The 274,960-nt window shown below is 42.2% G+C and overlaps 3 protein-coding genes across 4 annotated transcripts; 2 read left to right on the plus strand and 1 right to left on the minus strand.

The window, feature by feature from the left end:
• Positions 1–5,682: 5,682 nt before the first annotated feature.
• Positions 5,683–80,174, plus strand: RASSF3 (Ras association domain family member 3). Of its 2 annotated transcripts, none has more exons than XM_082849689.1 (5): positions 5,683–5,972; positions 69,611–69,718; positions 71,951–72,179; positions 74,316–74,425; positions 77,482–80,174. In XM_082849689.1, the coding sequence occupies exons 1-5, from the start codon at positions 5,862–5,864 to the stop codon at positions 77,629–77,631; spliced, it is 708 nt and encodes a 235-aa protein (XP_082705815.1). In that variant the 5' UTR covers positions 5,683–5,861; the 3' UTR covers positions 77,632–80,174. The 2 variants fall into 2 exon arrangements, with proteins under 2 accessions (XP_082705815.1, XP_082705814.1); XM_082849688.1 differs by having other exon boundaries at positions 5,896–5,988.
• Positions 80,175–95,875: 15,701 nt separating this feature from the next.
• Positions 95,876–148,186, minus strand: GNS (glucosamine (N-acetyl)-6-sulfatase). Its single transcript, XM_082849685.1, has 14 exons — positions 147,855–148,186; positions 137,487–137,546; positions 134,651–134,857; positions 132,463–132,528; positions 131,926–132,024; positions 130,262–130,429; positions 128,533–128,615; positions 126,599–126,717; positions 124,789–124,892; positions 116,718–116,819; positions 110,564–110,671; positions 109,233–109,343; positions 107,665–107,825; positions 95,876–98,614 (listed from the first exon to the last, which is right to left on the minus strand). Exons 1-14 carry the CDS (start codon positions 148,050–148,052, stop codon positions 98,539–98,541), a joined length of 1,662 nt encoding a protein of 553 aa, XP_082705811.1. The 5' UTR covers positions 148,053–148,186; the 3' UTR covers positions 95,876–98,538.
• Positions 148,187–159,621: 11,435 nt separating this feature from the next.
• TBC1D30 (TBC1 domain family member 30) lies at positions 159,622–243,958 on the plus strand (the record flags this gene model as incomplete). The annotated part of the gene is made up of 13 exons (XM_082850974.1): positions 159,622–160,060; positions 164,828–164,992; positions 202,776–202,837; positions 203,363–203,428; positions 205,882–206,007; positions 207,859–208,044; positions 219,256–219,424; positions 221,357–221,525; positions 225,882–225,987; positions 234,892–235,004; positions 237,132–237,271; positions 239,670–239,876; positions 243,120–243,958. The coding sequence occupies 13 exons, from the start codon at positions 159,622–159,624 to the stop codon at positions 243,905–243,907; spliced, it is 2,736 nt and encodes a 911-aa protein (XP_082707100.1). The 3' UTR covers positions 243,908–243,958.
• Between the last annotated feature and the right edge of the window lie 31,002 nt (positions 243,959–274,960).

Below are 274,960 nucleotides of genomic sequence, written 5' to 3' on the forward strand. Positions count from 1 at the left end.
GTTGTCATGAACAAAATGGATGTAACAAGAGTGATAGTTGATGCCACAGTCCCTGTTTGTGTTGAGACAGAAGAGTTACTGATTGTACTAGTGTAGCTACCCTGGTGCATGTCCTCTAAGTATCAGCCCTGAAGCAATGAACTGCCTCATCTTTAAGTTTGAGCATCATGGAATTTTTGAGAGAAATTTTAGCATGTCTCATTTCCTTTTTTAAAGCCATTTTATTAAAAAAAATTTTTTTATTATTATTATTTTAGGCCACACCATGCAGCATGCAGGATCTTAGTTCCCCAACCAGGGATTGAAACCGTGTCCCTGCACTGGGAGCACGGAGTCTTAACCACTGGACCACCAGGGAAGTCCATAAAGCCATTTTAAAGACCAATCCCTTTGGATGGGGCCTGTTTGTTTCAATGTGAGAGAATGACCTTTCTAAATTATTTTCAGGGGAACAGTGTATCATTTTGAAAATCTTACTTCTGATTCTCTCTGTGTCTCTACTGATTCTCTCCAATGTCAAGGAGAACAGAACTTGGCAGGAACATGATGAGAGGGACTTTCCAGCAGGAAAAAAAAAAAAAAAATGATATGATGGGACTATCTCAAGATAATATGGGTTGACTCAACTGGCTTAAACAGTTTAAAAAAATATATTATCTCACGTAACAAGGAGTCCTAATTAGGGCATCTTCAAAGTTGGTTAATTCAAGGACCCGTGCCAGTTCTTTGCATCATTCTGCTTTGCCATCTTTAGCCTCTCCGTTTTGTCTACAAAATGGCTACAGCATTCCCGGGAACCACACTTAGGCATGACAAGATCCAGTGGAAGAGAGCCTTATTTGGTGAGTCTCTTTTCAAGGTGAGGAAAAATTTCCCAAAGGCCACCCAGCTGACGTTCCCTCAGGTCTCAAAGTCTCAATGGCCAAGTCTGTAGGAGACCTGCCCACACCTTAAAGGGATCCCTGGCAAGGGCCATGGGACACCACAACTGACTGAAAAATCAGGCTTTTCTCCCAAGCTGGGATTGGATCACCTTCCCTGGGAGGGGAGGATTCCTGAACTAAAGTCCTTGTTTGGTTAACAAGGAAGTGAGTAGTGGATATTGAGTATGTAACAGGGTCTAATATTTAGGTCAAGAAAGACTAATATTTGCTTGGCCTTATTTTATGCTTAGGGCTTTACATGGGTTCTCTTGTTTAATCCTTAAAGTAAACTAAAGGAGCTAAAACAGGGACATTGTTATTTCCATTTTACTCATGATGAACCTGAGGCAGAGAAGCTAATTAAATTATTAAAGATCACACAAGAGTAAGTGACAGTGTTATTTAAATTCAGGCCTGCCTAACCTCTGAGGCCACGCTTCTTCCACAGGACAAAGGTATCAAAGCAACAGTTGTCTGTCAATGTGACCTTTACTATAAATCTCCCAGATAAATTACCTCACTTTTTAGTATAACTTAAGAATATTACCTACAATTATGGTTACACAAATGTAGTCATAGCATACATGCTGTTTCATGACCTGTTTTAAAAAATACTTGCTAATCTCATGAATGAAAAATGTACCTTGTTGTTTTCATTTGCTTGAGTTTTCATAAGCCTTAACAGTTTATTTTCTGCCCAGCAACCAAAGGATTCCTTGAAAAAGGTAAGTCAAATCATGTCATTCCTCTGCTCAAAACCTCCAGTGGTTTCTCATCTCAGAGTAAAAAGCAAAATCAAAGTCCCTGTAATTGTTTTCAAGGTACTATAGGAACAGTAACCTTTCTGTCCCTGTAACCTTTTGTATCGCAATTCCTATAACTCTTCCACTCACCCATGTCAGACACACTGACGTCTCTGCTCTTATTCAAACATGCCAATGCACTCCTGCCTCAGGGCCTTTGCACTTGCTGTTCTCTGCCTGAAATATTTTCCCCAAGGATATCTGCATGGCTAGCTCCTTGCCTCCTACATCTTTGCTGAAAAGTGACCTTTTTGGTGAGAGTGTCAACAACCAGTCTATTTAAAACATTCTTCATCTTTCTTCCATAATTTTTTTTTCTTCTTCCATAATTTTTATGTGAGAGTACTTACTACCTTCTGGCATATTATATAATTTCCTTATTCATTTTGCCTATCTCCCTCTAACATTCACTAAAATACATGCTCTCCTAAAACAAAGATTTTTGTCTCTTTTGTCCAGTGATATATCCTGTGCTGAAATTAGTGTTTGGCAGATAGCATGTGCTCAATAAATATTTGTTGACTGAATGAATGTTTTAATTTATAAGTGACTGATAAGGTATTTCTATTTCTCCTTTTTTTAATAGTTTTTATATACTTTAAAAAATATTTATTTATTTGGCTGCACTGGGTCTTAGTTGTAGCAGGCAGCCTCCTTAGTTGTGGCATGCAAACTCTTAGTCGCGGCATGCATGTAGGATCTAGTTCCCTGACCAGGGATCAAAGCTGGTCCTCCTGTATTGGGAGCACAGTCTCAACCTCTGCACCATCAGGGAAGTCCCTATTTCTCCTTTTATAAACTGATTGTCATGTCCCTTGCTTGTTTTTTCATTAGGTGTTGAAATTCTAATTGATTTATATGAGCTCTTTGTATTTTAAGGATACAGTTATGCACAAAATATTTCCCCCAGTTTTTCCCGGTCTTTTGCCATTATGTGTGTTAAAATATTAAAAATTTTACATAGTCAAACCTAGAAGTCTTTTCCTCTGTGATCTTGTGTTTTATTAGGACAAGTTGACAAAAGAAAAATTTTACCTCTAAATATATTTAGTCAAAGGGTGAGCTGTGTCTAAATTTTTTTCTACATTTATTATATTGATATTTGAGTTTCTACTATTTGTGGATATATAGTACTTAAAGAATCTGATTTAAACTTCGTGATTTATAATCACATTTATAGGATTATTTTTCTCCTGGGTGGTTTATTTGGTGAGCAAAAAGGGTTATAACTGTTACTAAAGCCTCTTCTTACAAATTCTTACAAATTCTCCTGTGTATTTGACAGTAAGTCCATTCAGCTGAACTTGGTTGCACACATTTTAGTTATTCCATCCCCTTCCCTGAATTTTAAATGTTAAAAATGCTTAATCTGACATTTTGAATTTTTACAGACAAATATTAATTTTTTTTTTTTTTTTTTGTGCTACACGGGTCTCTTACTGTTGTGGCCTCTCCCGTTGCGGAGCACAGGCTCCGGACGCGCAGGCCTAGCGGCCATGGCTCACCGGCCTAGCCGTTCCACGGCATGTGGGATCTTCCCAGACCCAGGCACGAACCCGTGTGCCCTGCATCCGCAGGCGGACTCTCAACCACTGCGCCACCAGGGAAGCCCCAAATACTAATTTTATGAACCAAATTTTAAATTCATAATATTTTTTTATCAAGAATACTACCAGGGGAACTGCCTGGCTGTCCAGTGGTTAGGACTCCACGCTCTCACTGCCTAGGGACAAGATTCAATACCTGGTCAGGGAACTAAGACCCCACAAGACACGTGGTGTGGCCAAAAAAAAAAAAGGTACTAAAGTTTGCCCAAGTGTTTAAAAAAAAATACTATCAGAAAAATATAGATATATGATTACTATGCTGATTTAGGAAACAGAATGCCAATTCTTCCTTCCTTTATTATTTATTGCTTTTTGTTGTTTAAAAGCAGTGCTTCTACTTCATTATTCAATTATGCCTTTTTGTTACACCTGATTCTAATGGTGTGCTGACAGGTATAAAAATTAATTCTGTCCTTTGGAACTTAAAAACAATACCAGGAAAAAATCCTATTTATGGTATGGTGGATCACAAAGCACTTTAATGTATTTTTTCTTTTAATATGTTTCTTCAAAGTATTCAGAAACTGCGTAAAATAATTTGTTCTGTGTGGGGTTATTTCCTTCTTTCCATTCACAGTAAAACACGTTGTTTAAATTCTTTAACATACACATGACTCTTAAATTGGAGTATTTAATGAGGATTATGTTAATGAAATAATGGAAACCAAATGACAAAAATCTATCATAAAGTAAGTATATCATCTCATTCCCTTACATTAGGTTATGTACATGGCATACATAGGGATCAGCTTAGACTGGGTGAAACAGTATAGAATTAGAATTCCTGGTTTCTAATTATTCAGTAGCTGTGTGGCTGGGAAGGCTTTAATGTTGCAGCATCTTTAAAATGGGTTGTAACTCCAAGGCCTGCCTCCTGGGGTTGCTGTGAATCCCTTGGGTTAATAGACAACTCTGCAAACTGGATGTAAGACAGAAGGAAGATAGAGCAGGTATGCAAGCCTTCTTTCTGCCTGACATAGGATGACTCAAGAGCCAATTCTCTCCTTCTTCTCATCTCTGGACCAGCTGTCCCTCCCAGCTAGTCCACAAGCGACCATGGCTGACACGGACCAAGCAGAGGACCTAGAAGTGCATCTGAAGATCTTTAGATCATAATGATCCCAGCCCTGCCACCTTACAGCTCCCTTCCTTTCTTTAAGCCTCAGCTGCTCTAGGTGTAAAATGAGCATAAAATAGTCCTAACTACCTTATAGAGTTGTTTTGAGGACTAAAGGAGATAATGCAAGAAAGTTTAGCTATAATGGCTGAAAAATTTGTTTTCTAACCCGTCTCTTCCCCTCCTAAGAAACCTCTCCTAAAGTCGGCTTACTGAAACCGGCAGGGCTGAAACTTCAAAACAACCTTTCGGTGAGGATCTCTGCAAGGAAATTAGTGTGATTTAAATCAATTCAATAACACCAAGGTGTAAATGGCTAACATCCACAGGTGGCTTGGAGGAAAAATTTGCATTTTAAAAGAGGATTAGCTGACAGAAAGGATTCAGAAAATAGGGATTTTTTTTTTTTTTTTTGAGGAGGGTGAATAGAGTTCCCTGAACCCTTCACCCTAACGCTGAAATCATGCCTTGTAGGTTTAAAGAGGATTGTGGAAGGGGACATTTAAAAAGCACGTTTAATTAATACGTACTCGAACTGCAGAACTAGTTCACCCCCCTTCGCACCACGTGGCCTCAAAGATCATAATGACCTTGGCGGTCCTTATCTGGGAATGAACCCTCACTAGAAAGAAGGGCGAGAGGGAAAGACCGAAGCTCAACTGAATTTCCGGAAAGGATGTTTTCATTTGAATAAACTCAAGCCAGTCGTTACCTCCCCATTCGTCTCAGCTAACTTTTAACCCTCCTGGAGGGCCGAGTTGCCGGAATTCAGGACGGGGCGAAACGGCTGCGGGACGCCTGAGGGTCTTGTTGGGGGCGGTCTCTCGGCCGGGCAATCTCCACTGCCACCAGCTGGACCCCGAAAAGGGGCGAGCAGTGCGGGGACAGCGGAGAAATTTCCCTGCTCTGCTTGGGCCCTCCCCCAAACCCGAGTTAGCCGGGCGTGGGGCGGGTGGACTGATCTCAGAGGAATTGGCAGGATCCGGGAGGCTGGGGAAGCGACCGGGAGCACAGACGCAGCCATCGTGGCGGGGCTCCCGGGGTTCCCCAAATACAGCTAGGGAAAAGCAGCACGCCTGGAACAAGCCGGCTGTACCGCCCCCACCTGCGGCCGCGCTGGGAGTGCCCAAGCCGCGTGCGGAGCGTCCCGGGCCTTTCGGGGCGGGGCCCCAGGGGCGGGGTCGCAGGGAGCTTCAGGGCCCCAGCCGCGCCCAGAATCGGGCCGGGAAGCCGGGAGGCGGCAGGAGGGGCGCGGACGGCCGAATTGAGCGGCGGCCGCAGCTGCAGCAGGACGGCCCGCCGGCGGCTCGGGGCCGCGCGCCGGGAACCTCGCGGGGCGGGCGGGCGCGACACCCCCTGCCTGGCCGCCAGCTCCCCGGGGAGGCGGCCCGCGCGCGACGGGACCAGCAGCATGAGCAGCGGCTACAGCAGCCTGGAGGAGGACGCCGAGGACTTCTTCTTCACCGCCAGGACCTCCTTCTTCAGGAGAGCGCCCCAGGGCAAGCCCCGCGCCGGCCAGCAAGTGAGTGGCGTGCCCGGTAGGCGCAGTAGCCGGCGCTCGGTCGCTCCCGGGGAGTCCCGGCGCGGCGGGACCCCGAAGTCCACGGGTCTCCGCGGGGCGCGTGGGGGGATGCTCGCGAGGGAGGAGGAGGAGGAGGAGACCTCCGAGAAGGGGTTTCTGTCTTTCCGGATGCCGGAGTACTGCCTTGAGCTTGCGCGTGCGGGCGTGCGCGGGGCTCCCTGGGGAGGGAAGCCGGAGGGAGGGCGGGGAGGCGGAGGGTCCGCTCCCGCCTGCTGCGGCAGATGGCCTCTGTTGCTCTGCCTCCGGCGGTCGGCGGCTGGGGGGGGGCAGTTCTGAGAGCCAGGAGGCGTCCGCCGGCCACTCCCCGCTTTTCCCCTGCGCCTGGGGACGCCCTTCGCCCCCTCGCGGGCCTCACGCCGGCCCCCACTATTAGTCCGTTCCCTGGCCTGTGGCCCCTGGAGTGGCCTGGGGGCCGTGTGACACCCGGGAGAGGACGTGGGGACCTGGCCTCCCCTACCTTCCCGGTCCAGGCGCCTCTCGTGGCGGTATCGGTGGGGGAGCGCTGAGAGGAACGCCTGGCCAGACCACAGCAGGCGTTCATTAAATCTTGGTAGCGGGAGTCAAGGTTGTGCGGTTCCAGTAAAGTCAATTGTATAGGTGCCTCGAATGTTTTGCAAACAAGTTCCGGTGCTAGGTAGGATCGGCCGGCGAGAGCTGAGCCTTCGGCTGGTTTCTTCCTTTTTTGGAGGAAGCGTGCAGTGTGGGAAGCATGACTTGGGAGAAGATGGGAAGACTTGGGCCGGTTTCGCCGACTGTGACAGTGTCAGGGAGGTTACCCCGAAACAGGACACTTGGGCAGACTTCGAAGCCGGGCGCTTGAACCCCGCGGCCTCCTGGCCCTGGGAGCCACACCGAGGAAGCCCTGCCAACCCTGACGTGCTCGTATCAGATGAGAGAAGGCTGGACCGGAACAAATTGGTTGCTCTTAAAAAACAGTAGGCGCGCTCCAGACATCGCCATCAGACTTACTTCTAGAGACTAGAAGCAAGGAAAATCGTTCAGGGCCGGGTGATGCCTTCTGGGAGGGGTGAGGACGGAGTAATGTGTCAGGGTTTCCTTGCCAGACTTTTAAAGTTTATTTAACCACTTTATGAGGTCAAATTTCTTGTTACGATTCGGAAGTTTTTTGAACTTCTTAACTTCCAAACCAGAAGAAGGGGGGAGAGGGAAGGGCAAGAGTGAAGTCGGGTACCCTTATTCAGTAGCAGTTAACCCCAAGTGAAGTTCTGGTTCAGTAGGTCTCTGTTCTTTATTGTTTCTAAGGCTTAAAGCCATACTATTTACTAGTCACTTTAACCTGAGGCTGCTGTAACGAATGCCGCAAGCTAGGTGACTTCAACGAGTATGTGTTTCTGACAGTTCCTAGAGGCTACAAGTCTGAAATGTGGGTGCCAGCATGTCGGGTTCTGATGAGGGCCCTTTCCTGGCTTGCAGACAGCCGACTTCTGGCAGTGTCCTCACCCGGAGAAAGGGCTGCCTCTTTCCCGCTTAAGAGGACACTCATCCCATTGTGTGGGGGGCACCCTCAAGACTTGGTTACCTCCCAAAGGCCCTGCATCCCAAATCCTGTCACATTAGGGCTTCATCATGTGAACTGGGCAGGGGTGGGGCAGAAACATTCGGTCCATAGCAAGTGAAATCTTATTTTTAGTGGAGTGTATTTTAAGGACAGGAGTTTGCTGTGAGGTTTCGAAGTCAGAAATAACCGCCCTCCAATCACTCGTAGAAGGATTGCATTTCCTTGTGCTTTTTTCACTTTGCTTTTCTCTTTCTTTCTTGACCTCCCCTTTCTTTCCTTTCTCTACTTTCTTGCTGTCATCATTTGACACTTGGAATAGAGATTGTCAGAGATGGTTGTGGTAGTTTGAAGTCTATTCCGGAGGTGACTAGTATCTCCAAAAAACTAGCTGGTCTTGAGTTCTCCAGGTGTGAGATGCTCCTTGACAAGGGCCGAAGTATCCAGGTTGAACTTGTATGAAAACGCTTTAAAGGTAAAAATAGGACTTCTCTGGTGGCGCAGTGGTTAAGAATCCACCTGCCAATGCAGGGGGGACATGGGTTCGAGCCCTGGTCCGGGAAGATCCCACGTGCCGCGGAGCAACTAAGCCCGTGCGCCACAACTACTGAGCCTGTGCTCTAGAGCCCGTGAGCCACAACTACTGAGCCCACGTGCCACAACTACTGAAGCCCGCACGCCTAGAGCCCGTGCTCCGCAACAAGAAACCCACACACCACAACGAAGAGTAGCCCCCGCTCGCCACAACCAGAGAAAGCCCGTGTGCAGCAACGAAGAACCAACACAGCCAAAAATAAATAAAATAAATAAATAAATTTATTTTAAAAAAAAGTAAAAATATTTTTTTCTGGGTTTATACACGGTGTTTCATTAACTTATGTAATATTCATCTAGTATATATATATTATACTCATTTAATGTTACTTATTTAGTATTTAGAATTGGTTTGACATCAATATGTATTTTGAAGATTGTGCTGAAAATCAGGACAGTAAGACCTAGACCTTTGCTTAAAGAGCTTCACAGTATATTCTGAAACTTTATTGCCTGTGTCTTTCCCCTTCTAACATAACACATACAGGGTGCTGAGTTAGAGGACTTATTTGCCAGTTGGAGAAGGTGTTCTAATTGAATTTTTGTGGGCATTTGGGTTTATTTAGAGTGAGTCTGTTAAATTCCTGATAAGATTTGTGAGTTAAATTTAAAGCAAGGCGCTCTTAATACAGAACATTTCTTTTACCTGAGGTTAGATAAGCCTTTTTTCATTTTTTACGCTGGTGATTGTAAGAATTAGGTGGGCACTCCTGCCATATGGTGTAGAAGTGAAATTTATCGTTTCTTCAGAGAGTTGGAAAGAGAAGTGTTGTCAGAAGGATCTATTATTGATAATAGTGAGTTTTTTTGGTGCTATACCACCTGGTGGAAAAGCCAGGAAAATGTGGTTTCTAGAACTCTTGAAAATATCCAGGGAAAGCAAGATGTTTGTGGTAAAAGCAGGATGGGGAGAAAGGGGGTTGAGAAATTTCTTTCTTCTCTTGCCAGGCAAAGGAACATAGCCCAACTTCTTTCTTTCTCCAAGAATAACAAAAATGTTATTTTCTTTCTTATTTTATATTGGTGCCCTCTTTAAGAAAGAAAAAAAAAAAGGAAAAGGCTTAAAATCCGGTCTGAAAGATATAGAGGGAATGAACATGTGTGGCTTTTTGGTGGTAGTTTGAATGTCATGCTTACTGCTGTATCCCCAGGGCCTCCATCAGTAAATATTAGTTGAAATGAATGAATTCTTTCCTGGTTTGATAATTGTTGGCTCTTTATGGGTTTTCAATGTACCCTGTCTCATGATTCTTCCAAGAATCCTCTGAACATTAACCTAATGAAAGGTTAGGCCTTGTTAAGTGGTTCACCAAAGACCTCCATTTAGGTGGGGGAAAGGCAGAACTCGTTTTCCTGACTCAAATTCCGGTCTCCTTTTTGCTGCTTCTGGGCTATAAAAATAATTTTTGTTTGTTTTTTTTATTTTTGGCCGAACCATGCGGCATGCGAGATCTTGGTTCCCTGACCAGTGATCGAACCTGCACCCCATGAAGTGGAAGTGCTGAGTCTTAACCACTGGACCGCCAGGGAAGTCCCCCAAAAATATATATATATTTTTTTGCGATACGCGGGCCTCTCACTGTCGTGGCCTCTCCCGTTGCGGAGCACAGGCTCCGGATGCGCAGGCTCAGCAGCCATGGCTCACGGGCCCAGCCTCTCTGCGGCATGTGGGATCTTCCCAGACCGGGGCAAGAACCTGTGTCCCCTGCATCGGCAGGTGGACTCTCAACTACTGCACCACCAGTGAAGTCCCCCCAAAATAATTTTAATATTCCATTTTCCTTTTGCAAAATGGACATCTATAATTTAGGAGTTTCTTAAAACTTTGACACCCGGTAGGTGTCATTCATATATCTTCATTACAGTGTTCATAATTCATACTTTTGAATTCACCATTTTGTTTCATGCAGAACCAAGAATGTCAGCAGTCTGTTACCATAATTTTCCTTTTCTACACATTCAGGCTTCCAGGAGTAGAAATGGACTAAAATTGTTGGACTTCCCTGGTGGCACAGTGGTTAAGAATCTGCCTGCCAGTGCAGGGGACATAGGTTCGAGCCCTGGTCTGGGAAGATCCCACGTGCCGTGGAGCAGCTAAGCCCGCGCGCCACAACTACTGAGCCTGCGCTCTAGGGCCTGCGAACCACAACTACTGAGCCTGCGTGCCACAACTACTGAAGCCCGCGCGCCTAGAGCCCGTGCTCTGCAGCTAAAGAAGCCACCGCAATGAGACGCCTGCGCACAGCAATGAGAAGCCCGCGCACAGCAATGAGAGAGTAGACCCCGTTCACTGCAACTAGAGAAAGTCCGCCCACAGCAACAAAGACCCAACACAGCCATAAATAAATAAAATAAATAAATAAGAAATGGACTAAAATTATTAATATAATCTGTCAGCATGTCTTATTCTGCTTTTTTTGTAAGCTAAGGCTTGAGCCTTGTGTAGATAATAGGAATAAGACATGACACTGTGATCGCTTTAGAATTAGAATAGTCAGGAAGTCTTGAAGAACTTGAAATTGTCTTCTGAACCATCCACGCTTTTAAAAAAGTTAAACTGAAGAATGGTTTAATAAGGCAAGCCTGTGAGACTCCGCATAACAGGCCTCAAATTTGCCCCTGGGTTTTTTCCTTATCATAATTTAAATATTTCTGTGGTTCTCTGGTTCTGTGTCTTATTGCTAGAATCAACAGTAATGAGTTGCACTGTTTTATTCAGTGTTTCCCATTCATTAGAAGTTTTGGTGATAGACCGCGGGGGGTAGGGATGCAAAGAACAATGGTTTATAACATTAAAGGTATTTCGGTTAAACTTTTATACTAACATTGAATCCCTATATTACTGAATATAAACATTCCCAGCAGTCAGTTTTGCCGGGTGCACAGTCATGTGCACATTTTGTTGCCATGTCCAATATATTCTGTCCTTGCACAGTATTAATCCATTGGAATTTTGTGTTTGTGTGAGCAGGACTCAAAGAGACACATTCCTTTAACTGAATTTCAAAAGGAAATTAGTCACCAATCTTATATACCTGCATACATGAGCAATACACTTTCTACCTCATCTTCTTCTGGCTAACTTGCAAGATTTGGAATTATTTGGAAAGCAGTGACACAAAACATTTACGAAAAGAAAAGCTAAAAATATCCAATAATGTGGTTATTCTTTTTAGACTTCCTTTGGCAGTCAGTGCATGTCATACTGTAAACATTCATTTTTCTGGGACAAAAATATTAGGCTGACTGAATGCTTTCTAGTGTGGCCTGATCACCAGCTTCTAGCCCGGAGCATCAGTTCTTGCTTACTGCCAGCTTCCCACATAAATATCTGCCTTTTGATAAAGGCCCCAGTTCGAGGCTTGTGTTTCACTTCTGATTTGTCCCAGGGTCATTAGCTAGCCAGACCCCTCTTTGGAAGGCATGGTGAAAGACAACATTGGATATTATAAGCTATATGCTTGCAAAGGTACGTCTTGGCTAACTTGGCCCGTTTGCGTCCTTGTCTCATTGAAGAGCTGATATATATGTTGCCTTGTGGGAGGTTTTATTCTGGCTCAGCAAGTATTGCCTATATCATATGTTATATAACAAGGCTCAGCTTATTGTTCGCTCTCTGATGCAGCAACTTTTAAATAACAGCCTGTAACTAGGACCCTAGTCTTATTAAGCCTTCTTCAGTTGCCTTCAGTATCCAAGTTATTCCCCATCACAGAACCTGGGCCTGGAATTGCTTCCCTTAGTTCCTCTTCCCTTGTCAGCTTCCATGTCACCTTCCCAGAGAAGTCTTCCTGAACCACCAATCCGAAGTAGGCACCCTTCCCTCTTAAAGTCCTCTGCTCTTTCCCTTCATAGCAAAAATTATAATTTGTTATTATATTTTGTTTAGGACAGAGACTAGCACGTTTACCCAGGGTCTAAAATAAATACCTGGCAGTTAGTAGGCGATTGAATGAATGGAAGCCTACTCATCATTCTGGATGGAAGTCCCAGTACTTGGTACTGTGAGTTTTCCTTTATACACAAATGTACACAGTTTCCCCCCTCTCCCAACTAAACATAAGCCTCCACAGTATCTTAGCCATTTAAAAAAGGATGATATTGTTATCAACAGATATCAGATATCTGTTGATCTGATATCAACAGATTGATATCTGTTACTTCTAGTTTAGATATAACTCTTTTTTCCCTTATTTTAAGAAAGCCACTCATTCATTCATGCAACAGATGAGTTTATTTTTGCAAACAGTTTATTTTTGCTGTGAATGGAAAGAGTAGAAGGCTGAGGGGAGGGGTGTGTACTTCGGATTGGTGATTCAGGAAGACTTCTCTGAGAAGGTGACATGTAAAAAGGATCTGTATCTCCCCCCCCCCCCACCCCGCCCAAATCTGGCTCTGGGGACAGAGCAGTGAAAAAATAATGTCCCTATCCTCATTTAGTAAATTTTAAAAAGCTTATCAAATACACAAATTAAAGCATCTCTCATTTTTCTTTAAAGAGCTAGCTCCTTTAGTAAAAGGGACCTTTTAACTGTTTACAGTTTTTCAGGAATCACCCCTATTGTGCAAAGTCTGGTAAAGCTATTACATCTATTTAGATGGAGACGTTGGCTGAGATGTGTACCCCTGTAAAACAAGCCACATTTCTCTGTTGACATCTGTCGTCAACTTGTAGATTATTGTGTTCCAGCAGAAACATAATCATCCTATAGTTAGTTCTGGTTTGCCTCTCAGTGGCTAGGCGAAATGGTTTTTGTTTACTTGCTATATACGTATTTTTCATGGAGAGGGCCCAGATACACACTAGGAAAGAGATGTCAGACTCCATAAAAAAGATTAAAATGTGAAATAAATGTAAAAATGTCACAAACTAGAAGTGGCCATCATTCTAAAACTGTGCTGCCACATAAGGTAGTTATTCGCCACATATGGCTGTCAGCACTTGAAATGTGCCTCACCTGATTTGAGAGAGGCTGTGAGTCTGAAATACATACTGGATTTCCAAGACAAAGGAAAGAATATAAAATATACCACAATAATTTTTTTAATATTGATTACGTGTTGAAATAATACTTAGGATATATTGAGTCAAATAAAACTAATTTTTACCTGTTTATTTTTTAACATGGCTCTTGGAAAATTTTAAGTTAGTGGCTTGCGTTCTATCACTGTTGGACAATGCTGTTTGCGCTAACTCTTGCCGGGGGTGTGAATCTCCATCCTTGAGATGGCTGCAGGTGAATGGATGTGGTACCAGCCAGACCCACTGGGAAGATTTTTCTTTGTGAAGAGGAACTTGCCGTTTGCTGTTTGGTATAGTTTCTCTTCAGCCTAGCTTAGGTCACACATACAAGCATTCTGAGATTGTGAAACTTTTGTGTGTGGGGACTTCCCTTTTTTTCACTCGTGAGCTGATAGGATAAGACCATCCTGATGGCATTCTAGCTGCAACTGTGCCTTCAGTGTACAGAGGAGAGGGCTCATTCTTTCATAGAGTATTAACACAGCCAGAGTAATCTGCATTTTATAGGCTGTAGTTGCTCGCTGCTGCTACATGATTCCATCAGCTAAGATAATTTACCAATTATATATTGCAACACTCAGTTCTTTTGCCAGATACTAAACAAAGTGAGATAATAAGAGAAGGAAAAAGGATGAGTTGGGCAATTGGAGACCAGAAGAATAGATTTAGAAGATCTTGGATTTAAAAGATTTAGAATGTAAGCAGCAAAGTGTTTTCATGAAATTAATGCAGGTTGGGCAGAGTGTGTGTGTGTGTGTGTGTGTGTGTGTGTGTGTGTATTGTGAAAGGAGTTTCCTAAATTCATTTCCCAAGTGTTTATTGAATATTCACAATGGCCTAGGCTGTGCTAGGGATTCAATGAACAAACCAGATTGAAACCTGCTCTCATGCCGTTTAGTTAGATCAACTCTTATCCATGGTAAAGAGCAAGATCTGAGTCCAAAATTTGGCTCCATGTTTGTTTTGTATATGCTGAAAAAATGAGTAGTTTCTCATATGCATGTCATTTGTACTGGAAAGGTTTTAAGATTTTATAAATAGAGCAATAAGTTCTTAAATTTTTTTTTTTTTTTTTTTGCGGTACGCGGGCCTCTCACTGTTGTGGCCTCTCCCGTTGCGGAGCACAGGCTCCGGACGCACAGGCTCAGCGGCCATGGCTCACGGGCCCAGCCGCTCCGCGACATGTGGGATCTTCCCGGACCGGGGCACGAACCCGTGTCCCCTGCATCGGCAGGCGGACTCTCAACCACTGCGCCACCAGGGAAGCCCCTTAAATTTCATTTTATTTTTTGTTAATTAATTAATTAATTTTTGGCTGCTTTGGTTCTTCCTTGCTGTGCGCGACTTTCTTTAGTTGCAGCGAGCAGGGGCTACTCTTTGTTGTGGTGGGCGAGCTTCTCATTGCGGTGGCTTCTCTTGTTGCAGAGCACGGGCTCTAGGCGCGGGCTTTAATAGTTGTGGCTCGAGGGCTCCAGAGTGCAGGCTCAGTAGTTGTGGCGCACGGGCTTAGTTGCTCCGCAGCATGTGGGATCTTCCCGGACCAGGGCTCGAACCCGTGTCTCCTGCATTGGCATGCGGATTCTTAACCATTGCGCCACCAGGGGAGCCCCTTAAATTTCGTTAATAGTGCTATAAAAAGCACATCACAGATATTATTTATATATAAATATTATTTTGTAGAATTGTTTTCTAGGTTTTTTCATTTTTCTGTTTTGCACATATATAATCATACTCTGCTATCATTTTTTCAAATTGTGCTTTGGGAATTCCCTGGCCGTCCAGTGGTCAGGACTCTGCGCTTTTACTGCGGAGGGCCCAGGTTCGATCCCTGGTCAGGGAACTAAGGTCCCACAAGCTGCGGTGGCATGGCCAAGAAAATAAAAATGAAAATCATGGTTTAATACAGGTAACAAAATTTGCCATCTAAACCATTTTTAAGTGTTCAGTAGTGTTAAGCACATTTACGTTGCTGTGTATCCAGTTGCCAGAACTTTTTCATCTTGGAAACTGGAACTCTGTCCTCATTAAACTAAATTCCCCTTTTCTCCTCCTGGCCAGCTCCTGGCAACCAGCATTCTACTTTTTGTTTCTGTGTATCTCTCCTAAGTGGTATCATACAGTATATGTCTTTCTGTGTGTGACTGCCTTATTTCACTTAGCATAAGGTCCTTAAGGTTCATCCATGTGTCAGAAGTTCCTTCAAGTCTGAATCATATTTCATCTTATATATATATATATATATATATATATACCTCATTTTGTTTATCCATTAATCAGTCGATGGACATTTGGTTTGCTTCCACCTTCTGACTATTGTGAATATTGCTGTTGTGAACATGAGTGTACAGATATCTCTTAGAGACCCTGGTTTCAATTATTTCAGATATATACCCAGAAGTGACATTGCTGAATCATATGATAATTCTATTTTTAATTTTTTGAGGAAAATTATACTAATAGATTTGAATCCTGCTATGTAAAGTTAGGATTATGAGATATTGCTGCGTGATTTCAGCTATCATTTTGATGTCTCCATTGTATTTTACTGAGTAGGTGGTTATTCCTGAAATAAGGGAAAACATGGATGTTTCTAATTTTGCTAATAACACTATAGTGAACAAGAGCAAGAAACCTTTACCATTTATGGATTTTTTTCTATTTTAAACATATATTTTAATTTATTTTTGGCTGTGTTGGGTCTTCCTTGCTGCGCGCGTGCTTTCTCTAGTTGCAGCGAGTGGGGGCTACTCTTCGTAGTGTTGTGCGGGCTTCTCATTGCAGTGGCTTCTCTTGTGGAGCACGGGCTCTAGGCATGTGGGCTCAGTAGTTGTGGTGCATGGACTTAGTTGTTCCACGGCATGTGGGATCTTCCCAGACCAGGGATTGAACCCGTGTCCCCTGCATTGGCAGGCGGATTCTTAACCACTGCGCCACCAGGGAAGTCCTGGATTGTTTTCTTTTAGGATAGATGTACAAAATAGAATTTACTGAGCATGAGGGTGTAACCATTTTATGGCTCTAGTTATTTATTGTCAATTTAAGACTATATTTTTCTCTGGTTTCACTGCACCCTCAGCTCCACTGGGTATAGTCATTAAGATAGAGGAAAAACTTCGTAAAGACATCTCATTGTTATTGCATTCCTTTAATTAACAGTGAATTTAGGGACTTCCTTGACAGCCCAGTGGTTAAGATTCCATGCTTCCACTGCAGCACTGCAGGGTGTTCAGTCACTGGTTGGGGAACTAAAGATCCCACATGCTGCGCAGTGCGGCCAAAAAACCCCCCAAAACAAAAAACAATGGTGAATTTAATTTTTTGTACTTCTCAGTGGGTCTTCCTCTTGGTGTGAGCAATGTTCATGGCTATTTTTTTTTTAATTTGTTTTATTTATTTATTTTTGGCTGTGTTGGGTCCTCGTTGCTGCGCGCGGGCTTTCTCTAGTTATGTGAGCAGGGGCTACTCTTCGTTGCACTGCACTGTCTTCTCATTGCGGTGGCTTCTCTTGTTGTGGAGCACAGGCTTCAGTAGTTGTGGCATGCGGGCTCTAGAGCACAAGCTCAGTAGTTGTGGCGCACTGGCTTAGTTGCTCTGCGGCATGTGGGATCTTCCCGGACCAGGGCTCGAACCCGTGTCTCCTGCGTTGGCAGGTGGATTCTTAACCACTGCGCCACCAGGGAAGTCCCTGTTCTTGGCTTTTGACCATGTGTTAGGTCGGTGGAAATCTTGAGAACACTGCTCTTTGAGTCTCATGCCTATTTAGCTGGGTAGATGCTTCCCCTTTTTTGTGGTCAGCTGAACTTCAGGTTATTTTTGACTTTGTTTGTACCAAAGGGTGGTTTCATGTTCTGGCCTTTGGAAATACTTTAGAATGTGTTTCAGGCTGACATCACTGAAACTCGGAGCAAAATCCTTTTTTAACTCCTATAATTACAGCACAGGAAGGGCATTGCTAAGACAGCAGCAGCATCCTGTGAATACACTGTGGAATATTGAGGGTGGGGAGCTGGATGATGTGTCTTTTGCTAACCATGTGAAAAAGGGTGACTGGCGGTGCCTGCTTATCTTTGAATTTCAATAAATTTAGCATCAGTTTTCCAGCCGCTATGGTAGAATTTTGAGGATTCTAAGCTCTCTTATAAATAAACTGGAAACTGAAAAAAAGTTTAGGACAAACTAGTAAAAATCCCACCTACAAAAGAGGATTTTTATACTGTTTACCTGTGAGCTTATTGTTTGTGGTTGAAAAATTGCAATTAGATGGAATCTGTCCCCACAGTCTGCTTTAAGGCTCACCTGTGTCCAAAATTGTTGCTTAATGTGTTATAATCTGATTAACCGCTAATTTGATCTCATTTCATTTTTTTCTTCTTTCAGAGTATTTTAATTAAGTGAATCTTTCAAAAGGATGTGAAGAGTTATTTCTGACTTTAGATAGATTATGAACTCTCCTTAATCCTCATATTCTTAGACAACTCAAATTTACCCTGAAAATGTCCTACAGTTGCTTGTTTTGAGGAATATCTTTTTTGGTAGTTTGCCATTTAGGTCATTCTTAGAAATTTGTGTGTCTGATACAGTTCTTAAAGAGCAAAACAAAAACCAAAAAATTTTTATGAAAATAGAAAACATAGCTAGGTGCATTACATAGGAGAAAAAAATACCAATACTAAAATGAAGTTTAACATTCCATGATGTTTTACAGTTAAAGGAGCTTTCCAGGGGAATTAAGGTTCAGTTGGTGTATTTGGACTCTAATTTCAGTGGAGCTTTGAGATGAGGAACAAAACAGAAGTTTTATTGGTTTAAGCAGATCCAGGTTTAATGGCAAAGGTGAATTCAGGGGTTGCTTGACTGTAGTCAGTGATTTCCCAGCTATGGGAAAATATAAATATTATGTAGGTGGCTTAAAGAAACAGTATTACTTTTGTATGTTTAAGGCCTGTTTCTGTTTGTTTAAACACGCTTGTGGATTGCTTTTTCTTGCCTGTTTTCCTTTGGGGGGAAGTACTGCCGTTTCAGATCTGTCTGAGGTTTGGGAATTCCTTTCTTGCTTTTCCTAATGGTCTGGGGTGGGCACGTAGTGCAGTTGGCTGGCATGAGTGTGGTCGTTCTGCTGTACTGAGGTGTGGGGTTGGATCCTCGGCCGTACCGTGGGTCTCGTCTAGAGGAAATTTGCCCTGTGAACTGTACCCAAAGCTTAATTATTCCTGCCATTCAGTGGAGAGGATTTGGAGGTGGGTCCTGTAGAAGAAGGAGTACCTTTCAAAAAGGCAAACCTAGCACCAATATCAACAAATCAACTTGAGATCCATTCTCACTGCACTAGTTCCTGTGCAGTTTTCATTAAAATGGATCTTAGCGGGGAGGGGCAAAATAGGGGTACGGAGTAAAGAGGTACCAACTGTTATGAATAAAATAAGCTACAAGGGTATATTGTACAAAATAGGGAATATAGCTACTGTTTTATAATAACTATAAATGGACTATAACCTTTAAAAATTGTGAATCACTGTATTGTACACCTGTAACTTATATATTGTACGTCAACTGTACTTCAATTTAAAAATATCAATCTTTATAAGAAGAAAAACTAAAATGGATTTTGTTCTTTTTAGGTGAGGCTATTACTATAAAAAAAGGGGGGAACTGGATTTTGTTACAGGCTAAAAGGGCAGTGTGTTCTTTTATTAAAAAAACTTATTTTTGGCTGCATTGGGTCTTCGTTGCTGCACGCGGGCTTTCTTTGGTTGCGGCGAGCAGGGACTACTCATCATTGCGGTGCGCGGGCTTCTCACTGTGGTGGCTTCTCTTGTAGCAGAGCACGGGCCCTAGAGCGCGCAGGCTTCAGTAGTTGTGGCACACGGGCTCAGTAGTTGTGGCTCGCAGGGTCTAGAACACAGGCTCAGTAGTTGTGGCGCATGAGCTTAGTTGCTCCGCGGCATGTGGGATCTTCCGGGACCAGGGCTTGAACCCGTGTCCCCTGCATTGGCAGGCAGATTCTTAACCACTGTGCAACCAGGAAGGTCCCGGGTGGTGTGTTCTTGATTGACTGATTGCAAGCAGTTGTGTGAGGCAGCCTGAGTTAAATCATTGCTAGCTGTGTTGTCTTGGGCAAGTCATTACACCTCTTTAAGCCTCAGTTTCTTCATCTGTGAAGTAGTAGCATGCCTGGCACATAATAAGCAGTAATTAATATTGGCCATTATTATTTGTAAAAGGTTCTACTATATATAATCATGTACTTTGAGCGTACTAGGTTGAATGCAGAACTGACAGTCGTTGAGAGATTTGAAGTGAACCTAATAACCTAGCCAAAGAATGAAAGACAGCAGGAAATTAGGTTGTGTCTCTGACTTTACGGACCAAAATGAATTGGGAATCTCAGTGTAATTGATCAGGAAGGCGTCATTCCTGGAGGCTTAATTTTCTTTTTCTTTTCTTTTTCTCCCCCCTTCTGTATCAGTGTGGTGCCTTTGTTTTCTGGTAAAGGGCTGATTCCTCCTGACCAAGCGTGAGGCCACCTATCCAAGTCTTCACCCTCTTCTTTTCTCCTTTAAAGCAAGCCACCTCAGTGGAAAGAGAATGAGCAGGCATATGGAAGTGTGGGGTTCTTTTGCCCAAGCCTTTATGAAAAAGTTAACACATTGTACGAAAGCTTTTTTCTTTTCAACTTCCTCTGTTCTCCCTGTCTGATCTGCCCCTGAGTGCAGGATTTTAGTTGCAGTTTTGCTCGAGGCTGCTGGCTTGACCGGGTGACAAATTATGCTTCTTCCTGGGGGCTTTCCTTTTTCCTTCCGAAGGTCTAAATCGCCTTGTGCTCATTGTTTAGGGACTTAGTCACTGTCTTGTTTCTGGTTTTCATAGGGTGGAATCAAATGAGGTAATTGATGTGAGCTTTGTAACGTGCTGCAGGGGAGATGCTGCGGCAGCTGTGGAGGCCCGTTCCACACGCGTGGCTGGCTTCCCACCCACAGAGTGTCTGTGTCCTCTCTTAGGTGTTTCAATGTTGCTGGACGTATCTGCAGTTTGGAAACAAGCTCGCTTATGCAAAATTTGAATGCAGGCATGAAAGAAGCTCAGTGAGTCATGTGATCTGTTTGGCTAACTCTTCAGAGGTCACTTATGCTCTGTGAAAGTGGTCCGAGTGTTGGAATCTGGTGGGAAACCTCTTCCTTTGGGCCATGTGAGCGTCCTGGGGTTTGCTATTCCCTTTCTGCCCCCAACCTCCCCTCCCTTTGGTTGTGTGTTTCTTACAATAAATTGGTTGTCTGAAACTGGCTTTAGATTAATTCTGGTTGTGAAGAATTTTAATCACTTTAAAAACCTCTGATTTGACTGAGCTGTAGTATTACTGATGGACTCCTATAAATAATATCATCAATTCGTATGAAAGACTTGGAACAGTATCTGGCATGTGAGTACATGTTTAATAAACTAATGTTAACTAGTATTATTTCTACCGGTATTGGCATTATCAGTTTAAAACAATTTGGTAGGAGCTTATACTGAGACAGTGAGGTTCAGTAGAAAAGTCTAGGGATCTAGAATTGGGAGACTCTTGCCTTTGGATCTGTCATTTATCAGTTCTGAGAGCTGCAGCAGGTCCCTTAACTTCCTTGAGTATCAGTTTGGTAATCTTTAAAAGAAACTATCGTAGAGGGATTAAATGAGAAAATGCATACGGAAGGTATTGCTAGACTATAAATTGTTTCATAATTGTAAGTATGACAGCATCACAGGTGTGTTTAGAGACTGCTATAAAATTTTCTCCTATTTTTAATGTATATCTTGTCTTTTATAAATTGACTATAAATTCTCAGCCTGTCATAGCAGTGGAGGTGACACTTGACAAATAGCGTTGAAAAATGAATTTATTCCCCCATCTCATTCAGGTGTGTCTGTTTGTATCTGCAAAGCGGTGATTTGTGTTTGGGGACGTGAACAGTTACATCGACGCAAGTTTGAATTACTTTATGAATGGATTGTGCTGTTTATGAAGCACTCGGCTGCTTTGGAAAAAGACGGCATTCTAGTTCATTGTTGGCTGCATCAGGGAACCCGAGTACATTTCATTAGTTTTAAGCCTTCCAGATTATCCTGTCTGTAAGCTTCATGAGGGCAGACCACGTCTGTCCCGATCACCACTGTATCTTCACTGTTAGTGTGGGTGCCTGGCACAGGGCACGGAGAGGGGCCATTGATATTTGTTGATTGACCAACTGATCAGACTTGATCAGACTTGCATCAGAATTATAATCAAGAAAAAGAAGTTGGGTGACATAGTGAAACAGATGTCTTTTGGTTTCAAGAGTAGTAATGATAAACAATGGTAATAGATTCTCTATCATGTGAAAGTGAGACATTTAGGTGAAATGGAAAGTATGCTGGGCTGGGGATGTGGAAACCTCCTAGGCCTGCTCTTTGTTAAATAGTGGAGGTAACTATGGGAGTTACCTAGCTGCTTTGGGCTTTAGTTTCTTCCTCAAAGGACCTGTCCAGTTCTGTGACAAATAGTTAATTTATTCTAGAGCTGCATTCCTAATTGGAGGGAAAGTAACAGATAAGACTTGAAAGGGATTCCATGAAATATGTATTGAGATGCCAGATGAATTAGTTTGGAAACAGCTATCTTAAGTCGTATCTGGTTGGGTAGGGTCGAATTTAAGTGAATTGATTAGTCATCATTTGAGAAATGTAGAATATGTAGAATTATTTCTTTTCCTGAAGAGGGAACATCTTGGGAAAGAAATCAAAGGGGCTGGGACTTACCAGGTGGTGCAGTGGTTAAGAATCCGCCTGCCAATGCAGGGGAAATGGATTTGAGCCCTGGTCCAGGAAGATCCCACATGCCACGGAGCAACTAAGCCCGTGCTCCACAACTACTGAGCCTGTGTGCCATAACTACTGAAGCCCGCCCGCCTAGAGCCCGTGCTCCGCAACAAGAGAAGCCACCGCGATGAGAAGCCTGCGCACTGCATTGCACCACAACAAAGAGTAGCCCAGAGTAGCCCCCGCTTGAGGCAACTAGAGAAAGCCCGTGCACAGCAACAAAGGCCCAACGCAGCCCGCCCCCCCCAAAAAATTAGAGGGGCTCTTGTGTGGTGTATTTAATTCATCCATGTGTAGTGCCAACAAGAATGGGTTTCATGCAAGTTGAAGGGAACTGTTAATTGTTCTGAACTTCTATATTGCAGGATTTATAAATATAGTGTCAAGAACTATTTAGGAAAGAGCCCACCAGGAGTGCCACATTCCTCAAAGACAGGGCAGGATGAGTGTATGAGAGTCATCTGCTTGCTGAGAATGTTGGGACAGGAGCCACTGTGCTCATTAAGCATGTGTGCTTGTGGGCTGGTGCAACATTTGGAAGTGAGGAGCTGTATTCATTTCCTCTGGAAAATCTAATTTTTTCTTCTGTTTCTAGTGTCTCCTTTATTCCAACTGCACATACCATTGCCGGGTAAATGTTCCTTGAAAACTTCTTTTAGCGGGACTTCCCTGGTGGTGCAGTGGTTAAGAATCCACCTGCCGATGCAGGGGACACGGCTTCGAGCCCTGGGCAGGGAAGATCCCACATGCCACAGAGCAACTAAGCCCGTGCGCCACAACTACTGAGCCTGTGCTCCGGAGCCCACGAGCCACAACTATTGAGCCCACGTGCCACAACTACTGAAGCCCGCATGCCTAGAACCCGTGCTCCGCCACAAGAGAAGACACTGCGATGAGAAGCCCGTGCATCTCAACGAAGAGTAGCCCCCGCTCACCACAACTAGAGAAAGCCTGCGTGCAGCAATGAAGACCCAATGCGGCCAAAAATAAATAAATAAAATAAAATAAATTTATATATAAAGAAAAACCAAAACTTCTTTTAGCAAGTTAAATCCTATTATGAAACGTCAGAGTCTTTTGTCTAACACAACATAGCCAAATGCCAGACTTCTAGAGGCTTCTCTTGCCCACACTCTGTGTTGAGTGCCTTAAGCAGCCTCTCCATTCACTGATCTGAAAATACCCAGTTGAAGACTCATTTCTTACAGTCTCTTGTCCTGTGATTGCTACACATGTATTTAAGTATTGCTGTCGTGACAGTGAAAATTCTTGAGGGCTAGGGACTTTTGCTTCATAGAGGCCACGTCGAATGATTCATGAATGTGATGATTAACTTGGTTCCTTACTGAGGCATTGTCTTTCCAGAGAAGTGGGTTATTTTTGTTTGTTTGTTTGTTTTGGTTGTACCAGGGGTCTTGTGGGATCTTAGTTCCCCAACCAGGGGTTGAACTCGGGCCCTCAGCAGTGAAATCATGGAGTCCTAACCACTGGACAACCAGGGAATTCCCGAGAAGGATTATTTTTAATCTGGGCAGTTTATTTAGAACTTTCCTCTCATATGATTCTTTTTTTAAAAAAATTTATTTATTATTTATTTATTTTTGGCTGTGTTGGGTCTTCGTTGCTGCACGCGGGCTTTCTCTAGGTGCGGCGAGCAGGGTCCACTCTTCGTTGCGGTGCAAGGGCTTCTCATTGCGGTGGCCTCCCTCGTGGACCCCGGGCTCTAGGCGCGTGGACTTTAGCAGCTGTGGCACACGGGCTCGGTATTTGTGGCACACGGGCTTAGTTGCTCCGTGGCACGTGGGATCTTCCCGGACCCACTGCGCCACAGGGAGGCCCCCTCTCATATGTTTCTAATTTCATATGTACTTCAGGGGATATTTCAGCAAGAAGCTATGGGGGAAGCTTTTTCCTTAAAATTGGACTTTTAAACATTTGAGGGATTATTAATAATTTAGAATGATATAAATCTAGGTGGAGTGGTTCCTTTTCACCTGAGGAGTCTGAGGTTTTCAGCTGTTCTTTTAGCTAGAAGGAATATGCTTAAATGTATAATTACATCAAGTTTTGCTTTCAGCCATGGAAATCATAAAAAAATTATTTTTCTAGCAGCAACTGTTTTTTTCATTAAACGTATCCTGGTATTCCTGAAGTTCTGTGGTGCATTTTCGGTTTGGAAGACGTGTGATGTGATAATACAGAAGAGACGGTTGATTTAGTTAACTGCTTACATGTTGTGTTTGTTTTAATTCGAAACGTTGGCCTTATAAAAGTCAGTATCATGTCAGAATGGTTTATGTGAACTAAAATGTTAGCGTTTTGTGGCAGTAAAGCCCTGAGTTTCCAGGTCCTAAATGTTCAGTCATTAAACATTATTTGCAGGATCTCTGAATTTACACAATGGCATTCCATTCATTTAGACACTTACTGATTTTAACAATTTTAGTGATCAAAAGGGAAAATATGGGCTGAACTATAAAGTAATAGATTTCTCCCAGAAGTATAATTTATGTCTCCCAAAAGGATAGAAATATAAAGTTAAAAAGCTGCTTGGAGGGCTTCCCTGGCAGTCCAAGGTAAGATGCTGTGCTTCCAATGCAAGGGGCACAGGTTCAGTCCCTGGTCGGGGAGCTAAGATCCCACATGCCGCGTGGCACGGCCAAAGAAATAAGATAAAATAAATAAAAAAAAAAAAAGCTGCTTGGAAACACTAAAAGTTCTTTGTGGCTATCAGAACATGTTATATCCAGTCATGTCTACAGCAGGAGTCAGTTCTAGCCAGTCCCCAGTGGTTGTTTAGTGATTGAGGAGGAATAAGGACAGTGAGAGGGGGATAGAGTGGAGGCGGGGCCAGGTTGGAGATACTGCTGACTTGGGAGGATTTGGTAGCATTGAATATGTCGGGGCAGTGATGGGACGTCAGGGATGAATTGTGGGTTTCTGGCTTGGGTGACTGGGAAGATGATGCTGTCACTCACCAAGAAAGGGAATATAGAAGAAAGACCAGATTTGGGAGGGAGGGTAAGTTCAGATAATGTATTGACTCCATGCAGTCGATAAATGTGGGATGAATGAATCTGGGAATGTGTATTTTGAGATGTCTGTGGGGTATCAACGTTTACTGGGTTTGTCATCCTGGAGGTAGAGAAGGTAGACATGCTCTGGAGACAGAGCTTTGGGATTTGGTGAAGCCATGAGGTCTTCAACCAGAAGCATGGAGAATACCAGCGTTTAAGGGGTGGGCAAAGCAGAGTGTGCTCACGGAGATGAGTCAAGAAGGAGTGGCTGGGGCTTCCCTGGTGGCGCAGTGGTTGAGAGTCCGCCTGCCGATGCAGGGGACGTGGGTTCGTGCCCCGGTCCGGGAAGATCCCACATGCCGCGGAGCGGCTGGGCCCGTGAGCCATGGCCGCTGAGCCTGCGCGTCCGGAGCCTGTGCTCCGCAACGGGAGGGGCCACAACAGTGAGAGGCCCGCGTACCGCAAAAAAAAAAAAAAAAAACCCACAAGAGCTTGGTCAGTAGGACAAGTGCTGCAGAAAAGCCAAGAAGGACTGAAGTGGAGCCAGTAGGAGGTCTCTGGAGACCAGGAGGAGAGGCTCTTCAGTCAACTGGAGGGGCAGTCAGACCGCAGTGGGAGGAGGAGTGAGTACCTGTAGACGGACTGGGGAAAGTGGGTGTAGGCTGTGCCCCCAGGAAGCTTGGCTGGGAAGGAGAGGACAGTGTAAGAAAATGAGGAGGCCATAGGTCGAGGAAGCTAGTTGGGGTGTTGTCATTTTTAGTTGAGAGGCTTGAGTAGAAAGAAAGAGTATGGGCAGTGAGGATGCAGGTGAGGGGAAGGGGATTGTTGAAGGGAATAAGCTGCCTTCCCCAGTGGAAGGGATGGTATTTGGACCGTAAGTGGAAGAGCCCTGCTTAGAAAGATGGCTTCTTGGAGAACAGATGGGGAGTGAAATCTGGAAGCATGTACATGGTACAACAGGAGGTGACTGGGAGTTTGAGTCGGTGGCAGGTGGACTTGGATGGAGGAGGGTGTTTGCATGGAGGTGGGGCGGGGTGTGGGCAGAAACCCGCAGAGGCAGAAGAGGGAATGCTGGTGTGCCTGGACAGCCAGCTGGTGTTGTAGATGGGGCAGCTGGTGTCACCCTGTGGGCGTGGTGAGAGCCGCGGCTGGAGAAGGAAGTTTGGCTGGCTCTAAAGGGCCTTACTTGCCAGCCTGACGACTGTGGATTTTGTTTTCTGGGTAAGGAGTTGCAATTTAGGGAGGAATAATGTAATCTATGGTTTTGAAACCAATAGCAGTTTATGGCAGAGTTGAGAGAGAGACAGGGCTGTTGTCTGGGAGGCTATTGCAGTAACCTGTGTGAAGGTCGTTAGGGCTAGAAATAGGGCAGTTGCCTTGGGAGAGATGAGGATTCCAGAAGTTGAGTGGGCAGATTGGCACCTGCCTGACTAGGTGAGGGAGGGAGAGGAAGGAGAGGAGGAAAAAGGAGAAGGAGGTGTGGAAAGCGGCTGGGAGGATGGCAGCACCGTTGTGGAAATAGCACAGGCGGAAGAGAAGCGGGTCTAGTGAGGAGATGTGGGACAGTTCAGTTTCAGGCACATTTACAGAACATTTATGTAGTATCCAGCTGACAACCAGGACCAGGGGTCTGGAGCTCAGGCGAGAGGTCAAGGCAAGAGGCAAAGATTTGGAAGCATGAGATCATCATCCTTGAATTAGAAGTGGTTAAGATTTATTTCAAGGAACAAGAGAAAAATAAATCTTGATGTGGACTGTAAACGTAAACTTCTCAGACCATTGCAGTATATTTTTAACTTTCTTAGAATAAAGCCTTTGATGACTAGACTGTGGACATGCCCCCAAATAGCTCAAAATTAACATGACAAGAAGATGTTAGGAAATATATTTAAGGAGTTTCGGTAGAAATGCTGGTATCTTGATAGTTTTTTCTTCTCCCATTAAAATCTGTTTCTTTAATCCTTTTATTCTTTTTGATGAGACGTCAGACGACTGATGGGGACTACTTGGTTGTATTTTTGAAAAGCCTTTGAAGGTGAAATATACTGTCCTGAGTGTGGTATCATTGCATTTTGTTTCCTGGGTTTGGCAACGGTGGATACTTAATAATTAGGTAGTCTAATGCAGTGTCCAGGGGTGGATTTAAAAAGAAAACAACTGAAGTGGTTTATAGATATTTTTTAAAATTTATTTTATTTATTTATTTATTTTTGACTGTTGGCTCTCCGTTGCTGCACGCGGGCTTTCTCTAATTGCAGCGAGCGGGGGCTACTCCTCATTGCGGTGCACAGGCTTCTCATTGCGGTGGCTTCTCTTGTTGCAGAGCAGGGGCTCTAGGCGCATGGGCTTCAGTAGTTGTGGCACGCAGGCTCAATAGTTGTGGCGCACGGGCTTAGTTGCTCCGTGGCATGTGGGATCTTCCCCGACCAGGGCTCGAACCCGTGTCCCCTGCCTTGGCAGGTGGATTCTCAACCACTGCTCCACCAGGGAAGCCCTGTTTATATTTCTTTTCAGGAAGTAGGCTGATTACAGTTTGTATTTAGCGAAATACTAAATGAGCCTTGCCTTGGGATCTCCCATAAAATCTACATTTTCCTGCTTTCCTTGCTAAAATGTATAAGCAGGTAATATTGCTGTTCTGTGGAAATGTTAATTACACAGAAGTAAATGCTTTAAATCTCTGGATTGTCCAGCAGTGTGATGGGCATTCTAGAATTTGTGGAGGGATGTGAGTGATTATCCTCCCCTACCGCCAGCTACTCTCTGTCGAACTCTCTCTACTACTTCCATTTTGATTTAATGCCTAAGAGAGATGACTGTGCCTGCTTTTCTGGTATCAGTAAACATTTATTGAGTGCTTGCTTTATACACCAGTTGCTGTGCTTGGCTGTGGGGATTCAGAGAGGAATAAGCCAGTGTCCCTTCCCTCCAGAGGACACTGTGCAGTGGAAAGTCATAAAGAGCTGTTGTGATTCTGTGACATAAAAAGAAGTATGTATTTGTGCCTGGTACAAGACTTCTAAAAACTCTTGGGATTTCCTAACTGTTAAGAGTGAGAAAAGTGAAAGGAGTGTCTTTTTTTTTTTTTTTTTTTTTTTTGCGTTACGCGGGCCTCTCACTGTTGGGGCCTCTCCCGGACGCGCAGGCTCAGCGGCCATGGCTCGTGGGCCCAGCCGTTCTGCGGCATGTGGGATCTTCCCGGACCGGGGCACAAGCCCGTGTCTCCTGCATTGGCAGGCAGACTCTCAACCACTGAGCCACCAGGGAAGCCCAGGAGTGTGTTTTATTATTCATAATAAGTTCCTTTCAACCACCCTGAGTTTATGTTAACGAGGTGACTTCTGAGAAGCCCCTAAGGTTTGAGGGGCTGGTTTCCAGGGGAACCAAGCACCTGATTCGAGGGGCTAGAGATTGGGTTCAATCACCAGTGGCCAATGAGTTAATCAGTCATGCTTACGTAATTAAAGCCTCCATAAAAATCTTAACTGAAAGTGTTTGGAGAGCCTCCTGGTTGGTAAACAAGGACAGGTGCTGGGGGGGTGACGCGCATAGCTGCTCTTAGCCCTTCCCACACACCCTATCCTGTGCTCTCTTCCATCTGGCTGTTCCTGAATTGTATCCTTTGTAATAAACAGAATAGTAAGTAAAGTGCTTTCCTGAGTTGTGTGAGCCACTCTTGCAAATGATCAAACCCCAGTTGGGTGGTTATGGGAACAACCTGATGTACAGCCAGTCGGTCAGAAGCACAGGTGACAACTTGGACGTGCCATTGGCATCCAGAGTGGGAAGGAAGCCGTGTGGGCCTGAGCACTTAGCCTGTGGGGTCTGCTAACCCCAAGGTAGATAGTGTCAGAATTGAATTAAATTGTAGGACACCCAGGTGGCGTCTGCAGAGAATTGCTTGGTGCAGTGGGGAACTCCCACAGAGCTGGTGTCAGAAGTGCAGTGTTGTAAGAAGTGGAGCAGAAAGTACAGAAGGAGTTTTCCTTTCAGAGACCATTGTGGACGCACAGGGAAGGGGCGTCCTGATGGCTGATAACAACAGTGGCTCATGTTTATGGCCTGATGACAGTGCATTTTACCTTGATTGCTTCATTTCATCCTCACACTGACCCAGTGAAGTAGGCATGGCTCTTTTCTTTGTACAGAAGAGGCACAGAGAGGCTCAATAGTAGATGGTAAATAGAGGAACCAGGAATAGAAACTGGGCAGTCTGGTGTGAGAACCCACACTTTAAAAAAGTGAGGAAGAGAGTAGGGGAAGCGGCATTCTAGTTAGGGTACCTCCGCCATGTGTGCAAAATCAGGGGAGGAGTGTGTGTGGAGCTTGGGCTGGGGGTGGGGGATGGTGGGAGGAGAAATCATAAGCTTAAGGTTAAATTAAGCCTGATGAGCTAGTCTGAAGTCAGGTAGTGGCAGGTGATGTTAGAGAGGGGGATGGAGACCAGATTGTGAAAATAGGCTGTGTCTTGGGACTTCCCTGGCGGTCCAATGGTTAAGACTCCGTGCTTCCACTGCAGGGGGCCCGGGTTCCATGCCTGGTTGGGGAACTCTAAGATCCCACACGCCACGCGGTATGGCAAAAAAAGAAAAGGAAAGGCAGGGCTTCCCTGGTGGCGCAGTGGTTGAGAGTCTGCCTGCCGATGCAGGGGACACGGGTTCGTGCCCCGGTCCGGGAAGATCCCACATGCCGCGGAGCGGCTGGGCCCGTGAGCCATGGCCGCTGAGCCTGCGCGTCCGGAGCCTGTGCTCCGCAACGGGAGAGGCCACAACAGTGACAGGCCCTCGTACCGCAAAAAAAAAAAAAAAAAAAAAAAAAAAAAAGCAGTGTCTCCTTTTATATCAAGGTCTATCATGAAATTCCTAAAAGTATCCTTACAGTTTTGTGTCTATCGCACATTTACTGTGGACATTCAGAAGAAGCCTTTTGAATTTATAGCATTCTTATTTTCATCCCAGTTGTACTCACTGTCATCTAAAAAATACGAGTGTACCATGTGGGTGGAAATTATAATGATCTTGATTGTCGCTCACAACTCCAAAGAAGTTGGGGGTTTCCGTGTGGTTTATTGTAATTTAAAGAGCAGTCTGTAATTAGCAGGCTTTGGAAATTTGTTTCAAGAAGTGGTAGATGAAGGAGCTCTAGAGGCTGGTTGTACATTGTACATCACTGAGTGTTTTCCTCGCAGATGAGAAAGAAAATTTAAAGGATATGGATGAGTTTCAAGAATTAAAGTCAGGGCTTCCTTGGTGGTGCGGTGGTTGAGAGTCCGCCTGCTGATGCAGGGGACACGGGTTCGTGCCCCGGTCCGGGAAGATCCCACATGCCGCGGGAGCGGCTGGGCCCGTGAGCCATGGCCGCTGAGCCTGTGCATCCGGAGCTCCGCAACGGGAGGGGCCCCAACAGTGAGGGGCCCGCCCACCGCAAAAAAAAAAAAAAAAAAAAGAATTAAAGTTAGACACTCACCCTTATTGGCACACTGAGATGGCTCAGATGTTTGCAGTAAGGATTATTGAGCACAGATCATGTGCAGAGTTCAGTACTACATGTAACTGGGTTATTATGAAAGCGTCCTGCTCCCTCCCTATAAAGAACGCTGGGATTATATGGGGAGACCTACATAATAGGATGCAATTTGTGAATAGTAACATAGCTGTATAAATGAGCATAGAAGAGATTAAAATAAATACATTTAGGAGACATTTAAAGTAAACACGTTGTAATACTACCCCTGATCTATTCATCTGTGCAACTCTTGTGAAGCATGGGGGCGCCAGGAAGCAGGATAGAAAAGGGCAGACCTAATTAGGAATGCCTCCTGAAGGTTGTAGAAACTTGCTTGGATTTGGGTGTTGGAAGGATAAAAGCTCAAAAAATGTTGGAGTGGGCGTGTCTTTTATTTTTCTGTAGAAAAAGCACTGGTGTCTTTTTTTTGGTGTGTGTTTTTAAAAGGTTTAGATTGCTTCCAAAACATATAATAAGTTTTATAGACTTATTTTCAGAAATGCCATGTGTGTCTCTAATTGAGGTTATCTCCAGGGGTAGGTGGTTAGTGAGTACTTTCTAGAATCATTACAGAGTGTTATCCATGAGATTGGGATTGATCTTAAATTAGAATGTTCCTTCCCACTCTTTCTCCGTAGTTATCAAATCAGATATTTCTGCTAGGGAATCCAAGGTTGTAATAGAAAAGGAAATTATTATTATTATTTGAGGTACGCGGGCCTCTCACTGTTGTGGCCTCTCCCGTTGCGGAGCACAGGCTCCGGACGCGCAGGCTCAGCGGCCATGGCTCACGGGCCCAGCCGCTCTGCGGCATGTGGGATCTTCCCGGACCGGGGCACGAACCCGTGTCCCCTGCATCGGCAGGCAGACTCTCAACCACTGCGCCACCAGGGAAGCCCCGAAAAGTATTTTTTAACTGTTATATTGTTGAAGTAAATAGTAATTTCTTGAAGCAGGTCAAAATGCTAGGAAAGAATGTTTTTCTTTTTAGTATTGTAAAGTAATTCTGAATACAGTAATTATATAAAAGGAGTATGAATACCTTTGTAGCTGCCATCCAACTTAAAAGATAAGACACTGCAGATAAGAGTTGAACTCTGGGTTTCACTTCTGGCCCCATTTTCTCTCTCCCTCCCTTTCTCTCCATTTCTTTTTTTACCACTGCCACCCATGTATTTTATAGTTTTTACTACGGGTGTCTATGTAAATATTCATCATCAATAGTTAGTGTTAATTTTACATGTTTTTAAAACTTGTAGCTGTGGTGTCATAGTGCATGTTTTCATCTGTCACTCACTTCTATTGTTCAACCTTGTTTTTGAGGTTTTTGCTGCTCTAGTTCATTCTTTTTAACTGCTCAACACACTATAGTGTATCCATTTTCCTGTTCATGGACATTTAATTATGATTTCCTCCCATTTTTCTCTAATACAAATGATATTGCAGTATACATTTTTACGTGTGTGTGACTTTCTGTAGGTTATAATCCCAGGAGCGGACCTACTTAGTCATAGGGAAGGGAATGCATCTTCATGTTCTTTGGGTGCGTTCCTCAGTCCTATCTTTGAAATGGAAGCTTGAGGATTAGGACATTATTTCTTTTTAACTTGTATACTGATTTTCTTGTGTTAGTGGTTTGTAACTTTTGGTGATTTATGTAAAGTTCCATTTAACTGAATAATGTATGGTTGCATATCTTCACCTAGGAACTATAAAAAAGAAATTCCTCAGCTCTGTTTGTTTGATTACCAGTACCCACTTGAAGTTACAGTGAGTGTGGCTTGGTGGGGCAGGGGAGACTTTTAAAAAAAATTTTTATTTTGTGTTGGGGTATAGTCGATTAACAATGTTGTGTTAGTTTCAGGTGTACAGCAAAGTGATGCAGTTATACATAACATGTGTCTATTCTTTTTCAAATTCTTTTCCCATTTAGGTTATTAAAGAATATTGAGCTGAGTTCCCTGTGCTATACAGTAGGTCATTGTTGGTTGTCTATTTTAAATATAACAGTGTGTACATGCCAAACCCAAACTCCCAATCTATCCCTCCCCCCCACCATTCCCCCGGGGGAGACTATTGAATAGATTATAACATTTTTTGGTGGTGTTTAAGTTTTATACAGTTTACTTGAAAATCTCTTTAAATTAAAAACATTCTGTTGAGATATAATTAATGTACAAACATTATATTAGTTTCAGGTGTGCAAACATAGTGATTCAATATTTGTATATATTGCAAAATGACCACCACATTAAGTCTAGTTAACATTCATCACCGTATACAGTTACGTAATTTTTTTTTCCCTTGTGATGAGAACTTAAGATCTACTCTGTTAGCAGATATGCACTACAGTATTCACTACAGTCACCATGCTGTCCTGAATATCTCTTTTTAAATCGTCATTATGTCTCAGGGTGATCAAGTGGTAGGGAACAGGTGCCTGAATTATTAAGCATGGCGTAAATCACGGTAGGATCTTATTGAAATAACCTGGTGTGCTCTCTCTGGGTGAAAGAGTGTTCTGTTTTCTTATCATAGCCTTCCTGATCAAGCTGCCTACGTGTAATTTGTGGCTTCCAAGATACCCAGTGGACTGGGTTTAGGCTGATAATATCAGTTCCTTCATGTTTCTTCCGCAACTTAGTTTTTAGAACTTTTTTGTAACTCTCTTTTTAATAAGATCCTAAAACCATTTGCCATTATGGTTTAGTTGTTTCTCCAAACATTTATTTCCTTCTGACAGGAATCAATAAGAAAGCTACTTCTCATGGCTGTTGGCCACAAGTTCTGTGATATGTCATTATTGACAGAGACCTTTTTTTTCTAACTTTATTTTTATTGATTGATTGGTTGATGTACAATATTGTGTTACAGGTGTACAATATAGTGATAAACATTTTTTTGTCAGTCCCAAACTCCGTAACTATCCCTCCCCCACCCATCCCCCCGCTAACCATAAGTTTGTTCTCTGAGTCTGTTTTGTAAATAAGTTCATTTGTACCATTTTTTTTTAGATTCTGCATGTAAGTAATATCATACAATGTTTCTCTTTCTCTGTCTAGCTTACTTCACTCAGTATGACAATCTCTAGGTCCATCCATGTTGCTGCAAATGGCATTATTTCATTCTTTTTAATGGCTGAGTAGTATTCCATTGTATATATGTACCACATCTTCTTTATTCACTCCTCTGTCGATAGACATTTAGGTTGCTTCCATGTCTTGGCTATTGTAAACAGCGCCGCAGTGAACATTGTGGCGCATGTATCCTTTCAGACCATGTTTTTCTCCAGATATATGCCCAGGAGTGGGATTGTAGGATCATATGGTAGCTCTACTTTTAGTTTTTTAAGGAACCTCCAAACTGTTCTCCATAGTGGCTGTACCAATTTACATTCCCACCAACAGTGTAGGAGGGTTCCCTTCTGACAGAGACTTTTTGAGCAGCATAGACAATCTCCTGTTATTTCTATGATGAAGAAATGAGGAATAAACTTTGCATTTATGGATTTAATGTAGATCACTAGTTCATCGGAGGCTTCTGAGGGCCTTTTATATTCTTCTCCGCTGTCCCGCTGGTTTGGACTTGGAACTTTAAAGTAGGTGATGGTCAAAACGGACACAAGTGGGAAATCCTGTGGATGTGGTATCCTATGAGTCTGTACCGTTGTTGACACTGGGTTTGAGAAGTAACTGACTCCAAGGAATATTTAAGCAAGTAATCTGTTCTTGAATACCCGAATTTCTTTGGTCACGTAAAAGTACATAGTGATTCTTATTCCTATACCTGGAGCCATCTAATTACAATTATTTGTTGCAAATTATCTTTTCTGCATTAGGCTTCCCTGTAAGCTGATGAGAATGAGCTCTGGTTGACATCTCACCTGGTTAAATTGTTTGCTTTATCCTCTGACCTAGCACTTATTCTAAAAATTTATCCTTAAAAAAACAAAACTATGTAGGGACTTCCCTGGCCGTCCAGTGGTTAGGGCTCTGCGCTTCCACTGCAGGGGGCGCAGGTTCCATCCCCGGTTGGGGAACTAGTATCCCACATGCCTTGCGGTGCTGCCAAAAAACCCCCAAAAACCCAGCTATGTAAAGATCTCTTACAAGAAGCCTCATCAAAGTCTTGTTTTTAATAGTGGAAAATTTGGAAACAGTTTAAAGGCCCAGCATCACATTTGTCAGGTATATAGAGGTTCTACTGTTTTAAATTACTTGCAGATCACAGTGGTTAAAAGTGTGTGTGTGTGTGTGTGTGTGTGTGTGTGTGTGTGTGTGTGTATAACAAAATTTACCATTTTAATCCTCTTTAAGTGTATAATTAAATGGTATTAAGTGCTTTCACACTGCCGTGTGGGCAAGTTTCTTAATGTAGTTGATAATTGTAACTTTGGGTTATTTTGGATATCAAAGAAGTTAATACATGTGAAAAGCTTAGACTGTGCCTGGTCCATTGTAAATATTCAATAAATACTAGCTATTTTATTTTTATATAAAAATAAAATGTGTGCATACATATTCATTCTTTATTTTAACATAACATTGTATATAAGGTATACGACATGATGATTTGATATACATAGTGAAATGATTACTACAGTCAAGCTAATTAACATGTGATTTCCTCACATAGGTACCATTTTTTTGATGTGTAATGAGAACACCTGAAATCTACTCTCAGCACATCTCCTGTATTCAGTACAGTATTCTTAACTGTAGCCATCATCCTGTACATTAGCTCTCTAGACTTATCCTGTATAACTGCAACATTGTATCCTTTGACCAACAAACATTAGCTGTTGTTAAAGTATTCAATATGCAGATATTCACGGAATTTTTTTAAATGGAAAAGATTTTTTTTTTTTTTCTTTGCGGTACGCGGGCCTCTCACTGCTGTGGCCTCTCCCGTTGTGGAGCACAGGCTCCAGACGCGCAGGCTCAGCGGCCATGGCTCACGGGCCCAGCCGCTTCGCGGCATGTGGGATCTTCCTGGACCAGGGCAGGAACCCGTGTCCCCGGCATCGGCAGGCGGACTCTCAATCACTGTGCCACCAGGGAAGCCCTGGAAAAGATTTTTAAAACAACATGTGTAGGACTTCCCTGGTGGTGCAGTGGTTAAGGATCCGCCTGCCAATGCAGGGGACATGGGTTTGACCCCTGGTCGGGGAAGATCCCACATGCCACGGAGCAACTAAGCCCATGCGCCACAACTGCTGAGCCCACGTGCCACAACTACTGAAGCCCACGCACCTAGAGCCCATGTTCCACAACAAGAGAAGCCACTGCTGTGCGAAGCCCGCGCACCGCAACGAAGAGTAGCCCCTGCTGTCGCAACCTGAGAAAGCCCACATGCAGCAACGAAGATGGCAGGATCTCTCTGGGTGTAATAGGTTAATCTCCTTTTGCTTCTGTGCTATTTTTCCTCCTATAATTGTCCTGTTTTTCTTTTGTAATATATAGAAAAAAAAATTTTGCATACAAATATTTTTCTGGAGTCTTTGGATAAAAACACCCAGAGGTTACTGGCAGGTTAATCCTAAAAAGGACAATTTGATTTTCCACTTTATCTCAGAGTTTCATTTGTTGTTGACTAATTATGTAAATAAAGTTAAGGTTTATTGTGGCTTGCATACAGTTGTGTCGAAAATATGCTTTCATACAAAGGCCACTTCCTTAAGGGTACCCTTAAAATTGTATATCGTTTGTTAATCTTACTGTGGTATTTTGTTTTTCTTAACTATAGTTTCCTGTTCTTCCGATTTTGCATGTCAACATTGCTGAAAATAAATATTTTGCTCTGCAGGGTTAGTAAGCCAGATGGAGTGGTGTTTCTAATTCAAGGAAATAGCCTAAACCATCATCAGTTAAAATGGCATAAAAAGCCAGGTGTACTTTGATTAGAGTAAGGTAGAGAGCCAGGAAGAGTCTAGATTCCCTGTGCCCATGCTGTTAAAACTGTTCCCGAAGTAAAGGTGGAGAGAATATAGGAAGGGGTGGGGAACCAAAGACCGAAACATTTCTCAGCAGGGCCATGTGTTAGCTTAGCAAATGTTGTAGTCTTCTTAATACCTGTTTATTTTATTGTATTTATTTTTTAAAACACGTATTTATTTGTTTATTAATTTGGCCACGCCGGCAGCTTACGGGATCCTAGTTCTCTGACTAGGGATCGAACCCAGGCCTCGGCAGTGAAATCATGGAGTCTTAACCACTGGACCACCAGGGAATTCCCTTAATACCTGTTTAAACATCAGTAAGTTTTCTTCTCAGTTTTTAGTCAGATTGCCTTAGGCATATGTGCCATATTTGTCCTGACTTCTAGCATACCTTGGAATGCCCAGAGGCTTGTGTAGGTGCTGGTATGAGAAGCAAGGCCCCCAGACAGCTTGGGTATTTTCTTCTGGATTCAGGTGGAATTGTTGATGGTTTGCATGCTTTGAGAGAGCTTCTCTGAGTTTATTCAACAAATATCGAACACTCATTGGGTTGAGAATTTTTGTGGGTTGGGCCAAAAGGGAGTGAAGGAAATGGACAAATAATTAACACAAACAGTTATTAAGTGATGAATATCGTGTACAGTATTAATGAATGTGTACTGAATGAGTGAATTATTAAGTGATGAATAGGCACTGTATTAAGTGCTTAATTGTACTATCAGTTCATCATCATCACAGCAACCCTGTGAGACAGGTACTATTATCATCTTCACTTATAAGAGAGAGTACATTAGGGAAGAAGTTATCCTTTCTTAAAAAATATTTTCATCTTGAAAGTTTTTATGTACTTTTGGTATATATTCTGTTTTTTTGGGTTTTTTTGGCCGCACAGCATAGCATGTGGGATCTTAGTTCCCCGACCAGGGATGGAAGCCTCGCCCCTGCAGTGGAAGTGTGGAGTCTTAACCACTGGACTGCCAGGGAGTTCCGTATATTCTGTTTCTTTCTTTTTTTTTTTTAAATAAATTTATTTATTTTTGGCTGTGTTGGGACTTTGTTGCTGCCCGTGGGCTTTCTCTAGTTGCGGCGAGCCGGCGCTACTCTTCGTTGCGGTGAGCAGGCTTCTCATCACGGTGGCTTCTTCTGTGGCGGAGCACAGGCTCTAGGCGCGGGCTTCAGTAGTTGTGGCTCGTGGACTCTAGAGCACAGGCTCAGTAGTTGTGGCGCACGGGCTTAGTTGCTCCACAGCATGTGGGATCTTCCCGGACCAGGACTTGAACCCGTGTCCCCTGCATTGGCAAGTGGATTCTTAACCTGTGCCACCAGGGAAACCCTATATTCTGTTTTATAAAGTAAAACATTTTATTACTAGCCCTCTGTCTTGCCATCTCTTATCAAAAGAAGAAAAAAGGATCAAGATTTTATTCCTGAGGTTAAGAATGGAGTATGTTGTGTCTTAAGACACAGACGCTTCATCTTTATTTGTGTAGATATATGAATGTTAAAAATTGAGATATAACTAATATAAAGTAAAATATACAAATCTTAATGGTACAGCTTAATGTGTGTCTCTCCCTGCCCCTTCCTGTCTCCACCACCAACTATCACCCAGATCAAAATACAGTACATTCTGCCACCCCAGAAAGTTCCTTTGTGTCCATTCCCAGTCAGTAATCTCCTCGTTCCTTGGCTAAAACCACTATTCTGACGTCTGTCCCTGTAAATTAACTCTGCTTCATCTTGAGCTTCATATAAATGAAACCACGCACTCACGATGCTGTCTTTTGGCCAGTGCAATATCATGTGATTTATCCATGTTGTTGCATGTGTCAGTAATTCTTTATTGCTCTGTGGTATTCCATTGTATGAATGTGTCATAATGTATCCATTTTCTTCATGAACATTTGGATTATTTTCAGCTGCTTTGAACATTATTGTCGTACATGTCTTTTGATGGACATATGCCCTCATTTCTCGTGGGTATATAACGAGGAGTGGAATTGCTGTGTCATGGGGTGAGTGTTTGGCTTTAGTAGATATGTATTCTGACATGGTTAGACCAATGTAAATGCTCACCAGCAATGTATGAGAGTTCCTTTGCTGCACATCCTTGCCCACAGTTTTTTTTTAGATGTTTGAATTTTTGCTGCATCTTCAAGTACAGAGCTTGGGAGAAGTTTGCTGATTGCTGCAACTTGGATAAGATAAAGATAAATTAACAATATACAATCAGCCATAAGATTTTGCTCAGCAACTTATTCAGATGTAGTGGTTGTTTAAATGACAGTTGAAAAAAGGTTGGTTGCACCCCATCCATCCACTTTTTCTTTAAATCAACTTTGTCAAAATTCTAGCCCAATTATGCTTACGTTTTTCCAGGATAAGAGACTCATCATTTCCCCCCTCGTTTTCATGCTGAACTATTAAAAAAAATTACTTAAAATTCTTGTAGGAAACCTCGTACTTCAGAAGGGATCAGTGTTTGATTTATCTCCTTTCAACACATATTTCTTCTATTGATATGGAGTGAAAGACCCAGGAAAAAATGTGTACATTTTGACAATCTAATAATAGTTGTTGCAGCTTTTGTTGAGGGCCTCCTCTGGGCCAGGCTGTGTTCTAAGTGATTTGTATTCCTTAGCTCCTTTATTTTCCATCACAGCCCGGTGAGGTATACTTACTATTCTCATTCCCATTTTACAGATGAGGAAACTAAAGCCCTGGGAGGTTAAGTAATTCGCCCAGGTTTATCCAGTAGTAAGTGCAGAAGCTGGAATTTTAATCTAAGTCTGTCTAGCTTACAATGAGCAAAATTAGCTTCCCTCCTTATTATTACTAGTTTGTCAATCATTAACTAAATGATAGATCTCTACATAGTTAAGATTTACTAACTCAGTTTGTTTTTAACCGAACATCCCCCTTCTTATCCCCATCTTGGCAAAAGATAAATGAAGCCCATATTTTTTTATTCCCAAGATTAATTGTTTTTAGGCCCTCCAAGGAATATATGAAACAGAATGAGCAGGAAATAGGTCCAGTCTTCAGCAGTGCTATATGTAGTCCCCAAGATAAGAGATGCATATGGCTGACCGTGCCCTAGAAAGTGCGTGACATGGATGAAGAGCTGTGACTCTCGAGGTACCAGGCTTTGTGTAGGAGATGTCTGGCCTGCGCTTTGAAAACGCGCTGGACCTTGGACATGTGGGCACTACAGGCTGGGCCAGGGGGGGTGGGGGGGGTGGAATCTGTGCCCCAAGTTGCAGATACTCGTGTTTGATGGGGCATGAGGTGTGCGTCAGGCATAAACTTGGCGAGTAGTGGCCTCCCAGATCCTGATCGGGTCAAGGAGGCTCTTGAATGTCTGGCTGACCAGCCTCTTGAGGTATTCCCTGCTTTGGGAAGATGAGTGTGGGCAGCGGTATGGCAGCATGTGGCGGTGGAGAAGCCTCTGGAAGGTTTGCAATAGGATGTCAGCCTTGTGGAATGGAAGGTCAGGAGGGAGACCTGTGCTGGAGAAAATAGACGCAGACCTGGTTGTAGGAGCTGTGGGAGTGGATGGAGTCACCTGGCTAGCTCTCTAGAGGAGGGGCGTTAACCAAGGGTGGGTGTCAGAATTGTTCATAAAACTCTTGAAGATACACAGGCCTGGGCCGACCTCGGAGCTTCTGATTGGTGGTTCTGGGATGGATTTTTTTTTTTTTTTCTTTTTGCCATACGCGGGCCTCTCACCGTTGTGGCCTCTCCCGTTGCGGAGCACAGGCTCCGGACACGCAGGCTCAGCGGCCATGGCTCACGGGCCCAGCCACTCCGCGGCATGTGGGATCCTCCCGGACCGGGACACGAACCCGTGTCCCCTGCATCGGCAGGCGGACTCTCAACCACTGTGCCACCAGGGAAGCCCTGGGATGGATTTTAATAGGAGCCTCTGCTTATTCTAATGCACTTTCCTTCCCCACCCTGCAGGTTAGAATCTGAGGAAAACGGGTCTGGGAGACCCCTTTAAGGACCCACTCACATCTCAGGGGCAGGAGAGTCAGAAGACAGAAATTCTTCTGTCTTGAGAGGCAAGGGAGCAGCGTTAAATATCTCCAAAAAGGCCTTGTTTCCAAAGTGGTCACGCTGTTGCTGTTCAAACACTTCCAGAGCTTGCCAACTTCCCAGGCAGCCATTTTTGGACAATTTTGAGGATCAGAAAAGCTTTTTGGTGAAATAAGCCAAAGTATCTCCTTGTATAGCTTTCACAGGGTGGGCCTTCCCTGCAGGGAGCACAAGGCTGGTCCTGCCTACAAGTGATTCTCTTTATGGTTATAAAGACAGTTTTCACGTCTCCCCAGTTTCCCTTTTTCCTGCCCTAAACACCACAAGTGTACTCTCGTGGTGTTTTCAGAGTCTTCATTATTATTACCCCTTTGAGACTGTTCCTCTTTGTCACTATTGTTCTTCAAAAAAGGCCTCCCCGCATTTAGGCATTTTGACCTGCACAAAATAGAGGGGGGCGTTTATTCCTCTCGTTATATAGGTAATACACTTCTGCAATTTTTTTTTTCCCCTGAGGGAGTGGAGGGATCCCAAGTACAGACCTTAAATGTACATTTAATTTCATCTTGGATTCATCCTGTTCTTTGAGCCTGTGGATCTCAACTGTGTTAGCTGGCCCACCTTCCCAGATGTCATTTTGCCAATTTGATAAGCAAATTTGATCCTCTCCCAGCAGAAGAGGAAGCAGGCCTCAAAGTCAGGCTGAGGTAGCCACACCTGGATATCTTTATCACATGACCTGTGAGTTCAGTTAGGAGCTGACAGACCAAATGCTAATATCTAATCAATGCTGACTAATATATCACCACACACCAGAATGGCCATCATCAAAAAATCTACAAACAATAAATGCTGGAGAGGGTGTGGAGAAAAGGGAACCCTCTTGCACTGTTGGTGGGAATGTAAATTGATACAACCACTATGGAGAACAGTATGGAGGTTCCTTGAAAAACTAAAAATAGAACTACCATACGATCCAGCAATCCCACTGCTGGGCATATACCCTGAGAAAACCATAATTCAAAAAGAGACGTGTACCACAATGGTCAGTGCAGCACTGTTTACAGTAGCCAGGACATGGATGCAACCTAACTGTCCATTGACAGATGAATGGATAAAGAAGATGTGGCACATATATACAATGGAATATTACTCAGCCACAAAAAGAAATGAAATTGAGTTATTTGTAGTGAGGTGGATGGACCTAGAGTCTGTCATACAGAGTGAAGTCAGTCAGAAAGAGAAAAAAAAATACCGTATGCTAACACATGTATATGGAATCTAAAAAAAAAAAAAGTTCTGAAGAACCTAGGGGCAGGACAGGAATAAAGACACAGATGTAGAGAATGGACTTGAGGACAGGGGTATGGGGAAGTGTAAGCTGTGACAAAGTGAGAGAGTGGCATGGACATATATACACTACCAAATGTAAAATAGATAGCTAGTGGGAAGCAGCCGCATAGCACAGGGAGATCAGATCAGCTCAGTGCTTTGTGATCACCTAGAGGGGTGGGATAGGGAGGGTGGGAGGGAGACGCAAGAGGGAGGAGATAAGGGGATATATGTATATGTATAGCTGATTCACTTTGTTATACAGCAGAAAGTAACGCAACATTGTAAAGCAATTATACTCCAATAAAGGTGTTAACAAAAAAATCATCCTCATAAAAAAAAATACTGAGTTGAGCTCCGGATGCCAACATAAAAAAATTGCTTTTGCATCCTAGGAGATGTTTACTAGGAAAGGAGTTTTAGGGATCTTGCCTTTTCCTGCACCTTAAAGAACCAATTGCTCTAGAGAGATTTACTGTTGTAGGTTTCATATAGATTCTTACACAGTTCTGCTTCAAATATATTACGTGCATTGGAATGTCCCTGCACTGGATGTTTACTTTTAGTCACACTGTTCTGCAAACTTTATATGACTCGGGCATGTCAGATTGTTTGTGTGGCTAGTTCTGCTTCTGCTGCTGTTGACACTGATTTCTTACATGCTTTTAGATTAGTGTCCAAGAGGTATTTGCTATATGTGCTTGGCTGCATTTGATATAAATAGATTTCAGGTCGGTGTTGGAAAGTGCCCTATAACCATATACAGAGCTAACTTATTAAGGATATGCTATTGCATTTCAGACACTTAGATCTAATAATAGCAAAAGCAGCCTCTTAACAGGCTGTGCCTCTCTCTGATGCCCCTTCATTTTTATGTTTTTAAAGTGCGGACTAAATGTCAGGAACTCTGGCAGCTTACCTAGTTTAAGGCCCAGGATATTTGGAGAGGCAATAAAAATGATAACGACCATGGTGCCTTTAGAGGCATATATTGAGAGTTACTTTTAAGGTACCATTTAATGTTTAATTGTAGACTTGGTGATTGTTATGTGTGAATTATGAAACATTCATTGGAAGTGCGAAGACAGTTTTGAAGTTTGCTACAAGCTAGTCGGTGGTTCGATATAGATTACTATGCTTTTCAGTATAACAGCAGTTTCCTTTTCTTCACTTACTGAACAGAGATGAGGAAGGGTGGTATCTTAGCTAAAAACTAGAGGACAGGGTTTCTAATGTCAGAATAAACATTGTAATCTTACGGTTTCTTGAATAATGTAATTTTCTGAATAGATAGTATATTTTTATTTTGCTTTATAGAAACCCATCTGTGACTTGTTTAAAGATACTTCCATTTTTAAACCTTCTATATCTTTCAGTGTGTGCTATATATACAGCACAGTGTTTTTCTTCATGGCAGGTGCTCAGACTTTTTAAAACACACATCCCTGGACCATGGTTTACAGGCATTATGTCCATTTTGTAGAGGAGACAGATTAATTTATTTGCCTGGCCAGTGCTTGAGCGGCACTCAGACTCGGAGACCGTCCAGTACTGAGATGAATGAGGCCTTTGCACTTTTCACTTAGTGTTGTCTTTTGCTGCCTCTTACCTCCAGGAGAGGTCCTTGAATATATGATGGAATTATGTCAAGGTTATCGCAGTAATCCCATACTTATATTACCTAATTGTGCGGTGCTTGGAGATCTTTGTTTCAGTATGTAATTCTCTTATCTTTGAAGTCCTGGCATCTTCAGCCACCACCAGCATGCCTACGGAGTGATCTCTGAGGATGATGACCCAGCTCAGGTTGACTCTGAAGGATCACCAGGTTGGCGGAGGGCAGTTTTTAGTGGAGCTCCTTTTCTGGATCACGTGCAAGTCCATTTTGGAAAAAGATCTGCCTGCTCCGGTGCCAGATGGTAGTTTTTCCTCTGTCAATTAGTAGCACCGGAAGGAGTCATTTCTACCTGGGCATAGTGATCTTGCCAATGGTGTGACTGATTTTTAATTAACACTCTATATTCCACCTGGAACGAATTCACCAAGATTGCCTTCTCTCATTTCCAAGTAAACGATTTCAGTAAGCGTCCCGGCCTCCTTTCTTGCAGTGTTAACTTCTGTGAATGCTATTGAAAAAAATTACTTATTTGCTAAGATTAATTGACTGTCAAGAACAAATGAGACCAGTACCTGTCCCAGGAGGAATCGGCTCCCACGAGAAATGAGGGTAAGGGGAGATTTTAAATTCAAAACTGGTTCATGGACGGGGCCCGTGATGTCCTCTAAGCAACACTGGTAGAGATCCACAGAGGTATTGAAATCGACAGAATGCTTACAATTTTTTTATCTAGTATTTAGCTCTCTGTGATTATGAGTAAATAATTAGACTTTTTTTGTTTTTTTAAAAGCTGTGATGTCCCATTTCTTTGATATTGCTTTATTTAAGAGGACACAGCATCAGAACTTTAAAGCACACATTACCAATTGATGTGTCATTTCATAGCCTGTACTGTCATTATTGTTGGGAGAGAGGCTGGAATCTCCATAGAACAGGTGGGCAGATCTAGTCTCCCATGGTGTCGGTGAGGCAAGGCCCAGAGAAAAGGAACACTGGACGTTCTGCAGAGGAGGCCTCTCCTGAAATGCTTATCTTAGCCACTGTTACTGCTTTAAAATTATTTAATTGTAAAAAAACGCAACAAAAACAAGTTACTTTTTTAGGAACATACTTTTTTAAAAATGATAAATGCTTTTATTCTTAACTAGAATCCAAGTTATTGGGGGAGGAAGAGATCTTGGGATATGCCTAGCAACAAAATTTCTGAACACAATGTTTACTGGAAGGAATTATTTTTGAGGTTATTTGTGGTATATGTATATATGCATTTGACGGTAGTAGACAAGTATTTATGGGACTTTCAAGTGCCTGCTAAGGACTTTGGGAGATGTGGAAGGAATATAAGACTATCAGCTAGAGACAAAGTTTAAGATCGTATTAATGGGAAGGAGGGAGGTGCCAGCTACTAAGGGGTATAGGGTTTCTTTTCGGGTTGGTAGAACTGTAAACTTGGATTGTGGTGATGATTGTACAGCCTTGTGAATATACTAACACCATTGACGTGTACGCTTCAAATGGGTGGATTTTATGGTATGTGAGTTATATCTCAATAAGGGTGCTTAAGAAAAGATCCTATTAATGAGTTCACAGTGCAGAGAAGATTCCAGTATCGCCTGTGACTTCCTGCTTTCCTTTTTCCATTCTCCAGGTCTCCCAAAGTAGTCGAGACGAAAGATAAAAAAGACCAAACACTCTTCTCTTCTGGTGGCGGGGAAATGCTGAGCGAGTGGCCCCAGATCTGTGCAGTGAAAGTTGTTTACACAAGCCTTGAGGCTGTAAGCCCAAGAGATAAGAAAAATCAGGCTGAAGGCCCACTCAGGCAAAGACTGACCAGAGAAATAGGCCTGGCTGCCTGCTGGGAGATCTGGGGTTTCCTGAAACTGGTCCCTTAATTTATGGATAGTGCTACAAAGTAGTAGTGCAAAGTAAGAGTAAAATCGTGGCACGTGCAACAACATGGAGGAACCTTAAGATGTGATGCTAAGTGAAATATGCCGGTCCCATAAGTGTGTTTCCACCTCGGTGAGGCACCTTAGAGTCGTCGGATTCACAGAGACAGAATGTGGAACAGTGGTTGCCAGGGCCTGGGGCGAGGGGAGCATGGTGAGTTAGTGTTTAATGGGTAGAGTTTCAGTTTGGGAAGATGAAGAAATTCTGGAGAAGGATGGTGGTGATGGTTACCCAACGGTGTGAATGTGCTTAATGCCACCGACCACTTAAAAATGGTTAGAATGGGGACTTCCCTGGTGGTCCAGTGGTTAAGACTCTGCACTTCCAATGCAGGGGACGTGGGGAGCTAAGATCCCACGTGCCGCACAGCCAAAAAAAAAGGTTGGAATGTTATAAGTTCAGTGTTAGGTTTATTTAACCACAATAAAAAATAATAAAGTGAGAGGGAAAAAGGAAGAGGCAGGGTATTTGGATTCTCTACTAGACTGGACACCTTTTTTGGTGGCCTTGCCTCTGCTGCTGTCGTGTGTGTGTGTGTGTGTGTGTGTGTGTGTGTGTGTGTGTGTGTGTGAGTGAGAGAGAGAGAGAGAGAGGGAACGAACCAAGGTCCACTTTCTTTCTGATCCTTCCACCAGCCCCTCATGCAGCATCCCCTGTGTTCCAGAAGCTGGGCTGGGCACTGGAGAAGGACAAAAGTGTGCCCACAAGGCATTTATAATGCAGAAGGAGGTTGGGAGAGGTGCATTTGCTTTGTTTTTTTTTAAATGTGGCATTGCCTTGTGCTCATCTGTGGTAGGAAGTGTGGGTGGCACTATTTAGGTAGTACGGGATGGGGGTGGGGTGGGGCTGACTGTAAGATGGCTGGAAGCCTAATTTAAAGTGGTAAAATCAGCTTGTGGTTGAAATTTGATAGTTGCAGAGGTACTCTGAAAAGACACAGTGTCTCTAGAAGAGTAAGACTTGTTGCTAGCTTAAAAATTCTTCATGGAAGAAAGAATTCCTCATGGTGCTGGAGGAACCACCAGGATGATGGTGAGGTAATCCATCTGATGGCTACTCTTTCCTGAGGTAACAGAAGAAAGACACAGTTAAATTTTTTTTCTTAAATAAATTTATTTATTTATTTTTGGCTGCGTTGGGCCTTCGTTGCTGCACGAAGGCTTTCTCTAGTTGTGGCGAGTGGGGGCTACTCTTTGTTGCGGTGCGCGGGCTTCTCATTGCGGTGACTTCTCTTCTTGCAGAGCACAGGCTCTAGGCGCAGGGGCTCAGTAGTTGTGGCTCGTAGGCTCCAGAGCGTAGGCTCAGTAGTTGTGGCGCGCGGGCCTAGTTGCTCCACGGCATGTGGGATCTTCCCAGACCAGGGCTCGAACCCATGTCCCCTGTGTTGGCAGGCGGATTCTTAACCACTGCACCACCTGGAAAGTCCCAAGGGAGGGACCTGTTTTTGTGGAGTACTTTATTCTGATTTGAGATTTGTTTATGAATTTCACAATACAAGTAAATAACAGTCTATTTTCCTGTCACCTTTCCACTCTGTGTGTGTGGTGGTTTGCAGCAATTCAGAATATAGTAAAATTTGAAAGGACGTTTAGAAAAATCAAATGGTAAGAATTATTATTCTAATGTTGCTGGAAACAAGTCCTCTGTTTTTTTCCAGAAAAGGAAAACTAGAAAATAATCGCACTAGTGATACTTCTTTCTTTCCACTTGCTCACAATTCCCTTTTCCTTAACCAGTTACATTTAGAAGTCATTGTAACAGGCATTTTAAAGGAGGCGAGTAACGAGCTATCTCATTGTGTTTAAAGCTGTGAATACTGAGGACTTGGCTTTGGCCCGTGTCATGAGAAAACTGCTGCCTGAACCTGGCTTGGTGCTGTTAGCTATGAGGGACAAAGGCTACTACTTTGTCATTATACTCAAATTTCTTGACCTTTAAGGAGTAGGTCACAAATATATATATTTAAAAAGTAGGGGGTGACACTATCGTTTGTTTTTCCTCATAAAAGCAAGGGAGGGCTTCCCTGGTGGCACAGTGGTTGAGAGTCCACCTGCCAATGCAGGGGACATGGGTTCGTGCCCTGGTCCGGGAAGATCCCACATGGCGCGGAGCGGCTGGGCCCGTGAGCCATGGCTGCTGAGCCTGTGCGTGCTCCGCGACGGGAGAGGCCACAACAGTGAGATGCTGCGTACTGCAAAACACAACAACAACAACTACAAAAAGGGAATTTCTTTTTAAAATAGACTTTCCCCAATGACTAAAATAATATATACCCAACTCAGAAAACTTGGAAATTAGACAAAATGGATACGTTTTTGGAAAATCTCTTCCTTTCAGGGAAGCTGTTGGTTTTGTTTTGAGCAAACTTTGTTTCTGCTGACTTGCCTCTCTCTCATCCCAGCAGTTCTTTCTGGTTTGGAAATCTCCTTTGTGGAGGGGCTTGTCAAGGACATGCCTCTCCGGTCTCTTGAGTTTGGAGGACTTGGAAGGCAGTCACCTGGCTTTCTCGCCCCATCAGCGTCCTGTCTTGCAGTTTGTTAAACGCTGAAATCTGTAGTCTGGTTAGTGGAACGTCCCTTGGCGGTTCCTCACTTGTGAACACGTGTCACCAGGGCTTGTGTCTGAGTTTGAGGCTTGACGATCAAGAATGCATCTTGCAAAGGGAAAGAGCCCTTGTGCAGGAGGCCCTGGGCCCGGATTCTGGCCCCACTACTCAGTTGAATTGTAGCAGCGACAAGTTCAACTCAGAATGCTCATGTGTAAGTGGTGTCGACTGAAACAAATGCACACCCTAAAAGCTGAGAATTAAAAAAAAATTTAAAAAGCTGAGAATTATGTTTTGTTTGGTGGACCTACTGAGGACTTAAGCCTGGGAGGCAGCCTCTTAGATAGGTATGAAGAGCTAAGGGAGGAGCCAGGATATTTGCAAAAGAAGCAAAAAGCCCCAGGTAGTTGGAACATCAAAAGATTACTGTGTTTTTTTTTTTTAATAAATTTATTTATTTTTGGCTGCGAGGGCTTTCTCTAGTTGAGGCAAGCAGGGGCTACTTTTCCTCGCATGCGCGGGCTTCTCATTGCAGTAGCTTTTCTTGTTGTGGAGCACGGGCTCTAGGTGTGTGGGTCTCAGTAGTTGTGGCACATGGGCTCAGTAGTTGTGGCACACGGGCTCATTAGTTGTGGCACACAGGCTCAGTAGTTGTGGCACATGGGTTCTAGAGCACAGGCTCAGGAGTTGTGACGTATGGGCTTAGTTGCTCCGTGGCTCCGGCTCCGTGGGATCTTTCCGGACCAGGGCTCGAACACATGTCCCCTGCATTGGCAGGTAGATTCTTAACCACTGTGCCACCAAGGAAGTCCCCAAAAGATTACTGTTAATTAAAGAAAACCAGACCTCTCAAGTTAATGCATTTAGTGCTTTTCTATATATGGGAAGATGCAAGAGTCTGGCTCACTGACAGAATTCCGTTGATGTGCACCTCAGCTATCCAGAGCCTGTATCCCGTGCTTTCCCATCCTGAGTCCCCTCAGGGTGCACCACTGGGGGTGCCGCAGTGGCTGAGGGCTTGCTGGCCACATTCTTTGTCCACGGTGGTGATAACAGTTTTTTAGATAAAATTATCTGACTTATCTGCTATGTAGCAGGTTCTCAGAAAGAATCCTTTCTATGGATGTTATGCCCACCAAAACCTTGTTTCTTTTGTTCAGAAATGTTTACTGAGCACCACCTGTGTACCAGGACTTGCCCTCGGGACTGGATCCCAAAACAGAAAAATCTCTGTCTTCAGGGAGTGCAGATTCTTGTGGGTGAGGCAGTAATAAGTAAGATGACTAAATATATGATATTTTAGGTAGTGGTAAGTGCTGAAGAGAACCGAGTGAAGCATGGAAGGTGAGATACGGGGTGTGTGTGGGGGTGGGGTGGCGGGGGGAGAAGGCGCACTGAATTATTTAAGCTGTAATGTAGCTGCGTGCTGTTTCCGTGTGTAACGGGGTCTTTAGGCTCTAGCTGGAGGCCAGCACTCACCCCTCTGTAGAAGTAGAAATTCCTTGCTGTTCCTGGCGTGGTGTTTCTGGGAGAAGGTGGGTTCTGGATCTTGCTTGGCTGGGAATGAGGGCTCCACAGCAAGGTTTAAGGTTTGAGAGGTGCGTGCGTGCGTGCGTGTGTGCGTGTGTGTGCGTGTGTGTGTGTGTGTGTGTGTGTGTGGTCTTTGGATATCCATGGAGAGTGCTTAGAATAGTGTCAAGTGTTCAATAAATTTTAGCTGTTATATGTTAACAGTGTGTTGTGTCTTCTGTTATAAAACTGAAAGCTTTAAATAGAAACCGGAGGGGCCACTTTCTTGGGAAAAAAGTGCCCAGTGCTAGAAGAAGAAATTACGTAAGTACCAAATTTGGAGCAGAGATGTAATGTTGACCGCGCCCCCTCCATCTTTCCCACACTGGTACTTCTCTTTTCAAACACCCCAGTCTTCTCTCCTCCTTCCCCCTTTCATCCCCTGGGGCCATTTTGGAGAAATAGGTTTTTAAAGCAGGAACCACAGTTAATATTTGCGACAAAGGCCGCCTTGTGTGATTATCTACTGAATCAATAGGTAGAAGGAAGAAACTTTTCAAAGAACAGTCAGTTTTCTAAATATGTACCTGGATAAAGAGAAGAGGATAACAATCTAGTGAAGATGTGGTGTGTGCTGACTGGTGAAAAAAAAAGATACAGTGCTTTCTTAAACTTTGGCCATCTCTTGTCTAGTGGCTAAATGTGGGTTTTAGAAAATACAGAATTCCATTCAGGAGTGCAAGCTTATTCTGTGTGGTTTATACCTGCAATTTCTCATTACTTCTCAATGTTTTTTAGTTTAAGGAATATGGATTTCTGGTTTTAAAAGTTATACTGGAAACTTTATTGAAGGCTACTGCTAAATCATCTTCTAAAATCAGAAAAGCAGTGAAGTATTATGGAAAGTTTCAGAATTTGCATGGATCTGGGTTAGAATGTCAGCTCCCGTCTCAGCCAGTTGTAGAAAATTTGGGCAGATTAATCTCTATCTCAGTTTTCTCGCATGTGTAATGATTTCTTGATCTTTTTTTAAAAAAAATAATTAATTAATTTTTGGCTGAGTTGGGTCTTCGTTGCTGCGTGTGGGCTTTCTCTACTTGCAGCGAGTGGGGCTACTCTTCGTTGCGGTGCACGGGCTTCTTATTGTGGTGGCTTCTCTTGTTGCGGAGCACAAGCTCTAGGCACGCGGGCTTCGGTAGTTGTGGCACACTGGCTCTGTAGTTGCGGCTTGCGGGCTCTAGAGCGCAGGCTCAGTAGTTGTGGCGCATGGGCTTAGTTGTTCCGTGGCATGTGGGACCTTCCCGGACCAGGGCTTGAACCCATGTCGCCTGCATTGGCAGATGGATTCTTAACCACTGCACCACCAGGGAAGTCCCTCACATGTGTAATGATTATTATTATCTCACAGGGTTGTTGTGATGATTAAAGGGATTAATATATGTGTGAATGTTTGGCACAAGGTAGATGCTAAAATTTAACCTGATTTATCTGACTTCTGTCAGAACTAGTTTGTTCATTCTTAATATTGATTTTGAGAGCCCTCAGTCAGACTGCCCAATTGACAGACGTTAATTTTTAATGTTAGCTTTTCACTTAATGTTACTATTAAACACCAACTTTAATAATAATAGTAATGATGGTAGCCAGCCATCATTATAAGGTGCTTTGTGTGTGTTATCTTGGTTACTCTGAACAAAGACCACCTGAGGGCAGGTATTTATATCATGTTCATTTTGCAGACAAGAAACTGAGGCTGCTTCGTGAGATTAAGAGATTTAGAAAGGAAGGAAGGAAAAATGTTATGTTGAAAGATCGATCTTTATTGATCAAGATAACATCTGAGCAGAAAAGTCGTTGGAGGTTGCTTATACAAGATAGCATTTTGAAGCAGTCAGCCTTTTGCAGGGCAGAAGCCCAGTCCTCCTGTGGCTACAACGTGGGGCCACTGTTTGTTTCATGCATACAGTACTGGGCCCTTTGAATGCTGATTGAATGGAATCCTAAAGGTCTGGTATATTTGCATAGTCTTCCTGAAAATTCCCAGGAAGTTTCTAGCTTTGCTTTCTCCTAAATGGATCTGTTCCCCTGGGAAATAACTGGATTACTGCTGATTACTGTCAGTTCTCACTGGAATGAGAGTCCAGCCTATAATCTCTGTTTTGCAGGAAAGGAAATCGGTTGGAAAACAACAGATAGGCCTGCCCAGGGTGTCTGGTGACCAAGCTGAGACGTGCATGATTTCTCTCACTTGCTCTCTTCCTCCAGGATTGCTGAGGCTCTCCAGGCCGTTGGGAATTTGTGGTGAATCAGCGGTTGCCTGTCCTTAAACTTAGCAATTTAGAACTTTTGATATACCCAATGCTCCAGTTATCTGCAAACGAAAACTTTAAAGTTCTAGAACATGGCATTGCTCCCCACACTTATACTTGTGCTTATTTCTCTCTTTGAATGCCAACATTTTAGTGAATACGCAGAGAAATTATTTTTGGCCGTGTTGGGTCTTCGTTGCTGCGCGCGGGCTTTCTCTAGTTGCGGCGAGGGGGTGGGGGAGGAACCTCACCGCAACAGCATTATGAAAATAAGTCCAAAGGGACATAACAAACCAAGGTAAGAACCTTGACTGGATCAAAAACAGCTATAAAAGATATTTGTGGGACAAATAGGGAACTCTGAATATGGAATTGATATTGGATGATGAAACGAAATTATTGATTTTCTTAGGTATGATAATAAGGGTGTTTTGATTATGCAGGAGAATGACCTTATTCTTAAGATATTCATGCTTAAGTATGAAGGGGTAGAACGTCATCATGTCTGCAATTTAGAAATGATTCTGCAAAACATAAATAAAGCTCACTCCCTACACAGCGGTGGCATTAAACCCACTGAAGGCAGTCACTGCACCGGCCCGAGCGCCTGACACATGGTGACATGCACAGTAACTGTTGCTGAGTGGGAGTTCATTACAGAGAAACTGGCCAGCACTGCCACCTCTTCCCCTACACTGAGCTCCTCCAGGGTCCGGTCTGTCTTTGAGTCTTCCCCAAGCACCTTGCACAGTGTCAGGCACTCATTAATCTCTGTTAAAGGAATGGGGAAAATGCTCAACTAGTATTGACATAATAGCAGTGACCATCTGAAAGTGGGTTGCTTTTTCCTTGCAGACTCGCAGGAATCCAAGGATGAAGGGGAATCTGTCTAGTTCTAGGGGGCGTTTTTAGGGAAATGAGGCTGAGTTAGTAACAGATCTGAAGAAGGAGCCGCAAGGTACTGGGTGATGCAGCCGAAATCCCCGAGACTGATGTATTTTTGCAGAAAATACGCAGGTGCCATTGTGCATCGTGAAAGCTGAGCTTTCTGGAACTTCCCATCGTTAACTTTGGAATTTGGTTTGGTCTTAGGCTGGGCTAGTTTTTAGGTTTTAAGAGCATAGGGTAGACCTGCGGTTGCTCTCAGGTTATGAAACGTGATTAAGCCCCTCCTTGGGTGGTATTGGGAAGGGAAGGAAAACAGCATTTTGTCCACATTTATTGCCTGTTGCTCATGTGTGTTTTACATTGTTCAGTGTTTTCTCAAGACATGCAGTGAGAAGTTCAGGCTGTAGTCAACTTTCTTCCCCAAGTACTAAGTAAATACTTGTGGTATTTAGGTATAGAATGGAATTAGTTACAGATTGCCTACTGCCGATTGTTTATTTTCTGTTTTAGGATGAAAGAAATGGGACACAAAGAGGGAAAACCATTTTTTATTTGTTACAAATTGGAAATCTTCCTCCCTCCCTCCCTTCCCCTTGTCTTTCTTTCTCTTTTTCTTCCTAACTACCGATAAGTCAGAGTGGTTAACTGAAGCAAGCTCTAAACATACCCTTTAGCAGCGTGCTGAAGTATTTTCTCTTTGTCTAAAATTAGCTGATTCGAGCTAGGCGCTCTGGTGTTCAGAAGCCTTCCATCAGGAGCCTGCAGCCCCTCCCCTCTGGTTTTAAGAGCTCTGGATAGCATGTTTGATGGGGAAGCAAACTGGGAATGACTTTATCTTTTGCAGAAGAATTTGGAAATATCTGAGGCAGGTTCCAGCTTAGATCTCACCTCCTCCAGGGAGCCTTCTCCAGATTTTTCTCTCCTGCACTCTCTTCTGGACCGTCTGTCACTTTATCCTCCACTAGAACCACGTTTCATGTCCCACCCTGCCCTGAAGGGCAGATGCTGTGCTCTGCTTACTGTCCTGTCTCCTTGCCTCACACAGCTATTGGCTAAATATTTATGTGCTTAACAGATATTTGTTGAATGCTAAAATTGGTCCGTTGACTCAGCAGATAGAAAGGAAAATGCTACTTGGTGGTGAGGTTGAGCAAGAGACTTATCTTTTCACATGAAAATTAAGAAGGAAGTAGGGATAGAAAAGAAAGTGGGAGAGCAACTAGTTGAAATGGGAGTGGCTCAGAAGTGTTGACAAGGTCAGAATGTGGTGGGAGAAGCCCCTTGCCTGGAGGAGAGCTGGAGGAGGGTGGAAGTCGGGGTCTCACACCCACCCTTCTCCAGCTCTAGGGCCCATCCTCCTCTGCCTGAGCCCTAGATGGCTTTGTGCATTTCTAAGTTGTGTTTTGCTTTCCAATGTTTTTATTTATTTATTTATTTATTTGGCTGTGCCGGGTCTTACTTGTGGCACCTGGGATCTTTGTTGCAACGATGAGGGCTCTTTTAGTTGCGGCATGCGGGCTCTTAGTTGCAGCATGTGGGATCTAGTTCCCTGACCAGGGCTCGAACTCTGGCCCCCACCCTGCATTGGGAGCGCGGAGTCTTAACTACTAGACCACCAGGGAAGTCCTGTGTTTTGCTTTTTAAAACAATGTCTGTACTTTCAAAAATATGGTTTACCTGCTTTGATTGGGAAATGACATTTATTTTTGTGAAATTATGTGTACCTAGTAAACAGATTCCATTTGTTAGTGTCGCGAAATGTTTTTCAGTTGGGGGGTGTGCGTGTGTGCGTGTGCGTGTGTGTTCTTTCTATCAGTAGTTCCTTGAGAGAAGGGGGCTGTAGCTTCTACTCTAGACCAATAGAATTTCTGTCTTAGACATGTTCCCATTTTACAGGACCAGACTACATCCCATTTCCCTGCCTGAGTTCTGAATCAGTTGAGAAGACTGGAATAAGGATAGAGACCAAAAAATTTACCTGTACTGCTGGTAACAGATAAAGCCGATGTGGAGAATGCAGCTTACCCCTGTTGGCAAGGGGCCATCCCGAGGCTGACCTCCTGTGCTGTGCTGGGGATGGCCCCCCTACAGGGTCAGAGCAGGATGCTGGCCCTCACTGAGGACAGAGGGAAGGGCCAGCTATGCATGCATGCCCACTTTCTCTCCTTCCAGAGTCACTGCTCCCATTCTCTTTCCTTGTGGGCACGGAGACTGACGGGGTGGAGAGAGGAAGCCTTCTTTTCCTTTTAAGAGGTAAGAAAATGATACCTGGAGAGGTTATGTACTTTCCTAAGGTCACCCAGCTAGTTGGCAACAGATTTTTCTCCTGCCTCTCCAGGCCATCTGGTATGCGTAGAAAGGACATGGTTTTGGAGTTGCCCAGGCCTCATGTTCACGTGCTACCTCTGTGACCTTTGCCCGGGGTTATGCATCCATACAGTGGGGTTAACTTTCTACCTCAGGGGTTCTTGAGGGTTACATTAGCTCTAACCTGTGTTTAATAACCTGGACCAGGGACTTCCCTGGTGGCGCAGTGGTTAAGCATCCGCCTGCCAATGCAGGGGACACGGGTTCGAGCCCTGGTCTGGGAAGATCCCACATGCCACGGAGCAACTAAACCCATGCACCACAACTACTGAGCCTGCGCTCTAGAGCCTGTGCTCCGCAATGAGAGAAGCCACCGCAATGAGAAGCCTGTGCACTACAACGAAGAGTAGCCCCTGCTCGCCGCAACTAGAGAAAGCCGGCATGCAGCAACGAAGACCCAAGGCCGCCAATAAATTAAAAATAAATAAATAAGTAAACTTATATAAAAACCTGGGCCAATGCTCCATTTCCTTAAATAAGCATCGCACATGTCACCCTGCCAGCCTGGGGCAGTTACCAATCCACCAGTTCTTTTAAAAAAAAATCTGGCTTGGAGCCTCAGACAGCTTGGTGATTGGGGGATGGTTCTCAGCAGAGTGGGACTTGGAAGTTGACTTTTAATTTTCATGTTTTGGAAGGAAAAAAATTGCTTCTAAGGAAGAAAAGTCCTAAATTGAAAGAAATTCACATGTCACACGCACCCTCGAAAAACTTTCATCACATCAGAATTGATTTTATAGTCAGCAGTTGAAAGCGGCCTGTTTAACCTTGGGGAGCTAATGCCTTTCAAATCTAAATATTCTCATTTCTAGGACATTCTTTAAGTAGCTGTTTGAGAAGCCTTGTTTTGTCATGTGTTAGAGGAGTCTATGAAAAAGTTTGGGGTGGAGGGGTGGTGTGTGCATGTTAGTGGCCTAAGTGAAGGGGTGGAAAGGTGAAACAGCCTTTGTGCAAGGGATCCGGCCCAGAATTTGTACGCTGTGATGGGATGTAGTCCCTGTCTTTGAGTTTCCTTAGATGTACTGGATGAACCAATTACCCATGCCCTCCGGGGCACTGTTGTTTCAGGCGATGCCCCACCTGGGGACAAGGATGCAGCTCCAAGCAGGCGCATATCCTGTGTTGAATCCTGTGCATTGACCCTCCACTTGCAGTGTCTGCTCTTTGCTTCCTGTCCAGATATTCAGTCGAGTGAAGTACGCACAACTTTGATCCACATGTTAGTTTCAGACCCCTAATGCCAGTATATTCATTAAGTTAACTTCAGTTTCTCTTCTTTCTTCCAGTTCAGGTCTGCCTTTCACTTTATAGCCCACACCTCTCAGCTGAGCAGCACCCCAAAACCGGCTTCAGGTGCCAGGGGGAAGAGGGGGGCAGGGCAGCCGGGCTGCTGAGGACGCCTAGTACTGAGGAAAGGCGGGGTGGGAGGGCGCTTCCTCCAGGCCTTGGGCTTCCTGTGCACGCCTGGAGGAAAACGGAGCTGGAGGGTGTGTGAGCCCTCCCCTTGTGCAAGTGACAGAAACATTCCTGCACAACAAAGAAAATCTAAATTGCTTGTAAATCACCCCTCCCCCCACTGCCAATTAATGACAATTCAATTTCCAGGGTAACTAGAATACAGCTTTTATTTATAAATTAGTCCATTAATAGGGTAATGTTTAAAAAGCTACTTTTCCTTTTGTCAGTCCTTGGCAATAGCAGTCTTTTTTTTTTTTTTTTTTTTTAAATAGCTGGGGAAACCTTTATTTTCCAGACCGCAGTCGCTTATTGTCACCTGGGAGATCTCTCGTTTGCTCTCTCCAGCAACTTCCATATGTTGACCTCTGTAAGTGCGTTTGGCTGCCCATGTTAGCTTTGTCACTTCGGTGCCTCTGTTCTCAATGTCAGAGTTGTTTCCCTGAGGGTGGCTGTACCGTCAGGGGCAGTCGGCACATCAAAGCGTGTTCAGTCACCCTGGCAGAGTGTTTGCACTGCTTTTGTTTACTTTTGTTTCCAAGGCTGTTTTTTAATTTAATTTTTTTTTAATACATGAAAGTCTTTTTTTCCCACCCCACTACATTTTACTCCCCACTCCCTCCCCAGTTAACAGTCATACAGACCAGAGAAGTTTTTGAAAATTTTGTAAAAGTTTTTACAGAAAGAAAAAAAAAGCCTCAACTCTTACCAATCAGGCATAAACCCTCTTAACATTTTGGAATATTTCCTTCTAGTCTTGAGGCACAGTTTGTAATACTGGATGTGCAGTTTCTCCTCTGTTTTTTCCCCCCCGTTAAAATCTCTCCGTAGGCTTCATGTTAACAGCTCCTGTGCGGTCCCTCTTAAGGTGCATGAAAGCATTTAACCATTTCCTTAACGTTGGGCATATAGTTTGTGATTTTTAAACTGATTCTCTGTGGACCTGGCCAGTTTACCAATTCCCTAGTAAATTGCCAGTTGTGTTAGTACCTCAGCCTCCGAAACTCAGGATGAATACTGTGTATCAAACGCCTGAGCCTCCGGAAGCCAGTGATGCCCAAAACTGAGGGTCTCCCCACGCACTTTCACTGCCTTTGTCCACGGGTCCTTCTCTCCTCTTTCTCCTTTCTTGACTGAGTTGGCTTTGCATCAGACAGACCTGCTGTGAACCTCAGCCCCTGCTGAATTCTTCTAAACCTCCATTTTTCTATTTGCAAACTAGGGATAAGAGTGATTCCCCATCACTAGTTATTTTAAGAATTGTGAGTCAGGTGTGAAGGGTGTGGTGCGGTATCTGGACCTGGGGGATGCAGCTGCTTCCATCCCCCTGCTGCTCAGCCCCTTCCAGGGATTTGGCTTCGCTAATTCTGCTAATTCTGCCCGTCCAGTTTTGGAAGAAGAGCAGAAAGGAAAGGGAAGCAGAATGGGGGAGGTGTATTGAGAAGAGTGTGAAGTTCTCAAAGTGTTTGTTTCAGCACCGTCTGGGCCGGGATGGAGTCTCCCCGGCTGGGGTCAGTGAGGTGGGAGGCGTGGCCCAGGGGTGCCAGGCCCCTTGGGTGGTCACCTGGTGGGGGGCGGGGGTCTGCCTCCCTAGTCTCTCTTCTGGCCTGTCTGTGGGTGTCACCTGACTCACCCCAAGACTCTGACTCTGACGGAAGACTCCGCCAAAAGTCTTCTCCTGAAGTCTTCCGTGTTTCTCACCCCATCCACAGTGAAGCAGGAGGGCAAGAAGGGATTTCTGTAGAAAAGAGTATCTTTAGCAGTTACTTGTGTGAGGCTCTTCAGGGCACTGATCCCCCTGATTTCTGTATGAATTGCTCTGACTTATCTTTTAATTACTCCAGAGTCCTGTCACCTCCTTGGTAGGAAGGAGGAAGGTGATTCCTCAGATAAAACCCACACCCGGGACAGCTGAGGTAGAGCTGAATCTGTAAATGTTCTCCGTGTGCCCATTTTCTGCACAGATCACGGTCCTTCTGAGAGTGGAGCGCATCATGTATTGCCTATGAAGAATCCATGGGTACCGAAGAATGAGTCCTCGTACACTTGGTACTTCAGCCATGCCTTTTAAGGGCTATGAACAGACTTAATCAGAAGAGCCATCTGGAGTGCAGTGTGGAGCGCGGTGGGGAGGAGAATTCAGGACGAGGCTGTGGATTGAATTAATGGGAGCAAGAGTGATATAAAACAGCTTAACTCCTCATGGGCCCCTTCAGACTTTCACCGTTGCCTATTAAAATAAAATGTTCGTGGTCTGGACACGTGGCTTGGAAGGACTGCCGATTCTCTCCCTACTCCCGTGGTGCTATCTCGGCACCTCAGTTGGCATGAGAGCGAGCTGTACAGGTGTGTTTGGACTAGTGCATTAGTAGGGCTGCACTGAGTAAGAATTGAAGATTTACAAATCCAGGCCTTAGAGGAGCTGGATGTGATTGTCTCCCTGGACGTTGTCAACCTGAACAAGTTGTTGTCATCTACGTTTTTAAACTCTGTGTCACCTGAAAATGGAGAATCTAAGTTGCTTTTAAGTCTCCTTTTATTCTGTGGTGGCAACTTTAAAAAAAAATTTATTTTTGGCTGCGTTGGGTCTTTGTCGCTGCGCGGGGGGTGAGCGGGGGCTACTCTTCGTTCGGTGCACGGGCTTCTCATTGCTGTGGCTTCTCGTTGCGGAGCACAGGCTCTAGACACGTGGGCTTCGGTAGTTGTGGCACGTGGGCCCAGGAGTTGTGCCTCGTGGGCTCTAGAGCGCAGGCTCAGTAGTTGTGACTCAAGGGCTCAGTTGCTCCACGGCATGTGGGATCTTCCCAGACCAGGGCTTGAACCCGTGTCCTCTGCATTGGCAGGCGGATGCTTAACCACTGCACCACCAGGGAGGTCCTGTGGTGGCAACTTAGACTCCGTATTATAATTGGCAAGGAATAAGACACCAAGCTTGCTTCTGATAGTTTTTCTTGGAGTGCTGGTCTACAGACATTTCTTACTTGCTTGAGGCTCTCCGTCCTCTGTTCAGATTCGGTTGCAGCTGGCAGGGGGATGACTCCGTTGGTCTGCAAGCCTCTGCGCTTCAGTCTCGGATCCCTGCTGGCGTGGAGCTGGAGCCTGCCGCGTCCCCCAGATGGGCTCCACCCGCCTCCTCCCTGGCTGCTGCGGTGTTCCTTCATACTTCCTGTCTGGCTTCCTTCCAGACGAGCCTGCTCACTTCCTTTCTCTGGAACCTCCCCTTATTGCCAAGGTTCCAAGGGTTCACCAGGGATGTGGTGGTCACCAGACCTGACCTCCACACCCTGACCTTTGAAAGAGCCCCTCTTGTCCCTGGGGTAACCTGAATTAGGGAGCTGTGGCTCATAATTGCTGCCAAAGGAAATGGACGGCTGCTGGGTGACCCGCAGAGCCTTGAGCAGTAACACGGGTCTTAATCTCAAATTTAGGGCGGGCGTTATGTCACTGCTCGACATTGTAGTGCCAGTCTCCCTTCCCTCCTGGTTTCTCAGCCATCTCTTACATGTATTTTCCCCATTAATTTTCCTACTGCCCAGTGGACTTTGTAAGTACTTGATTAGGGTGGTGTTGTAGATGGTACAGAATCTTAGAAAACTTACTACTGAAAGGGACCATAATCCAATGCTGTCTTAATCAAGGAGGCTGAGTTTTTGAGGCCATGCCTTCCTTTGGAAACCTGAGTCTCTTCTTACCGAGATCTCAGAGAGGGGGGCCAGAGGGGGGTGGGGGCAGGGGCAGGAGTGCTGGCTCACCTCAGGCCACATTCTTTTTCTAATTATCGAGCGGGATTTGGATGTGCTTGGCTCTGAGGCCTTTCATAATCTTTCCTTTCTTTGTTGCCTAGAATTTAAAGAAACTTAAGCCAGTTGTGAAATGTATCACCTTTCAGAAATGAATAGCATCTTAATTGACTCCCTTTGAAAACATGTCAAACTGGGATTTTAAGTCGAGTGTAATCTGGTATGCCTTGAGGTTGGGACCTCCAGCTGGGGCACGCTGGGGGGACTGGTCCACCTCCAAGTTTGTTTTCTGGCTCCAAACAAATGAGTGGCTGTTTGACGATTGGCACGCGACCCGGTTTTAAAAGTACAACCATATAGGGTATGGCAGACTGGTAACTGGGGGGTTTACAAAGTGAGGTCATGGAAGGCCCAGATGAAACGCTTTTAATGTGTATCACAACTGCAATTAATCTTATTAACATGCTGGGCCTCGGCCTGCTCTCCTGCCCTGGGTGTGCAGGGGTATTCGAGGGGCATGCTTTGAAGGACTCTCTTCTTTGATGGTGCAGATGGATAGCAGAAGCGTATCAGACTTTGTATCTGGTACCATAAAGGCCTTTTGTGTGCCCGTGCAGACGCATTCAGTTTTGAGAAGCAAACAAAACGATGCAGATCGATAAGATATACAAAAGAGGACGGGTTTTAAATGCAGTCTTGTAGCTGTGGGCTCTGCGACCAGACAGAATCAGGTGAAAAGGGATAGAGCTCCCTCTTAGGTTCCCAGCATCCAGCTCGTTCCAGTTCTGGGAGTGAAAGATTTAAAAACATGACTTGTTGGGAGGCAAGAGTAAACACAGGAAACAGCAAACCGTAAAAGGTGCTGCGATGCTAAGTCTGAATTGATGGGGTAGCGCAGGGGTTCCTGAGGCTGCTGTGGTTAGGATGGCTTCCTGGGTGGGGTGGGCTTGTGACCCTTGGGAGGGTCACAAGGTGAGGGGGGCCAGTGGGGGGGGCAGCACATGGTACTCTTGGAGGAGAGATAAGTGGGCCGAGTGGTAGGGCGGTGCAGTGGTAGGGCTAAGGCTGGGAGGATTTAAAGGCAATAGATGGCATCTCTCTTTCACAAGTGCATGTAAGAGAAGGCTAGTACAGTATTGCGTCCTTATAAGGCTGCTGCCCAGTTGTTTTTGCGGCCCATTTTTTTTTTAGAAGTCCTCTAAAATACCCATCTAGACTCCCTTCTGACGTTCTCTTTGTTATTGTTTAACAAGTAGCCTTGCGGACAAAGAGGTTGTTTAAAATTGTTGGGTTCAACAGACGTGGTTTGGGTATGCTAATATATTCTAATGAATACAGAATCTACTCACTAAGTGAATAATTGATGAGAAAAGAAATATCTGTACCTGTATAATGTACCCGTTTGCTCATAATTAATTAATGTCACACTTAAAACATTATTAAAGGTCTGTTCTCTTCAGGGTTCCTCGCTGTGTGCACCCTATGCGGGTTTCTCACCTGCAGGACTTCTCAGAGCCTTTAGCATTCTAAAGTGCATTGGGAATCAGTGCAGTGGGAGGTAGTGGAGGAGAAGGGGGACAGCCCTTTCTGTCCACAGGACATCGTGGAGGATTAGCGGTCCATGGGGCACCCTGTTGTTTGACAGTGCTGTGTGCATTGCCCTTGCCCTTTTAGCTGCCCTCCATTTGTCCGTTTACTTTTCCTACCCCAAGGTAACAGTGATGCATATCTTGAGCCAAGGAGGGTGAGGGGGCTGTTACATCATTCCTCCCTTCCTTTTTCTTTGCTATTGGAGCAGCGAACATCTTAGATGGCTGCGTAGAAGAGTTGCCTACAAGCTAAATTTGGGCAAGATGAGTCCCCGAATCCTCATATAAATGGAAATAGAGTCCTAGCTCTATATCCTGCCATTAAAAAAAAAAAAAGAAAGAAAGAAAAAATCTTCCCATGTGGCAGGGGGAACAACCTGAGAGTGGCCAGGATGAATCAGCATGCCGTGGCTGGACACCAAGACAAGCGTGACTCTAGACGTGGCACTCGTCCTGCGATCAACCCTGGTGTGGTGAGAACGCAGCAGCAGGCAAGCTGTTCTTTTAAGGTCAAGAACAGCAACAAGTGTTCTGGTTCTTTCCTTCAGGAATAGACTCTTCCTTGCTCTAGAACAGTTGTCTTTTTCCTGTAACATATTACTTTTACTTTGCTTTCTCATGGCTTTTCCTCCCTAGTTGTTCATTTACACCTGTGCACATTACAGTACAGCTTCACACTGTCCACTGGAGTCCCACAAGCTGCGTGGGGCTATGTACACTTCAATTATTTAAAATGAAATAAAATTTAAAACTCAGTTCCTCATCTCAAATGTTCAGATACCATGTGTGGCTGGTAACTGTTCTTTTTTGGACAAGGTAGATACAGAATGTTTCCATCATAGCAGATAATGCTGGTGGATGGCACTGATGTATATCAGCCATACCGACCCTTGTGTGGGAAAACTTTTCTGGGTCCCCTCGTCACCTCAGGCTACTTTTTTTAAAGTTGTTTTTGGTTGTTTTGTTCTGTTTTCGCATTTTAATGTGCTTCTGATTTTTTTTTTTGGCTGCATCTTGTGGCATGTGGAACTTCCTGGACCAGGGATCGACCCTACGCCCCCTGTAGTGGAAGCATGGAGTCTTAACCACTGGACCACCAAGGAAGTCCACCTCTGCCTACTTTAACATCTTAGAGCTTGTGGTACCACAAGTGAGGAATGTCTGACAGACATCAACTGTAAATGCGAAGCTGTCCCCCGTGGCCTTTCTTGGCATATTCATCAGGGTTGAGCAAGGCATGCTCCCAGCTTAAAAAACCCTCTTGGGGCTTTGCAAGCTTAGCTCTGTGTGACAGCCCTTCCTGTATTCATCACAGGGTTTTTCCACTTTGCTCACCTAAAGGACATCTCAGGACAGTGTTTTCCTGCTAATCGCACTTTAAAATCTAGTTCAGGAGCATCTAACCTGACTTGTTGAAATTTTCTTTTGAGCCCCCCAAACGGCTTGCTCACTAGTTCCTGAAAATCACTGCTGCATACTGTGCTTATGTGCAAACCTGCTTTGATTTGCTTGTAGGTCCCTCTGATTGCAGTAGAAGGATCTCTCCCAGAGGAGATTTTTCTGTTTTGTTTAGGTGCATGATACTTGGTTTGATGTCTTTGTTGGAACAGAGCCTGGAAGAAAGACATGTGAAGGAGTCATTACCTAGACTCCATTCTATTTGAGCTATCCCTGAATTCCATTTGCAGCAGGGCTGACTGGTCCAGGGAAGTGTGGTCTTAAGGATGAAAGGTGCTTGGCGTTTTATTCCGTACACAATAAAAGGCTGGCATTTGTTCTATCTGTAATTGCACCGGGTACCCCAGTCTGTTTGGGACATGAGTAGGTGACTGCCTGTTTCTACAACTGGAGAGAAGATGAAAAGTAGGAATTCATGAGTTTGGAATGGAGCCTCACTTAGAGAAGGCACCTGTTGACTTGGTAAGTTTACCCTTCTCCACTGACACAGGCTGGACCCCAAACCTGGCCAGGAGTCAGAGCTGCTCCCCATGAGAGCGGCAGGACCCACCGGTGGGGAGGTGATGACACTCTTATTGTCTGTCATGCTCCTGTCACGGGCACAGTGCATATATTGTCCTCCACTCAGTCAGGGAATCTGTGCTATTTGCATTTTTAAAAGAGGGTCAGTAGTTTTATTTTTTAAAGAGGTCTATAATGCAAACAAAACAACCCCACACATGCCGGGGGGCGGGGGCAGAGAGTAAGGCAAACTTGACTAGACTGTGAACCAAGAAAAGGCAGAAAGGCAGGGACCACAGTGGTCTCTCCTGGCTTTATGTGCTTGGTACAGAGATGGGCACCAGTAGGCAGGCAATAAATAGTTGTTGATAATAAATGAGTTCTATTTTCATAACAGTTCTATAAAGTCCATATTGCTTTTCACATTCTAAAGAGATAAGAAAACTGAGGCTCAGAGAGGTTAAATAACTTGCCTATGGTCACACAGCCAGAACGTGTATGCCTAAGCCGTAGACCACATACCTTCACCAGGCTCAAACAGAGGGAGAGGCAGGGCCATATTCACCTTCTCGCTCACCCTCTTTCTCTCGCACAGTTACTCTCAGATGCTTTATATTTGTTAGGTTTATTTTTATTGTTGCATTTTTAACTTAAATTCTTTTATGCTGCATTTTATATAGTCCTGTCTGTCAATTATATCTCAATAAAACTGGAAGGAAAAAACTTTAATTTTGACATTATTTCAGAATTACAGAAAAGTTAGCAAGAAGGGTATACACAGTGTCCAGACCCTTTGTCCAAGTTCGTAGGGGTCTGTATATTCTTGGACAATCTTGATTCGCGATCTGCTCTAGCCTAGGGCGGGGCCACACTGCCTGGGATTCCTGTGTGTCTGCGAGGTAGGGCGTGTCCTTTATGAAAGGTCACCGGTGTAAAAAACAGTGATGTGACCCCACCCAGGAACTGAGGCAAACCCTAGAGCAGCCATACAGGGCTTGCTTGCTAGATGTAAACATGAGAGAAGAGTCTAGGGTTTATAATTTTGCATGGAAGAACTCTCCCTCTGAGAAACCGGAGGGTTTGGGGAATGTAAAAGAAAAGTGGCTTATGAAAAAGATGACTTGTAACTTCCCAAACACTCTCAGGCGTGGCATCATACCCTCCTCGGCTGCCAAGAACAATAATGGATGCGTTCGCAGACGCATGCGCCCATGCCATTTCCTCTCCTCGCCATACAATTAAAGATGAACGTCTGTGCTCCGCCGTCTCTGTTCCATGCCCACCACACGGGTTTTTTTTTTTAACCCTCTGCTTCTTGATTTCACTTCTGTACGCATTGTACCTACTTCCTCCCTTCTGGGTTCCGTCCCGCCCTGCGAAGATAGCCGTGTTCCCAAAGGCACCGTGTTTGGAGGACAGGCAGGATTCTTCCCTGTGTGAGAGGAAGAGGTGGTGGGTCTCTTTTAAAGGGGCAAACTATCCGGACGTTTTCCAGATCAGGAGACTTTCTCCAGTTCTGACACTAAAAGAAACCAGTGTCCTCCGCTCCAGGGCCTGAGCTTGCGACTCCTGTGCCTTTCCCTCTGCTGCCAGACTCCTTCACTCAGTTATCTTGGAAGCCTTTTTTCTTTGACATTCCTCACTCATACTCCACCTGTGCTGGACCGCAAGTGCCATGAGGGCAGAGGTGGTGTCTGACATCCCCACGCAGAGCAGGGCCTGGCACACAGCTTCTGCTCAGCAAATATTTGCTGAATGAATAGGCCTTGATCTGTGGCCTTGGTGTACAGCTGCTCCCTCAGTTGACTTAAATATACAAGATCACAGTGACTTCCTTGGCGGTCCAGTGGTTAGGAGTCTGCCCTCCCACTGTAGGGGGCACGGGTTCGATCCCTGGTCGGGGAACTAAAATCCCACAAGTTGCGGGGTGCGGTAAAAACAAACAAGATCACAGAAGAGAGTGTAGATCTTAGAAGTTCTCATCACAAGAAAAAAAAAATTATGGCGATGAGTGTTAACTTACTGTGGTGATCGTTTTTATATACATATAAAATTACGCTGTACACCTGAAACAAATACAATGTTATATGTCAATTATATCTCAATTGAAAAAAGAAGACAACTAATGTCTCATCAGAAATAATGCAAGCAGCTCTTTTCCTGTTAGGACTCAAGGCCAAAAAAAAATACAGTGGTGATTGTTTTCTAATGTGTAAGAATATTGAATCATTATGTTGTATACCTGAAACTAATATAATATTGTAAGTCAATTATACTTCGATGAAAAAAATACAGGATCATAGCCTTTTAGGTTGTAGCTGCTTCTCTGGGATTTGCTTTCCAGTTGATCTCACTTTTAATAGTGAGATTTTTTTGGAAGGGACCTTTGGGTCCACCTGTTTTCTGTCATTGCTTCCTGCAGTTTCCTGGGTTTTTAATCTCTGATGAAGGTAGCAGAGTGGTTATACAAGCATGTCTCAGTTATCTGTACTTGGATGACTCAGAGCAAATTTCTCTTCCCAGACTGGCTTGCTCCTTTGACTTTGCTCAAGCTTCTGGGAAGGCTGACTTGAGGAGGCTTCAGGGTGGACGCTAAGTCCAGTAGCATCAGCAAAACCTGTGATTAAGAACTCATCAGGGCTTCCCTGGTGGCGCAGTGGTTGAGAGTCCGCCTGCCGATGCAGGGGGCACGGGTTCGTGCCCCGGTCCGGGAGGATCCCGCGTGCTGCGGAGCGGCTGGACCCGTGAGCCACGGCCGCTGAGCCTGCGCGTCCGGAGCCTGTGCTCCACAACCGGAGAGGCCACAGCAGTGAGAGGCCCGCGTACCGCAAAAAAAAAGAAAAAAAAAAAAAAAAGAACTCACCAAAATGGGGCAGTTCCCTGGTGGTCTCATGCTTAGGATTTGGCGCTTTCACCGCTGTGGCCTGGGTTCAGTCCCTGGTTGGGGAACTGAGATCCTGAAAGCCTCGTGGCATGGCCAAAAGAAAAAAAAAAGAGGCAAATAAATTGAACAGACATTTAAAAACAAAAAACTGATCAAGATAACTTGACCACCCTGCCCTTTGCTCTTAATCACTCCCATCACCCCTTCTCCGTCTCTTCATTCTTAGACTTCTTCCTTCTTCTTTAAGTAGTAAGCCCCTAGGGTGTATCTGTGCTATAATATTCATGTAATTTGCTGTTTTATATATTTTTAATGGTGAGCCTTTGGTTTCCTCAATTCCTTGAGTGGAACCATCTTGTCCCATTGGTCACACTGGGGAAGCAGATCTCTGCAAGCAGGAAGCACCTTGGAGATGTCTACTCCAGTCCCTTTATTTGATAGGAAACAAGGGAGCAGATGCAGACAGGTTAGTAGCCCAGGGCACAGGATTAGTCAGTGACAGACCTGGACTAGGCCCAGGTCTGGCTGGAATGCAGCACTTTCCCAGCACCCTTTGCCCTGCCATCATCACATCCCACCCCCATGAAATGGAAAATCTCTTATTGTATACTTTTTTTTGGTCTTTAAAAATTTTTTTGTTTTATAATTCTTTTCTTTTTTTTTATTGAAATGTAGTTGACTTACTATGTTTCAGGTGTACAGCAAAGTGATTCAGTTTTATATATCTATAGATACATCTATCTATCTGTATATATATTTTAATTTATTTTCCTTTTTTTTTTTTGGCTGCATCAGGTCTTAGTTGCGGGACACGGGATCTTTGTTGAGGCTTGTGGGATCTTTTCGTTACGGCGCGCGATCTGCTTGGGCTTCTCTCTAGTTGTGGCATGCGGGTGGGCTTCTCTCTAGTTGTGGTGTGCGGGTTTTCTCTGGTTGTGGTGCACAGGCTCCAGCATGCGTGGGCTCTGTGGGTTGCAGCACGTGGGCTCTCTCATTGAGGCGCGTGGGTTTAGTTACCCCACGGCATGTGGGATCTTAGTTCCGCGACCCGGGATCGAACCCGCGTCCCCTGCATTGGAAGACGGATTCTTTACCACTGGACCACCAGGGAAGTCCCCAGATACATATATTCTTTTTCAGGTTCTTTTCCATTATAAATTGTTAGAAGATATTGCATATAGTTCCCTGTGCTATACAGTAGGTCCTTGTTGTTTATCTATTTTATATGTAGTAGTGTGTATCTCTTAATCCCAAATTCCTAATATCCCTCCCCCCTCTTACAGTATACTTTTTAGGATATGCTTCGAAGAGTCTTTGGACAGTTCATAGTGAAAAATGAATGTTGAAACAGAGACTGTCTCGTTTTCTACTTTAGCTATGGCCTGTAGCTGCCTAATTGTGGATTGGAAGGGGCAGGGCCAGCAGAGAAATGTGAGAGACACGTTGGAGATAGTCATTGAAGCTTCTGAAAAGTTATTTTAATCTACGGCTTTTTCTCCCCCTAACCACTGACACCAAAAATAAGGCTGCCTTGGGGTTTTACGTTGGTAGATAGGGTGCTCCCAAGGGACTTCGAGGCTTGCTCCTGAAGCTGGGCCGTGACCATGCCGTCCCCCAAACACTGACCCCTCAGTCCACACTAGGACAGGTCTGGAATCGAAGTTACTGAGATGACTTGTAGTCAGCACCCCCCTCTCGGGGTCTCCAATCCAGGAACTTGAGACCTGAATGGATTTTATACCCTTGAAAGCTCTCCTGCAGTTTCTGTCGTGGCCGTTCCGTGTGTATCTATCACGGTAGCTCACAGTGCGTAGGTGGGAGCAAACACCTGCTTGGATAACCTCCAGCTGTGAGGTTGGGGTGATTATCTGGCTGGAAGAGAGGTACCTTTTTAAAGGTTTTATTTTGGGGGAGAAATCATCCGATCTTATTGTTCTTCCTGTCTGTCCTGAAGATTGTTAGGACCCTTCATCTTTTTTGAGTTGCTTCTCAGGTTTGAATCTGATTAGGCAGGCTTTCCTTTACGTTTTCAAACACCCACACGGGAATGGTGGGGATCTATTCGATTTAGTGGAAATAACATAGAGGACCTGGATTAAAATTGAGCTTGGTCTCTTAACCAGTTGGGTTGTCCCCGGCAAGCCACTTGACCCCTGTGAGTCTCAGTGTCCCTGTCTGTAACAAGGAGATGCTAATTAGTGAGGATTAAATGGGGATCCCATATGGAAGTACTTGGAGTTACTGAGGGTTGGTGGGCTTTGGAATCAGGTTTTTCAGGTAAGCTCCAGCCCTTCTGCAGAGCAGTTAAGTTTATGTTAGTAGGTTGATTTACTTCTTAGAACTTGATCTCATCTAGTAAAAATGCCGACTTGGTTAAGTTGTTGGGAGAAATAAATGCAATATAAGTCAGGTGCCTGGTATACTGGGCTTCATGGGGCCAACAGATTCTGGAGTGTGGCCATCAGTGATTGCATATTAGCCATCGCATGATGTCATGCATTGTTTGAGCTCTTTAGACAAAAACAGTTAGTGAATGTTTCACAGTGATGAAAGGATTTAACTAAAATCTTCCCCTCCAGAGTGTGGGGGGAGGCAAGGGTGGGGTGAGACTGGGAGGGGCAGGGGTTGAGAGTGGGTGGGTCCAGGAAGTCTGGTTACTTCTATCTTGGCATGAGGATTTGTTTGGAAGATTAAATGACCTTCCTGGTAGTTGTATAGAATTTGACAGGTCAGGGATTAGTGCCAGTTTAACACTTATTAACTACCATACTTTTTGCTGGTAAAGATTGTAAAGCTATAAAGATCATAAAGTTCATAGGATTTGTGTGTGTGTGTGTGTGTGTGTGTGTGTGTGTGTCAAGGTAAAGTGCTCCGTAGTTGTTGTTATATGGAATGTGAAAAGAATCCTGGCTTATCTGCATTTTTTTTTCTGTGATTGCTCATGTGTGACTGGGCTTATTTTTCTTCTAGGATGTGGAGAAAGATAAGGAAACCCACAATTACCTCAGCAAAGAGGAAATCAAAGAGAAAGTTCATAAATACAACTTAGCAGTCACAGACAAGTTGAAGATGACCTTGGTGAGTACCCATACTAATAATACTGTTTAGGTTGACACGTGTTGAAAGACAACTATAAGTTGTTGGTACTACAGTCTGTATGTTTTAAAATCTCTGAATCATACTTGCAGAACCTTAATGGTCAAGGTATACAGGACCGGAGAATGGGATATTTCTGCATCTTTCAAATGAAAGCTGTATTTTGAAGTAGCTTTATCTCAAAATCAATCAGCACTTCCTAAAATTTTATTTTAAAACATGTTATGATCCCCAAAGGATTTTTAACACTGAGTGTAATCCCTTGCCTGTTTTTAACACATGGGCAGTAACTCAGATTCTAATAAGGCCTTAGATAAGTTTTATCTTGTGTAAATAAATTTGGAAGTGTCAGGAAAAGGATCTTGTGCCCCTGGATTGGGATCTAATTGAGCTCGGATTTTTCTCAGCTGGAGAAAAATGTGTATTATGGAGTATGTAATACTCGGCTTTCTACATTGTTGTTTCAGGCTCCTGCAGCTTTGTGCCGATGCTGTTAGAAGCTCGGTGGGGAGCAAGGGGGTAGGAGGGAGAAGCACAGGCTTAGTGACAAAGAAAGGGGGGACCCAAGGCAGAGCCAGATGTACGTTCCTCTAACTGGTCTGGCCTCGCCCATCCACTTGATGACTTTCCTCGAGGCACCTGCCATCTCTCGGTGCCAGTGTCCAGGGCCCTTGGACCCCTGCCTGGCACTCTATTGACTGTGACCTGACAGAGTTCAGCAAAGGACAGGGCGACCGGTTAGAACAGGCCCTACTGAATTCTGTGACCCTTGGGGAGGAGCTTTTAAATATAAACCCTCGTGATAAAGGATCCCTCCCTAGGGGGACTCCACCAAAAAGGGGAGACAGTGGATGATCTCAAGATTATTCCTCATTATTCCAGCAGTCGTACTTCTCCTTCTTCAAACACGGTTTTTATCAAAGCAGAAAAATTCCACATCCCTCCTCTTCCCCTTGGAGATTAAAACAGATGCACGTTTCCATGTCGTTTCAAAGATAAAAAAAAATGTGAAGTGTTGTATAATACTTTCCACAAGAATGAATGAGTGAATTAGTATTATAAATTGACCTTGTGGAAAGGAAGAAAAATAATGGCCTGTAAAGGAGATTTTTCATGTTCTGTGTTAACTGTGTCATTTATTTATAACACCTGAAGATTTGTTTAAATAAAACATTACAATGTTTTTTACCTAAACATACTAAAAGTTAAAAGTGAAGACCAGACTATTGTAACTATTTTTAGCAACTAAGAAACAATAATTCTACATCAGTTAAGATAAGTGCTAAACTCATCAAATTGTGTATATTAAATTTGTGCAGCTTTTTGTATGGAAAAATTGTACCTCAATAAAGCTGTTCAAAACATACTTATATATAGAAGGAGACATCAGTACCATGTTAAATCAAAAAAGACAAGTGCTTGGGAATTCCCTGCCCGTCCAGTGGTTAGGACTCCATGCTTCCACTGCAGGGGGCACGGGTTCTATCCCTGGTTGGGGAACTAGGATTCTGCATGCTGTGTGGCCTGGCCTCCCCCCGGCAAAAAAAAAAAAAAAAAAAAAAGACAAGTGCTTGTATTATAATGTCTATAGTTCACATCATAGCTTGAATTTGTTTTAAAAATGTTGCTGCCAGAGGTGTCTGAAATGCCTCATCATGTATCCCATGCTGTGGCAGATCCCATGCTATATAAAATAGGTTAAGCAAAATTGGTAATCTCTGGTACCACTAGGAATGAAAATAGCTTGTTTTCTTCCCGTCTGCTCCTTGTTACTTGAGTATTTCAAAGTCCTAATTGTGACTTTCCTTTTCCGTGTAATAGCTGGTCATCAGTTGATGTTGTTTCCTTTGTGCAGTTAGCCTGGACATATCCTCAAGCTTTAATAAGCCCTGTGGTTTGGCCAGCATCTGTGGCAGGGGATTGTAACCTCACCCGTGGACCCTGACCTTTCACATGTAGCTTCAGTGGCATGAGTCCTGGACTTTGGTCCCCACATCTGCCCTGCAGACCTCGCCTCTGGAAGCACTTTCCTGGAGTGTGTTAACCTCCCCCGAGGTCATTCCCTGAGGGGCAGTCTTGAGTCAGGTTCTGTCACAGAGCTGAAAAAGCAAAGAACAAGAGAAGGAGTGTTTCACCTTCCTTTTTTGTTGTTGTTTTGATATGCTCCTTCCCTAAAATGCCCAGCTAATGTGTGTGTGTTTATTCCTGCTTCAGAATTCAAATGGGATTTACACTGGCTTCATTAAAGTACAGATGGAACTCTGCAAACCTTCACAGACTTCTGGAAAACTTGCTCCCAGTAGCAATGGCTGTATGAATACACTCCACATCAGCAGCACAAACACTGTCGGGGAAGTGATCGAGGCCCTGCTCAAGAAGTTTCTTGTGACCGAGAGCCCTGCCAAGTTTGCACTTTATAAGCGTTGTCACAGGGAAGATCAAGGTACCCTGCCACACTTAAAATGAAAACGGTCCCCGCTTTTATTTCTGTCTTTTGGCCTCATTAGTGGAAGGAAAGTGATAGGTGTGTCAGTTACGTCAGGGCCCAGGGCCAGATTCTGGAATAAATGGTGATCACGGTGTGTGCTTAATGCTTCTTGGCTGTCTGTGTCTTTCAGTTGGACAGTTGTGGGTCTTAGGAGCCCAGATACCAGATACCCATATGTGATGGGTATTTATGGAGGATTTGTGATGTGCACAGGAGGATAGCCTTTTTTCTTTTCTTTTTTCCATCACTTTGATTTTAATTCTCTTTTGGACAGAAAAGAATGCATCTGAGCTTGAAGTTTTCAGTAGCACATCGACATCGGATGTGCATCCGAACATGGAGTGATTGGTGGCCTTGCATTCCCGAGACCCGAGGATCGGAGGCACATGTGTATTAGTGCACATTGCAGACTTATGTAAATGGCACAGCCTTGGGCTCTCCTTTTCCCTTAGCCTGCCTTGCACTAGGTGTTACCCGGGGGCATGTTGGCCCCCTGGCCCCCCAGGGGCTCATGCAATGCTCAAATAACATTTTGATCTGAGGTCCGCCTGTCTGAACTTAATACCCACAATCAGTGGATTAAAAAGAGAATCTTTTTTTTTTTTTTTTTTGCGGTACGCGGGCCTCTCCCGCTGCGGAGCACAGGCTCCGGACGCGCAGGCTCAGCGGCCATGGCTCACGGGCCCAGCCGCTCTGCGGCACGTGGGATCCTCCCGGACCGGGGCATGAACCCGCGTCCCCTGCATCGGCAGGCGTACTCTCAACCACCGCGCCACCAGGGAAGCCGCCAAAAAGAGAATCTTAAATTACTGCATGAAACTGAATAAGATATTCCAGGTCAGGTCATCATTGAACAGAAATTGATACCAGTGGTGGACAACAAGTGATTCAGTGAGTCACTAAGTGCTCATTTGAAAATGGTGTGTATATGTGAACATTTAAGCTTTCCCTAATTTTTCTGGGTTGAGCCTATAGCAGCTGGAGCAGAAAATAAACTCACCTTGGCATGATGGGAAAATCCTTTGGTTGCCTGGGGATGAAACCCAGCTAGATGCTGAGTATGCTCATGTTTCTTCAAACCGTATTATGGGCTGGGCCTGCAGAATACAGAGATGAACAGGGTAAGGTTCCTGTCCTCCAGAGGACACAGGCTCAGCAGTGGGGGGAAGTTTACATCTACAGGGAAATCGGCACCTACAATGCAGTTGTATCCGGAAGTACTGAAATAATACAGGTCAATTGATGGTATTTTGTCCTGCCAGCTTCTTTGCCTGCCCACCTGGACTTTAGCTGCATAATCTGACAGTGATAACATCTTGCTGATATATTACCCACATGGCAAATCTTTCAACCCTACAAGGCAATGCCAGTACTGTGTGTGTGTGTGTGTGTAGCGCAAGATACATGTAGCTGGGCTTAAAGCCACCAGAGCTTGTGTTTGGATGGACTGCTTCGTTTGTTTGCGGCTGCTAATTCTAAATTAATCTGTAGAGAGATTTGCTTCTAGAGTTCTGATTTCATGTTCTTGGGATGGTATTTTTTTTTTATTGTTTTTAAAGGGGTGTGCAGATCCTTATTTTAAGTTTATTTTGCTTTTTTTTTTTGTGGTACGCGGGCCTCTCACTGTTGTGGCCTCTCCCGTTGCGGAGCGCAGGCTCAGCGGCCATGGCTCACGGGCCCAGCCGCTCCGCGTCATGTGGGATCTTCCCAGACCGGGGCACGAACCCGTGTCTCCTGCATCGGCAGGCGGACCCCCAACCACTGCGCCACCAGGGAAGCCCTATTTTGCTTTCTAAAAGGAGGAGCAGAATTAATCATAAGCCCATTTGAGGAGCGATACTCATTTAAATTCATTCTTGAGAATGGTTTCCTTTTTAATCAAGGCACAGTTTCTATTATGCAGATAGAATGGAAATAGTATAGAATTCATTCCACTGTGGGCTACTTATTGGTAACAAGATGAGGAGGATGGTGCCTTGGTAGCCAGGGTAATAACACTGTTGCCTTGGTCTGGGCCCAGGGTGGTGAGGGGTGCTGGTCTGGGGAATGATGTTGTGCTCTGTCTGTGACATGGCGCTTGTTCCTCACCAGTCTACGCCTGCAAGCTCTCAGACCGGGAACATCCACTCTTTCTGCGTTTGGTAGCAGGGCCCAGGACAGACACACTCAGTTTTGTTCTCCGTGAACATGAATTTGGAGAGGTAAGTGATGGTTCCTTCTTGCTTTGGACTCTGCAGACCAACTGGCCCTGTCTTATTGCTCTGCTCTAGTGACTTTGCCATTGCAGAGGAGGACGGGATGGGGGCGGCGGGGGGGAGAGGGAACGTGTGTGCCTGTGTGTCTGTCTGCCTGTCATGGGAGGAGAGGTTGTCCTGTGGAGGGAGGGTGCCTTCCTGTGTGTTTTTGAGTTGTCAGAAATGAACCCAAAGTTAGCCTACAAGATAATTCTTTTATAACACTCATTATGTTGGTCTGTGATTTTCAGAGGTGGGAGGAAATAAATTTTTTTTTAACTTGATCTCCACCCAGAGAGTCATTTTCACCCCTCTACCTCCAAATTACTCTAATCCAGCTGAGCTTTGAAAGTCGACACTCTCCATATGTTTGCTGCTAACCAAAGCCCCCAGGCTCCTTCGCTCTAAAGGGAAGTAAAAGGAACCGCCATCTCTTTACTACAAAAGACATTTAACTTTCTAGAATCTTTCTTTCCTCTTTGCCCAGATGATTAAGAAATTATGTTTCTACATGCATCATTTGCCATTTTCTCTTCAGGGAGGATTGTATTTAGGTCAATTCAGTTGAAGGAAAGAGCACTTCAGACTGTCCTTCTAGATCAGGTGTCACTTGAGATCTCTCAAGCTCTGGGTCTCAGCCTTTTGTCTGGACTCGGAAATGGCATGAATTGAATGGCATGAATTGTCCGTGTAGAACATTTTGTAATGCAGCGAGAATAGAGTTTCTAGGTTAAAAGTTAGGAAACCAAGACTCTGCTTCCTACCGTTCCTCTTGTTAGATTAGGAGCACGACCTTGGGTAAATGTTCTAATCTTTTCAGTCTTCAGTTTTAAAATCTGTAAAGTGGGACTAAAGACTTGAAAAGTTGGTTTTGAGTCGCAAATTAGAAATGTATGTAAACACGCTTAGTAAAGAGTATGTTTATATGTCAGTGTAAATTGGAACTTAACTAGGAAGTTTTAGGAAGACAATGATTTTGGACATTTTGGAAGCTTCTTTCGATTCTCATGTTTTGAAATTTTAAAAATCCACTCTCATTTTGGGGAGAGAGCTGGGTGCAGAAGTCTAAAATTTGGCTTCTGAGTTTGGCACATAGCAGCCTTCGCTCTGCAAGCCCAAGCCAGACGCATCAGCATAGTCTTGTCAGCGTCTTATCTTTCTTGGTGCTGGTTTCTAAGTGTTGCACATAGTTTAGGGCAGTTGGAGCTACATTGTCTGGGAGGGAATTATGTTGGCTTAGTTTTCTTTCTTTTTTTTTTTTTTTTTGCGGTACGCGGGCCTCTCACTGCTGTGGCCTGTCCCGTTGCGGAGCACAGTCTCCGGACGCGCAGGCTCAGCAGCCATGGCTCACGGGCCCAGCCGATCCACGGCAAGTGGGATCCTCCCGGACCGGGGCACGAACCCGCGTCCCCTGATTCGGCAGGCGGACTCTCAAGCACTGCGCCACCAGGGAAGCGCTTGGCTTAGTTTTGAAATTCACTTTACATTGTGTTCTAATGCTCCGGACTGCTGTTCTGACTTGTGTATTGTGTTCTGATTCTCAGGTTTTCAAGGTTAACTGACTTGAGGGAAGAAACTTTCCATAGCTGTCAGGGAGTGGGAGGGAGATGATATTTTATAATGTCTTTACTTTGAAGAATTTATGTGAAAAATAAGATGTTAATTTTTAAATTAACAGAATATTCTAATGTAGAAAGTTTTGCTCTCCTGCTTCACTTCTCATTTTCTTTAATAACTAGCTCACACTCAATCTCTGAGAGCCTTCTGTCATTGGCCCACTTGGTGGTTTTATTCTGTCTCCTCTCTCTGCACCTGTATTTGGTTATCTCCTCTTTTCCCTACCCCATAACCCTGGGAATCCCCCATCAGAAATTGCTCCTGGCCCAGACAGTGATTCTCAGCCCAGGACCCAGGGCCTCCTTTTGGGTGGGGAGGACGTGTAGGTTGAAAAATTAAAAAAACCTTCCCAGGTGAAGCCATATACCCTTCTTGATACTCACTGCTTAAATTTAAAAAAATTTTAAAGAAAAACCCGACAAACATTTATTTTGTGCCTGCTAAGTACCAGCTGCTATTAGAGAAAGAGAACTCAGAAACTCAAGGGCCAAAGACAAAGCCCAAATAGTGAGAAGTACAATAGCTGCAGTGTAGGCGAGAGAGATACTAAGCAAATAATTATAATAATTTTTAGATCTTTTGTGATCAGGTTGTGTTCAAGGCTACCAGAGATCAGCGAGAGCCTCTAATAGACTTAATCCTGGCTGGGAGAGAAGGGAAGGAAATCATGGCAGGCTTCCTAGAGAAAGTGGCATTTAGGCTGGGACTTGAAGGTTGAGAAGGAGTTCTCCAGGCTAAGTGGAGGAAGGGAGAGCATGTGCAAAGCCATGTCAGGTAATGAGTGAGGGGCACAGTGAGAGAGATGTGGCTGGAGAGGGGAGGGTCTTTCAGACTCAGCAGAAACAACCAAGGGTAGCCATTGAATGATTCCAAGCAGGGGAGGGTGATGCTTAGATTGGCATTTTACAGAGAGTATTCATATTCAGGCTGGCTGTTTGGTGGAGCTGGGAGGCTGTCCCAGGGATGGAGGAGAAGATGGCGGTGGACAGCACTAGGGAGAGCTGCCTAGGAGGTGGTGAGATTGATCGTGGGAGCTGGGAAGGAAGGCAGTGACAATGAGGGCTCCCCGTAGAGGGAAGGTGGAAGGAGTGTGGAGTTATCTCTCATGCCTCTGGGGGGTCAGAGTGTCTAAAGGAGGACTTTGGTCTTAGAGCCCTTTTGGAGGAGGCTGGAAGGAGGGGAGCAGAGGGCGATGGGAGTGAACCAAGCAGGGAGTGGACGGCGTGGAGATCTGGTCGGGAGGCTCAGCTCTTGTCCACCAGGACTCCCGAGAGGGCCGGGCAGTGCTGGGCAGTGTGCGTTGGGAGGGGAGGGCAGCCACGCCTCCCTGCGCTGGCGTCCGCATTCCTAAGTCTTGATGCTGAATTAAACACCTGGCATTTTTTCATATTTGTGTTCTCTCACAGTGGGAAGCCTTCAGCCTGCCAGAGCTACAGAATTTCTTGCGGATCTTGGATAAGGAAGAAGATGAGCAGCTACAGAACCTGAAGGAGCGCTACGCGGCCTACAGACACAAGCTGGAAGAAGCCCTCAGCGAGGCCTGGAAACCCGGGTAAAGTGTGGGGCTTGCTGCCCCTTGGGGACAGTGCGGGACCTGCGTGCAAACCAGCAGCCAGTGTGTCTCTTGTCGGAGGGCGGTTTTCTTGCCCCATGATGCTAGGGCCTTTCCCCTTTAAAAATCTCTAGATCTAGTTCCCCAAACCGGTCACGCAGCATCCTGCACCTTGGGCATCCTCTGTAAGGGATTCTGCAAGCTTGTTCTGTTAAGGCACTGCGGTGTTACCTCTTGGCAAGCTGTGAACCTGTAGTCTCATCTGGAGCATTCTAGAGTGTTTTGAAGCATGGACTCTGGGGTTTTTTTCCCTTTTCTCTTATTTTGTTTTAGTTATTTTAATTATGTGATGATGATGTTAAGCTTAAGGTTGTGCAAATGATTTTTTAAAAGCTTAACGAGGAATCTATCTGAATACTTGTCACGTTGAAACTACCTGTTATGGTTTGTTTTTTCTTTCAAATGTCACAGGCAACGATCCACATGAATTGAAGGGCACAGGAAGCTATAGGAACTCTGAGGAATTGGTGAAGGATTTTGGAGGAGTCTGACAAAGAGAGTAAAGAGCAAGTTTGGAAGAAGGTGGGGTGGAAGTGGGGAGCCCTGATGGGAGGTGTTTGGGGCAAGTGGATGGTAGAGGAGAAGGTGAATTTGCTTGTAGACGAGTTAAAAGCTTTCAGTTTAGAGACGTGAAATCCCTTGTCATATTGCTTGACAATATGAGTGGGTAAAACGTGGGAGCAGAACCAAAGAAAGTAGGAGCTGGACCAGAAGGAGGGACTAACTGCAGCTGACCGAGAAGGCAGGTGAATCTTTCAAACAGGGACAGAGCCGCCCTCTCGGTGGACCAGCGCCCATTCTGCCTTCCTTCCCGGAGTGGAAGGTCTGATTGGTGCAGTTTCTCTGGGCCGATGGGGCAGTGAGCATCTGCTATGACTCCTGTGAAGTGACAGTTTTCCCCCGAGGTCCTTTTCAAAGTGGAAAAGGAGTTTGGGGAGGAGGCACTCGCCCAGATTGTCAGCATCCGGGGCATTTGTCAGGTGAGGCGCTCCCAGTATACTTGTGACAGTCACTCCCTCCGCTCCCTCGGTTTCCCTTTTGTCTTTCCCTCCCTTCTTCCTCCTACCCTCTCCTCCCTGCTTTCCCTTCTCCCTTTGTCCTATCAATAGAAGTGCGATCTTACATAATGTAGAACAGGGGTATGGATTAAAGACCCAGGACAGTCAGACCCTCAGTTCCAAAGGGTGACATGGCTGTAAGGCAGCGGGCAGTGTCCACCCACAGCGGACCACACAGGAGGGGGGGTTCTTTATGGAAACATTCTAACAGAAGTGCATGTTCCTGCAAACCAAAGAAATGCATGTGCAATAAGAGCCTTCCTTAAAGCAGGTTAATAACCTCATTTCACGCAGCAGTTAATCTGAAAACAACAGGAAAGGTGTACTGTGCCAGTCTATTTTTAGTCTAGATATTGTTTGTTTATAAATTCCCAAGGAATTGTTGACACTTCGGTGACACCTAATGGATTCCTTTTGAAATTCCAAGGTGCTTCAGTTCTTTGCCTCTTAAGTGAACTGTGCCTTTTTTATTGCATTTCTGTTCTCTTCCTGGTGGCTCTTCTGACTCTGCATAGAACACCCGTCTTGCTGGAGGCAGATCTAAGTGTGGCTTCTGCTGTGCCACACACGTACTGAGACAATCATATCTTCCTAAGCTTTTTAAGGAAAGTTGGAAAGCAAAAAAAAGTAGAAATAGCTATAAAATATGTATAGCACATCTTGTTTAATTTTGCATGTAAGTTCTTTTCAGCGCATCAGTGAGGTTTTAGTGACATTGTCATCCAACGCTTCTACCTTCATTGTTCAGGGAACGCCTTCATGATTTTCATACTGGTTTTACTATTCAGATGATGGCTTGGGTGTGAGTATACTGTTATCGACCACCTGGTCTTTTAATTACCCATCCCAGTAAGTTCATATTTTGTGAAGCCTTTGTTTCTCAGATGAAGACACTGTTAGAACCTTAAAGTAGTAGCTGATGGGTATCTGTGAAAATTTTTTTTTTTTTTTACTTGAAGTAGATTGTCTAAATTAGGCATCCTCGTCTGTATTATCCAGGACCTTGCTCACTGTCATGTGCACTACAAGTTGCAATTTGGAAAACTTAGACTGTGTTGAAATTCTGTCGGTTCATGGTTCTTGAAGACCGACGGTCTCTCCCAAACACTGGTGACTGCGGCAGCATTTTTAATGTGTAAGAGGCCACTGAGGCCAAAGAGTTTTAAAAATCATTGTACAAATTCTTATGTTAAATTAAACTATCTAAGCTTTGCTGTAATACTGTTTTCTCTTCAATATGTGATGGTACAGGAACGAGGTTAAATGAAGCGGTAGTGTTGCAGGGGAGCATTTTAAATCGCAGAAGTAAAAAAATTATAATATTTATAATTTTGATGAGCTTATTTTTATGGGGAAGAGTTTTCTTCCCTAAAATTGTTTCTGGTATGGCAAATCGTTTCCATTATTAAAAGTTGAAGTTGTTAGTTGATGTTTGTGTGTTTTTATTTATGGTTATACGCCAGGTAAAAGAAGGTCACAGGGGTGGGGAAGAGCTGCTTTTCTAGATACTTGGGGACACGGGCTGGAATATGACAACTTTCACTAGGTTTGAATGGGGCACATTTGTTCTCCCAAATGTCATTTTTTCCTTTGCCTTATCCTCTGGGGAGAATAACCAGAGGTGAGTGTCTGCCCATACAACACATTCCTAAAACAATTGTTTTGTGAAATATACATATATTTACAAGTTTATAAAGCATGTGAATAGGTTAGAAATTATTATAAAGTGGCTGCCCTGTGACCACTACCAAAATAGAACATTGTCTCTTTCTTAGCCTCTTCCTTCACCACCCATTCCTGCCCAGAGGCCTCCTACCCTTAAAATAGACCACTTTCAACATTAAAGTATCTTTTTTGGGGTCAGTGTGACTGTCTCACATGGGATGGGTGCACAGCTGCTTCTCCTCTTAGGCTTCCAAGCCTGCTGGAGGCAAGTGTTCTTGCTACCGCACTGCTCTCTAGAGGCACTGGCGAAGCAGGTGCAAGTGTTTGTTTTTACTACTGCACTGCGCCCAGAAGGTGCAAGTGTTCTTACTACTGCACTGCCCCCTAGAGGCACTGGTGAATCGGTAAGGAGGAAAACATTTCAAGTACCATAGCTGCTTGGTAAGTGAAAATATTATGATAGAAATGATGGCTCAGTATAGATCTTTTTCACCAAAATAGCCAGAAGAATCTAGTTTGGAAGTTTGGCCTGGGTTACTGCCCAAGGTGCAGTGGGAGTGTCTTGGAATTTTTATCCCTTAAAGGGAGTTAGCTTCCTGCCCTAGGAACTTGTTACCTGTTGATAATAGTTTAAATGAATATTCTTACGTTGCAAAATTAGTTCTCAAGAGTTGTACACTGTTTTGGGACTCTGTCAGGTGATCCTGATCATGAGTTTTGTGTTTTTGAAAGAAGGGGGAGAGTCTCTATACAGATCTTCATTAATCTACAGTGGGGTTATGTTCTAATAAACCCATTGTAAGTTGGAAATATCGTAAGTCAAAAGTGCATTCCATCCACCTGACCTACTGAACATCATCGTTCTGCCTAGCTTACCTTAAACCTGCCCAGAACACATACATTAGCCTACAGTCGGGCAAAATCATCTGACACAAAGCCTATTTTATTAGAATAAGGTGTTGAATATCTCATGTAATGTGCTGAATACTGTCCTGAAAGTGAAAAACAGGATGGTTGTCTGGGTACAGAATGGTTCTAAGTATATTGGTTGTTTACCCTCGTAAACAAAAAATGTCACTAGCCCGGGAAAAGATCACAATTCAGAATCCAAGTACAGGTGCTTCTCTGGTGGCGCAGTGGTTAAGAATCCGCCTGCCAATGTAGGGGACACAGGTTCAAGCCCTGGTCTGGGAAGATCCCACATGCCACGGAGCAACTAAGCCTGTGCACCACAACTACTGAGCCTGCGCTCTAGAGCCCGTGAGCCACAACTGCTGAGCCCGAGTGCCACAACTACTGAAGCCTGCGCGCCTAGAGCCCGTGCTCTACAACAAGAGAAGCCACCCAATGAGAAGCCCGCGCACTGCAATGAAGAGTAGCCCCCGCTCGCCGCAACTAGAGAAAAGCCCGCGCGCAGCAACAAAGACCTAACACAGCCAAAAGTAAAAATAAATAAATTTTAAAAAAAAGATCCAAGTACATTTTCTATTGAATGCGTATCACTTTCACATCATCGCAAAGTCGAAAAACTGTAAGTCAAACCATCATTAAGTTGGGACCTTCTGTACTATAATAGCAAGTTCAAACACAGTGTTTACCATGTGCCAGGCATTATTCTGAAAAGCTTTAATATGTATTAACTCATTTTCTCTCCCATGAGATAGGTATTTATTGTCAACATCCCCATTTTACAGATGAGGAAACAAACGCATTGAGGTCCAGCAACTTGCCCGCGGCCCCTCTGGGAGTGAGTGGCAGAGCCGCCCTGCCTGTCCACCGGCTTTTCCTATAAGCTCTACCGAGTTTTTCAGTAAAACTACCTGTTAAGGGCCCATTAGGATGCCTCGAATGGGCAGTTCATCTGAAAGCAGGCCTCTTTAGGCACAGTTGGGGTTTGTGGCTTGATGTCAGAGTGCTCTATCCTTTTGTTGTTGCTGTTCATGTAGAATTCCATTTAAGTGATTATACTAAGTTAGGTAGAAGGAGATGCCTACCTGTGTTTTTGTTTACAGGTTCTGTTGCGTGCAAGAAACTGACAGAGCAGGTAACCAAACCCCGTGTTCTCACTGTAATTAGTAAAATAATTCCCTGGAACCACCAGAATAATAGCTTCAGGGAGAAGTCACAGTTCCCAGGAGCCACCAAATACTTACAAACGCTGGAGTTTTATTCCCTCATCAAGGATGGTCCTCTCCAAAGAAACATGGGAAACTATTCAAAGCCTTGAAAGTATACACCTGTCTGGTGTGAATCACTACTTGCTTAATTAAGTGCTAAATTAAATAAGCAGCTTTGTATAAGGATGGGGGGAGAAGTGGGGCGGGGGGGTTGGTGGTGGAAAGGAGTGGGCAGGTTCAATAACTGTGAGGTAAGATGTATTAACTCCATCTGCAGGGTTAGTTTGTTTTTTAATTGGAGTATAGTTGCTTTACAATGTTGTGTTAGTTTCTGCTGTACAGCAAAGTGAATCAGCCACATGTATACATATATCACCTCTTCCTTGGATGTCCTTCCCATTTAGGTCACAACAGAGTATTGAGGAGAGTTCCCCGTGCTAACAGTCTGTTCTCATTAGTTAATCTATTTTATACATAGTAGTGTATATATGTCAATCTCAATCTCCCAGTCCATCCCACCCCTGGGTTTTTTAAGTTTTGTTGGTTTTTGTTTTTTGGGGGTTGGTGATTTTGGTTTCATTTTGGTTTTTTGACAGATCTTTCCCTTTAATTCTGTAAGGTGAGAATGACCAGGTAGAGGACAGACCTTTTCATCTTAGTTTCCAAAGTCACTTGTGACTCACTTGGTGGCAGCTGAACTCCAAAAGCTCGTCTTTTCTCCTTTCTGAGAAAGGTGAGTATTGGCATTTGAAAATGTTTGCACGCAAACGAAACATCAGGACTCTTTGTAAGTTTCAAGAGAAGTTGGGTTTTGGCTTTGTGTCTGGGAGAGAGTTCCTTTTTTTTTGGCTCTGCCGCCTGGCTTGTCCTCAGTGGTGAAAGTGCAGAGTCCTAACCACTGGACCACCAGGGAATTCCCAGGGAGGGAGTTCCTTTAACCAGGAGAGTCGGTATTGATTTTTCTAAACACAGAGGCTTACCTTGAACGCGCCTCTGTCTTTAGCGGCACAGATCTGGTTGTTTGCCTGGTGTGTGCACCCTCCCCTCAAATTAGCCACCCTGTGTGGACACAGGAGATTAATTAAACCCTGTGCAGTTCCTTTTCTCTGAAGTGGGATTCTAGGGGGCTCTGCTCGAGAGGGCTTTCTGATTTTCAAGTGTGATAAAATTTGCTAAAGTTCTAGTAATTCTGGAGCAGCACACTGAGGTGTCTTGCCAAAAGTTAGAATCCTTGAATTATTACTCTGTGGGCGGGAGGCGATAGCTTAAATTCAAATCTTTTATTCAAAACTACAAGTGGTGTCTTCAGATTCTTTTTAGAATGGCAAACATTTCAAATGTTTTTTCTTGCATGTGTGATCTCTCAAGGAAGATGTTCCAAGTCAATGACTTAGGTAAAATCAAGCATGTCACCGGCCTTATCAATAAAAGATGCTTATCTGAGACTATACCGCAGCCTTAGAAATCGAGGAACCTGGCTATCAGCCTTCAGAAAAGCCCAAGCCTCATTGCCTTTCTTCCAGATAAACTTGCCGCAGGAGTTGTATGTGCTGGGGAAGGGCGTGTCCTTCAAGGAAGGTAACAAGCTAGTGTGTAGGGTGTGGGTGAGGCTGCACCGACGTTCCTGTCCCCGTGTCACCTTCCACCCCCAGCTTGATTTTTAAATTTTTGTTCTTTTGCAAGTAAGGCGATCCAAGCAGAGGCGCAGTAGGTCTTGGGGGAAAAGTTGTTATGAAGCTAATAGTTGGGAAAGGGCAGTGTTTTAAGATCTGTTGGAAGAGATTTCAAGACAAAAATGAAGTTATTACTCTGTCTCTTTATGGACCACCTCCAGAACTACTGGAGGTGCTGAGTTTTAAAAGGAGGATTTAAAAATCTTCCCCCACGCCAAAGCTAATACTAGGCCCTGAGAATCTGCTACTTTAATAAGCACCCCATGTTTTTTCAAATACTAACTGTAAATCTTAGAGCTCTCCAGAGTATTTCAGAGACTGAAAGGTTATATTCATGTGCATAGTTGTACCTCTCTTCCATACTGAGAGTGATGGCTAGCCCGCAGAGAGGCTCCCTGACCTGCCTCATGTAGCACTGGAAAGGATAATTCTATACAGAGCTTGACCCTGTGCCCTGACCATGGCTAATTGGATCTTAGTTAGACCTCGCATACAAGGCTGTTGATCAGTTAAACTTTCTTAAAATTTTAAATAAAGAAACAAAGGAATTGTAGTTAGTCTGTGATGGGTACTTACAAACCAGGGAACTGAACCCACCATTGGGCCTTGTTTCAGGGGCAGAGAAAGACTGCAGAGAAAGCAGGAGAAGCAGAGAGGAGAAGGCCGTGTGGCCTCTGGGAGATGGAAAGAGTAAATTCGGAACCTACTTGGTATTTGTTAGCTGTTGGATGCCTAATCATACCCTCTTCCCTCAGGAAGGAATTATCTTTGTTTACGTGAGCTCTGTACTCGTGTGCCCATTTCTACGATGGGATCCAGCGTAGAAATAGAGGGAAATTTATAGTATCGGGTTGGCCAAAAGTTTCGTTCGTTTTTTTCCGTAAGATGGCTCTAGTAGCACTTAGTTGTCTTTAACTTCATTCAAAACAATTTTGTTAGATTGTATGTGACAGCTGTCATATCAGCGTGCACTTAAAAAAAAGACATCAAAATTGGTGAGTTTTTGTGTAGCCATTTTCACACATTATTGACTGGGGGATTTTTGCAGAAACTAACGCCTGTGGCTGTAATACGTCTCCGGTCAGAAATGTGTTAATATTGAAGATGGAAATAAAAAAAAAACATTTTCGGCATATTATGCTTTATTATTTCAAGAAAGTTAAAAACGTAACCGAAATGCAAAAAAAGATTTGTGCAGTGTATGGAGAAGGTGCTGAGAGTGCTCGAACCTGTCAAAAGTGGTTTGTGAAGTTTCCTGCTGGAGATTTCTCACTGGACGATGCTCCACAGTCGGGTAGACCAGTTGTCAGCAATCAAATCGAGACATTAATTGAGAACAGTCAACGTTATACCATGCGGGAGACAGCCGACATACTCAAAAAATATCCAAATCAAGAGTCAAATCATTTGCACCAGCTTGGTTATGTTAATCACTTTGATGTGTGGGTTCCACATAAGTGAAGAAAACCTTCTTGACCGTATTTTCGCATGCGATTCTCTACTGAAACGTAATGAAAATGTTCCGTTTTTAAAAACATTTATTTATTATTTATTTTTGCTCGTTGCTGCATGTAGGCTTTCTCTAAGTTGAGGCAAGCAGGGGCTACTCATCGTTGCAGTGCGTGGGCCTCTCACCATGGTGGCTTCTCTTGTTCTGGAGCACGGGCTCCAGGCGCGCGGGCTTCAGTAGTTGTGGCTCATGGGCTCTAGAGCACAGGCTCAGTAGCTGTGGTGCACGGGCTCAGTTGCTCCGTGGCATGTGGGATCTTCCCGGACCAGGGCTTGAACCCGTGTCCCCTGCATTGGCAGGCGGATTCTTAACCACTGCGCAACCAGGGAGGTCCCGGTGATGAAAAGTGGATACTGTACAATAATGTGGAATGGAAGAGATCATGGGGTAAGTGAAATGAACCACCACTAACCACACCAAAGGCCAGTCTTCATCCAAGGAAGGTGATGTTGTGTATATGGTGGGATTGGAAGGGAGTCCTCTATTATGAGCTCCTTCCAGAAAACCAATCGATTAATTCCAACAAGTGCTGCTCCCAGTTAGACCAACTGAAAGCAGCACTTGACAAAAAGCGTCCAGAATTAGTCGATAGAAAACACACAAAGTCTTCCATCAGGATAACACAAAGCTGCATGTTTCTTTGATGACCAGGCAAAAACTGTTACAGTTTGGCTGGGAAGTTCTGATTCATCCACCGTATTCACCAGACATTGCACCTTTGGATTTCCATTTATTTTGGTCTTTACAAAATTCTCTTAATGGAAAAAATTTCAATTCCCTGCAAGATTGTAAAAGGCACCTGGAACAGTTCTTTGCTCAAAAAGATAAAAAGTTTTGGGAAGATAGAATTATGAAGTTGCCTGAAAAATGGCAGAAGGGAGTGGAACAAAACGGTGAATACGTTGTCCAAAAAAGGAATTGGTGAGAATGAAAAATGCGTCTTTTATTTTTACTTAAAAACCAAAGGCACTTTTTGGCCAACCCAGTACTAAATGCCTATTAGGAAAGATGAAAAGGCTCAAATGGATGACCTCAGCCTCCACTTAAAGATACAAGAAAAAGAAAAGCAAACCCAAAGTAAGCAGAAGAAAGGAAGTAATAAAGAGTGGTAATAAATGAAATAGAACACAGAAACAAAATCAATGAAACCAAAAGTGGATTCTTAAGAGATCCACAGAGTTGCTAATCCTCTAACCATAAAGACCAGCCAAAAAAGAGAAGATGCAAATTACCACCTCAGGAACAGCACAGTTGACATCACTACAGATTCTACAGATATACTTGGTATGTTTGTATTTAAGGTCCTTGCATTGAAGTAAGTTTCCTTAAAAATTAGTGTTATTTTGTGCAAAAAAAAAAAAAAAAGGTGAGTTCTACACATTCCTAATCTGGCCTCGTTTTGAAAAGTTTGCCAAATGACAAGTGCTGATGTCGCTTGGTGCTATCAACTTCTTGGTTCCCTCAGAAATTTAGTTATTTACAGTATGTAACTTTAATGCATATGATCAATAATATCTAACTAAATAGTTAAGCCTACTTTCGTATTATTGGAAATACAGTAGGGTTTATGCTTATTAAAATGTGAATTATGATTGTTTCTTTCCTTTCTTCCTCCCTCCCTTCCTTCCACCCCTTCCTATTCCCCTCCCCCCCCCCCCCAACAGCTTAGAACAAATTGTAATCATATTTGAGGAATGAGTGTATCTGTTTACTGTTGGGTTCTGTGATAGCTGTATTCTTACAACTATCCTTTTCCTTTTTTTTTTTCCTGTCACTTATATGAGTTTGTTCTGTTCTTTGCATAAAAAGAAACTTGAGTAGAACACCAAGTGTTTTAACTTCTTTAATTCGTATGTATAAATTACCCAAGGATGTCAGGTACTGGGTAGATTATGCTGAGCAGGAACATCACGGTCCTGTCTTCACGGAAACCAGACTATGAGTAATGCAAACCGGTAAGTGTCACAAAGGTAAAGTACAGAGTGCTATGAGAGTCTACTACTTAGGCAGTTAGAGAAGGCTTCCTTGAGGGAGTGACTTACAGCTAAGATTTTATGGATGAGCAGGAGTTACCTGGCAGAATTCATGATTTACATGAAAATTTTCGACACAATGGCCACAGGTTTCTCAGGCAGCCTGTTACACGGGCGTCACTCGAGCTGTTTTGCCTCTGTTACGAGAAGGGAACTTACATAGGTCTAAATAATTCTCCACAGGTTAAGAGTTCATCTTTGGCAAGGGCAAGTTAGAATTTACAGTGGCAATTGCTCTGGATCACGCTCAACTTGTTTTCCCCTGTAAAGTGGGAGTGTGTTTGCTTTCCTCACAGGGCTTATGTGAGGACTGAATAAGATAATGAAGGTCAAGGTACTCTGTACACCGCAAAGCCTGACGTAGTGTAAGGTGGTATTATTCTCCAAGTTCTTCTTCCTGTAGTGGTATGGCTGCTTTACTACTGGGCCAAGATGTTGACATACCATGTTGACACTAAAATTCATCTAAGAAGCAACACCTAAGGATGTAATTTCCAGAAAACAAATATTTTCTTGGTTTTTGTTTTTTAGACTCGTGTTCAGGGACGGCAAAACAAAAGATTCTAGGGCAATTCGTAGACCAAGAAATCTTCATTCAGTGTCTTTCCTTGTGCTCCCCATAAATACAGTGGCAGAGTGTTGTCTGTCTTCTCTTACAAGTTAGACCCAAAATGCTCAGAGCAGCTGGGACTAGGGCTGCCCGTGCTGTCATGTTACTGTGAGGTGCTGAGCGATTCGGACCAGAGGGTCACACGTAGGTGATGTCTGGGGGCCTTTGGCCTTTTTCTCTGCTCAGTGTTCTCATGCATGTGAATTCTCACCCCAGGTAGGAATCTCTGTGGGGACTGGAGCATAGCTTCAGCTCTTTCTGTATCTCTCTGAGCTGCAGGGCATCACATCTGTGGGACTAAACATTTCACAGTGTCTGGAAACAGCTACTTGGGCAGCTTTGAGAAGGGATGGGGCTCCTCTACAGGCAGACCCTGAGCTACAGCTCCCTGCCTCTCCTCGTGAAGTCAGTGTTCACCCCTGGCTGAACCCTTAACTAGGGCCTTAAGTGGCATTACAGGAAGAGGAAGGGGGCAGGATGACCGAGGCCCCCAGTTTTTGTTTTCTCCTGCTGTACAGAGGACTAGACTCGGCACCCTGGGCTTCATTTTTTATGGAAGCATCCATAAAAGTGCAGTCACAGGCTGGAGGCTGCCTGATAGATGACTCAGTTAGCAGTCACTCATTGCAGACTGCTGAAAGAATCCAAGATGTCACGTTGACGTCAGGCCTAATAAAGGTGCTCCTCACCTGATCTGGGAGGAGCTGGGAAAAGCCGGGAGGATTGGGGAAGAAAAGGACACAGGGCAGCCACTTTCTTAGGCACTTAAGCAAGAACAGAATCATTCGCATTTCTGAGCTACTTTCCTAGCATTAGGATGAGGCAAGGGAGTAGCGTCTGATGATCTTGAACAACAGGTGCCTCAGAAAGCAGGCCAGGGGCTTCCCTGGTGGCACAGTGGTTGGGGGTCCGCCTGCCGATGCAGGGGACACGGGTTCGTGCCCCGGTCCGGGAAGATCCCACATGCTGCGGGCTGGGCCCGTGAGCCATGGCCGCTGAGCCTGCACGTCCGGAGCCTGTGCTCCACAACGGGAGAGGCCACAGCAGTGAGAGGCCCGTGTACTGCAAAAAAAAAAAAGAAAGCAGGCCAGCATCTTGGCCTGTAGCAACTGCTAAAAGAGCAGCTCCACCCCTGTGCTGTGTCCTCCCCTGCACCAGCCTTTGTGGGTTATGGAGAACCCCTGGAGGGAAGACTTGGATTTGTGTCTGGGGTCTGCCAGCCGAGAGAGTCCATTAAAATATTTTCCAGCATGTGCTGAGACCAACAGGTTAGCAACCATTCCAGCAAAGCAGCTTCTACTTGTTTTTAGTAATTATAGCTGCAAACTAGCGTTTGCTTATACTCTTCAAGTATATAATGTATGTAAGACTTTTTTATTCCCCCTTTGGAGACAAGTCGAGCCTCTACCATTGGACAGCTTTGCCCTGTCCCAGGTACCTACAATTGGATAGGTTTTGGCAAAAGGTTGGCGCCAGTTTCTCTTGGTAAACCAGGTTTGGTCATTATATTAGTCATACATTGCCATACATAGTTACAAATTTTTTTTTCTTGTGATGAGGATGTTTAACATGTACTCTTAGCAAATTCCAAATATGCAATTCAGTATTGCTAACTATAGTCACTACGGTGTACATGACATCCCCATGGCTTGTTTTGTAACTGGAACTTCGTGCCTTTGGACCCCCTTCACCTATTTCTCCCACTCCACACCCCCACCTCTGGCAACCATCTATCTGTTCTCCATATCTATGAGCTTTGTTTTTGTCCTGTTGTAGTTGTTTTTTTTTAATTCCACATATAAGTGAGATAATAAGGGAGATCAGCTCGGTGCTTTGTGACCACCTAGAGGGGTGGGATAGGGAGGGTGGGAGGGAGACGCAAGAGGGAGGGGATATAGGGATATATGTCTACATATAGCTGATTCACTTTGTTTTACAGCAGAAACTAACACACCACTGAAAAGCAATTATACTCCAATAAAAATGTTTAAAAAAATGAGATCATAAAGTATGTTTCTTTCTCTGACTTATTTCACTTAACATAGTGCCCTCAAGGTCTATCCTTATTGTCACAAATGGCAAGATTTCATTCTTTTTTTTTTTTCATTCTTTTTTAATGGCAGAATCGTATTCTATTGTATGTGTATATATATACATCTTCTTTATCCATGCATCCTTTGATGGATAGGATACTTAGGTTGTTTCCATATCTTGGCTATTATAAATAATGCTGCAATGAATGTGGGATTTCAAATCAGTGTTTTTTTGTTTTTTTTTTTTCAGATAAATACCCAGAAGTGGGATTACTGGATCATATGGTACTTCTATTTTTAATTTTTTGAGGAACCTCCATACTGTTTTCCATAGTGCCTATATCAATATACATTCCCACCAACAGTGCACAAGGGTTCCCTTTTCTTCACATCCTTGTCTTTGTCTTTTATTATTTTATTAAAAATTAAATTTTTTTAAGTTAAAAAAATTTAAAAGTTTTTAATTTAAAAATTAAAAAAAATTTTTTTAATTAAAAAAAATTTCTTTTATTTGGCCATGCTGCACAGCTTGGAATATCTTAGTTCCCCAACCAGGAACTGAACCTGGGCAATGGCCGGTGAAAGTGCCGAGTCCTAACCACTGGATCTCCAGTGAACTCCCCCTTGTCTTTTTTTTTTTTTTTTAACATCTTTACTGGGGTATAATTGCTTTACAATGGTGTGTTAGTTTCTGCTTTATAACAAAGTGAATCAGTTATACATATACTAATATTCCCATATGTCTTCCCTCTTGTGTCTTCCTCCCTCCCACCCTCCCTATCCCACCCCTCAGGCGGTCACAAAGCACCGAGCTGATCTCCCTGTGCTATGCAGCTGCTTCCCACTAGCTATTTTACGTTTGGTAGTGTATATATGTCCATGCCACTCTCTCACTTTGTCACAGCACACCGTCCCCCCTCTCCACCCCCCCCTTGTCTTTTTGTTTTTTAAATAAAAATTATTTATTTATTTATTTTTGGCTGCATTGTGTTTTCGTTGCTGTGCACGGGCTTTCTCTAGTTGCGGTGAGCAGGGGCTACTCTTCCTTGTGGTGTGCAGGCTTCTCATTGCGGTGGCTTCTCTTATTGCAGAGCACAGGCTCTAGGTGTGTGAGCTTCAGTAGTTGTGGCGCACGGGCTTAGCTGCACCAAGGCATGTGGGATCCTCCCGGACCGGGGCATGAACCCACGTCCCCTGCATCGGCAGGCGGACTCCCAACCACTGTGCCACCAGGGAAGCCCCTGCCTAGTTTTTAATTGTTTTTTGCTATTAAGTTGTACATGTTCTTTACATGTTTGGGATATTAACCCCTTATCATACATGATTTCTAAATAGTTTCTTCTATTCAGTAGGCTGCCCTTTTATTTTGTCATTGTTTTCCTTTTCTATGCAGAAGCATTTTAGTTTGATATAGTCCCACTTGTTTGTTTTTGTTGCCTTTGCTTTTGGAGTCAGATCCAAAAGATCACCAATACTGATGTCAAGCAACATACTGCCTGTTTTCTTCTAGGATTTTTTTTTTTTTCATGCAGTACATGGGCCTCTCACTGTTGTGGCCTCTCCCGTTGCAGAGCACAGGCTCCGGACGCGCAGGCTCAGCAGCCATGGCTAACGGGCCCAGCCGCTCCGCGGCATGTGGGATCTTCCCGGACTGGGGCACGAACCCGTGTCCCCTGCATTGGCAGGCGGACTCTCAACCACTGCGCCACCAGGGAAGCCCTCTTCTAGGATTTTTATGGTTTCAGGTTTTACATTAATTCATTTTGAGTTAACTTTTGTGTATGGTGTAAAATAGTAGTCTAGTTAAACTCTTTTGCATGTGGCTGCCAGTTTTTCCAGAACCATTTATTGAAGATACTGTCCTTTCCCTATTGTATATTCTTGGCTTTGTCATAAATTAACCATAAATGCATGAGTTTATTTCTGGGCTCTGTAGTCTGTTCCATTGAGCCATGTGTCTGTTTTTATGCCTATACCATACACTTTTGATTACTGTAGCTTTGTAATATAGTTTGAAATCAGGGAGCATGATGCCTCCAGCTTTGTTGGTCTTTCTTAAGATTGTTTTGGCTATTTGGGGTCTCTTGTGGTTCCATCCAAATTTGAGGATTGTTTGTTCTGTTTCTGTGAAAAATGTCTTTGGAATTTTGATAGGGATTGCATTGAATCTGTAGACTGCTTTGGGTAGTATGGACATTTTAACATTAATCTTCCAATCCATGAGCACAGAATATCTTTCCATTTATTTGTGTCTTCTTCAATTTCTTTCATCAGTGTCTTTTAGTTTTCAGTGTGTAGGTTTCTGACCTTGGTTAAACTTATTCCTAGGTATTTTATTCTTTTTTGGAAGGCAGCTATGCTCACCACTAAATCACCAATGCTGCACTGTTTTACTCTTTCTGATGCAGTTATAAATGGAATTAATTTCTTTTTCTGATAGTTTATTAATATATAGAAATACAAGATTTTTGTACACTGATGTTGTATCTTGCAGCTATACTGAATTCATTTATTAGTTCTAGCAGTTTTCTTGTGTGAAATCTTTAGGGTTTTCTATATATGTCTTCTGCAAATAGTTACAGTTTTACTTCTTCCTTTCTGATTTGGATTCTTTTTATTTTACTTGCCTAATTGCTCTGGCTAGGATTTCCAATACTATGGGTTTTTTTTTTTTTCCTTTCTTTCTTGACTTTTTATTAGAAAAAATATTTTACATATAATTTTAGTTTTCTTCTTTAACATCTTTATTGGAGTATAATTGCTTTACAATGGTGTGTTAGTTTCTGCTTTATAACAAAGTGAATCAGCTATCCCATACTATGTTGAATAAAAGTGACAGTGGGCATCTTTGTCTTTTTCCTCATCTTAGAGGAAAGGCTTTCAGCTTTTCATTGTTGGCCGTGGACTTGTCATCTATGACTTTTATGTTGAGGTATGTTTACTCTGTATCTCTGTATGAGTTTTTATCATGAACGTTGAGTTTTGTCAAATGCTTTTTCTGCATCTATTGAGATGATCATGTGTTTTATCCTTCATTTTGTTAATGTGGTATATAGCACATCGATTTGTGGATGTTGAACCACTCTTGCATCCTTGTACTAACTCCACTTATCATGGTGTATGAGCCTTTTAATGTATTGTTGAATTCAGTTTGCTAATATCTTGTTAGAGGATTTTTGCCTCTATGTTTATTGGGGATATCGACCTGTAATTTTCTTTTCTTATGGTGTCCTTGTCTGGTTTTCGTATGAGAGTAATGCTGGCCTCATAAAATGATTTTGGAAGTGTTCCTTCCTCTCCTTTTGGAAGAGTTTGAGAAGGATTGGTATTAGTTCCACTTTGAATGCTTGGTAGAATTCACCAGTGAAGCTACCTGGTCCTGGACTTTTGTTTATTGGGAGGCTTTTTTTTTCCTTTAAATTTTATTTATTTATTTATTTATGGCTGTGTTGGGTCTTTCTGTGTGAGGGCTTTCTCTAGTTGCGGCGAGTGGGGGCCACTCTTCATCGCGGTGTGCGGGCCTCTCACTATCGCGGCCTCTCTTGTTGCGGAGCACAGGCTCGGTAGTTGTGGCACACGGGCCTAGTTGCTCTGCGGTATGTGGGACCTTCCCGGACCAGGGCTCAAACCCGTGTCCCCTGCATTGGCAGGCAGATTCTCAACCACTGTGCCACCAGGGAAGCCCTGGGAGGCTTGTTGATTACAATCTCCTTACTAGTGATCAGACTATTCACATTTTCTATTTCTTCATGATTCAATCCTAGAAGGCTGTGTTTCTAGGAATTTATCCATTTCTTCTGGGTTATCCAATTTGTTGGCATATAATTAGTTCATAGTACTCTTATGATCCTTTGTATGTATATGTGTGGTACAGTTGTAATGTCTCCCCTTTCACTTCTGATTTTACTTAATTGAGCCCCTTTTATTCTTGGTGAGTCTAGTTAAGGGTTTGTCAGAAGCCACTTGAATGGTAGTGTCAACTCCCCTTCTTAGTCTGAAACTGTGTTTTCCCTGTAACTACAGATATCAGGGATGAGTTTTCAATCTACACAATAATGTCCTGGGGGTCAGGAAGAGAGTAATTTCCTTTCATAACCCAGCCCATGCCCAGGCAGGGTAGGCACTCACTCCGATATACGAGGGAGGGTAGAATCCTTCTTAGGTCAGAGAGAGAGCAGAGTCTAACAGATGTCTTCAAAGCCACATCTTCGAAACCTTGACTCTTTGACTAATGAGCTTGGATAAACTAAGCTGAGGAAAGCAGCTTGTTGGCAGAGCCATTTTTATCACAATAAATACTAATTACAACCATTCTGTGTATTTCTCTGCCCTTTGAGGACCTATCAGCATCAGTCTGAGGGGCAGGTGGTGAAGATATATAAGATCTCAGGTGTCACCAGCAGAAGGTGGTAATGAAAGCTTCCTCTCAAAGACTGAGATTTAGAACTGTCGTCTACTCTGTGGTACTCCTGAAGCCGGCTCCCATGTCCCACATGCAAATCTTATATAGTCATTCCTAGGCCATCAGTAAAGGTGTCTGCACAGTGCGTTCAGCTTGGGCCCCTAGCTTCTCTGCTCTTGCCACTACAGACTTCAAGGTACACACATGACTAGCCCTTTAAACCCATGGCAGGCAGAGAAAGGAGGTGAAACAAATACTAAATCTGTAGTGTTTGGTTCTACAGGACAGGGTACAGTCTCAGTGGAGATGGTGGGGGGGGGGGCTACATATTAGAAAAATGGATTTAGTAGAGTCTGTACTTACCCTCACTTTGAGTCTAAGTAAATAAATGTTCTCTTCCTTGGTGGCTTGATACTGTGATAAACTCAATTACTTGTTTTTCTCATAGTAGTCTGGAAACTTTATGGTATGGGTATCTTCTAACATCTTGTTTTTCTGCTTGGTCTTCAGAACTTATAAGAGGCAACCTACTAGGTCTGGGGTTGGCAAATTATGCTTTTTTTTTTTTTTTGGTAAAGTTTTGTTGGAACATAGCCATGCATATTCATTTGTGTTGTCTATGGCTACTTTTGTACTGAAGCAGAATTAAGTAGCTGTGATAGAGACATAGCCTACAAACCTAAAATATTAACTATCCCTTTAAGAAAAAGTTTGTCAACTCCAGTAGGACTGACTTCTCATTTAGGGCAGTGGATCACATGACTGAACATCAAGGCAAGGCAACTTTGACGGTGAGCTTCGTTTATCTAATTTAAAGCTGGTCAAGGTAAGTTTTTTTTTCTCTCCAAACTGTAAATGCATAAAGATTTATCAGTAAGGATTTTCTACATGGTGCTCATTCAGGGATACTGGGCAGCAGGGACCACACATATACACGAACGAGGTTTCCAGGTAGGGACTATGGTACCCAATGCAGAACAGTCCATCTCCAGTACTAGGTGAGTGATTAAAACATTAAACAGTATACAGCAAAGAACATTTTGTCAAAATTACTACTTGTGGACTAAAACAAAGGACACATTCCCACTAGAACAGAAATAAATTTTAATTCATTGAAAAGTGCAGCAGTGAACAGGGTCCTTCAAAGGGCACTTCCTTAGTCAAATGACTGAGATGACACAGAGCCAGGGCAGAATAACTTCTAAGAACAGATGACGCAAACACATGAATTCACAAATTCACTTGGACCTAAGCGGTGGTGAAACAAAAGACCCAAATATTCCCACCTAGTTCCACTGGTGGATCAGTTCAAATACCCTTTGCTTTCTCTTAATAAGGATCCTGGGACAATTTTATCTTCTTTCATTAAAACGCTAGTCCTTAGACACAAAAATATAACCTTCCATGGCTACCATTACTATGTTGTACAAAAACCCTACTGTTGTCAATTAAAATGTATTTTGCAACAGCACCACTGGTCAAATTCAAAGATACTGAAAAGGCATGCCCTACTTTGTAGTTGTAGGGAATGTAATTTTACTTGCGGGAGAGCTTTGTAATAGGAAATCTTATAAGGCAAAATCTCTATTCTTCCCCAAGACCTCTGTTCGTTCCTAATGGTTACAGTTTTCTATTACCAATACATACGGACCTGGTCTCCTTAAAAGGGAAAATAATCAAAATTCAAATCAGTACAATTAAGAGAGAAACAAGGCAAGCCTCTTGCAGTGGGGCCCTTGTACATATCATTCTGAAAACTTCCAGTGCATTTTGTGGTCTGCTAGTCTAGAAACTGAGGTCTCTTTATGAGAGATGATTTTAGTGTAGATCCAGAATGCAACCAGTCCACGAGAAAAAGTCAAATTAGAGGCCATTCAAAAATCAGGGGTACAAAAAGAAAAGGGCTTCACTGGCCCTGCCTGCCCCCCAGACAAAAGTCTGATGCATGCAAGAGCAGTGGGACAGGAATACTATCAGCGGCTGATTTGTGTCACTCTTACTACGTCATCTGCTTTCAGGAACGAGCATCATAAAACTGAATAATATGACATCACAGTAGAAGACCTGGTAAGAGTTGTTTTCTCTTTATTCAGGAATAACCATGGTCAACTTCCGTTAATGTGGAAGCTGACTGACTGATGAATGTGAAGACTCAAAAGTGTAGAATAAAGCCAATACCCATACTCAACATTGTAGTTTGCTTTTAGTTACAAGATTGTTAGAATTTCTTTTCCTAAAATGGTCACAGCAGAGGTATTCGTTTCACTTGCCCATTTCACCTCTAAATACCACCACAGTTACTGGGATTGTATGAGGTAAAGGAATAAACCCCATGGCTGTTAACCCAACATGGCTATCTGGAATTGTGATAGAAAAGTTACTTATGGCCACGTCTTACAAAGTGCTTAAAGCTCAACCTAGGACCTTACATAAAGCTAAAACCACTACTGCCTGAGTTGAACAGGTTATAAACCAGGGTTCCTCCTCCTCCCCTGCTGCCACATCACCAATTAACCTTCTTGTGAAGAAAACACAAGAAATGGGATTGGTCTTCGAGCCAAGAGACAGAAATGCAGGTGTTCTAAACAGTGAGGAAATCTCAAGAAGATCGGGTTTCGACAGAGGAACAGTGAATTAGGCCCAAGTTACACAAGACTCCAAAAACTCAAGAAGTTGTTTTGCTGAAAGGGAAGAAGGTAAGTAGTTGGTACTCTGCATCAACTCTAAGGAATTCTTACATCTTATAACAAATGAACAGAATGTCAGCAATATGCAGAGGGAGTCTCACAACTTCACACATGGGACTAGAACCCAGGCTCCCTGCCGGACAGGCACTTACTACACCCTGATTTATAGCCCTTCAACCTGTTAACCAGAGAGCCCTACCTACAGAAGGCCCTCAGAAAACACAACCTTCACCAACCCTTGGAAGTTCTTCTCTGCTGAAATACTTAACCCACTTTATATTTCAGATCCGAGAAAGGGGAAGTACCAAGAGAAGAGACATTCCCCAGACACCCCTGGTGTTCACTGGCACTCCACGTGATTAGCAGCCACTGGAAAGTAGATGTCCATCACCTTTGGTAACTACCTGGAATTAGCCTTCACCAAAAGCTTGCTACTGTTCTATTTCAGTGTAGCACCAGCCCAGAATTGCCAAAAAATGAACAGAGCTTCACTGATGCGTTTTGAATTTGTGATCCGTTGTGATGGATATTATAAACAGTGTATTTCTACTGATCTAAAAACAATGGTATTGGTTCTTAATCAGAGGGTTCAGCTCTGATGGTTATGCTTCAAGCCATGTGATGTTAGTATTTTTGATAGTGACGTGTTCAATCTCGAACGCTATGCAGGTCCTCTGATTTTAGGTCAAGCTGTATACCAAAAACCTCGCCCCCCTAAAGCATTGCCATTTATCTGAATGGATTTACAAATCTAGACTTTGACCACATGGGGAATAATCAAGAACTGTGGCCCCAGGACAGAAAGGGTTTGGTGAGAACAAAGACCTCAGGAGTATCGTCATCAGTTGAATAAAGGGACCAGGGACAGCCACTCCTGACACAGGCAGAGTTCACAGTTTAACACACTGCACAAGGAAGTCAGCTGATTGGGTTGCTTTTTCAAACAGGACTTAAAGCCAGTCCAGAAACCCTTCCAGTCATGGTCTTGAAGACTAGCTACAGACACACCTACTACAATCACTTCATCAGAAAGAGGCGTGCAAGGGATCCAACCGCAGAGGTGCTACAGATGTTTTGAAAACCTTCGAGTCCTGACACTGCCATGATTGTTGAACATGAGACGAGGGTCAAACCTATATCTGGGCAGAGAAAAAGAAAAAAGCAATGTCACATTAACTACAATTAGCCACTGAGTACTTCATTCAGAATATTAACTGGAAAGAATGGCAGGAAGGGATACAAAAGGAAAAATTAAGTCACCAGAAGGGGATCTAGTGGGAAAGTCTGTAGTACAAAGCAAGAGTACTTAGTAATTAAGAGCATTTCCATCGTAAGTCAGCAAGCACAAAATAATATATTGGAAGTGGAGAGGAGAGGAGAAACAGAAGAAAGACTAATCCTGAAAGGGGTTAGGAGGAAAGGTTTGAGCTTACTTTTGGGGGGGGGGGGGCGGGGGCGATCCCTCAACTATAAAGCAGCCTGGGGAAGAGTCCAGTCCTTCCTGAAAGCCCTTCCAGCATTTTCAAAGCCCTGTCTTCTTTCTCAGTTTAGATACACAGACTGTGGTGGGTAAGAACGCAGGTCTGCACCTGACGGGAGCTTGAATCTGGCTCATTATGAACTTAGGTAGTCATCGCCTCCTCTGGCCACCAACAAAACGGGAAGGCAACTCATGTGAAATATGTGGCACATAAAATCACTTACTTCCCACCCGTGGGAAGTAAGAATGAGTGCCAATGGTAACTTGAGTTGAGACCTGGCAGATGTGAAGAACACAGACTGGGGATTTCTCTGGTGGTCCAGTGGTTAAGACGCCGAGCTTCCACTGCAGGGGACACGGGTTCCATCCCTGGTTGAGGAACAAAGATCCCGCGTGCCTCGGGGCGTGGCCAAAAAAAAACCCCCCACAGGCTGGCTGGACTTTGTGTGATCTGGAAACAACACTGTATTTTACTTTGATCTGCTACCTTTGGTAACAGATACTCAGTATTATTTTATAGCAGGGGTTGGCCAAGTTTCTCTGTAAAGGGCCAGATAATAAATATTTTAGAGTTTGTGGGCCACACAGTTTCTGTCCCAACTACTCAACTTTGTTGCTGAAGTGCAAAAGCAGCCCCAGGCAATGCATAAATATCTGTGTGCACCGTATTCTAACTGGTGGCGTCTGGAGTGGGCCTGTGATATCTAGTCTGCTGGCACCCACTCTAGAAGATTCTACCAGCCTAACCATTTGGTAGGAAAGAAAACCAGGTGGAGTTTTAAATAGCTCAGGCTAACATCAGCAAGGCCAGCATCTAGAATCTTAGTGATAAGCCTCCAGAATGTATGCAGGACAGTTAGTTATGGTTAAAAAAGCAAAGGAATTTCATGGAAGAAGTCTTGAGCGAGTAAGGTGGTGTTGAGACCATTTGGACTGGGTATGTGACTTAGCCCCATGAAAGCCTCTATATAAACCTCAAGATTCTGCCAGGTGGGTGCGGAGATCTACTCATCTTGCAGCTGCCCAAGACAAGCCTCTCATACCAGGACACTGAGGCTTGTTCACTTAAGATAATGCACCACAGATCAACAGCTGTTTTGAGGATGGAGCTAAGGTGGGGAGAAGAGGGATGTGAGCTCACCTCTTCTCATGAAAACACCAAATTCACAACTAACTGCTGAACAACCATCGACAAAAAACCCCTGGAACTTACCAAAAAGATATCCTACATCCAAAGACAAAGAAGCCACAATGAGACAATAGGAGGGGTGCAATTGCGATAAAATGAAATCCCATACCTGCTGGGTGGGTGACCCACAAACTGGAAAATAATTATATCTCAGAGGTTCTCCCACAGGAGTGAAAGTTATGAGCCTTGCATCAGGCTCCCCAGCCTGGGGATATGGCATCAGGAGGAGGAGCCCCCAGGGCATTTGGCTTTGAAGGCCAGCGGGGTTAGACTGGGGGCAAAGAGAAACTCCACTCTTGGAGGGTGCACACAAGGTCTCGTGCACACCAGGACCCAGGGGAAAAAGCAGTGACCTCACAAGAGTCTGGGCTTAACCCACCTGCTGGTATTGGAGGGTCTCCTCTGGAGGTGGGGGGAAGGGGGTGGCTGTGGCTCACTACAGGGACAAAGACACTGGTGGCGGTAGTTCCGGGTAGCTCACACTCATTGGTGTGAGCCCTTCAGGAGACCGCCATTTTCTCACCAAGACCTGGCCTCACCCAACAGCCTATAGGCTCCAGTGCTGGGATGCCTCAGGCCAAACCACCAACTAGGTGGGAATACAACCCCTCCCCATCAGCAGACAGGCTGCCTAAAGTCTTCCTGAGCCCACAACTGCTGGCTAAACACACCCCTTGGCATGGCCCTGCCCACCAGAGGGACAAGACCCAGCTCCACCCACTGGGCAGGCACCAGTCCCCACCCCCCACCCCTCCCAAACAGGAAGCTTGCACAAGCCTCTTAGACTGGCCTCATCCACCAGGGGGCAGCAGCAGAAGCAAGACAAACTACAACCCTGCAGCCTACAGAATGGAAACCACAACCACAAAAAGTTAGACAAAATGAGACAGCAGAGGGAATATGTCCTATATGAGGGAACAAGATAAAACCCCAGAAGAACTAAGTGAAATGGAGATAGGTGATCTACCCAAAAAACAATTCAGAGTAATGATAGTAAAGATGACCCAAGATCTTGGAAAAAGAATGGAGGCACAGATGGAGAAGACAGAAGAAATGTTTAATAAAGAGCTAGAAGATCTAAAGAACAAAGAGAGATGAAGAATACAAAAACTGAAATGAATAATACACTAGAAAGAATCAGTAACAGTAAATGAGGCAGAACAACAGATAAGTGAGCTGGAAGACAAAATGGTGTAAATCACTGCCACAGAACAGAAAAAAGAATGGAAAGAAATGAGGACAGTCTAAGAGACCTCTGGGACAACATTAAATGCACTGCATTATAGGGGTCCCAGAAGGAGAAGAGGGAAAGGGCCTGATAAAATATCTGAAGAGATACTAGCTGAAAACGTCCCTAAAATAGGAAAGGAAACAATCACCCAAGTCCAGGGAGTGCAGAGAGTCCCAGGCAGGATAAACCCAAGGAGGAACACACCGAGACACATATTAGTCAAATTGACAAAAATTAAAGACAATGAAAAAATACTAAAAGCAGCAAGAAAAGCAACACAGAACATACAACAGAATCCCCATAAGGTCATCAGCTGATTTCTCAGCAGAAACTCTGCAGGCCAGAAGGGAGTGGCACAATATATTAAAGTGATGAAAGGGAAGAACCTACGACCAAGATTACTCTACCCACCAAGGCTCTCATTCAGAGTTGACGGAGAAATCAAAAGCTTTACAGACAAGCAAAAGCTAAGAGAATTCAGCATCACCACACCAGCTTTGCAACCAATGTTAAAGGAACTTCTCTAGGCAGGGGAAAAAAAAAGGCCACAACTAGAAAATTAAGAATGAGAAAGCTCACTGGTAAAGGCAAACATACAGTAAAGGTAGGAAATCATCCACACACAAATATGGTATCAAAACCAGCAACTGTGAGAAGAAAAGAGCACAAATCCAGGATATTAGAAATGCATTTGAAATGAAAAGACCAGCAAATTAAAATAATCTTGTATATATATACAGACTGCTATATCAAAACCTCATGGTAAATACAAACTGAAAATCTACAGCAGATACACACACACAAAAAAGAAAAAGGAATCCAAACACAACAATAAAAAGTTGGGCATCAAATCAGAAGAGAACAAAAGAGGAAGGGGAGAAAAAAGACCTACAAAAGCAAATCCAAAACAATTAGGAAAATGGCAATAAGAACATACATATTGATAATTACCTGAAATGAAAACGAATTAAACGCTCCAACCAAAAGACACAGACTGGCTGAATGGCTACAGAAACAAGACCCATATTATATGATGTCTACAAAAGACCCACTTCAGACCTAGAGACACATACAGACTGAAAGTAAGGGGATGGGAAAAGGTATTCCACACAAATGGGAATCAGAAGAAAGCTGGAGTGGCAATACTCATATCAGACAAAACAGACTTTAAAATAACACCCCACTTTCATCAATGGACAGATCAGACAGACAGAAAATCAATAAGGAAACAGAGGCCTTAAATGATACATTAGACCAGATGCACTTAATTGATATTTATGGAGCATTCCATCCAAAAGCAGCATAATATACTCTTTTCAAGTGCACATGGAACATTCTCCAGCACCTATCACATGCTGGGCCACAAAGAGAGCTTCAATAAATTTAAGAAAATTGAAATCATATCAAGCATCTTTTCCATGCACAACACTATGAGATTGGAAATCAACTACAAGAAAAAAACTGTAAAAAGCACAAACACGTGGAGGCTAAACAAAATGCTACTAAACCTCCAATGGATCAGTGAAGAAATCAAAGAGGAAATCAAAAAATACCTAGAGACAAATGAAAACGAAAACACAACGATCCAAAACCTATGGCATGCAGCAGAAGCAGTTCTAAGAGGGAGTTCATAGCAATACAAGCTTACCTAAGGAAACAAGAAAAATCTCAAACATCCTAACCTTACACCTAAAGCAACTAGAGAAAGAAAAACAAACAAAACCCAAAGTTAGTAGAAAGAAATCACAAAGATCAGAGCAGAAATAAATGAAACAGAGATGAAGAAAACAATAGAAAAGATCAATGAAACTAAAATCTGGTTCTTTGAAATGATAAACAAAACTGCTAAACCTATAGCCAGACTCATCAAGAAAAAAAGGGAGAGGGCTCCAATCAATAAAATTAGAAATGAAAAAGGAGAAGTTGCAACTGACACCACAGAAATACAAAGGATGATAGGAGACTACTACAAGCAACTATATGCCAATAAAATGAACAACCTGCAAGAAATGGACAAGTTCTTAGAAAGGTACAATCTCCCAAGACTGAACCAGGAAGAAACAGAAAATATGAACAGACCAATCACAAGTACTGAAATTGAAACTGTGATTAAAAAATTCCCAATGAACAAAAAAGTCCAGGACTAGATGACTTCACAGGCAAATTCTATCAAATATTTAGAGAAGAGTTAACAGCTATCCTTCTGAAACTATTCCATTGAAACTATTCTCCAAAACTGCAGAGGAAGGAACACTCCCAAATTTAATCTATGAGGCCACCATTACCTTCATACAAAAATCAGACAAAGATACCACAAAAAATGAAAATTACAGGCCAATGTCACTGATGAACATAGATGCAAAATCCTCAACAAAATACTAGCAAACCGAACCCAAAAATACATTAAAAGGATCATACACTGTGATCAAGTAGGATTTATCTCAGGGATGCAAGGATTTTTCAATATCTGCAAATCAGTGTGATGATACACCACATTAACAAATTGAAGAATAAAAATCATATTTTCATCTCAATAGATACAGAAAAGCTTTTGACAAAATTCAATACCCATTTATAATAAAAAGTCTCCAGAAAGTGGGCCTAGAGGGAACCTACCTCAACATAATAAAGGCCAATGCCTACATTGTTAGGCCTACACCTAACATCATACTCAATGGTGAAAAGCTGAAAGCATTTCCTCTAAGATCAGGAACAAGACAAGGATGTCCACTTTCTCAATTTTTATTCAACATAGTTTTGGAAGTCCTAGCCACAGCAATCAGAGAAGAAAAACAAAAGGAATCCAAATGGGAAAAGAAGAAATATGTCACTGTTTGCAGATGACATGACACTATACATAGAAAATCCTAGAGATGCTACCAGTAAATGACTAGAGCTCATCAATGAATTTGGTAAAGTTGCAAGATACAAAATTAATACACAGAAATCTGTTGCATTTCTATACACTAACAATGAAAGATCACAAAGAGAAATTAAAGAAACAATCCCATTTACCATCACATCAAAAGGAATAAACCTACCTAAGGAGTCAAAAGACCTGTACTCTAAAAACTATAAGATGCTGATGAAAGAAATCAAAGATGACATAAACAGATGGAAAGATATACCATGTTCTTGGATTGGAAGAATCCATACTGTCAAATGACTATACTACCCAAAGCGATGTACAGATTCAATGCAATCCCTATCAAATTACCAATGGCATTTTTCACATAACCAGAAAAAAAAAATTTTAATTTGTATGGAGACACAAAAGACCCTGAATAGCCAAAGCCATCCTGAGAAAGAAAAACAGAGCTGGAGGAATCAGGCTCCCTGACTTCAGACTATACTACAAAGCTGTCATCAAAACAATACGGTACTGGCACAAAAACAGAAATACAGACCAAAGGAACAGGATAGAAAACCCAGAGATAAACCCACACACATATGGTCACCTTATCTTTGATAAAGGAGGCAAAAATATACAATGGAGAAAAGACAGTCTCTTCAATAAGTGGTGCTGAGAAAACTGGACAGCTACATATAAAAGAATGAAATTAGAACACTCCCTAACACCATACACAAAAATAAACTCAAAATGGATTAAAGACCTAAATGTAAGGCCAGACACTATCAAACTCTTAGAGGAAAACATAGGCAGAACACTCTTTGGCATAAATCACAGCAACATCTTTTTTGATCCATCTCCTAGAGTCATGGAAATAAAAACAAATGTGAACCAAGGAAACCATAAACAAAACGAAAAGATAACTCACCGAATGAGAGAAAATATTTGAAAAACAATGTGACTGACAAGGGATTAATCTCCAAAATTTACAAACAGCTCAAGTGGCTCAATATTAAAAAAACAACCCAATCCCAAAATGGGCAAATCTAAATAGACATTTCTCCAAAGAAGACATAAAGATGGCCAAAAAGCACATAAAAACATGCTCAACATCACTAATTATCAGAGAAATGCAAATCAAAACTACAATGAGGTATCAACCTCACACCAGTCAGAATAGCCGTTATCAAAAAGTCTACAAACAATAAATGCTTGGAGAGCCTGTGGAGAAAAACGAACCCTCCTAAACTGTTGGTGAGAACGTAAATTGGTACAACCACTATGGGGAACAGTATGGAAGTTCTTTAAAAAACTAAAAATAGAGGTACCATATGCTCCTGCAATCCCACTCCTGGGCATATATCTGAGAAAACCATAATTTGAAAAGATACATGCACCCCAATGTTCACTGCAGCACTACTTACAATAGCCAAAACGTGGAAGCAACCTAAGTGTGCATCAACAGATGAATGGATAAAGATGTGGTATGTGTGTGTGTGTGTGTGTGTATAATGGAATATTACTCAACCATGAAAAAGAATGAAATAATACCATCTGTAGCAACATGGATGGACCTGGAGATTATCATACTAAGTCAAGTAAGTCAGACAGAGAAAGACAAATATCATGTGATATCGCTTATATGTGGAATCTAAAAAAAAAAAAAAGGTACAAATGAACTTATTTACAAAACAGAAATAGACTCAGACTTAGAAAACAAACTTATGGTTATCAAAGGGAAAGGTGGGGTGAGGGATAAATTGGGAGTTTGGGATTGACATATACACACTACTATATTTAAAATACGTAACTAACAAGGACCTACTTACACAGGGAACTCTACTAAATATTCTGTACTAACCTAAATGGGAAAAGAATTCGAAAAAGACAGGTATGTATATATAGCTGAGTCACTTTGCTGTACACCTGAAACTAACAAAACACTGTAAGTCAACTATAGTCCAATATAAAATAAAAATTAAAAACAAAAAAACCAAACCTTGCCTGGAAGTCAAGAGATCTTGCTAAATCAGTTCCAAACGGTTGACCTTTGAGCAAATCACAAGTCCAAGCACTATTTCCTCATGTGAAATTTACCTGTTTGGGCTCTAAGGGCTACAGGGGAATTCTATGGTTGAGTCCTTCTAACACTTAACGGGGCTGCTGCATCTGACCTTCTGTGGCCCAACACTACAGTCCAAGATGTCCAAGTCTCATGACCCTCTATGCAAGATTTAGTTAGACGCTGGCTTTAAATTCCTAGAGTCAGTCAGCGACTGCTATAGACATCTAACTTTATTTAGTTTGGTAAAACATTCTGAGCAAAGTAGCTGTTAGAAACTGCAAAATCAGCATGTGTCAGTTAGAAGTCTAGTGCTTCTATCTTAGAGAATGAACTTCCTATTTCAAGGAACTGCCACCAAATGAGGATCCATTTCACTAACTTGGAGGAAAGATTAAAGCTGGGTGGTCAGAATGCTTGATCAGTTACTAATTACACATTAACAAGATTATCCATATAAAAGTTAATTAGCTTAAATGATATAAAATTATGATAAGTACTACATTTCTTTAATAAATAGTCTGCAATCCCCTTTCTCTACGCATTCACATACATTCCTCACTGATTGGGATTGAAGATACCACTTCACGTGAAGGTAGCTAAATAATTTACTAGTTTCCATCAGCTTAGGACATCATTCTTCCCTCTCTCCTACAATCAGAGTATAAGAACTGAAATAATCCTTTCCCAATGAAAGTCTGATTTTGAATTTTATAATCTTCAAGCAAAAAATGACAGGCTTCTTGCCACACACAGCTCAAATGCATGGTGTGCTGACAGCCATGTTACTGATGAAAAGTTACTGTTTAAGAGGAATGAGAGTAGGAGGAACAGAGCTGACTTAGTAGGTGAGCGTTAAATATCTTTCCAACCCTCATATGTTACAGCGGGCTTATTTATTTCGACACTTGAGAGTTCATACTTTCTATTTCATTGTGTGTATTTAATATATTAAATTTACTGGCAAGTATTCAAGTTTCTGTAATTGGGGCTTCTGAGAAAGGAAATGAAAGCATATGCTCTCAGAAGCACTAGGGAACAGGGTAGCCCTGGGTCAGCTTACACTAAAGCAACCCCACATGTCACCAGTGCAATGAAGTGGTATCAGGACAAGAATCGCAGGGAGGAAGAAGAGCCCCGCGTGGTACGGGCAGGGCTGCGCCTCCAGCTATAGCACCAACTGGCTGTGGAGAGCAGCTCGTTTCCCCAGCACAACTGGCTGCTGCGCTGGGACGCAGTATTCCCCTTGTAATGCAGAACGGAGAGAAACAGCTCAGCTCAGAGCAAGGAGGACCCATCAGGCTCCCTGTGCCTTTAAGAATGGCAGGACTGCTGGAGACCACGGAACAAAGTTTCTGAGGACGATGCAAACTTACCCGGGGTCAAAGATCCCTGGAGTGCGGCAGGTTGGTCCAGAACAGGACTGTAACATCATTAGCCGATAGTTCATCTTTCCTAAAAGCTCTGGGTCTATACTTTTAGCAATGTTATTGATTTGGTGTGGGTCTGCAGTCAGGTTATAGACTTCTACAAACACCTACAGGAAATGAAAAGATGGAGGCAAGAAAAAAGCAAGGGTTACATTTGAAGAAATACTCATGTGAGTTACTTCTAAATGGGAATGAAGGAGGCAGATTAAAGACCAAGGCCCAGGAGAAGATCATCGGGTCTCAAGGTTCTCAAAAAGCCCAAGGGTATAGAGGAGACAATGGAGCATCTGTTCTGGGGGTTGAACTACTTTGGGTCTGTGGCCCACATGCTGGAAAGGGGCCTCCAGGATCCCTGTGCCTTCAGGCAGTCAGGAGGGGAAAGAGGAAGAAGCTTATTACCTTCTGTAATTAAAGGAGAGAACCGAAGGCAGGACCCTCAAATGGCAAGGGCTCAGAAACTATACTTAGTAATGAGGTTACTGAGTGAGAGCTGACATTTGAAGTTTATCTTTGCCTTACAATTGTGAAGATTCAAATGAGAACAGATACGAAAGTCCTCTAACCTGTGTTATAAAAATGTTAAGTTTTCCTATTTTAAAAAGCAGTTTTGGATAAATAACACCAATTGAGGAAAGATACAATATTATTTCTAAAATTAGACACGTCTAATATCACTATTTCCCCCTAATCTGTACTTTGTTCTCCAAACTGGAGTTAGTGATAGGCTAAGAAGATGTACTGTAGATAAATTTTGCCTATAAAGGCTTCAAGTAGCTGCCCTCGGACTATCACTTTTAAAGCAGAAGGAACCGAGTTTGAGGGAAGCTCTCTTGCTTGTTGTCCGAAGTGCTCAGAAGCTACAAATAGTGAGCGAGTCAATTTCTGAGAAACACGATGAGCACCGGCTCCATATGGCAAGATGCGGGCTGCCAGATGGGGTAGGTGCGCACTCGCTGATAAACAGTAAGAAACCACACGGGACGGCAGTCAGTGTGATCCTTCAGATAATCCAGGCTGATCCCGGCTGGCTAAAAGCCACCTTCCTCCAAGGATGCTGCCTTTAACCTGCTAATCTATTTGATCAGCACTGGACTACACTGTGGTGGTGACAGAAGGGTCTGAACCAAGCTGGTTGCCAAGAAACTTTCTAAGAGAGGCCCCAACTCCTTTCATCTCCATAGAAGTTGAGGCATCTTACCTTCACCCCAAACTATCAGGGAAGCAAACAGACCAGGCATGTAGCATCCTAAAAAAGTGAACTGCGTGCATTTAAAGTGTACGTGTGGGTGACGGTGGGCGTGGAGAAAACCCCACCCAGCAAGGTGAGTTAGAGAAGTCAAGTATGGCCTTGTGCAATCCTATTTCCTTAACTGATGGGAACCCAAGGTCAAGCACAAATAAGAAGCCCATCCTCCCCAGGAAGCATCCTTGGAATTGTTCTTCTGCCACGAAGTTCAGGCAACAAAGCCCTGGCAGTAGACACAAGGGGTGGGGGAGGCAGCAGGCCCTCTTACCTCCTGGTCATCGAACTCGCAATACTGTAAATTCCACATTTCTGACATGGTCCTCACACAGGCATACGTGTTGTTATATGCATCTTCACACACACAGTCTGGGAAACATTGCTGTAGGGACATTTAAAAAGTTAACTGAAGAGCATTCTTCTATAGTAACGAATGCGACTTGCTTTACCACGGCGGGGGGGGGGGGGGGGGCCCGGTTGGCTCAAGCCAGACATACAACTGGACACAAGTGAGGAAACCTTTCACAGAGAAGTAAATCAAAAGTAGATATGAGGCTTTGTTCCTTACTGAGGGCTGACTGGATTAAGGGACATGGGGTGTGGCTGTTTTGTTTGTAGACTGTTGCCATCCCTGCCTGCTATTCTCCTGACAAGAATTAGCTGTAATGAACACCTGTAAAACGTATGGGTTGGTAAGGAGAAGAAATTAATACACGGATGAGTCAGTACGAAGGTACACTAGGATCTTTCATCCTAAAGGGTTGGAGAAAAAGGCTAAAATGAGCTTTGTGGAAAGATCTGTAAGTAAGTTGTTTATGAGTGCTCTTATCACCAAATAGGACTTAGCTTTTTTGTTTTGTTTTGTTTTTGCAGTACTCGGGCCTCTCACTGTTGTGGCCTCTCCCGTTGCGGACGCGCAGGCTCAGCGGCCATGGCTCATGGGCCCAGCCGCTCCACGGCATGTGGGATCTTCCCAGACCGGGGCACGAACCCGTGTCCCCTGAATCGGCAGGCGGACTCTCAACCACTGCACCACCAGGGAAGCCCTAGGACTTAGCTCTTATTCCATCCTATCTTCCACACTATCTTTTGGTTGGTTCTTCACTATATTGTAACACTCTGGTGTTCGGCTTCCATTTGGAGTTGACTCTATTTCCCATTCTCTAAAGAGGGGCTAATGTCACTGTTACCACCTGAACGACCAGCCTGGCTGCCACCAAATCAAGACACTTGCTATGGCATGGTTACAGGTGGAAACCCCGTCTCTCTGTTGGACGCCACTGATAACATCCCTAATGAAACATGGTACCGCGACTGGGAAGGGAGGAAAAAGAGGAGGGGGTACTGATAAGGTAAGAAGATAAGCAGATACGTGAACTTGTTCCCAAAACTGGAAGAATTCGAAGTGCACCTTCTGACAACAGGCGGGAAGCATCATTTTTCAGGATTATTTTTACCTCTATCTCCTGATCTCCCAGAGTCAAGTAACAAAGTGACAGGAGGAGGACTCAGATGAAGAGTTTCAGCACTTGGCACATCTAAACCAACGCCATACTGTGCCGTCAGTGAGAAAGCTACTAAGCCAACCCGGGCTACACTCACGGACACTCCAGGACTCAGGGAAGGACACGTTGGGTCAGTGACGTTACGGCCTTCTCCTTGATATTCCACCAGGACATCCGATCGCCAAGTCAGATTACTAGCTCCTTTCTAGAAGGAAGAGCAAAAGTGGTTTCTGTGAGGCATGTAGACTGTGATAAAGATGTCATTCATTAATAATGTTATTCATTCTACTGCTACAGGGGACTTGGGAGTCAAAACAGATTGGACTGTTCATTCAGTAACTGAAGGGAATGACTAAAACAGAGACATCTGAAGGCTACCGAATATCATGTTTGGTATTTAGAGAGTCCTCACAAGTGATATGAATTGCTTTGAGCATTTAATAGTTATCTCCCAAGACTACTTCTGTGAAGCAGGTCAGGAGCTAAACAAGAATCAAAGTCACAGGGCAAGGTGCTGAAGGTTCAGATCAGAATAAACAATACTGTCTGCAAACCCTGTAAGAGCTCTTCTAAGCTCATACTGAGAAATTCAACAGGGCTGGTGAGCTAAGGACTGTATTAGGGTTGAAGTACTTCTTGATGGTCAGAATGAAGACACCATACATATATAAACTCTACTTTTTGCTGCACATCGGTGGAAAGAAGCAGCAGCATTTGCAATGGGAAGGTTTAAGACAGGTACACAGATGGTGAAAGGAGGAAGGATCTAGGAGTAAGAGGGAGTTTGGGATCAAAAGAACAACGTGAGCACAGGGTGGAAGCAGAACACCTGGTGGTACGGGTTCCTGATATCCAGCTTTCAGACAAGGAAGCAGGTGGAGAGGCAGGCTGGTACCAAACAGAAAAAGGTCCTGATAGCAGGCTGCCCACTTGTTCTACAAAGAACAGCAGGTGATGGGAAGCTACGGGAAGGAGGGGTGGGGAAGGGGGTTTGAGCAGGGAAGTAACACAGTTAAGGCTGTGCTTTAGAAAAGTCAGCCCAGCAGCCGCAGAATCTGGAGATGGAGGGAAGACGGGCATGGGGAGGCCAGGTTAGAAGGGGCTCTTAAAGTGGTCTACAGCCTGAGTAGTCAAAGTCTGGTTTGTGGTCTATCAGCAACACCTGGGGGCTTGTTAGAAATGCACCATCTTAGGCCCTACTGTAGCCTTAAGGAGCCAGAGTCTGCGTTTTAATAAAATCCTCTGGTGACTCATATGCACTGTGAAATTCGAGAAGCACTGCTCCAAAACAAGGGTGCTCAAAATGTGCCCCCAGCAGCATCAGCGTCTGCTGGGGATGTGTTACAAACACAAATTCTTAATTGCCCCTGGGGGTGGGGAGTAATCTGCGTTTGGACCAGCCCCACAGGCACTGCTGATGAATGCTAGTTTGAGCACCACTGTTCTGAGGACCCGAGTGGACCTATTTAGCCTGGTGACCACAGTGGGGAATGGGTGATGGCCCGCACGAGGCCGTAGAAGAACATATTTCCTAATCACTATTCTACGATGAAACCCGAATAATCCTGTGCCGATGAAGGTCTCAGAAACCGTAAGTCACAGGAGACTTCAGAGGCTGCCACTCCCCTGTAAGGAACCATTCTGCCAACCCCGCGCCACGGAAGCTGGGAGTCAAGGGAAAAGCTTATCTGTCAGATCTGAGTGGACCTCAAAACCCCACACTTAAATGTCAAAGTATGTAGGGGTAAAAAGAGTGCCTGGGAGGTCTAGAGCAGAGGCCTCTAACTGGGCTGCAAATTAAAACCACTGGGGGAGACGTGAAAATCCCAAGGGCCAGGTCACATCTTGGGCCAATTAATCAAGCTCAGTGGGGCTGGGACCCAGGTGTTAGTATTTTAGTTTCCCAGGTGACACTAATGTGCCACCAAGTTTAAGACTGATGGTCAGGAGGGGTCAGGTCTGTGGCTTTATAGTCTCTGTTGCAACTATTCAATTCCGCTGTTGTAGCAGGAAAGTAGGCCAATCAATACATACCTGGAGGAGCATGGCTGTGTTCTGATACACCTTCATCTACAAAAACTGGGGGTGGGCTCGACTTGGCCCACAGGGGTTTGCCAATCCCCTGGTCTATAGCAGCCCTATCCAGCAGAACTTTCTGACTGAAATGTTCTATAACTGTCGCCCAATACAATGGCTTCTGAGCAACTGATACATGGCTAGTGCCACTGAGCAACTGAAGTTTTCATTTTATTCTAGTTAATTTAAATAGTCTCACGTGGCTAAGTAGCTGCCGTATTAGGGCAGAGCTAGAGGTATAACAGCCACAAACTGCTCTGCAGCCCTAATACATCAGAGGTTTCACTGGACCAACGTCCAAAACAAAACAACAAGGCAAAGAGCCATTTCCAAAACTTTGCAGAGAAATTAACTATGAAATAACATAATGATTTTAGCCCTGTAGTGAAGGCTTTTTTTTCCTAATTAGAAATAAATAAGGTATGCAGGTTAAGATTTGTATGGGAAGAGTTAAGAAATGTAAATTTCCCTCTATCTGACCTATAGATTCATTGTAATTCCAGCCGAAGCCCAAAATGATTTTCTAGGCCATCTGAAAAGCTGTTTTTAAAGTTTATAGGGAAGAGAGGTAACCGCCTCTTAGGATACCCCTGAGAACAATGAGACAGGTGTGCCCACGCAAAGATTTAATTATACAGTTTTATAACAAGATAAAAAGATACTGGTTCAGGGAGAGACAGATCTGTGGAATAGAAAAGACAGCTGAGTATTTACAGAGAAAAAAATGAAACTGGATCCCTGACTCCTACCACGCAAGAAAACCAATTCTAGATACATCAAGGACTTGAATGTAGAGGCAGAACTACAAACCTTTCAGAAGAAAATTTGGGAGCATTGTTTTCTGACCTCAAGGTTCAGAAGCATTTTTATAAACAAGACACAAAGAACACTAACGATAAACTGAGATGATTTACACATTCAACTCCTGTGTTCTCATACCTTAATGTAGGGAAAAGACAACAAACAGCAAGAATAGAATGGGCAAAAAGAGGCATTTCACAAGGGAAGAAACACAAAAGGCATAATGAAAGATGATTCACTGATCAAAAACCCAATTTAAAAAAATGGGTAAAGGATCTGAATAGACCTGTCTCCAAAGAAGACATACAAATGTCCAATAAACATATGACAAGATATTCAACATGATTAGTCATTAGGGAAATGTAACTCAGAACCACAATGAGTACCACTCACACCCACTAAGACATAATAGAAAGACTGGAACAGCAAGTGCTGGCAAGGACGTGGAGAAACTGGAACCCTTTTACACTGCTGGTGGGAATATATAAAACGGTGCAATCACTTCAGAAACAAGCCTGGCAGTTCCTCCAAAGGTTAAACATAAAATCACCACGTGACCTAGCAATCCTACTCTTAGGGATACACTCAGGAGAATGGAAAACATTCGTTTGTCCCCAAATTTATACACAAATGTTCACAGCGGTATTATTCATTATAGTCAAAAACGGGAAACAACCCAAATGTCTGTCAACTGATGGGTGGATAAATAAATGTGACACATCCACACAATGGAATATTATTCAGTAATAAAAAGAAAAGTCCTGATACATGTTACAATGGGGATGACCCTTTTCAGCCAATCACAAGAGACCACATACTGTATGATTCTACTTCTAGAAAATGTCCACAGTAGACAAATCTATAGAGACAGAAAGTAGATTAGTGCCTGCCCGGTGCTGGGGGAGGGAGCAATGGGGGAGTGACTGCTAATGTATTTGGGGGTTTCTTTTTGGGGTGATGAAAATGTTCTAAAATTAAGATTATGGTGTGGCTGTACAACTCTGAATAACTGTAAATTTTAAACTTCTGAATTGTATAGTAAGTGAATTAAGCTGTTAAAAAAATGATTCACCTCATTAATAAAGAAATGCACAGTAGAACCAAATATAATTTTGATCTTTTTCACCCCCTAGATCGGCAAAAATTAAGTAGTTGGACAGTTTCATATAGAGCAAAGGGAATTCTCATAAGTTACTGGTGGGAATGTAAACTGATGACGATTTTGTACAATAACTTGGTAATATTTGTAGGAATGAACATGTGAGGTTCCTGTAACCTTGGTGCATATACACATGCTCACTGGGAAACATGTATGAGAATGCTATAGAAGCAATGTTCCTAGAACAAAACTGGGAACATCACAAATGTACACTGACAAAAAAACATGATTAAGTAGTGATGCATTCCTTCTTACAGTGGAGTATTAGGCATCTGTGAACAATATGGATCAATTTGCAAACAATGATGAATTGAAAAAAGTCCTGATTACAACTGATAGAGTATCACTTTTACAGTGCAAAACAAGACAGGTATTTTTCCCCCCAAGATAGGTATGTTGTTTAGGGACACATCCACGATAATTACTAAAAAATAAAAGCCAGAGATTAACAACCATAAAATTCAGAAAAGCACTCATTTGTATGGGCAGGTAAGGGGTGGAATGGGGAGGAGCCCATAGGAAGATGCATCAGTATGGGGAATATTTCAGTTCTTAAATGGGGTGATGGGTTCATGGGTATTTCTTGTGTTTCATAACTTATGTGAGTTATGGGTATTCTCTTGTATGAATCATATATTACCTAATAATAAATTGTGATAGACTCAGACAAATCAATGAGGAAGAGTCATCTATAATGAGTATTGATCCTTCAAACTTCTCTATGCTTAAACATATTTACCTACATATTTAATGAGAAAGATGCTGTTTTGAAACTTTTTCTCCCTATAGAATGTGGTGGGCATCTTTCCAAGTCAATGTATACATATCTACATCATTTAGTGTTGGTTTAATAGTCTATTGTTTAATTGTGCCACAATTTGACCAATTCCCTACTGTATATTTAGGTTTTCAATATTCTTCTATTAATACATGTAATCTTTTTTTTTTTGCGGTACACGGGCCTCTCACTGTTGTGGCCTCTCCCGTTGCGGAGCACAGGCTCCGGATGCACAGGCTCAGCGGCCATGGCTCACGGGCCCAGCCGCTCCGCGGCACGTGGGATCCTCCCGGACCGGGGCATGAACCCGTGTCCCCTGCATCGGCAGGCGGACTCTCAACCACTGCGCCACCAGGGAAGCCCCAATACATGTAATTTTTATACTTAGCTCTGGGCAGTGCTAGGCACTAGGTACTCAAATATTTCCTTTTTTAAAATTTCTTTTTATTTATTTATTTTTGGCTGCATTGGGTCTTCGTTGCTGAGCACAGGCTTTCTCTAGTTGCAGCAAGCAAGGGCTACTCTTCGTTGTGGTGCACGGGTTTCTCATTGCATTGGCTTCTCTTGCTGCAGAGCATGGGCTCTAGGCACATGGGCTCAGTAGTTGTGGCTCACGGGCTCTAGAGTGCAGGCTCAGTAGCTGTGGCGCATGGGCTTAGTTGCTCCGTGGCATGTGGGATCTTCCTGGACTAGGGCTTGAACCCGTGTCCCCTGCACTGGCAGGCGGATTCTTAACCACTAAGCCACCAGGGAAGCCCCCTCAAATATTTCTTGAATGAATTTTGTTTTCTTAAAATAAATTCTCAGATGGGACTGCTTGACGTGTATTTTGCAGTGATGGGTCTTGTTAAATTAGCCTACTGATAGCTTATACTGATTACACTGATTACACTTCAATGAACAGAGTCTGAGTAGCTTTCATTTTCTCAAACTTCTGTAAATACAGGGTATTAATCTTTTTAATCTTTGCCAGTTCTACAGGCGATAGAGACCTCCTTTAGTTAAGCATTTCTTTGATCAGCACTGAAGCAATGTTTTGGCACTGACTTTGGCCATTTTTAATTCCTCTGGGAGTTGACTATTCACTTCTTTTGCCCATTTTTATACTGGGATATTAATCTTTGCTTTTAAGAACTCATCTATTAAAACTAATTACCCTTTTTCACATATGTTGCAAATATTTTCCCAATTTGTCACCTGTTTTAATTTTATGATGGGGCTTTTGGGGGAGAAGGGAAAAAGGGAGGATATAGAACTCTGTTCATGTGTGTCCCGTCTTTTTTTAAGAAAACTCCTTCCCACTACAGATAAGAGAAAAAGTCTATCCTCTGCTCCCCTAATTTAACAGCTTTAAGATTTAAATTTTAAGTCTACTTATATAACCTGGAATTTATTTCAGAATCTTGGCTCAGGCCTGATTTAGGGCTTTATACTCACCAAAATGGGCAAGAAAGACATCCCATCCATCTGTGTCTTATTCAGATTGTAGCCAGCGATGTCCAAGATAGTAGGACCCAAGTCAATGTTGGCAACGAGCAGCTATGAGAAAAAGGAAGAAACAGCCAATTGATCGAGAACACAGTTTGTCCCATTTTCCTTTTCTATCTGTAATAGAGTTCTCTTCCCTGCAACCCACCTGTGAGACAAACAGCACTTACTATTATCTTTTGTACAACCCATACTTCCTATTGCATATATTCAAATGTAATAATTTAAAATACAAAACATAAAGCCTTATAAAGTTTATAATACATGCTCCTGGGAAGTTAATGTTTATTCTACCCATACTGTTACCATCGATAAAAACATTTTTCAAGATTCCTTTAGGATTGCCTTGAGTCTGTTATGAACGATGAGAAAAATGTCGGGCTATTTTATACAGAGTGTTTTCCAACTTGATTATTCTTATTAGTTCACTAAACTTGACTTCAAATTGACTCCTGACGTTTTTTAAAGGCTCAAAGGTTGAATGTTTGTCACCAATGAGGATGTTAGCCTTTTTAATAGTTTTTTGAAGTGACAGCACTGGTAAGGAATGTTTGCAGTAGTTTTTGAAGACTACAGGAAACTCATCCCAACAATGCATCAGTAAGTTTCCTTAAAGAGCACAAAACTTGGATGTTTTTATTTTTTTAATTTATTTTCCTTTTTTCTTTCTTTCTTTTTTTTTTTTTTTGCGGTACACAGGCCTCTCACTGTTGTGGCCTCTCCCGTTTCGGAGCACAGGCTCCGGACGCGCAGGCTCAGCGGCCATGGCTCACGGTCCCAGCTGCTCCGCGGTATGTGGGATCTTCCCAGACCGGGGCACGAACCTGTGTCCCCTCTGCATTGGCAGGCGGACTCTCAACCACTGCGCCACCAGGGAAGCCATTATTTTCCTTTTTTTAAAATAAAGTTATTTTATTTATTTATTTTTGGCTGTGTTGGATCTTCGTTGCTACACATGGGCTTTTCTCTAGTTGCGGAGGGGGCTACTCTTCGTTGCGGTGCGTGGGCTTCTCATTGTGGTGGCTTCTCTTGTTGCAGAGCATGGGCTCTAGGCGCACGGGCTTCAGTAATTGTGGCACACGGGCTTCAGTAGTTGTGGCTCACGGGCTCTAGAGCACAGGCTCAGTAGTTGTTGCACATGGGCTTAGTTGCTCTGCGGCATGTGGGATCTTCCTGGACCAGGGCTTGAACCCGTGTCCCCTGCATTGGCAGGCGGATTCTTAACTACTGCACCACCAGGGAAGTCCCAAAACTTGGATGTTTTTAAACAAAGGTTCTAGAAATTAAAGACACTGTCCAGCATTTATACCTTGCCATATCTCCTTGATTTATTGGACTATTTTTCTTCTGTATACAATACTGCTACCAGGCCTAAACCAGCATAGTCCAAAGTCCAATAGGGATAAAACAGGAGTCATACGTGTAATTTAAAATTGTCTAGTGACCACATTAAAATAAAATTAAAAAAAAGGTGAAATTCACTGTAAATATTAAAATATTACTATTTCAACATGTAAGCAATACAAAAAAGTGATGAGATTTTACTTTAAAAAAATTTTTGAACCAAGTGTTTGAAATCTGGTATTTTACAATTATAACATCTCAATCTGGACTATCCCATATATGTTCTGGCTCAAGAACCACATGAACTTTTGTAGCAGAGAGTCTAGAAGTCACGTGGTCACAGGCTAGAAAAAGCCTTGGAGTGATGGAGACAATCCACCAGGGAAACGAAGGGAACTAGTGTTCACTGAGCACCTATTCTGGGCCAGTGCTTAATGCTTATCCTCATTTAATCCTCCCCACAGTCCTAGAAAGCAGTATTTCCCCCATTTTACAGATGAGGAAATGAAAGAGAAGTAACTGACACAAAGTCAGCAGGCTGTAACTGGAAAAGCTGTTGTTTACTGGAAATAAATAACAGTCTTCAAAACTGTTGAGAGGGACTCCACTGGTGGTGCAGCGGTTAAGAATCCACCTGCCAATGTAGAGGACACGGGTTCAAGCCCCAGTCCGGGAAGATCCCACATGCGATGGAGCAACTAAGCCCGTGGGCCACAACTACTGAGAGCCCACGTGCCACAACTACTGAAGCCTGCTTGCCTAGAACCCATGCTCCGCAACAAAGAGAAGCCACCACAATGAGAAGCATGCACACCACAACGAAGACCCAATGCAGCCAAAAAAAATACCAAAAACTGTTGAGAAAACTCAGATCATCTCAGGAGAAGCCAAATGGGGATTAGAAAAAAAATCTAATCCTATTACTCTTAATTTAAAAACAAAACCAAAGTACAGACATGAAAGGCAAGAAGCACTGTTCAGAGCACTGTTCAGTAGCAGCCAGGTTTCCTGGACGGCTCCTGGAGGGCAGAGTGATACACATATCCTGGCTCTGAACCAATCAGTGTAACTCTGCAGCTGTTGGAAATTACCCTTCAGTGGCAGGCAACTCACGGGAAAAGCAATCCATATGTTGCTGAGGATAAAAAACACAAAAACTATGTCTCTAGGGATTACACAAGACCCGGTGTTAGAGCTACCTTTCCCGGTTCCAAGTACCCCAGGCAGACTCTCGAGCGGCTTAGAATACAGCAAACAAGAGTGAGTATGAATACGGAAGAGACCATAGCAGGAAAGGAGAGACAAGCAGAGACACCACCTCCAGAATCAGATAAAGGCAACAAGACTCCAAAATGTGACTGACAGATCTCCAGTGATGTCCAGAACATGAATGAAGTCAAGTCACTCCCACAGGTATTATTAACATGTCCAAGGCACCAAAATAATAAAACCCACAGAGATAAAACAGTGACTGCCAGTCTCAGCTGGAATTGCCTAGAGCCATCAGCAATGGGTGGGAGCGCCCTCTTGTGGCAGTTTGCTCTGTGGGGGGAGGGGAGGAGAAAGGTCTGCAAGATTCAGGACAAGTCAAGTCGCTAGTTCGGCACAAGTACCATAAACGCCACCACCAGGACTCTTTCTTCCCAGGTATCTACAATGATCACATCCTCCCTAAAAATGATGGACAAATTCTCTCCCTACTGGGTTTTGTTTGACTAAGACGTAGAGTCTCAAAATTAGCATACAATGTCAGGAGATGGGAGACTTCTAGAAGATACCAAGTATGAGTGAAGAATTCAAGAGAGAATTATACCTCTCTCTGGTTTTTATACAGCCAAGGATTAGAATGGATACTATGAGCCCATCACCCTAATGACATCTAGAAACATAAGCATTTCGAGTTCCTAAAATGGTATTACTGCTTTTATCACTGACTATAAAGATGCATTTAAGGACTGGAACAGAAAACGCTCTGACAAGACCAAGTAAATTATTTCATGAATCACAGCCTCACAGTTTGTTTGGGAATGTTCTTAGGATTAAAGTATATATACATTTTGATCAAATATAAGGCCCTAAAAAACTCTGTGGGGCATGAGATCGAGGGATATCATGCCTTGAACCTGCTTATTTTTTTAGCTCTGGAAGAAGGACAGTACTGCAGAATTACCCAAAAGAATAAGGGCTCCCAGGAGGGTACATCAGGTTTTCAAACAGACTTTTAAGCCCTGATGTTAAAGAATTCACGTAAGGCTTTCAAAAAAAAGACTTAAAGCACACCAGAGAGCACCCCAAATCCATCTATTGAAGAGATAAGGAGATAAGTGTATATGTATAACTGATTCACTTTGTTATAAAGCAGAAACTAACACACCACTGTAAAGCAATTATACTCCAATAAAGATGTTTAAAAAAAAAAAAAAGAAAAGCACTGAAAGCAGAGAACTCTACATGTCTTGGGCTGCTTCATCTGGATTTGCCCCTCATGCCCCACTTCCCTAACAAGGAGTAAGCCAGGGCGTCACTTAGTTACACTTGAGAATTTGCCCTTAGCATCCTCCAAGTTTCACATGGGGAAACCAAGGCTTAGTCCGTCCAAAGTCTTAAAGCCAATAGGTGGTCTTCCTGACTCCCAGTTCGGTTTTATTTCCCCTGGATCATGCTATGTCATTTCTATTTTCGTACTAACCTTTTCCTTCCTTAAAGCCTGTTTGAAGAAATTCTACCACCAAATCTAAAGCTAGATTAATTTATAGCCAGAGGAGAAGACCTCAGCAGCCAATGTTTGGCATCCACCCATACCACCTGCCCCTGGCTCACCCCAATAGCCAACACAAAGCCAGATCCACTGGTCAAACATGTCCTATTTTGGCTACTAGGCTGTTGCCAGCACAGCTCATTATGCTCAACTCACCACCCTGTGGCCCTCACACAGAACCTGCACCAAGAAAAGTCTGCTACCAGCACACGATGAATCACCCACCATCTCTGACACACTGTGTTAGATGGAAGCAGGGCACTTCATACTTCTCAAACCACATATGTCAGCACAGAGTGTCAAACACCATGGTGGTTTGTTGTTGTTGTTTTTTTTTTTTTGGCTACGCCGCTGTGGGATCTTAGTTCCCCAACTAGGGATTGAACCCAGGCCCTCAGCAGTGAGAGTGCAGAGTCCTAACCACTGGACCGCCAGGGAATTCCCCAAAAAACATGGATTTTGATAATAGACGGTTAATTTTCAGACCTGGTTTTGCCACTTACTGTGTGACCTTGGTAATATATCCATTCACACAACTTGGATGTCACCCATTGTATGTTAAGGGCTGGGTATTCTTTTTTTTTTAAATTACAGTTGATTTACAATGTGTTAATTTCTGCTATAGAGCAAAGTGATTCAGTTATACACATATAGAGATACATTCTTTTTTTTAAATATGCTTTTCCATTATGGTTTATCATAGGATATTGAGTATAGTTCCCTAGGCTATATAATAGGACCTTTAAAAAATTTTTTTCTTTTATATTGGAGCATAGTCGATTAACAATGTTGTGTTAGTTTCAGGTGTACAGCAAAGTGATTCAGTTATATGTGTATCTATTCTTTTTCAAATTCTTTTCCCATTTAGGTTATTACAGAATACTGAGCAGAGTTCCCTGTGCTATACAGTAAAAGGAACTTGTTGTTTATCCATTGTATATATAATAGCTTACATGTGCTAACTCCAAACTCCCACTAAAAGCTGGGTATTCTAAGTTCAGGTAATACGTCTCAACTAGGGACTCCTAGAGTTAAAAAGACAAACTCAGTCGGGTGTGGTAAGTGTGAGGCCAGCTGGGAAGCTGGGAAAGGCACCCACTCCATGTGGGGCAGGGGTCTACAGTGACGTTCATTTAGGGGAGCCCCAAACCGAAGCCCCGAAGGACAATGAACTTAGCCAGGGGAAAGGGGCATGAGGTGGGCCTTCACACAGAAGGCGCAGCCAGCTGTACAAAGGCAAGGAGGTGAGAGAGATGATCCAAGTAGGAAGTAGAAGTAGTTCAGGACAACTGCCACCTTCTGTCCCTTGAACAGGCCAAGCTCATTCTCCTATCTGTGCCCTTCACATGCACTGTTCTGCTGCTCAGGATACCCTCCCACAGGTCTTTGCACGACTCAATCCTTCTTGACACCCGGGTCTCTGCCCAAATGCCTCAGAGACTTTCACTGACAACTGAAGCTCAGGTATCTGGCTCCCCCTGACACAGGGAGTTAAGAACTGATCTTCTCTAACTGCTCTTGCTGTGGCTCCAAGGCTCCTGGTATACTGCGCTGGCACAGGAAGATACTTAAGAAATACTGTTGTCTGAGCTGTAGTGTAATGGTTGAGTGTACGGACTCTGGTGTATAGCAGCCCGACTGCCCGAGTTCCAGTGCAGGGCTCTGATATTCTTTGGCTACATCATCTTGGGTAAATCGCTGAACTTGTATACCTCAGTTTCCTCATCTGTAAAATGGGGATAACAGTATTCATATCTCATAAGGCTGTGAAGGTTAACTGAGTTGATACAGGTAACACACTTGGAACAGCACCTGTCACATCCTAAGCATTCAATAACGGTTATTATTGTTGAAATGGCTTCCTAGGACCTGGTTTCACTTAGATGGCTTAGAGAAAGTGAAGTTTCTGATTGTAACATTTAGTGCCACTGTTAACTTGAAGGAAAAAGGAACAGTCTGTTCCATGGGCAGCTGGCTGACACGTCATTCTGTTCTCATCAGCCGCCTTCCCCACACCGGTTAGACGTGGCCCTGCTGCTCAGAAATGCACACAGGTGCAGACGTGCTCTCCTCAACCAGCTCCCAACACCAAGATCAAGAAAACACTTTTAAGACTGAATGGTCTTCCAAACTTGCCTACCTCCGTTGACAGAAGAGGCCTCTTTAGAGGGTAATGAATTTGTAGTGGAAGGTGACTGCCTTTAGGAATGTGGGTCTTAAAAGAAAAAGAAAATTCAAAAGGCACTTATGAAGGCCATTTTAAGTTTCCGAGAGAATTTTAACAGAATTCCATCAAGAGCATTGTGAAAGGAAATAAGTGAATGACAGACGTTTAAACAGAGTAAACATTACACCCCCCAAGTTAAACTCAAGCACCAGTATACCCAGAAATTCTGACCTGTTTTTCCAATTTTAGCTTAAAGAATCCATTTGCTGGGCTTCCCAGGTGGCACAGTGGTTGAGAGTCTGCCTGCTGATGCAGGGGACACGGGTTCGTGCTCCGGTCCGGGAAGATCCCACATGCTGCGGAGCGGCTAGACCCGTGAGCCATGGCCACTGAGCCTGCGCGTCCGGAGCCTGTGCTCCGCGACGGGAGAGGCCACAACAGTGAGAGACCCGCGTACCGCAAAAAAAAAAAAAAAAAAAAAAAAAAAGAATCCATTTGCTCATTTTCTTTTGTCTCACAGAGCTGGGACTGAAATTGTGGTATTAGGGAAGAAAAAACAACTGGTAGAGCCTATCAATTCTTATCTCCCAACATTGGACCAGTGTTTTGGATCAAGGTGCCCATGAACTCTAGGAACAAAGTACCTCAGTATTAGGAACTCAGTTTGAAACCAAATGGAAATGGTAACAAAAGAACGTGGTACTTTATGACAGTACTAGGAGACAGAATCAGTAAAGTAGAAGGCATTAGTGAGGAAGAGTCCCACAGGGAGGGGGACTAAATTCTCAGACAACACCCTTTCTGTAGCCTTATACTCAGAGGGAGGTCAGACCGGCAGCAGACATCACCTGGGAACACCTGGGAGCAGGCTGGAATGCAGAATCAGAATCTGCATTTCAACAAGGCCCCCAGGGTATGTGCACACACAACAAAGCCTGAAGAGCTTTGCTCTCCCGGGCTATGGGCCCCAAACTGGGCTGCCTCTCAGAATCATTGTGAACTTAAGAAAAAAAGCAGACGCAGGGATTCTATTCCAGTTCAAGTGAGTCAATCTCAACCTTTCTAGATGTTGAGCCTTTCAGTTTCAGAAGGTAGTTTTGATGAGCACCCTGGTGGAGAGTCACGGCTCGAGGACCAAGTAAAAATCTAGTCTCAAAACACAAGCAAAAGCTCTTCGTGCTAATATGATACATATACACCTAGCAGTGGGTGGCCAGCAGTTTACTGGTGTTATGCTAAGTGAGACATGCCAGACAGAGAAAGACAAATACTGTATGATATCACTTATATGTGGAATCTAACAAATACAACAAACTACTGAATATAACAAAATATAGAGAACAGATACAGAGAACTAGTGGTTACCAGTGGGGAGATGGGATGGGAGAGGAACAATACAGGAGTAGGGGATGAAGAGCATTAGGTATAAAATAAGCTACAAGGTTATGTTGTACGACACCGGGAATACAGCCAATATTTTAAAATAACTAAATGGAGTATGACCTTTAAAAACTGTGAATCACTATATTGTACCCCTGTAGCTTATAGAATATGGTACATCAACTATACTTTAATTAAAAAAAAAGAAAGAAAAAAGAATCACTGTTCGCAAGGCTTACAAATACACTTGCAAAAAATCTTAAGCCAATCAGCCTTCATCCTCAAAGGAGGAGAAATTGAATCAGCCTCCTCTTAGGAGGAAAAGCTTTCTTTCCTCAGGCAAATGCTACATCACCTTGTCAGCAACCTACCTTGCTTGTCTGATTTGGTTTGATCCCAGGCCCTCGAACCAACAGTGGAACTTTGATATCAAACTCATACAGCTGTCTTTTGTCTATTGGCAAAGAAAACTGTCCTGAAAAAAAAAATGCATAGGGTAAAGATGGAGCCGAGATAGAAATGTCACTCACGCATGCATTCATTCAATAAACAGTAAAAATCAAAAACAGCCTTGTTCTACTAATTATGGGGTTTTAATGGAAAGCTTAAATTTGCCTGGGTCTCTTATTACTACAAGGCAGGAAACAATGAGCTCATCTTTAAAAAAAAATGCCTAGAGGGACACCCTGGTCTCAAATAGGCAAATTCAGCAAAAAGAATGACTAGAAAGTATTGAAGCAAAGATACGCTATTTATGTATGATACTCGACCTGATCACAATGGAATGAAGTTACTCTAAAAGCTGCTAAATAAAGGGAGAAAACCATTTATCCAGCCTTTCCTGAATAAACTCTATTTCAAGATAACCAAACAGCTGGTGAGGGGAACTTCCTGAGGAATTCCAGCCAGTAAATTCAGAAGGAGGGACAGAGTTATGAAGCCAAACTTCGCAATTTCTGAGGGAACAGATTTAAGCAACAATCATCAATGGACGTTTTAGCCACAAAAGGTTCATAGGATGGGCTCAGGTTGATACCACATGAGCCATCAAACAGTAACAGCATCCCTAAAGTGAGGCAACCAGACACCCCAGCGGCATGATATGAATGAAGCAATAAGAAGTACATGACAGCATCAACTAGAAAGCATTCTTGTTGAAAATGTGAACTTCTATTAAGACTCTAGATCTAACTACCAATCTATAGAAAATGTTGAGTATAGATAAATGAGCATTATATGAGCAATTAGCTACATCTGGAATGTGAGATATTCTAAAGGACAGAAGACGAGTTTTCCCAATAAATCAGTGGCAGAGGACAGCCTTAAGACACATAAAAACTAAAGGGAGCGTGTGGACTTCGTGTAGGTTCTGATAGCTAATCAACTAGCCAGGTGCACAATCAAGTGTTGACGTATGGAATCACAACATCTGGAGTTTCTTCAAAAACTTCTAGCTGAAACAGAAACATGAAGAAGCTATGAGGAATTCAAAAGACTGGTCTCGTGCCGCTGGAAACCAAAGCTGGGCAATGGGAGTCATTTTACTAGTCTCTACTGTGCGTGCTTAGAAATATTCACAACACCGCCGGAAACGCCTCATCTATCTGCTCCTGTGCAAACAAACCTCAGGTTAATCCCCTTCCAGTTTAGGAAATTTAAAAGAGTGGAGAGAGAAAAAAATACTGATTTTTAACTAGAGAAGGTCCAAGAAGAAAGGATGAAAGTCAAGGACACAGGGGTGACTCATACTGCAGTTGTGAAAAGAAACACAAAGCAAAACTCACACACACCAAAACACCTCATTTCACAGGAAAGTTTTTCCCCAGGACAACCCTCTCGTGGTCTTCCTGTGTCAAATGTCATACCCCTATTCCCTGAGATCCAGTGTCCTTAAAATCTAGCTCAATTTCTCACCTACTTCATAAAGCCTGCCTCTAACCCATCAAGCTCGCTCTCTGCTCAGACTCCTAGAACACCATGCAATTCAGCCTGTGAAATAGCAAATAATGAAACCTGGTCTCTCACCAGGGGAGATGAGTTGGCCCTCTAACCAGAGGGGCCCTGAGGGCAATACCCTCCCTCTGGCCTGTCCACTGCCGCAAAAGGACAGGAGCTCCCTGCCAGTGCTACGGGTTGAGCGAGAAAGGAAAGGCACCTCGCCAAGGTCATGGTGCCCCTTACCTGTGTGATAGCCATTGTCTGAGGTGTAAAAGATGTAGGTGTCATTGAGCTCCCTGCTGAACTCCAATCGCTTGACCAGCTTCTCCACCAGGTCATCGACTGACAGCAGAGTCTGCCACCTGGATGTGAACAGAGGGCAGCAACGGGACTTCAGAGACAATGCTGAGGTACTGCCATCTTGCCAAAAAAGCGAAGTCCAAAAAACACCCCAAAACCAAATCGAAACAAAAAAACTCCCAACCTCCTTCCCAAAAAAAACCCCTCAGAGCCACTCTCCCCAAAGCTCAAATCCCCTATTTCCTTTCCTTCCATTCATTGCAAAGCACAGATTAGAAAACTCCAGAACACAATTAGTTGATTCCAAATTTAACCGATTCTACAGAAATAAATGAGGCTTTTTATAACCATTTAGCTTTTTATTTATCGTGGCTGGTGATGAGAATAAAAGACTATTGGAAGGGAAAGTGGTCAACTCAGCACTGACTGATAGAGATGAATTCAGATAGACCTGGCTACAACAATGTTTAATGGTCAAACTAGGGGTCAGCAAACGATAGCCATGGGCCAAAGCTTGACCACTGTCTGTGTTTTTGTTTTTAACGGCGGTACAAAACACATAACATAAAATTTACTGTTTTAACAATTTTTAAGGGTACAGGTCAGTAGCGTTAAGTATATTCACATAGTGGAACAGATCTCCAGAACCTTTTCACCTTGCAAATCTGAAACTCTATGCCCATGAAACAACAACTCACTGTTTGCTTTATGTATAAAGTTTTACTGTAGCGCAGCCAATGCTCATTCATTCTTGTCTCGTCTAGGACTGCTTTGCGCTCCAACAGCAGAGCTGAGCAACAGTGACACAGACTATACGGCCGACAAGCCTGTAATATTTACTATCTGGCCCTTCACAGAAAGTTTGCCAACCCCTGGTCTAAAACTAAATGCACCTTAAGAGAAAGTAAGAATTTCCTGGAAACTAAAAATTGCAAAGGCAAATATTCTGCTCTAGCCTAAGCCTTTGGGTCTCAGGCAAATATTGGGGCTAATCTCTCACAAAGCGACCTTTTATTATGATTATTATTATTTTTACATCTTTATTGAGTATAATTGCTTTACAATGGTGTGCTAGTTTCTGCTTTATAACAAAGTGAATCAGTTATACATATACATATGTTCCCATATCTCTTCCCTCTTGCGTCTCCCTCCCTCCCAACCCTCCCTATCCCACCCCTCTAGGTGGTCACAAAGCACCGAGCTGATCTCCCTGTGCTATGCGGCTGCTTACCCCTAGCTATCTATTTTACGTTTGGTAGTGTATATTGTCCATGCCACTCTCTCGCTTTGTCACAGCTTACCCTTCCCCCTCCCCATATCCTCAAGTCCATTCTCTAGTAGGTCTGTGTCTTTATTCCTGTCTTACCTCTAGGTTCTTCATGACATTTTTCTTTCTCTTAAATTCCATATATATGTGTTAGCATACGGTATTTGTCTTTCTCTTTCTGACTTACTTCACTCTGTATGACAGACTCTAGGTCCATCCACCTCACTACAAATAACTCAATTTCGTTTCTTTCTATGGCTGAGTAATATTCCATTGTATATATGTGCCACATCTTCTTTATCCATTCATCTGATGATGGACACTTAAGTTGTTTCCAACCTTTTCTTTAGATATAGAAAATTGTTAAAAAAACCAAATGGCTCCAATTTGCAATGTTTTAACAAGTCATAAAAACGGACTGTTTAATTAGACCTGAGGTCCAAAGACCACCTTGTAGCTAAATGTAAAGACCTCCCATCAGAGTCTCTCCCAACATCTTGCTACCCTCCGATTTTTTTCTCAGAAATAACCATGTGGTGCAGTTCCCTGTTCATGGGCTGCTTCTGAGGGTCCTCAAAGACCACCTAGACTGGAAAGGAGCAGCTCTTACCTTTTCCTAAATGCATTATCTAAAAACTGTATTGAAGAATTAGTCATGGGGGTCTTGGCTTGCCTAATTAACCAGTGCTTGTTCTAAAATTTAAAAGAAAAACAGAAGTTAACACCAAGTTACCACAGTCAAACTACTAGAATAGATAATGAAAAGATCATTTACTCGAGCAAAAAAGGAACTAACTGGAGCCTTTTTAAGCAACTTCAGATTTTCCCTCCACCACCCACCCCTACTCCCCTCCCCTGTGTTGGTAAAAAAAACTTTCTGCAAATTATCACTCATTCTTTAGCTTCTTCTCATCACCTCCTTAATGGCAGAAGGCCTGGGCTCCTTTGTTAGCAGCTTTAATAAGAGATTTCGTGAAAGATACTGGAAACTACTAACCAGAAGATTAAATTTATAACTTGGGTCTACCACCCAAACTATAAAAGGATAAAGATCCACTTTACCTTCCTCTAAGTTTTGCCTAATAAGTCAGCATTCCATGGCCCTCTATCTTTCCTACCTAAGATAGCGATCATCCTTGAACCTTGGGAAAAATTTCATCACAGCAATTTCCTAAAACTTCAAGTCCAAATCTAGAGGATTCTTCTCATATAAATAAAAGAGTCACAGTTAAAAAAAAAAAAAACACAAAACATTGCCAAATACCATTTATTCTCTCCTCCCCATTCATAAAACCCTAAGCTGCCATCTCGCAAACTGTGATCCTCAAAGCCTTCTTTAGTTAGCATGCTTGACAAATGCTGCAGAGCATCTCTTCCTGCTGCAAATTCATGTCAGAACACGGATAACTCTGAGAAATCCTGCAGCAGAGTGACTTATTTAACCTGAAGTTTCTAACCTTACTTAGTCATGGGAACTTCTATGAACTTCTTTTGGAACACAGAGAGAATGGCACCCAGGTTTCAAACTTGGTTCACTCCTCTTTAATGTCATCCATGGCAAGCACATGCCTACAGTGTGCCAGGCAACATGCTAGACGCTTCTGTGTATTTTAATGCATACAAGAGTTGCAGGAGAGGTCAGGATCCCCGACTTTAGAGAGAAAAATGCAAGTTAAGCATCTTGCTCATGGTCAGGTCACTGAGCTAGAAAGCGGTAATACGGACTCTAACTCCAAGACTCATTCTTTCTACCACCTCGCAAGCAACTAAGATTTCTGGGTAACAGGCATGAGGCAGTAGAAGCTTTCCGCCTTTGAACTAGCAAACTGCCCATCTCCTGTGCCATAGGAAGGGTAAGTGGTATATGAAGTGAACAGTATTTAGGTCATGGCCTGCTCTGGCTCATTTCTCCATTCACCTTCCCTTCCCAATCACGTTGCACTGTGTCATCCCCCCTCTTCTTCCTACGCCTCGGGCCTGGTGAGGGCCACCCAAAGGAGACTGCTGCAGGCCCAGCTCAGCCCCAAGGGACATGTCTCAGCCACTGCCGGGCAGGAGGAGTGCCAGCACAGAGGTTATCAAAAGAGCCTGTAGTCAGGAAAGATGGCGTTTGTTTACCATTGTCCCTCCGACTCTCCAGCTGCCCACTGGGTGTGTGGCACGAACCTTATCTGACTTCTGAAGCAAGTGTATACTACCTAGTATGTTAGTGACAGGTGCAACTACCTTTAAAAGATTTAGAAGGAAGACCAACTATATGATTCAAAGGCTCCCTGACAAGTATGTTACACAATTAATCACATCGAGCATGGCTTAATGCAAGGGTTAGGGGAAGCTACCGTTCCATGGATGTTGAAGTTCTTGTTTCTTGGTGCAAAGACGTTCTGGAAGGTGTTCTGGTACTGAGGTGCAGCTGTCCAAGGCGAATGAGGTGCCGGAGTGGAGATCATCATGAAGAATGGCTCAGAGTTGGACTTGTAGTCCAGGAAGTCCAAGGAGACATTGGCCTGACATATACAAAGATTTGTCATTGCTTACCCTACTTCACAGTTGAGGACCTGACAGATACCTGTTCTCTGGTGAACAGGGCCCTATTAGCTTTCCACCAATCTTAGCATACAATCTATGTCACAGTCACTTGCAAGCGTGTTGCTGGAACAGATCGTTTGGCTTTCAGGCAAACACAATAAAAAATTGAAAAGCACACCATCGAAGAAAGCAATTAGGGTTTTGATGATTTTACATGACCTTAAAATTGTTATGCCTCCCCTAAGGAAAAAAAATAGTAATTTGGCCATTTTAGTATTAACATATTAACGTAGCTTAGAGTATATACATTTATGCAGCTTATACACATTTGATGCTTTAAAGAACATAAAAAGAGAGCCAACCTAATTCACAACAGTGGGAAAAGTGAATTAAGTTACTGTACTTTTACAAAAATATGTAGAGAGTAGATACCCTAAGTTGTGCCAGCTGAAGTAGCTAAACTAAGTGAACAATATTAAGTCTAAATACACCACACCAGGGTTTTAATTTATATGGACTTAAATTTTTCATTTGCTTCTCTGGAGATACTTTATGAAAATGAAAGCTTCCCACACACATGCTGTGTTTTTAATTTCCTAGTTGATTTACATCTTCATTTATTCCCAACACTAAACTCAAAAGATACTATCAATTTCTTATCACCATCCCATCCCCCTACTTTACTCCAGCCCTGTCAAGAAACGCTGTGGTTTCTCCAACCTGCCATGCACACTCCCTTTCTGTTCCCTTTGCCTGTGGCTCTCTTTCCCCTGACCTGTATAGCTCACTCTCATCTCCTTTAGGATTTTGCCTAAATGTTTTCTATGTAACTCCCATCCCCTGCCTTATTTCTAACTAATCGCCATCTAACAAGACAACACACATATGGGTAAATAAAATCCTCCACTAAAAGGTTACCGTCCACAGGATCAAAGACTCTGTTTCATTTACTGCTGAACACCTGCTATAATGGGTGCTGAAGTACTTGGTGAATGAATGCCCTATGGGGGGGGCTGTCATTAGATACATCTTAGACAGGAAAGGACAGTCCCAAATTCCCGTCCCAATTTCAGTATTTTTTATATATAATATACAATGCCTGAAGAACTTCCCTATCCCTATCCCGCCACCCTCATGATGAAGATGCCATCTTGTAGCTTGCGAGTAAAACTGGGATCAAGAGTAGGAACCCCTACAAAGTAAAACCTCTTCGAAGTAATCTCTATAGTCTTAGAGATTAGCCTTTGGAAAAGGGATTTTCTGCTGGAATTTCAAGAACATTAGATCTGAGCCTGGCTTAATTACAAAGAAAAACACCCTCAGGAGTTTTTAATCAGCTGGAAATATTATTTGGCGTTTAGACCAAGTTATTATTCATGTTACCCAACATTAACAAATACAAGTAAAGATTTTCTAGGCAGAGAGTTTAATTAAACATGAGCTAAAGTGCAAGGACAGAGCTTCAGTAACTCACCAAAACATCTGTCAGGTAGTCCACACTGTAGTTTTCACCATGCTTCCGTGCCTTCCCATTGATAGAGAGGGTATAATTATAGTACTTAGAATTCTTTTCCTATTAAAGAGAGGAAAGTAAGATTTTTTATGAGGTCAGCACACAAAATGAAAGTTGGAAACCATGCTGGGCTAAACTATACTCTGTTTAAAGAGTGATAAGACAAAAAAAAAAAAAGGTAATTGCTCAAGTCAATACTGAATTGGACTTTATGACTAGGGTTTTACTAACTGCTAGCACAGTTTCAATAATATGTCTTAGTTTAAAAAGCCAGAAATGGATCCGGTAGAACAGCAAAACATGTTACTAAACCTTGTGGAATGCAAGAAAAGTATCCCACAAACAGAGTGACTCACAAATCAACAGACTTTCTTTTAAGGAGACAAAATGGTCAATCATAAAAGCAAACCAAATAATGTCAACATCAGAGCTACAGCAGAAAGTAAACAGCATCTGCAGGGTTGTGCGGAATTGCCACTGACTTCATTAATCACTCACCAAGGCATACCAGTAACTCCAGCCCAGAGGAACGTGTGCTAGTCCACCTGCATCTGGGGCTCCATACTGCAAAGCAAGACAAGCAGCGCATTAGAAGTCCTTAGGACGTGACCAGACCAGAAGGAAACAGGAAACTTTCAGAATCTTTTTAGATCAGTGCCTGAAACATGGTAGGTGCTCAATTTCCTCAAACACATAACAGTCAAAAAGTAAAGAACACTATCGTCCTAGGAACTTCTGAAGCAGGAGTTGGCAAACTATGGCTGGCGGGCCAAATCTAGCCTGCCTACTGTTCTGTGGGGCCAGCAAGCTAAGAATTTTCTTACAAACATTAAAAAATATAAACACCAATCAAAATCAACCATACTTGAATAAAAAAAAAACCAAACAATCAGGGCTTCCCTGGTGGCACAGTGGTTGAGAGTCCACCTGCCGATGCAGGGGACACGGGTTTGTGCCCTGGTCCGGGAAGATCCCACATGCCGCGGAGCGGCTGGGCCCGTGAGCCATGGCCGCTGAGCCTGCGCGTCCGGAGCCTGTGCTCCGCAACGGGAGAGGCCACAACAGTGAGAGGCCCGCGTACCACAAAAAAAAAAAAAAAAAAAAAAAAAATCAAAAGAGGAATATTTTGTGACAAGTTGCATAAGATTGAAATTTCAGTCGCGGTGAAGTTTTACTGGAACACAGGCACACTCATTGGTTTATGTAAGTCTGTGGCTGCTTTCCTGCTACAACAGCAGAACTGTAGAGTCACTATAGAGACATATGGCCTGCAAAGCCTGAAATATTTACTTCTGGCCCTTTACAGGGAAAGGCCACATAGCTTAGGCCACATGGCTCATTTGCTGAGCTACTGATGGCCTAGACTGAATTGTCCAGCCAACCTTGTGGCTAACAGCCCAAAACATCAGACTACAAGCCAGCAGCCTATCACTTCAGCTGTCCTGCTGGTGAAGTCTACTTTTGGACTCAATTTATCTGATGAGATGAATTAAGTGAAGAGACCACAGAATCATCCCATTTTATCTCGACAAGGCTTAATACTGCCCATTTAAGGCAGTGCCTCTAAGAACTAAATCTTTATTATTATTATTTTTTTTTTTGGTTGTGTCTACGACACGTGGGATCTTAGTTCCCCAACCAGGGATCGAACTCGTGCCCCCTGCATTGGAAGCACAGAATTTTAACCACTGGACCACCAGAGAAGTCCCCTCAGTCTTTGTATTTTGAAGAGTTTCTAATTTTGTATGCGTTAGATGATCTTCAACATGCAAAGCAGTGTAAGGTCTCTTTATGCCCTATAGCTTTAACCCATCACAGTGCTCATGATTCTTTTCAAACTGACTCATTTTTCATCAAATCCACAAGGCTGCAAATCCCCCAACTGTTGCGGGGAGGGGGAGAATTAACAAAATTCAGATCAGATATTAAGATCTCTAGCAACCACAGATGAAGTACATAAGAAAACGTGCATCTTCTCTTTGTCCTGAATCCCCAGTTTTATTTTAAGAGATAACCCCAAACACTCTCAAACACATTATTTCTTTTAAGCCTGAACTTTGTCTAAATGCTAAGGCCAGTGTGGTGGACTCGAGGTCCTGAAATCTGGCCTTGGCAGGTCACAGTGAGGCCTCCCTCCATCCAGGCCCTCAAGGCCAGCACACTAACCACTCAGCCACATGCTTCAATGGTCTGAATGTCTCAGGCTCTGCGTGCTTTTCCTTCATCACTGATTTCTCCACAGTCTGCTCCCAGTTTTCAGAAAGTGGGTTAATCATTAAGCTGCTATAATTCAGGAAAAGATGCCCAGAGGAAAAAATTCTTCACTCCACTCCTGATAAAGGGGGAAATGGAAACAAAGATACCATGACAGCCAAAGGACAAGCAGAATTCTTGAGGAAAAGGGGGAATATGCCTCAGACCACAGCAGTCCTAAGACAATTTTTAAACAAATGCTCCAGAGACTATTTAAAGAAAGAATAACCACAGTGCCCAAATCATGTAAATACGTTCATGTAAGTTCTGGTTTAACAGGCAGATTAAGAGAAAACAACATATACCAAAAACCGTTTAACATGACTTGAACGGATGCTAATTAAAAAACAATTAACATGAATCATACTAATTCACATTCAAGAAGCTGTTTTTTAAAAAGAAAGAACGGGAATAATTAGATCATTCAACATACCTCATTTAAGTATTTCCCTGCAAAAAACGTTTGATAACCACACATTGATCTGAGAATTGCTGGGAAAGTATCTGGTTCTTGGATCTTCTGCCAAGACTTACTACTGCAGTTTCCCTCCAAAGTGTTGTTAACGACGTGATGGTTATGTGGGTACTTCCCTGTCAGGATACTGGCTCGGCTCGGACAGCAAAGAGCACTTGGCACATACTACAAACAGAAGAGAAGCAAAAAAAGCAAAGTTACACAAGACAGATGGATTTCTCATCATTTCTAAACAGAAAGCAAGCTGCTCAATGCCCCGAAGTCAAATTTCTAGTTTCCCATGGAATAGAGGTTTTCTTTATACATGACACATTTCAGAGCTGCTTTAAGTCCCCTAGTGGAGACAGTAAAGCAGATAGAACCCAGAAAACAGATTTCTTTTTCAGCTGGTTTCTTTCTACAGAATAACCTAAAGTTGTTCTAATTTCATCTGCCAAAGAAATATTTACATGCAAGGAATACAGCATGGTGGGAGCTAGGTCTTGAACAAAGATAAAGAATACTACTTGAATCTAATGCGGCAGAGAAGTAGAGGTTCATTTTCAGGCTGATCTGTGGCTTTATACATTTCTTGCATCACTTTATACAGTGGACACAAATTTTTTTCCTACTCTAATTATGCTTCTATTAGCTCCTGTGATCAACGGAATTATCCTATTCAACCCAATGTTTGTCTAGGTCTTAATACTCATCACGGATCCACTTTACAGAAGGGTAATAGTAGCTTATACTCGCACCAGCAGGGAGGGAATGCTCATTTGAGCACGCCCTTGCCGGAATTACATATTATCCCTTTGAAATACTTAGCGTATCTTTGGCCTTTCAAACTGGATTTGGCATTTTTAAATACCGGTGAGGATGAACATTCTCCTCATGCGTACTGACCAACTGTGTTCATGTGAATGGTTTGTTCATGTGCTTTGCACATTTTCCCCTCTTGTGACATAAAATTTGAGTTAAGGAAGGATTCAATCATGTTACAAATACTTCCCATTTTTTAATTTTGCTTTTTGAGTTTGTTACATGTTTGACTTTTATAATTTTCACATTGGCAATTCTTTTAATTCTCTCCCTTTTATATTTCCTGACCTATTTTTTGGCCAATGCCACACTGCTCACTGGATCTTACATTTAGTGTCCCGTAGGGAAATCTCTTCCTTTAAACATTTTACCTTGATTATTCTAACCTATTTATTATTCCAGATAACTTTTGAATCACTTAATTCAGCCTAAAAACAATCTTGCTGGGATTCTGATTAGAATAAGCATTTTATAATCTTGTGTCTTTCCACACAAAATGATGTGCATATCTATGTATGAAGTATTGGGTTGGCCAAAAAGTTGGTTCGGGTTTTTCCGTAACATCATCTGTAATGAACTTTTTGGCCAACCCAATACTTTATCACTCACAAAATTTTGTAACTACATTTACAGGTCTTAACCATTACTGGCCACCACCAGCTATTCCTAGACTCTATATTTTCCTGCTGTGTAAGTGGGATCTTCTCTTCCCCATGTTTTTCTAACTAGTTATATGGAAGAAAGTTACTTCTATTTTTTCATTTCTACCTTACTAAATTCTATTAATTTAAAAAGTTTTCCAACAACTCTGTTTTCTAGGCAGAAAATCCAGACAAGTGGAAATAACAATTTTTGCTTTTTCCAGTACTTTTATTCCACAAGTACTGAATTCCACAAGACTTATGCCAATGACTAGACAGGTCAGAAGAACATTAAGTGAGAGATATTGGGCCCTGTCTCTTCCCTAACAGCAGTGCTCTGAGACTTTAACCTTAACCGTAAGTTGTGCTATTTGTTTGAAATATTCGTCACAGTACGGATGTAACAGTTTAATAAGTTACAAGGAAAGGATGCCAACATTTCAGAGGACTTTCAAGCATCCATTGAGATGAGTATCTAATTTTCCTCCTTTTAACCACTGATATGCTGGTAAACAATAACCACCATTATGTAGTGGTACTTACTCTAAGTTAGGCACTGATATAAATGCTTGCTTTACATGTAACAATCCATTTAACCTCCGAGACAGGTTTTAATATCCCTATTTACAAATGGGGAAACCAAAGGCCAAAAAGGTTAATAAGCTGCCCAAGGTCGCACAGCTAGGAGAGAGGCAGAGACAATATTCAAAACAGGGTGATCTGGTTCCAGAGTCTGCTCTTAACCAACACTAGCTGCTGTTCAGTGGATTTCCTGATATTAAGCTGGGCTACCACTGACTCGGTTATGAGCATGGTTCCTGAATTTGATTTGTCAGTATTTTACTTTGGATCTTTGTATTTATGTTTACACGTGTACATATACACGTATATTTGTATTTACATATATGTACACACACATGTACACACAGTCGTTGTTGGGTTTCTTTCATTTTGCTGCTATTATCTTCGTTAGGTTTGGCTATCAGGGTTAATTGGGTTTTGCAGAGTAGCCTGCAAGCTTTTACCATGGAACCAAATTTACACAGTACAAATGTTAACCGTTTCTTAAAATCCATTTTCAAACCTCAAACAGTGAAGTTTTAAATAAACTTCTCTAGTTCTGAGTTGTAGATGAGAATGGCTTACAAAATACCTGTAATTAATCTTCAATTGTTAAGAAGTGATATTTCAACTAAACAAATCTATATTACATTAAATAGACTCCTTCCCTCAGATCAGGCATTTAATTAGAAAAAACCCACAGAAATTACAGTAGACGACCCAAAAGAAAGTGTTTCTTCTTAGAACATAAACACAAAGTGTAACAAAATTAAATCAGCTTCAAAACTTACAGCACTGGAGAAAGTCATCCCCATCCCTCCAATGAGAGCCTTGGTTTTCTTTAGTGGTGTCTGTAAAGTAAACAGTTATCTGTTGAACAATTTCTTCCAATAAACTAAAACACACAGAACAAAATTCATGTTTTTTTGTATCTTACTCTCAACCTTTTATTCCCAAATGATCAGCTCTATCTGACACTAAGGAACAGCCAAGTGTCCCATGTGATTCTGGAGATGAACCAAACAAGTTTGGTTACAGTCAGTCATGTCCTGTGCAAAAGTTCAGGGAGTTGTAATGCTTGCAGGAAGGGAAAGTTCACAGCTGATGGCATTATTCTAGCAATGTTGATTTCAATGTAATGAAATTTTGGTGCCCTTCTCTTATTTGTCACCAGCTGCCTTACAAACAGGTGGGGCAGATCTACCTCTATTAATTCATCTTTAGAAGCAGGATATGAAAAATGATATGAAAGGAGTCTTCCATCCTTTAAAACAGAAATAAAACAACACTTAGGTTCTGAAAGCCAGACAAGGCCCCGACACTAACTCAAATATCAGGCACTTGGTGGTGAAGCCCAGATGCACACTTTTGGACTATAAGCTCATGGCCCTCTGCACTAGACCAACCACCACCTCAGGCAAAGACTTGAACTAAGTGGCAAACACACATACAGAAAACCTTGTCAAGCAAAAGACTAGTCAGAAAATTATTTCGTTTATATCCTTGCTTTTCATCTTTTGCTCAAAACTTAACATCCTGACAAGTAGAGAGAACAACTAGTTTCAAATCCTACAGCAAGGATAAAAAGTATGAAGATGGTCACTTAGATATAAATAATAACAATAAAAAATACTAACGATCTTTATCGAGATTCCAGACAGCAAGAAAGGATGATGTGAAGAAACTTATTTCAGTTGTATTATGAGTCAGTTCATAACGATTCTGAAGTTCCTGTGAAAGCTGAGACCATACTGAACACAGTTTTAAGTGTATTTTGTTGTGTAATAATGTCTTAAAGACTAATAACCCAAATACATAACCATGTTAATAAGAGGGTCATTTTCAATACTGTAAAAAAGTTATCCCCATTGTTTTATACAGATGATAGAAAACCTAAGTAATCCATTAGCTAGAGAATTCTAACTTATTCAGGAATTTTGAAAACTCATGTGACAAAATTCAACATCCATTTATGATAAAAACTCTCAAAGTGGATATAGAGGGAATGTGCCTCAACATAATAAAGGCCATATATAACAAGTCCACAGCTAATATCCTACTCAGCAGTGAAAAAATGAAAGTTTTTCCTCTAGAATCAGGAATAAGACAAGGATGCCCACTCTTGCCATTTTTATTCAACGTAGCATTGGAAGTCCTAGCCACAGCAATTAGACAAGAAAAAGAAAAGGAATCCAAATTGCAAAGGAAGAAGTAAAACTATCACTGTCTGCAGATGATGTAATACTATACATAGAAAATCCTAAAGACACCACCAAAAAACTAGAGCTCATCAATGAATCTGGTAGGGTTGCTCGATACAAAGTTGATATACAGTTAATGTTAATAAAATTAATATAGTGTTGCACTTCTATACAGTAACCGTGAACTATCGGAAAGAGAAATTAAGGAAACAATCCCATTTACAATCACATCAAAAAGAATAAAATACCTAGAAATAAACCTACCTAACGAAGTAAAAGACCTGTACTCAGAAAACTATAAGGGACTGATGAAAGAAATTGGAGATTACACAAATAGATGGCAAGATATACCATGTTCATGGATTGGAAGAATTAATATTGTTAAACTGAGCATACTACCGAAGGCAATCTGCACATTCAATGCAATCCCTATCAAAATATCAATGGCATTTTTCACAGTACTAGAACAAATAATTTTAAAATTTGTATGGAAACACAAAGCACCCTGAATAGCTAGAATAACCTTGAGAAAGAAGAACAAAGCTGGAGGTATCATGCTCCCTGACTCCAGACTATACTAAAGCTACAGTAATCAAAGCAGTATGGTGGGACTTCCCTGGTGGTGCAGTGGTTAAGAATCTGCCTGCCAATGCATGGGACACAGGTTCGATCCCTGGTCCGGCAAGATCCCACATGCTGTGGAGCAACTAAGCCCATGAGCCACAACTATGGAGCCTTTACTCTAGAGCCTGAGAGCCACAACTACTGAGCTTGTGTGTCTCAAGCCTGTGCTCCACAACAAGAGAAGCCACTGCAAGATGCAACTAGAGAAAGCCAGTGCACAGCAACAAAGACCCAATGCAGCCAAAAAAAAAAAAAAAAAAAAAAAGCAGTATGGTACTGGCACAAAAACAAACACGTAGATCAATGGAACAGAATAGAGCCCAGAAATAAACCCACACACTTATGGTCAATTAATTTACAACAAAGGAGGCAAGAATATACAATGGAAAAAAGACAGTCTCTTCACTAAGTGGTGCTGCCAAAACTGGACAGCTTCATGTAAAAGAATGAAATTAGAAAATTTTCTCACACCATATACAAAAATAAACTCAAAATGGCTTAAAGACTTAAATATAAAACATGACAACATAAAACTCCTAGAAGAAAACACAGGCAAAACAGTCTCTGACATAAATTGTAGCAATATTTGCTTAGATCAGTCTCCCAAGGCAAAAGAAATAAAAGCAAAAATAAACAAATGGGACCTAATCAAACTTATAAGCTTTGTACAGCAAAGGAAACCATAAACAAAACAAAAAGACAACAGGCCAGGAGAAAATATTTGCAAACGCTGCAACCAACAAGGGGTTAATTTCCAAAATATACAAACACCTTATGTATGTCAATATCAAAAGAAAAACAAAAACAAAACAAAACCCAAAGAACCCAGTCAAAAAATGGGCAGAAGACCTAAATAGACATTTTTCCAAAGACGACATACAGATGGCAAGCAGGCACATGAAAACATGCTCAACATCATTAATGATTAGAGAAATATAAATCAAAACTACAGTGTGGTATTACTGTATCACCTCACACCAGTCAGAATGGCCATCGTCAAAAAGCCTACAAATAATAAATGCTGGAAAGGGTGTGGAGAAAAGGGAACCTTCCTACACTGTTGGTGAGAATGTAAATTGGTGCAGCCACTATAGAAAACAGTATGGAGGTTCCTTAAAAAACTATAAGTATAGTTATGATATGATCCAGCAATCTCACTCCTCAGCCTGTATCTGGAAAAGACAAAAACTCTAATTTGGAAAGATACATGCACCCCAATGTACACAGCGGCACTATTTACAACAGCCAAGACATGGAAGCAACCTAAATGTCCATCAACAGATGAACAGATAAAGAAGATGTGGTATACATATATATACAGTGGAATATTACTCAGCTATAAAAAAGAATGGAATTTTGCCATTTGCAGCAACATGGATGGACCTAAAGATTATCATACTAAGTTAAGTAAGTCAGACAGAGAAAGACATATAATATTATATGGTATCACTTTTATGTGGAATCTAAAAAAATAATACAAATGAACTCATTTACAAAACAGAAACAGACTCAGACATAGAAAACAAACTTATGGTTAGCAAAGTGGGGGTGTGTGAAGAGATAAATTAGGAGTATGGGAATATATATAAAAACAGATTAAAAAACAAGGATTTACTGTATAGCACAAGGAACTATACTCAATTATCTTGTAATAACCTATAACGGAAAAGAATCTGAAAAAGAATATATATGTATTTATGACTAAATCACTTTGCTGTACACCTGAAACACAACATTGTAAATCAACTCTAGCTCAATTAAAGAATAAATAAAAAGCTTCTGCAGAGCCAAGAAAACCATTAACAAAATGAAAAGGCAACTTATACTGAATGGGAGAAAATATTTGCAAGTCATATATTTGATAAAGGGTTAATATGCAAAATATATAAAAAAACTCATACAATAGCAAAAAAACAGCCAATTAAAAAAATGGGGAGAGGGGACGTCCCTGGTGGTCCGGTGGTAAAGAATCTGCCTTATAATGCAGGGGACGCAGGTTTGATCCCTGGTCAGGGAGCTAAGATCCCACATGCCATGGGGCAACCAAGCCTGAGTACCACAACTACTGAGCTCATGCGCCTCAACTAGAGAGCCTGCATGCCACAAACTACAGAGCCCATGCACTCTAGAGCACGCACACCACAACTACAAAGCCCATGCGCCCTGGAGCCTGTGGACCACAAATAGAGAAGAGAAAACCCAAACGCTACAACAAGAGAAGCCCGTGCACTGCAACGAAAGATCCCTCATGCCTCAATGAAGGTCCCGTGTGCTGCAACTAAGACTGGATGCAGCCATAAATAAATAAGTAAGTAAGTAAGTCTTAAAACAAAACAAAACAAAAATGGACAGAGGATCTGAAAAGACCTTTTTCCAAAAAAGACATACAAATGGCCAACAGGTAAATGAAAAGATGTTTAACATCACTAATTGTTAGGGAAATGCAAATCAAAACCACAATGAGATAGCACCTCACACCTGTTAGAAAGGCTATCATCAAAAAGACAAGAGATAAAAAGTGTTGGTAAGGATGTAGACAATAGGGAACGCTTGTGCAATTGTTGGTGGGAATGTAAACTGGTTCAGCCAGTATGAAAAATCATGTGGAGGTTACTCAAAAATTTAACAATAGAACTACCATGTGGTCCAGCAAATCCACTTCTGAGTATTTATCTGAAGAAAATGAAAACAGTAACTCGAAGATATATATACCCCCATGTTCACTGTAGCATTATTTACAATAGCCAAGACAATGGAAACAACCTAAATGTCCATCAATGGATGAATGGAAAGGAAGATGTGGTATATATACACAATGGAATATTACTCAGTCATAAAAAAGAATGAAATATTGCCATTTTGATAACATGGGTAGACTCTGAGGGCATTATGCTAAGTGAATTAAGTCAGAGAAAGACCAATACTGTATAACCTCACTTGTATGTGGAATCTAAAAAAACAAGAAAACCCAAGTTCAGATACAGAGATCGGACTAGTGGTTTCCAGAGACAGGAAGTGAGGGGTGAGGGTGGGTGCAGTGAAATGGGTGAAGGGTGTCCAAAGGTAAAAACTTATAAAATAAAGAAGTCATGGGGATGTCATGCACAGCATGGCAACTACAGCTAATAATATTGTATTGCATGTTTGAGAGTGGCTAAGAGAGTAGATCTTAAAAGTTCTCATCACAAGAAAAAAAATTCTTAACTATACATTATGATGAATGTTCACTATATTTATTGCTGTGATCATTTTGCAATATATACAAATATCACCATGTTGTACACCTGAAACTAACATAATGTTTTATGTCAATTACACCTCAATAAAAGAAATAAATTTAAAGAAAAAAAAGGTCTTTGATGATTTTCAGTAGATCCACAATAGGTTGCCAGGGGATGCTAGAGATACATAAGGTCTTTGCTAACCTTCAGAAGGAATGTCACCAGCCATGATTTCCCACAAAACATCACTGGGTGCTATCCTCAAGTAAAAAACACTGGGCTGAATGAAACATTGGTTTGATGAAGAATCTGAGTTATAGTGAGTACACAGGCAGGGGAAACAGGAATGCAAAGTATAAATAGTAAAAGGACTATGTGAGCTGATTACAGGGAACAATGGTCAAATTGTCTGGTATTTATGCAAAGCTACCGAAGAATATCTGATTTATAGTAAGACTAAATTTTGTGATTATAACACATTTACTAAACACTTAACGTGTGCCAGGCATTGATCTAGGCAATGGTGGACAAAAGATAGAAGGTCCCTGCCCTCATGATCCTTGTACTCAAACAACAGGTAAACAAACAATTATTTCAGGCAGTGAAGAGTAATATAAACCAGGACCATGTGCTTGCAGGTGATGACAGCAAAGGGGAAAACTACTTTCAAGAGGTGGTCAGGAAAGGCCTCCTTCAGGATGTAACTTCAGTACTGAGTCACATGATGAGTCAGCCAGGCAAAGCCCCAGAAGAAGATGCTTTCAGGTTGAGTGAACAAGTAATATGCTGCCAGAAAAGGAAAGCAACACGTGTGAGGGCAGAACAAAGGCCAGCGTGCTAGAAGCAGCACAGTAAGTAAAGGGAAGAACGGGGTAATAAGACAAGGTCACAGAGGCAGGCAGGAGTCAGACGATGATGCAGAGCTGCACAGGAATTCAGATTTTAGTTTAAGTAAGAAATGTATATTAATAACCATAACCTTTACAATGCTAATGGTAGTACAAGTGATAACCATACTCTGTGCTTAATCAAACAAGTCCCAGACAGGAAACCGCACTGTACCAAAAAACGTGTGTGTGCGTCCATGCTAACCTGAATGATAAAGTGGATCCTTAAGATCTAAGCAAAGATAGTGGCTGGTCACGTTAAGGCCAAACTACATTCTTTAAGAAACAGACAATCTTACACTTGCATATGACTAACGTGCTACTTTACTCATCTGAAGCAAAAAAAACCCCTAAGGAGTCACCTGCTTTCCTGGGTCCCATATACAGCTGCTCTGAAATAAAGTTTTGACAATTCAGATAATTCTATGGCTAACTTTTAACAATGAAAGATCACTTTGCCTTAAGCAAAGACATGATGTATTCATTCTTCCCCTACATCTCCTTCCCTCACTTCCTTGAGGTTTTGACCAAGTGTCAGTTTTTCTAGACAATGATTTTAAAGATACTAACCTGTGCTTCAGTGAAGAATAGTGTGTCCATCACCCCATAACAACATTCAAGTAAAATCAAGAAATGGATGAACAGTTCCCTGGGCAAAAACTAAAAATGGGGGCTTCCCTGGTGGCGCAGTGGTTGAGAGTCCGCCTGCCGATGCAGGGAACACGGGTTCGTGTCCCGGTCCGGGAGGATCCCACATGCCGCGGAGCGGCTGGGCCCGTGAGCCATGGTTGCTGAGCCTGCGCGTCCGGAGCCTGTGCTCCACAGCGGGAGAGGCCACAGCAGTGAGAGGCCCGCGTGCCGCAAAAAAAAAAAAAAACCTAAAAATGGAGTCCCACAGATGAAAGCTACAACAAATACAATGAACTGTTAAAGGTGATGCTACCACACATAAAAGACTACTTCAAAGATGATCGCAAGATTCCACATCAAACCACAATCATACAAGTGCTATAATCCTTTGACCTGAGTTAGTCTGGGGGACTGATACTTGTTTATTTGCCAACTATGGCAGCAATTCATGATCTTTTTTTGGGTCAGAGACCTCCCTCTCTCCATAAAAATGAAAATAATACACACGAAGTATTATGTGTAAATTAAGGAGTTCCACCATTGTGGAGAACAGTATGGAGGTTCCTTAGAAAACTACAAATAGAACTACCATATGACCCAGCAATCCCACTACTGGGCATATACCCTGAGAAAAACATAATTCAAAAAGAGTCATGTACCAAAATATTCATTGCAGCTCTATGTACAATAGCCCGGAGATGGAAACAACCTAAGTGTCCATCATCGGATGAATGGATAAAGAAGATGTGGCACATATATACAATGGAATATTACTCAGCCATAAAAAGAAACGAAACTGAGCTATTTGTAATGAGGTGGATGGACCTAGAGTCTGTCATACAGAGTGAAGTAAGTCAGAAAGAGAAAGACAAATACCGTATGCTAACACATATATATGGAATTTAAGAAAAAAAATGTCATGAAGAACCTAGAGGTAAGACAGGAATAAAGACACAGACCTACTAGAGAATGGACTTGAGGATATGGGGAGGGGGAAGGGTAAGCTGTGACAAAGCGAGAGAGAGGCATGGACATATATACACTACCAAACGTAAAATAGATAGCTAGGGGTAAGCAGCCGCATAGCACAGGGAGATCAGCTCGGTGCTTTGTGACCACCTTAGAGGGCTGGGATAGGGAGGGTGGGAGGGAGACGGAAGAGGGAAGAGCTATGGGAACATATGTATATGTATAACTGATTCACTTTGTTATAAAGCAGAAACTAACACACCATTGTAAAGCAATTATACTCCAATAAAGATGTAAAAAAAAAAATTAAGGAGTTCCATGTCACCTGAAGAAATTTCTGATCTATGGTGTGACTATGCTGATGCGGGTATGTGAAATGACATCTGGTAAATCAGTATTACCATAGTATTCTAGAATAGGAGAAAAAGCATATAATCTCAGGGCTCTTACACTATAAGACACTGGGCTTTGCCCCTTATTATAGCTATATGAACCTTGGCCAAGTTACTTAACCCCTTCTAAGTTTTAGTTTCTCATTTTTTAAGATAAGGACAATACCTACAGCAGAGGATTCCTGTGATAATTGAAGCACTGTATAAAACACTTCACACTCTGACTAGCTCCAAGTAGGTTCTCAAATGCTGTTATTTCTTAGTTCTTCCCCTTCAAGTCCTGTTTGACAATTAGTGGTGTTTAGAGTATTCTGTGAAAGGTTACAGGAGATGACAGAATTCTCCAGAGAACTGGGAGTATTAAATTTGACTTTTTCCCTCCACTTAATTTTGGCTCTTCTCTCCAGCACAAACATCCGTATAAAAGAATCTGCTACTGGTTTAAAGGAGCAAATAGGATTAACAGGCTAAAGGGAAGAAACCTCAAATATACACAGACCACACTGGTGGTCTACGAGAACTGAAGAAACTGAATTCTGAATACCTTATATTTAAGTGATGGATTTTGTTTTCAACAGAGCCGTGAAAGCTGGGTCTCTTTTTTTTTTTTTTTTTTTGCGGTACGCGGGCCTCTCACTGTTGTGGCCTCTCCCGTTGCGGAGCACAGGCTCCGGACGCGCAGGCTCAGTGGCCATGGCTCAGGGGCCCAGCCGCTCCGCGGCATGTGGGATCTTCCCGGACCAGGGCACGAACCCGAGTCCCCTGTATCGGCAGGCGGACTCCCAACCACTGCGCCCCCAGGGAAGCCCTGGGTCTTTTAATTAAGTCACTAAATTATTATTAAGTTTTGATAGAGATGGCTTGCTTTTTCTGGACAAAACACTTCAAAAGCACACACAAAAATCTGTTTTAAAAAGGAGTTTTGTGTGGAGGATAAGTGTAGCAGTTGGAATGGTGGAAAAAACAAAGTAAAATCCAGGAGGCCCATTAAGTCAACACTCTTCATTGTCAGTGGGGCTGGGTAGAAACTAAAAGGCAATGAGGCACACGCGGCAGGAACCAGCAGGGAGTCAAAACGCAAGCATCTTAAATTAGAAAAGACTCTCATACCATTGAACACAGCCCTGAGGAAGAAATACATTTTAATGCACAACTAAGACACATCTATATATGGATACGCTTACCTTGACCTCATGTATCACACAGACATTTTTCTATTCTACTCTATTCCACAGGGAAGTCAAAATGCTGGTAGCTACTCACTGAACTGATTTCACAACTCACTTATGGGTTGAAATCAGCAGTTTGAAAGACACTCAGCTAGGGTGTTCCCACACAGTAAAAGTTAGGAACCTCGTGCCAAAAGTGCTTTCATAGCATTTAGCTGAAAGCAAAAAGGGAACTGAAAGGAAGAAAGCAATAAAGTACTTGTTTTTAAAAAGGTAGGAGTAATGCCATACCCAGGATGAGAGCCCTAGTCAGGATTTTGTCTGGACTGCCACAACTACTCATGAGCCTGGGGCAAGCCACTTTCTAGGCCTCCGTGAGTAGGGGGTTGGGTAGATGTTCTTGAAGGTCACAAATTCGAGAATTCTAAGATCCAGAAGCAAAATTCACTCTGGGAAAGAATTAAGTCTCAGAACACCACCCACCACCCATCTGATATAAAACGGAACGCTGACAGTATCTAATGCATCAGCCAGGTGTCCAATTAGGCTAATTGAATTTTCTTGATTCTTGTGAGGCAAAGCACACCCTGAAGAGTTCTACAACCTACCTACCAGAATAGTTCGTATCAGCACTTATTTTATAAATATCAGGCACAGACACTGCACACAGGGTCAAATGCAAAAGTGGCCTAGGCTCCTCAAAGAGGGGCTGGATTTGTCCTCTAACCTGAAAGACAAACAATCAAGGCTGGCGTGCTCTTAGCCAGCACCTGCTCCTCATTGGTTCATCCCATCCCTAACAGGCGTCCACATGTTTGTCTTGAGACATGAAGCAAACTCCTCAGCAGTAAGGTCCAGACTAGAAGCTCTGTGTGGACCCAGGAGAGACTCGGAGGAAAGAGGAAAGAGTCCCGCAGCTCCATAAGCCTGCGCAAAGGGCCTGGCGCGGCAAAAGCAAACCTACCCAGGGTCGAGGCAGCTAGTTAGAAATGGGGAACGAGGGCCAGAAACCAGGGAGTCAGCCCGGGAGATGGAGGGGCGGGGCAGAAACAGAAAGAAGAGTTACCATGCCGCCGAGCACTTCGTCCTGGTCGTCGGCGAGAAGCAGCACCACATTGGGCCTCCGAGAGCCCGCCGCCGCCCCGGAGACCCCCAGGCAGCCTCCCAGCAGCAGCAGCAGCAGCAGCAGCGCTGAGCTGCAGTAGGGCAGGTGAAGAGCGCTGCCTCGCTGGGGCACACCCAGGGCCAGAGGCAGGAGCCGCATGGCGGACAGGGCTCCGGCGGGGGGGGGGACCCCGGGCGGACGGGAAAGACGTGCAGAAGGCTAGAGAGCGAGAAAGCCACGAGCAGCTGGAAAAAAAAAGACTGCACTGTGAAGGCCGGCGTCTGTGGTCGGGCGTTTTCTACCGGGCGCGATCACGTGAACCGGGGGCAGGAGGCGGAGCACGCCGTGCGGTCACGTGACGGGTGGAGGGGCGGGCTCCGGACCGAAAGGAAGAGGGGAGACAGCAGTAGGGAGGGAAACCCGGAAGTGGGCGGAAAGGGGGGAAAAGCCATATGGGAGCAGGACCCGAGCTTGCTCCCGACTCAGGCAGGGGTTGGGTTTTGGTAGGACCCCTTTGTTCAGGGATTAAAATGGAGGGGGGGACGATCAGATAAGAGGGGAAGGGAATCAGCCAATAGGAAGCAGTTAAGAGAAAGGAGGAATGTGCCTACGAGGTAGTAAGATCAGCTGGTGGGCAAAGTCTGGGTCGTAACGTATTTAATCCCCGAGTCAACAGCACTTATTGAGTGCCCTTACATTTAATCGCTTTTAATTTCCCTACAACTCAGTTTAAGTCCAAGCCTGGTTATGCTGTTCCTCAGCTGATATCGTGGTTTCAAACAAACGATTTAGGGATATTCTGACAGCCTAATATTCCTTGATGAATTTTGGAATATTTACTCTAACATTAAATTGGTGATTTTTTAAAAAAAATTTTTATTTATTTATTTTTGGCTGCGTTGGGTCTTCGTTGCTGCTCACTGGCTTTCTCTAGTTTCAGCGAGCGGGGGCTACTCTTCGTTGCGGTGCGAGGGCTTCTCATTGCGGTGGCTTCTCTTGTTGCGGAGCACGGGCTCTAGGAGTGCGGGCTTCAGTAGTTGTAGCACGCACGCTTAGTTGCTCCGCGGAATGTGGGATCTTCCTGGACCAGGGCGTGAACCTGTGTCCCCTGCACTGGCAGGCGGATTGTTAAAAATTGGTGACTTTTTGAAAGACCTTTTAGATGATGTTGGAGGATGTGCACATTGAACAAAAACCAAAACACTGCGACATGGTCACCCAACCAAGTTATTAAGTAATGTTTAGGGATAAAAATTCCATGACACTAGGGCTCCAAATATTTCTGTGATAGCTCTAGAACAGCTCTACCCTGCCCCTCTGCCCAAGTCTAGGAAAACAGAAGTATCTCTGGCCTTGGAGGGTATTATGCTTAGTGAAATAAGTCAGACAGAGAAAGATAAATACTGTATGATATGACTTATATGTGGAGTCTAAAAAATAAACGAAACTGGTGAATATAACAATAACAAAGGAAATACCCCTGGCAAGGTGAACCACCAAGCCTTATTCCCAACTGAGAACAACAGGCTGTACCTCCTGGTTCCTAACAAATAAGGTGTATTTTCTCTAAGCTGAACCCTCCAACTGGAAGTCTTCAAATCTGTGAAAGCACTGTAGTATAAGGTAAAAATAACTATGGAAGTGCTTGGGAATGTCATACAGACAACCCTCAGGCTTATGCAAAAGGAAACATCCTTAGTTTTATTACTTTTTAAAAAGTAAGTCTACAGAAGACAAGAGAATTTTAAAAAATGAAGTAGAATGTATAAAATAGAAAATTGGTAAGGACCTACTGTATAGCACAGGGAACTCTTTTCAATACTCTTTAATGACCTATATGGGAAAAGAATCTAAAAAAGAGTGGATATATGTATTAATGTATGTATAACTGATTCACTTTTGCTGTACAGCAGAAACTAACACAACACTTCAAATCAACTATACTCCAATAAAAATTATAAGAAAAAAAAGCACAGTGAAAAATAAGAATGAAGTAGATTTCTACTGCAAAAAAGGATTGTGCTGGGAATCTGGTCAGAGCACTTCCCAGATGGCCAGTGTACTATGTTACAGCCTCAGGCTAGGCTAATTTTGCACACTGATGGAATAACCAACCCCCATGTATTCAGATTTCAAGACTTCCAGTAGGACTTTCTGCACACAAAAATAATCTATTCCATCTGCACTGATGCTCCAGATTGTTAAATTTTCTCACTGTTTCTGTTTCAAAACTAGATTGTAAATTATTTGGGGCCAGAGATTGTATAATTAGGTACCAACTTTGTTCCAGATGCTAGGCTAGTGCTGAGGAGACACTGTCCCTCTTTCATGGAATTTGCAATCTAGTGGCAGAGAAATATACAACCTAACAATCGCAGAAGTGTATAATTACAAATAGGGAGACATACTATGAAGGAAAAGCAAAGAGTGTGATGAACATTTAAGGGCGTAGGGGGCAGATCTAGTCTAAGATACCCTGAGGAAATAACCTTGAATGACAGTCTGAAGTTTAAAGGAGATAATTTGTTAATGGAATAGGTGGGTGGTAGAATGTCTCCAAGCACAGAGTACAGCATGTGCAAAAGTCCTAAGGAGGTGCATTCAAATAACTAAAAGAAGCCACCATGATTGCAGCTGAGAGAGAGAAGGAAGGGGATAAGTAGGCAGGGCCCAGACCCTATGTTAAGGATTTTGGTCTTTATCCTAAGGCTAATGGGAAATCGCTGGAAGAGTAGAGGAGAAATATAATCATACATGAATTTTTATAAGATCCTTTTGGCTGTGGCACGGTGTACAGACTAGAAGAGGACAGGAATGGATGAAGGTAGATCAGTTAGGTGGAGAGATGATGATAACAGTGGCAAATCCAGATTTTGTGTGGCCTGAAGCTTATATACGATTTTGGGGGCTCCTTAAGAAAAAGAATAGCAATTATAAATACAAAACTAGATACAAAAGTGTATATTTATTTAGACTGAGAAAAGAAATCACAATATTATAAACTATTAAAAGTTGAGAAATATTACAAATAATGCAAAATGTAAAAATAACAAAATATTTTTATTAATAAACTGTCAGACATGCCTCTTCAAACTTTTTTCCCAAATTTTATGGCTATGTACTCTTTAATCGACTCTTCATATGACCATGGTTTGTAATATTTTCTATAGAGAGAATATGAAGATAATTTACTTTTTCTCTAGCATGGTGGATCAGTATTTGTTTTTTTATTATTAATAGCTCAGAAAAATTTTTTTCATCCTTGTAGTTCATTATTTGCGTGTGTGCGTGTGTGAAATTTCAGGAGCTCTATCAAATATTTTTAGGTGGGCATTTCAAATTATCTTGCACAGTTACTAATCTTAGATATTCCTTGAATTGAAGGCACTAATTTAGTCATCAGTGCACTCATTGTAATCACATATTATGAGTTTATATGAATTTCACTGATGTCAGTTTGAGGTCAAATCAGAAAAAAATTTAAATATTTTTAAATGAATTTGTATGATTCACTTCTCTTTACAAATTATCAAAAGATTCAAGAGCCTATTTATTACTTTTATTTGCAATTTGTCTCTTCCTCTTAGTCTGCCCTTAAAGAGTACGTGTGAAGGGAAACAAACAGTTGCCCCAGTTTTCTACCTGGAGGCACATCCTGAACCAGGGAGCCAGAAAAAAGGTCCCATGCAGAACAAAACTGAGTTGAAGAGAGAAAGATTACAGTTAAGGGGGGCTGAAGTAGCTGGAACTTGTGGGGTAATGTTCCAAAGAGGAGGCTATGTAGGTGCAAAGCTTCATAAATCTGGGTAGATATCTTTGGGAGACATTGTTGAACACAAAGATGCACATGCCTAGGGTGAAGGCACCATAAGGTAATGCAATGAATGACCAAAGATATATAATAATTCCCAGAGGAGCTGGAAATGTTTGAGATCCAACCAGCCAGAAGGGAAAGTCTTTCTTGATCACAAGGAGCATTCAGTAGAGAACCCAGAAAGGTTATACTTTTGTAGTAGAGCTAAACTATCATGCGTGAAAAGTACTGTATGCCTACAATGACAAAGTTTAAATACAAGTCTCAAAGTGTCAAGCTGATCTGCTAGAAACTTAACTGCCAAAATAAGGCCCCATACTCTTTAAGGGAAGACTACAAAATCTAGATACTCGACAACATGAAATTTACAATGGCCTGGATCCAATTAAAAAAAAATTACTGGGCTTCCCTGGTGGCGCAGTGGTTGAGAGTCCGCCTGCCAATGCAGGGGACACGGGTTCGAGCCCTGGTCTGGGAAGATCCCACATGCTGCAGAGCAACTAAGCCCGTGCGCCACAACTACTGAAGCCCATGAGCCTAGAGCCCGTGCTCCACAGCAAGAGAAGCCACCGCAATGAGAAGCCAGTGCACCACAACAAAGAGCCCCCGCTCTCTGCAATTAGAGAAAGCCCGGGTGCAGCAACGATGACTCAACGCAGCCAAAAATAAATAAATAAATTTATTTAAAAAAAAAATTACTACACAGGCCCCCAAACAGGAAAATGTGACCCATAACCAAAAGAAAAACCAGGCAGCAAAAACAGATAATAAATGACGAGATGAAGGAATTAGCAGATCAGTGTGTTAAAACACCTATTATAATAACCATATGTCGTAATAGAGTTTAAACAGATCTGGACATCCTGCAGAACATCATATCCATCCATTACATTGATGACATCATGCTGATCAGGCAGGATGAACGAGAGGCATCTAACATACTGGAATCTTTCATATGACACGTGCTCCAGAGGGTAGGAGAGAGACCCTATAAAAATTCAGGGACTTGGCACTTCAGTAGAGGATCTTAGGGGTCCAGGGTTATGTCAGGACATTGCCTCCAAAGTGAAAACAAATCGCTGCTTCTTGCATTTCTTATTGCAGAAACGGAGGCACAGTGCTTGGTAGACCTTTCGGTATTCATAAGCAACCCATTCTACCTAGGAGTATTGCTCCAGCCCATATACTGAGTGACAGGAAAGGATACCAGATTTGAGTGGAGCCTGGAGCAGAAAAGCACTCTGTAGCAGACAGGCCTGGTTACATAATCTGTAGGGCCCTGCGTGAAATAAAAATGTGGGGCCCTTTGTTAAAAAAGCAGGAAAAAAGTGCCACTGGAAGTGGTAAAATATAAAGTTTTTCATTAAAAAATATTGAATTACTTACAAAATGCAATGGGTGTTATAGTGATACATGAATAACACTGTAATCTTACAAACTGCAGAGAAACTTTTGGTGTTATAATTTATGAAATACAATAAATAATGATTATTAATGTGATATCTTGATTGATTATATAATTTTTCTGGCTTGCTTTCCTATTAATTCATTTTGTAGGCCTATAAATTCACAATTTCCTACAAATTCATTTCAAAATCAGAATGTGTATTTTTAGCAACTTCATTTTCAATTGATATAACTAAAAGTGATCTCGTGACTCTCAGCAAATGCCTGATTGCAAATAATTTTTGATAATTTTTAATTTTGAGGAGGATCTTCTGATATAACTGTTACTGGAGCTGTTAAGAGCATTTTATAGGGTGTATAACAGTGGGATAAACTTTTGACAGATTATTTCAAAATACAAATTTTAGCACAGGTAGAGCTGATGATTGTGGAACAATTTTTCTAAAAACATTTAAATCTCTCTACAGATCAGTTTTATTTAGATATGAATTTAATTTCAATGTAAATCATAAATTATTATAATTTTGCAATTGTAAAATTGTAACTGGTGTAATAGTTACATTGTAATATTTCCTCCAACATTTCCTGTAACTTGTGAAGGGCCTACAAGAAACTTCAGATGGCTTCAAGTTTTTATATAATTTGGAGTGCCTGTTTTTGTATTCTAACACTGCATCTTCAATTATAAGAAAAAGTTAAAATTTTAAGTTGTTTTCATCATTACTAATTGGTTTATCTGGAGCTACGTTTAAAAATAGTGTTCTTTTCCATCAAATGCATTGATCTTTAATTTCTTTCTAAGACTGTGGAAATTTGATTTGCCGCATTGCAGAAGTTTTCAAAACCAGAGACTCAACTCAGTGAAGAATTCTAATAATTTTCTGATGTGCTTTATTTCAGTATCCATATGTGTGCTTATATTTTATAATAATTTACTGACAAAATGTAATGCCTGAAAACTGGCAGTTCCTGTCCCAGATCTCAAAGATTTGTGCAAATGTCACAAAGATGGCATTCAGGAAACAGATGGGCAAGCTGGATCCCCACAGCAGGTCCCAGCACCAGTTTTAAATAGAAAACCTTTCTTTCTTACTGCTGTTGGCCACCACTGCTGCTTTTCCACTATTCTGTCTACAGTTGCTGCCACCAAGCTGGGTTCTGGTCTCTGCCTGCCCATCTGGGGGCCCTGAGGCTCCCTGGACTGCCTGGAGGTAGGCACATGTGACAATTTCTCAGTGCTTGGCTGCTGCCTGCTCTACCCCCCAGTCCTGGCTCATCTCTACTGCTCCTGCACACCTTCCATTGTCCCACTGGACTTCACTTACAAAACACAAGTTCAAAGAAAATATTGTTAATAATTTCAAGATGATGACAACAAAGCATTAGGCCAAGTGTGGGGACATTCTGAAAGTGCAGCTCTGTACAAGTGCAGAGGTCACATCTTGAAGTCCATCCTGGTGGCAGGTCCAACCTGTGATGCAGGTAGCCCTTCTGCTTGGGGCATACCTGCAAGCAGACCCTATGGCATTCCAGATGTCAGTGGTGGGAACAGATGCAATGTGACACACACTCCAATAGGAAAAAATCACAATACACACCCCTGTGGTTTTGCAGCAAGGTCATGATACCTATAGCAGGAATCACACATCTTTTGAAAAACAGCTCCTAATGTACTGAGCCCTGAGAGAGATGGGCCTCTCGACCATGAGGCACTAAATGATGATGCTACCTGAATTATCCATCACCAGTTGGGTCCTCTAGGATTCCCAAGTCATAAAGTTGGTCAGGATCAGCAGTAGTTCTATAGAAGATGAAACGGTACACCTGGAACCAAGCATGAAGAAGACCAGAGGGCACAAGCAAGTGCATGAAGAGATAGCCCAGACTCCCATATCACTCATCATGGTTGCCCCTTACTCCTATCTCAGCTCACACCTGGGAGACTATAGACCAGCTGAAAGAGGAGGAGAAAGTCTGAGCTTTATTTAAGGATAGAACAGCTTGGTATATGGGTGCAAAGTGGAAGTGGTTGATGGTTGCATTACAGCCTCACTCAGCTTGGCCTTGAATGACAGTGGTGAGAGAAAACCATCTTAATGGGCAGAGCTTTGAGCGATGCACCTGACCATCCAGTTTGTGTAGAAAGAAGTGACCTGAGATTAGAATATATATGGACTCACTGGCAGTGGTGAATGGCCTCTGCTGGCTGGTCATGACCCTGGAAGGAAAATGACTGGGAGATTGGAGATGGGGAGTTCTGGTGTGGAGGCGCAGGGATAGACATGTAGGAATAGGCACAAAGTGTGAAGATCTTAGTATGATGTGTATACGTCCACCAGAAAGCATTCACCTGGAAGAGGCACTAAACAATGAATTAGACAAAGCAGTTGAGGCCATCGATGTTAGTCTGCCCTTGTCAGTGGTTACCTAAGACACCTCACTTACTCTCAAAGAATATCACTTGAATATGGGTGAGAGAGCAGAAGTTCAGTTCCCAGCTGATATGCATTGAGCAATCACAACTATTTCTACTCTTGCAAAGGAAAGGTTATATAATCTGTCACTTTGAAATATAGTATAATAATTAATTATTAAGCAGTAGTCAAATGAGATCTCCAAAGTTCTTCTAAGCACTCAAATTTTATGACTTAAATGTCATTCAACATTAATAGCTCTTATTTATTGACTGTCTACTGTGGATTACTATGTATTTCCCAAGGTCTAAGGTTTGGTGGCTTTTTAAAGTATGAAAATCCCCTTTTTACCTCTTATCCCAACTTTTGGGATTGAAAAATATGATTCTTCATGTATAGTTATTAAATTGAAAATAGAGATTGTATTGCATTCCAAGGATATAAATAAATTGTAACCAGCAATTAATTTTGAGAGTGAGCTTCTATGAGAAGCTGAAACCCAGCAACGACCTTGTGCATTTCTCCTGTGACTCGAGAATGAGTAATCCCTGAAAGATTAGAGTAAAAGGTTAACTGCTAGATTTTACAAATCAGCCATTCCAAGAATAGTCATAACTTTCATCATAGCAATTTCGTCTTTATGTGTGTTTGCACACGCTGAAAAAAATTATCAATAATGTTGAGAGTCTTAAGGTAGTTTTATTTTTTTAAATAGAGTATCATTTATTAAATGGGATAGTAGGGAAAATACTCATAATAAAATGTTGAGCAAGAAAACAATATACAAAATCCATCTTATATAGGTTAAGGTAGTTTTAAATGACAGGTGACAGAAGGTTATTGGCAAGACCCTGATACAGGTTTGGAAATAATTGAAATGTTCATGGTCTGTATCTTGTACACAGATTTATATAAATTATATTCTACAGATTATAGTAAATTGTACTCAATTTAGAGATAGATGCTTCATAGCTCCTTGTAAATATAATGCAATATTGGACCATATATCTGATACAAATAATTAATAATTATTTAAATATTAAAACTAAAGTTCCAAACAAATTAAAATGCTGATTATTATTAGTAGCATAGTTAACCATAGTAAATTTACTTTAAGCTATTAATTAGTCATGATCAGTTTGAAATCATATTCTGTCAGGCCAATGGTTCCCTCTCATATCCAATTAGTTGGCTTCAGACCTCTAGGGAACTCATTGGGGACCATCCCATCACCGGGCAGCAGTAATGTAGGGTACAAAAATGGGCTGCTCTTTGCCAACACCTCTTCTATGACTCTGTTTAATGGAACTCACTTTTCTTAGGAAAGTAGGTAATTGGTTGATCTTTTCTCTAGTTTTCATATTATTCATTCAGTTAATTAATTCAACAAATATTTATTGAGTACATATAATGTGCTAGCATCTGTTCTAGGTGGTGGGCATACATCAGTGAACAAAGGAGACAAAAATTCCTGCCTTCAGGAGTTTATATTTTAGTGGAAGAAGACAGAGAATAAAATAAGTCCATAGATGGCATAATATGTTGGAAGGTGGTGTTATGGAAGAAAAGAGAACAAGGAGGGGGAAGAAGGAAATACTGGGGGTTAGGGAGATACAATTTTAAATAGGGCGGTTAGGAAGGATCCACTGAGAAGATGACATTTTATTTTATTTTTTAAAATTTATTTATTCATTGGCTGAGTTGGGTCTTTGTTGCTGCGCGCAGGCTTTCTCTAGTTGCAGCAAGGGGGGGCTGCTCTTCATTGTGGTGCGTGGGCTTCTCATTGCAGTGGCTTCTCTTGTTGTAGAGCATGGGTTCAGTAGTTGTGGTGCACGGGCTTAGTTGCTCCGCGGCATGTGGGATCTTCCCAGACCAGGACTCAAACCCATGTCCCCTGCATTGGCAGGCAGATTCTTAACCACTGCGCCACCAGGGAAGCCCTGAAGATGACATTTAAACAGAGACCTCAGCTGGTGAGAGGAGTCATGTGGATAGCTGGGCCAAGATCGTTCCAACAAGGGCAAAGCACTTTGAATCTGCTTTCCTTGTTAGTTTTTATTTTGCCAATTTTCTGTCCTCAGGTGATTTGGTAATGATGGGTAACAGGAGATGATTTTGGAGTTTGATTAATTTAGAAATGTTAACTGTCAATGACCTACTGTTTTTCCTGGCCTCTTTCACCATTCATTTCAGTTAACTTTGAGTTTCTTTATAGGTCCTGATAGTGATACCCGAGATGTGAATTGTGCTGAAGACTAGTAGTTATCACATCTCTTACTGGAGATAGAGAAAAAGAGCTGGGAAGTCAACTAAGAAAAAGAGATCCAATTTCAGCGTTTCCCTTTGTTTAAGTCCTGCTTGTTGCAAAGTTTGACATCTGAAGGAAAGACTTCAGGACTGTATTCAATGCTGGAGACAACAGAAAAAAAAACCAAACCTCAAAAAACAAAACAACAATAAAATAACAAATAATTCCATTCCTTCTACTGCATACATTTTAAAGTTAAATGGATACAGTAGTAGTTAACAGTTACAAAACCATAAAATACTATTTCTAGTATGATTTTAAATTCTGGATACATAAAGGAAAAGTTATAAAACTTCTGCTTCCCTTATAGTAACTCCAGTTTCTAAAAGGGTCCTATTGGTCTCACTCTACGTTTACATGTATTTTGGTGGTGATGCCAAGGGACACCAGGTTTCTACAGGCTCTATTATGAAAGTGCCTTGAAAAGTAAAAAGTGTGTTGAACAAAAAGTACCACCATTGTTCACTAGGTGCTCTGCTGTTCCTTTAAAAAATATGGCAAGCATTTAATAGCATTAGGAGATTGACAAATATATACACATCTGTACTAAAACCAAACACTTTAAGCTTTAAAGAAAGTTTACTTTATTCTTTGTAAATTGGCAGTTATTCAGCCTATCTGTGCTCCAGCCTCCTCATCTGAAAAGTGAGGAAAAAATAGTACTTACCTTTGTAACTATATGGTGACATATGTGAGCTAGACATATTGTGGTGATCATTTTGCAACATATACAAATATCGAATCATTATGTTGTACTCCTGAGACTAATATAATGTTATAGGTCAATTATGCCTCAATAAAAAAATAGTGCTTACTGCTTTATAGGGTTAAAGTGAGAATTAAATGAGATAATTCATGCAGAGAACTCAGAACAGTGCCTGGCACACAAAAAGTGCTCAAAAACATTGACAATTATTACTAAATTCACAAAAATATCTACAGTGGAGGGGCACCCAGTTCTTCCATTGAGGTGCAGGGTAAAGATACATCTCTTAGGAGATCAGGTAAACTTTTGATTTTACTGATAGAATCAGCTGCATCAATTTATTAGTTTTGCCTTCTCATGATACGTATTAAGTCCTCATTCTCTGTTAGGTCTTGCGCCAGGGCATTAGTTGATTTTAATCCAGTACTTGATCTTTCACCGAAGGAAAAAAGTTCACAGCGTTATTAAATCTCAAGTATATGCCAGGTCTTCAGAAAAGTTATTGTCAGAAACTAAACTAAGAAAGCCTTTAAAGGCGCCCAGATCAGGTGGGAAGGTGAGAAGGGCTGGGCATTGTGCCCGGAGTAGGTGAAGGAGGGAGCTCCCGGCCTCGGCCTATTGATGGGCGCTTAGAACCGGCACTATTTCGAGCCGGTGGCTGAATAGGATGCTACAGCTGCCCTCGTTTTGAGTTAATCACGTTCATAAACGTGAAGGTGGCAGCAGCCAGAGCGCCCTTCCCCCTCCGGGCTAAAGGCTTCATCCTGATTCGTTCTGGCCACATCCTGCTCCTGGACGCTCTTCAGAGATCGCTCCCGGGCGTAGGCTGGCCTCACCTGCTGCAGGTGTCCCCGGTTATCGAGCGGCGTGGCCGCCGCCCTATCCTCCCCGCCCGGGGCCGAAGCGCGGCGCCGCGCGTACAGACCCGGGGGGAGGTCGGGCGCTTGGGGTATCCGGAGGCCGCTGGCGCTGCGCCCGGCCCAGGACACCCACGGTGGGGCCGAGGCCGCGCCTCCTCCCGGAACTGGCCGGCGCGGTGTGGCGCCGCGGGAGGAACGGCGGGAGGAGCGGCGGGAGCCATGGAGGTCCTGCCCGCTGGCGGGGGCCGGACGGGGCTCCCGCAGCCTGAGGTGAGGCTGGAGGACGCGGGCCCCATAGCGCCCCTGGTTGTAAACCTGCGAGGGGCGCCCCCGGCGGAGCGAGCGCGGGGCTCCCGGGACTCCTGGGAAGGCGAGGAGGACCCGGAGCCCGGCGAGCCTCGGGGCAGCTGCACGGCGTCCCTGGTGAGCGGGTTGCTCACCGAGCTGTACAGCTGCACGGAGGAGGAGGAGGCGGCCGGCGGGGGCCGCGGGCCCTGGGGCCGCCAGCGGCGCCGAGACAGCCTCGACAGCTCCACGGAGGCCTCGGGCTCCGACGTGTTCGTGGGCGGCCGCGGCGGCGCCGGCGACTCCCGTGTGCTACAGGAGCTGCAGGAGCGGCCGAGCCAGCGGCACCAGATGCAGTACCTGTGGCAGAAAGGTGAGGACCGGGGGAGGGGGTTCCCGGGAGCTTCCCGGAGCCGCGCCCCCGCTGGGACAGTCCGCGCTCTCCGGCTCACCAGCGCTCACCTGTGCTGATGGGCCGTGCGCCCAGATGTTAAGTTTGGGACGTCTCTTTTGACCTGGCACGGCTGGCCACAGTGTCACGGATTCATGACTAAGTTCTTATTGTACCCCCATCCCTTCTCGAGTTGTCGAGTAAAGCATCAGTTATCGGAATGGTACCAACGGGCCTCCCCCCTCACCCCCCGTCCCCCATCCTCCTTGTGTTTGTGGAGGCCCAAGGGGAGAGGCAGTCCAGGTTCTAATATCACCAGAACAGCTGTTAAGACAGGTTTGGAGTTTCCGATTTGTCTATCTGAAGTTATCTAGAGGGCCCTGGGAGAGAATAGAGGCGACTCTTGGGGCTGGTTTAAAAAAAAACCAAAATCCACTTTTAAAAAATTTTATTTTACATCCACCTTCCTTGGCCACACCACTGGGAGAGTGTTTAACTAGTGAGGCAGAATAATTCAGTAATGCAGTTTCTAAGCAGAACGTGTGAAATCCATTTCTCAGAACGTCTGGTTTCAAGAAGCTCACTAGGTGGATTTTTTTTTCCCCCTTGGGTGGAGGATTAGTGGAGGGCCCTAGGGCGTTGTCATTATCACAGCATTTAATGTGAGGTCGATCCCAAAAGGGCCTTGGCTTTGGGGGGAGAGGCTAATTTGGTTTCTTTTGTTATCAGCCTCTGATGCTCTGTCCTAATTGAGATTTTTTTTCCCCTCAACTGTTCATAATAGATTTCCTTTCAGGCACTGACACAGTTATTACAGTTGTCTTTTTGTATAGCTATATCAAGACCTCAATTTACAAAATGAAGTCAGGTGTGGAAAAACATGCTAAGCCACCATAACGTTTCTTGAGTTAATGTCCTTGTGGTAAATTACCAGGAAAGGGAGGAACAAGAATACTATGGATGGGTCTCCTGTCTCCTATTTGTAAAGTCAGTCCAGCTGGTGCGGGGATGGGGGGGTCGGGGGTCGGGGGGGTGGGGGTGGAACCTAACTAGAAAAGGAATAAATTTCCCTGCTTTCTGAAATCTGTGTAAACAGCTTTCAGCTTCCTCTTTTGGCTTCCTGGTGAGGATTTTTTTCCCAGCTGATTGTTACAAATGGCTTCCACCCCCCCACCCCCCCACCCCCCCAACCCCCACCTGGGACTTTAGCTGGAGTTGTGCTGTTTAATTTTATACAATTATTTGGCTCTTCTCAGGGTGTTTATGCCAAGAGTTCTGCAGGGCAATAGTTCTTTCCAACAGAATCAATTTTGAAGACTTATGATTTGGCTTTCTGTTTTTTACAAGGTTATTTACTTTTCATTACGGAGAGAATTTTGTGGATTAGTGATTTCCTTTTGGAAGAGGAAATTTGGCAAGCTAAAGTTTAGGGAAGACGTCACAGTACAGCTTTGGAAATACAGATTTCAAATAAGTGACCACTCTACTAATCATTCATAAGACCTGTAAGAGTCAGTTTTGCCCAAGTCCCAGTCTTTCTGCATGGTTAGCTATCTGCTGATCTCTTCTTTCCTTGTAGTCGACCCTATTAGAATGTACATGATGCCATATTATGATAGTCCTACACACGCAAACACACACATATATCCCTTTTCCTTCATCGATAAACATCATTAGAGTACTAAGAATAAGGAATCAGGTAATGGAAACAGCTGTCTACTTAAATAATTTTACAGCTTAGTAGGTTATTTGATTTTTTTCAGGGTCAAAAAAATATCTCTCCTAACATAATATGTAGTTAAGACTCTCTAATGTAGATAACCTGTGTATTAATTTACTCTTCCCTCTGATACGGATTTTGTTGTAGCACCTATTTAGATATTCAGCATGCGAGCGTTGTTTATTTATGTGAGGCACCAAAATGGTTTCTCAGGAAATCTAGGCACTCTTTTCACTGTTGTCATTAAGGGCGTGAACTTTGGAGTTGGAAAGCTTGAGTTAATATCCTGCCACTGTTCCTTACTAATTGTGTGACCTTGGGCAAGCTCTTTAACCTCTCTGAGTCTCATTTTCCTCACCTACAAATAGGGATAATAATACTACTACTTCATAGGCAGAGAAAAAACAATATTATGTCACTTATATGTGGAATCTAAAAAAATAATACAAATAAATTTATTTATAAAACAGTAACAGATACACACAGAAAACAAACTGATGGTTACCAAAGGGGAAAGGGGGTGGGGAGGGATAAATTAAGAGTATGGGATTAACAGATACGCACTACTATATATAAAATAGATAAACAGCAAGGATTTACTCTATAGCACAGGGAACTATATTCAGTATCTTGTAATAACCTGTAATGGAAAAGAATCTAAAAATATATAACTGAACCACTTTGCTGTATACCTGAAACTAATACAATATTGTATTACAATACAATATAATATTACAATTACAATATTGTAAATCAGCTATACTTCAGTAAAAGAAAATGCTACTACTTCATAGGGCTGTAGTGAGAATTATGTAAGTTAATTGGTGTGAAGTGCTCAATAAATGTTAGATATTGTTTTTATTATTATATACACTGGAATTCCATGAAGAGGAAATCGTTCAGTTTGTCAGTTGATGATCTCATTTTTCCTCATTTATTGAACACTGTGTTAGGAGCTACGGCTGATGCTGTGGGACATAATAAAGATAAAGGAGACCTTATTTCTGTCTTCCAGATATTTATATACCAGCAGATGTTGCTGTAAAAGACATTTTCAAGTTCAACTCTGAAGATTTTTCCTACATTGGACAGTACATATCATTCAGAAAATCATAGAGCTCTAGGTATCTGAAGAGTCACCGAAAATGACTCTTTTGTGGAAGGAAAGTGTAATTTGAATATAAGATGACGATATCCCTATCCCTTTTGTTTCTGTTAATAGAGGGAAAAACTTTAAACATTCGAATTTGTTCTATTTGAAGGAATCTGGGATGGAAGAGTCTCTGGTGTCTTCTTGTTGCTCGATTCCACGTTTAATCAGCCTCAGAACCCAAATGTTTTCAATTAACCTAAGTGTGTTCTTACTTCTTATTATATCTCACCACATTTGAACTCAAGGTGAGAGAAATAGCTGGCTGTTTTTTTCTTCTTAACAGTAATTCCTTATTCTTACTTTAGTGCTCTTTATATTAATGTTTATAAAGGCTATTCACATCTGTTTTTTAGAATAATCTTGTAGAATTTGAGACTTGGAGCACTGCCTTGCCTGAGATCACACAGATAAGTGGATTGATCCAAAGGCAATTCTTTTTAACTCAAGGTCAAATGCATTTTCCATAATGAGGTCAATCCAGTATGATGGCTGTTAAAGCAACCCTCACCCACTTCTCTGACACAGACCCCGACAGTTCACTTCCTGTGATCTCTGGAATGTTTTTCTTACTTTTGCACACTTCTTTTGTTCTCTTCTGATCCTCTCTAGTTTCTCCAAATCCCTTTCAAAATGAGTAGATCCAAACCCCACACAGGACCCCTAATGAGGGCCTAGCCTGTGCCACCCCAAGTGGAAGGCTTTGCCTGCCTGACAGGTCACAGCATGGTGACTAATGAAGTACGACATTAGTCATACTAATATGCAGTATGAGAAACGAAACTCCCCAGTTGTAATGATTATTCATATAGATGTTGTGGTCACTTCTGATTCCCAAGTCCTTTTTTCATTTGTAGAAAAACTGCTGTTGAGAATATTAGTTTTATAGATGCGAACTTTTTTTTTTTTTGGCGAACTGTCTTTTACTTATCTGTTTGAAGGACATATTTTCTACCATATTTGAAAATGAAATGTTGTACTCAATGTCAAGCTATGGGAAGGCTGTATATTTAAAACAAAACCATTATCACTACATTTATCTATATTAGAAAATGTGGTAATATTACTTTGATCATTTACAAAAGTGAGTGCTTTTTTTTTAAAATTTCTTTATTTTATTATTTATTTACTTATTTAGGCTGTGTTGGGTCTTTTGTTGCTGTGCACGGGCTTTCTCTAGTTGCGGTGAGCGGGGGCTACTCTTCGTTGCAGTGCACGGGCTTCTCATTGCGATGGCTTCTCTTGTTGCGGAGCACGGGCTCTAGGTATGCAGGCTTCAGTAGCTGTGGCACACGGGCTCTAGAGCACAGGCTCAGTAGTTGTGGCGTATGGGCTTAGCTGCTCCGCAGCATGTGGGATCTTCCCAGACCAGGGCTTGAACCCGTGTCCCCTGCATTGGCAGGTGGATTCTTAACCAGTGCGCCACCAGGGAAGCCCAAAAGTGAGTGCTTTTAAAAAACATTTGTTATCAGCTGTTAGATTTATCATTGATTTAACAGACTAAAGATTCTTTTTCTATAAGCTTACCGTCTGAGCACTTTAATGATAGAAAAAAATACGTGCCAATTTTAAGGCAATGAAACAAATTTGAAACCGGAGCTGGATATCATAAGAGTCTTTGCTTACATGTTACAAGTAGCCTCAAGAATAAAATTATCTTACAGTCTTTGCATGGACAGGGCAAGAAATATTAATAGATGAGTGACTTATTTCATCAGAATCTTTCAGCTGAATGTTTACATGTAATCCTGGCTGAGAATCCAGGATTACTTGGTTTAAATGGATGTTCCAGAGAGTTGTCTCATGATTGGTATCACATTGGAATTTGTATTCCTCTCAGGGTATTTATTGTTCTATTTTCCGTTTTCTTTACTGATAGACACAAATGAACTGAAGATGATCCTTCGAGAGCTAAAGTACAGGATAGGCATTCAATCGGCGAAGTTACTTCGTCAGCTGAAGCAGAAAGATAGGCTTATGCACAAAGTACAGAGGAACTGCGATGTTGTGACGGCGTGCCTGCAGGCTGTGTCTCAGAAGAGAAGTAAGTGCTGGATTGGGGTAAGCCCTTTTGCCACGTGGGACCGGAATGTTAGTGAAGCCACGTCAGTAGTCATTATGCTTTTGAATATATGTATTGAGAAGTTTTAAATGGAAGTCTATACCTTCAGAACTAAGAACGATGAACAACTCAGACAGCTTCCTATATTTTTCAGTTAAAATGTATATTACGTGTCTGATGTTACAATGTAGTTAGTTTTATTATTGTAGATTTGAGGTAGCACTTCACTTTGACAATGGTTATTTTTGCCTGATGCTACATAATGACTAAAATCTTTATTTTTAAAACAGCAGCAGAGAGACACAACCTAAAAGGCATGTCTCTACTTTCTTATGCTGTGTTGCTCTAATAAGTGAATTAAACAATTGATTTAAAAGAAGGAGACTCTTGGAACAGGATCTTACAACTTGCTCTGAAATCCGAAAAGGACAACATAGTTTAACAAATTAAACCTGTCTCGTGGGTAATCCATTCATAAGTAAGAGATGCATGGTTTATTAACTGAGTTAAAAACAAAATATTAACTTACTAATCCATGTTAGATACTGGATATAAAAGCTTGTGAATTGATTTTTTAATTCTCCATGCAGGAGTTTTATGTTTTATTCTGCTAATGTTTCCCTATTTTTGTTTTTTATTTTTTATTAACATGCAGCGTGGCAGAACAGGTATGGTAAACAGAGGCACGATAATGTGTTTTGACAGAATGCCCGTGGCAGCTTTTTAGGTGCATGTGAAAGTTGCCTTTTCTTTTTCCTTTACCCTGTCACATTTTGTATGTAAGGTGACACTTACTAGAGTTTTTTTTTTTTAATTCCAAATGAAGATGTGTCTGTTTTCATAAAACAATTTTTAGGGCTTGATTAGCTTCAGGTAATAAAATTAATGACTTAAATTCCATTCTTATGTTTGTTATTAAAAGAAAATACTGTTTTCTTCCTCTCCTTTTATTATGCTGTTATTATCCCTTTTATTATCCACTGTTATCCCCAAATTATTATTAAGCTGTTTACTGAGGAAGGTTTCAACCTAATGTGTATTAAACTGAATACTTCTTATTGTTATAATGATGTAATAGTCCATACAAGAAGCAGGAATGTAATTGAGTAGACTGGTTTTGAATAGGGTTTTCTGCAGAGCCAGACACTTGTCTGAAATAGGTAGAGAAGGAGGATAGAGATATATAGATATACGTGTACATATATAGATATACATGTATAGCACATAGTACATGTATATCTATATATGTGTATGTATACAAAAAGTTGTCATGTGTTATAAGTATTTGATATTTTTCCATGGATTCTGGTTGATTTCACTAGCGTCCAGTAAAAATGGTATTATTTTCCCTTTTTATTTTGAAATGTTTTGATTTTGATTTTTCTCTTCTCAACTGTGTTTTCATCTTCCCATCATTATTGTTTGTACCAGAAGTTAAAAGCACAAAGTGGTAAATGCATGGATTTGGATGTGTGGGAAAGTATAAGGGGGGGCGTTGGAGCCAGTGTCAGGAGACAGAGAGGAATGTCAGGCTAGCACAGGATCACAGGCTGGTAAGTACCAGAGACTGATAATCATTTAGAGTTTCACTTTGCTTGACTGATGAAAGGACTGGCTTTTATGTCTTTTTAGAAAAATGTGTCCACATGCCCCCAATTTAATTTGTGGATTTGTGGGTGCAGCATTCCTATGTATTTTAGATTTTTGTCTCTTTAAGTCCAGAGTTTTGCATGTCAGAGAATATGGGGTTAATGGCTCCTTTCCTTGGATTTCAGTTCTCACCTGGGTAATAAGACTCTATTAAATGGAACAGAATTTTTTGTTGAATTAATAACAGTGTATTAGAATTATCATTCTCATCATGTGATAAAGTATTATGATGTAGACATTGTTAGAAATTTGACTAAGTGGTTATTTATCCATTTGAGAACTCCAGAGGTTAGATTTTTTTAAAAAATTAATTTTTGGCTGCATTGGGTCTTCGTTGTTGTGCGCGGGCTTTCTGTAGTTGTGGCGAGCTGGGGCTACTCTTCGATGCGGTGCACGGGCTTCTCATTTTCGTGGCTTCTCTTGTTGCAGAGCACGGGCTCTAGGCACGTGGGCTTCAGCAGTTGTGGCACATGGGCTCAGTAGTTGTGGCTCGCGGGCTCTAGCACGCAGGCTCAGTAGTTGTGGCACGGGCTTAGTTGCTCCACGGCATGTGAGACCTTCCCGGACCAGGTCTCAAACCCGTGTCCCCTGCATTGGCAGGCGGATTCTTAACCACTGCACCACCAGAGAAGCCCCAGAGGTTAGATGTTTAGTGACTAAATGCCTGATTCCAGTACTTACCCATTTGTCCTCTTTCCTCAAAGTCAACTAATAACAAATATGTTTAATTAGATTAGTCACTGAACTTTCAGTTTAGTAGTGACTGTCAGTGATGCATTGCAATACAGCATACGTGTTGAATTGTTTGCATTTAATGTGCAAAAGTCAGATAACCCCTATTTTCCCCTCCATATGGATTCAGTGCTTATGATTCTTTCTATAAGTGACTTTTCCCCTTTTATAACACGCTGTAGAATTAAACACTTTTTTTTTACATATACATGAAATATTTTTATTGTTGTTAGTTTTACAAAAACAGGGTCATATTATAGAATTAAACAATTTTAATCTTTTATTAAAATGGATTATTTCCTGTTGCTACACCGAAGGGGATACATTAATTTTGAAATAAGAATCACAAGTGGATGACGATTCAGAAAGTGTGGATTATGAACCAAAATGACTAGATCATTTCTATTTCTAACACAGGTGATGTAACTGCTTAGACTTTTTGATTTTCTACACCAAGCCTTACGGTAGAATCCCTTTATTTTCAAACGGGTGAGAATAAGAGCAGGATCAATATTTGCCTTATAGCACAGCAGATTTTTCCCCTCGATTTTACCGTTTATCTAAGGGTAACCATAGTATAACCACTTCATTATTAATCTTAAAATGAATAATAAGAATAGTATCAGCAGCTACTCTTCACTAAGTATGTGCTTTATGCGAAAGTGTTGGTTTTATCTCTTATAGCAATTCCAAAAGTATATTGTCTTTAGGCACATTTTATTGGGAAATTGAGATTCAGAAAGTTTAGGTAATTTGCCTAGTGGTTGAGAAGGAATTTGAAGATAGGTATCTCAAAACTTCACTCTTTGGACCGTAAACATAAGAGGGGTCTGCTTTTTCTTAGCAATTAGATCGATACGTCTCTAATACTGGATTACTGTTGGAGCAATAAGAAATTTGTAACATACGAAGGCTATAATACAGAGTTTCAGGTTTATTGGAATATACTGCTTTAGCGCAGTTTGCACGTGAAGTAAATATCTTTTCTTGGCCAGCTGGATTATGGAACAAATGTAGTGTGGTGTGCAGGAAAATCTACCCAAAGGCATTAAGATGATGGGAGGAATAAGGTGAATATTTGGCCGGAAGTTTGATTCTGATGATAAGATTTTTAAGTAGTTTGCTTATCCCGTGGTTTAACTATTTTTCCTGAAAACAGAAGGGAGGCCATCTTAATGATCAGCGTTGCCTAGTTCTACAGTTTTCTGCATTGGTATATTAAATGTTTGTTTTGCTAGTTGAGTTTGTGAAAGGTGTTGTAGATCAAGTGATTGATCTAGATGATTCCAATCTAGTGGTGATTGGAAAACTGTGAAAAGAGAAAAGCATGAAAAAAAACGTGAATGTAAATGGAAGTATTATCTTTATTTTAGCCTGGTCTCTAAGTACAGGAATTTTAGGCAGCTTATAGACTCATTTTGTTAATGTGTCCACCCTGGCATCCTGATAATGTAATTAAATCTTGCTATCATAAATGCCTGGTAGAGACTGATACTTTTGTCAAATAGTGAGTGGCCTTTGTTCTTCTTTTTCTACGGGTCTCTTCTCTACAGTAGTACCTTGTCCTCTGCGGCAGAAGAAGGAATTTGTGTGACGCTGAGTTTGGTATCACTGACATTCAACATTTTCCACTAAGAAACAATTCTCATTGTTTTTTAAAAAATTATAAAAAGTAATGCACCTAACCGGCCATCTACTCCTAGGTATTTACCCAAGAGAATTGGAGATGTATATCCCCACAAAAATGGGTACATGAATGTTCATAGCAGTTTTTTTTAATAATAGCCCAAAAATGGTAACAACCTGAATGTCAACGGATGAATGGATAGACAAATGTGATACATCCATATGATGGAATATTATTCAGCCATAAACAGGAATGAAGTTACTAATTCATGTTACAACATGGATGACCCTTGAAAACATGATGCTAAGCACAAAAGTCCACATACTGTATGATTCTATTTGAAATGTTCAGAATAGACAAATCCATAGAAATAGAAAGTAAATTAGTCATTGCCAGGGCTTGTGGGTAGGGAGAATAGGAAATGACTGCTAACGGCATGGGTTTCTTGCTGGGGTGACGAAAATGTTGTGCTGTCAGATAGTGGTGAGGGTTGCACAATTCTGTGAATATACTAAAAGTCACTAAATTGTACAGTTTAAAAGGGTGAATTTTATGGTATGTGAATAATATCTCAACAGAATGTTAAAATATAATAATAAGGAAACTTTGGAAAATACAGAAGTGTAAAAAGAAGAGGAAAAACCATTTTCTAAAGACAGTCTCTTAATGTTTTTGAATTTTTATGCAAGTGGTTTTTTAATATGAAGTTTTTCTAAGTCGGTGTACTGTATAATATTTCTGTATCCTGCCTTTTTCATGTAACATATTATAAGCTGGTGCCATTGGCATAAATTATCATAGACATAATTTTGAATGATTAATGCACTACTTTTCAGTCTACCATTTTATTTTGTCACCACATTGTAATAGTGACGAATCTCCTTTCAGTTGTGAGTACAGAACACAACTCAAACTGATTTAAGCAATAAAGGAAATTGATGGGCTTACATAATTAAAAGTCCAAGGATGTGCCTTCAGGTGTAGCTAAATCAGGTAAATACAGGTGCTCAGAGAGTATCTTTAAGAATATGACTTCATCTCTTAGCTGTGCTTTCCTCTGTATTGGACAACACCAAAATGGCCAACAGCAGCTCCAAATCAGCAAACGTACCAAAAAGAACATCTTTTTCCGTAGCTCCAGAAAGTCCCATAATTTACTTTCCTTGACCTAGTTGGGTCACGTGCTTACTAAGACTCGACCCTTTTTTTAATATATGTAAGAAGGGGTTAAGGTGATAAGTGCCACGGGGAAAAAAAAACCAACAGGAAAAGGCAGATTTGGAGTGGCCAACAATTGGTGTTTGTGTTGTCAGTCCTTTAAATTTTAACTCTTCTAGTGAGTGTTTTAGTGGCTGCGTGATTTTCATTTTCATTTTGCTGATTACTAACATGGTTCAGCACCTCTTCATGTGTTTACTGACTAATTGTCTCCTAAGAAAAGGATTGTCTCCTTTTTCTTATAGATTTGTAGGAATTCTTTATGTATTCTGAATATGAGTCTTTGTCAGATACATGTGATGCAAATACCTTCTCCCACTTTTTTGGCTTGCATTTTCACTCTCTTAAGAGTGTCATCTAGAGGGCATCTATGAACATTCCATTGGGAGTCATCCTTTCCTATCAGGCATCTCACCTGCTGCTTTGTGTGTTTGGTCAGATTTCTGGCATGTTTCGTTTCCTGTTGTTTAGTAAAGGTGCTGTTCCTGGGATGTACTAAACCAGGTGATTTTTCTTTTTTTTGATTTTTTCCTTTTGATTTAATATACTGAGACAGAAATGGGGCTGTTAAGATCAATTTTAGGAGTGGTGTGTGTATTAAATAGTTATTCATTCTGGAACACAAGGACAGGATTGTAATAAAAGGAGATGGAACAGTTTAAAAAGAAAAAGAGTGTCATTTGATGAACAGGAATTCTTAGTTTTTATGTAGTCCAATTTACTAGTCTTTTAGCTTCTTGCAGGGCCAGCTTCACGGGCATGTGATCTGTGCAGTCACGTGGGGCCCATGCTCATTAGGGCCCTACAATTGGTTTAATGCTCTGCTGTTGCTTTTCTTAGTGATTTTTGAACAAGGGGTTCCACAGGTTAGGTAACCAGTCCTGCCTTTATAGCTGGTGCTTTCTGTTCTCCCATTATATTTTCAGGAAGCTTTATTGTTTTGTTTTCAGATCAAAAGCCACCTAAAATTGATTCATTTTGTTCACATGAAATGAGAAAGGAGTCAAATTTCATTTTTGTCCAGGAAAAAAAAAATTCATTTTTGTCCATGTGGACATCTAATTGACTCAGCACGGTTTAGCAGAGACCATCCTTTTGCCACTGCTCTGTGGTGCGATTTTTATATAAATTTCTATATGTGTGTGGGTCTATTTGGGGTCTCTTATCCTATTTTATTGTTTTATTTGTCTATCCTTGAGCCAATGCAACACTGTCTTAATTACTGCACTGTTTTGGGTTTTTTTTTTTTTTTTGCGGTACGCGGGCCTCTCACTGTTGTGGCCTCTCCCGTGGCGGAGCACAGGCTCCGGACGCGCAGGCTCAGCGGCCATGGCTCACGGGCCTAGCCGCTCCGCGGCATGTGGGATCTTCCCGGACCGGGGCACGAACCCGTGTCCCCTGCATCGGCAGGCGGACTCTCAACCACTGCGCCACCAGGGAAGCCCTAATTACTGTACTTTATAATAACTCTTAGTCTCTGATAGTGTAGGTTCTTACATCTTGTTCTTCTTCAGGACTGTTTTGCTTATTATTGGCTTTTAGGGGAGAATTGACATCTTTACAATGTTGGGTCCTCCAATCCATAACTATGGTATTTAAAATTATTATTCAAATTTATTTGAATAATATTTTACAGTTTTCTATGCAGAAGTCTTACATATCTTTTACCATATTCTTAGGTAATTGAGTTTTCTTGATGCTATTTTAAATTGGTATCTTTTAAGAAATTCATTTTCTATTTGTTTCTAGTACATAGAAGTATGATTGTTATCTGCATATTGGTACTATATCCAGTAATCTTTTTCTTTTCTTGATTCTAATAATTTATCTGTAAAATCATTTGTTTTTTTCTAAGTATATAATCTTTATCATCTGTGAATACTGTCAGTTTTATGGATTTCTTTACCATCCTTTCGTTTATTTTTCTCGTCTTATGTACTGGCTAGGACCTCTGGTTTAATCTTGAATAGAAGTAGTGAAAATAAGATGAGAATTTTTGTCTTGTGTACAACCTCAGAAGGAAAATTTTCTTTTTATCATTTCACCATTAAGTACAATGTTTGCTGAAAGTTTTCTATAGAAATCCTTTATCAAATTAAGAAAATTCTCTTGTCCAATTTGCTAAGATGCTGAATTTTATCACATACTTTATTGCTGTATTGAGATAATATGTTGAATTTTATATTTTTGTTGAATTTTAAAACAACTTTGTATTCTTGAAAAAAATCCTACCTAGGTTATTATATATATATATATACACACACACACACGTATAATATACACACGAATATATACACATAGATACACACACACAATATGTATATGTACATACATATATACATTGCTAGATTTGATTTGCTAATATTTTGTTTATGATTTTTTATGGCTATGTTCATGAGTGAGATTAGCTTATAATTTCCCTTTCTTGTAATGCTCTTGTCAAGTTTTGGGAGTCTCATAAAAGAAGTTACAGAGTACCCTCTTTTTCCATTCTTTGGAAGAGATTGTATAAGACTGGAATTATTTCTTTCATAAAAGTTTGGTAGAATTCACTGGTAAAATATTTGGGCCTGAAGTTTCCTTCATAGGAAGGTTTTAAATTATGACAACTTAAAAAATTATAGGATTATTTGTATTTTCTATCTCTTTTTATATCAGCTTTGGTAAATTACATACAATTTGCCCATTTCACGTAAATTTTCACATTTATAGGCATAAATATTTTAAGAATATTTTTTTGGTTCCTTTAGTGTTCCACAATATTAAAACAATATCACTGATTTAAATAGAAATTCACTTACTATTTAAGATATCTATTATAGAATGCATCACCATAAAGAAGAGTATTCTAGTACATGTATATATATTTAAAAATAAGCAAAATCTATGTATGATATCTACCTATGAAGATTGAGTAATAAATATCACTGGCACATTAGAAGCCCTTGTGTGTTCCTCCCTGGCTGAAATCTCCTTTCTCCCCTGCGTTTGTGTTAATTATTCCCTTGCTTCTCTTTATAGTTTTTCTGCCTCTTGTACATATCCCTAAACAACATATAGTTTTGAAAAGCTGAGTAGCAAGCCCATGCCTAGTTGTGTAGGGAAAGGGTAATGTTGCTGCCTCTGTTAGAGAAAAGTTCTCAAAAGGTAAACCAAACCGTTTCTGGGTCACAGTCTGATGTTGGGTTCCTCAGAGAATTCACAGGAGCCCCTTCTGGGGGAGTCAGAGGGCAGGTCCTGTGGCATCTGCCAGGGCTGTGTTTTGGACTAGTTGATGAATGATCAGCTAAGCTGGAGGAGTGGACTGCTGCTTATTTTTGATTTGAAGCTCGCCAACATGGCCTTGCTCTTTCTCTCAGAAGTAGGTCCAAGCAGAACACTTTTGTGGGCATGGAGGGGAGTGGAGAACAGGCACTTTATCAGCACACTGTGAGATAAACAAGCACAGATGAGAATCTGGACCAGCTCACCTGGGCATTCTCTCTTCGAGTTAGAAAGAGGGTCCAGTAGCAGGAAGCATCTTGTGTTGACTGCAGTCAACACAACTGTTGCCGGTTGTGCCCTGTCTGATGCACACCCATGATCTTGGGATCTCTCTTCACTCTCAGCCTGGAGGCTCTCTTTTTCTCCTGTGTTGGATCTGTTACTTCCTGTGTCCTGTGTTTTCTTTCTTTCTTTCTTTTTTTGGAAATATCATTGCCCATATCTCCTTGAGGAAGGGCGCCTGTGAGGTAAATTTTTGGAAATTGTGCAGGAATGAAAATATCTTTATTATATCCTTGCTTTAATTGGCATTTCTATACCTGTTTTATCGCCTTTATTGTTTTATTGCTTTCATTGTTGGTCTAGAGAAGTCTAGAGTCTTATTCCTTATCCTTTGTACTGGACTGTTTGTTTTTCCTCTTTGAAAGCTTGTGGGATCTTTCTTTGTTCTTGGTCTTCTGGAATTCATGATCATGTTGCTTGGTGTGGGTCTATTTTCACCCACTGTGCCTGGGTCTAGACGGGCTCTTTTGATCAGGCAACTATGTCTTTCAGCTCTGAAAAATTTATGTGAATTAATTCTTTGATGCTTTTCCTCTCTCCTTTTATTTTTTCCTTTTTCCTCTTTCTGGAATTCTATTGTTTGGCTGTCAGAACGTCTGGACTAGTTCTGTAATATTCTTGTCTTATTTTCTATATCTGTTGTTTATTTCCTTGTTTTTGCTTTACTTACTCAGAGATTATCGCAACTTTATTTCCCACTCCTGTTACTGAGACCTTTTTTTTAAGTTGTTAGTTGAATATTTCATGCATATATATGGTATTCTGTTCTTATTTCATAGATGCAGTCTATTTCCTTGTTGCTCTAAGGATATTAATGATAGAGACTAAAACAGACAAACAGAAAATAACAATTTGGAGGAAATAGATTATCCAGGGAGGAAAGAAACCTTCAAAATGCTGTTATAATTCAAGTCTTTCCCCGGATATCCGGTGATCCTTGACTGTCTGCTCATAAGTGTGAGAATCTAAAAGAATGAGTTGAACTCTGAGCTCGCCCAGTAGAGCTTGTGGACTTTGAGCTTTACTGGAGTGTCGTCTGGATGGGCCCTTTCTTATAGGGCCCCCAGTGTCTCCAGGTTTTTCTTGTGGAGCTGGTCAGAGTCCTCAGGGAAGAGTCCTCTGACTTCCTGCCCAGATGGTGAAGGTCTATGGAGCTGAGAGCTGGGTCTCTGCATTCAGTATTCAGTGTGCATATGGTCACTGGATTCCCTCTGTTTTAGGTAAGGTTCCCGCCCTCAGCTGGTTGTCCAGCAACTCTCTGTTTTACCCCTTTTCAGAAATGAAACCTTCAGTCTTTGGCAGGGATGGAAGAGGAGTAATTGTCCAGCCTCATGAAGTAGGGGAGAGGATATAGGGATCCAACTGCTTCTCAACAGCTGTCTCCCAATTCTCCTTATGAAGCCTGGCTGCCTGTCTCTGAGTCTTTTGTGGAATCTGTGGTGTAATAGAGGTTGGATTTCCACTTTCCCGTGCGATTTTGGGATTTGGCTTTCTAGGATCTGCTGAGTCAATTTCTACTTGTCCATATGTTTTTTCATCTTCAAAATTCTATTGCTGTTGTCTCTGATGCTTTTTTTTTTTTTTTTTTTACTTCTTGGTCCTTGTGGGTTATGATAAACAAAAATCTCTTAACTGTATTTTTTAGTGTGATTTTGGTGGGGACCAAAATTCGATGGAATGTTTTTTGAATCTTCCTTCTTAACCCAGATGTATGTATTCCTTTTTCATAAGCTCATTTGTTTTGCTGGATGGAAAGTATTTTTTCAGCTTTATTGAGATATCATTGACATATAAACAAGTTAGCATTTAGATTAAGGTGGATGTGCCTTAACTTTGGAACTTGGTTGCAGAGTTGTGACTTTTGGTATAAATTTGTTAATATTGATAATCGATTTAGGTTTGTTTTGATATATAATTAGCAGCGTGGTCTGCCCTAAAGTAAGACTATGACTAGGTGAAAGAAATTGGATTCTTATTGCTTACAACATATTTTAGCAACAGTTTCCTCTGATTTCCTTTAAACTTTTAGTGTCTTGCAGCTGAGTTTTTTTTTATTTTGTCATAATTTACTTATCCTTACTGCAAATTTGTGAAATATTTGAAAGTACTGTATAGCTTTTGAACCTCTAACTTCCGAGAGATTCTTTTTTTTTTAAATACATTTATTTATTTATTTTTGGCTGCATTGGGTCTTCGTTGCTGCGCACCGGCTTTCTCTAGTTGCGGTGAGTGGGGCTACTCTTTGTTGTAGTGCGGGCTTCTCATTGTGGTGGCTTCTTTTGTTGCGGAGCATGGGTTCTAGGTACACAGGCTTCAGTAGTTGTGGCACGTGGGCTCAGTAGCTGTGGCTTACGGGCTCTAGAGTGCAGGCTCAGTAGTTGTGGCACTTGGGGCTTAGTTGCTCTGCGGCATGTGGGATCTTCCCGGACCAGGGCTGGAACCTGTGTCCCCTGCATTGGCAGGTGGATTCTCAACCACTGCGCCACCAGGGAAGCCCCTGAGAGATTCTTGTGGCTTTGGAAAACAACAAAACAGTAGCTGTTTCTTGTGCACATTACAGAGAGAACTGGTTTTTAGAGAAAAACATCTGAATCTCAAAGTCATAGTAATTTAGAGCTAGAAGAGAACTTAAATCTGATTTCTGTTTACTCCCAACCTTAGGGCTGGGCAAAGTGAGGTGGAAGAGTTAAGAGTGTTGCCGAATATAATCTGCAAAACAAAAAACAAAAAACGAAAAACTGAATCACTATGATGTACACCTAAATCTAACCCAGTATTGTAAATCAACTATACTTGAGTTAAAAACAAAACATTGTGGGAACTCACTCTACTGGTTGGTGACTCAGTCAGGGCTCCCCTGGTTGGTGGTGCCCTTGCTATCAGTTGTGACAAAAGAAAACTGTATATACAGCCAGCAGGGGGAGTTCTCTTTCTCTTTTAAGCTTTCCTAAGAACTGTGTTAAATTTACATTCTCTGTATTGTCACAGCTTGAATCCTGGTTCTGCCACTTCCTCAAGGTGCAGTCTCATGTAAGTTCTTTGACATCCCTGTGCTTCATTTTTCTCATCAGTTAAAAAAGGGACATGGGGGCTTCCCTGGTGGCGCAGTGGTTGAGAGTCCGCCTGCCGATGCAGGGGACACGGGTTCGTGCCCCGGTCCGGGAAGATCCCACCTGCTGCGGAGCGGCTGGGCCCGTGAGCCATGACCGCTGAGCCTGCGCGTCCGGAGCCTGTGCTCCGCAACGGGAGCGGCCACGGCAGTGAGAGGCCCGCGTACTGCAAAAAAAAAAAAAAAAAAAAAAAAAAAAGGGACATGATGATAATACCCATTTCATAGGGTGGTTATGAGAACTGAGTGAAATTATATAAAATGCTTATAGAACAGTGTCTGGCCATATTACTTACTATTATTGCCATTATTTCTGCTGTGGGGAGGTTTAGAGGCTGCCCTTTCTACCAGCATGTGGATACTACCAGCATTTGAAGGCAATTGAGAAGGTTGGAGTTGGGGTTCCTCACATTAAAAAAAGTTGATGGGATGGGATTGTTGGAGGAGGAGATATTAGATGATCATAATTAGGGATTTTAGACTTCTTTAGCTCTTTGGGAAAGGATGGCTTACTATTGTCCAATAACATGCAAGGAGATTGCTCCTCTTTTATGTGATTCAGTTGAAAAGATGATAAGTAAACACATTATATCTGAAAGTAGGCAACTGCCTGTGTGTACAAGGACAGTAGGGTCCAAGGTGAGAATCACCCAAATCCTCCTTGACGCACTTCAAAAAAGAACTAGAACGAGAAGAATGACAGGAATGTGCTACGTAGCTAAGGGTAGGTGGGCTGGGGAAATATTCCAGGCAGAGATAATGGCGCAGAGGCCGCGAGGACATCAGGTACTTAGGATACTTTTAGTAATCTAGTATTTCTGGATATAAAATTAGAGCTAGAGGGAACCTCAGAATTCATCTGGTGTAACTGCCTCTTGAACATAGAACACTAGTGTCTGTGAACTGCCTTCTCAACTAGATTGAAAGCTGTTTGGGGATATGGCTATTTGACAATAGCTACTTGATAAGTGAACATTTAGTACATAATACTAACCGATAATGAGAGTGCAGCCTTATCTCTACGTGAGGATGAAGTGAGTAGGGAAAATTAGATGATATCACTCTCGTTAGAAAGAAAGTTTGAAACTGTATATACCAGGCAGCAGGAAAATAGCAAAGACAGATAATTCAGCTGTGTTGTCTTTATAGAATATGTCCTTAACGGCATTGTAAAATTTACCTACTCAGTTCTAAATATGGATCTGACCTATCTCCCTCCCCAGACTGCAGGAGCTTTTTTTTCCTACCTGCTTCTTGGCATTTCTGTCATGATTTTACTTTCGAGGTCATTGAACAATAATGTAATATTTTTTTCTGGGGAGGGCATGAACAAGTAGATGTTTATAATGGACTCTGTATAGAAATATATTTTAATATCTTATGTTGGAAGAGAATTGTTTCTAATGAATGCTCATCGTTGCCCACGCCTAGTCTTTTAGATGGAGCTCTTTTTCGGTCTCATCCAGTATTGCCTTCTCAACACCATTTGCAAAAAGGAATGTTCCAGGACATGGTTACTAAGGCAACATCAAAGTTTGCTCTTTAGCCCGCAATGTCTTCCATAAGCTTTCTGCTGTGTATGAAAGTTGCTGTAGCTGGGTGTCTTGGTTTTTTTGTGCGTCTAGTTCCTCCAGCTAAAGGTGGAGATCATCTCCTCACATCTTACTGCCACTACCCAGGATTGCCAGCAGAGGGCAGGCTTGCGCCTTTCGCTGATCTGGGACCTGCACTGCCTTCTTCCGGCCCAGTCTGTCGCCTCTGATATCCAGCAGTTTTCTGATTTGTCAGATCACACAGTTTCTAGAATCAGTTATAATATAATTAAAAACTAGTGGAAAAGGGACACAAACGTCATTCTTGTTTTCTCCATACATCTTGATTCTTTGGGGCAGATGTCTTTTAGCCCACGTTGGTGGCCCTCTCTGAGCTTTTCCTGCCCATATTCTCCCAGGATGACGCACGGAAGGTATAAGGGACTCAACCCTCAACGCTTGTAATGTGAGGAGGTTGTGGTCTTCATGTTGTTGTGGCCTCTCCCGTTGCGGAGCACAGGCTCTAGACGCGCAGGCTCAGTGGTCATGGCTCATGGGCCCAGCCGCTCTGCGGCATGTGGGATCTTCACGGACCAGGGCACGAACCTGTGTCCTCTGCATCGGCAGGCGGACTCTCAACCACTGCGCCACCAGGGAAGCCCTGGAGGAGGATTCTTAATAGGTCGTTAAGGAGGCTTCTCAAGTTTGATTCCCACATCGAGGTCCACAATGTTGCAGCGTTCCTACAAAAAGACACAGATTTACATGGAGCTAAAGTCTATACACATCCATATTAATAGATTTTTTTGTTGTTATTCATGGAAAGATGTGATAATAATAATTCTCCTTTTTAGAGGAGGAACTAAATTTGCAAACAGTATTGGGCTGTGAGTTCAGGAGTCCTGGATTCTGTTTTTGATGTTTCTGGATTTTCTGCAAATCATCTTGCTAGCCTTTGTTCACCAGTTTGTAAAAACAATATTCTTCTTGGGGACTTACTGGTGACTTTTCTTCAGGGTGTCTCACTGAAGAAAATACATTTTCTCTTTCAAGTTTTAACCGTTGTATTTGAGAGTGGGGAGGATTCACCCCACATCAGAAAAACATGACAAATTTCCCAGGGAAATGACCATCTCTCTCTGCCCTCCCAGCCTGACCATTAAAAAAAAATTTAGTTGCAATCAATTCAGCCCTTTATATGAGTGAAAGTGAAAGTTGAACAATGAGTAGAAGGTGTCCTCATTATAGTCGTTGCTAATAATTAACCCACCTGTGGGAAGACCAGCGGCATGTGAAATTTGCTCCACTTGTGTCGACCAGTCGCCTTCAGCATCCAGTGGTATCCGTGTCCTTGCCACGGATGGCTGGGACCAGCCTCTCTTAAACTTTCCCATTAAGTTAATGCTCTTTGCACTTGAATTTCAATCTGTGTTTTACTTGAAACCACATCCAGAGGGGTGTCAGTGCTGTGACTCTAGTTAGGGAATGTGAGCCTCAGAATGAGTAAATGACCTGAGTTTTCCCAGTGAATCAACCTAATTCTCCTCTCAATTCATAGAATCATGAAATTTGAGCTCCTTGGGGATCATCTAGTCCAACACACTCATTTTACAGATGAGGAAATTGGAGGCTCAGAAGCGCTAATAAGATGGTTGTAACTACCTCACATCCATTAGGATGGCTGCTATTAAAAAAAAAAACCCCAGAAAATAAGTGTTGGCAAGAATGTGTGAAAAATTGAAACCTGTGTACACTTTTGGAGGGAAAGTAAAATGGTGCTGCTGCTATGGAAAATGGTATGACTGTTCCCCCCCAAATTAAAAATAGAATTACCATGAGATCCAGCGTTCTTCTGGGTATACAGTCGTCTCTAGGTGTCTGCAGCATATGGTTCCAGGACCGGCTGTGGATACCAAAATCCACGGATGCTTAAGTTTCTCTGTATCTACAGGTCCACATCTGTAGAATCGGTCAACTGCAGATCGTGTAGAACTGTAGTATTCATTGAAAAAATCTGTGTATAAGTGGACCAGCACAGTTCAAACCCATGTTGTTCAAGGGTCAACTGTATACCCCAAAGAATTGAAAATAGGGTCTGGAAAAGGTATCTGTACATCCACGTTTATACCAACATTATTCGCAATAGCCAAAAGGTGGAAGCACCCCAAGTGTCTATTGATGGATGAATGGATAAACAAAATGTGGTTTATACATATGGTGGAATCTTTTTTTAAAAATTTATTTATTTTTGGCTGGAGTATAGTTGCTTTACACTGCTGTGTCAGTTTCTCCTGTATAGCAAAGTGAACCAGCCATACGTATACATATATCCCCTCTTTTTTTGGATTTCCTTCCCATTTAGGTCACCATAGAGCACCGAGTAGAGTTCCCTCTGCTGTACCGTAGGTTCTCATTAGTTATCTGTTTTATACATAGTAGTGTATATATGTCAATCCCAATCTCCCAATTCATCCATACGTTTGAGAGTGGTATCCATACATTTGTTCTCTACGTCTGTGTCTGTATTTCTGCTTTGCAAATAAGTACATCTATACCATTTTTCTAGATTCCACATATATGCGTTAATATACATTTTTTTCTCTTTCTGACTTACTTCACTCTGTGTGACAGTCTCTAGGTCCATCCATGTCTCTGCAGATGATACGATTTCATTCCTTTTTATGGCTGAGTAATATTCCTTAGTATATATGTACCACATCTTCTTTATCCATTCCATTCCATGTTGATGGACATTTAGTTTGTTTCCATGTCCTGGCTATTGTAAATAGTGCTGCAGTGAACATTGGTGCGCATGTATCTTTTTGAATTATGCTTTTCTCAGGGTATATGCCCAGGAGTGGGATTGCTGGGTCATATGGTAGTTCTAGTTTTAGATTTTTAAGGAACCTCCATATTGTTCTCCATAGTGGCTGTATCAATTTACATTCCCACCAATAGTGTAAGAGGGTTCCCATTTCTCCACACCCTCTCCAGCATTTCCTGTATGTAGATTTTGTAATGATGGCCATTCTGACTGGTGTGCAGTGATACCTCATTGTAGTTTTGATTTGCATTTCTCTAATGATTAGTGATGTTGAGCATCATTTCATGTGTTTGTTGGCAACCTGTATATCTTCTTTGAAGAAATGTCTATTTAGGTCTTCTGCCCTTTTTTGGATTGGGTTGTTTGTTCTTTTGATATTGAGCTGCATGAGCTGCTTGTATATTTTGGAGATTAATCCCTTGTCAGTTGCTTCGTTTGCAAATACTTTCTCCCATTCTCAGGGTTGTCTTTTCGTCTTGTTTATGGGTTCCTTTGCTGTGCAAAAGCTTTTAAGTTTCATTAGGTCCCATGTGTTTATTTTTGTTTTTATTTTCATTACTCTAGGAGGTGGATCAAAAAAGACCTTGCTGCAATTTATGTCAAAGGGTGTTCTGCCTATGTTTTCCTCTAAGAGTTTTATAGTGTCTGGTCTTACATTTAGGTCTTTAATCCATTTTGAGTTTATTTTTGTGTGTGGTGTTAAGGAGTATTCTAATTTCAGTCTGTTACATGTAACCATCCAGTTTTCCCAGCACCACTTATTGAAGAGACTGTCTTTTCTCCATTGTATATTCTTGACATAGGGTAGAATCTTATTCCTCCTCGAAAAGGAAGGAAATTCTGACATGCTACAACATGGATGAACCTTGAGGACAGTATGCTAAGTGAAATAATCCAGTCACAAAAGGACAGATAGGTACCCCTTATATGAGGCACCTAGAATCGTGAAATTCATAGAGACAGAAAGTAGAATGGTGGTTGCCAGGGGCTTGGAGGAGGGAGGATGGGGAATTGTTTAATGGATGACAGAGTTTCAGTTTGGGAAGATGAAGGGTTCTGGAGATTGGTTGCACGACAGTTCAACGCTACTGGACTACACGCTAAAAATGGTTAAGATGGTAAATTTTATGATACGTGTATTTTACCCCCCCCCCCCCCCCCCCCGCCCCTCACCAAAAGAGCTTGGATAGTTGGTGTTTCATTTACTCTCAACTGTTCTGTGCTTGTCCTAATACGCCATTAATGATATTCTTTCCACAAAATTAACCATGCATCGGACGCTAAAGCATCCTTCCCCCAACCGGTTTGTCACTGCTCAGAAAACTAATTTTCACTGCTGATGTGTGGATGCTGTTTGACTCTCCATCCTCCTCTCTTCAAATCACACCTTCCCACTCCGTGCTCCAGGCAGGATGCATTACAGGTGGTACTTAAAGTTCACCGCATTCTCTCTTGCCACATGCTCTTTGCTTTGGTACTCTTTTCTCGGCTATATGGTAACTTCTACTTTTAGGATTCAGCTGAGGCATCATTCCTTCTGGAAAGTACTTTTGACCCCAGAGTCTGAATTTGGTGCTTCCTCTGGTCAGGCTTGTCCTGGCCACGTGGAATTGTCCTGCTCTGTTTCCCGGTCTGCATCTCACGCCGGACTGTGCCTTACTTACTCGATGTTCCCAGTGTCTAGCACACCGCTTGCACAGGGTAGGGGCTCAAAAACCTTTGCCAGAAGATGAACTGTGTCTTGGAAGATACTGCTGTAAGAGAGACGTATTCAAAACTGCCCAACACCAGTCGCTGATCTGCAACTCTCCGGCTTTTTTTTAAAGTTCATTTTGAATCATTGTGGTAAAATACATGCAACATAAACTTTGCCATCTTAACCATGTTTAAGAGCTTAGTTCATTGGTATTAAGTAGAGTCATATTGCTGTGCAACCGTCACCACCATCCATCTCCAGAAGTCTTCATCTTGCAAAATGGAAACTCTGCACCCCTTCAACAATGACTCCCCATTCCTCTCTCTCCTCAGTCCCTGGCAACCACCATTAGGTATGTGTCCTTTTGTGACGTGCTTATTTCATTCAGCATAATGTCCTCAAGGTTCATCTATGTAGTAGTAGCATGTGTCAGAATTGCCTTCATTTTTAAGGCTGAATAACATGCCACCATATGTATGTACCACATTTATGCATTCATCCATTGATGGACACTTGGGTTGCTTCCACCCCTTGGCTATTGTGAATAATGCTGCTGTGAACATGGGGTAGCTCTGACTTCTTAAGCATGACAGGTCTGTCTTTGTGCCGTCCATACAGCACCACATAAAAAACACACCTTTTAGACCCTGAATTCTTACATCCTCCATCCTGAACCATTTTTCTCCATCCATCTGCTTTCTGTCCTCTTCCAGTCTCCCCAGGGTTGATCTTGTGACTTGTTTTCTTCACTTAGAACTGCGTCTGTGGTTTCAGTCTGGGTTCATACACAACCCCTTGTCTGTGGTTTCGGATCAGTCATGTTACAGGTCCAGTCGGAAGACTTGCTTCTCTACCTCGTGGAGTTTGGGATCTCTTGACAGAATGTCTCCCCCTCCTCCTACCCCTCTACTTTCTGCACCCCACCAGGCTTTTCTCTTCTGCTTTGCCACCTATTCTCATTGGAGAAGGGAGGCTCCACTGGCAGCAGCCCTCCCATGCTCTGTTCGGCGTGAAGCCCCTCTTCCTTACCCTTGGCCCCTACTGCTCCCCCTTCCCCCATTTCCCATGATTGCAAGGCCTTGGAGAAATGAAAAGTGACCTCTTGAACTAAAGACAATTGCAAAATATAGCCACCACTCCCAACAGCCCTTGTTAGTAGATTGGGTGGGAGAGTGGCTAGTTTCACATCTGTCCTGACTGGGGCCATCCTACTTCTCCTCTGTCACGTGCTGTCTGTCCCTGTAGCACTGTCTTTTTTTTTAAAAAAAAATTTTTGTTGGAGTATAGTTGATTTGCAATGTTGTGTTAGTTTCAGGTGTACAGCAAAGTGAATTAGTTATACATATACATACAGCCACTCTTTTTTAGATTATTTCCCCATAAGGGCCATTACACAGTGTTGAGCAGAGTTCCTTGTGCTATACAGCAGGTTCTTATTAGTTATCTATTTTATATATAGTAATGTGGATGGACCTAGAGATTGTCATACTGAGTGAAGTAAGTGAGACACAGAAAGACAAATATCATATGATATCACTTATATGTGGAATCTAAAAAAAGGGTACAAATGAACTTATTTACAAAACAGGAGTAGAGTCATGGATGTAAAAAACAAACTTATGGTTACCAGGGGATAAGGCGGGGAGGGATAAATTGGGGGATTGGGACTGACATATAAGCGCTGTCTTTTCACTCTAAACCTGAACACTTAGGTTGCTTCCATTGGAGTGTGTGTATTTTTTGCAAATTAGTGTTTTTGTTTTATTCAGATATATACCCAGGAGTGGAATTGCTGAGTCATATGGTAGTTCTATTTTTAGTTTTTTGAGAATCCTCCACAGTGGCTGCACCAGCTTCCATTACCACCAACAGTGTACGAGGGTTCCCTTTTCTCCAGATCCTTGCCAACGTTTGTTACTTGTGTTCTTTTTGATGATGGCCATTCTGACCAGTTGTACACCAAATTTTGTAAAGCAACTGTTGGACATACAGCAAGGAAGCATCTGAAGCGTTGACTCACTGCATCAAATCTTTAACATCAGTGAGTGGTTAATGAGAATTTTCTGCTGTCTGTGATATTGTGCAAGAGTTTTCAAACACTTTTTTAAAAAAATTAAAAAATTTTTTTTTATTTTTGCAGTACGCGGGCCTCTCACTGTTGTGGCCTCTCCTGTTGGGGAGCACAGGCTCCAGACACGCAGGCTCAGCGGCCATGGCTCACGGGCCCAGCCGCTCCGCGTCATGTGGGATCTTCCCGGACCGGGGCACGAACCCGCGTCCCCTGCATTGGCAGGCGGACTCTCAACCACTGCGCCACCAGGGAAGCCCTCAAACACATTTTTAAAAGTCTGGGCAACTTAGTTTGAATCATCTTGAATGTTATCCTAACTCTGAGACACAGTGATTGTGACAGCTGGCCCCTGCACAAGAGGGAACACAATGGCACAAAAATTATTTGAGACTGATTACACCCCAAGTCCTCATCATTTAACATTTTCTCTCTTTGGAGAGGGTCTTTGGTTTGTTGCTTTCTCAAATAATGAACCAGCTTCCTGTCTCCTGAAAATTATTTTCAGAGACAGATCATATCTGCAGTCTCTTGGGGGAACTTCAAGGTGGCCCAGATTTTTCCTGGATGAGTTATAGGGTGGGTTGATGCAGAAAGAATTGCCCCATGAGGTCTCCACCAAGCCCCATCTCGCTGTGGGTTCTAATGAACTCCTGCATGCCCTGCCACGTATCCTATAGGACACAGCTGGTCTTCTGTAATCCTTACCTAAGAGCTTCACTCATTTGCTCTGGCATCATGGAATCTTTCTGTTTACCTGGCAGTGCTGGGCTGACCCTGTTGATGCTGCTTCTCTATCATCTCTACCAGTATCTTGTTTGTTTTAGTAGGTAAATAATAAGAGGGGAGTTTGAGGAAATTATGGATGTTTCATTCACTTGGTAACATAAATGAGGCTGTGAACAAGTCTCCTTCCAGAACTTCCAAAGTGTTTTTGATCCTGCCCAGATCAAAAATACCTGGCTATATTTTATTGGCTTGGTGTGGCTTTGCAGTGAGATAGACCTGGGTTCAAATCCCAACTCCACCACTTATTAGTTATATGGCCTTGGGAAACTTATTTAACCTCTTTGTTTTTTCCTTCTTTTTTTCCTTCCTTCCTTCAGGAATAAAAAAAAAATCAGAAAAGTACAAGGAAAAATATAATACATTCCCATACTCCCACCACTCCGAATTAACTATTTATATTTGAATATATCTTTTTGCCCTCCCCCACCCCCATGCTTAGGAAAAAATTACCCTGATAATATGTGTACACTCTCCTTTTACTCCCCATTTCTTGGGCAATAATGTTTACCTTGTTGGATTAAAATGAGATAAGATACTTAAACACCTAGCCCAGTGCCTGATCCACAGCAGACAGCTGGTACAGGTAGTTGTTACTTATTTTTCTCCTCCCATGCTTCCTTTTCTCCTGGTGCATCTCCATTAGAAAATTTAGTACTGGAACATTGACCAACTTAGAAAAATTATTTTTTTGACAAACTCTTTCTCCTTCTAGGGTGTATTTGTAACCCCCCCAACCCCAACTCGAGGAATTGATGTTGATGCATGTAGAAATGGATAGAATACACCATACAACTTATTTATATGGCAAATAATAAAAATACATTGAAAGACCAGAACTTTCTGATGAATGATGGACTACCTTTGGGAAACCCTTTCAAACAAAATGATTGAACCAAATTTTAGAAAACTGCATGCATTATTTTAAAAAGTTGTAATATTGGAGGAATAGAAAGATTGAGAAGAAAATTGCTTACTTAAACTCTGCTGTGAAAGATTGATTTCTTCCCTGTAGTGATCTCGCAAAGCAAGAGGCTGTTGGGTAACTGATGCTGGGGCTTTGTTAGTTTATGAAGAGCAGGGAAGGATTAGCTTGTCTGCACTGAAGTGAATTCTCCCCAAGTAACATGTTTGAAAAAAAATCAAGATGATGAGAAATGTGAACAGTTTGTCAATTTAAATGGATGTTCCCTTTTATGGGCTTCCTAGACTGGTTTCGCACTAAAACCTCTGCCCAAATGGAAGGTAACATAATTAAAGTGCAAAGATGCTTGAGTGACCAGGTGGCATCATTTATAATCTACAACAATGTTGATGTATAAGCTTAAAATATTTTTCCTTTAAAAAAATATTCTGAGTGCCTTTAATACTATATATTAATGGCATAATAAGTCATTTACTATAAGAACTTACTGTAAGACAGACAGCATAAGTGCTTTCTCTGTATCATTTGATCCTTAGAAAACCCTTAAGAAGTAGATAGTTTTCCCATTTTATGGATGAGGAAACTGAGATAATTAACTTACCCAAGTTTAGATAGTTACTGAGTGGTGGAACCAGGTTTCAAATCCAGGTAGCTGGTTCTAGAGTCTGATTTTAGCTGCTATGCTATGCTGACTGCCATTATATCTAGAATTTCAGGAGCGTCTTTCACCCGATGAGTAGAGCAACTATGTGATATTTGAGCATCTTATATTTTGGAAACTTGTCAGGGAGACTAAGAATAGTGATTGTGGATTTTTTGGGGGTACATTGCATAAATGTCAGTCAAAATATCTTTTCATTAACACATCTGCTTATTTCTCTTGTAGTTGAATAAAAAGCCCTTTTTTAATGAGTGGGAAGGTCTAGCTCTCTTCTTGATGTGTTGAGTTTATGATGTTATTGTTCATGTTCATGTACTGAGTGTTGAAAGTGTATGAGCCCCATGCTGGCTGCAGGCAGGGAAGGGGAGAGATCCAACAATGAAGAAGTCTTAGTCCTGGTGCTCAAAGCAGTTTATGATCTATTGAGAAGCCTATAAACAACTCAAGGGCATGGATGAATCAGACGTGGGGGTGGGACAAGTGTGGCATCTGAAATACAGGTTTTAATGTGGGTACCATTTAAAAATGTCCAGTCAGCAAGATCCCAACCTGATACTCTTTGTGTCATAGATGCAATTAAAAAATTTTACTGGGCTTCCCTGGTGGCGCAGTGGTTGAGAGTCCGCCTGCCGATGCAGGGGATGCGGGTTCGTGCCCCGGTCTGGGAAGATCCCACGTGCCGCGGAGCGGCTGGGCCCGTGGGCCATGGCCGCTGAGCCTGCGCGTCCGGAGCCTGTGCTCCGCAATGGGAGAGGCCACAGCAGTGAGAGGCCTGCGTACCACAAAAAAAAAAAAAAATTTTACTGAGTCGCTACTGTATTTCAGGCCCTGTGAAAGAAAATTATTCTATATTTTCCTAAAATACACTGTGGTACTTAGTTTTCAAGTATTAGGAAGGTTTAAAGTTTAGAGAAACCAGAGTTAACTTTATTTAGCCATAATCTATTCCCTCCTTAGGAGCTGGTGTATCTGATTGATGCTGGTCTTAGGCCAGAGTGACATACTGCCAAGTGACACTCTGTGGTAAGGTGGTACTAAAGATGGTGGTAATTCAAGGTGCCAGCGCTGCTATTTTAAGTACATGAATATATAATAGGCCACACTCGTATTGTTTCTCGAAGAGAAGGAGTACATCGGAAGTATATTTATTAAAAGCATCTGCTTTGTTAGGAGTTTTTCTCTAGTACCAAAACTTTAAGTTGACTTGCAAAAACTAGAACACATATATGACCATTTGTAAGACTACACTGGTGAATTCCTGTATCTATGGAGGTAAAGGTAAAAGTGGATGTAAGTCACCCGATATGCTACCCTTTGAAATGCTGAGGCCTGTATTGGCTGACATACCATAAAATTTCTCTTACCTCCAAGTATCTGTCACCCGTATAATTCAGGAGACATGCATTTTCCTTTTAATGTAGTTCCCAAGATGATTTGCAGTTCCTTTCTAACATGTGTCCTGGACTCTCAGACAATGAGAATAATAATATAATGTAAGATTTTTAGTAAATACATAAAAATTCAGTTTGTTCAGAATTCTTTTTTTTTGCGATACGCAGGCCTCTCACTATTGTGGCCTCTCCCGTTGCGGAGCAAAGGCTCCGCGGCCATGGCTCACGGGCCCAGCCGTTCCGCGGCATGTGGGATCTTCCCGGACCGGGGCACAAACCCGCGTCCCCTGCATCGGCAGGCGGACTCTCAACCACTGCGCCACCAGGGAAGCCCCAGAATTCTCTTTTTAAGTAAAGAAAGTATAATGGTACATTTAAAAAAATATCCTTAATAAGGATTGAAGCCAACTGGATCTCTTCTGCTTAAACTTCAGTTTACCTGAAACTATAACAATCCAAACTGTATTCTCCCAGCATTATAGTTGGTCAGGATTTGTATTGTATTGAGGAAATCTTACAGAGTAAGAGACCTGAATATCAGTTCAGTTGCTTTCAGAGAATCGTAGTGTTGGAAGCTGTTTTACTGATACTGATGCTTGAACCTCACCTCGTTTTAAATGCCCTTTCACAGCACTCCTGACTGCTGGGCTTGCAGTCTTTGCTTGAGAACTCCAAAGAAAGGACATTTATGATCTCCTGAGGCCCTTTTACGACAGTTATAGTGTCCTTAAATTTTGATGTCTGCCTCTCTATAACCCCATTTAGCAGTTCTGGTTTTGCACTTTGGAGTGACATGAAGCTAGCCTCAGTTTTCCTCCCATTGAGTGAGGGCACCAGGGTAAGAAGGCAAAAGAGGAGCGTCTGGTGAGGACCTGGGACCTCAGAGGACCCAGGACCTGGGTGTTCTGGCCGGGCAGACTTTCCCTGTGGGTCAGGTCCTGATCCTGTGCTGGGCGGCAGACTTCTGGATAGACCGCGAGCGGGGCCATTTTAACCTTTATCTTGTACGATTATCAACAAACACTAAGGAGGACACCCCAGTGCACATGTATTGAGTGCCGGCTTTGTACCACTACTGTGTTAGAATCTTGACTTTCATTATGCCACCTAATTCTCACAAGTACTCAGGTAAGTATTGTTAATTCTCAAGATGAGGAAACCGAAGCGCAGAAATTTTAAGTAACTTGCCCAAGGGCATAGAGCTAGTAAGTATGGACGTTGGCATTCTAATCTTGCTCTCCCCGCCACGTGGGCAGGCCCTTTCTGATACACCACATTGCCTCCTGAGGCCTTATCAGGTGCAGCTTTTATGAGCTCCCTCATCAGTTCACATGTTCTACACTCTTCTCTTCTGAATGAATACATCTGGGAGATCTAAGGCTCCCAGGCCAGCCAAGCCAACATTCATGTTAATTCAAATCTCTCTCCTCTTCCTGATACCTCTCTGGTCTTACCATCAAAGTTAGGCATATTATTTTCAAAGGTATCACCTTTTCTTCTCACTAGGAATATATATTCCTAAGCCAAACTGATCTGCATCAATAGGTATGAGAAACCTCTCCTTTCATATCCCTCAACTGGGTCAAAAAGGATCTCAGAATGGCTTAATATAAAGGTTGGGAAATCTTAGCTAAATAGTCATTTGTGACCAGGTTGAACAATGATTTCATCTTCTAAAGTGATGGGTCTCACAAAGTGAGAGAGAGGCATGGACATATATACACTACCAAACGTAAGGTAGATAGCTAGTGGGAAGCGCTGCATAGCACAGGGAGATCAGCTTGATGCTTTGTGACCGCCTGGAGGGGTGGGATTGGGAGGGTGGGAGGGAGGGAGACGCAAGAGGGAAGAGATATGGGAACATATGTATATGTATAACTGATTCACTTTGTTATAAAGCAGAAACTAACACACCATTGTAAAGCAATTATACTCCAATAAAGATGTAAAAAAAATAAACAAAAAATAAAATAAAATAAATTGATGGGTCTCAGTCTTCCAGACTGAGATCCACTCCTGATGTGCAAATAAAGGACTGAATATCATAATTATGAGAAGAACACAGATGAGCTTGGTCTTTGGCCTGCTTTCAGCTGAGATTTAATAGTTCAATAAAATGAAGCCCTGGGAAAACATTGGAATGTATGATACCTGGGAGGAGGTAGAGATAATGGTATCCCTCCAAGTACTTGCATAGTATTTAATTAATTAATTTTAATTGAATTATCGTTGATGTACAACGTTTATAAGTTACAGATGTACAATATAGTGGTTCACAATTTTTAAAGGTTATACTCCATTTATAATTATTGTGTTTGCTATAATCACACTCCCTGACTTTGGACTATACTATAAAGCTACAGTAAACAAAACAGTATGGTGCTGGGAAAACTGGACAGCTACATGTAAAACAATGAAATTAGAACATTCTCTAACATCATGTACAAAAATAAATAAAGCCTAAATGTAAGACTTGATACCATAAATCTCCTAGGGGAAAACTTAGGTAGAACACTCTTTGACAAAAATCGTAGCAATATTTTTTTGCATAGTATTTTATTTTTATTTTTTTTAAACGTTTTTATTGGAGTATAATTGCTTTACAATGATGTGTTAGTTTCTGCTTTATAACAAAGTGAATCAGTTATACATATACATATATCCCCATATCTCTTCCCTCTTGCATCTCCCTCCCTCCCACCCTCCTTATCCCACCCTTCTAGCTGGTCACAAAGCACCGAGCTGATCTCCCTGTGCTATGCGACTGCTTCCCACTAGCTATCTATTTCACATTTGGTAGTGTATATATGTCCATATATACACTACCACTCTCTCACTTTGTCCTAGTTTACCCTTCCCCCTCCCTGTGTCCTCAAGTCCATTCTCTAGTAGGTCTGCGTCTTTATTCCCATCTTACCCCTAGGTTCTTCATGACCATTTTTTTTTCTTTTTTAGATTCCATATATATGTGTTAGCATATGGTATTTGTTTTTCTCTTTCTGACTGACTTCACTCTGTATGACAGACTCTAGGTCCATCCACCTCACTACAAATAACTCAATTTCGTTCTTTTTATGGCTGAGTAATATTCCCTTGTATATATGTGCCACATCTTCTTTATCCTTTCACTGTTGATGGACACTTAGGTTGCTTCCATGTCCTGGCTATTGTAAATAGAGCTGCAATGAACATTGTTGTACATGATTCTTTTTTTTTTTTTTTTTGCGGTATGCGGGCCTCTCACTGTTGTGTTCTCTCCCCTTGAGGAGCACAGGCTCCGGATGCGCAGGCTCAGCGGCCATGGCTCACGGGCCCAGCCGCTCCACGGCATGTGACATCCTCCCGGACCGGGGCACAAACCCGTGTCCCCTGCATTAGTAGGCAGACTCTCAACCACTGCGCCACCAGGGAAGCCCCATGACCCTTTTTGAATTATGGTTTTCTCAGGGTATATGCCCAGTAGTGGGATTGCTGTGTCATATGGTAGTTCTATTTTTAGTCTTTTAAGGACCCTCCATACTGTTCTCCATAATGACTGTATCAATTTACATTCCCACCAGCAGTGTATGAGGGTTCCCTTTTCTCCACACCCTCTCCAGCATTATTGTTTGTACATTTTTTGTTGATGGCCATTCTGACTGGTGTGAGATGATGTCGCATTGTAGTTTTGATTTTGCGTAGTATTTTAAATGAACCTTTCACATTGTCCTATCACTACCCACTTTGTCTGTCCCTCAGTAAACTGTAAGCTTCTTGAGGGTAGAGAACATACTGAATTCATAATTTTTTTCCCCACAGGCCATAGCACAATGCCTTTCCCACAGCAGTTGAGGAATAAATGTTTATTTCACTAATGAATGAATGAATAAAAGAAGTAGGAAGATGTCTTGTATGGGCAACATAAACCTACCCCAAGTGGTGCTGAATCAGTTTCAGTTATTCTGAAGCAAGAAAATACTTCCTAGAAAATAGAAAATCTTGGGTTAGCTATGCATCTGAAGTTACATGGACCTAGATGCAGGGTTTTACGTGTATTTCCACTATGGTACTGTGAAATTCCTAGCTTCACTCCAGCTAGGAATTAAATCTTTATTTTAGATAAGTTTTGAATTTGAAACTTTTTGGCCTGTAAATAAAACCGGTTATTCTTAAAATACTTCGTCCAAAATATTTGAATGTGCTTGGGGGGAATGTTAAGAGTGGTTTCGGTTTTGAAAATATCTGATTAAAATGAATGGTCCTGGAAAGCATAAGCAGGGACTATTGGGAGGTAGAAGACGGTGCTGAGTGTGATTCGGTGTGGGAATGTCCAAGCTTCTCTGTACCACGCTGGACAGAATCCTTTCTCTGTGGTAAGCAAAATACAAAAGCTACACCTGATTGTCTTCAAGGATGCCTGTATTTAAGTAGAGAAATAGGTTTTTATGACTAAGAAGGGAAACCATACAGAAAGAAAACAAAATGTCCCATGTACGTCATGTGATGTGTCAGATAATTGTAAAGTTTTCCCTTTCCCCTTGGTTTCTTCTGCTGTCCGCTTCTGTCTCTTTCATGAGGGAAAGTGGTTATGATGCTCGTCTCCATGAGCTCGTAGTTTTGTGGGCTCCATCCTGGATAATGAGTTGAAGGAGCTGCTTATTAAGGCCCTACTCTTAAGTAGTTCTGAGGAGAGTGTTAGCTTCTTATGTGACTGATCACAGTTTACCCTCCATTTAGGAGATATTACTTTTTCTATTTAGGAGTTGCTCACAGACCTTCAGAAATTGTGGGGAGAGCAGAGAGGAGAAGAGTGACTTTTATGCCACTAGACCACCACCCTTTTCATTAGCACAAGTGCCAAGACGTACCATCTCCTGCCCGATGGGAGACAGTGCTGGGCCTGATGTTCGGTACAATCTCTTCTGATCCTTTGAGACTTGTGGGTTGGAGAACAGCTGCCAGGGGCCTCTGCAGCCGTGAGGATGAGTTCCAGGCTCACCTCCTCAGAGCAGACCAGCTCCCTGTGTTTTCTCTCTTTGCTGTAGAGAGAGCTTTTTCCGGAGCTTTTTTTCTCGGTAACTCACCATTGGCTCTGTTCAGTCCCTGAAGATAAACACATAGGCCCTTTGTATTTTAAGATTTTACTGTTAGGGCTTCCCTGGTGGCGCAGTGGTTGAGAGTCCGTCTGCCGATGCAGGGGACACGGGTTCGTGCCCCGGTCCGGGAAGATCCCACATGCCGCGGAGCGGCTGGGCCCGTGAGCCATGGCCGCTGAGCCTGCGCGTCCGGAGCCTGTGCTCCGCAACGGGAGAGGCCACAACAGTGAGAGGCCCGTGTACCGCAAAAAAAAAAAAGAAAAAAAAACCACAATGATTTTACTGTTAAATGAAAGTAACATCATTAGGAACCACTGGAAGCCCCGTGGGACATAGCTTTTATTTATGCTGGACTTGCTTTGTCTTCTGGCTTGTCCCCTTTCTCCATTAAAGGAATAGTTTGCTCTCAAGGAAGCCTCACTGCCAGCACATAAGCCTGAAGATGCAGGGGTAGCTGAATGACCCCTACTTCCTTGTTTTGGCCTGGGAGCTTAGATCTCTGGGGATGTACCATGGGTATTGGACTCTCTGAGACATTCAGAGTATTTCCTCAAAGCACTCATTTTCTTTAGCAAGCCAGTAACAGATTCTCATCCGATGTGAAGTTTTCCTTTTCCCAAACTCAGCTTAAATCATAACTGCTCTGGACCATGCCAAGGTACGATTTGCCCAAATGTGAATTCATTGATATTATTTGATTAGTAAAAATCACTCAGTGAAGAGTGATGGTAAGTTGGCTTTGGCTGGAAATCTCACCAGCTGAGATCCTCAAGCAGAGCTCATGCTGGCATTGTTTCCTCTGCAGGTTGACTTCAGATGACTTCTTTTGCGTTTGGAAAACAATATTCCAGACACGAATAAGAAACTATGAGTCATACAATAAATATAATGCTAGGCTTGTGTCATGGCTGTTTTTAGAGCATTGTATTTTAGTGCTTAATTATCTGTTTGCTACGAAAGTTGGCAGTCTTGGCTTTCCTCTCCAATGTAAACAAAATAATATTATTTAATTCCTTCATTATGTATTGCTTTAATAGTAGAAACTTAAATTTTTTTGTGTGAGTTTCAACTTCTATGTAGTTTAGCATGGGAAGTTTTCAAGAAAGCATTTTTTTTAAGTCAGTTTTTCCTTGTAATAAGTCTGAGTGAAAGAGAATTTTTATCTTGAAAGTAAACAAGCCCCTGTCACTAATAGTAAGAAAAATGCTGTAACTGAAGAATTTCAGAGACAGGCCTTTTTGTCAGCCGTGACACATCTGGGTGGGTTGGCAATCTAGGGTCTACGCTTCAGCTTTGGCGGCCCAGAAATTTGATTTCTTCAGCTCACTGAGAGTTGAGCAAACTCAGGGCTATTGACCGCTGTTAACTGGTCAGCGTGTCCTCTCCTCAGCGGCAAAGTCTCTATGGGAAGCCAAATGACACTCAAAAGTTTGCTTGGTGAGCAGGGAGTCCGAGCCAAAGGGTGTGGGATGGTCTGAGTGGTGGATGTCAGCCAGGCCTGTACGTCCTCCTTTCTACCCCAGAGGCAGTGTTGTAAAGCAGAGCCCATTGCTCCTCCTCTTGGCCGGCGAGGCTGTCTTTCCTGCTGGCCCACTGCTAAAACTGAGCATGAACAGCCTTTTTTGTTAAAAGAGAACATGAACCCTCTGTGGTTTGAGAAGGTGAGAGCTCTGGAAGACGATACTGTGCATGCACTTACCACCTTGGTCTGGATTTTCCCTCTCCTTCCAGTTTTCTTCCTTTAACTATGGGTGTTCATCCCCACCTTCACCCAGGGGTCTGTGTTGCCCTCTAAAAAACTGTCCAAAGCCAAACAACAGATATCTTTCAATTATCGTTCTCAGGCCAGAGCAGTCAAGGGACATCTTAATAAAATTAAGAGAAAGCTGAAGGAGAACAAACATGTACGGAAACTATAAGCATCGGGCTGAATAAGTGTAGATTTCTGTACCTGAGATTGGTGTGAAATGTTGGGAAATCTAAGCTAAACAGTTCATCACAACCAGGCTCAATAATGATTTTATCTTCTAAAGTGATGAGGCAGGCTACTGCCTGTTTCAAGGCATCTTTATCTCAGTCAGGTGGGCATAACTGAATAGCTTCTATATCCCTATCAGCTGGCTTTACTTTTGCAGATGACCAATGTCATTTTAACAGATTTTTATATGTGAAATGTATATTTCATGCTTAGTGTTATATCATTTCTGACATTGTCCTCAAATTCTGAGGGCAATTCACAAAGTCCAGAATGTGCTGATTACAAAATAAGTGTGCCAGAGTTGTGTGAAGGACTTCTTTTTTAGTTCTTTCAGAATATCATAAGAAATGCATTTTTTAAAAAGTTAATACTTTCAATCAATAGCAGCCATTGTTTTTTTAAAATTTATTTATTTATATGTAAGTATAGTTGATTTACAATGTTGCATTAGTTTCTGGTGTACAACAAAGTAATTCAGTTATAAATATATATATATAAAATATTCTTTTTCATATTCTTTTCTATTATGGTTTATTACAGGATATTGATTATAGTTCCCTGTGCTATACAGTAGGACCTTATTGTTTATCTGTTTTATATATAATAGTTTGTGTCTGCTAATCCCAAACTCCTAATTTATCCCTCCCCCACCTCCTTTTCCCTTTGGTAACCATAAGTTTGTTTTCTTCCTTTTCCCTCTGGTAACCATAAGTTTGTTTTCTATGTCTGTGAGTCTGTTTCATAAATAAGTTCATAAGTTCATTTGTGTCATGTTTTAGATTCCACATATAAATGATATCATATGATATTTGTCTTTCTCTTTCTGACTTATTTCACTTAGTATGATAGTCTGTAGGTCCATCCATGTTGCTGCAAATGGCAAAAATTTCATTCTTTTTTATGGATGAATAGTATTCCATTGTATATATGTCACATCTTCTTTATCCATTCATCTGTCGATTAGCAGTCATTGTTTTGTTTTTTTTTTTTTTGGTTCACGGGCCTCTCACTGTTGTGGCCTCTCCCGTCGCGGAGCACATGCGCCGGACGCGCAGGCTCAGCGGCCACGGATCACGGGCCTAGCCGCTCCGCGGCATGTGGGATCTTCCCGGACCGGGGCACAAACCCGTGTCCCCTGCATCGGCAGGCGGACTCTCAACCACTGCGCCACCAGGGAAGCCCCAGCAGTCATTGTTTTTGATGCTCAAAGTGTTCCATCTTTGGCCAATGGTATCCTATTTGTGTGGCTCTCATGTCTTTTTTTTTTTTTTTTGTTACGCGGGCCTCTCACTGTTATGGCCTCTCCCGTTGCGGAGCACAGGCTCTGGACGCGCAGGCTCAGCGGCCATGGCTCACGGGCCCAGCCGCTCCGCGGCATGTGGGATCCTCCCGGACCGGGGCACGAACCCGTGTCCCCTGCATTGGCAGGCGGACTCTCAACCACTGAGCCACCAGGGAAGCCCCTCTCATGTCTTTTTGACATGACCCCATTAGTCTTGGAGCACATCCTTCCTTCCTGAATTCATCAATATATTTCAGGCTCATCTTGTACTTTTTCTGGCCCAGAACTGGAATCAGTTGCACCTCAAAGGAGCCCTGGTTCCTTTTAGTGGGGAACGGTTTTTAGAGACCACATCCTGAGTGCTGGGGGTGTTCACTGCTGCTGGGTTGTCCTTAGTTCTAAACCTATTCAGTGGCTTTATATGTATTTTTGAAAAGAAAAAAGATGAGTTCATACAATTATTTCCATTTAAAATATACTATTGCAGGATTAAAAAAAACTTAATTTCTTTGGTTGCACACCTGTATTTTCTGTTACACTGAAAACATCTTGGTTTCTTTTGACCTTAACATATTTATTTATTTTTTCATTAAGAAAACATGTAGACTTTAATATTCGAGTAAGAAATTCACAGAAAATATCATATAACTGCTTAGTTAACATACCAAAAAAAGTTCAACTGCACTAATAAAAAATGCCAATAAAAACAACAAAATGACAGTTCTCTTTATCAAAGCAGCAAGTGTTTAAATGATAATTCTGAGAGCTGTTGAAGATGGAGGATGAAAATGTGTCAATCAGAGACTAAACTGGTATAATCCTTTAAGATTTAATTTAGCAATATATGTCATATAGATGATTATGCCTTTAGATCCAATAACCCCACTGTGGAAATTCATTTTAGGTGTTCAAAAATCTAGTAAAGCTTAGTCAACAAAGATATCCATCACAACATTACTTAGTGAAACATTTAAAATCACCCAAATTAGCAGACTGATTATGATGTTAACATAATTATTTATTTAGGTTATCCTACAGTGTACATAAGAATTAAGAAATAACACCAATATTATTAATAACAGTAATGCTACTGAATGACATTTAAGATTTCTTTGCAGCTCTTTTTGCCCTTGGAGTCTATACCACCATTGATACACAGGCATAACACTACACTCTAAAACAACTTACTCATCTTTTCTGTGTTCTTATGCCATCAACAGGATTTCTAGTTAGGTTCATTTGTTTCCATTCATTTTCAAATTTTAGGGTTTTCTTTTTGCTTGATTTATTAATATTATTAATATAAGATGTTATTCCAGAGTCAAAACTACATAAGGCACATCTAGAGGAATCTGTTTTCTATTCCTCTCTCTTCTACACTGTTCCCTTCCACATAAATACTTTTTAGTTGTTTTTAATCCATCTGGTGTTCCTTCTCTGAATATTAGCATATACAAATATCTTTGTATTTCCCTCCATATGCTTTCCTTTCTTATGACTTATTCATCTTTATGATTAATATCCACTGGTGAATGTCATAATGTCGTAGTTTAAGAATGATTTAAAAAAAATTATCACTAACCATTCTGCCTACTGAAGTCTCTGGCTGGAGAGATGGGGGAAGCACTTAAAAAAAAAAAACCCTGTTTTTAATGGAACACTTTTATCTTGAAGTCTATTCTTCCAAAAGAAACAACCATTATTATAATAATTATTATATTATAGATTTAATTAATGTACAAAGTATATATTAATAGTAATATATAATAATAATTTTAACGTGCTTCCTATGCCTAAGATGCCAAGAAAAAGAGTTTAACACAATTTGGGATGAAGCTGGTGCTTCACCTTCCACCAACGTTCCCGCCGCGCTGCTAGATTCTTCCTGCGGTCTGTTGACCGACTCTTGCAAGACTGCTCCGATGAGGTGGGCACTTGCATCTCGCTGGCGTTCTGCACCTGAGACTCGCTCCCTTGGGTGCCCCCTCCTGCACCTCCCAGATCTTGGGAGAGGCACGGAAATCTGTCACTGCTTCTGGTCCCCGGGCGCAGTTGCTCAGCCCCCCGCTCCTGGGCTCCGGGTCTCTGCGGCTGCCCAGTGCAGGTGCCGCGAGCTGGCGGGGCGCTCGGGAGCTAAGGCAGCCCCGCCTGCGCACGGTGATGCCGGGATTGGGGGCGGGAGCGTTGCCTCCGTCTCCGCGCGCTCGCTCGCTCGCTCCCGCCCTCCTCCCCGCCCCAAGTCCTCTCCTGCCTCAGCCTTGCAGGCTCCGCACTGCAGATCCCTGCCGGCCGCCCCGCGCTTGGCGGCTCCCGCGGTGCTCCGCAGGGTCCCTTGACCCCCGAGCACTTTTGCTGCTTTCGAGAGACCCTTGACTGACCGGTCTTGCCGAGCCCCACGCGTGCGAAGCCGTTGCGCCGGCGGGACAGCGAGGACCCAGGTGGACGGCGGCCGCACGGGAGCCCAGGGCGCTCTCGGATGCGGCAGGACAAGCTGACCGGCTCCCTTAGGCGCGGAGGGAGATGCCTGAAACGGCAGGGCGTCGGCGTCGGCAGCGGTGGCGGCAGCGGCGGCGGCGGCGTGGGCACCATCCTGAGCAATGTGCTCAAGAAACGCAGCTGCATTTCCCGGACCGCGCCCCGGCTGCTCTGCACCCTGGAGCCGGGTGAGGACCCGGGGAGGCAGATGGGGCACTGGAAAGTAGCGTGGCGCCCCCGGAGCTGGTGCCTCTGCCTCAGCCGAACTCCGCGTAGGCCAGGGAACAGCCACCGGCCGCCCGGTGTTGGGTACCGCGGCTGGGCGCAGGCGGGGCTGGGTCGGCCTGGGAGGGAAGAGCGCGGACCGAGGCCTGGGCGGGGGCAGCGGCCTCCCACGGCGCGGAGGACCGGCTGTTCCCGCCGGCTGCCCGTGCGCCCCCATCCCACCGCCTGTGTGCGGTCCAGCCCTGCTTGTGCCGGGAGCTGCTGGCGAGCGATGCGCTCGGTTTTCTCCGAGTGGTGGGAAAGTGTTGGCGGCTACCCGGGCTATCAGAGGCCGAGCAACCAGTTGTGCTTCGGACCCACAAGAAGCCACACCTTGAAAGAGGTGTGTGAGGCAGGAGAAAGGCACAGGTCTGATGCTTGTTGTCAGAGGAGGAGGCAGTGACCGCGAAGGAAAAAATCGGGTGCATTTTCTTGAGGGTCCCTGCTTCGTGAGTGCCGGGATCGTCTCACCTGGAGCCTCTAATTTGTGTGTCCGGGTGGAGAGCGGGCAGGAAACACTCCTGCAAAGTAGAGATTCTTTCTATAGGTAAAGACTGAGAGTTCTCCTGGCTGTGCTAGGCTAGGCCCTTTCTGCTGTCAGCCTGTGTTTACACATCCCTGCTTCTCCAGGCTGCATAACTCCGCGCTTGCTCCACCACCCGGCATCCCTCCGCAGGGTTTTATGAGGCCGGCCCTGGCGCGCGGGCCCCTGGACATAAGGCTTTCTGGCTAGGGGTGGCCGCAGAGGGAGCCGGCTGTACTCGTACCCGTGCGTAGCGCACACTTGTCCCTGGAGTGGCACCAGCTGGCTTCCAGGTGGGTTTGTCCTCCCCCAACCCCACCCCATCCCGCCTCTCAGCGCCTTTGGGGACCTGCTGTCCTGAGGCTGCAGGGGAGAATCTGTCGAGGCACTGAGCCTCAATGGGTGGAACACGTCGCTGCCTCGTGGTTTCTTTGTTTTTCTCCCCAAGGAAGTGTCTAGTTGCAGAGACTGTAGTAGTTATTCACCGTCTTCCTTTAGCCTTAAAAAAAGAAACTTCCCACGTTAAAAGTGTTTTGTATTGCTGAATCCGGAACAGCCAGTGATTACCAGATGAAACATAAACCTTCTCCCCTCCCTTATTCAATTAGAAGAAAATAGGTGGAAATGACCTGATTTCAGCTTTTGCCTGCAGGCAGCGAATGATCAATTCCAGTTAAACCCTGTGACTCATTTTTGATAGTGAGAAAATAGTTGTGATTTTGACTAACCCTGGCCGGGTTTCAGCTCGGCAAGGCGATCGGCATCGTGCCCAGCAGGTACTTCTGAAAAAAGTCAAGGGAGCATATTCGGTCGTACATGCGAGGAATCCGAGGCTTTTAGGTCGGTTGAAATAGGAGCGTGGGACTGAATTTCCTGGTCTTTGTTATAATAAAGCAAACGTCATGACTATACGCTCCTCCATTCAGCACCCTGTGTATGGACAGCAACCTCACAAAGAGGTCCGTTTTATCGTGTCTTAAATCATGCGCGCCAGCTGGAGGCACTCTTGTGGTCTTTGTATCATTGTGCTGCACTGAGGCAGGACTTAATTTAAACCATCTCAGAGAATTGGGAATCCGTCGGGGTACTTAATATACCTTCGAAGAAGGAAATCTTATCTATCTAGGCAGAGTATGGTTTTGGCCCTGAAGCTCTGAAGAGAATGATCAGGGCATTGGCTGGATGCCTGGGATTCTCTATCACACACAGCTTGACTTTAGAAATCTAGGACCCAACTCATGTATACACAGTATTCTTCTAGGACTCCAAGAAGGACATCTTCATACTGTCACGGGCTTGGGCAAATCAGACACATCTCTTTTCAGCTTCTTGACTCCATATATGTCTTTTAAAAGACACCCGCATAGCACAGGCAGATCAGCTCGGTGCTTTGTGACCACCTAGAGGGGTGGGATAAGGAGGGTGGGAGGGGAGGGAGACACAAGAGGGAAGAGATATGAGGATATATGTATATGTATAGCTGATTCACTTTGTTATAAAGCAGAAACTAACACACCATTGTAAAGCAATTATGTTCCAATAAAGATGTTAAAAAATTGTCTTGGAATTTCACCTCAATAATAAAAAAGCCCAATATGAATATAGCGTATAATCTTTATATATTCTCCTATTTACTTACTTCTATTCCATAGATTTGGGATTTGAGTCAAAGAAGTTTAAAGTTGTAGATAACTTGGAATTAGAGTTCAGTTATATTTTTAGCTTGGAGCCTATAATTAAATGTGTAAACTTATCTTTAATGAATAAGTCTATCATGACAGAATTTAAAAATACATGAAAATTGCTAAATAGTCTTGTTAAAATGGATTATTCCACAAGTGGGAAGGCAGTGACATTATTTTTATAACTTTTGATATTTCACTGAAGTTTCCTTAATAGACTTAGTCCATGCAGGTGTCCTAGAAAACAAATTCTGTAAGTAGAGAATTCTCTTCCTAAGTTTCATAAATATTAATTATACTGTGCTAAGTGATTTACAGTTAATTATTGCAACAACTAACTGAGATAGACGTTATCCTCATTTTAAGGATAAAGAATTGAGACTGAGACAGGTTAAATAATTTGTTTGACTCTAGGAACCAAAGGTGAATTAAAGTGTGCATGACTCCAAGCCTGTGGTGTTATGTTTTTGTTTTTGCACTACTCCAGACAGCGGTGAAACCACCATTCTATGTGATAAGCTTCATTCTATTACCACAGGGCATTTTTCTATCTTAATAATCAGTATTCTTTTTCTTTTAACACAATTGACTACAATTTAGTAAAAATAAATGTTTTAAAAATTTTATGATGACTCAGTAGAATCAGGTTAATTTTTACTTTTATTTTTGATGTAACGTATTTTTCCCCCAAATAACAGATATTTATGTATTTTTCTTTTAGGAGTTGACACAAAGTTGAAGTTCACTCTTGAGCCATCTTTAGGTCAAAATGGTTTTCAGCAGGTAATTTTGTTTTTGGTTTTGAAAATACCTTTATTTGGGGGTACCTACAGGGTACACTGAGGTATATTCTCAAAGTGGGAAAATTAACATGTGCTTGGATATGTCTAAGAAGATGAGTCAGTTTTAAAAATTATAGATAAAATAACTTGTGAAGCTATAAGTGACTTGGATTTATACTTGCAGGAAAATTTTTGCACTTTTTTTTAATGGTTCAAGTGTGAAAAAATTTAAAAACCAAATGCCGTTATTCCGAATCCGTAACACGTGTTTTGATTTCAGAGTTCCCAGCCTTTGTGTGTGTACTGCAATTGGATCACGGGTGTGTTAAGGGTACCTAAGTGGGGGACCTTGGGGCAGTCATAGCCCTTAGACCAGTCATGCCTGGCTGAAGGAAGCTCTGAATGTTTACCCCAGTGTTCTGTATACATTTTCTCATGCTCTACGAACGTCAAGCTGGGGAAAAGTTGACAAGTGCTTAACCAGGTCAGTATTATCACTTTGACAGCTTTTCTTCTTTGTTTCTAGTGGTATGATGCGCTCAAAGCGGTTGCCAGACTATCGACCGGAATACCAAAGGAATGGAGGAGAAAGGTGAGGCGGATTTGTATGGCTAAAGTACAAAAGGACCATCACTTTGTCCCTCTTGAAAGTGTCTGGAATGTCAGAAAGGATATTCTAGATTTAGTCATTTGAAATCTGTCTCTCTTCATTATTCATTAATTCAGTAAGTATTTAATGATTTTCTATTCTATGCCAGGTACTGTTCTGCCGGGTAATGGGGATACAGCAGTGGAAAAAAAAAAACAGCAGACCAAAATTTTTGTCCTCATGGAGTTTACAATGCATATAATATAAAGTAGGTCAGATGATGCTAAGTGCCATGCATAAAAATAAAGCAGAGAAAGGAATCAGGAGAGGGGAATGGAGGTAAGGAGGTAGCATCTTAAATGGCAAGGTGACATTTGAATAGGGCCCTTAGAGGTGAGCCATTGACCACGTAGCTACCTGGTGGGAGAGTACTCCAAACAGGAAACACCCTCAGGTGAGAGCATCACTGAGGAGTATGCAAGCAAAAGCAAGAGGCCAGGGTGGCTGAAGCACAGTGAATAAAAGGGAAAGCAATGGGGGGGAGGGTCATAGAGGTAATGTGATGACCTTAGGGGAATGGCAGCTCATATAGGACCTTACAGGTCATAGTAGGACTTTTGCCCAATGTGAGATGAGAAGCATTGGGAAGTTTTGAGGAGGAGAATAACATGATATGACTTATATTTTAAATGGACCACTCTGGCTACTAACTTGAGAATATGAAGGACAAGGGCAGCAGCGGAGAGACCAGTAGGAGACTTGAGATAATTCAGGCAAGAGATGGATCAGGGTTGTGGTAGTGTAGATGGAGAGAAGGTCAGATTCTAGATATATTTTGAAGGCTGGGTTGACTTGAATTCCTACTGGATTGAATAAAAAGTGTAAGAGGGATGTCAATGACTTCAAGATTGACCTGAGCTACTGGAAGGGTAGAGTTACTGTTTTCCCAGAGAGGGGACAAGCAGGTGTGTGTGTTTGTGTGTATGTCTGTATAGTTGGGGTGGCGGTGGATTAGACAGTTGGTTTTGGATATGTTAAGGTTGAGATGCCTATTAGATGTCTAAGTTGAAGATGTCAAGTGAGCATTTTGACATATGATCCTGATGCTTAAGAGAGAAGTATGGCTGGAGATACTAATCAGTGTTATTCCTGCTAAATTATGTTCAAATACCAAAACTTGAATTGCCATCTTATTAATTCATAAACGTAGTCTTTGTTTCCTTTTTTAAAAAATTTTATTGAAGTATAGTTGATTTTCAATGTTGTGTTAATTACTGCTATACAGCAAAGTGATTCAGTTATACATATATATACATTCTTTTTTATATTCTTTTCCATTATGCTTTATCACAGAATATTGAATATAGTTCCCTGTGCTATACAGTAGGACCTTGTTGTTTATCCATTCTATATATAATAGCTTGCATCTACTAATCCCAAACTCCTGATCTATCCTTCCCCCACCCCCTTCCTTTTTGGCAACAACAATTCCCATTCCTTTTTTTAAATTAAATTTTTATTATATATTGGGGTATAGTTAATTTACAATGCTGTGTTAGCTTCAGGTGTACAGCAAAGTGATTCAGTTATACATATACATATAGCCATTCCATTTCAGATTATCTTCCCATATAGGTCACCACAGAATATTGAGTAGAGTTCCTTGTGCTATACAGTAGGTCCTTATTGATTATCTATTTTACATATAGTAGTGTGTATATGTTAATCCCAAACTCCTAATTTGTCCCCCCACCCCACATTTCCCCTTTGGTAACCGTAAGTTTGTTTTCGAAGTCTGTGAGTCTCTTTCTGTTTTGTAAATAAATTCATTTGTATTATAAACCAGGTCTTAATACCCCTAGAATCTGAACATTTTGGTTCCTCAAAATGCACATTAGAAATAGCATTATGAAACAGCTTTTCCAGATAAGGTAATGAAAGGAGTAAAAATATCCAGTGATTCCTTTAAAAAAGTTATTCATTATAGGAACCCATCTGTCAGTTTTTTGTGTGTGTGAGAGAGGGATGATTTAAAGGCACAAGCCACTTTATGGTAAAAACAGGCCCATACTCCACGGATGACCAGGGAGCTCTTGCCTAAGCATAGAGCGCCATCCAGAGCCAGGAATAAGAAGCTCATAAGCTAATTTAGCTATTCCAATGAACTGAAATAAAATTTGAAATGTTTTCGTTTTCTTAACAATATCCCTAATGGCTGGATCATTGCTTGGTACATAGTAGGAACTCAGCAATATTAATTGAAAGAATAAACGAAAGCCCCTAATTGGTACAGTTTAGTACAGCAAACTTTTCAGTGAGGTTCTTAGAGATTTCTACATGTAGGCTATATCTGTTCTAGTAACAGCTCTCATTTTCTTATTGGACGCAATCATTATTTCCTGATAAAGATGAAATTATGTATTTTACTTTAGCATTCTTTTTTATTAATATTTTAGGTTTGGTTGACCTTGGCAGATCATTATTTGCACAGTATAGCCATTGATTGGGACAAAACCATGCGCTTCACTTTCAATGAAAGGAGTAATCCTGATGATGACTCGATGGGAATTCAGATAGTCAAGGTAATGCCCTTAAGTTTGGCTTATTGTCCTAATTTAGAAGAAAGATTCTAAGAGCCAGATGCTTCCTGGACAGAGGATCAAGACTTATGGATTGAATGTCCGTGTATTTCCTGCTTCCTAATTTCATTAGTTAACAGCCTTTTTTTTTTTTTTTTTTTTTTTTTTTTTGCGGTACGCGGGCCTCTCACTGTTGTGACCCCTCCCGTCGCGGAGCACAGGCTCCGGACCCGCAGGCCCAGCGGCCATGGCCCGAGGGCCCAGACGCTCCGCGGCCCGCGGGATCCTCCCGGACCAGGGCACGAACCCGTGTTCCCTGCATCGGCAGGTGGACTCCCAACCACTGCGCCACCAGGGAAGCCCAGTTAACAGCTTTTTAATGGGGAACTTGATGATGCCTTGTCCTCATAAATTTGTATGTTGCTAGTAAGAAGAAAATGTTTCCATTCGTATTCAACTTATTTATTTTGCTCACATGATAGGAAATTGAAATTCCTTTTTTCTTTAGCATGGGTCAGTGCTTTTAACTGGATTTCAATGTAAAAGTCACTGAGAAATTTAAAGTTAAATCTATTTCATGTTAGAATAATTGGGTACTTATTAGGATTTTGATAATTTCTTAACTGTCATTTTATGAAGATAGTTAGATTGACTGATGGGTTTACTTTAAACCAGATGGTCAAATGCTCAAGCCAGCTGTGGTTCACCTACCTGGATTATTACAGTTGATTAGAGCCTGGCACCGAAAGCCAAGGATGCTGATTTGATTTAATCCCATTATTCTTCTCTTACATAAGCCTCTAGCACATGCTTTTTATTTTATATGAGTACATTACGTGTGATGCTAAACTGAGGTTTTAAAAGGAAAGTTGTTTCATCTAAATTTCGGTCACCAGAAGTTGGCTAATGTTTTGGCAGATTTGAAGATATGTTTTTCAGGAGGAGGTCCTAACTAAAATGAGCTATTTTCTCATCTAACTTGGTCTGTTTCAAGCATATAATATAAAAAAGGAACTTTTATAGTGTATGCTTGAAAAGCCTTTGCATGGTCCACACTTGAGCTGTTTATTTGGAATTTAGGTGTATGTTTCCCAGAGATGAAGTATTCCATATTTGAAATATTTTCTTTCTATTTACGTTGTGAATTAAGGCAATGCACATTTTATAGCAATCATGTTATTAAGAGAAGTTTTTTTCTCATTGAAATGAATGATATGTCAGTAAAATGACTTCAGCTTCTGAAAATCATAGTCTCTGTTGGGTAATTAAATTATAGATATTGCCCTCATTAAATATTAAAGCACAGTAAATGTTTCTGCCTCTTTTATACAAATTTATAAAACAACTTGGAGAGAATGGTTTTTCTGTCTCTTTACAGTACCGGTTACATTTTTTTATTCTTTTCATTTGGTTCCTTAATACTATTTGGAGTTTTGATAGCTAAATATTATATCATTTTTTATAGAAAGAAAGAATGTTAGCATCTATCATACATGTGTTAAAATGGCTTGTTTTATTTGAGATGTATGATTAAAATAAACTGTCAATTTATTTGGAATTATAATGCAATATTAATTCTGAGTCCCTTTTTGTGTTAACTCTGGAAATACTTTTGGTAGAAAGTTTGCCTGACTGAAATTCCTCTTGAAAATGCCTCAGCATATTAGAAAACTTAAAAAAAAAAAAAAAAAAGTTTTGGTCCATGTGTTTAAGTTGCATATACATTTTTGAAAACTAAAATCCATGTTGATACTCTGACTCTACTGAATGCTGAGGCAGAGAAAAAACTAAAGTTTTTTTTTTTAGAGAGCTTAAGGAGGTATTTAAAAAAATGTTGTTTCCCTGTCATTTTAGGATCTTCACCGCACAGGCTGCAGTTCTTACTGTGGCCAGGAGGCTGAGCAGGACAGGGTTGTGTTGAAGCGGGTTCTGCTGGCCTACGCCCGATGGAACAAGAATGTCGGGTATTGCCAAGGCTTTAACATCCTGGCTGCACTAATTCTGGAAGTGGTGGAAGGCAACGAAGGCGATGCTCTGAAAGTGAGTATCAGGCTCTGAAGAAGGCAACTAAAATTCTTCAGAGTGAAATACTGGAGCTATAACTTCTCTTCCCTGGTGCTCCACCTCCTTCCAGGGTATTGACTACACCTTTCCTATTATCCATGACACCATTTCTCCCAGGTTAAAGCCTAGTCACATGACAGACTTATGTAGCTGCCAAATTTGAGGAGAATGATTATGTTTTTAGTCTCACTTATGAGACATCATATTTTTTTAAATTTAATTTTATTCTTTTAACATCTTTATTGGAGTATAATTGCTTTACAATGGTGTGTTAGTTTCTGCTGTATAACAAAGTGAATCAGCTATACATATACATATATCCCCATATCTCCTCCCTCTTGCGTCTCCCTCCCACCCTCCCTAGGTCCCACCCCTCTAGGTTGTCACAAAGCACCGAGCTGATCTCCCTGTGCTATGCGGCTGCTTCCCACTTAGCTATCTGTTTTACATTCGGTAGTGTATATATGTCCATGCCACTCTCTCACTTTGTCCCAGCTCACCCTTTCCCCTCCCCGTGTCCTCAAGTCCATTCTCTACGTCTGCGTCTTTATTCCTTTCCTGCCCCTAGGTTCTTCAGAACCATTTTATTTTAATTCCATGTATATGTGTTAGCGTATGGTATTTGTTTTTCTCTTTCTGACTTACTTTACTCTGTATGACAGACTCTAGGTCCATCCACCTCACTGCAACTAACTCAATTTCATTTCTTTTTAGAGACGTCATATTTAAAGCAAGCTGAATACTATCTGTACTGATTTTCCAGAGATGCCTAACAAATTAGTTGCTTCAAACAGCCAGCGTGTATTACCTCACAGTTTCTTTGAGTCAGGAATCTGGGTGCAGCTTAGCTGGCTCAGAGTCACATCATTGTGGATTCAAACTCTCGGCTGGGGCTTTAGTCACATCCAAAGGCTCGATTGAGTAGGGAGAGCACACACTTTCAAGTTCATTCATGTGGTTGTTGGTAGAATTTCATTCATCACAGATTGTTGGACTGAGAGCCTCAGTTTTTCTGCTGGCTGTTGTCCTTTGCTATGTGGACCTCTCCATTGTACAGCGTGGTGGCCGGCGTCCCTCAGAATGAACGAGAGAGTAAAAGAGAGCTGCAAGTCAGAAGACATTACATTAGAGATCTGTAGCCTAATATCAGAAGTGACATTCCATCATTTTTGCGATTTTTTTTTAACATCTTTATTGGAGGATAATTGCTTTACAATGGTGTGTTAGTTTCTTCTTTATAACAAAGTGAATCGGCTATACATATACATATATCCCCATATCTCCTCCCTCTTGCGTCTCCCTCCCACCCTCCCTATTTTATTTATTTATGTATTTATTTATGTATTTATTTATTTATTTTGACTGCATTGGGGTTTTTTTTAACGTTTTTATTGGAGTATAATTGCTTTACAATGATGTGTTAGTTTCTGCTTTATAACGTAGTGAATCAGTTATACATATACATATATCCCCATATCTCTTCCCTTTTGTGTCTCCCTCCCTCCCACACTCCCTATCCCACCCTTCTAGCTGGTCACAAAGCACCGAGCTGATCTCCCTGTGCTATGGGACTGCTTCCCACTAGCTAGCTATTTTACATTTGGTAGTGTATATATGTCCATATATACACTACCACTCTCTCACTTTGTCCCAGCATACCCTTCCCTCTCCCCATGTCCTCAAGTCCATTCTCTAGTAGGCCTGCATCTTTACTCTCGTCTTGCCCCTAGGTTCTTCATGACCATTTTTTGTTTGTTTGTTTGTTTTAGATTCCATATATATGTGTTAGCATATGGTATTTGTTTTTCTCTTTCTGACTTACTTCACTCTGTATGACAGACTCTAGGTCCATCCACCTCACTACAAATAACTCAATTTCATTTCTTTTTGTGGCTGACTAATATTCCATTGTATATATGTGCCACATCTTCTTTATCCATTCATCTGTCGATGGACACTTAGGTTGCTTCCAAGTCCTGGCTATTGTAAATAGAGCTGCAATGAACATTGTGGTACATGACTCTTTTTGAATTATGGTTTTCTCAGGGTATATGCCCAGTAACGGGATTGCTGGGTCATATGGTAGTTCTACTTTTAGTTTTTTAAGGAACCTTCATACTGTTCTCCATAGTGGCTGTATCAATTTACATTCCCACCAACAGTGCAAGAGGGTTCCCTTTTCTCCACACCCTCTCCAGCATTTATTGTTTGTAGATTTTTTGATGATGGCCATTCTGACCGGTGTGAGATGATATCGCATTGTAGTTTTGATTTGCATTTCTTTAATGATTAATGATGTTGAGCATTCTTTAATGTGTTTGTTGGCAGTTGTATATCTTCTTTGGAGAAATGTCTATTTAGATCTTCTGCCCTTTTTTGGATTGGGTTGTTTGTTTTTTTGATATTGAGCTGCATGAGCTGCTTGCAAATTTTGGAGATTAATCCTCTGTCAGTTGCTTCATTTGCAAATATTTTCTCCCATTCTGAGGGTTGTCTTTTGGTCTTGTTTATGGTTTCATTTGCTGTGCAAAAGCTTTTAAGTCTCATTAGGTCCCATTTGTTTATTTTTGTTTTTATTTCCATTTCTCTAGGAGGTGGGTCAAAAAGGATCTTACTGTGATTTATGTCATAGAGTGTTCTGCCTATGTTTTCCTCTGAGAGTTTGATAGTGTCTGGCCTTACATTTAGGATTTTAATTCATTTTGAGTTTATTTTTGTGTATGGTGTTAGGGAGTGTTCTAATTTCATTCTTTTACATTTAGCTGTCCAGTTTTCCCAGCACCACTTATTGAAGAGACTATCTTTTCTCCATTGTATATTCTTTCCTCCTTTATCAAAGATAAGGTGACCATATGTGCATGGGTTTATCTCTGGGCTTTCTGTCCTGTTCCATTGATCTGTATTTCTGTTTTTGTGCCAGTACCATACTGTCTTGATTACTGTAGCTTTGTAGTATAGTCTGAAGTCCGGTAGCCTGATTCCTCCAGCTCCGTTTTTCTTTCTCAAGTTTGCTTTGGCTATTCAGGGTCTTTTGTGTTTGCATACAAATTGTGCAATTTTTTGTTCTAGTTCTGTGAAAAATGCCATTGGTAGTTTGATAGGGATTGCATTGAATCTGTAGATTGCTTTGGGTAGTAGAGTCATTTTCACAATGTTGATTCTTCCAATCTAGGAACACGGTATATCTCTCCATCTATTTGTTTCATCTTTAATTCTTTCATCAGTGTCTTATAATTTTCTGCATACAGGTCTTTTGTCTTCTTAGGTAGGTTTATTCCTAGGTATTTTATTCTTTTTGTTGCAATGGTAAATGGGAGTGTTTTCTTAATTTCACTTTCAGAATTTTCATCATTAGTGTATAGGAATGCAAGAGATTTCTGTGCATTAATTTTGTATCCTGCTACTTTACCAAATTCATTGATTAGCTCTAGTAGTTACCTGGTAGCATCTTTAGGATTCTCTATGTATAGTATCATTTCATCTGCAAACAGTGACAGTTTTACTTCTTCTTTTCCAATTTGGATTCCTCTTATTTCTTTTTCTTCTCTGATTGCTGTGGTAAAACTTCTGAAACTATGTTGAATAATAGTGGTGAGAGTGGGCAACCTTGCCTTATTCCTGAACTTAGTGGAAATGGTTTCAGTTTTTCACCATTGAGGACATGTTGGCTGTGGGTTTGTCATATATGGCCTTTATTATGTTGAGGTAAGTTCTCCCTATGCCTACTTTCTGGAGAACTTTTATCTTAAATGGGTGTTCAATTTTGTCAAAAGCTTTCTCTGCATCTATTGAGATGATCATATGGTTTTTCTCCTTCAGTTTGTTAATATGGTATATCACATTGATTGATTTGCGTATATTGAAGAATTCTTGCATTCCTGGGATAAACCCCACTTGATCATGGTGTATGATCCTTTTAATGTGCTGTTGGATTCTGTTTGCTAGTATTTTGTTGAGGATTTTTGCATCTGTGTTCATCAGTGATATTGGTCTGTAGTTTTCTTTTTTTGTGACATCTTTGTCTGGTTTTGGTATCTGGTTGAAGGTGGCCTCGTCGAATGAGTTTGGGAGTGTTCCTCCTTCTTCTATATTTTGGAAGAGTTTGAGAAGGATAGGTGTTAGCTCTTCTCTAAATGTTGGATAGAATTCGCCTGTGAAGCCATCTGGTCCTGGGCTTTTGTTTGTTGGAAAATTCTTAATCACAGTTTCAATTTCAGTGCTTGTGATTGGTCTGTTTATATTTTCTGTTTCTTCCTGATTCAGTCTTGGAAGGTTGTGCTTTTCTAAGAATTTGTCCATTTCTTCCAGGTTGTCCATTTTATTGGCATAGAGTTGCTTGTAGTAATATCTCATGATCCTTTGTGTTTCTGCAGTGTCATTTGTTACCTCCCCTTTTTCATTTCTAATTCTATTGATTTGAGTCTTCTCCCTCTTTTTCTTTTTTTTTCTTTTTTTTTGCCGTACGCGGGCCTCTCACTGCTGTGGCCTCTCCCGTTGCGGAGCACAGGCCCCGGACGCACAGGCTCAGCGGCCATGGCTCACCGGCCCAGCTGCTCTGCGGCATGTGGGATCCTCCCGGACCGGGGCATGAACCCACTTCCCCTGCATCGGCAGGCGGACTCTCAACCACTGCGCCACCAGGGAAGCCCTCCCTTTTTTTCTTGATGAATCTGGCTAATGGTTTATCGATTTTGTTTATCTTCTCAAAGAACCAGGTTTTAGTGTTATTGATCTTTGCTGTCATTTCCTTCATTTCTTTTTCATTTATTTCTCATCTGATCTTTATGATTTCTTTCCTTCTGCTAACTTTAGGGTTTTTTTGTTCTTCTTTCTCTAATTGCTTTAGGTGTGAGGTTAGGTTGTTTATTTGAGACGTTTCTTGTTTCTTAAGGTAGGATTGTTTTGCTATAAACTTCCCTCTTAGAACTGCTTTTGCTGCATCCCATAGGTTTTGGGTTGTCATGTTGTCATTGTCATTTGTTTCTAGGTGTTTTTTGATTTCCTCTTTGATTTCTTCATTGATCCCTTGGTTATTAAGTAGTGTATTGTTTAGCCTCCATGTGTTTGTAGTTTTTACAGATCTTTTCCTGTAATTGATATCTAGTCTCATAGCGTTGTGGTCAGAAAAGATGCCTGATACGATTTCGATTTTCTTAAATTTACCAAGGCTTGATTTGTGACCCAAGATATGATCTATCCTGGAGAATGTTCCATGAGCACTTGAGAAGAAAGTGTATTCTGTTGTGTTTGGATGGAATGTCGTCTAAATATCAATTAACTCCATCTTGTTTAATGTATCATTTAAAGCTTGTGTTTCCTTATTTATTTTCATTTTGGATGATCTGTCCATTGGTGAAAGTGGGGTGGTAAAGTTCCCTACTATGATTGTGTTACTGTCGATTTCCCCTTTTATGGCTGTTAGTGTACGTTTTATTTATTAGAAGCCCGTCACTAGTCCAGCTTGTATTCAAGGGGAAGGGCATATACAAGGGTGTGACTGCCAGGAGGTGTAGACCCTGAGAGGTCACGCTGTAAACTGCCTTATTTGTTATGCTTAATTCTGGTTGGATCTTGTTAATAGGTTGCTTTCACATCTGGGGCAAGGTATGAATGAAGTAGGCTGAGAGTGAATGTCTGTTATGGAAGGTGTTTGCGTGGAGAAAGGTTATGGAAGTGAATTATGTTTCTTATCTTTTAATCTTTGATGTCTAGGGCCTTTTTTTTTTCGTGTGGTTTGGGGGCCTCTCACTGCTTTGGCCTCTCCCCTTGCGGAGCACAGGCTCCGGACGCGCAGGCTCAGCGGCCATGTCTCACGGGCCTAGCCTCTCCGTGGCATGTGGGATCTTTCCGGAATGGGGCACGAACCCGTGTCCCCTGCATCGGCAGGCGGACTCTCAACCACTGTGCCACCAGGGAAGCCCTAGGGCCTTTTTTAGTAAAAAAATTCTGGAAACACTTTGAGATGGGTTGCTAGCAAGTTAAACTTATAGGTCTGAATATGACTCAGTGAGTCACCACAAATAGTCTTTATGAGAAATGAAGCGTTTCAGATGTAGAGGATGGCCACTGCCTTATTTGCTTGGTGTAGTATGGGGTTGCTTATTCATGTTTGAATCCTGAAGCTGTTTTTGATTGCAGTGTTGTGTGGTGGATGGGATGAATACTTAGTCTTTGTACTCAAGATCCCCCGCCTCCTCCCAATTCTGTGTTTGATTGCAGCAAATAACTTAGTGATATTCTTAATCACTCACTTAATGTCATATGGAAAAATAAACACATTTTCCTCCTGGTTTTATACACATCGTGGTGTAACTAACTATAAATCCAGCATGACATGATCTAAATCTGTACTCACCCTCTCGATTTTTCCATTCATGTATTTAAGGAAACAGCTTTGAAGGTACTCGTTCATCAAATAGGCAGGGGTGAAGGGGAGGAGGCAGTGACAAATCAAATACGTGAGTTTAAAACATTTTTTATTAAGCAATTTTGTTTATTCAGTCTATCAGCTTTAGTCGGTTTTTTTTTTTTCTGGTGTAATTTGCATGACTATGAAATGAGAGCTGTCCAGTTGAAATGTTGAAATAAACAGGTTTGGGAAAGGGGATATAAATGCCAATCAAATCACAAAATCTCAGTGATATTTGAGAAACTAAAAATTCACATAAAAAGATGGATTATTCAAAGCTGAGAAACTGAATATTTATATTTCTGCCTCTAAGAAAATGAACTCTGTGGAATGAAATGACATCATCATCATATAGGAATCTTGTTGTTAGACATTTAATATGCAGAGGAAGGTTGGGTTTATGAAGACACTTCCGATGTTAAGGAAAATACTGGGTGTCATTGTTTTTCCAGCAGCTCTTTTCGCCTCTGCAAGTTGTAGTTATTAGGGAAATGAATAGTTTATCAGAGTAGGTAAACCATTTTCCCTGCTTTTTTTGTGTTTACTGTTTTTTCTTAGTAACTGTTTTGTTTTTAACTATTTGTTAAAAATTTGAAGCTTCCCCATTATTTTTTGAATACTTCATTTTTAAGAGCAGTTTAGATTCATAGCAAAATTGAGAGGAAAGTACAGAGATTTTCCATATACCCCTTGGCGCCCCCCCGCCCCCCCCATGACAGCCTCCTCCATTATCAGTATCACTCACTAGAGGGGTACATTTGTTAAAATCGATGAACCTACATTGACACTTCAATAATCACCTGAAGTCCACAGCTTACATTAGGGTTCACCCTTTGTGTTGTACATTCTACGGGTTTGGACAAATGTATAATGACAAATGTATAATGATGAATAATGTAGTCATCATTAGAATGTCATAAGGGTATTTTCACTGCCATAAAAATGCTCTGTTTTCTTCACTCCCTGCCCCCCTTCCACTAATCTTTTTACTACTTCCATAGTTTTGCCTTTTCCAGAATATCATATTGTTGGAATCATACAGTATGTTGCCTCTTCAGATTGGCTTCTTTCATTTAGCAATGTACATTTATGGTCTCTCCATGTCTCTTCATGGCTTGATAGCTGGATTCTTTTTAGTAATGAATAATATTCCATTGTCTGGACCTACTGGAGGACATCTTGGTTGCTTCCAAGTTTTGGCAATTATGCATAAAGCTGCTATAAAAATCCACATGTAAGTTTTTGTGTGGACATAAATTTTCAACTCCTTTGGGTAAATACCAAGGAGTGCAATTGCTGGATTGTATGGTAGGAGTATGTTTAGTTTTATAAAAAAAAACAAACTCATCAAACTGTCTTCCAAAGTGACTATACCAGTTTGCATTCCTACTAGCAAAGTCTAAGAGTTCTTGTTGCTCCACATCCTTGTCAACATTTGTTGTTGTCAGCATTCCAGATTTTGGCCATTGTAATAAGTGTGTAGTGGTACCTCACTGTTGTTTTAATTTGAATTTCTCTGATGACTGTGATGTGGAACATCTTTTCATAGCTTATTTACCACCTGTATATCTTCTTTGGGTGTCTGTTAAGGTCTTTGGTCCATTTTTTAATCAGGTTGTTTGTTTTCTTATTGTTGAGTTTTAAGAATTGTTGTACATTTTGGGTGACAGTCCTTTTTTCAGATCTGTCTTTACAAATATTTTCTCCCAGTCTGTGGCTTTTCTTCTAATCCTCTTGGCAGTGTCTTTCACAGAGCAGAAGGGTTAAATTTTAATGAAGTCTAGCCTACCAAGTATTTCTCTCATGGATTGTGCCTTTGGTATTGTATCTAAAAAGTCATTTAAAAGTCATACTCAGGGTCATCTAGGCTCTGTTATCTCCTAGGAGTATTATGGTATTGTGTTTTAGATCATAGGTCTATGATCCCTTTTGAGTTACTTTTTGTGGAGAGTGTAGGGTTGTACCAGCACCATTTGTTGAAGAGACTGTCAGTTCTATTGCCATTATGTATCCTATTTTTTTTAAAGATCTAATGTTTGGTCTTTGGAATACAGTAGTAGGTGAAGTAACATAGCTGACATAGTACATAGCTGGCTCTTCTGTCTTATGTCAGATTTTTTTTTTTTTCCTGTACGTGGGCCTCTCACTGTTGTGGCCTCTCCCGTTGCGGAGCACAGGCTCCAGACACACAGGCTCAGCGGCCATGGCTCATGGGCCCAGCCGCTCCGTGGCATGTGGCATCTTCCCAGACCGGGGCACGAACCCGTGTCCCCTGCATTGGCAGGCGGACTCTCAACGACTGCGCCACCAGGGAAGCCCTTATGTCAGATTTTGAATTGCGTTTGGACAGAGAATTTCATTGTGTCACAAGAATTACTGTGATAATCGGAATTCTTTTTCTTGTTTTCATGTAATTTTGAGGGATTGTGATGCCTCATAAAAACTTATAAATTCATTTAAAAATCTTTCTTGGTATTATATAGCTTATTCTAGATGAAAAGTGCAGTAATAGACTGTTACCTTTAAATTTTGCCTTCCGATCCCATAAATCTTCTCCTTACCTGTAGAGCACGAGGTCCCTGACAGTGCTCTCTGCTCTGCTGACAATTTGCTCTCCCCTCTGCTGACCTGTGTGAGGGCTTCTTCCCTCCACAAAGGCTGAACGTACTGCTTTTACTGCTAAGCTCCTATTTTCAGGGTGATGCTGCATTTACCTGGTAAATTCCGACCCTCTGTCAGAAGGCTAAGGCGGTTCCCTGGGCCTGTTCACTCCTATAGTAAAGGCTGTGGGGGACCTTCTTGAGAGTATGTCCCCAGTCTTACTGACTTAGTCAAAACTATGACCCTAGGGCTTCCCTGGTGGCACAGTGGTTAAGAATCCGCCTGCCAATGCAGGAGACATGGGTTTGAGCCCTGGTCTGAGAGAATCCCACATGCTACAGAGCAACTAAGCCCGTGCGCCACAACTACTGAGCCCGTGTACCACAACTACTGAAGCCCGTGCACCTAGAGACCGTGTTCCTCAACAAGAGAAGCCACTGCAATGAGAAGCCTGCGAATCGCAATGAACAGTAGCCCTTGCTCGCTGCAGCTAGAGAAAGCCCGTGTGCAGCAACGAAGACCCAACACAGCCAAAAATAAATAAATAACTTTATAAAAAACAAAACAAAACAACTATGACCGTAAAAGTAGACGTTACAAGCCAAGGATGAGGGGGAAACGGGCCCTTGGCAGGTCTGGGAGATAATTTTTTTTTTTTTGGAAAATAGTGTTTTGTGATATGCTGAAATCAAAATATGAGACAGCTACCTCTCTACCAACATATAGGACCCACTATGATTTTGTTCTTTTATTTTTTAAATTAATTTATTTTTGGCTGCATTGGGTCTTCATTGCTGCGCGTGGGCTTTCTCTAGTTGCGGCGAGCGGGGGCTACTCCTTGTTGCGGTGTGCAGGCTTCTCATTGCGGTGGCTTCTCTTGTGGCGGAGCACGGGCTCTAGGTGGCGGGCTTCAGCAGTTGTGGCATGTGGGCTCAGTAGTTGTGGCTCGAGAGCTCTAGAGCACAGGCTCAGTAGTTGTGGCACATGGGCTTAGTTGCTCCGCGTCACATGGGATCTTCCCAGACCAGGGCTTGAACCCGTGTCCCCTGCATTGGCAGGTGGATTCTTAACCACTGCACCACCAGGGAAGTCCTATGATTTTGCTCTTAATTTTGCTTTTTCTGTGCTCTAGGGAAAGAGCAGGTCTTCTAAGGAGGAGGGCATAAACAGAGCATGCAAGCTGACATATAGAACTCACGTGTGTTTTGCTGGGTCATTCTGGTGGTCCTTGACATCTTAGAAAAGATAGAAAAATCAGGTAGAAAAGTCAGAATGAAAATAGTAATTTGAAGAGCATGAGCCAATCTCATGAAAGAAATCCCAATTTAAAAGTACCATTTGCTCAAACAAAACCTTGTTGCACTCCCCCAGGAGAGGAAGTGGACAAAAAGCCGACATCAGTTTTCCAAATAACCCAGGTTGATGGTCAGTGAATCTTGAGACCGGCTGCAGTTGGGATGTTCCATGACAGGCCAGCTCTTGGTTTTCAGGTTAAGGTTGTAAAACTGTGCTGATATCAGGGAGCCGACACTGAGATTCCTGCCGGCTGCTGAGAAAGCACGTGCTCCGTGGCGTCTCAGAAGGAGGCTGAGGGGTGTATTTATCATCACAGCTACTTATAGGATGAACTCAGGTCTAGCGGCCCAACTAGAAGTTTTAGACATTGGCAGATGCGGGGTCTGAGGTACTTAGACAGTTATGCCGCCCGCTCCTTACCCAGGGGGAGAGGAGCCTTGAAAATCCAGAACATTTAGTTCTGACATATGTAAAGGATAGTGTGCTTTGGCTAACTGCATTTTATCTATTTGAATATGTTCTATTTAAGATATGTTAATACACTGGTTTTTATGAAGCAATCTTCTTTTTTTAATAGATTTATTTTGTTTATTTATTTGTTTTTTTGGGGCTGCATTGGGTCTTCATTGCTGCATGCAGGCTTTCTCTAGTTGCAGCTAGCAGGGGCTACTCTTCGTTGTGGTGCAGGGGCTTCTCATTGCGATGGCTTCTCTTGTTGCGGAGCATAGGCTCTAGGCGCACAGGCTTCAGTAGTTGTGGCACGTGGGCTTCAGTAGTTGTGGCTCACAGGCTCTAGAGCGCAGGCTCAGTTTTTGTGGTGCGCGGGCTTTGTTGCCCCACGGCCTATATGAAGTGATCTTATTCTTTATCTTTTTCTTCAGATTATGATTTACCTTATTGACAAGGTACTTCCTGAAAGCTATTTTGTCAACAATCTCCGGGCACTGTCTGTGGATATGGCCGTCTTCCGAGACCTCTTGAGACTGAAGCTCCCTGAGTTATCTCAGCACCTGGATACTCTTCAGAAAACTGCAAACAAGGAAAGTGGAGGTAGTGATGATTCAATGCTATTTTACTTTTGAAAATAGTTTACTTCTCTGGTTCCACTGTACCTAAGAGCCTAAACCCTGAATGGAAATATGTGTTTTCAGATATTTCTATTGGTGAGAGTTTAGTGCAATGAAATAGATTTCTAGAGAACAAAAACAAAACTAAAAACAAAACCAAGAACAAAAAACAGAGGGACCAAATGTTGAACCTCTAACTGGCTATGGTTAGGAACTCAGACAAGGACCTAATACTTCACCAGTGCCAGATCACCAAGTACATATTGTACTCTAGGTAAAGAAGGGCATCCGTGTCTTGCCATCTAGTTAAACTGCTTTAAGTTGGCACCAAAACTACAGGAGTGCTTTAAAACTGAGCTACAGGTACAACTTAGCACAGACTGTGGTTTTGCCTCAACCATTGATGTTATGGAGAGTGGAATATGTATTTCCATAGAGTTGTAGGAGATAAAAGCAGTCCTTTGGACTGAGTTCCTTTGATTCATTCATGCTAAGGGTATTTAGATTTACTTGAGATGAATGGGCCTGTTCTTGCTGGAGAAGGGCTCTTCTGGACCTCTGTTTAGAACCTGAGCCCTGCAGGAATGGACTGGGCTGAGTGGGGCGGTGATGGAGACAGCTCTGCAAGCAGCTCTGCGTCTCCTCCATCTAGCCGGCTTCGTCCAGCTTCCCAAGTACCTGAGCTCGTAGCTGTCATTATACCCACTGCTTGCACTTCCCCGGCTGTGCTCAGGATACCAGAAATAGAATAGTCAGAAGTTTGCTATGTTTCCTTTAAATGGTTGCCAGTTCCTGATCCATGCATCTAAATCTGGGAAAATACGAAAGGATTTTGAGGACCCCTATCTATGATTAAGATACACTGGAAATTTTAGTGACACCTGAGCATCTCTAAGCATTTTCTTCTAACTCATTTGAGCAATCTTACTTAATTTGGCTGTGCAGTATACTTGTGAACCGATGGGGATTTCATAAAGCTTCCAGAGAGACCAAACTTTTCTGTCCCGGAGTCAGACACACTTTTACTGGGCTCCATGTTTCCCCTAAATGCCCTGTACTTGCTTAAGTGGTGACCTCAGATTCTAGTCTCTGAACAAAGATATTCCTTTGTTCATAGGTAAGAAGCAAGAAAATGAGTGCAGGAGAACAGATCTTGTTTTGCTTGTACTTGGGTAACTGCACCTTCTGACTGTAATTTGGAGGGAGGATAAGTCCAAATATCTAAATTTTTATATTTCATTAAAATACACGCTTATGTGATCACAGGAAATGGGAGGGGACTCTTTTTTTAGTGAATCCAGAAACTTCAAAGTGAGCTGGATCCCAGGTCTTTAAAACTGGGTATAGTTTAGTTAAAAATATTGTAAAATTTCACTTTGCTTGATCTCCGAGTATTTTCCAGCTTTATTTCTGTTATCGATTTCTGGTTTAATTCCATTGTGGTCTGAGAACTATGTATAAATTAAGAAGTAGACAGGTAACTGCTCATGAGCAATTTTATTTTTATCGGCAGCATTTGAATAAAGGTAGGCTTTAGGAGGTCTTGAAAATCAGCTTTTACTTTTGAGAGGTTAAAATCCTTTTTATCCTGTTTTCGGTAAGGAAAACATCCTCCTTAATTTTCAGCACCCCACAATAGGTAGAGCCAAATTAAATTTTAGGTTAAGATTTCTGAAATATCACAAAGAATCTGTGAAGTTCAAATTATTGAGATTTTTATTAAACACACCAATGTTCTTCAAAAAAAAAAAAAAAAAAGGAAGGACAAAAGGAGGAAGGAACCAGAATTTAGAGATATAAAGAAATCAGTCAGGAAATAACATATTTGGGTGGACATGGGAGACTGAAAGAGGGTATTTTTATATCTTACAAGTTGTCGATTCTGGAGAGATGTAGAGTGTTTGTTTTATTTCAGGTGGATATGAGCCCCCACTTACGAATGTCTTCACGATGCAGTGGTTTTTGACTCTCTTCGCTACGTGCCTCCCTAACCATACGGTTTTAAAGATTTGGGATTCAGTCTTCTTTGAAGGTTCGGAAATCATCCTAAGGGTGTCGCTGGCTATCTGGGCAAAACTGGGAGAGTAAGTGATTTCCCACTGCTGTTCTTTTCTGTGGTGTTGAGGGCCTTACACCATTTTTGTGCTCTAACAAGTAAAGGATTGCTATTTAGGTTTGAGGAGGAGAGAAAGTTGTGAACTCGGTGCAATTGCTTCTGCCTTCTGAACTCTCAGCTGGCTCTTCTGTGAATGTTGGGGGCAGAGAAAATCCATTTTACTGAAGGAGGCAAGCTGTTTCAGGCCTGTAGATCTCCTCCTCCTCAGTGCTGGTGTCCTGCCTGGTCCGAGCTGTCGGCATCTTTCCTGACACTGGTTGGGGAGAGGGAAAGGGATGTAGGTGGAAGAGGAACAGGCAGATCTGGAGAGGACTGGGTGGGTTTGTTGGTTAACACTGCAATTTGGCTTATGTTTGAATCTTTATAATTTATTTTGTGAGCTGTGATAAAATTAAATGAGATAATATGTATAAGGGTATCTAGCATGGTGCTTGGTACCTAGTCAACAGTAGAACTTATTTCATTTCATCAAGAGTTAATTCTAGGGGCTTCCCTGGTGGCGCAGTAGTTGAGAGTCTGCCTGCCGATGCAGGGGACACGGGTTCGTGCCCCGGTCTGGGAGGATCCCACGTGCTGCGGAGCGGCTGGGCCCGTGAGCCATGGCTGGACCTGCGCGTCCGGAGCCTGTGCTCTGCGGCGGGAGAGTCCACAGCAGTGGGAGGCCCGCGTACCGTTAAAAAAAAAAAAAAAAAAAAAGAGTTAATTCTATGTTGCAATCTATTACTACTAAACAGATTTTACTTACATTCTTGTCTAGTAGCAGAGCTGAAAAAACTAGGGTATTTTCACCTATCTCTAATATATTATGACTATTACATTAAAATTCTGCCTTTGGGGTACTGGAAGAGACATCAGGATGAAGTTGTTGCAGTTAACTGAAGATGCAGAGGATTTAAAAAAAATTATATTGGAGTATAATTGCTTCACAATGCTGTGTTAGTTTCTGTTGCGCAACAAAGTGAATCAGCCATATGCATACATATATCCCCATATCCCCTCTCTCTTGAACCTCCCTCCCACCCCTCTTTGTGGTCATAAAGCACTGAGGTGATCTCCCTGTGCTATGCTGCTGCTTCCCACTAGCTGTCTGTTTTACATTTGGTAGTGTATATATGTCAATGCTACTCTCACTTTGCCCCAGCTTCCCCCTCCCCCCACCATGTCCTCAAGTCCGTTCTCTATGTCTACATCTTCATTCCTGCCCTGCCACTAGGTTCATCAGTACCATTTTTTTTTTTAAGTTTCCATATATATGCGTTAGCATACGGTATTTGTTTTTCTCTTTCTGACTTCACTCTGTATGACAGACTCTAGGTCCATCCACCTCACTACAAATAACTCAATTTCATTTCTTTTTATGGCTGAGTAATATTCCATTGTATATATGTGCCACTTGAAGATGCAGAGAAGTTTTTAATATTTCTTTCCTAGAGCTGTAAATGACTTGATTGGGTACCCATAGACGACATGGATCAAAACCTTTTTCAGTAGCCTTTTTATCTATGACCAGTTGTTTCCTTGGAGACTTGCAGTATTTTTTACTTTTTGTAAGAAAGATCCACTGACTCTCAATTCATGGATTAAAAAAAAGTCATTGTTGTGTGGAAGTATTTTTAAATATCATATAGCTGTCTCCTTTGCCTTTGTTTTATTGTACATAGCTTTTCAGCTAGGCAAATAAATTCATCTGTGCAGGGTTTGTTGTGCTATTTACTTATCTGATTACTTTCTTCCGATGTCTACCTCTTTCTGCAGTCACATATTTCCAACCCACTCTACACCTCATAAACTCTTTGAGCTTTGATAATTTCTCTATCAAACACTGTCACACTCTAACTGGTGTGATAGTTACTGAGTAATTAGCTTATGGGGTTAAAATGCTAAAGCACTTTACCGTATGCTGAGTCAGTTGCGGTCCCCTTTTTGTTAGTTCTTAATTATGGGGCAGGAGGAAAAGAGGTGGTTCTCATTTTATTCCCATCTATTCATTATCTGTAGGATCAGAATTTATTCATGTGGTCATCCCAGGGATGGCACACTGTTGAAATAATAATAGCTACACTTAAAATCCAATATTCATGGAGTGCTTGCAAAGGACAGGCATGGTTCTAAGCACTCTAGATGTAAAATTAACTCATTTAGTCCTCACCATCATCCTATGAGGTAGGTACTGTTATCATCCCCATTTTATAGATGTGGGCACTGAGGCACAGAGAAGTTAAGTAAATTGCCCCAAATCACCGAGTCAGTAAGTGGAAAGGCCTGATTTTGAACCTAGGTACCTTGGCTCTATAATCTGTGCTTTTAATAATGTGAATCTATTGCTTATAAATAGCTCCTGTTTATGAAGTTCAGGGATCTATGAATCAGACTTGTAGAATTTTAAATGTTTCATAGTCTTTGCTTATTATAATTATACATGTTTTGAGCATGCATCTTGTTAAACGAAAGGCAAGGCAACCAACACGTATACAACAAGTACCTGCTGTGCCGTCATTGTGTTAGGAAGTTTACACACATCATCTCATTCGATTCTCCCCACAACCCTGTGAAGTAGGTAGGATTATTCTCCCTGTCTTTTCAAGTGAGAAAACTACCCCAGGAAGGCTAATTAACTAGCTCATTGTCTCACAGCTAATGAGTAGCGGAGCTGGGACTTAATCCTGGATCTTTCTGACTGTAATCAGTCAGACTCCAGGGCCTGTAATCTTGTCCACAAACTTTCCATTGGAAAAATCGTAAACAGTATGCAGGTGATCTCCAGCTTAAGTGTTCCTGAGTAACATATGTGCCTTGTGTATGGTTATCCATGGGACCCTTCCCATCACCCTGCCTCTGCAACGTGAAATTTCCTCCTTTGATCATACCGGCGGTACTTTTGGAACGTGTAAGCTGTAGACCATCTACTTAGCCCCACTGGCATCTCTTTCACATGTCCTTTCTTTTCTGATCTGACTGCCTTGATTCCCTCCCTCGTTGCCTCATGCCTGGCACTGTCCTCCCTGGCCTCCCCGTCGTACCCCGAAATCGCCATGCCACCTCCCGGGCAACCTTGCCAAGGGCATGTCTGTTCCCACACTCCATATTAAAGGCCTTTCAGTGACTCTTGTCCTGAGGGGGCTCAGCAGGCAAGGGAGGCCATTGCGATCTGCTCTCTGCACCTCTCTGCCCTCAGCTCTCCCTGTCGCCCCCAGCTGTGCAGCCGCTCCCATGCTGGTGGTGGGAACCTACATGCATTTCCCCCGGTAGTGCCTTCTGTCTCCTGTATCCACATCTTTGGGATGCTTTTTCCACCTTGTCAACCTGCAGAATATTTTTCAAAACTCATCTTAGGCATTACTTCTCTTCCTCGCTCTTCCTGCCACTCACAGGATAAACTTAACCACTTTATTTATGCCCACATGCTACTCGGTATTTTTCATTAACACGTCAGCCGTTTATTTCATTTATTTATTTACATGATTGTGGCAGTGGGATTTGAACAGCACTCCAGAGCATGGAATTTTCCCATCATCATATTGGTTTTGGATGGCTCTATGGAAATCCCCTAACCTTAGTGTATGCCAAAGAGCATGTCTTATGATTGGTGGGCAAATAGAGTTATCCTGCTATACAAAGAATGTCATAATAGATAAAACAAATACACAGGTCTCTTTGCTTTGGGTTATTCCTTCCCCCTCTAGAAGAAGGATTAAAGTCTCACCTGTCTCACAGGATGGGAGGTGACATATTCTTTATTTACATGTCGAACCAAACACAAGAAACAGGGTGTAATTTCCAACTAGCAGCAGTGTCCTGAGAAGGGCTGAAAAGACTACCTGTGAAAATATCCTGTGGACTGATGAAATATGCAGATAAAGTTTTTGTATATTTCATCTTTCACTTCTACTGTGATTTGATTTCAGTCTGTCAATGCCACTGCAGTTTGCAGATCCAGAGAAACAGATTCCCTCTAGGGAATAATTGTACTTGGGCACCCAATTTCCTGGTTATAATTTCTGATCCGTGATGGGTGTTCTGATGTGTAGAATGTGTCACATGGAAACAATAAAGATGCCACAGATGGGGCTGTGAGTCAGCGGAGCAGCATAGCAAAGGTGGGAACTCATCCTAGAATAAGTACCTTTACGTTGTCCTTCGAATTTTTAAAATCTTTTCTCTGTCTAAAACAGGCTGTCCTGTGAGTGTATCATAGGATTTTGACTTTTGTTGGTTGCTAACTTAGTCAATTTGATGGCAAGAGAAAACATGTCTTGTTGTGCCTGCAGCATGTACCTGATAGCGTGGGTATCCTAAACAGTTCCTTTTTCTGTCCTTTATCTAGGCAGATAGAATGTTGTGAAACAGCAGATGAATTCTATAGCACCATGGGGCGCCTTACCCAGGAGATGCTGGAGAATGATCTCCTGGAAAGCCATGAACTCATGCAGGTGAGTGGGCAGTGCCACCCCCCCTTGGCTCGGGGGACCCTGGTACCGTGGGCAAGCAGTGCGAGAGCAGCAGTCTTGGGAAATGTACTTTCCCAGTCCTCAGATGTAGTTTTTCAAATGACCAAGAGCCTATATATAATTTGTTAAGCATCTAACTGTCACAAGAGGAAGGAAGAACTGGATATTTGTTACGGCTTTCATTCCAACCGTGTTGCTTAAAAATCATAACGTGCAATATAAAAACAAACCAAAAAACCACCAGAACACCTCCTCCCTCACCCCCCAAATCACCAGGTATTTGTTCTGAATCTGATTCTTAGCTGTAAAGGGAGACATAATTATTTCTGAGAAGGGATTATTGAGGATAAAAAGGAGATTATTCTAATCAGCATTTTGGTTTATTTGTTTTGCCCACATTTGCAACTCATGTTATTACATATGAATCATAAATTTCAAAATGGAAGACTTGAAGGGTTTGGTCATTTTTCTGGCATGTTGCTGTATCTCAAGATTACATTCTCCAAATCATTAAAATTGGCAGTGAGTATAGAAGAGATAGCGGATTTGTTAACACGCTCTCTTCCATTTGGCTCTATAACATGAGTTTTCTGCAGTCTCCTCCCGCTTTTTTTTTTTTTTTTTTTTTTGTGATACGCGGGCCTCTCACTGCTGTGGCCTCTCCCACTGCTGAGCACAGGCTCCGGATGCACAGGCTCAGCGGCCATGGCTCACGGGCCTAGCCGCTCCGCGGCATGTGGGATCTTCCTGGACCGGGGCATGAACCCGTGTCCCCTGCATCGGCAGGCGGACTCTCAACCACTGCGCCACCAGGGAAGCCCTCCTCCCGCTTTTGACCACTGCTTCTCTTGCTAATTCTTCCTTCCTCCTGCCCACTGACCAACAGTTGGTCTTGTCCAAGGTTGTCCTTGGGCCTTAGTTCCTTCTTTCTCTGTGGTTTCTCTCTCCTTTTTTTTTTTTTGGTGTCAACTTTCATGTTGGGTTCCATGCCTGAGGTCATTTCTGGGTGGTGGAGCCCAGTCAACAGGTTAGAAAACAGAGACTCAGGCCGTGATTTAGGACTTGTCAAGCGAAGAGGTTCCAGTTCCTTTGCTTGTATCCTGGTACCTCCAGCTCTTTCTCAGAATCCCTCACCTTTAGCAGACAGCTGCCCGATTCACTGAGAATACTGACCACCTGGTATAACTTCCCTGAACATTCATATTTTGTATTTCATGTTTTCTTTGCGTTGTCGTCTGGTCTTTCTTCCTGTCTGTCTCAGAGGTGGAACGCTCTATCTGCCCCTGACCTCTGTGTTTTGATTTCAACTCCTCTCACACGTCCTGGGCTGTTGCTTCATTGCTCATTCTCTCTCTTAGAGGGAAGGGCCTTTTATTGAACATTGTTGTGGATGTGAGGTCCAAGCTTGGCATTTTCCACGTGTGAGATCCTTTACATCCTACAGAATTGCCTGGTTCACATGCCCCAGGCGGGACTGTGAGATCTCATCCCTTCTCCCTCACTCATGAGACTACAGTGACTACTCACTGCCTACAACACAAAGCGTGGATTTCTCAGCTTATCATCCAGTGCTCTCGACTGTCTGGCATTAACCCATCTTTTCAGCCATAGTTCCTATTCCTCCCTTTTGTACCCTTGACCTCGTCTAGTCAAGTCACACTGTCTTCCATGTTCCCAGAAATGCCTGGGAATATGCCTGCTCTACACCTTTGCTCTCTCTGTTCAGTCTTTCTCTTCTCCCTTCACGTATTTCAGGCCTGCTTCCTTGTGAAATTTCCAGTTCAGATGCCATCTTGTTTGTGAAACGTTCTGATAGTCTCGACTGAAAGCGTCTCCTTCTTTGCCTCACCACATTTTCCTTGTACCTCTTCTGTGAGCCTTCATTATATTCTACCTTGAGTTGAGGCTGTATCTTATTTCCTCAGGGATACTGTAAGTTCCTTAAGGACAGGGACTGTGCTTTGCTATTAACACATAGCACTTTGCCTTTTACTGGTGCTGCACAATAAATGTATTAATTCATTAAGCAAATATCTGTTGAGAGTCTGCAACTAGTTTTCTGCCTTCTCTTTCTCAGTAAATGTTTGCTGAATTAAACCACACTCAGAGATGATGGCCCTCCTTCTAGGGTCCGCCTGCTCTAATACAATCCTCACTTTGCTGCCAGAGCATTTGTCCACACTTACTGCTTTGGTCATTTTATTGTTCTTCGTAAAACCTTCTGTGCTTCCTTGTTATCAACTGCAGTAAATAAAATGTTTCAGCCTAGTTTTCTAGGCCCTGTATTAACTTCTCCAAATATTAAAAGAACATCTCTCTCTGTCAGAAGCCTTTCTTGAGGGAATTAATATCTGGTTTTACCTTTTTTTTTTTTTTTTTTTGTGGTACGCGGGCCTCTCACTGTTGTGGCCTCTCCCATTGCGGAGCACAGGCTCCGGACGCGCAGCCTCAGCGGCCATGGCTCATGGGCCTAGCCGCTCCGCGGCATGTGGGATCTTCCTGGACCAGGGCACGAACCCGTGTCCCCTGCATCGGCAGGCGGACTCTCAACCACTGCACCACCAGGGAAGCCCTGGTTTTACCTTTAAAGATGGAGAGGAGTAGGTCGGGCTGTGTGTGTGTGTGTGTGTGTTTGAGGCAGTGGTGCAGAGCAGACAGGCAGTTCATGGCTGAGGGAACAGCATGAGACAAGGCATTGGCAATGAAAACCTTTATGGTGTGGGAAGGAAGCTACAGGAGTTTGGTATACAGGGATGGCTCGTGGGAGACCACAACCCATGGTTAGGAGTGTGGACTTGATCCTGGAGGTCAGTGGTTGTGAGGTTGTGCTTGCTGGAGTTCTTGGGCCTCTGTGGAACCTTCGGAAAGAGAAGAAGAAGAGCTGTGGGCCTGAGAGGTTTTAGGGAGAAGAGGGAAATGGTCTCAGTTGTGTCTGATGTTGATTACAGGGGCAACTCTGTGAAGGGTGGACTTGAAGGGGTCACCATGGGGAGGCAGTGAAGGGTCGAAGCAAGAATGGAACAGAGGCAGTACTTAGAAGGTGAAGTTGACAGGACTTGGCCGTGGGAAGTGGACATGGGGTGAGGGAGAAAGACAGGGAGAACCAAGGGCAGCCCCCAGGTTTCTGGCTTAGGAAGAAGAGGAAAAGTTCGCGGGGGAGGAAGGTGGATTTGTCTTCACACTGGTTGCATTGGAGGTATTCTGTGGTTGCCCCATTTCTTACCTATCCAGAGGCGCTCCCCACTACTTCACAGCCAGGACCTATTGCACTGGCCGTAGCTCTGTCCCCACCCAGTCCTCTGTGGGCCTTGCTCATCCCCATGACAGGGCTTGTGGTTCCCTCTGACACCCTATCTGGGCAGATCCTTTCTGTCTACCGGATCCTACTCAGTCTGTTCTCCCCTCCCCTCGGGCTCTGTCATCTCAGCCCTCGTTGATGATACCTCTTCCCTACTCCTTCAGTACTTAAGATTGTCAGCAATTGACTTAATGTTCATTACAAGTTATTTTATATTGTTTGGTATTTTTTCAAATATGTTAATCTTATCTAACAACTTCCTTAATGATAAGGGCCTTGTATTACCCTGTATTCCCATAACATCTAATGTAGTGCTAAGAGTCCACCTGGTTGCCCAGTGCATACACAGAATTATAGAACATTAGAACTCGAGGCAGTGGTTTTCAAACGTGACTGTGTATAAGCAGCATGTCAGGAGTGTATTAAAAGGCAGATATTTGGCCCGTGGGTGGCTCTGATGCAAGTGGCTTTGAGCTAACACTTAGACAAACACTGGTTTGGAAGAAGCTTAACAGTCCACTAACCTAATTCTGTCATTTTACAGAGAAGAAACTAAGACGTGGAGAGTGAGCATCTTGCCATATTCTTAGGTTGTCTAGTGGCAGACCCAGAACTGGGGCCCAAGCTCGACACCTGGCCAAGTGCTTCTCCTCACCACCCAACACAGGGCTTCCACCTTATTGAAAACATGACTTTCTAAAAGCTGAAATCCCTTTTAGAAGAATGAGGAACGTTTTATCTCACCTAAAGTTTAAACATTGCCAGAAGGAATGATATGTTGAGGTACTCCATCTTTGTCCTTCAGGAATTTCCAGTCTTAAGTATTAAGAGATGGGCTTCCCTGGTGGCGCAGTGGTTGAGAGTCCGCCTGCCGATGCAGGAGACATGGGTTTGTGTCCCGGTACAGGAGGATCCCACATGCTGTGGAGCCGCTGAGCCTGCGCATCCAGAGCCTGTGCTCCGCAACGGGAGAGGCCACAATAGTGAGAGGCCCACGTACCGCAAAAAAAAAAAAAAAAAAAAAGAGCACCCCTTCTTTACTCTGCTTTAAGAGAATCCTGGAAGGAAAAATGTAGGCTGTGGCTTGATTGATTAGAATTCCATCTTAGCAGCATTTCTCCTACTGAGGGAAACATCTGGTGAAGATGAATTGAGCCTAATTTTGTACAATTTATGTTTTCATGTTTCTTTTAAAGCATGTCAATAATGAAAAAGAGAAATACAGCTCCTTTTCAGCAGTGCCTAAATATAAATGTCTATTTAAATGTGTGTTGGTAGTTTGGGCAGTAAATAGACTTGGTTTTCCTTGACATCGTAGAGTATTAAGGAGAGAAATGCTGAATGTCATTTCAAGCACTCTCTTTTCTGTACTCTTAAAAAAAATTAATTCAATGGCTGTGATCCAATTATGGTAGACTTTTAAGTCTGTCAGCAAACCTGAAATGACTCCAGATGAAAAATTTGGACTGCATACAGATCTTTATTTTCGAGCTGAAGAGATGAAAACGTTCTCCCTGTTTGGTCTTCTGTAGTTTTTTCAGTTCTAGGGGCCATACGCAAAATAATCTACTGGGTTTTTTCCCCCTGCAAATTGCATCGCTCTTTTATTTTATTAGTAATGGCCATTTAAAAAAAAAACAATGTTAGAAAAAGATATTGGGAGAATGCTGATAAAATAGTGTATATGGATTTCAGTAAGACTTTTGACAAAGTCTCTCATGAATTCTTTAAGAGTAATATAGAGAAAAGTTAGTTAGATGCTGTTTACTAGATGCGTTTTAGGTGCTTAGGAAAACCGAGCCCAAAGTGGTTGTCAATAATTTACTGTTAGCTGCGGGGAGCTTTCGTGTGCCGTGAGGCAGGACCTGCCCTTGGACTGTTCCCTTTTTTGTATCAGTGCTGAAGTAGAAATTACGTGGATGTGAATGCTTGTCCAGTAGAAGGTTACTGTTTGATTAATTAGTGCTGTCAAAATGAAACCGTCTGCCTTGCAGAATTGTGTGTGCCCGTAACTGCAAGTGTTTCAGTAGTGCCTTTATGATCATCTGTTGGAGATGCGTTAGAGGGAACTCCTGCTTGGGACGGAGGTTGAACTAAATTATGTTTAAATTTCTTTCTAACCCTGAGACCCTATTCATGTACTATACTTTGGCTCTAAGATGATGAGTCAAATTCCTTTCTTGAAATCTGTTATAAATCTCTGATTTACACAGTTGGAAATCTACAGTTTCTCAGGTATCCTGAGGACTGTGGTGGTGTGTGTGGTGTACCTTCATGGGGTAAACGTGCCTGCCGACATGTGAGACCTTTAAATAAGTGAGTGAGTATATGCAAAGTACTCTTAGCACATGTGTTTCAGGAACACCGATGTATGCTTTGAAGGGCTAACTAAAAGTAAATTATAGAGGAAGGAAGACCAGGAATAGAGAATGCAGCTCAGTGGAGCCAGTGTTCCTTTTGGTCCAGTGTCTTTAGCTGAGTCGCCCTTGAAGGAAGCTTGGTAAGACCCCAGACTATTTACCCTGGAGCAGGATGGGACAGAGTAGGGGCAAGATGTACTTTCCTCTCTTTCTTTTTTTTCTTTTAATATTTATTGGAGTATAGTTTATTTACAATGTTGTGTTAGTTTCAGGTGTACAGCAAAGTGAATCTGTTATACATATACATATATCCACTCTTTTTTAGATTCTTTTCCCATATAGGCCATTACAGAGTATTGAGTAGAGTTTCCCATGCTATACAGTAGGTCCTTATTAGCCCTTTCTTTTCTTATACACTTCCTTCATGAGGCTGGACAAAGGAGTTTTCTGATAACTTTTAATAAAACTGGCAAAAATAAAACAAGTGAATCTTCAGCTAGACATCCCACTAATTGTCTCCAATGAGGCATCTTACTTTGTAGAGAATTTTGAAATTCCTAGCATTAATAATTTCATCTTTTAAACTTGAATCCAGATGGTGTGGGTTTCTCTTTTATTGAGATATGATTGGCATATAACATTACATTGGTTTCAGATATACAACATAATGATTTGATATTTGTATATATTGTGAAATGATCACAGTAAGTCCCGTCAACACCGATTACCACACACAGTTACAAATTTTTTTCTTGTGATGAGAACTTTTAAGATCTACTCTCTTAGCAACTTTCAAATACGCAATATAGTATCATTAACTATAGTCACCGTGCAATTCATTGCATGGTATGGGTTTCTTGAAATCTGAACCAGGTTTCTAAATTGTTCAGGAAGGAAAGTCTCGTGAGTGAGGGACAGGCTGACTCTTGGCCCAGCAGTGGGACCAACATTTGATGTGTCAGAGACTGATGCTGCTGTACTGAGGCCCAAGCAGAGGTGCCGTGCTCTGCACTTAAAGTTGGGGTGCTGAGGTTTTCACATCTCTCCATTTCCCTCAAAAGGGTATGTGGAGTTAAGACAGGTCACAGGAGCAAGGAGGGAAGAATTCCATACTGGCAGTAAAGCAGGTTCTCGGGCGATGAGCTGCTGGTACACTTTGTGGGATCAAAAAATGGGAGAGTGTACTCTGACCATGTTATTAATGAAATTATATGAAGTATTTCAGGCATACAGAATGCATTAAAATAATAAAACTTACACACCTATGACCCAACTTAAATAAAACATTAACAGCACAGGTGAACTCCGTCATACCCTTCTCTCTGATCCCGCCACCCCCTCTCCTCTCAGAGGTAACCAACATCCTGAGTTTCATGCCTTCATTTTTTCAGATGAGAGAAAGGAGGCCTAGAGAGGTTGGGAACCAGCTTAGTCTCACACTCCAGACTAGTGGGAACCACAGGGCGCCTTCTGCTTCTTCCCAGTGGGGAACAGTTCACTGTTAGTAAATTTGTACTGCTTCTCAGCCTTTTGGGTACACAGATCTTCCTGGACTTCCGATGGGGTTACATCCAGATAAGCCCTTCATACGTTGAAAATGCATTTAATACACCTAACTTACCAAACATCACAGCTCAGCCTGGCCTGCCTTAAACATGCCCAGAACACTTACATTAGCCTAGAGTTGGGCAGGATCATCTGACACGAAGCCTATTTTATGATGAAGAGTTGAATAAGTCATGTAATTTATTGCATACTGAACTGCAAGTGAAAAACAGAACGGTTGTCTGGGTCCAGAATGGTTGTAAATGTATTGGTTGTTTCCCCTCGTGATCATGTGGCTGATGGGGAGCTGCCTTGCCCAGCATCACGGGAGAGGACCTATGGCGTATCGTAAACCCAGGAAAAGTTCCAAATTCTAAATTCGAAGAAGGGTTTCTACTGAATGTGTATCACTTTTGCACCTTCGTAAATTGGAAAAATCATTTAAGTTGAACCATTGTAAGTCAGGGACTGTCTGTAATCAAGTATGTGTGAGATAATACGACTTGGAGATGACTTTTGTGGTCCCAATAAACTGTGTAACTTTGCATAATAAGCAATGGAGAATCAAAGGGAAGGAATTTTAGTCAACACTTCCTAGTTTGGAATCTTGGGATGTTACACTAAGGTATAAGCGGATACCACAGAAGTTTGGGGAACAGGCAGATGTGCAGACTGTTAGAATCGAAATTATGGTGGACTGTCCCAGTGGTGGCTCTGAGCTGTGGGGTGAGGCTGCAGTGCTAGGAAGCCCCTTTCAGAGCCCTCCTTTTCCTACCTGTGCAGATATTAGACATCTCCTAAGCCTTCAGGAAAACAGTACTGTTGAAATGAAAAATACCACTTCAAAATATTGTCCTAGAAAAGTGTTATCAGGACATTTGAATGGCTTCCTGGAAGAAATGAAAGTTAATGTGATTAATATACATTTTCTGGTGAATAAGAACCTGAAAGATTGAAGAAATATGTTTGGAGCAGTTAAATTTTCATAAAATTAAGGGAACAAACAAGATGATTTTCCTCCTGCTGGTAGAATGATACATAATCTTAAAATCCTGGAGGAAGCACAGGTGCTTTTCCCAATTTTATTTATAGATTTTTAACAGCCTGTGCTTTACACCCTGTCACTTTCTTTCTTTCTTTTTTTCTTTAAAAATAACAGTTAACAATTTTCACCTAGAACTGATTCACAGACATTTGAAAAGGTGGTATCTTTGGAGGAAGCTTGCAGGTGATTGCAAGATTGTCCCCCGGACATAATTGTATCTGGAAGGCTGACATTTAATGCCTATAACAATCATCAAGCAAAGCTTTGAAAAATGAGTGGTACCTATGAAGAAGATTGATGGGTTCACTGCGAAAGAAGTAATAGGGAGCTGTGAATTTCTGAATTAGCCCATCTATCAAATGAGCAAGAGAACGTCAGACTGTCCCCATTTGCCCACCCATGTTCACCAGTTGAAGTGCCCAGTCCCAGCTGGGTTGATCTGGGGACTAACTTGTTTTATCAGTATTCTTTTGTCTTTCTCTAAAACGATACTGAAGTATATTCTCTCCACCTGCTGTGTAAGGAGCAGTATCTACCTCTTCACACCCAAATCATAGAACTTTAATGTCTTTGCAGGATTGATAAGAGCTGTTTAAGGCCACCATTTCAGACTTGGCATTTTTGTTCTTGTTTTCCAGACTGTATATTCTATGGCTCCATTCCCTTTTCCACAGTTGGCAGAGCTGAGGGAAAAATACACCTACAACATTACACCGTTCCCAGCCACAATTAAGCCCACCTCAGTTTCTGGGTAAGGTCCTTTTTTTTTTTCCTTCTTGTTTTCATGATGGAAGACTTAATACCTTAATTTGTTATTAATATTTGTTAAACCCCAGAAATACATTTGAAGTAGTTTGGTGCTTAAAATCTGAATATCTCTTTCCCAAAGGTTTTGATTTAAATTCCAGAGGGAGATTTTTGAAAGTGTACTTTCCAAAGAAGGTTGGAACATAAACTGAAGGGATATTTAGCAATCCCACAACTTATTTAAAAATATCAAATATTAAAAATCTCAGTAATTAAAAAAGGGTAGAATCAAAAAAGTGTAGACAGATGAGCTAGTTTAAAATACTGTGGAGACCAGAAATTAACAAATATGTATACACACACACACACACACACACATACACACACACACAGGAATTTAATATATGAAAATGTAAATCAACACTGAAAAGATATACTATTTAGTAAATGGTGCTGGGCCAATGAGACTCAGTCTGGAAAGAAATAAAGTTAGAGTCATACTTTACACCATACATCAGGATAAACTCCATAGAGATGAGACAGTTAAATGGAAAAAACTGAAATAATAAGCAGAAGAAAATGTGGAAGGATGTCTTTAGTTCTTTGGAATTGGGAAGGCCTTAATAACTGACTCAAAAAAAAACAGTAAGGGAGGGGCTTCCCTGGTGGTGCAGTGGTTGAGAGTCCGCCTGCCGATGCAGGGGACACGGGTTCGTGCCCCGGTCCGGGAAGATCCCACATACCGCGGAGCGGCTGGGCCCGTGAGCCATGGCCGCTGAGCCTGCGCGTCCGGAGCCTGAACTCCGCAACGGGAGAGGCCACAACAGTGAGAGGCCCGCGTACTAAAAAAAGGAATAGTTGTAGAAGCACATTATCTGGCACTTGTAAGTAACCAGGAGAAGAAACAGCCCAAAAAAAAAAAAAAAAAACAGTTAAGAATGCTGGTATCTGGGAAGCAGGAATAGGATGGGAAGGGCTAGGATAAAGGACTACTGTTTAAAAAAAAAAAAAAAAAACAGTAAGGGATAAAAAAATTAAGTACTTTAAAAATAATTTTCTGCATGACTAAAACCAAAACAGAGCAAAAGAAAACCTCCATAAGCAGACACAAAAATATTTGTGAAAAGATATTTGTAACTGATTCCTCTCATATATAAAGTTCTTAGAAGTCAATAAGAAAATGACCACCATCTGAAAAATGATGAAAGTATGGGAATAGGCAGTTTACATAAAAGGCAGCTTCACTTGGACTAAGAGAAATGCAGCTTAAAGCAAGATTGAGATTCTGTTTTTTTCACCTATCAGGTTGACAAAAATTCAAAAGGTTGATGTGCTCTCTGTTGATAAGGCTATCGGGAAACGGGCACTCTTACACTTTACTCACGAGAGGTTAATTACCATGGGATTTGGGGCAGGCAATTTGACCGTGTTTTCCCAAATTACTATTGCATATATCCTTTGACCCAGCAATTCTACCTTTCTGAATTATCCAACAAATATATTTGTACACAGGCAAAACACAGTACGTATAAGGTTATTTATTGCAGTGTTGTTTATAATAGTTTAATATTGGAAACCACTTGAGTGTGCATCATTTAGCAGCCTGGTTCCATAACATGGGCTACATACATACAGTACAGTGCATACATACGAACAATAATGTGTATGTACAGTACAGTGCAGACATTAAGAGAAGGATGAGGAGGAAGCTCTGTGTGAATATGGAGAGATTTTTTTTTTTAGGTGAATAAAAGCAAGGTGCAGAAGAGTGTACTTATATATAGCATGCTAATACTTATGAAAAAGAGGTGAAAAATGAGACTGTATAGTCATATTTGCTTATTTAACTGATAAGGAAGCTGAAGAACACATCAGAAACTAGTAACAGTGGTCACCTGTGGGGATTAAGTGGGGCAAGAACAGGGTAGAAGTTGGACAGGGATGGGAGATGGACTTTATATATATGTATAAATCATAAAAATATAATATATAATTATATAAATATGTTATAGAAATTATAATAATGTATATACCTTATATATATGTCATTTAAGTCATGTGGCTATATTACTTATTTAAAAATAATACCACTTTTTGGAAAAATATTCCTTTTTCTTTTATGTTTTCCAAGACGACGTGGTAAGGTCAGAGACAGCGATGAAGAGAATGACCCAGATGATGAAGATGCTATTGCTAATGCAGTGGGGTGTCTCGGACCTTTTAGTGGGCTCCTGGCACCTGAACTGCAGAAGTACCAAAAGCAAGTTAAAGGTAAAGAGGTGGCATCTATTAGATACTCACAATGTGTTGGTTCACTATAGCAAGGGTAGTATTATTGTGTCCTATAAATGCCTGTTGTTTCCCGAACTGATTACCACTATTAAAGGTCTTTATTAAAAGTAACTTCTCTGTTACTTTATCATTTAGGAGGATCTCTCTGTTATGTGTTACATGCATAATACATATTTCTTTTTCTTTATGATTCGTTTTGCCTCCCACTCGTCTGACTTAAGTTTGTGTGCTCAGTTCCTTAGCACCGAGCCTGGCATATAATAGATGCTTACTACATTCTGTTTGAGTTAAATTGAATTCATTATAGACTGGCTTCTTTTCCACTATAGAAGTACTCCCTAAAGCCAAAATATTATGGTACCTCTACTTGAATTTCAGTGACCAGAAACTCATTATCTCATAAGACATTCTGCTAATTCCTCTGCTTAGCCCAGCGTTTCTAGTTTTGAAGAGAGAAACTCCACTTACTAGTTCTATTAATAGTTCTTCTCTTCAGAACAAAATAGAACAAGTCTGCTCCCTCTTCTGCTGGATGTCTCCTTTGAATCTTGAGGACAGTCATCACGTCCCCCAAAAGTTTCTTCATGGTCCAAATTCAGAATTTCTCAAAGATATGTCTTCCAGAACTTTTAAAGTTCTATAAATTCACCTCTGAATGTCCTGCAGTTTGATAGTATCCCCATTAAAAAGTGGTGCTCTGAATTGAATGTCATGCTATGTTTGTTTTTTTCTTGCAGAAAATAGATTGGACATTATTCGTGTAATGAACTCTTTTGAAGCAGTTCGCGGTTCCCCCACTGTGATCTTTCCTATCTTTGGTGACAGCTCTTCCTTTATGACATTTATTCTAGTTTGAAGACCATTCTCCGTGCTGAAAGAGGACAGAAACAAAAGATGTCAGGCACCTCTGCATTCTCTTTGCCATCTGCTAGCTTTATACTGCCTTCTCAAAGTCATGGGGCTATTTTCTTGTTTTTGTTCCTCTTGGTTAGAAGGCTTCCTTTTTGTTTGTCTGTCTGTTTTGTTGTTGTTTTGGTCATGGTAGTTTTGAGTATGTTCTGCAAGCCTTAGCTTCTTTTGAGTTTTAACCTGCTTAATGTTCGGTTCATGTCATTTTGTGTGTGTGTTCTTGGTATGCACTCCCCTGTCATCTTTTTAAATGACTTAAAAAAATCTGAACTCAACAAGAGTTCTGTTGGTTTTGTAATGGTTTCTATCTCCTCTTTAGTTGCCTGAATTTTAGCTTTTGGTTTCTAGCTACGGGATCAATTAGTATTTTAACTCTAATGTTTTTGAATCTGCTTTCTGTCATCTGGGTCTACGTTCCATTTTTTCCCCCGTTATTCCTTCTGTGCAATTATAGGCTCTGGGATGACATGGTCATTTTCTCCTAAATTTCATCCTTAGTCTTTCTTGTTGGTTTTACTTTAGTTAGATTAGAGGTCCTCTTTTAATTTTCTTCTCCTTAGAGAAGTATTTTCAATAAAAAAGAAAGTTTACCAGATGTTCGGTCTTTATCTGAATAACACTTTCAGCAGATGTTAGGATACTTGAAATCCCCTACTAATCTTTTTTTTTAAGCTTGTCCCCAGGCAAGTTTTACATATCGTGTTAGAAAAGCCTAATTTTATCCCCTGTTTACCTGTGTGGCATGTGAGTGTATTTTCACACAGTCCTTACTTCTGTTTCTTGGAGGTAATCTCAAATTTATTTAAGGGATAAATCTACGAGTTGTTGGTGTTAACAGGAGCAGAAACCACACCAGACATAACACACATAGTAGACAGTCAGGAAATGCTTGTTAAATGAATAAAAACATTTCGTTTCTAGTGATACCATGATCTAAGGTCTTGATAATCTTATAGAATGTCTTGCTGTTTTTAACTTAAGAAAAACTCACTTGTAATGACTGACTAAACCCTACAGTGTAAAATTTACAAATTTATAGTTGTGAGTCCTCGTGCAGTTAGTTATGTGGAACCTTGTAAATCCTCATGTGGTTATATGGAAATCTGTACCCTGACTTTAGACAGCTAGAGTTATATTTTTCTAAGGGAATTTTAGAAAATGACAGTGATTTTTTATCTGGAAACAGCGGATCTTATGTCCATATAATGAACAAAGGGGTCATAAAATCAAACAATGAACCCACACAGCTCGTTTCAGACTCACAGTTAGCCTAATAAGAAAATGCAGAAATGTTTTCAGGACCAAATAAAAACAAGTACTAGACAAATTCTAGTGTACATGTTTTTTATGGTTCAGAATTTCCTGGAGGTTAAGATCCTACCCCAGGTTATATAGTGTAAGCAATTCCCAGTTAGTCCCGTTCTCCTCCTGTGATAGTGTCTCCTTGTCTCTATTCTTTGGAATATAGAGCCAAATGGGGACCAGAATCTGAGATCCAATAACATTGCGGAGCTGAGTCCAGGAGCGATCAACTCCTGCCGAAGTGAATACCATGCAGCTTTTAACAGTATGATGATGGAACGCATGACCACAGATATCAACGCACTGAAGCAGCAATATTCTCGGATTAAAAAGAAGCAGCAGCAGCAGGTTCATCAGGTGTATATCAGGGCAGGTAATGTACTTCTTTGTTTGAGTCAATTTCAGCTCCGTGTCAACTTGGGAAAGGAAGACCGAGTATTCCCAGGATGTCCTGGGAATTACTGCTAACTCTGGCTCGGCATCCACCAACACAGCTGGCAGGAGACAATAACATCTTTATCTTCTCACTTTTTATTTTATCTTATCAGGCTCTAAATAAGAGAAAGGTCCCAAGGACCAGGCAATTGATGGTATTCAATACTTCTTTACTCTGTATGCTTGTGGAGAAGGCTTTACAAATGATTAGAATGTTGCAAAGCCATGCAGTCCTTGGATTTGAGACATTTTGGAGCTATTGCCTCTTAAATTTCAGGCATTTGGAAGTAGAATTTAGTCATCTGTATACTGGTAAATAATATTGCTACCAGTCATTTAGGTAGTAATATAACAGATGTTGTGATCAGAGGAAAAGGAAAAAGCCATTACTGTGCCTGCTAACTGTGGGTTAGCAGTGTCTTGGGAGTCTGCTGAGAAGAACACAATTGTACTGCAGTTGGAAATGCTCTTTTCCAAGGATTGTCAAGCTGCTTTTTTCCTTTAAATTCCCAAAATCCCAATGAACAGTCTGATTTATTGTTTAATATATGCTGATTTGGGAATTGGTTTGTCTTCTTTTAAGCGAAATCCTAATGAAAATGATGCCGATCCAGGATTAACCAAGATGTAAATTTGACGTGTTTTTAAGAGGCTTGTGAGCATGTGACTGATCTTGCATAAAAACTGAATTTACCTTTCCCTTGTTGGGGAGGAGTAGGCAACTTCTTAAAGATGCTTACTTTATCCTGAATCATTAAAAAAGCAAACACAAAAGGAACTAACAGCTCTAACACTTTAATTTTCAAAACATTGGCACATACATATCCTCATTTGTCCTCAAATCTATGAGAAAGGCAAGGACAGATACTCTTCTATCCTTTTAAAAAATGAGGAAATGGTAATTCGGGAAGGCTGAGCAACTGTCTGGGATTATATAGCTATAGTGAGTGGTCAGACCAGGGCTAGAACCCCCATGTTCTGATTCTTTATGTAGTTCTTTTCCAACCACTTTCAGAAGCTTTAGGTGGAATGGTGAACAATTGCCATTGGGTACTAAATCAGCCCAGTGTCTGTACTCTAGTCAGGGGTCAGCAAACTATGGTCTGTAGGTCAAATTCTGCACACTGCCTGTTTTTATAAATAAAGTTTTGTTGAAACACAGGCATGCCCATTTGTCTACATATTGTCTATGGCTGCTTTTGCACTACAGTGGCTAAAATATTTATAGTCTGGTCCTTTACAGGAAAAGTTTGCTGACCCCTACTCTAGATCAGGGTTTATGTGGTTATTTTTAGGGAGAGATTGCTGCTCAAGGGCCAAGTTTGAGAGCATTGTTTTTCAAACTTTAGTGTGAATATGCATCACTTGGGGATGTGTCAAGATGAGGAATCTGCTTCAGTAGCTGTGGGTGGGACTGAGATGATGCATTTCCAATAAGCCTCCAGGCGATGCCACTGCTGCTGGGTGGGGATTGCACTTTGAGTAGCGGGGGTTTTAGAGGAGATGGTGTAGGATAGGATCAGCAGCACAGGCGGAGAGATTGAACTTGTGCTAGAGGCAAAAGTCCTCAGCTTCTGAGATTTAAAGGAAGGTGGTAAGGATGGTGGTTGAGGTACCAGCTTCCTAGGTTAGGGAGGACAGGAAGTTAAGGCTTTTCAGTCCTGATAGCTTCTGTTTGTATGAAGAAATTGGAGGAAAAGTTGTTTGCTTGGGAGTAAGTTGAAGGTTGGGTGGGAGCTTAAAGAAAGTAATGAAGATTTGGATCGGCCGTCGGAAGCAATGGGAGAGGGAAAGAAAGTTTGTTCAGCGGCATTGCGGACCTAACAGAAATAGGAAGTTATGAATTTAAGGGGTATCAATCCACATGGCTGTGTGATTTCCCCCCATCCGCATCCCCACCCCCAGCAGCTATTAGCAGCTCCTGTTTTGGAAAGGAGAATGTGAATTGTGGATCTAGAGTGGAGTTTTGCCAGGCCTGTGTGATAAAGCCATAGGGATGCCTGGATGTGTGGTTATTGGTGAGGTGTGGTCCAAGGGATCCACCGTGCATCTAGCAGGGTAGGGGTGTAATTGAGCCGAGGAGACGGTGAGAGGTTATGAGAAGACTGAGGGATCAAGGAACGGAAATCTTTATGGTTTAGTACCAAGTATAGTTACATCGAGAGTCTGAGAGCTGGAAGAGTCAGAGAGAGGAATATGAGAGTTAAATATTTTTCACATGAGGCAGATCCGAGTGATGAGGTTTAGGATGGAACTGGGCAGGTGGAGGATGGGTCAGTCACCGAGGCAGTAAAGTAACCGAGGTAGGTAAGAGGACATAGAGTGAAGAGGAAACAGGTGTCAAAATTTCAGTGAAGATTGGACTGTGACCAGAGGTAGGTAGATAGGAGCAGTCGAGAAGCACAGACGGGAGTTCAGCCACGTGACCTAGATATCAGGAGGAAGGCTGTTCCCACAAAGGCGGCGGGGTCTGCTCTTGATACTTCTGCCTGCAGCTGTCGTCCCTGGGGCCATGAATGTTGCAGCTTCATTGGAAATAGGGGCTCGGTCAGCCACAGGATGAGGACGGTAATACTGTTAACAGTGCCTTGCAGGAGAACACAGCTTTTGGTGCTTTCCTGTTTTCAATTTGCTTTCAAAGTCAATTGAGGACACAGGAGTGGAACTAGAGCCAGGCACTGGATAGCTGTGATGTCACTGCATTTTCACCACCTTCTTATCGCTTCTCTCATTCTGCTGTCTCTCAGTAATATGCAGTGTGTTGTTTTTCTACCTCTCAGAAGCTGACAGCTGGTAATCTATATGGTCATAGTGTTTGACCTATTATTTAAAAAAACATCCTCAAAGATTTCCTAGATACAAGACCTCCGAGGTTGCTTCTCAGACACAAGGCTCTCTGTAAAAAACATTAGGGAGGCTGGGCTCTAATTAGTAACAACGGGTCAGAGTGTGTTCCTTTTTGTATCCTCAGCTGCTTGTCTCCTCCTCTTTGAAGAGGAGGGAATCCGTACCCCAGGCTCTAGGATCGAATTCAGTTTCTGCTGCCTTCAGTTGCATGACTCTGCCAAGACCTGGGAAATATGTGGGCAGGGTCCGGGCACAACCTGTGTGTGACTCCTGTTCTGTGCTGGATGTCTTTCTCTGTGGTACCTTTCACACGACCTTTCAACATTTCTTTCAGACAAAGGGCCAGTGACCAGCATTCTCCCATCTCAGGTAAACAACTCTCCAGTTATAAACCACCTTCTTTTAGGAAAGAAGATGAAAATGTCAAACAGAGCTGCCAAGAATGCCGTCATCCACATCCCTGGTCACACAGGAGGCAAAGTATCTCCCGTCCCCTATGAAGACCTCAGGACCAAGCTCAATTCTCCATGGCGAACTCACATCCGGGTCCACAAAAAGAACACGGCGAGGACCAAGAGTCAGCTGGGCTGTGGGGACACCGTCGGGCTGATAGACGAGCAGAACGAGGGCTGCAAGACTCACAGTCTGGGGGCGGTGCAGGCATTTTCCTCCGATTGTGCGGGGGCAGCTCAAAGGGAAGGTGGCGGCTCCGACGGCGGCACTGGGAGGACCATCGAAGGGCAGTCTCCAGAGCCACTGTTTGGGGATGCTGATGCCGATGTGTCTGTGGTCCAGGTGAAGTTAGAAGCCTTGGAACTGAACGCAAGGGATGCTGCTGCTGAAACTGATCCCAAGGTGCACCTGCCCTGCCAGCAGCACCTCCCGGAGCCGCCAGACGCACCTGGAGGAAACAAGGCCCCTGGCAAGTCTCCCCAAGGCAGCCACCCGAAAACTCCCATCTTTAGCCCCTTTCCCAGCGTCAAGCCACTGCGGAAGTCAGCCACTGCCAGGAATTTGGGATTATATGGTCCTACAGAAAGAACCCCGACCGTGCACTTTCCTTACATGAGCAGGAGCTTCAGCAAGTCCAGCAGTGGAAACAGTAGTACTAAGAAACGGTGACATCTTTCAGCAACTGTGTATCCACATTCACCTCTTCACGGTGGCAGAAGGGTTCCAGCTGGATGGCTCCAAGAGAGCTTCGGTTGTCCATTGAAAACGAAGAGATAGGTTCAGAGATAAGCAACGGTTCATAAAAATGGGAACTGGAAATTTTATAATGGGTGCTAGCATAGGGGTGTCTTCCGACCATCGAGACAGTGGGTTCTTGTGGCAAAATAAATATTGTGGTTTTAAAGTGTGAAGTTCTCCCAACTTTTCATTGTGAGCTGTTTAGAAAAGACTTTGTATCTAGGCTGTTAACCCCTCTTCCTTCCTCCTGTTCTGAGGGCCTTCAGGGTGCCTGTGACAGCCCCCCCACCCAACCTTCCAGTTCTCTGGGTGTTATTAATACTCAAGCATGCACACACTAGCTTGCTAGAACAGAAACTGTAAAAAGAAAGTAAGTTCCTTAGTTGCAAAGAACTTCCCAATTTCCCTCTTCATGCCCCCGTGGGGGGAATGTTTGTATGTGTGAGTTTTCCTTCAGTAGTTTCTTTCAGCCGGTCTCAAAACTGGGTTTTATTCTTGTGCTAAAATGCAGGAGAAAAATCTAGATAGCCTTTCTTTCACTTTCTATTTCTACCCGCAAAAGGAAGAAAACCTTTATCTGTTGAAATGCAGCTTGATCATCAGCTGGAAGATCTTATGAAGAGGACACAAATGGGTTATGCCTTAAGCAGCTGCTCTCAACAGCTTGCTGACTCCACTGAGCTTTCCTCGAGCTTCGTGTTCGCTTCTTAAGCAGAGTTTTGGTCCTCGTTGGTGGGATGATCCATGGGCTCTATACAGAGCTTGTCTGGCCTCCACCATGCAGCTCATTTACCTATCAGTTCTCCACTGCAGATGCGAGAAGCCTCTGCTCAAAAGCCGGAACGTGGCACCTGCAACTCTGTTACTTGAATTTTGTGCTTTTTTAATGGGTGGGAGTACTTTGCTGAGTACTTTCTTACTTGAACACTGCCTTTCCCTGGAGAAGGCCCCAGTGCTTTCTAGCTCTGTCTCGCCCACTCCTCCCCAGAGACAGCACCTGTTATCTCCACCATGCAGATGGGAACTCTGAGCCACACAGAGGTGAAGTAGTACTTCAGATACTCAAGGTAAATACTCCCGATACTCAATGTGACTCAGCCACATTGCCTCCAGTTCAATAGATGGGGTTTATGCTCCTTGTACCAGGTGCATTGGCTACATAGGTTCTAGAAACCAAGACTGGGAAGCTATTCACTGCACTCCCTCCTGACTCAAAGGACCTTTCTCCAGATGGTACAGAGTCCTGTGATGGCGTTTCATAAAACCAGCTTTGACCTTCTTATCCGAAAACGTAGTTCATTTAAAAAATGCTTCATGCAGCTGTCATTTTGGCTGGACAGAAGGCTCACTCCTCAATCCCCTTCTCCCACCAACATTAGAAGATAGACGTGGCATTTTTATCCTCGTTCCCTGGAAGACCTCGGCTAGGCTTGCCGGCCTTTTGATGAGGCAGTCAGTATTCATTTGAGCTAATTGGATTGCTAATTCTGAAACCAAAGCTATAGTTTTAGAAAGAGTTTTTACTATGAGAGGCACTAATTTTTATAATAAAACAGAGAATGTGGTTGTGTGGGCTTTTTTGCACAGAAAACACAAGAATGATATATACAATGAGAAAAGTTATCCCTTTTGTGGTATTTTTACCCTCCAAAGAACTGAAGATGGAAAATATGACTAATAAGTTATTGCAGTTTTGGTCTTGCAGGAGAATTCTGTGCCATCTGAAGTTAGCATGCAGCTTCTTAAAAAGCAGCCGCTCCCACAGCCTGTGTCTTGGGAACGGTGTAGGTGGAGAGTCGGGATTACTTTGCATACCACCCCCAGGACGAGACCCACTGCATTTTCCAAAGTTAGGGCAGTGATATGATTTTCTTCCATCTGCTGAACTTTACATTCCACCTTGTATTCTTTCCTCCTCCCCCTTCCCAAGTGAGTCAGAATAGTCATTTCCCCTTGAGGGATGTCTGACTTGAATAGAGAATTTTTCTTTTCTCTCTTGAGTCAGCTCCCAGCTCCCAGAGGGTCTGGGTCTGGGGAGGTGGGTGAGGCGGTGGAGGGCACTTACTGCAGTTCTTAGGCGTGTACCATCGCTGTCTGCCACCTGTCTTAGGGTTAGTAGCACATGCTGTATCTGTTTCCTGGGGTTGGTCTTCCTGAGAAAAGAATGGATGTGACGGCACACGGCTTGGGATAAGTATTTGTTGAATGAATGAATAAACTACTGAAAGGAAAATAGTCCTTTGAGGTAAAAATGACCTCATCAGGATTTCCAAACCTGACAGATTCCTGTCAAAGCACTCTGTCCTGTTAAAGTGCATGCGTTGTACCATGTAATCACCATGTGTATCGGTCAACTTGTGAGCTTTGCCTACTTTAGAAAATAAAGGATCTGCAGTAGCCTGTAGCACACAGCATGTACGAAGAGACCAGTATGGACTTTTATCTTCTTTGTATTGGACACTGTATGCCAGCACCAGTACTTACCAAGTAGCGGTTTCTTCATTTTTAGATATGTCTGTACCCCGTCAGCACTTAGGCCAGAGCCGACTCCTCATGTCTCTGCACCTCGGTTCTCTTACAAAAGCCTCCAGATACTTTAAACCTAGTTTGTAATGTCAACCTATGGGGCTGTAACTGTTTGGAATATTGTATTCCCTTTTTCAGTCTCTCTTGTTCTGAAGAACTGTACTGATTACAAAGATATATGCATAAAGATTCTCATTATTGTAGCTGTTGTGACGTTGTTTATCTGAGCGCCTGCACAGAACGCTGTTGTGACTTTCCCCCACCCCCTTCTCTTACCCTGTCAACTTTACCCCACCTTGGTCACGTGAACCAAGAGAACAGCCCAATAAACTCCATCTCCGCCAGTCTAATCACTGGGTTGCTGGGTGGCCTATGACCTGCCAAGAACTTGGCAAAATGGCGAGTTCCCGAATATGAGTAAAAGAGTCTATTCAGGAATGTGTGTGTGTGTGTGTGTGTGTGTGTAAGTATGTGTGTGTATAAAAATAACCTGTGGATCTGTCATTTTTCTTTGTTTTAATAAAATAGAACAATAAGAATGCCATTTAGCTTCCTGGTCTTATGGATTCTAGATAACGGAGAGCCGTGGTCAAGTGTACAGCCTGCCATCTCCCCTCATAAAATCTCCCTTTACTCTTTCTGAGCCACTTTTTTTTTTTTTAACATCTTTATTGGAGTATAATTGCTTTACAATGGTGTGTTAGTTTCTGCCGTATAACAAAGTGAAATCAGCTATACATATACATATATCCCCATCTCTCTTCCCTCTTGCGTCTCCCTGCCTCCCACCCTCCCTATCCCACCCCTCTAGGTGGTCACAGAGCACCGAGCTGATCTCCCTGTGCTATGCGGCTGCTTCCCACTAGCTATCTATTTTACATTTGGTAGTGTATATATGTCCATGCCACTCTCTCACTTCGTCCCAGCATACCCTTCCCCCTCCCCGTGTCCTCAGGTCCATTCTCTAGTAGGTCTGTGTCTTTATTCCTGTCCTGCCCCTAGGTTCTTCAGACCTTTTTTTTTTTTTTTTAGATTCCATATATATGTGTCAGCATACGGTATTTGTTTTTCTCTTTCTGACTTGCTTCTCTCTGTATGACAGTCTCTAGGTCCATCCACCTCACTACAAATAGCTCAATTTCGTTTCTTTTTATGGCCGAGTAATATTCCATTGTATCTATGTGCCACATCTTCTTTATCCATTCATCTGTCGATGGACACTTAGGTTGCTTCCATGTCCTGCCTATTGTAAATAGAGCTGCTGAGCCACTTTGTTTTGCTACCTACAGCTGTCGTTTGAGGCAGCATTTTAAATATATTAGTTTCCTAATTAGAAAAATGACATGTGTTAAGAAAATCTGGAAAACAGAAAGAGCACGAGGAATCATTGGTATTCTGGTATGGGTCTCTCCACTATGTTTTTTTATGTGTGTTCGTGTATATACACACCACTATCTACAAAAAGATATACTGAGAAAACTAAGCTTTCTTTCCATTAAATGCTCTTTTACAGTATCATTTTCAGTAACTGTTATTTCATCATGTGTTTTTGCCAGAATTCACATAACCAGTGTCTTGTCCACGAGGTGTTTTTTTTTTTTAAATTGAAGTGTAGTTGATTTTCAATATTGTGTTAGTTTCAGGTATATAGTAAAGTAATTTGGTTATACATATATGTATGTATAATTTTTTGGCTTCTTTTCCATTATAGATTATTAAGAGAGATTGAATATAGTTCCCTGTGCTGTACAGTAAATCCTTGTTGTTTATCTGTTTTATATATGGTAGTGTGTATCTCAAACAGGTATTTTTTGATTGTAGATAGTACTGGAGAGAACATCCTAATACTTATAACTTTGTACACAACCCTAAGAATTTTCTTAGGGTATTCATCCAGGTGGAGTAGCAGGGTCAGAAAGTATGTGCATTTTTAAAACATATATATGTATTGCCAAGTTGCCATCCTTGAAGATTGAACTTACTATATATACAAGCAGAATGCCTGTTTCTCTACACCTCCAGATGAGGCAGTAGTTTCTTTCTTTTTTTTCCCTAGGACCTCCATCATTGATAGAAGCAGTGATAATGGGCATTCATATCTCATTCCTGACTTTTAAGAAAACAATTAAGTCAGATGTTTCCTGAGATTCCTGGTAGGTATCTTTTATCAGGTTAAGGAAAGTACCTTTTATTCTTTGCTGACTAAGAGATTTTTTAAAAATCAACAAATATTTAACTTTATCAAATGATCCCTAATTGCATCCTTTGAGAGGGAAGTGGTGCTTGAGATTTGGTATCTTTGAACTTGAGAAAATAGCCATTACCGGGTTTCATCGAAGCATATTAAGATATTTTAGAGTTGCAAGTGATAGCAGTGAAAGTTTTATATGCAAATTTTCATTGCACTGTTAAATTTACTAGAGGAAATTTGGAAACAGTAGAAACAATGTAAACATCTGAGAATAGGGGTAATGGTTACATTAATTATGGAAGTGCAATGGCCCATAAGTGTTGGGGCCATTGAAATGGCAGTTATCTCTTATCCACATGAGGCAGTTCAGATGAAAGTTTCAGTGAAGTCTGGAGTCATAGAATCACTAGGATACAGCTACGGATGGGAAGCCCTTACTGGATGATGGCTAAAGCAGAACTGTGCAGTGTAGCTCTTCCACAAAGGCAGCCTGGGCTCAATTAAATAGGGACCAAATGGGGACCCATAGACTCTGGGGGTTGGATCAGCTCCCATGAATTTCCTTGCTGCCTATGTCCTGAATCTGAGTCTACTTCTTTCCTGGTGCTCAGCTCTGATCAAACCCACTGACCTTTTTCAAAGTCACTCTCTATCCCATTCTCTTCATTCCTTCCAGCACAGGCAAGCCTTATCTGACTGCTATACCCTGCATCCCAGGGGCCTCGAGAGTCTTCTGTTTAAGGTGAAAAAACCAGAAAGTTGACTGTTTCTTAATATTTGCATTCCTTCTATATATTCCCGGAGCACTTATAGTTTTTCTTTAGGTGATGTTGATCCTTGGGGAGGAGGTGGATCAATTTCCCTAAGGGGCCAGCAGCTTTCTGGGTGGGACTTAGCTGATATTTCAACCCAGGTGTCTCCCAACCCCTGGGGAGTTTAGAAATCTGTATTAAAACAAAATAAAGCAACAACAAAACAAAAAAACCTCCCCTAGAAATTTTGATACTGAACTAGATTTGACAACCACTGGTCAACCTATTTTAAATGTCCTTCGACTAGTCTCTCCCATCCTACCCCACCTCTCTCTGTTGCCGTGGCTACACATTGCTGCCAGAGTGATTCTTCTAAAATGAAAAACTGATCAGACCATTCCTCTGGACAAAATCCTTCAATCGGTTCCCATCTTCTGGAGTATAAAGGCTAAAACTCTTGTCTTAGTTTGATCTGGCCCGTAGTTTGATCTATCATCATCAGCAGAATAACATCAACCATTTGTTGAGATCCTATCTGCTAGGCACTATGCTAGCTCCTTTATATATGTTATCTCGCTGGCATATTCCTCCCAAGAACCCCACAAAGCATATTATTCTTGTATTAGAGATGATAAAAGTGGGGTGACTTGTTATGTCCTTGACCACGTTTACCTCATGGCAAATAGCAGGGTCCTTATCCCTCTGACACGAGAGCTTAAGCTCTTTGCCCTGCACTGTCTGCACTGTCTGAGAACTTTGCATACAGCAACCTGAAATTCCCTGAAAGCTCCTTGCTCTCCCAACACCCTCGTAACTGTGTATTCATTAACCTCTGCCTAGAACACCCTCCTTGCTCCAGTCTGCCTGGGAAACACCCACCCATCCTTTTAGTCATATCACACACATCAATGGGGTCAGATCCAATCCCTGCCACTTTCCAATAGTATGATGTTGTGTAAGTTTCTTAACATCTGGGACCTTCTATCTCCACATCTGTACAAGGAGGATAATAATTTCAACCTCATAAGGTTTGTTGTGGGCTTCTGCTATTTTTGCTGCCTAGAATTAACTACCTTCCTTGGGCAACAATGCCCTGGAGAGCTTTGTTCTCTAACTCTCTCCATGTAGTCTGGTGAAGTTGATGCCCCAGGAGCACAGGGACCAAGCCATTCAGCACTCTCCCTCTTCCCTGCTATGGTGTCTGACTCATGGTCAAGCACATGGGCAAAGAAACTCAATTCCTGGGCTCTTGTTTTGAACTCTTGGGGAAGCTGATTTGCTCGTTTTTTAGTGGATTTGAACCTAAAGGAAAAAGCCCAGGAGTTGCTGCTGGCAGCCATCTTGTAACATCTCCCCATGAGAGGAGAGTTTCTTGGAGGAGTGAGTCAACACTGAACAAGCAGAGCTCAGAAACAGAAACCAGGCCCTTTTCATATCAGATGAGCCCTGGATCAGGCCATACCTGAAGTTAAATTAATCTCTCTACACCATTTATTACATCAGCCAACATTCCAGTTTTGGGTTTTACCCTGTTTGGTTGGGTTTTCTATCATTCATATTAAAAACCTGTCAATTGGAACAGGCATTTTATGAAGATTACAGGTTAAAAAGGCAAAATAGTGGTACAGTCAGTAAAAATGAGCTCATATTTTTAGTTTAGTGAGTCAAACCTCTCTTGAGCTCTGTTATTTTTTGGGGGCTCTGTCCTCCCCATCATAACAATAGATAGTGTGAGCTGGTGATGGAGTCAGGGAGAGTGGTTCTTGTTTCACGAAGAGGGTTCTTTCCTCCAGCCTTTGGATCTTCTTTGGCCTTGTATCTCCTTGTGGCAGAAGGACAAGTGATTCTGAGTATGAAACGATTTTCCACCAATCTTACCTATTGTTCCAGCCCCATCTGCATTCACAGCTGAGTCCCGTGAAGAGCAGAGAAACTAGATGCAAAACATGGAAGGGTTGTTTTAACCGAATTCCATAAAATTTGGGGGTCCAACAGCGTATTTGTGGAATTGCTCTCACCGGCTATAATGGAAACTGAGGGCATTTCCCTTCCCTCCCTCAGGTGCTCATGCAGCTCTCTGACAGAGAAGGCTCTGGAGCAGCTCGGGTGGCATCTGGTGGGAAGCAGCAGGGCTGGGTTGGGGAGTGGACCTCTTGTGGAGCTGAGGCGTCCAGAAGAGTTGTAGGAGCACCTGCTGGGGAGCACACCTGTTTGGGGAAACAAGAGAAGCACCTCTTGAGGATTTCAAGAAAACCTTGCCCTGTGTTAAGAGGATAGGAAGACTTTATAGGCCCTACCTCAAAAGATGTATGTGAGAACAGTGGATTGAGTTGTTGCTGTTACAGGGACCCTACGTGGATGAAAAATTTGCTGACGTCTGTGAAAAGTCAGGTTACATATAACTGTCACCTGATAAACTCCACATATGTATATGCAACCAAACTAGCAGATGGTGAAAAGCTTAAAGTTTTTTTTTTTTTTTTTGCACGTGGAACTATGGACCAGAATTTCTAGTGCATTTTTTATGTGGGAAACAAATCACCGAATCATAGAATTATTTGACAAAAGTGTTTGTACTGGAATAATGGAATTACTAAATGTCAGATCTAGAGATCATGGAGCTCAGTGGTTTTCAATATCTTTAAGCAACAGGACATTTACAAAATTATTTAAACTTTCACTTTGCACACATTTGCACATGGTGAAAATTCAAAGTGTACAAAAAAGCACATGGTAAAAACTAGGTCTCCCTCCGTGCCTTGTCTCTTAGCCAACCGATTTCTCTACCCACTGGAAACCACCGCTACTATTTTCTTGCATACCCTTCCAGGAAGATTTTATGCATATTCAAGCACTGTCATACGCACATATTTATAAGTAGCAGCATAATAACCTTCTGAACCTTTTTTTAAAAAATAAATTTATTTATTTATGGCTACGTTGGGTCTTCCTTGCTGTGCGCAGGCTCTCTCTAGTTGCAGTGAGTAGGGGCTACTCTTCCTTGTGGTGCACGTGCTTCTCCTTGTGGTGGCTTCTCTTGTTGCGGAGCACCAGCGCTAGGTGTGCGGGCTGCAGTAGTTGTGGCGTGCAGGCTCAATATTTGTGGCTCGTGGGCTCTAGAGCGCAGGCTTAGTAGTCTTGGTGCATGGGCTTAGTTGCTCCACGGCATGTGGGATCTTCCTGGACCAGGGATCGAACCCATGTCCCCTGCATTGGCAGGTGGGTTCTTAACCACTGTACCACCAGGGAAGTCTTGAACCTTTCTTTTTTGTTGTTTTTTTTTGCGGTACACGGGCCTCTCACTATTGCGGCCTCTCCCCTTGTGGAGCACAGGCTCCGGACGCGCAGGCTCAGCGGCCATGGCTCACGGGCCCAGCTGCTCCAGAGCATGTGGGATCTTCCCGGACCGGGGCACGAACCCGTGTCTCCTGCATCGGCAGGCGGACTCCCAACCACTGCACCACCAGGGAAGCCCTGTTCTTTCTTTCTTTCTTTCTTTCTTTTTGGTCCTTATTGATACCAGTTCTTTATACACTAAGAAAAATGTCCTCGTCTGTAATATGAGTTGTGATATTTTTCTCATTGCTGATTATCTTTAAATTTGTTTATGCTACTTTGTTTTATATTTTTTAACAACTTTATTGGAGTGTAATTGCTTTACAATCGTGTGTTAGTTTCTGCTTTATAACAAAGTGAATCAGCTATACATATACATATATCCCCATATCTCTTCCCTCTTGCGTCTCCCTCCCACCCTCCCTATCCCACCCCTCTAGGTGGTCACAAAGCACTAAGCTAATCTCCCAGTGCTATGCGGCTGCTTCCCACTAGCTATTTATTTTACGTTTGGTAGTGTATGTATGTCCAAGCCACTCTCTCACTTTGTTCCAGCTTACCCTTCCCCCTCCCCGCGTCCTCAAGTCCATTCTCTACGTCTTTATTTCTGTCCTGCCCCTAGGTTCTTCAGAACCATATTTTTTGGGATTCCATATATATATGTTAGCATATGGTGTTTTTTTTTCCTCTTTCTGGCTTACTTCACTCTATATGTCAGAGTCTAGGTCCATCCACCTAACTACAAATAACTCAATTTCATTTCTTTTTATGGCTGAGTAATATTCCATTGTATATATGTGCCACATCTTCTTTATCCATTCATCTGTCGATGGACACTTAGGTTGCTTCCATGTCCTGGCTATTGTAAATAGAGCTGCAATGAACACTGTGGTACATGACTCTTTTTGAATTATGGTTTTCTCAGGGTATATGCCCAGTAATGGGATTGCTTGGTCGTATGGTAGCTCTATTTTTAGTTTTTTAAGGAACCTCCATACTGTTCTCCATAGTGGCTGTGTCAATTTACATTCCCACCAACAGTGGCAGAGGGTCCCCTTCTCTCCACACCCTCTCCAGCATTTATTGTTTGTAGATTTTTTGTTGATGGCCATTCTGGCTCGTGTGCAGTGATACCTCACTGTAGTTTTGATTTGCATTTCTCTAATGATTAGTGATGTTGAGCATCATTTCATGTGTTTGTTGGCAACCTGTATATCTTCTTTGAAGAAATATCTATTTAGGTCTTCTGCCCATTTTTGGATTGGGCTGTTTGCTTTTTTGATATTGAGCTGCATGAGCTGCTTGTAAATTTTGGAGATTAATCCTTTGTCAGTTGCTTCATTTGCAAATGTATTCTCCCATTCTGAGGGTTGTCTTTTGATCTTGTTTATGGTTTCGTTAGCTGTGCAAAAGCTTTTAAGTTTCATTGGGTCCCATTTGTTTATTTTTGTTTTTATTTCCATTACTCTAGGAGGTGGGTCAGAAAGGATCTTGCTGTGATTTATGTCATAGAGTGTTCTGCCTATGTTTTCCTCTAAGAGTTTGATAGTGTCTGGCCTTACATTTAGGTCTTTAATCCATTTTGAGTTTATTTTTGTGTATGGTGTTAGGGAGTGTTCTAATTTCATTCTTTTACATGTACCTGTCCAGTTTTCCCAGCACCACTTATTGAAGAGGCTGTCTTTTCTCCATTGTATATTCTTACCTCCTTTATCAAAAAGAAGGTGACCATATGTGTGTGGGTTTATCTCTGGGCTTTCTATCCTGTTCCATTGATCTATATTTCTGTTTCTGTGCCAGTACCATACTGTCTTGATTACTGTAGCTTTGTAGTGTAGTCTGAAGTCCAGGAGCCTGATTTCTCCAGCTCCATTTTTCTTTCTCAGGATTGCTTTGGCTATTAAGGGTCTTTTGTGTCTCCATACAAATTATGAAATTTTTTGTTCTAGTTCTGTGAAAAATGCCAGTGGTAGTTTGATAGGGATTGCATTGAATCTGTAGATTGCTTTGGGTAGTAGAGTCATTTTCACAATGTTGATTCTTCCAATCCAAGAACATGGTATATCTCTCCATCTGTTTGTATCATCTTTAATTTCTTTCATCAGTGTCTTATAGTTTTCTGCATACAGGTCTTTTGTCTCCTTAGGTAGGTTTATTCCTGGTATTTTATTCTTTTTGTTGCAATGGTAAATGGGAGTGTTTCCTTAATTTCTCTTTCAGATTTTTCATCATTAGTGTATAGGAATGCAAGAGATTTCTGTGCATTAATTTTGTATCCTGCTACTTTACCAAATTCTTTGATTAGGTCTAGTAGTTTTCTGGTAGCGTCTTTAGAATTCTCTATGTATAGTGTCATGTCACCTGCAAACAGCGACAGCTTTACTTCTTTTCTGATTTGATTCCTTTATTTCTTTTTCTTCTCTGATTGCTGTGGCTAAAACTTCCAAAGCGATGTTGAATAATAGTGGTGAGAGTGGACAACCTTGTCTTATTCCTGATCCTAGAAGAAATGGTTGCAGTTTTTCACTCTTGAGAACCATGTTGGCTGTGGGTTTGTCGTATATGGCCTTTATTATGTTGAGGTAAGTTCCCCCTATGCCTACTTTCTGGAGGGTTTTTATCATAAATTGGTGCTGAATTTTGTCAAAAGCTCTTTCTGCGTGTATTGTGATGATCATACGGTTTTTCTCCTTCAATTTGTTAATATGGTTTATCACACTGATTGTTTTGTGTATATTGAAGAATCCTTGCAATCCTGGGATAAACCCCACTTGATCATGGTTTATGATCCTTGTAATGTGCTCTTGGATTCTGTTTGCTAGTATTTTGTGGAGGATTTTTGCATCTATGTTCATCAGTGATATTGGTCTGTAGTTTTCTTTTTTTGTGACATCTTTGGTTTTGGTATCAGGGTGATGGTGGCCTTGTAGAATGAGTTTGGGAGTGTTTCTCCCCCTGCTACATTTTGGAAGAGTTTGTGAAGGATAGGTTTTAGCTCTTCTCTAAATGTTTGATAGAATGAGTCTGTGAAGCCATGTGGTCTTGGATTTTTGTTTGTTGGAAGATTCTTAATCACAGTTTCAATTTCAGTGCTTGTGATTGTTCTGTTTATATTTTCTATTTCTTCCTGGTTCAGTCTCAGAAGGTTGTGCTTTTCTAAGAATTTGTCCATTTCTTCCAGATTTTCCATTTTCTTGGCATATAGTTGCTTCTAGTAATCTCTCATGATCCTTTGTATTTCTGCAGTGTCAGTTGCTACTTCTCCTTTTTTGTTTCTAATTCTAATGATTATGCTAATTTGTTGACACCTATATATATTTTAAAACATTTTTTATCTTTTCAAATTCATCAGCCTTTTATTTTATAGCGTCTGGGTTTTGTGTGATATTTAGAAAGTGCTTCCTCACATCTTTGTGATTATTTGAAAATTCTCTAATGTTTTTCTTCTACTTTTATAGGTTCCATTTTCATGCTTAAATATTTTTTGAAAAATTGAAATGTAGTTTATTTACAACATTGTGTTAGTTTCGGGTATACAGCAAAGTGATTCAGTTATACATATTTATGTATGTATATATAATATACATATTCTTTTTCATATTCTTTTCCATTATGTTTTATTACAGGATATTAAATATAGTTCCCTGTGCTATATAGTACAAGGCTATACAGGACCTTGTTGTTTGTTTTATATATAATAGTTTGTATCTGCTAATCCCAGACTCCTAATTTATCCCTCCCCAACCCCTTTCCCCTTTGGTAACTGTAAGTTTGTTTTCTGTGTCTGTGAGTCTATTTCTGTTTTGTATATAAGTTCATTTGTATCACTTTTTAGATTCCACATGTAAGTGATATGTAATATTTGTCTTTGGCTTACTTAGTATGATAATCTCTAGGTCCATCCATGTTGCTGCAAATGGCATTATTTCATTCCTTTTTTATGGCTGAGTAATATTCCATTGTATATATGTACCACATCTTCTTTATCCATTCATCTCCTGATGGACATTTTGGTTGCTTCCATTTAGGTTGCTTGGCTATTGTAATTAGTGGTGCAGTGAACATTGGGGTGCATGTATCTTTTCCAGTTAGAGTTTTGTCTGGATATATGCCCAGGAGTAGTTTTGCTGGGTCATATGGTAGTTGTATTTTCAGTTTTTTAAGGGACCTCCATACTGTTCTCCACAGTGGCTGCACTAATTTATATTCCCACAAACAGGGTAGGAGGGTTCCCTTTTCTCCACACCCTCTCCATGCATGCTTAAATCTTTGATCCAACTGGTATTTTCTTTTGTGTAAGGTATGCATTATTTTCCCTCTTAACATTTTTTTTTTGATGACAAAATTCAAGGTTATTATAAAAGTCTTCCTGTGTGGCTACATCTAGTGCATATTGAGTGTATTACAGTATGAGGCCACCTTAACAAAGTATCACAGACTGAGTGGCTTATCTACTAGAACTTAATTTCCTCCCAGTTCTGCAGGCTGGGAGTCCAAGATCAGAGTGTGGACTGGTTTGGTTCTTTCTGAGGCACTCGCCCTAGAGGTGAGAAAGGATTAGCACCAGGTAGCTGTGTACAAACTTCTTCCCAGTGAACCAGCTGTAAGATTCTTCAGTTGTTTGACGTTAAATTCGTGTTTTAATGAATTCAACCAGGTGCTTTCTTCTTGAAGTCACATAACCATTGCTAGACAATGGACTCATTGAGGAGGAAGAAAAGCCTTCATGATCCTACACTATATGGGCAAATCTCGGACATTGTCACAATCAGATCTCCAGAAATAATCACCTTAACCATCAGGCACAGGGGTATACGAAGTATAGAAGGTCACAAATATAAATGCATCAGTGCTTCTTAATCCATCTGTGCTAGAAGACCAGTTTTGTTTGCCTTTATTTTCACTTCGTTTTTGATATTGGTGAACTAATTTTTCACATTTTTTTCTAAATGGTTACCCAGTGGTCCGAAAACCATTTAGTAAATAATTCATCTTCCCTTTACTGATTTGAAATGCCATTTTTATCCCATACTAAGTTCCTGTATGTTTTACGGTATATTTCTGGACTTTCAGATCCACAACAGAACCTTGTATTCAAAGCAAATCTCCTGAGCAGTAACAGAGCTACTCTGGTTGGGGGTTGAGGGGTGGAGAGGCCAAAGCCTTCCTGACTCGCTTCCCCTCTTCTTGCCTGAGGTCACCCCCAAGCTGCTCTGTGGAGGCTTTGGGGTTCTGGAGAGCAGGGTTTGAAAACCACTGATCTGGCCTAGTCTTTTTCATGGACGACAACAGTACCATTGTACCATTACCAGAACACCGTTGTATGTCCCTTCCCTCCCCATGTGCATGGAGTGTACCATTGGCAGAGGAGCTGGAGGGAGTCACAGGAAGCTGGTCAGAGAGCTCATGTTGTGGACCACTCCATTGTCACAGGTGATCATGTCGGTGTTTGGGGGAGAAATGTCCCAGGTAGAAGGAACAGCAAAGGCAAAATTACTGGGATACATGTGTGTAGATAGAGACATAGCTATAGGTATAAAAATAGGAATAGGCACAAGATAGATAATATAGGAGACAGAGATGGTGATAGATCTAGAGATTAGAATATGCTTCACCTAAGAGTAGGAAAATTTTCACTTAGTGTCCTATTTATATTAATACAAATGTGTTCCTGTGTTAAAAATCTCACAGCCAACAATTGAAACATCATATTGTTTTTATTTTCATAGCACTCCTGAACTGAGTGGAAACACTGCAAGTGTTTTCAATAAATGAGCATCTCCTTCAGAAATCCCTCTCCACTTGAGCCGCTTTGCTTTGGGTTTTGCTGCCAGCAGCTCAAGGTGTTGACAGATAAGGTAACTTTTCAAGTTTCTTCAACTAGTGGGGCTGGGGTGGGGGGAGATAACCCGTGTTTTAGAGCCTTGAGGAGGGTGAAATGTAAGCTCTGCCCCCAGAGTCAGTCCCAGCCTGGTTCTGCCCTCCTTTTGAAAACTCTCTTTGAGATTATCTCTGGAAGGAAGCCTCTCAGAGAGGAACCATCCCCACTGGGTGCAGAGAATAAACCATTGCTTGAGTTTGCCTCATATGGGATTTTGGGTATCACAGAGGGACATAGTAACTATGATGTCACCTCGTAGTTACACTGAAGTAGCTTGAAAGGTCAAGAAAGGAAAGAATAAATAAAACACTTTTGAAAAGGTCTCACTCAGCATCAAAATTTGTGTAAAGGCTTGCCACAAACAACAATTCAACCTGTAATGATGTAAAAATAACAAATTAATGATTAGGTCACACCCAACCACTGGATTTCCAGATTTTAAAAGAGATATTTTCTAGAAAGGAATTATACCAAGTGAATATCTTACTTTCCTTGAAATCACTCTCTTCCAAAAAATAAAAAAATAAAAATAACACAAACAAGAAACAAATAACAAAAAACAACTGCATACCTTGACCCAGAGAAATGGATGGATTCCTGTAATAATATTATTAGTCAGAGCCTAGCTTCATCTGTGCAGTAGAGAAGTGGGGATCTGGCCTTCTGCATGGCCTGGGTCTGAGCTTCTGAACCAGAGGGTATGAGTTAGGCTTGGGATGAAAGGCCTTCCTGCCTCCTTTCAGCAGGGCAAGGTCATGGCTGCACCAGCAATTGTGTTTTCATGTCCAGGTCCATTGGCCTTGTAGTCTACAAAAATCCTCCCAGATTCTGACTTGTGACCAGTGATTCTGCCATACTGATCTTTTTTTTTTTAAATTAATTAAATTAATTTATTTATTTTTGGCTGCGTTGGGCCTTCATTGCTGTGCGCAGGCTTTCTCTAGTTGTGGCGAGCGGGGGCTACTCTTTGGTGTGGTATGTGGGCTTCTCATTGTGGTGGCTTCTCCTGTTGTGGAACACAGACTCTAGGCGCACGGGCTTCAGTAGTTGTGGCACGCAGGCTCAGTAGTTGTGGCTCGTGGGCTCTAGAGTGCAGGCTCAGTAGTTGTGGCGCACGGGCTTAGTAGCTCCATGGCATGTGGGATCTTCCCGGACCAGGGCTCGGACCCCTGTCCCCTGCATTGGCAGGTGGATTCTTAACCACTGTGCCACCAGGGAAGCCCCTGTCGTACTGATCTTGACAGCAGAAAATCTGGACTGGTGCTATGGGCTACAGTTGCAAACCTCAAAGTGTGGTCTGGGGACCCTGTGGGTCCCTGAGGTCCTTTCATGGGGTCCCTGAGGTCAAAACTATGTTTATAACAACACTGAGACGTTGTTTGTTTGTTTCACTCTCATTTTCTCGTGGGTGTACAAGGAGTTTTTCAGAGGCTACATGATGTGTGATATTAGAACAGATTGAATGCAGAAGCAGATATGGGAAACCAGCTATCTTAATAACCAGACGTGAAAGAAATTTGCAAAAGTGTAAAGCAATGCCACTCTCTTACCAAATATTTTTGTTTTGGAAAATGAAGCTGTTCTGTGTAAAATGTTATTTATGTTAATGGATTTATTGTCATTTAAAAAAGAATTCAAAGATTTCAAAATAACTTATAATACAGTAAATACCAAAAAGTATATATAAACTTTAAGCTCTTTAGGGTTCTTATAATGTTTAAGAATTTAAATTTTTAAGAAGTTAAAGAGGTCCTAAGACCAAAAGGTTTGAGAACTGTTGGTCCACGGGATAGTGAAAGGAGATAAACACAAGATAACAATAATTATTTATTGAGTGTTTCCTGTTTGACAGGTTCTGTGTTAAGGGCCTAACATGGATTACCTCATTCAACTCTCATAACCGCCCGAAGAGCGGGTACTAGTGTTCCTTCTTAGGTTACAGATGAGGAAGGAACCTGGGCTTAGAAAGGATGAGGAACTTTCTCATGGTCATAGAGTTCGAAAGTGGCAGAGAGTTGAGTTGAACCCAGAAGTGTGGTTCCAGCTCTCACACCCTCAACTAACAAGTGATAGTGCTTCTAGAAGCCTGTGCGTTCATCTGCCCTCTTGCACCCCTCACCCCAGTTAAAAATTGGATGTGATGAAAGAGGCAGAACTAGGAGGCAACTGGAGAAGGGTACTATGGACACTGACAAGATCTCCCCACCTCTGAGTTAGGGTCGACTGGAACAGGGGCTGGCCTCCCATGGTGTGCGGGATGCCACATGGGCAACTAGCTCCCCAAATACTGAAATCCACCCTGGTGTCTCTCCCTTCTTAAGTTAGTTTTGGAGCTGAAGGGTCATGATTATAAAAAAAAAAGTAATGAGAGACAACTGTAAGAGAAAAAACGCCACAAAAATCAGTGGAGGGAATCTTATTTCCCAAGTGTCTTAAGATTCTCAACTATTTAAATAAACAAAAAATGGATATTATAGATGATGTATGATGTTTGATTTATGCAACATAGACTAGCAATGACTTAGTGGATCTACCTTCAGGAAAGAAACCTTGGCTATATACATCAAGGGCTAAATGAAGGTATAGTTAGCTATATTAAGTGTTTAGGAAGCTCTTCATGCATCGTTTTAATGATTCTCTGTTTTACTGACTTTCTGTTTTCCAACTAACTTCCCATCAGGTCTGGTTGGGTAAGAGGTACAAAGGGAGGGGGAGAAAGATTGGGTTTTTATTGTTTTTTTCTTGCTTCAGCTGAGCATGGGTGTGACTAATTTATGGAACCACTGGGTGCCACTGTTGCCTCATGCAATATCGCCAGATGCTTGAGTTCTAGCGATATGATGGGAATTTTACTCTAAAGCGTTCAGGGTGTTTGTGTGAGGGAGGGACCAGGATGGCTCCTACTGCTGCGCACCTGCCCCCCCGCCCCGTCCCCATACTCCCATCTTATTAATTTTTTAAAGTATGTACAATTGGCTATTGGATAAGGAGAGCTCAGGTACAAAGTTCCCAGCCAAAGATCATTATTTCTTGCAGAATGACTTCAAAATCAGCTTCAAGTAGAGTGTGAAGCACGGCAAGGGAAAGCAAGTGGTATGGCCGGTTTAGGCATAGGGCAGTACCCAGTGTCCAGTGCTGGTGACTCTGTCACAACAAGATGCCCCACAGGGCGGCCGTCCTTGGCTGTGCGAAGGATAAAGTTGCAGCCTGGAGCCCAACAGCATCCCTCTTTGAAGAAGAGGACGCAGAGTGGAGGCTCACAGTGGGGAGGGGAGCGAACTAGCCATGGCAATACCCTCTGTAGGCCCTGGCCTCTGTTCCAGAGACCCCAGAGCTGCAAGAGCTCTTAGGAGTCATTCATTTCAATCTCCCGCTTAGTACAAGTGATTCTTGGGTAGCACCCCTGGTGGATGAGCTGGAATACCTGCTGAGATACTCTCCATACTAAGATTCTTACTTCGTTGGGTGTCTTGTTTCATTGTGGGGCAGCTCTGTCAGAAAGTGCATTGTGTTAAGCTAAATAAAGCCCACCTCCTTTCGACTTCCCTTAATCATTTCTCATGTGATTTCCAGACTCTACAGTATCAGGGTAATACTGTACTTCCTTGTTGAGCAGCTTTAGGTCCAAGGTCCTGTGCTAAGCCATCTAGGGCATCCTCTGGAGAATACTGGGGTTGCCAGTGTCCTTCTTACCATGTCTTTCCTGGAATGAAACAGAACATTCCAGGTGAGGTCTAATTCATGTCAAGTATAGGGACAATTACTTCACTTGATCTGAAAGCTTCCATCTAGTAAGATTGTATTAACTTATTATGTATTATAACAATGCTGGATCATTTGAATTTGAGTTGGATTTCACTCCCCAGGGCTCTTTTCCCAGAATCTATGTCAGGGTAGTTTTTTCCATCCTGGACTTTTTTTCATAGACATTTTCACTAAAACCCAGGTTTTTATTCATCCAGTCATTCAATTAGTGGGTACTGGGGACCTCGCAGTTGTGCATGTCACTTAGCTAGGAGATGTGACAACTATTCTACCTTTTCTTTCATCTAGCGTAGCTGACCCTCCCAGGACTGTGCCATTCTCAGATTCAGAACGTAGGTCTGCTCTGACCTCATCCTAACTGCTAAAACGTGACTGTTGGTGCTTGTTTACTCTACAGGACCTTTAGAAGGACCTGAATTATTTTTATGAAGTCTGATTCGTCAAGGAATATGAATGAAACCTAGCTTGGGTTTGGGATTTATCCTTGTGTTGTAAAAACGGTGCTTTAAAAAATTTCGAATGGTTACTTAATTACACATTTTAAGACCTTGAAGCCCCTTTTTAGTATATCCGCAAGAGCTTCTGATTTCAAAGGGTGATTAGAAGCTAAGAACAGGCAGTCTCCACTTTATGGGGGAGTAAATGTTTCCAAGAAGCCATCTAGAAATGACATCAGGCATCTCTTTTCTTGCAGAGACATTGACCTGGGTTCCAATTCTCGTTTCATTTGTGCCTTGCTATCGTAAGGTACTAATGCCACACTTGGCCAGATCAGTACTCATCTCTATTGCTGGAAGAAATAACCAAGTCAAAGTGGTTCCAACACTCACTAAGTGTTGGGCTACACCTTTGAAATTAACTGACTAATTAATATATTATCTGAACAAATACTACATTGATTATTAAATGTTAGCCATTTTGTGTGTAGAGGGTTTTGTTAGGATGAAGTTTAGAGTTAGGAACAGCTCTTTCTCCCAGTTTTGGTCCTTAGCTACTCATTTTGATAAATGACATGATTAATAATTAGGTAATGTTGCAATTATTACATTTCAGATGTTACTCATACATGTTGATTCGGTATTTCTACATAAATATGCCCTATTCACGTAACACCTAAGCTTTCAGTTTATTTAATTAGACTGTGAAACTGTCATAAATAGGAAAACAGATGGAAGTTAAATGGAGACAAGGCTTTGAACCATAAGAACTGTATGTAATAACTTATTGAGCAATTAAGCATAGTGATGAAAGAAATATTTACATTGCCCACTGCGTTTTGTTATGCAAGTAGACTATAATTTCCTAGAGAAGTCCCTGAGATGAGTTTAGGTTTGGAAAGAGACCTTTGACTGACAGATTCTAGTTCATTGATAGACTGTTTTCACTTAGCTCCAGGACACGATGCTCTCTTGGCTCTCCTTCTGCCTCACTTATTGCTGTTTTCCGTCTCCTTTCCTGGGTCCTCCCCTTCTTTCCACTCATTTAATATTGGGGTGCCCCAGGGCTCAGTCCTTGGTTCTCTTTATCTATATCTACTCCCTTGGTGACCTGCTCCAGGCTCATGTCTTTAAATGCCATCCATGTACTAACAGTTCCCAAATTTATACCTCCAGTCAAGAATCCCTCCGAATTCCAGATTTATAGATCCAGCTGCTACACAACGTCTTTGTCTAAGAACATCCAAACGTGAACTCCTGGTTGTCCCTTCCAAACCTGCTCCCCTCAGCTTTCTCATCTCAGATGGTGATAACTGAAAGTAGCAGTTTATAAGATCAGCGAGGTAACAAGCAGCCAGATCTCGTAAGAACTTGTAAGGACTTTGAGTTTCCTCTGAGTAAGGTGAGAGGACAGTGGAGGGTTCTAAGCAAGGAATGAAATGATCAGACCTAATATTTTAAAAGACTCATTCTGGCTGCTTTGCTGAGAACAGACAGTAGGGGTGCAAGGATGTGACCAGGGAGACCAGTTAGGAGGCCTTTGCAGTGACCCAGGTGTGAGATCATGGTGACCTGGATTGGGGGGAGTAGTGGAGGTGATGAGAAGTGGTTGGGTGCTGGATGTATTTTGAAGGTGGAGTTAATAGGATTTCTTGGCAGGATGCAGGGTGTGGAAAAAAGAGAGAAGTCAAGGATGGATCCAAGATGTTTAGTCTGAACAAGGGGGAGGATGGAATTACCTTCAACTGAGATGGGAAGACTGTGTATGGAGTTTGGGATATGCATTAGACATGGAAGTGAAATACTTGAACGCAAAAATGAATAGTCTGGAGCTCAGGAGGGAGGTCTGGACTGGGTATAAAAATTTGAGAATCATTGGCATACAGGTAGCATTTAAAGCCTGGAAAAGACTGGAAGAGATCACTAAAGTCTAAAATATTTAAAAGAGGGACTTCCCTGGTGGCGCAGTGGTTAAGAATCTGCCTGCCAATGCAGGGGACACGGGTCTGAGCCCTGGTCTTGGAAGATCCCATGTGCCACGGAGCAGCTAAGCTCGTGTGCCACAATTACCGAGCCTGTACTCTAGAGCCCGTGAGCCACAACTACTGAGCCCACGTGCAACAACTACTGAAGCCCGCGTGCCTAGAGCCCGTGCTCTGCAGCAAGAAAAGCCACCGCAGTGAGAAGCCTGCGCACCGCAGTGAAGAGTAGCCCCCGCTCACCGCAACTAGAGAAAGCCCGTGCACAGCAACGGAGACCCAATGCAGCCAAAAAATAAATAAATAAAAAATAAATAAATAGAAAAAAATCACTTAAAAAAATAAACTAAAATATTTAAAGGAGAATTTCCTATAGACCTAGGTTCTCAACCAGAGGTGATTCCCCACTCCACCCAGGGAATATTTGGCAATGTTTGGAAACATTTTTCATTGTCACAGTGGGGGGAAGGGTTGCTACTGGAATCTAGTGGATAGAGGCCAGAGACGCTGCTGTATATCCTACAGTGCATAGGATGGCCCCCTACCACAAAGAGTTACCTGGCTCCAAGCGTCAGTAGTGTCAAGTTGAGAAAGCATTGTGTAAATGGAAAAGAGAAGACCGAGGACCAAGCCTCAGACACCCCACAGCATTTAAAAGGTGAGGTGGGGGGCTTTTCTGCTGGCACAGTGGTTGAGAGTCCACCTGCCAATGCAGGGGACAGGGGTTCATGCCCCGGTCCGGGAGGATCCCACATGCTGCGGAGCGGCTGGGCCCGTGAGCCATGGCCACTGAGCCTGCGCGTCCGGAGCCTGTGCTCCGCAATGGGAGAGGCCACAACAGTGAGAGGCCTGCGTACCACAAAAAAAAAAAAAAAAAAAAAAGGTGAGGTGGAAGAGGGAGACAGCACAGGAGACTGAGAAGGGACAGTCAGGCAACTAGGACAGAACTAGAGGTGAAGGACATTTATCAAGAAGGAGGAGGAGGTCAAATGCATCCGATAATTCAAAGATGAGAACCGAAAATCAATCATTGTGTTTAGCAATATGCATATCTTTGGTGATCTTGACAAAGATTTCAGTGCCTGTGGTGGGTGGGTTTGAGATAGAATGGAAGGAAAGGTTTTGGAGACAATCAGTACTGTGAAGGGTTTGAGGAGTTTTGCTGCAAAGGGAGCAAAGAAATGGGGCAGTTGGGGCTTCCCTGGTGGTGCAGTGGTTGGGAGTCCGCCTGCCGATGCAGGGGACACGGGTTTGTGTCTTGGTCCGGGAGGATCCCACATGCCGCGGAGCGGCTGGGCCCGTCAGCCATGGCCGCTGAGCCTGCGTGTCTGGAGCCTGTGCTCCGCAACGAGAGAGGCCACAGCAGTGAGAGGCCCGAGTACCAAAAAAAAAAAAACGAAATGGTGCAGTGGCTGACCAGAGGATGTATCAGAGAATTGGGCATGAGTTTTGAGAGCTAACTATAAGACCATAAGCAGGAAATGAGGCAGGAGCCCCAGAACAAAGGCCAAGGCAGATTCAAGTTGAACTGATTCAGGACACAAGTCAAGAATGAGGCAAAAGTCTAGGGATTAATTATTTTGAGTTGTTGGCTTCATGGGTCAGAGGCAGACCTGCTGACTTGGGCTAAGCCATACTAGTCAGTTCTGTGCTTGCTGTCCTTTCAAATAAAGGACTGGAGTTGGCTACATGAATTTTTCACAATTACTCCACCCAAAATTCCCTGTTATCTCTGACTTCTTGGGGTGGACTTATTTTCTATTGCTTTGAATGTGGAGGTAAATTTCAGGGCAGTGGATGTCTAGACTATTGTGGCAGCCCTTTATCCGCCTCCAGCTTTCTCCCCTTTGCTCCCTTCTCTACTTCCAGTGTGATCTTTCTAAATGCTAATCCAACTGTATCAGACCCCTGTCTAAAAACTGTTTATAGCTTCTCACCATAGTCAAGATAAAAATTTAGGCTCCCTTGTGTGGCATACAGTGTTATCCTGGATTTAGTTCCTACCTGTTTTCCAGCCTCACATCCTGCTCTTCTCTGCCCTGTAATGTGTACTGGAGTTCTTACTGTCTGCTTCTCCACACACCATGCAGTTTCACACCTCCATACCTGTGCTCACGCTGTATGTCTTTCTGAAACATCCTATCTATTTTTCTGCGCTTTGGCCAACCTTTGTTCATTGTTCAAGATTCATTTCCTTTAGGAAGCTGTATTAATTCGAATTATGTTTGGTCGCAAGCGACTAAAAATAAGAGTGGCTTTCCTACTGCTCTGGAGTGGGAAGATGAGGAAGACAAGGCTATAGAGGTCCGTGGAGAGGAATATCAGATGCTCCCACAACTATTTCAAGATAGTAATCTTGAAATAACTATCACCTAACTGGGACTGGCAAATCCCTACCTGGACTTTCTTAGATTCTGAGTCTGAGGTATTGTTGCCCTCTGTTATCTGCCTTCAGCTCTAGGGGATCAAATAGTCATACATTCTTGTTTCATTTTGCCTTAAGATTCGTCCTGAGCCTTGTTTTAGATGAATTCATTAGTTCATTAATTCATCGATGACTGATTCACATGCTAGTTGACTGTAACTTCCTATCCAAAAAGCCTGTTTCTTTTGGCTTAATCATCAGGGTTGTGGAGGTATAGAATAGCAGACCAGTTATCCCTCTGTAATCGCTTATGTTCTTGAGATGAATTACGTATAGCTTTAATTCTTCTCTGCTCATTCATATGATTATTTGTTAAAAAGTAATTATTGAGTGCTTGTCATTTGTCAGGCACAGTGCTTGGTGCTCAGGGTGCAGAATGAAAGAAGGAGCTGTAGTCTAGTGAGGGTAGGCAAGAGAAGCAACAGACTGGAGTGTGGTAAGTGCTTGGATCAAGGTTTACCCAAAGTGTTATGAGAGTCCAGGAGAGGGGCATGTGATCACGACTAGGGTGTCAGGGAATGACCTCCAGAGAAAGTGATGCTTGAACTGAGTGATGAGAGGCTGAGTCATGAGGAGTTAGCAGGAAGCTAAAGTGGAGGTAAACCAGGGGTGGCCTGATGGGACTAGAATGCCCCATAATTTCCATCAACCCTAATTTACACCACCCAAGGGAATATACAATCAAATTAAAACCATTGTGCTTGGTGGGCAGACACTATTTTATTACAACACCCCTAACTGCATCACCCTACCCCAAGTTATCCAAAATTAATATAGAATACAAGTTCCCCAATTTTAACTAGATTTCTACCTGAATCCCCTCCTATAGAGACTTCTGGAGGTGTCGCTGCCCTATATCCCTCACCCAGCCCACCCCTCTACTTCATCCCCATCCCTTATACCTACAAACCAGGTATAACCAAATCCTTATGCTCATCCAAAGAGAAGGAAGAAGAAAGAGTGGAGTGGAAGGACAAGGCAAGGCTTAGGGGAGGGATGGGGCTTTGGGATGAGTAAATACCAGGCATAGGGTGGGGATGACTACTTCAGATGTTATGTGGTATTACATGGCATGTCTCCTCTGCCTTCTACTTCTGAAGAACTCTTTCTCTGTCTGGTGGTGGTGTAGAGGTGAAAGCGGAGAGGGTCTTATTCACTAGTGAGGGAGTTATGGAAATGGTTCCTGTGAAACATGATTGGTGGAGGGGGTCATGCTAAAGGCTATGGTGAAGAAGGGGCAGATTTGAGAAGTATTATATTATTTTTTACTGAATTCTTCTGATTGTAGAAGAAATACATATTCATTATACAAAATTTGGAAAGTATAGGAAATTATAATAAAGGAAAATAATTACCAGAAATTTCAATATCCAGTGATAAGACCTGTTCATATTATAGACTATTTTCCAGTTTATTTTCTGTGCATATGCAGGTGAATTATGTGTGTTAGCTGCCTATTCTATATAATCAGGATCAACTTTATGTACATTTTTCCCTGGTACTTCTTTTTTTTTTATTATTGTGGTGAAATACACATCACATAAAATTGACCATTTTAATCATTTTTCAGAGTACAGTTCTGTGATATTAAGAACATTCACATTGTTGTCCTTTCCTGGCACTTTTGAGTTCTTTCTACCTGCAGACATTGGTCTTCCTTTAATTCAAGAAAATGCCCTTCTGGCATTTCTAGATCATTTCTTTGGTTCCAAATGTTGTATGTGTAAGTGTGTGTGTGTATGTGTGTGTATGTGAATCTACATGTGGAGGAGAGTGCAACAATATGGATTCTAGTGGTTTCTCCATTTTTATCCTTTTGGGCTGCTTCAGAATGTAGGTGTTTACTTTGATGAGGGTGAAGACCTTTATTTGGGAGGCAGGTCAGCAAAATGTTCTGCAGGTAAACCATGGACTTAGAATGCAAAAGGCTTTTGGTAGCCTGTGCAAAGAACCAGAGCCCTGCAAGGTGTGAGCCAGTGCCCACAAAAAGAATATCCTTGCTTTCTCGGGTCACCTGCAGGGAGAGAAATACTGCCTCTCAACAGGGAATCATCCTTTTGTTTCATGATGCTTGCATCTTGGCATCTGGAATTTAATCAACTCTTCTCTGTCTTAGAGCCAAGAATCTGGAAAGTGGGTGAGAACTTCAGATGTGATTCGGTCTTTTACAATGGCACTGAAGAAAACTTATCAACACTTGGTTCACAGCTTAGCGGCACGATGATGAAAACTGGACATGTGTGAGGGCGCGGTGAGGAAGAGGCTGGGATGGGGTTGCAGGAGACTGTGGCGATGCCTAGCTCAGTGCTGGGCACATGTTCTTGCCAACTCTAAGCTGGGTGTTTCCTTAGTGAGAGTCTAATTTTAAAGCAACTGTTTGCTTTGTTCTTCTAATTCTTTTTTTTTTTGGTTGTGTCGCGTGGCATGTGGGATCTTAGTTTCCTGACCGGGGATTGAACCTGCACCCACTGCAGTGTAAGCGAGGAGTCTTCACTAAACTGCCAGGGAAGTCCCTAATTTTGTTATTTTTAACAGATTTCTGGGAAAATCAACCAAATGCTAGTCATATACATTGACTAATCGCTTTATAGATAATAAAAACACAAGCATTAAATACTTGTGTGCTCCAGAGATAACCAATTAATTGTAACAATATTTAGGCTAAAGGGATAGTTTGAGACCAACAGAATGTTGGGAAGAAAGGATTTCTTTTTTACTTTTTCCATAGAACTTTTTCTTAAATTTGAAGTATAGCTGATTTACAGTGTTGTGTTAGTTTCAGGTGTACAGCACAGTGATTCAGTTTTTTATATATATATATATATATATACACACACATATATACACATATATATATATCTGAAAAAGAATCTTTTTCAGATTCTCCTCCCTTTGTAATATGGGTTATTACAAAATACTGAGTATAGTTCCCTGTGCTCTACAGTAGGTCCTTGTTAGTTATCTATTTTATATATAGTAGTGTGTATATATTAGGAAGTATTTTTTTAAGTTAAAAAGTAGATTTGATACTCAGGAGACAGCATGTTATGAAGAGAGGGCTAAAGCCCGAGATTTGGAACATTTGAAATTATAAATGTAGGTTGAACTAGGTACCTTGAAAGAGGTCTTCTTTCTCTAGGATTCTTGAAAGCCTCCTTTTCTTTTTCTTGTTTGGGTCAATGGCATCACCACCTGTCTAGTTCCCTAACTAGAAATCATGGAGCCCTCCCTGAGTTGTTTCCCGTCCTCACCTCCCGGCAATCTAAGCAAGTTTAGAGGAAAGAGCCAGGTTTGGACCCCAGACAGGCTCGGGGAGAGCCAGCTTTTCTGCAGACATGGAGAGCTCTGTGACCTTGGTCACATCACATATGTCTCAAATCTGTTTCCTCTTCTGTTAAAAGCACTTGCCATTGTGGGTAGAGAAAAGGTATGTAAAGCGTGGAGCTCAGCAGCGGGCTCAGAATCGAGCCTCCATACATGTTAGCAATTATTATTGAATAAGGGCTAAAGCTTAAGAACAGCTACACACGAGCTCTTCCTAGATGCTTGGAACCATGTTACATGCGTGTCACATATATTTACTAATTTAATTTTTGTAACAATCTTTTAAGATGGATACTATTATTTCCCACATATTTTTTGCAGATGAGGAAACTAAGGTAGAGAGAGGTCAAGTAACTTGCCCAAGATCACATAGCCAGTAAGTGGTAGAACCAGGGTTTGAACCTTGAACAGTCAGGTTTCAGCATCTATGCTCAGCTACCAAGTTCTTTCGATTCTGTCTCTGAAAATATGTCTTTTGTTTTGGTCCATCCCTCTCCCTTCAATGCTCTAACTTGGATTATTGTCGTAGCTTTCAGACTGGCCTGTTTCCAGCCTTATTACTCCAATCAATTCTCCTTGCGCCCCAGAGTTGTCTTTCTAAAATACACATCTGTCCACATTTGACCCCAACTTAAAAATTGACAGCTTCGGGGCTTCCCTGGTGGTGCAGTGGTTGAGAGTCCGCCTGCCGATGCAGGGGACACGGGTTCGTGCCCCGGTCTGGGAGGATCCCACATGCCACGGAGCGGCTGGGCCCGTGAGCCATGGCCACTGAGCCTGTGCGTCCAGAGCCTGTGCTCCGCAATGGGAGAGGCCACAACAATGAGAGGCCCGCGTGCCGCAAAAAAAAAAAAAAAAAAAAAAAAAAATGACAGGTTTCTATCCGCTTACAGGATTAAGCGGATAATGCTGAGTGTGCGTTCAAGGCCCTGCCCACATTTCCAGCCTTATTTTCTTCCAGACCCTTTGCTGCCCTCTGTGTGCTTTTGGGTGCTTGACTGATTCTGTTGCCTGGACTTGGAATTCTCCTCTCTATTTTGTCTGATCATCCTTTAAGGTTTGATTGAAATATCCTCCTCTCTAAAGCCTCTCTCATCCTCCCAGGCCCCACTGTGATCCCTTCCTCAGTGTGGCCAGTCTTCCGCATGCCCTCCTGGCACTGCATGCAACTGCACATTTACCTGCGGCAGGGAAAGCCACCTGATTTATCTTTGTACCCTAGCATGTAGTAGGAGCTCAGTAAACCCTGATTAGGTTATAATTGAAATTTCAAAAGGTAAAAGAAAAAGCTTTACTGTTTTTGCTCATTTTACAAGTAACCAGGCTCATTGGGATGGAATCATATACCCTCAGCCCACCACAGAGAGAGCCACTCTGAATACTTTAGAATATTTTTCTCCAGACCTTTTGCTATGTTTATAGGAACACAGAGGTAGAAATTTTTCTAAATAAAATTGGGATCACACTGTGATTCCTCCTTTGTAAGAGGATCTTTTGGTTCAGTGTGCTGGAGGCATCTTTCTGTGTGAATAAATGTGGAGCTGGACCATCGTTTGTTTAACCAATCACCGTACATTGGAATTTTAGGCTTTTTCCAGTTTTTCCCACTACTATAAATAATACTGGGCTAAATATCCTTGTATCTGCATCTTTGTGCCTTTTTTCAGTTATAGTTACCTAATCACTGTTTTTAAAAAAATTTAGGTATTTCTAATATTTTCCTACTACTATAAATAATATATACTATAAATAATACTTGGATAAACCTCCTTGTACATACACCTTTGTCCTCTTTTCAATTATTTTCTTAGGCTAACTTATTATAAGGAACCTCATTGCTTAGCATTTGGTCAAAGGGCGTGTACTTTGTAAAGATTTTGGACGCACATTGTGGAATTACCCTGCAGTAAGGTTATGTCAATTCACACAAACGTTATCATTACCCTTTTACCTCTCTTTTGCTCACACTGGGGTTTATGAAAGTTTAAAAACTTGATTAGGTATATTTTGTGGACTGGTGTCTAGCCTTAACCACAAATAGCACAATTTCCCTAGGAAAGTGTATAGCCTCTCCTGTAAGGAAGTCTTGTGACATGCACCCCCATGACAAACATTATCATGTTGTTCTAGGGGATATTTATTATGCATTTGTGAGGTAAACAGGTCAGTGGTATTTAGAACTGTTCCCAAGACCCTTTGAAAGGATTCAGGACAGGAGATTAATTTGTGAGGTCCTTCCAAAGTCTGGCAAATTATATTTAGACAACCGGCATGAGAAATATGTAGACAGATGGAGAGAGTTCAGAGAAAAGCAATAAAAATGATGAAGCAAATGCGGGGGGGGGGCTGATTTATGAGGAGAACTTAAAGACACCAAAAACACAGAGCTGGGACCCAGAAACAACTTCAGGGAACATGATAACAGACAGAAAATACTTGAAAGGTATAACCCACCGAAGTGAAGACTTATTTAGCTTGATACCCAAAGCATAAGCAATGGCAATGAGGTGAAATGAAAGAGAAGACTTGGACCCACTAATTTACTCAGGAGTGTCTCGAGAGAGAGGTTAGAAGTTCCCTGACCGGAAACATTTAGCACCAGACAGCACTCAGCCCCCCCTCAAGGAGAGGGTTCTAGACCGGAAAGCAGGAAAGTAGACTTGCAGGTTAGATCATGCCAATCTTTGGAGCCCTTCCATGTTGTTACCTCATGGTGACCGTAAATACACTACCTGGGGCCCCAAAGGTAGAGTAATACGGCTCATCTCTTTTTCATTTCCTGCCTTTAATGCCTCTTGAAGTGCGCAGGTTTAATCATGTCTGAACATATGCTGCTTCCATCAAGTCTGTCCACAGGGAGCCTTAGTGACAGAGGTGGGGAGCTGAAGCTATTGTTCAGGCAGACAATGGTGGTAGCCCTCGTGTCCTTCCCTGCCTGTTTGAAATCCTGAAGGAGGACAAGGGAAAGAGCCCAACAGTCAGGCATGGAGCCCACCCTCCCCAAACCAGAAAGGATGTCTCTCACCAGTGAGGCCTCATCTTTTTTGTCCCAAAACTTACCCTCATAACAGAAATGTAGGGGCTTTGTCTCTTCAAGATTCTCACAGGCTAGCTGGTCCCAGGGGAGGAGGAAGCGTGTGAGGACCTATTTGGGGGATATGGTCCTGATTTTGGTCTCCTAGCTCTGCCGTCAATAATAGAAAGTTAATTTGCTTGGATTTACTCCAGCCAGTACTCAATTATTCATAAAATGGGGACCAGAACTATAAGGATCATTGAAAAACACAATAACACACACACAGAGCCCATTGTTTAAAGCATTTTGCCCCCCATGACAAACCAACAAGTGTTTCGTAAGCACTTTTCATGTGCTCGATGCTGGCGTGGCTCTGTGAGTAGAGCTGAAGCTGCTTTTTGTAGAATCAGCGCCGGGACAGCTAGAAGTGGCAAAAGAAAGTGAGGAGGACAAAGGCAGACTGTGCTGCCACCTCTCATGAGAGAGAGAGAGGGAGAGGGAGAGGGAGAGAGAGCAAGCCAATCTCCGAGGTGTTCATGTTAGGAGCTCCGGCTTTGACCCTAGACAAGTGCTTCGCTGCTTACTAATTGTGACCTGGGTCAAATGACTTAACCTCGCTCAGTCTCCATTTTTTCATCAGGAAAAGCAGAGCTAAGAGCAGCACCCAGCTCATAGGATTTGGGAGGAGGGTTAAGTAAATAAAACATACAATGTGCTTAACCAGCCTTGTACAAAGACAGCACTCAATAAATGTCAGCCAAAACATCCCTGCTCTCCTCCTGCATGCACGTGCGCGCACACACACACACACACACACACACACGATGCACACGCACAGACACACACACAGACACCACACACAGATGCACAGACACACAGACACACACAGAGACACACACACGGATGCACACGCACAGACACACACAGACACCACACACAGACACACACAGACACACACAGAGACACACACACACGGATGCACACGCACAGACACACACACAGATGCACAGACACACAGAGACACACACACACACGGATGCACACGCACAGACACACAGACACCACACACACACACAGATGCACACGCACACACACACCACAGATGCACAGACACACACAGACACACACAGAGACACATACACACGGATGCACACACACACAGACACCACACACAGACACACAGACACACACAGACACAGAGACACACACACACGGATGCATACGCACAGACACACACACAGACACACAGACACAGACACACACACACAGACACACAGACACACACACACCACACACAGACACACACAGAGACACACAGATGCACACGCACGCACACACACTCACAGACACAC

Source organism: Leucopleurus acutus (genome assembly GCF_964270905.1).
Source record: "Leucopleurus acutus genome assembly, chromosome: 11".
In the NCBI taxonomy this organism is placed as follows: domain Eukaryota; kingdom Metazoa; phylum Chordata; class Mammalia; order Artiodactyla; family Delphinidae; genus Leucopleurus; species Leucopleurus acutus.

What these genes read in the sequence shown, in the direction of transcription:
- GNS (XM_082849685.1), bottom strand. Translation starts at nt 148,052, where the DNA reads ATGCGGCTCCTGCCTCTGGCCCTGGGTGTGCCCCAGCGAGGCAGCGCT. An exon ending in GGAGTTACTGGTATGCCTTG is followed by an intron (nt 132,025 to 132,462) that starts GTGAGTGATTAA and finishes TCTCTTTAATAG; the next exon opens with GAAAAGAATTCTAAGTACTA. An exon ending in AACCAAATCAGACAAGCAAG is followed by an intron (nt 116,820 to 124,788) that starts GTAGGTTGCTGA and finishes TTTTTCTCATAG; the next exon opens with CTGCTCGTTGCCAACATTGA.
- RASSF3 (XM_082849689.1), top strand. Translation starts at nt 5,862, where the DNA reads ATGAGCAGCGGCTACAGCAGCCTGGAGGAGGACGCCGAGGACTTCTTC. An exon ending in TTGTCACAGGGAAGATCAAG is followed by an intron (nt 72,180 to 74,315) that starts GTACCCTGCCAC and finishes GTTCCTCACCAG; the next exon opens with TCTACGCCTGCAAGCTCTCA. An exon ending in GTGAACATGAATTTGGAGAG is followed by an intron (nt 74,426 to 77,481) that starts GTAAGTGATGGT and finishes GTTCTCTCACAG; the next exon opens with TGGGAAGCCTTCAGCCTGCC.